The sequence below is a fragment of the Mesocricetus auratus genome, unplaced genomic scaffold (assembly GCF_017639785.1).
Source record: "Mesocricetus auratus isolate SY011 unplaced genomic scaffold, BCM_Maur_2.0 Super-Scaffold_100009, whole genome shotgun sequence".
Taxonomy (NCBI): Eukaryota; Metazoa; Chordata; class Mammalia; order Rodentia; family Cricetidae; genus Mesocricetus; species Mesocricetus auratus.
This window is the reverse complement of record NW_024429193.1, coordinates 82,685,591-82,973,948: the sequence shown is the minus strand read 5'-3', so window position 1 is coordinate 82,973,948 and position 288,358 is coordinate 82,685,591. Positions and strand designations below refer to the sequence as shown.

The 288,358-nt window shown below is 36.2% G+C and overlaps 1 pseudogene; it reads left to right on the top strand.

The window, feature by feature from the left end:
* Positions 1 to 135,729: 135,729 nt before the first annotated feature.
* Positions 135,730 to 141,480, top strand: LOC101835255 (annotated as a pseudogene).
* The last annotated feature ends 146,878 nt before the right edge of the window (positions 141,481 to 288,358 follow it).

Sequence of the window (288,358 nt, the reverse complement as noted above, 5' to 3'; positions counted from 1 at the left end):
CAGTGGTATAAGAGGAGAGGATGTTGGGCACTTTCTTAAGCATCATTCATATGTTTTACATTCCTCTATTGACACTTCCCTGTTTAGTTCTGAACCACGATTTTTAATAGGATCCTTTGGTGTTTTGGTAGCTAGTTTCTTCAGTTCATTATATATTTTGGAAATCAGCCTGCTTTAAGAAGTGGGGTTTGTGAAGATCTTTTCCCATTCTGTGGGCTGCCATTTTGAATTTCTGACTGTGTACTTTGCCTTACAGAAGCTTCTCAGTGTAGGTACTTTGTTTTACAAAAGCTTTTCACTTTCAGGAGGTCCCATTTATTAATTGATGATCCCAATGTCTGTGCTATTGGTGTTGTGTTTAGGAAGCATTCTACTATACCAGTTTGGTCAAGGGTACCTCCCAGTTTCTCTTCTAAGGGGTTTTATGTGGCTGGATTTATGTATCTATCTGCAGTCTTCTACATGCCAGCATCCAGTTACACAGCAACATTTGTTGGAGATTCTTTTTTTTTCATTGTGTAATTTTGGCTTCTTTGTCAAAAATCAGGTAGTCATAGGTGTGTGGGTTAATATCAGGATTTTAAATTCTATTCCATTGGTCTACCTGTCTATATTGTACCAATACCAAGTTGTTTTCAGGACTATGGCTCTATAGTAGAACTTGAAGTCAGGGATGGTGAGGCCTCCAGAAGTTCCTTTATTGTACAGGATTGCCGTGGCTATCCGGTGTTTCTTGTTTTTCCATATAAAGTTGAGTATTATTCTTTCAAGATCTGTGGTGAATTGTCTTGGTATTTTGAAGGGGATTACATTGAATCTGTAGATTGCTTTTTGAAAGATTGCCATTTTTACTGATTTGATCCTACCTATCCAAGATCTTGGGATATCTTTCATTTTTCTGGTATCTTCTTTAATTTCCTACTGTAAAGACTCCATTTTTTTCTATAAAGGAATTTTACTTGTTTTGCTAATGTTACTCCAAGATATTATATGTTGTTTGTGGCTATTGTAAAGGGTGATGTTTCTCCAATTTCTTTCTCAGTCCAATTATCTTCTGTATATAGTTGGGCTACTGATTTTTTGAATTAATTTTGTATCCAGCTGCCACTTTACTGAAGGTATTTATCAACTGTAGGTATTCTCTGGCAGAGTTTATTTTTGGGAGGGTCACTTATGTAGACTATCACATCACCTGCAAATACTGAAAGTTTGACTTCTTCCTTTCCAATTTGTATACCCTTTATTTCATTTTTTGTTGTGTTTTGCTCTAGGTAGAACTGCAAGTACAATGTTGATGAGATATATAGAGAGTGGACAGACTTGTCTTGTTCCAAATTGTAGAGGAATTGCATTCTCTCTCCATTTAGTTTGATGGTTAATATGTTCTTGTTATTCCTGATCTCCCCAAGACTTTTATCACGAAGGGGTATTGAATTTTGTCAAAGGATTTTTCAGCATCTGGTGAGATTATCATGTGGCTTTCCTTTTTTAGTTTGTTAATATGGTGGATTATACTGATGGATTTTCATATGTTGAATAATCCCTGAATCCCTGGGATGAAGCCTATTTGATCATATTGATGATTTTTCTGAAATATTCCCAGATTCAATTTTCCTGTATTACATTGAGTGTTTTTGCATCAATGTTCATAAGAAATATTAGTCTATAGCTCTCTTTCATATTTGTGTCTTTGTGGGGCTTGGATAATAAGGTAATTGTAACCTGGTAAAAAGAGTTGAGATTTCTGTTGTTGAATTTTAACTTTAAAGCATGGTTGCCTGCTAAGATACAGGGGCTTTTTGCAATTTTTTGTATTTTTGGAGGTTTGCTATGTTGCCAAGTATGTGGTCGCTTTTAGAGAAGTTTCCATGTAGCGCTGAGAAGAATGTGTTTTTTTTTTTGTGTTTGCATAGAATATTCTATATATGTCTGTTAATCCCAATTGGGTCATAATTTCTGTCTGTTCTTTTGTTTTTTTGTTACATTTCCGCCTGTTTGTCCTGCCTAGTGGTGAGAGCAGATTGCTGAACTCTTCTACTATAAGTGTATGAGGCTTTATGTGTGATTTGCGTTTTAATAAAGTTTCTTTTATGAATGTAAATGCCTTTGTATTTGGGGCATAGATGTTCAGAATTAAGCCTTCATCTTGATGGACTTTTTCAGTGATGAATATGAAATCCCCTTCTTCATCTCTTTTGATTGATTTTTGGTTTGAAGTCGAAATTGTTAGATATTAGGATTGCTACCCAGCTTGTTTTTTGGGTCCATTTGATTGGAAAATATTTTCCCAACGCTTTACTCTGAGGCAACATCTGTCTTCGATTTTGAGATATATTTTTTCTATGCAGAAGATGGATGGATTCTTTCTTTGGGTACATTCTGTTAGCCTGTGTCTTTTATAGGCAAGTTGAAATAATTTTTCATTGAGGGATATTAATGACCATTGATTGTTGATTCTTGCTTGTTTTGAATTTATTGGTGGTGGTGCTATTGGGTGTGGATTTCCCTCCTTTTTTCTTTTTGTGTTTGGTAATGTGGGATTATGTATTATATTGCATGCATTTTTGTTGCTGTAGCTATCTTCATTTGGTTGTAGTTTTCCTTCCAGCACTTTCTGTAGGGCTGGATTTGTGGATATGTATTGTTTAAATATGGGCTTGTCGTGAAATACCTTGTTTTCTCCATCTATATTAATTTAAAATTTGCTGGGTACACTATTCTGGGCTGTCATTCTTGTTCCATTAGCTATTGCAGAATATCTATCCAGAACTTCCTGGCTTTCATAATTTCCATTAAGAAGTCAGATGTAATTAGAATAGGTATGTCTTTATATGTTACTTGGCCTTTTTCTTTTGCTGTTCTTAATATTTTCTCTTTATCCTGTAAGTTTGGTGTTTTTGATTATTATGTGGCAAGGGGACTCCTTCTTGTGATCCTGTCTTTTTGTGTTCTGTAAGCTTCTTGTTCTTTCATAGCCATATCCTTCTTTAGGTTGGGGACCTTCTATGATTTTTTAATATGTTTTCTGTAACTTTGAGCTGTATTTATTCACCTTCTTCTATACCTGTTATTCTTAGGTTTGGCCTCTTCATGGTGTCCCATATTTCCTTGATATTTTGAGTTAGGGATTTGTTGGACTTGAGATTTTCATTTGTCAATGACTGTATATCCTCTAGTGAGTCATCAACATCTGAGATACTCTCTTCTATCTCTCTCTTTTTTCCAGTATTCCGACACAGAGTTTCTCTGTATTGCTTTGGAGACTGTCATGGAAATCACTCTATACACCAGGCTGGTCTCAAACTCACAGAGTTCCACTTTTGTCTACCTCCTTAGTGCTGAGATTAAAGGTGTGCATCACCAACGCCTGGCCCTCTGTTCTATCTCTTGTATTCTTTTGGTTATACTTACATCTGTAGTTCCTGACTATTAACCCAGCTTTTCTATTTCCACTATCCCCTCATTCTGTGTTTATTGTTTCTAATTCAGCGTTTAAGCCTTGAACTGTTAGAGTTGGTTTTTTTTCACTTGTTTGGTTGTCTTTTCTTGGCTCTCTTTCGATTTTTTAAGAGATCTGTTTATTTCTTCAACTTTTTGTTTGTTTTTCCTCCATTTCATGCATTTTTGTTTGTTTTTGCTATTGCTTCTTTATGGGATTTTCTACTTTCCTCTCTGAGTGTCTCCATCATCTTCATGAAATAATTTTTTAGGTCTGTGTCTTCTGCTTTATCTCTGTGGGGTTTTCAAGTCTTGCTGGTGTGGAGTCTCTAGATTATGGTATTGTCATATTGGTCTTTCTATTGCTAAGTGTGTTCTTATACTGTTGTCTTCCCATCCTTTCTTTGAGTGGGTACTGGTGGGGTTTCTCCTTCTCTACTGGTCTCACCATGGCTTATGTAGGCCAAGACTTCAGTGTCTGCAACTCCAGAAGGTCTAGCTTCTCCTGGTGTTCTCCACAGTCAAGCAGAGCTCAGTGGGCAGAGGAGGAGCCAAGAGTGTGGTGTGGCAGCAATCAAGTCCTTCATGTCTGGGTGAGTCCACTCAATGTGAGGGGCAGGCCCAGGAAAATTGAGGGAGGGAATTTTATTTTAATTTGTAGAGAATATTGGAAAGGACTGGTTTCCTGATTTCTAAGCACTTTGGTCATTGATATATATGAAAGCTACTGATTCGTGTATGTTAATTTTGTGACTTATCACTTGGCTAACTATGCTTTATAGCTTCTCAGAGATTTCTGGTGTATTCCACAGTTTCTTTCATCTACAAAATCATATTTGCATTTGAAGATATTGACTTCTATTTGTACATGCCTCATGTTCTCTCATTGTATGATTATGCTAGCTAAAAAATTTAACCAGTTGTATATCAAGCAAAGCTAAACATTTTAGCAAGTTTAAAATATAAACATAGTTTTGTTTCTAAAGAAAAGTATATGAGTAAAAAATTCAAGCTAGAATATGATTCTAATATCAGAAAATTAAGGAGACTGAGGAGAAGACAAACATTAGCTACATGAATGAAGCTAATGGAATGAAAAGACATCATCAAGTGACAGGAAGTCATCAGCATCCTGATGGAGTTTGCTATTTCTTTTTTTATTATTTTTTCTTTTTTATTTAATTTTTTATGCATGTCACTTTCAGTTCCCTCCCCTCCTCCCCCACAACCCAATCATCCCAAGCCCTCACCCCCACTCCATTACCCCCTCTGTTCCCCAAAGAGGACAAGGGCCTCCATGAGGGATTTTCAGAATCTGTCACATCATCCCGGGAAGGGTCCAGTTGTTCCCCATGTGTCCAGGTTGAGAGAGCATACTTCCATGTGGTATGGAATCCCAGAGTTCTTCTTTATGCCAGGAATAAATACTGGTCCCCTTTCCAAGGACGCACAGATTGCCATGGCCTCCTCTCTTTCAGCTAGGTTCGGTGGGAGGGTGTTTGGTTCAGTCCCATGCTGGCCCCTCAGTCTTCAGTCTGGGGTCCATGTGTTCCCCCTTGTTTAAATCAGCTGCCTCTCTGAGTTTCAGCAGCCCAATCTTGATTCATTTGGTCATCACTCTTCTTTGCAACTGGGTTCCAGGAGTCCAATTCAGTTCACAGCTGTGGGTGTCTGCCTCTGCCTCCATCAGCAACTGGATGAGAGTTCTAGGATGGCATATAAGGTAGTCACAATTCTCTTTATCATGGGAGGGCATTTAAGGTAGACATTGGTTGGTGTCATTCTTGTAGATCTATGAAGATCACACTAGGGCCAGATTTCTCCTCCAACTTATACTGGCTCCCTCTTTTATGGTATCTCCTATCCATTTCTCCTCTATTCTTACTCGGGCTCAGCCTTCTTGCTCTCCCACCTTCTCCTCTCCCCTCCTCTTTTCTCCCTCTCTTTTTCCCATCTCCTTCTAACCTCCCTTTCCCTCCCCCAATCCAATAAGGAGATCACATCCCCTAACCCTTCTCCGGGTTACCATGCATATCTCTCTTAGGGTCCTCCCTGCACTCCAGACTCTTTGGTGTTGGGATTGTGGGCTGCCAATGCCCTTCTCCATGTCTAAAAACCATATATGGGTAAGTACATACCATGCTTGTCTTTTTGTGACTGGGTTACCTCACTCAGGATGGTTTCTTCCAGGATCATCCATTTGCCTGTAAATTTCAAGATTCCAGTTTTTTTTTTTTCTGCTGAGTAGTATCCCAATGTGTAAATGTACCATGTTTTCTCTATCTACTCTTAAGTTGAGGGGCATCTAGGTTCTTTCCAGGTTCTGGTTATTAGAAATAATGATGCTATGACCATAGTTGAGCAGATGTCCTTATTGTATGATGGCACATCTTTTGGGTATATGCCTAAGAGTGGAATTGCTGGATCTTGTGGTAGACTGATTTCCATTTTTCTGAAGAATCTCCATACTGATGTCTAAAGTGGTTGCACAAGTTGACATTCACACCAGCAGTGGAGGAGTGTTCCCCTTTCTCCACATCCTCTCTAGCATAAACTGTCATTAGTGTTTTGATTTTAGCCATTCTAATGGGAGTGAGGGTACATCCTTTGGGTATATGCCTAAGAGTGGAATTGCCGGGTCTTGTGGTAGATTGATTCCCATTTTCCTGAGGAATCTCCATACTGATTTCCAAAGTGGGTGTATGAGTTGGCACTCCCACCAGTAGTGGAGGAGTGTTCCCCTCAATTCTTGTTTGCTTTGGATCCGTTTTTAGTGGTGGTTTTATGTGTTAGTTATTCTCCCATTTCTGATTTCTGGTAGAGTTAGATTATCTATTACCCTTGTTATTTTGTGTGTAGTTAACTTCCTTGGGTCGGAGTTTTCCTTGTAGAACTTTCTGTAGGGCTGGATTTGTGGATACGTATTGCATACATCTGGTTTGTCATGGAATATCTTGTTTTCTCTATTTATAGTGATTGAAAGTTTTGCTGGGAATAGTAATCTGGGCTGGAATCTTTATTCTCTGTGTTTGTAGAACATCTATCCAGGACCTTCTGACTTTCATAGTTTCCATGGAGAAGTTGGGTGTAATTCTGATAGGTTGCCTTTATATGTTACTTGGCCTTTTTTGCTTGTTGATTTTAATATTCATTCTTTATTCTGTATGTTTGATGTTTTGATTATTATGTGGCAAGGGGAGGTTATTTTTCTGGCCAGTCTATTTGGTGTTTGGTAAGCTTCTTGTAGCTTCATAGGCATCTCCTTCTTCAGGTTGGGAAATTTTCTTCTATGATTTTGTTGAATATGCTTTCTGCACAATTGAGCTGGGATTCTTTGCCGTCTTCTATACCTATTATTCTTAGATTTGGTGTTTTCACAGTGTCCCATATTTCCTGTTTATTTTGTGTTAAGGATTTGTTGGATTTAAGACTTTTTTGTCAATGAATCTATTTCTCTAGTTTATCTTCAGTGCATTAAATTCTGTCTTACGTCTCTTGTATTCTGTTAGTTATGCTTGCATGTGTAGTTCCTGATTGTCTTTTGAGCCTTTTGATTTCCAGCATTACCTCAGTTTGTGTTTTTCTCATTGTCTCCATTTGGGTTTTCAGGTCTTAAACTTTTTGAATAGTTTCCTTCATCTGTTCGATTGTTTTTTTCCTTGGCTTTCCTTGCTTTCTTTAAGAGATTTTTTGATTTCTTGAATTTTTGGTTTATGTTTTCTTACATTTATTTAAGGATTTTTTTCATATCCTCTTTGAGGGCCTCTATCACTTTCACGAGGTTGTTTTGAAGCTCATTCTTTTCTGTTTCGTCTGTGCTGATATGTTCAGGACTTGCTGGTTTAGAGTTTATAGACTCTGGTAGTGTCATGCTGGTTCCTCTGCTTTTGTCTCTGTTTTGATATTGCCTTCTCCCCAGCCTTTCTTTCACTGAGATCTTGTGGGGTCTCTTCCTCTCCTGGTGGGTTTGGGTCTAAGTATTCTTTCCAGTGCATTCAAGCAGGTCCAATACTTCAATGGGTGCAGGTGGATCTTGAACACTCTCAAGCACAAAGCAGAGACCAGAAGGGACTAAAGACGTAAGCACCATGAAAGAACCAGAAGACACTGAAGACTGAGGTGTGGGTAGAGTCAGGGTGATCTCTTGGTGCAATAAACACGCAGGTAGATGGAGCTGAGGATGTAGGGTGTTGGGGATCAGAGCAGGGCCCCCACTTACCTTAAGCACCGGGAAAGGACCAGAAGACACAGGTGTGGGCAGATTCAGGGTGATCCTTCCGGGAGGTGCAGTTCCTCTCTAGGTGCAGAAAATGCCCAGGGAGATGGAACTGGGGATATAGGGAGTTGGGTCTCAGAGCAGGGCCCCCCCTCACCTTAAGCCCCGGGAAAGGACAGGAAGACACTGAAGACTGAGGTGTGGGCAGATTTAGGGTGATCCTTCTGGGAGGGGCACGTCCTCTCTAGGTGAAAAAATGCCCAGGGAGACAGAGCAGAGGTGTAGCGATTTGGGACTCAGAGCGGGGCCCCCACTCACCTTGAGCAGCAGGAAAAGCACTATTTCTTTAAGGATTAATGAAATCAACAATAATAGCTGCACATAAGCCATTATACTACTGGAAAGGAGGAGCAGATTATATTGAATATCTTATCAACAATAGGCTATCATAGAAGACTACAGCTGATAAAGAATAATATATTTAAATTCACCAAGTCACTGGAGGAAAAAATCCTTAAATTATTTATGATTTATTGTTTTAAATGCATAATATTTCTTCTAAATTACCAATTAATATTTGAATAACAAAAATTATTAGATTATATGAATTTCAAAACTATATAAAGTTCATATTTTCAATTGGTCCCTGTCATAGTTAACAACTTAAAGTGATACGTAGCACAATATTGATTTCTAGAGACATTAATCTATTATTCCATGCATTATAGACAAATTGAAAGTATATAGATAACTGTAGATATATTTAACTGAAGTGTAATTTTCTAAACATTTTCAATTTGATATCATGGACTATAATTTCTTCATATACGCATAAATTGTAGGGCATGGATTTTTTTTCTGTAATAAGTTTCAAGGATAAGCTGAAAGAAGTTTGACAGTAGCATTGAAATAAATTTATTGAGAGCACATGGCAGACTATAAAGCTGTTACATGCACTGAAGTTAAAAACAGCAAGGGCTAATATTTGCTCTTTTCTGACTACCAGCGGAGTAATAGAATCTAAATCATTTTTATATAAAAATATTTGAATAGAATTTCTATACATATTTCAAAGTGATATTTGCACAATTATTTTTCTAGGGCAAGTAATACATCCTGAGCACCTTTTAAAGAGTTGTACAAATTATAAAAAGAGGTTACAACAAATTTGAAGGAATTCATTAACGTCTTGTATTATTATTATTATTTATAACAATACAAAATATTTAGTATAGAAATGTAACATCATTTTATACAATATAATCTACATATAAACAGATGCACAAATGGTTTCTCCCTTCATTTCATCAAAAATACAAAGCAGTAATATAAAAATTATGTTGCTAAAATTATTTTCACATACGGTTAAAAAATATACAAAGAAATACTTACATATGTTTTGTTGAAAATTGTAATAATCTAGCACTTGTGCTCCTCACCCAGTTTTTTGATATGTCTAAGAACTTTTGTTTGTCACCATAGATTTAAGAAACTTTTGTTTCCCAGGACAATACAATATTGAAAATACAAATATCCACAAGGAACAATTTAAAAGATAGATTTCATCTAAACTGTTGAGGTCATGATCTTTACTTATATCTTCAGTGTTTCCTTATTTAGCAAGATATTGGCCTGTGCTAAGTAATGAAAAAAATTCATAAAACACTAAGGTTTACAGATAAGCTTCATGATTCAGCACAACTGGAGTATCCGTTCCTGAAAGTTCAGAAGGAGAAAGAAGAGCATATGCTGATCCTGTGACAAACCGTGCACCTCCATTTCCCCAACAGGAAGCATCAGGGTGAAGGAGAGCTTTATTACAGATTGTCCAGACTCTAGGGACGTCTTCCTCCTAGCATGTTTAGGTACCATTACATATATTTGTTTCTATTTGTGTATGCTGCATGACCAAATCAGGGATTATGCATGTTGACTCAATTTGTTGTTTTATTTTTTAATTCTGCCAATATTAATCATAGTTTATTTGAAGGAGCTGAAGGACAATCACAAGGAAAAAGTATTCTGTAATTTGCCAATTTAGAACACTGCTTCTTTTCATTGATTCAACACATTGCTTTCTAACAAATGCATTATAGGTGCATTTCTAAGTACAGATGTATTGAAGATGAATAAGAAATGGGTCCTGCCCATTAGAGGATTTCTCCTTTATAGGAGACATAAGTAAGGAGGATTACAAAATTGTACTAAAATAGAATGGTAAGAAAAGTCTCAGTAAATGAACCCAATATAGGCAATACCTTTGCAGATAAAAATAATTGAATATTCCAATTCCCTCTAAAAAGGGTGCTTGAAGTTCAGCCATGGGTTAAGTTGTAGATTCTCGGTGTCCCCTCAGATGACAGTGGGCCTAACTATTCTAATCTTTATAATGGTTCATTCCTATTGACTTATTTATTTTATCTTCTTGTGCCAGCATTTTATCTAACTCTTTTGTCTTTTACCTTTCTATTTACTTTTCTAATTATTGATAATTCTTCTTCTTTTTTCCTCTTTAAACCAATGTGCTCTCCTGTCTTTGTCTAATTCTAATTCAAATCAACTAATAAACTCTTTATACGCAAGCAAATATTATCTTCTAAGCCCAGGTACCTTCTCTTGTTTTACTTCATTGCTAAAGACTACAGTTAGAAAGGTATACAACAAGTGATCATTATTAAATAGTAAAGTATTATATTTTATTGTAATGTGTAAAATTTGTCATAAAATTCTAAATATGTAATTTATGTAGTAATCAAATATGTATGAATTGTGTAAAAATAGATATACTATGAATTTTTAGTTATTCATTAATTGTGGCACTAAGTCCAACTCAAATTGGGAAGAAAGCATAATGAGGAATTTTTTGTTGAAAACCATTTTTGCAACACCAAATGTAATTAAATGACTACAAATGAAGCCGTGATTCACAGTCTAAAGAACAAGGAATGAGTTCACAGTAACACTGACTGCAAACTTTTCAAGGGAAAGAAAAGGAAATTGGATAAACATGGGATACTGTTCCTTCATTGAAGCAGTCAGTGTAGGGGTAGAGATGTATGGAAATACAAATCACAAGTGAGTCCCATGGACTGTCGAGTCCCAGCAATTCTCCATGTACCAAAAGGAATCTGGTGATGGAGAGAAGGAAAGGATTTTAAAATATCAATTTCACACTAAGAAATCCCCCCCCAAATATTCTCTGTACACTGAATTTTTGCCATGAAAGGAAGCAGACGGGATCCATCAGAATCTAAAACCACCAGGTAAAGTTAAGAGACTGCTTTAACTAATGAAGAAAAGAAATTTCGCAGCAATTCGTCCTCTACAGGCTGTTCCGTGCATGGCACATGCGTGCACAGAAGGCACAGGATGACTGGTTTTCTAGGGGCTTGATGGTGGTATACTGCAGCATGTCCCAGATAGTCCAACAGCCATGGCAGCTGATAATGAAACAAGTAACTTTCTTGAGTCATGACAAGACATATGTCTCTCCTACTCACAAGGTTCTATGAAAACCTATTAGAACCCATCACCTGGAAAAATAAATGGGTGTTATTAACCCAGATGGCTTCCAAAGAAATAGTTCCTAAAGATTAACAAATTTCGGGGAAATAGCATATCATTGTAACTTAAACACATACACATTTCAAAATAAGGACAGTTTTCAAATACAGCTGGGAAAGGGGTGGACTTTAAAGACAAGATAAAGTTCATTTAAAATACTCTAAAACAATGATCTTAGGTTATGAAGATCAATAATAATCTAATTAGCCTAAGGTTAAATACATAATTTTTCAGAGACAGAGTTGGGGGTGTGTGTTACCATATGAGAAGGAGGAAAATTAAGAACTTTTAAATACCAGTATCTTTGGGAAGCTGACAAAGTTGATTTTTAGTTGGTCTCAATGATTATAGAGATGATTGGTCTGTGGAAATTTATCAAAAAATTTTTTAAAGAATTTAATTATATTTTCTTGATTTAGATGTAAAAAATAATGGTACCTACAGCGCCTTAGGGTAGGTTGAATTTTATTAATTGCAAAGTTTAAATAAAGGTATGTTGGGGAAGTCCTGTGTATATGTCAATAAAGCACTCTTGGCCAGTAGGGAAGCAAGATAGGTGGGACTAGGAGTCAAGGAGGACTCTGGGTAAGAGAAACACAGAGCGTCAAGATGTAACCGCCATAGGGATGCCCGGAAACTTCTCTGGTAAGAGACATACTTAGATTAACAATTATGGGGTAATTACTTAAGTCAGAGCTAGCCAGTAAGAAACAAGCAAGGCCAACAGCTTCATAATTAATACAGTCTCCTGTGTGTTTATTTGGGACTGATGCGACTCTGGAACCAGACTGGCGGGAAGGCTTCTCTCAAGGAAAAGGCTTCTCTTTACAAAGGTAATATACTGCTACTTGGATAATGATTAAAATACATTGCATCTACTAGTGTATGCATTTGGATATTGAGACATGTCACACATATTCACAAAGAACTGAGACCTAAAGGAAAACTTTAAGAATAAGATTAAGTTTATTCATTTAAGTTTCATTAGTAATGAATAACATGATCTGGGAAAATAAACTTTTAAAATTCCATGTATTTTTCTTTATTATCTACTACACATTTTCAGAGATTATGAGGAAGGGATATGACTAAGAGACATTGTGTGGTTGCCTCTCAATCCACACTTCCCGTTCTATTTCTTGTTTATAAGGGTTTGAAGCTCATGTTCTATAATAATCCTTTCAGAAATTTTCAGGTGGTTCAAATTCTGAAATTCTATGGCATTGTTTTTAAACCTTAAAATTTCTCTTCATGCAATGAAAAAAAAATCCCGCTCTAATTGTGTGAGTTAACAAGACATTGTTAATCAGCAGGTTTGGCCAGCTGCCTCTACCAGCGCAAACAGTTGTGGTGGAGCAAGTGGGTCACCTTCTTAACAGCTTTATTATACAGTAGTGCATTATTTCTTGCTGACAGATTTAGTACACTTTGCAAAAACAATAATTGTACTGGGACTTCAGCTGGCAGGCTTCCTTAGCAAAAAAGTCAAATTAGGTTGCTATAATACCTTTGACTGTTAAAAGCCAAATGAAACAAGGTGTCTCTGTTTTTTATTAAGGAATTGTGCTTCCACTGATATTGGGAATAATTAAAGTTGTTACAAGTAAACAATAATGATAGATGCCAAATATTTTTCCAAGCATGAATTCGTAGATTCCTCATGGAGATGAAACTTGACTTACTGCAGTAAAAGAGAGTCTTGAGCCCGGGGTTGGTGGCGCATGCCTTTAAGCCCAGCTCTAGGAGGCAGAGGCAGGCAGATCTCTGTGAATTTGAGGCTAGCATGATCTACGGATTGTGTTCCAGGACAGCCTCCAAAACAATACAGAGAAACCCTGTCTCAAAAAACCAATAAATAAATAAATAAATAAGAGTGTCTTGAAGACAAAACACAAATTTGTTTGTGTTTCATTTATAATTATTTAATATATTAAACAGGAAAAATTTTCTACATCATCATGCAAATGAATTAAGAGGAAAGTTAGTGTGGGTGGTTTAAATCTGGGTTTTTTAAATTCCTTTCTGTCTTAATATAGCATGTTAAAAATGTAATCTCATCTTTTGAAAATTTCAGCCTTGCGTCTGCTTCCATCAACTATTCCTGGAATCCAGTTGCAAAGAGGGAGGAGTGATGAGCAAAGGCGTCAAGACCCAGCTGGAGAAACCCACAAAAGCAGCTGACCTGAACAAGGGGAAGCTTGTGGAACCCACCCAGATTGACAACTGGGACCCAGGCCCCGTGAACATGGGTGCTAGTTAGGAGGCCTGGGCAGTCTATGGGGCCCTGGGCAGTGGATCAGCATTTATCCCTAGAGTATGAATAGACTTTTGGAGCACATTCTACATAGAGGGATACTCTCTCAGCATAGACACCTGGGCAAGGGCCTCGGTCATGCTCCAAATGATGTGACAGACTTTGATGATCCCCCTTGGAAGACCTCACCTCCCTCAGGGAAGAAAGGGCATAGAAGGTGGGGGTTGGTGGGGACATGTGAGGATGGGAGGGAGAGGGAACTGGGATTGCTATGTATAGCAAGATTGTTTCTAATTTAAATAAAAAAAATATTCTGTCTTGTTTTCCAATGTGAGAACTTAGTCTCTGGTAAACTTATTTTCCTAAATAGATCCTTTTAAACCTCTTAAAGATCATAGAGATATTTTGGTATGCTGTATTTTAAAATACGTAGTGGTCAAGGCAGCATTATAGATGATCTAAACCATTAAAAGATCAAATATTTTACCCAATCTGCTAAAATGTGTACATTCACATTTTTCTGTGTATCTCTACAATGGTCATGAAGCACTCTTAAGGACCTCAAAAGCAGTGTTCCTAGAATCATGTTACTAACTGAAGAAAATCACTGTTTTTCATCTCTCTCTCATGCTCAATTCATTTAAGCATCACCAGGATAATCAGATTTGAGATTATGAACTGCAAGAGAATAGTATAGTAACTCCACTGCTTAATACAAAAGTAAGTTTATATGCTCTTGAGATTCAGTACTCAAAATTTATCGCCGAACATTAATTTCATTGCTCTTACTAAAATGATAGCTGTGTATCCCAAAAGCTTGTTTCACTAATTAGTTTGGCTAATATTTTATAGATTTAATTAATCAAAAGTAGTAATTATACAATTTATTAAGAAATACTTACGGTTGTTTCCCAACAATACTGATAATTCGTTTCTCCTTTGACTAATTGGTAATCCTAGTGTGATTATTGTCCTGATAACATTAGTCTGAACCTATAGTTCAAACAAAGTTGCAGAAGTTTGTAAGCTTGTATTATGTCTAGGAGTCATCTGAGCATATAGAGGACAGTCTCTCCATTACTAGTACTTTTTTCATTTGAAATCTTTCAACTCTACAGCATTCTGACTATGTATTTAGCTAGTGTTGCCTTGATATATTTAAGTACTTAAGTGCGCAGAGGTCATTGCAGCCATGAGCTAGAGGGCTCAGCTACTTCTTGAGTTCGCATCAGGACTTGAAACTTTGGTCAAGGTACTAGACTTTATTTTTTGGAAGTGCATAATGCCATTTTTATGTGATTATACAACAGGACAACCATAAATAAGTTAATGAATATGAATCATTAAAGGTTCAAAACCAAAATTAGTTCATGAAAATTAATAATTCTTTGTGCTGAAGGGATAGATCAGTTGTTAAAGACTAGGCTCACAACCAAAAATATAAGGTGCTAGACATTTAACCATGCAAAATCAAGAGTTGTGGATTATAGGAATTGTATAAAATTCTAATAATAAATACTGTGAGGGAGGCTAATATGCTACAGGGTCAAATTAGCTATGTGAATCCCTAATATTGAACACTGAGGAAACAGTGAGATTGTAGCTTAAATGTCTATGGAGACTCCATAATGTTGGAGAATGGAACAGCATCCAAATAAAACTTCAGGAACCAGATGCAGCCAGCTGAAGAGCAAAGCTATATGCACTGTACAAGACCACAGCCCATGGGAGATGCTCAAGACAACTGGAGATTAGCTATTACCATCATATACATAGGATTCTGGAAACAGAGTCAAAGACTTTAAAGATTTCCCTGGTGAATATGGGTATAACTGCCATATCGTCTTTTGAACACTGATGGTAATTTAAGACATTGGATAACTATGAAGCAATGTGACTATGTTTTCACTGTGAGGCAATCATGAGCCTTTTAGTAGGAAGAGAATACAGTTGAAAGTGAAATATTTTCCAAATACTTACATTTTGAATGCTTGATTCTTCAGCTTGTTGACCTAGTTTGAAGACTGAACACTTTAAGAAGTGGGGTTTACTGTAGGAAACAGGAAATGGGGTATAAGTCTTTATTATAAAAACATACTCACTAGGGCTCTGTTCTGTGATTTTTGCTCTCTGGTGCCCACCATTTGAAGTTGACAGTCATAGCTACTGCCAACACAAACTGATTTGGTTTTGCTGTCAGGTCTCCCCCAAGTTTATGATTGGCCAAAATATTCTCATTAAATGCTAATAAAAATGAGTTTTCCTTATAAGAAGTTTTTTCAGCCAGGTACTTCAGTATAATGACAAACAATAACTAATATAAATATTAGTGCAATTATGTTTATGTAAGAAAGAGAAATATGCATGGTAACATGGAGAAGGGTTATGGGAGAAGATCTCCTAATTGGATTGGGAGCAGTGGGGAGGGAGATAGACGAAAGAGAGGGGAAGAGGAGGAGGGGAGAGGAGGACAAGGGAAGGTAAGAAGGTTGAGTCAGGGCAAGAATAGAGGAGAGAAGGATGAAAGATACTATAATAGAGAGAGCCATTATAAGTTGGAGGAGACATCTGTCACTAGTGAGATCTTCACAGGTCTACAAAAATGACACCAACTGGCATTAAGGCTACTTTAAATTCCCTCCCCTGATAGTGAGATTGACGACTGCCTTATACGCCATCCTAGAACCCTCATCCAGTGGCTGACAGAAGCAGAGGCAGACACCCACAGGTAAAAACTGAACTGAACTCCTGGAATCCAGCTGCAAAGAGGAGTGAGGAGCAAAGGGGTCAAGAACAACCTGGTGAAACACATGAAAACAGCTGACCTGCACAAGGGGGAGCTCATGGTGCCCAGACTGATGACTGAGAGGCCAGCATGGGACTTATCCTGACCCCCTAAATCTGGGTATCAGTGAGGTGGCCTCGGCAATCTATGGGACCTCGGATAGTAGATCATTATTTATCCCTGGCATACAAATGGACTTCACATTGAGAGACGCTCTGTCAGCCTGGACACATGGGAGAGGAGCTAGGCCCTGCCCCAGATGATATGACAGACTTTGGAGAACCCCCTCTCTGGGGAGTGGAGTGAGGATTAGGTGGGGGGGGGTGAGGAGGGAGAGGAAACCGCGATTGACATGTGAAGCAAGCTTGTTTCTAATTCAAAAAAATAAATAAACAAAAAAGAACAAGAAATATGGAAGCATTCATCTGTACCCAAGAAAAAACCTTTGCATCCCTACCATATTCCTTTCTAAGACAATTTTAAGGAAACTCACAGAGCATAAGGGATATTTTAAAAAGAAGATATGATATAGTTAATTTCTTTCCAGAATAAATAATGCATCAAACTGAGTGAAATTTGACATGGGGGGGAAGCAACACTATAATAAAAGGATAAATATTTTTACAGTTCTGTAACTATAAAAATTTTTATATGACAACTGGCTTTTGAGTAGATATTCAGTCTCAGTAACTTTAAAATAAGTGCTTAAACTTTGATATGATAATTTCACATGCATGTTATCATGTCTAAAATAAAATACTGGAGTCTACAAAGGTTGGCATGAACATGCAGGAAATATATATATATATATATATATATATGTAACTCATATAACAATCTGAGGAACTTGTGGAAAAACAAAACATAAAGATAAAAAATAAAATAGTCATTTCCTATCTGAGTATATTCCTCGTATAAAATAACTTTTTATCATTACAAAACTAAATGTGTATATGTTTACTATTTGTGATAGCTCAAACAGAATACCAACTTAATAATAATCAACAGGTAAATTGATGTATATAAATTTGGGTTATGATCAGACCACTACTAAGAAATAAACTACTGAAAAGTACTCAAAATAAATAAATCACTAAAAAGTATATTAAGTTATGCAAAAAGTACTTATCTTATTTATTTAAACTTTTAGAAAATATAAAAGACAGCGACCAAAAGCAAATCAGTGGAGACCTGAGAAAGTAGTTGAGGAAGAGTATCAAAGACAAAAGTAAAGAGGTCAATGAGAAGATACTAATGGAGTCATTAAGCAACAACACTGTTGGGTTCTGAATTTTTGTGATGCTCTAATAACATCTATTAAAACTTACTAATTTACACATCAATAATAGTAGTTAATCACACATTGATAACATATGTGTATTGATAGAAAGATGTCTGTGTGCTTATGTGTACCAAAGTACTAATTAGTCTAATTAGTTCACTTTATTTACTTTAGAAATCCTCTTTAACAGAGTTTAGTAACATTACAGTGCCAAGAGAAAGCAAAGCAGCCTTAATTGCATTTCTTCCATTTAGTGACAATTCTTCATGTAAAAATGGAGAAACTGGTGTTGCCATGTGGCAACATGATTTGGGGAAGGAAAATATAAATAAACTTAAAAACACTGATACTGTAAATGTTGGTTGAAGTAGCTAATCAATTTTAACTTTATAATACCAAAGTGAATCTACTTTTCTTTCTATAATCTACTGTCATCTTCTTTTATAATCAAAATATCTTAACAGCAGATACCACACATGATATTATTTCAAATTTTTAGCGTTTTTGTTGAACAAATGCAAAATGGGAAATGGTATGTTAATATGAAACTAGAAAATTAATCAAATATTTAGTCATGAGTCCAATGCTCTTATCAATAAGTATTATACAAAACATGATGCATTGTTTTGATTGAGGGGAAGGTATTTAATCTATCTTTATCTATTTTATAAAAATGTAAAAATACATACAAGATATCCTAATTGAACCCACCCAAAGTTCCTTTAAATGCTAAAAAATATATGCAACTAAAGCTTATACAGTCCTTTCCTTATTTACCATAAAATACATGAAGTTTTACACACCATCACTGGTTTTTAAAAAATGAATCATAACATTAAGTCATTTTGAATTAGGAAGTTTTTGTTTAAATTACATATATTTAAATCCACATATATGTAAAAGATATACATTTACACACACATCAAAGTCTTATTTCCATAATTACTATTTCTATCATTCCTATTATATAAAGTCCTACAAATTAAGCATAAGTATTACAAGAAAATAAAAATGTGTAGGTAAAGCAAAACACAATACCAATACATATCACTGTCTATGAATTACCACAAAGTATATCTTTATTGGTTGATTAGCTTGTATCAGCATTTTGATCTTAGTATCCCTCAGCATTAAGTATCAGTACATCTTTAACAACTGTAGATAGCAATTTATGCTTTAAAAATGGTATTTGCTTATGTCAGAAAGACATGGAAGATGGTACATGTGTATCATATAGAGCTGTGAATCTCCCCGGGTGACTGGCATTCATAGAGCTCTCAAAGCAAGATACCCACTTCATGATAAGGTTTAGTCCTTCTAAGTAACCAGCTGAAAACTGAATGTTCACTTTTCTCAAAGATTGAAAATAATCAGGTATTATAATGAACTTTTATCAGCAAGGGAAGCTTTCCTAACTGAATTTGGTGTCAGTTAATTACATAATTCAAATTAAAGTTTATAACCCACTGTAATGTGGTCATACAGGGCCACAGGGAATGCTTGGGATGTTTGTGTGAAAATAGCTCAGTCAGAAGATTCATTGGTTTTGTTTCTGTAATTAGTATTTGCAATTATTTCACAACATAATAGGCAATTATTACACATAGTGCTCTGTCTCCCTACACAATCAAACACGATGCATACTTTTGGTAAAGGAGAACATTTTTATATGAAATTACTTTTCTACAGATACAGTCAAAGTTAAAAGTTTTCTGGTTCATATGGTTCTTGGTACTCTGTGCTGCGTATGTCCTATATAAACTGAGTCAGTCATGCTCTGCCTTTTGTGATGATGAAAGACTCACTTATCTTTCTCTCTCAGGGCTTCTTTGGCCCTCTGAAGATTAATAGAGGCAGATGTCACTAATGGCATTCAGACCAGATCTCTGCATGCTGCTTATGACTCTGTGAATTCACAGGAGCTTTTACATGATCCTCTACAGCGATTCGTTTTCTTGGTGTTTTCTATTTCTTCTGCTTCAGACTCTGCATTGCCTTCTGTGGGATCCTCTGAGTTCTAATGGAAGGGACTTTATGGTGACATCCAATTTAAGACTGAGAGTTTCAAGGTCTCTCACTCTCTCTTTAATGTTGTCTGTGGGTCTCTTCATTTATTGCCAGCTCTTGAAGAGGAAGCTTCTCTGATGATGGCTGAACAAGGCATTGATCTGTGACTATAGCAGAAAGTCATTAGGAGAAATTTAATTGCTATAATTTTAGACCAGTATTATTATTTTTAATCTAGGTGTCTGTGCTATCAGTCTCATGTCCTTGGTCACCCAATCAGTTATTGTTTGGTTACATGCACATGCTTTGTGCTACCAAACAAGATAAAGAAGGCATGGAGTTGGAAGGGAAGGGGGATTGGTGGCATCTGGCAGGAGATGTAGAAGGGGAAACTATGCTAAAAGAATGTTGCATAAAAATAACTTTCATATGTCAATAAAAATTTAAAAAGGAAATCCTCTATTTCAAATGATAACTATGCTTATTACAATATCATCATTCCTTTATAGGTGGTTCAGTATATTTCATATGAGTGAATGATATTATCATTGTGGGAAGATCCGTAGGAATGGCATAGTTATAGATGAAAAGAACTTATTCTTCACTGTCTTTCAAGCAAACACTTCTTCTTTTATTCTAAATCACACATAGCTGTAATAAAGCCATCCTTCAGCAGATAAAGGCATAAACTGCTTAAGGAACTTGTTTCTTATGAAATGCCAGTTAACGATGACATATGTCAGGCAGGGGTTCAAGGAAAGACAAAGGTGTGTCTTAGGAACATGTTGAAAACATGAATCAGGGAAGGCAAGATGACAGAAATGTCAGTACACTGCCAATGACATTGTTAAAATGGAAAACTATGCTGTTCAAAAACTGAAAATGAAAAATTGGGGGCTGAATATATAAAGGACACTGGGACTTTCCACACAATGAACTATTCTATATATTACTGTAACCATGGACATACAACACTGGATATGGCAATATCCTTATAACTAAGTAGTGAAAATACAGAAATTTAACTTATAAATTAAAAGTTGATGAATTTTAAGGAGGAATTCAAAATGCAAATTAAGAATTAATGGTCATGAGTTTCTTACCTGCTTACAGCAATATTTACTATATAATTATAGTGCTACCCCAACATCTGCATCATCAATGAACTGTTGGAACATGTGGAGGGAAGGAAGCTACGGATCAAAATCCTCAAGATCTTCATGACGAAGGACTACAAAAAGAGCCCCATCCATGATAAGATGATAAAATGATGAGATGCTTTTCTTCTTTTTTTTTGTTTGTTTCTTTACTTATTTAGCTTTTAGGTTTTCTTTTAAATTTTGTTTTGGGGAAGGGGAGAAAAGTAAGATTACAATGCATGATGTAAACCCCATCTCCTCCACAATTTCACAGGGTCTCCTGTCCTTTAAACTTTGTTGTTTTGTTGACATATAAAAGTAAACACATAAATGCAACCTGTGAGTCCATTCAGTGTTGTGGCATGTATATGTTCCTTGGGTTGAGAACTAGGTATTGGATACCCAATCAGGGAACTCATGTTTAGGGAAATTAATTTTTAAATTTTTTAGTTATTAATGAAGCCTAATACTCCACTTTATTTGTGAATGGGGTACTAAGAAATGCTAAAATTTATTTATTAATATTGGTCGTGCAGTAGATTATTGCTCTATATGTCCAGCTGTACTGCTTCTCAGTATGAAGTACTCACACAAGGAGAATAAAGAAAAATGAGAAAGGTTTTTCTTGTGTGTGTTTGTGTGAGAGAGAGAGAGACAGAGAGAGAGAGACACAGAGAGAGAGAGATTGCCTTTGGAATGCAGAGCTATTATTTGTAACAAAGCTGATCAAGAAAGAAAATGATTCTCTTAATGATATAAAGAAATGTTTTTTGGTACGCAGAAATATTTTTGATACTAGAACATCTTAGTACGTAATCTATTTCATAAATAAGAAAATACAAATATAGTATTAATTATATAAAGTGAATTTCCATGATTTTAAAAATTAATTGACTAAGTATAAATTCACAAATAAGACTCAATTTCTCAAAATTAGAAAACTGATTTTTGCAGGTTATAAAACACTATAATCACCAAATACTCATGGATAGGACTACTTGTTAGAAATTATGAGAAATGTCTCACCAAGTCTACTAGTGAAATAAACTGACATATACAGAAACCATAAAATTCATTGTGTTTCTGGTATCTCAGTTTACTATTCTTCTGATGACGAGAAACAAGACGAATGAATATCTTCAGGATACTAATAATGGATAAATAATCATGAATGATCATATATCTTCTGGCAATCAATTTGTATTCTCTAAGTAACTTGTTATATTCTAATTACTTAATTGATTTCAGTCCAACACATTTTCCCTTCCCTCCCTCCTCTTCTCCTAACCCATCTCCACTACCCTTCCTTTCTCTTCAAACAAGATAGCTCTGTCATGTTTATCAGTCTGCCTTGGCATATTAAGTTAGAGTATGATTAGGCTCCTTTGTAAGATTGGACAAGGAACCCAATAGGAAGAAAGTTTTGCAAAAGCAGGTAACAGAGTCAGATGGTTTAAGCTCCAACTGTTAGAAGTCCTACAAGATTACCAAGCTATATAATTTTAGCATATGAGTAGACAGCATACATCAGTCCCATTCAACCTCTGTTTGGCTGTTAGGACTCTGTGAGCCCCTAAGAGTCTGGGTAAGTTGATTTTGTATGTTTTCTCTTGAGATGGTCCTGGATCCCTCTCGCTCCCATAATTCTTCCTAAGTTTTTATACAGACGTGATTTATTTCTATTATGGATGCACAGATAAACATTTTTTTCAAAAAAGCAGTGTATAAGTGTTATCTATTTCCTTGGATATTCACCACCATTTGTTCACCTGATTAAAAGCATTCAGGATGGGATAATTTGGTATCTCAACCCTGGTTTGATTTGTATCACTTGGAGGCTAAATTGTATTTTAGCTATAGATTTTGAACAGTTTTTTTACATGTTTATTGATTATTTTTGCTTTATCACTTGAAAACTTTCTGCAAATTTTATTATCCTAGCTATTAATATGATTATTTTGTCATTTAAATTTTACATTGTTTATATTTTCTAAATTTTAAATGACAATTGGATGTATAATTAACAAATAATTTCTCTCATGTATAAGGCAATGTAATCACTCAGGTGATTGCTTTCTCTGACATGAAGAGTCTTTTTAAACTTATGCAATTCAAGCTTCCAATCATTGCTATTATTTCCTAGTGGTTGTAGTCCTATGCACAGCACCCTGGAATGTCTAACTCTTGAAATGTTCCCCCTACATTTTCACCTAGCAGTGACAATGCTTCAAATCTTAAATTTCATGAGTTTCAATGTGTAGAGGAATGGGTATGATTTCTGCTTTGTGTTGGTCAACAGAGTCTTATCCTTCTGTGAAGTGAATTATTTTCGTATTTACTCATTGGTAATTGTATCACTGAGAATGTGGTTGTGTCCCGCCCAGATGCCTGTCCCAAAAGAGTAGCATAAAATCAATTTTCCTTACCTTTGGTCCAAGTATTAAGAACTGGGATTTGTATACTTTAATATCTGATGTTTAAATCCATTTCAGGTTTAAACATGCATGTGATGATAGTTGTTTAATACCAAAAATTCTTTTGAAATAACCTATTTTAATATTTGATGGGCCACTTATAATGAACTACTCATTTTGTGTCTCGTATTGACTTTTTCTATTTTTGAAATGTCCGTTATGATTAAATAAATTAATGGTTTGTAAAAAATGGAACAGTTTCAGAATGGGAGAAAATCTTTGCTAGCTATGCATCTGACATGATTAATATCTACAATATTCAAAGTGATGAAATATTTGAATCTAAGCTAGAATTTAATCAATCCAATCAATAAGTAGGTCAACAAAATAAGCAAACAGTTCTCAAAAATAAATTAACAACAGACTAAAACTATATGAAAAATGAACTAAGCTCCATTTGAACTTAAACAAATGTAAAGCAAAATCATATGAGGATTAGATCATACTTCAGTTAGAATGACATCCATTATGCAAGCAAATGATCAGAAATGTTGCTGAGTGTTTAGACAACTTAGATGCTGCTGGTGGTAATATGAAATATCCCTGTGACTAAAGTAGCCATATAATTGTCTCTAATAACTAAAAATAGATTTGCTACATAATGTTGCTATACCATTCCAGAGAATTTCCTTTATTTGTAAAGACTCAAACTCAATTCATTATAGATACTTGCAAACCAGTCTTTATTACATCACTATTCAAAATAAAAAAAAAGTTCCATATCTCCAAATAGAAAAACCAAGAAATAAAATGTAGGTTTTATGATAGAAGAGTAAGAAGACCATGCAGAGGAGCAATTTTGTATGAGTCAAATCCTCTTTCCCTCAGACTTGGTTTGCTTTGCTTTTTGTGGTTCCTTTTTTTTTTGGACCCTGAGTGAAAATTTTAGAAGCTGAGCCCCTATAGTTTTTGATAGTTTTATTCACCACTGATTGATGTCCAAGAAAGCAGTGCAATGGTTCGTCGATTGCAGGAGAGTTTGTATTTGTGAGACTGAGGTTATTTTTGTTTAAATACTTACTCAATATTTCTCTCATATTATTATTTTTATTATTATTATTATTATTATTATTATTATTATTATTATTATTACGTGGGAGCTGGAATTGTATAAACTCTACTCATTAAATGGATTGAATTATCCAGTTAATAACTTTGAATTGAATATAATATAAATTTTTAAAAAATGCAAGCAGTCTAGCTTTCAAGAGAGTTTTCTTTAATGTAATTTCGGAGAAGTTCCACATGAGTACACTGTATTCACATCATATTCTCTGCTACTTCCCCCATTCCGTCTTTTTGGTTATTACTTACTTGTTTTGCTTTTTTCATCTTCCCATTGCTTTACACTGGCATCTTGGTTTTCCTCAAATTATTGCCTATCTCTGACATTTAGTACTCGCTACCATCTACTATGATACATAAGTATGTATATTTTTTGTTTTCAGGATTACAGCATTTAAATGAATGTCATGAACATCATACTGTAAATGTCCAATTTCTATTTAGTATTGCTGTGCCCAAGTTGAGAAGATCCCCAGAGTACACCAGAGAGAGAGACCACCAAACTGGAAAAGCAAGGTTTTAACTGTTCATTTAACCATGACAGGGGCCCCATCTAGCAAGCTGATGCAGCAGCTTCCAGAAGGAGTGAAGTTTCCCTGTCTATTGTTAGGTTTTAAAGACAAAAGTTACAGGATTACATCAGTAGGTACGAGCTGATTTCTAGTTGGCTGACATTTGGGAACAATTGGGAGCATTTCTCAAAGTCATATTTTGGTATGGAATACCTGTGTACCAATTATTCTCATTTGTCCGTGATGAGAGGGAACATTCTGTGGTTTCTGAGGCTTTGTCTTTTTACTTATAGGTGGTCTGTTGTTCATAGATAGCAATAATTCTCAGAACTGTACCCTGGAGACTACAGGAAGGGTTTTGGTCTCCCTTGGAGTTTCTTCTGTGGCTAAACAGTTCCCATGAACCAAGCATCTAGGAGGTTAGGGCAGTTTGGAATTTCTTTGTGTTCAGTTTTCACCATACACTCTGGGAGAACAGAAGATCTGTAGTTTCTTAGTGTCATTCGTTGAGTCAGAGGTCTATATGCCTTTTCTGCAGGCTGTCATGGCTGGTAAAGCAGGGCACTGAGTGAGGTTCTGGTCCCTTTATTTCTAAATTATTAGAAGTGAAAACTCTGAGTTTAGTTTACTCATATAAAAATCTAAGATGAAAATGATGGGGATATTATGTGGGTTATAAATAAATATATGTTGGTTGCAAATGTTATCTGAACCATCTTGAGTTGACCTCTACATATATATCTGATTTTTATTTATTTTCATGAACTCTTGTCCTTCTGTTTTGTTTATTTCATTTTATCCATTGGAAGCCTGTTTGTTTCCTAATGAGACAGAATAATGGTTGGATATGGATGGCAGAGAATGAGGAATTGGGAGTGTCAGAGCAAGTGGAAAACAATAATTATGTGAGAAAAAATTATATTTTAAATTAAAAAAACAAAGTTACTTAAAATGAAAACAAATTTCTGAGAAATTCAAGGAGAGGATCCTATTTAAACAACATGAAAGTAACAAATTATTGTTAAGTAAAATGAGAACAAAATTCTGTATAGGTAAAAAAATAATAAAAACATAATTATAAGATAACATATGTTAATATGTAATAAAAACTATCAGTCTTCAAGTTTTTACACTATATTCTTTAGAAAGACTAGTGTTTTAAAAGAGATTTGAATAATTTGAATATTTTGTATATTTGCATGTTTATGGGCATGTATTTTTGTATGTATGTAACCCAGAAAATTTTACATTCCCTGGTGTCTAGAAGATGCAATTAGATCATCTGGAATTTGAGTTACATGTGATGGTGAGCTGTCTAGTGTGAGTTCTGGAACAAACCTAATTTCTCTGAGAGACTTGCAAGTTCTTCTAATTATTAAGCCATTTCTCCAGCACTGATACCCTAATACGTGATCAAAAGCCAGAAATATTTTTTCTCTGTTTATGAAATATAATCAGGAAGAAAAATACTATAAATTAATGTAAAGGAAAGCAAAAGTCTATACTATGTAATGTAAAATTGGTTTACCATTAATGTAAGTGTCACTTAAAAAGCCTTTTATCATCTTCTCAGGGGAGTAGTCCAAATCCTTTGAATAAAATCCACCTGCCATTGAATCACTTAGTAGAGAGGAAGTTGTTTCCTTTCTCTAATCTCTAAATTTATGCCCTTTATTATAAACCATCTATCATTGACCTAGAATATTTATACCGTGTAATTTTGAATAAGCAATGGATCCTACTTATTTCAAACTGGTTATGTAGCCAAGAAGCTTTTGAGATTTTAACTAACATCTCAGGAAGAAACTTTCCTAGGTTTACTGTCAAGTATTGAAATAATTGTCAAAATCTGATCAAACAAAGAAACAAACAAACAAAAACAACAAACCTGAACAACCAAAGCATTAGTAAGACTTTACCTTTACCTTTCATGACATAAGTTTGAAATGCAAGGTAAGTGTCTATCTTTTGTTGTTTTCTAAAGTCAATATGCACTCCCTCTCAATTAACTAGGGAACACATATGAATTCCTTTGTGAAAGTACTGACCACATATTTAAAACAGTGCCTGAATATATAAGGAAATAAATCATATTGATAAAAATATTTTTCTGAAAAGTTAATTTATATATTGTGTGTAAACTCATGAAAATCTGATACCAAAATCTTTTGAAAATATTTAAAAATTACTGAGTAAATTCAAACATGATAGTATTTGTATGGAACAAGAATTTTGAATTTTAGTTTGAACATACAGCAGTGATTACAAATAAGGAATTAATGTAGTATAGATTGGAAGATGCATTTTCCACACGGTGCTCAAGAATATATAGACATCTTTAGACATGCTTGAAAGTTCATGTCAAACAATATTCTAAATGGTGTTTTTACCTATACATTATGAATATAAGTAATGTAAATGAATGAATAGATTTTCTAAAACAATGTTTATTTATTTATTTATTTATTTATTTATTTATTTATTTATTTGGTTTTTCCAGACAGGGTTTCTCAGTATTGTTTTGGAGGCTGTGCTGGAACTAGCTCTTGTAGACCAGGCTGGCCTCGAACTCACAGAGACGTCCCTGCCTCTGCCTCTCAAGTGCTGGGATGAAAGGCATGCACCACCAAAAATGTTCTTAAAGCCTGCAAGATGACTTTATGCGCAAAGGACCTTACAACCAAGCTTCAAGATCTAAATTTGATCCCCAGGATAGACAGAATTGTCTCCGTTAAGTTATCTTCTGACTCCACAATCTTGACATGGAATATGAGGACATGCACACATTTATGGACACATCCAGAAAGAATAACAATGCACATAAACACAGGGTCACAAAAACTTAAGAAAAGGTATATTCAAAATGTAGAATGAGAATTTGATTGGGTACCAAGAAAATATGTTCATTTTTAACTTTCTAGGATCTGAATGAGTTTTGTAGCTCTTCAAGTTTACTTTCTGCTGATTTGATAAACACCACGATCAAAGGCAATTTGCAGAGGAAAGAGTTTCTGTGGCTGAAACTGTTAAGCCACAATCCATCATTGAGATCAATCAGCACATTACCTGAAGCAGAAAATGTGAAGGAATGCTGTGTACTGACTTGTTTCCAGGCTCAGGTTAGCTCCTTTTCTGACAAATCCCTGGCCCAATGACCTGGGGACAGTAGATCCTATAGTGGTATGGTCTCTCCAGAATCAATTACTAATCAACAAACTGCCCCACAAGCATACCCACAGTACAAACTGATGAACATATAACTGAGGTATGTCAAGCTAAGGACTAAGATTAATCATCACAGATCTACCTGCTGTCAACTTCATACAAAATCCCTGCTGTTAAATTATAACCTTTCTTAGGGATTTCAGATTAATATCACATTAAAAGATAAAGTAAATTTGTAAAATTGTCTGTCATTAAATACTTCAACACTTAACTGTACTTCCATAAAACCAAAACAAATCTGGTACTTTCTTTTTCTAAGATGGGAATTAAGAATGCAATTACCATCAGATCACAGCAAAACCCAAATCCCACAGTGTAAAATCTCTAGTTCCAATATCTCTAACCCCTTCTTGATCTTTTTATTGTAAAGGCTTGAGTTGCTGGATTTGCCTTACTCTGCCATCTACAGTGCCCACAACCTAGGAAGGCGTATTCCATATTGTCTCTTTGCTCATAGGGTGTTGCATGGCATTACCCATCTTCTGTTTTCTCAAATGCAACTTAAGCTATACCTAGTTAAATGGCTTCAACCAACTTCTCTTCCTATATTGGAAAGCATCTGTTATCTCCCGTATAATTTTGCAGGTCTCATGTCACCAAAACAAGTACCAGTCTGGAAACTCTAATGCCCTACCAAGTTCAGCCACTACCTTGATATGCAGCCTATGTTCAGTCACCTATCTATACCATAACTTAAGTGTGCTGACACAGAGAAAGCCCTCCTTCGGGGTATTCACTTAAGTGTTGCTGTTCTCCCAATTGTGACTGATCCTTCATTATTTATTTAATCAGAACTCATTGCCCCAGTACCAAATAGAAAGTTTCGTCTCCATGGAATCTTCAAAATTATTATTCCAGTAGTCTGATGTTGGTGCCTAGCTCCCACAGGGTCTCTGAGTTGTTTATCAGCTGATAGCCACAGGTGCATCCTGTTTTCTAGTCCTGGCTTACTGCTCCCGCATTGCCTCACTAACATCAACATCTAGCATGAAGAAAACACACTGTCTTCCTCCTGGGATTTTCCCACTGTGCTGTAAGCCTGTATATATAAGAGTGTTGCCTCCTAAAAGAGAGACCTCTTAGCACTTGCAATAAACACACACAGACACAGACACAGACACACACACACACATACTATCTCTCTCTCTCTCTCTCCCTCTCTCTCTCTCTCTCTCTCTCTCTCTCTTTCTCTCTCTCCTGGCAATAAAGGCAGCACATGCATTCTCTTGGTACAAACAGCTGGACATTTTGTCTTTCTTTTCCTAATACCTTGGACTTGCTTGTGGTGCGGGCACCACAATTGGAGGTCCAAACCAACATCCCGAGTGACTTGGAAAGATTGGGAAAGATCAGCCAGAAAGAAGACACAGGAGTGGAGAGACTTGAAAAAGGAAAGATTTGAAAACAGGTACCTCAACTTCTAACAATAAAACTGAATGGTTTTTCCTGAGAGATCACCTTCTAAGGAGAAGGTGTACTGACTTAATCTTCAGCCTTTGTCTCATCCACTGAGGTTGGGAAAGAAAGGGGGAAAACTGAGAGATCACCCTCAGTTGAAGGGTGTATTGAATTAATCTCCAGCATTTCACATGATCCATGGAGGTCAGGAAAGTAAAGGGGAACTGAGAGATTGCCCTCAGTGGGAAGGTGGATTGAGTAAACCTTAAGGCTTTTGCCTGAGGGATCATCCTCGGTTGGAGGATGGATAGAAAAAGTGTAACAGTTAGTAAACAAGGTGCCAGTGTTAAGTGAAAGCAAAGGAAAAGGTAAAAGTATATGGAATGGAAAATACATGGAGAGTCTGGATACTGTGTGCTGTTGTGTTGTCTTTAAATTGTTTAATTGCTAAGAAAGGAACAAAAACAGCTAAAAGACATTTGATTATCAATGCTGCTGAAATAATCCAATTTATATATTTTAAAAATAGTTAGAAGGAAAAGTGTTTGGTAGCCTCCACTTCTAGTTCACAATCCAGTATGAGAGAAGACAGTGCAGAAGCTTATGGAGGAATTGAAACACAAACAACAGAGGAAAGCTACAACATTGATTGTTCACAAATTCATGTTCATTTATTTTTCTTGTATAGCCCAGAACCTCTATCCTAAAGATGCTCCTGCCAAGAGTGTTATGCACTTTATTCCATCAGGTACCCACTCTAGGAAATGGCCCATACACATGACCCCATGTCAATATGACTGATGAAATACTTCAGGTGGAGGTATCTCTTCCTTGTATCTCAAGTTCACAACAACTGTGTATCTTTATTTTCATGCCAAACAGTAAAAGTTGAACCAAAACTTAAATATATGAATTTATGTTTTCATGAATACGACTTTCATTTATTGAGAATTGTTTTCTACCTCAAAAATCGATGTGTTTTTTTTTATTATTTTGAGCTAACTAACTCATGTACAATAAAAACCAATGTACTTGCCCTTATTAAAGGGAACCGGGAAAGAGTGCTCATCCTTTTTCCACTATGTGAGGAAAGACAGTGGAAGGGAGGAAAGGAAAGAGGAGTTAACCTTAAGTGTTCATCTCAATATCCTAATTTTATAAGAATGTTGGTTTTGATTTATCATTTTTTAAGAGTCACAATTTTACTGCTGTGAGTGCTGGAGTTATTTTTGCCTGTTTGTTTTAGTAAAAAATAATAGCAACAATACATCACTGGGAAGAAAAGTGCTGCATATGTGAAGATGCAAAATCTGACAGCAGCTGAGAAACATTAAGTTCATTTGTGAATGGCAAGAAAAGAAAGGGGACTGAAAGGAAGATGTTCCCATGCATAGGATTCTCAGCAAGAAATAGATTTCTTTGGTAAAATTGATATAGTATATAGTATATGATTAACCATTAATGGCAAAGCAATTAAACATAGATGTTTGTCAATTTTCAAATATGAGTTACAGATATATAGCAGTATTTTCCTTTATGGTTTAGGAATCATTTTTGGTCCACCAGAGAGAATATCAACCACTCTAATTAGCTATTTTGCATGTTTTTGTTTACGTGCCTTAACATAATCCCAAAGTCACTCCTTGTCACCAGGCACTTGATCATTGACTTGTATATAAAGCTGAGAATGGAAACTTGAAGATACTAGCTGCTCAGTAATTGTTGCATGTATGAATATAAATTAATGCCAATTTGTCCTTGATATTTACCAACCTTTGTCCCTTTCCAACAGTATGTGACCTATTATATGCCTTCTACATAGCACCAGAATCTGTAAGTATGTGTTTTTATTGAGTATAAGAAATTATTTCTTCATATAACCATCTGGTTCTCCATATCCTTTATAAGTTACAGAAAACATATATAACATCACTGCATATATATTTTAGGAACCAATACATTAACTCTTAATAAGTTTTTGGTGAGTTGAACTGTACTGAATGTGTTTTGAACATTCGTAGTCAGTCAGCATAAGCTAAGTTTCTCAATCCATTTCTGAATATTGCTTATACTTTTCACTTAAGGGTGGCTTTTAGCACAAAATATTTTTCTATGCCTCACATTATCTAGTTTTCTTTAATTGTAATTTTTTGGATTATGATGAATTCTTTCCCATATTGCTATCATGTTATTGTTATCAATAATTGAATGTGTAGCCTATTCCTTAAGGACAATTAAAGTTTTACCAAAACAGAGCTTTTATGGGCTCACGTGAAACATTAAAAACCAAACTACAATAAAATATATGAATGTAATATAAAAATCAGCCTATTTTTAAATATTGTCAATTTTTAACATCTAATCTTGTTGGCACAGCAAGGAATTTATCAACAGGAAAAACTGGACTTGAAAGATGACTTTAAAATAGGTCAGATGAATGAGATAGTACAAGAATGAAATAGTGCCTGGGAGGAGCGAAGGCAAATGAGTTAATTACAGCATGAATAGAAATATTTGACTATGTAAAGCATAAGACAGCACAGTATCAAAATTATGTTTGGCTAAACATTTTGTAAAAATAGAAAACAAACAAAAGCATCCTATTTTTATTTTTCATATAGAAATATTGAAGTTACTTTTGAAAGAAATATGAAAATAGAGATTAATATCTTACACTTCTTTAAAAATATATGATCATAAAATCTATATTTGGAAATATTAACACCAAGTAATATTTCTGGTTCCTATGTAAAATGAAATTCCATTGTGAATCTAGGAGTTTTATGTTAGCATATCAATTAAATTTGCATATTTATGAGGTCTTCAGTGCACAGAAGCCCAACAGTAAAATAATAAGGTGTTCGGTAATTTAGATGCAGGATACGTTGTTTTACACAATTATTTTTATTAAATTACAAACAATCCTATTTTACATGTCAATCCCAGTTGCTTCTCCCTCCCTTTCTCCCCTGTTCCCCACTGACCTCGTATCTCATCCCCTTTCTGTTTTCCAGGGAGGGTGAGGCCTTCCATGGGGGATCTTCAAAGCCTGTCACATCATTTCCAGCAGGTCCCAGACCCTCCCCAATGTGTCTAGTCTGAGACAGTATCCTTCTACATGGAATGGGCTCACAAAGTTCATTTGTACAGCAGGGATAAATACTGATCCACTACCAGAGGCCCCATAGACTGCTCAGGCTTCCTAACTGACATCCACATTCAGGGGGGTTGGATTGGTCCTATGTTGATTTCCTAGCTATTGGTCTGGGGTCAATGAGCTCCCCTTTGTTCAGGTCAGCTGTTTCTGTGGGTTTTTTAGCCTGGTCCTGATCCCTTTGCTCATCATGCCTCCCTCCCTGAAATTGGATTCCAGAAGTTCAGCTCAGTGTTTAGCTGTGGGTGTCTGATTCTGCTTCAGTCAGCTACTGGATGAAGGCTCTAGAATGGCACATAAGGTAGTCATCAATCTTATCATAGGAGAAGGGCATTTTATGTAGCCTCTCCATTATTGCTTGGATTGTTAGCTGGGGTCACCCTGGTAGATCCCTGAACATTTCCCTAATGCCAGATTTCTCTTTAGACCTACAAAGACTCCCTTATTATAATACCTCTTTTCTTGCTATCCTGTATTTTTCCCCAAGATCCCTCTTCCTGCTCCCTCAGGATATGTGTTTATTTCTTACATTCATTTTGAGATTAGAATTTAATTTTAGCATTTACTTTTCAATTTCCTTCCTACAAATTCCCCCCATATAATGCTCTGTACACTTTTTCAAATTCATCCCCTCTTTTGTCACTTACTGTACTGCATCCACGTGCGTATATCTGAAACACAAGCTTTCAAAATATTCAAAGTATATCACTTAGTTATACCTCATAAATAAATATTTCATTCAAGATTCTGTCTTCATCTTAGTCCAATTGTTCTGAGAATGTTTTTATTATAATTCACTACAATATTAAGCATTAGACACAAGAAAACCTGCAAAGAAAACAACCTTCAATATCTCTGTATGAAAACCAGAAATGTATATTATGACCTTAGGGTTTGTTTAATAAAAAAGAAAAGAGAATTACTAGTTATAGTAAGTAATGAGCCCTTTAGAAGGACATGATGAGATTTTTCTCCATGTTCCCTAATGAAGCCTATTTTACTTTAGCTACAAGCTTTGTTCAGACACCTAAGTAAATGTGCACAGCCAATAAAATAAATCACTTGTCTTCTTCACAGCTGCACATATCAGCCAGATGCCAAGCCTTGCATGTTGTATCCACAATGGGCAAGCTGGGCTCAGGACAATGTAAAGCTGACTTTATAGCTCAGGTAGTGATGCTGCCAGTTGGAAAATTAAAACTTTCCATCAGACTGTATATGTACATAGGATAGTACATAGCACAGTGGTGATGTCTAACACAAAAATGAAAATTTCTATCCCTTTTCATATTGTCTCCATTGTGAAAATAGATGTAGATGGTAGTGATAGCAATGATAGTTATGTGTAAAAAATTACAAGTTTCAAATTTAGCACATACTGTGATCCTTTATTTAATGAAACAAAACTCTTTACAATAATCTGCTTATCCACTCAAAAAAGAATTAACACTAATACTCCTCAAATTATTCCATCAATAAAATACATATAAACTGAATCCAAAACACATTAACAATGTGATCAATTAGGATTCATGCCAGAGAAGCAGGAATACTTCAACATGCATATAGTGATAAATTTAATCCAGTAAATGAACAAACTGAAAGGCAAACCCACAAGACAATCTTGCCAGAGGCAGAAAAGAAGACCTTTTACAAAATCCAATATCGTTCATGATAAAAGCCTTAGATCATGTAGGGAAACAATTGATACAACTCCACTCAAAAAAGGTATTTTAGAACAAACCAATAGCCAACAATCTTTTTTAAACTCAAGGCAAGTCCACTGAAATGAGGAAAAAGCCAAGGTTTTCCCCTCTTTCTATGTCTATTCACAATAGTGCTTGAAACTGTAGCTGGAACAATAAGACAACTGAAGGAGACACCAACTAGGAGGAAAGAAGTCAATGTATCTTCATTTGCAGATTATATCATAATATATTTAGGTGACACTAAAAATTCTACCAGGAAACTCCTATAACTGACACACCTGGCTTATGTAGAGGCATACAAAATTAACTCACAAAAATAGGTAGTCCTCCTATGTATAAATGACAAAGAGACTGAGATAGAAATCAGAACAACAGCACATTTTACAATAGCCTAATGTAACAAACTTTCTTGCAGTAAGTCTAAATAAGCTAAGTGTTAGACTTTATAATAAAAACTTTTAGATGCTGTAGAAAGAAATTGAAGAACATATCTGAAGATAGAAAGATTTCCCCATGCTCATGGATCTGGAGAACTAAAGAAGATACAATAGCTAACCTGCCAAAAGCAATCTACAGATTTAATGAAATCCCAATCATAATTCCAAAGCAATTACTCACAGATAACTAGAAAAAAATAAAGCAATCTTAAATAATATAAGATCTCCTAGAGGTGTCATCATCCCCTACTTGAAAATGTACTAGAGAACTATAATAATAAAAACAACATGTTATTGACACAAAAACAGACACATAAATCAATGAAGTCTAGTTGAAGAGCAAGAAATAAATTATTACACCTGTGGACACCTGAATTTTTATAAAGAAGCCAGAAATATACACTGGCAAGAGGACGGCATTTTCAAACAAAGGTGCTTGTCAAACAGGATGACTGCATGTAGAAGAATGCAAAATGATCCATAATTATCACCTAATATAAAACTCAATTCCAAGTGGTTCAAAGACCTCAGAATAAGGACAGGTACACTGTATCTGACAGAAGAGAAATTGAGGGGAAAGCCTTGAACTCAATGACAAGGAAAAGAGGTTCTGAAGAGAATACCAATAATAGAAGGCATTAAGATCAACAATTTATATATGAGACATCAAGAAATTGAAAAAATCTGCATGACAAAAAAAATCACGATTCAGACCAAGAAGAAAACTACAGAATTGGAAGATATTTTTACTAACACATCTGATACAGAGTGTATCAAGAAAACGTATTAAGCAACTTAAAATTGGTGTTAGATCTTGACCAAAAATTCTCAAAAGAAGAAACTCAATTAGCAAAGAAGCATTTAAAGAAATGTCCAAAATCCTTAGTCACCAGGGACATGGAAATCAAAACTGCTTTGAGATTTATCTTGCAATTCATTGCTGGTGGGTGTGAAAACTTGTAGAGTAACTATTGAAATCAGTATGAATATTCCTCAGGAAGAAACAACCCAGGCTATTGTGCAGGCTCTAGCTTGTTCCCCACAGATAACAAGGCCCTGTTGCTGAAGAAAACACCCTACACAACTCTTTGAACACAGAGAATTTGAGATGTTGCTTATCTAGAGCTTTCACCACAATGACGAGTGTTCAGGGTTCTAGAAGGTACTCTGCATACTACCAAAGGCAAAAGGTAAACATCACTCGGGCTGCAAACCAGCCATCTACTTTGCCACCCCACCTGCAGTGGTACAAAGCTTGTGCTAAAAACTAACAAATATCTGATTTGTCTTAATGCCCATTCCATTGGAAGGAGTCAATACCTAATGCTTCTTGAGTAACCAAGAATGTGAAACTAGATAGCCCAGGGTCTAGGAGAATCCCAAATACTTCTGTTTTACTTAAAGGTACTTAGCATTAAAGTGACTCTGAATAACATTCTTCTATACCCATAGATAAGCACTTTGTTCAATGGTTATCAGAGAAATATTCTCTTGAAGTAGTTGGAATTGAATAACAAATGCCAGATAATATGCATAATATAAGAGTTCTTGGAACTCTCAATCTTAAGTGAGACATCTCCATCAAATCCCTACCCTCAGGGCTCAGGCAAATGGCTTTCTGGTCATGTCAGTAAGGCTATTTGGAGCAATTCAATCATGTGTTTATGACACAAACACTTGATTGGGCTAGTTATAGCCTTGCTGTTTTAGCACCAATCAAAGCCAATAACATTTGTGTTTGTTTTGGAATAAATCTTCCCTTGCTCCCTAGCACCCATCACAGTAGGATGGGTGCTACACCAGAGGAAATACTCTTCTGACCAAGGAGGAAATGACTCATCAAGGCCCCTGATTGCAAGGTCTGATACAAATTGTTCCACCCAGCCCTCTGGGTCCTGTGCCAGGGCACTCTGCAGCACCCTTTGTGTAGTGTCCCAGGTGGTTGATGATGGTCTAGTGTTTTCAACAATGCTCATCTGTTAGTTCCTTAGTTCTTAGTGCAAGTCAGCTTTGTCAATAGCAGAGTCCATCTAGTGCTAATAGTTTAATTGCTCCATCTTTAATGTCTGTATCTATATACATTAAAACAAAATCAGAACAAATGCTTCGAAATTCTTAGTTTAAAAGTTAAACCATCACTGGGCTTTGGTGGTGCACGCCTTTAATTCCAGCACTCAGGAAGCAGAGGCAGGGAGATATCTATGAGTCCAAGGCCAGCCTGGTCTACAGAGCAAGTTCTAGGACATTCTCCAAAACAATAGAGAGAAACCATGTCTTGAAAAAAACAAAAAACAAAACACAAAAAAATTAAAAGTTAAACCATCAATACCAACAGAATTTAAAAATTGCTCATGGATGCTTCAAACTCATCAAGATCCTAGAGAGGTAGAGTTGTGTAGCACTTGTCCAACAGATATATACACAAGGGAACAGAGAATACACTCCACAAGATGAGAAAGAATGACATCTTCTTGGACAAGTTTTTAGTTTACTACATATGTTTTATATAAATAACCTATCATATTAACAATATATTATAAAGCATTTAATTCATGAATATTAATTATTTCTTTTAAATGTCTTATAATGATTATCTGTTCTGGGACTGAAAAGCACTTTTCAAACTGTGCTAGAAACAGGATGTGAAACAATTTTACTCTGGAAGAATAGCGTTTTTTAGGCCAACATTATGCTTCTGTAGCTACATGTAATGAAGATTTGGATTTGTGGGGAAAGAAAAATTTAAATTTGGGGATCCCTGTCTGTTATGAAGCCAGTTTGCAGGTTGGAGAATACTGGAATTTATTTTTCCATGTTGTTATTGTCTCTTAACATGAATTGTAGGACCCTGATTTTGAAAATACAAAAGAATACCGTTTGAATTTACAGTGATAGAGTATATTTAAGGATTATCTTTGACTTTATTTTCTCCATTTTTAATTTGTTTTTACACAGAAAATAAATTTATAAGACTTAGTGGTGAAAGCACTTCAAAGCAACCCCTACCATGTGTGTTTATTCCCTGGAAGCTTCATATATGTAGAAAGCAAGAACCAACTCCCAAAGGCTGATCTATAACCTCCACACATTGCCTGTGTGCACACCAGCTTTCACACAGAGATTGTGTACACACATACCAATAAGAAGGAATAAAAATGAAATTTAAATTACATAAATATTTTCTCTAATAAAATGAAACATTAGGAGAGGAGCCTGGGAGTCCAGGGAAGTAGCTATCCCTCCCGGCAGCATCAGGTAAACAGGCCGGCTTCCCAGCCTGTGTTCCAGTGCCTGCAGATTGCCTGGGAACTGCACAGAGCTCCCAATCCCGGCGGGAGCCAAGCAGCCCAGACTCCAGATCTTCTCTCCCACCATCGAGACCAGGAAACGAGAGGAGGCTGGGAGTACAGGGAAGCAGCTGTTCCTCAGGAAGCATCAGGTAAACAGGCCGGCTTCCCAGCCTGTGTTCCAGTGCCTGCAGATCGCCTGGGAACTGCACAGAGCTCCCAATCCCGGCGGGAGCCAAGCACCCCAGACTCCAGATCTTCTCTCCCACCAACGAGAACAGGAAACCAGAGGAGACAGGGAGACCAGGGGAGTAGCTGTTACGGATCCGGTACAACAGGAACCAGCATAGGATCCAGGGGACCAGGTAGGAGACTAAGCGCTCCAGATTCCTGTTCTTCTTCTCCACCCATGGACCAGCATTTGGACAAGGAATAGAAGAACCACCAGATTATTGGATTTATTAGCACCCACCAAAAGGGAACTCTGGTCCCCAGACCAGTAAGGGGCTCTTTCTGCACCCACTAGAAGAAGAAGTGGGAAAGAGACAATACAAAAACACAGTCAGCAACAGAAAAACAAATATGACACCGCCAGATTCTAGAGACTCCACACCAGCAAGACCCCAACATTCCAATGCGAACGAAGCAGAAGGGAGCAACCTTAAAAGCACTTTCATGAAAATGATAGAGGCCCTAAAAGAGGGTATTGGAAAATCCCTCAAAGAAATGGAAGAAAAAACAAACCAAAAAATGCAAGAAATGGAAGAAAAAACAAACCAAAAAAAGCAAGAATTGGATGAAAAAACAAACCAAAAAAGGCAGGAAATGGAAGAAGAAATGAAGCAAAAAATGCAAGACATGGAAGAAAAAACAAAGAAAAAATGCAAGAATTGGAAGAAGAAACATAACAAAAAAGGCAGGAAATGGAAGAAGAAACAAAGCAAAAAATGCAAGGAATGGTAGAAAAAAAGAAAGCAAAAAAAGAAAAAAAATGGAAGAAGAAACAAACCAAAAAAGGCAGGAAATGGAAGAAGAAACAAAGCACAAAATGCGAGACATGGAACAAAAAGCGAACCAAAAAATGCAAGATATGGAAGAAAGAACAAACCAAAAAATTCATAAAAGGCAACAAATGGACGAACAGATAAACAGAAAATTGCAAGAAGCAATGCAAACACTGCAAGGGTTGAAAGCTGAAATAGAGACATTAAAAAAAAACACAATCGGCAGAAAGGCAGAAAATAGAAAAGCTGAACAAACAATCAGGCACTACCAATACAAGGATTACCAGCAGAATAGAAGAGATGGAAGAGAGAATCTCAAGTGTTGAAGATACACTAGGAGAAATGGATTTATCAACCAAAGAAAACCTTAAATCCAACAAATCCTTAGCACAAAACATCCAGGAAATATGGGACACCATGAAAAGACCAAACCTAAGAATAATAGGTATAGAAGAAGGAGAAAAAACCACCTCAAAGGGGTAGAAAACATATTCAACAAAATCAAGAAGAAAACTTTCCCAGCCTTAAGAAAGACATGCCAAAGAAGGTACAAGAAGCCTACAGAACACCAAATAGAGTGGACCACAAAAAAAAAATTCCCTCGCCACATAATAATCAAGACCCCAAACATACAGAATAAAGAAAGAATATTAAGAGCAGCTAAGGAAAAAGGTCAAGTAACATATAAAGGCAGACCTATCAGAATCACACCTGATTTCTCCATGGAAACTCTGAAAGCCAGAATGTCCTGGATAGATATTCTACCTACACTAAGAGACCATGGATGCCAGCCCAGACTACTATACCCGGCAAAGCTCTCAATCACTATAGACGGAGAAAACAAGATATTCCATGACAAAACTAGATTCAAGCAATATGTGTCCACTAACCCAGCCCTACAGAAAATTTTGGAAGGAAAACTCCAACCCAAGGAAGCTAACTACAACCAGAAAAATATAAGCATTAGAGAATCCCTCTCTACCAACAGCCAAAAGAACAAAGGGGTGAAATTCCACCCATAATTCCACCAACAACAACCATCGCAAATCGAAGAAGGATGAGCAATCAATGGTCATTAATATCCCTCAATATTAACGGCCTTAACTCACCCATAAAAAGACACAGACTAGCAGAATGGATTCGAAGACAGAATCCTTCCTTCTGCTGCATACAAGTTGGTCTCCCAACCAAAAAAATTCCAGGTCCAGATGGCCTCAGTGCAGAATTCTACCAGAAATTCAAAGAACAGCTTATACCAATTCTTCTCAAAGTGTTCCACACAATAGAAGCAGAAGGGTCTTTGCCAAACTCTTTCTATGAGGCGTCAATAACCTTGATCCCCAAGCCACACAAAGATACAACTAAGAAAGAGAACTTCAGACCAATATCCCTCATGAACATTGATGCAAAAATACTCAATAAAATACTGGCAAATCGGATCCAAGAACACATCAAAACAACATTCACCACGATCAAGTAGGTTTCATCCCAGGGATGCAGGGATGGTTCAACATACGAAAATCTATCAATGTAATCCACCATATAAAGAAGCTGAAAAACAAAATCACATGATCATCTCACTAGATGCTGAAAAAGCCTTTGACAAAATCCAACACCCCTTCATGATAAAGGTCTTGGAGAGATCTGGGATAACAGGGACATACTTAAACATAATAAAAGCTGTATACAGTAAACCAACAGCCAACATCAAACTAAATGGACAGAAACTCAACGCAATTCCTCTAAAATCAGGAACAAAACAAGGCTGTCCACTCTCTCCATACCTTTTCAACATGGTACTTGAAGTTCTAGCTATTGCCATATGACAACAAAGGGGGATCAAGGGGATACAAATTGGGAAGGAAGAGGTCAAACTTTCACTGTTTGCAGACAATATGATAGTTTACATCAATGACCCAAAGAACTCTACCAGGGAACTCTTACAGCTGATTAACACCTTCAACAAAGTGGCAGGCTACAAGATCAACTCAAGAAAATCAATAGCCCTACTATATACAGATGATAAAAGGGCTCAAAGAGAAATCAGAGAAACATCACCCTTTACAATTGCCACAAACAACATAAAATACCTTGGGGTAACGCTAACCAAACAAGTGAAAGACCTGTATCGTAAGAACTTTGAATCTTTAAAGAAAGAAATTAAAGAAGCCCTCAGAAAATGGAAAGATCTCCCATGCTCTTGGATAGGTAGGATCAATGTAGTAAAAATGGCAATCCTGCCAAAAGCAATCTACAGATTCAATGCAATCCCCATTAAAATCCCAGCACAATTCTTCACAGACCTTGAAAGAACAATAATCAATTTTGTATGGAAAAACAAAAGACCCAGGATAGCCAAAAGAACCCTGTTCAACAAGGCAACGTCCGGAGGCATCACCATCCCTGACCTCAAGCTCTATTATAGAGCTATAGTCCTGAAAACAGCTTGGTATTGGCACAAAAATAGACAGGTAGACCAATGGAATCGAATTGAAAACCCGGGTATTAACCCACACACGTACGAACATCTGATCTTTGACAAAGAAGCTAAAAATATACAATGGAATAAAGAAAGCATCTTCAACAAATGGTGCTGGCATAATTGGAGACTGGCATGTAGAAGAATGCGGATCGATCCATGTTTATCGCCATGCACAAAACTTAAGTCCAAATGGATCAGAGACCTCAACATAAATCCAGCCACACTGAACCTCTTAGAAGAGAAAGTAGGTGGTACCCTTGAACGAATTGGTACAGGAGACAGCTTCCTGAACATAACTCCAGTAGCACAGACAGTGAGATCAACAATTAATAAATGGGACCTCCTGAAACTGAGAAGCTTCTGTAAGGCAAAGGACACAGTCAGCAAGACAAAAAGGCAGCCCACAGAATGGGAAAAAATATTCACTAATCCCACATCTGACAGAGGGTTGATCTCCAAAATTTACAAAGAACTCAAGAAGCAAGTCTCCAAAACAGCAAAGGACCCAATTAAAAAGTGGGCTGCAGAACTAAATAGAGAGTTTTCAATAGAGGAGTCTAAAATGCCTGAGAGGCACTTGAGAAGGTGCTCAACATCCTTAGCCATCCGGGAAATGAAAATCAAAACAACTCTGAGATACCATCTCACTTCTGTCAGAATGGCTAAAATCAAAAACACCAATGACAATTTATGCTGGAGAGGATGTGGTGAAAGGGGAACACTCCTACATTGCTGGTGGGAGTGCCAACTGGTTCAGCCTCTTGGGAAATCAGTATGGAGATTCCTCAGAAAAATGGGAATAAACCTACCACAAGACCCAGCAACTCCACTCTTAGGCATATATCCAAAAGATGCCCATTCATACAACAAAGATGTCTGTTCCACTATGTTCATAGCAGCTTTATTTGTAATAGCCAGAACTTGGAAGCCACCTAGATGTCCCTCACCTGAAGAGTGGATAGAGAAAATGTGGTACATCTACACAATGGAGTACTATTCAGCAGAAAAAAATAATGGAATCATGAGACTCGCAGGCAAATGGATGACACTAGAAGAAACCATCCTGAGTGAGGTAACCCAGTCACAAAAAGAGAAACATGGCATGTACTCTCTCATATATGGATTTTAGACATAGATCTGGGGAGTGTCAGCCTACAATCCTATGGCCAGAGAGTCTGGGAAACAGAAACTTCATTTAGCGGCTGGTTAAGTACTGAGCTGAACTCAAGAAAGCCAGTAACTCAAGAAAGCCAGTAACAGAGAGGGAGGACTGATGATCAAAGGGATTAAGACTGGGCTGGTTTAACCCCCAGAAACAGCTGACCTGACAAAGGTTAACTCTTGAATCCCAGGCATCAGCCTGGGAATCCAGCATGGGACTGATCAATACCCCCTGAATTTGGGTGTCAGTGAGGAGGCCTAGCGAACTTATTGAGCCTTGGGCAGCAGATCAGTACCCATCCAAAGTATACACACGGTCTTTGGACTCCCATAGAACAATGTGAGGTGCACTCTCACCCTGAACTCTTAGGGAAGGGTCTAGGCCCTGCCCTATATGAAATGACAGACTATGGACACCCCCATGGAGGGCCTCACCCTCCCTGGGGGAATGAGGGGATAATGGGGGGGGTTGGGGGAAGGGCACGGGAGGAGGGGAGGGAATGGGAGAGGGACCTGGAACTGACTTGTGAAGCAACCTCATTTCTTATCTAAATTTAAACTGGAAAAAAAAGAAAGTTATTTGAATAAAAAAAAAAATGAAACATTAACTACAAGCATCATCACTGTCACCATCAGCATCAGCATCACCAGCAGCCGTAGCAGCCTCAGCAGAATCACCTCCATCAGCAGCAGCAACAGCACCATCACCATCAGCAGTAGAAGCAGCAGCACCATCACTATCAGCAGCAGCATGTCTGAGGATGCAGACACACGTATCCTACAGTGTACATATGGACATTAGAGGGATATTTTGTGGAGTTGTCTATGCTAGATTTCTACTTTGTTAAAACTTTCTTTTCAGTGTTTCTGACACACTGCACACTCATGATTAGCTAGTGTTTGATGTGAAAGGCAATTCTCTTGCCTGTGCCTCCATCTTTCCTTCCAGCCATGGGATCACAGACATGTGTCACCACATCTACTGTTTTTAATGAGAATTTCAGAGAAAGAGCTCATGTCACCTGGAGAAGTCAGGCTTTTTACCAACTGCATCATTTCACAGGCCGCTGTGATCATTTTGAATATAATTTATGAGGTGACTTTTAAAAATGTAATTCAATAGGAACATTCTGAGGTCTGAAGACTATGTACTGGGGAAACCATACTGGAAGTCCAGCCCACCCAGTAACTTCCAGATCCCTGGTCCAGCCTCCACCCATGGGAGGAGGTAAGATTGGGCTTGTTTCCAGCCAGCTTTCCTTTGCCTAGTTCAGAGTTTTCCTGAAGCTTGGCACAGGCACAGGGGAACCATTCCCTGAAGGAAAACGCATCCAGTGTCTGTCATAGGAAGAGGGGAGCCATCAGAGTATTGGACCTGCTTGAAACCACCAAAAGGGAACTTTGGACCCGTATCCAGCAGAATAAGAAGAAGCTCTACCTGCAATCACCGGAAGAAAAGATGGGAAGGGGACAATATAAAAACAGAGTCAACAACAGAAAAACCAATATGAACACCACCAGAGTCTAGGGATTCTACACCAGCAAAACCTGAATGTCCCAATGCCGATGAATCAGAAGAGAATGCCTTTAAAAATCCCTGCCCTGAGTGAAATGACAGACTCTAGATATCCCCTTATGTGGAAGGATTGTGATAGGGTGGGAAGCTGGGGGGGATGGTTTGGGTGCAGGAGGAGGTGAGGGAGAGGAAACTAGGATTGACATTTGAAACAAGCTATTTAAAATTTAAATACTAAAATATATAAATAAATAAATAAATAAAAATAATTTCATGAAAATGATAGAGACCCTCAAAGTGGATATGAGAAAATCCTGTAAAGAAATGGAAGAAAACAAACAAACAAAAGTTAAAGGAGATCAACAAATCTCTTAAAGAAAGCAAAGAAAAAATAAACAAATGAAGGAAACAATTCAAGACTTGAAAACTGAAATAGAGAAAATAAAGAAAACACAAACTGAGGGAATTCTGGGAACAGAAAAGCTGGGTAAAATTTCAGGAACTATAGATGCAAGTATAACCAACAGAATGCAATAGATGGAAGACAGAATCTCAGGCATTGAATGTACACTAGAAGAAATATATTCATTGACAAAAGAAAATCTTTGGCCCAACAAATCCCAACACAAAATATCCAGGATATATGGAACACCATGAAAAGACCAAACCTCAGAATAATAGGTATAGAAGAAGGTGAAGAAAACCAACTCAAAGGGGAAGAAAACATATTCAACAAAATCATAGAATAAAACTTTACCAACTTAAAGAAAGACATGCCAATTAAAATACAAGAAGCTTACAGAACACAAAATAGAGTGGACCACAAAAAAGTCCCCTTGCCACATAATAGTCAAACCCCAAAACATACAAAATAAGGAAAGAATATTAAGAGCAGCAAATGGAAAATGACAAGTAACATACAAAGGTGTACATATCAGGATAACACCTGACTTCTCCTTGGAAACTCTGAGATCCAGAAGGTCCTGGATAGATATTCTACCAACAGTGAGAGACAATAGATGACAGCCCAGACTACTATACCCAGTAAAGCTTTCAATTACTCTAGATGGAGAAAGATATTCCAGGACAAAACCACATTTAAAAAAATACATATACACAAATAAAGCTCTAAAGAAGTTGTGGAAGGAAACTCCAACCCAAGGAAGTTAACAACACAAACAAAAACACAGTCAATAGATAATCCCACAAGAAACACACATTAACTTCGAAGGCAAACAGTGCTCAGATATAAGGGTTGGGAAAAATTTTTATATTCAAAGAGAACCAAGAAATAAGCTGGTGTATCAATCCTAATATCTAACAAATTAGACTTTAAACTAAAAAAAAAAGTCAAAAGAAATGAAGGAGTTTATTTTGTATCCATCACAGGAGAAAACCATCAAGATGAAGTCTCAATTCAGAACATCTATGACTCAAATACAAAGGCATCTACATTTGTAAAAGAAACAATACTAAAGCTGAAATCACACATACAAGATTAACTAAAAAGAAATCAGTAACCTTACTATATACACAAAAAATTGGGCTGAGATAGAAATCAGAGAAATGTCACCCTTTACAATTGCCACAAACAACATAAAATACCTTGGGTTAATGCTAACCAAACAAGTGAAACAACTGTATAACAAGAACTTTGTGTGTTTAAAGAAAGAAACGAAGGAAGATACCAGAAAAAGCAAGATCGCCAATGCTCCTGGATAGTTGGGAACAACATAATAAAAATGGCAGTCTTGCCAAAAGCTATCTACAAAGTCAATGCAATATACGCCATCAAAATTCAATCACAATTCCTCACAGACCTTAAAAGAACAATACCCTACTTTATATGTAAAAGCAAAAGACTCAGGATAGCCAAAACCAACCCTGTACAAAAAAGGAACTTCTAGAGGTTTCACCATTCCTGACTTTAAGTTCTATTATAGAGCTACAGTACTGAAAAGACTTTCTGATTGTCACAAAAACAGACATGTAGAAGAATGGTATCAAATTAAAAACTCTGATATGGACCCAAATACTTATGAACACCTAATTTTTTGACAAAGAAGCAAAAATTATACAATGGAGAATAGAAAGTATCTTCAACAAATGTTGGTGGCACAACTGGATGCAGTTGTTTTTTACCAAGAAGGATTCAGTTTGGGTCTGTCATGATGTATGGAGTTGCTTCTCCAGTCTTAAGGGTGAGTAAAATATTTCCTTCATGGTCCTCTCTTAAGGACTATTATTCTGAATAAACTGAGACATCCCATTTTCTGAGTACATATCCTTCTCTGTCAAGGATAGCACAACTGCTAAAGGTTTTAAGGCAATTATTGTCCACATATTTATACAGAAGATGGCTGGTAGCCTAGAACTTGATAACTCACACCAGCACCTTTAGTAAAAATCAAAGGAATATGTTTAAAGTTGGTATTTTTAGTTCTAACTGAACTTTGTACTTGGTTGAATGAAAAGTATATGATTATATATTACATAACACTAAACAAAATGCTTTAATGTTTTATGCTAACCACAAGTATCTACTCAAAGTGAACATTTGGTTTAGGAGTTTAAGAGTAAAGTTAACCCAGAAGAAAAAGGGAGGAGACACTACACAAAATAACTTCACTAACAATAAATCAAGCACAAACAAGAATCATCAATCAATGGTCATTAATATCCCTCACTGTCAATGTCCTCAACTTGCCTATAAAAAGACACAGACTAGCAGAATGGATACGAAGACAGAACCCTTCTTTCTGCTGCATACAAGAAACACATCTCAACATCAAAGACAGACGGTATCTCAGGGTAAAGGGTTGGGAAAAGATATTCCAATCAAACGGACCCATGAAACAAGCAAGTGTAGCAATCCTAATATCTAACAAATTAGACTTTAAATTAAAATCAATCAAAAGAGATGAAGAAGGACACTTCATATTCATCAAAGGAAAAATACATCAAGACGAAGTCTCAATTTTAAACACCTACGCCCCAAATACAAAGGCACCTACATTCGTGAAAGAAACATTACTAAAGCTCAAAATGCACATAAAATCTCACACACTAATAGTAGGAGACTTCAACACTCTGCTCTCACTGCTAGACAGGACCTCCAGACAGAAATTTAACAAAGAAACAAAAGAACTAATAGAAATTATGACCCAACTGGGTTTAGCAGACATCTATAGAACATTCCACCCAAATACAAAGGGATATACCTATAGCACAAAGAGGGATGCTCTCTCAGCCTGGACTCTTAGGGGAGTGCCTGGACCCTACCCAGAGTGAAGTGACAGACTCTAGATATCCCCTGTGTGGGAGGATTTGGCAATAGGGTGGGATGGTGGGGGGGGAAGGGGAGTGCGGGAGGAGGGGAGGGAGAGGGAACTGGGATTGACATGTAAAACAAGCTATTTAAAATTAAAATAAAAAGTGATACAAAAAAAATTTGGAGTTCTGGTTAATCTATGGGGCCTCTGGTAGTGGACCTTTATCCCTACTTCACGAATGGACTTTGGCAGCCCACTACACATAGAGGGACACTCTCTCAGCCTGGACACATGGGGGAGGGCCTAGGCCCTGCTCCAAATGATATGACAGACTTTGAAGATCCCTCAAGGAAGGCCTTACCCTCCCTGGGGAGCAGAAAGGGGATGGGAATAGGAGGTTGGTGGGGGGCTGAGGAGGAGGGCAGGGAGATGGAACTGCAATTGACATGTAAAAGAAGGTTGTTTCTAATTTAAATTAAAAATGGAAAAAGGAAAAGAAGACAAAATCCATGGGTTTTTTACAAATTCAATTTACACTTTTCAGAGAAAATTACAAAATGCTTATCCATAATACTCTTTTAGTGCAAACAAACCTATCATCTCTCAAAATGTAGTTTAAAGCCTGTCAATCAGAGATTAATTAAGTACATTCACATGCAGAACAGATGGGGATTGTGAATTGTGTCCCTTTTTTAGTATACATTATAAGGGAACACTGATGATGCTTGAAATTACATCTGTGTACATGCCACAGAGGTGAGCAGGGTTTAATTATAATATACATAAAGTATAACATTCATTGAAACATCTAATGCACAAGTAACTCAGAATAAAGTGATGATTGCCCCAGCTCACTTCATCCACACTCATAACCAGTGTGAGAGACGGGGTTAAATATACAGATATAATGATTATACTGGTCATTTTTCTTACACTTTTATAGAAGAGATTTTTTTCCCAAGTCCTCAGAACAAAATTCACCCAAAGAACAAAAACCAATAAATAAATAACAATGAACTAGTTCATTCTTTACTGAATAGAAGAGGTGTCCTGTTGGGAGCCCTGGGTTTTGAGGGTCCCCTAGGGATACATTGTGCCCAGGAAAGAACAAAACCCTTTTGCAGAGAAGCCCTCCTTTTCATCATCTGCATCTCCCTGGGGTGCCGCCTTCAGGCATTCATTAGCTGAATTTCCTCTTCCTTCTGAGTAATCAGGACAATGCATTTGCTTATGAAGACCAAAATGAAAGAAATAAGAATGGTATTTCAAAATTACCAGCTTCTATGCTATTACATAAAATATAAATTAAATCATATTTAAACTGTATATATTAGATGTTTTTTATGATGGAAATTTTTAAGTAGAAAATTTTTGTGAAGTTTTACTTTTCCATTCAAATTTAACCTGTTAAAATCAGATAAATTGAACGTATCATAACAATATTGAAAATCCTATAATAATTTTATTAATTCTGAAAATATGGAGTAGAACCTTATATGTCAATTGTATTTCTTCTTCTTTTCTTTATTATCCTTTTATTGAAAGGGGTTATTTTCTCATACAGTAGCCTATCCGTCTACTCTGCCCTAATCCTGCCCACTGCCCTCTCATCCAGATCCAACCCATTTTGTCTCTCATTAGAAAACAGCAGGTGGGCACTAGTTGCTTCTGAGGACCATGTCTTGGTTAGATGTTCCTGGTGCAGCTGGGATCTGTGTTGATGATGTCTGTGAACTGTGTCTCCTTAGGCGGCCATGGGAACCATGCATAATGAAATCAGAGAGCCATGCTGAGGCACCTGGCCCTTAACTGGCCCTGGGAAAAGCAATGCTGCCCACATTGGACACTGCAGGAAGAGAGTTGCACATTTAGCCTTTCCTCCTGCAAACACTCAGGAGAGAGGTCCCCTCTCCTTATGATGTGGGAAGGAGAACTGGCCCTGATGGCATGGGTCATAATGGAGTTGGCTCTACTCACACCTGTGTGGGGCAGCTCCAATGGCCCTGATCAGCTTCCTCTCAGGACCAAGGCCAGGTCTTTGATTGGCCCACCCTAAAATTTCCACCGTCTAGGATCTGCTGAAGCTCCTGAAGGGACTGGTGCTGTGGATCAACGCCTGCAGGATCTTCAGGACTCAGAGAGGAGTTCGGGTGAGACTTCAGTGATGATATGTACCAGAAACCAGAGACCCTGAACCAGAGTAATGACTCATTGCAACGAACATTTTCTAGTAAAGCTGGTTGGACTAAAGGGTGTAATGTGTGACACACCAAATCTCCCCATGTCACCAAGACAAATGATTTTGTTTTGCAGAAATGGGAAAGACAGAGTATAAAGGAGGGTTTGTTTTGTTTTGTTTTTTTTTGTTTTGTTTTTAAATGATTTCTTAAAATTTTCTTTTGCGGGACACTGCAGGGGTGAGGGAGGATATGATGGGTTAGGTGGCGAACTAAATTAGGGGGGAAGGATGAAATCCACAAAGAATCAATTAGGAAATCATGTTCAATTAATAAAAAGAATAGGCTTCTAAGAGAAACTAACAGCAGGTAGCAAAATACAATGTAAGATAAAGAAACATCTTATTAAAGTACTACAACGCAAACCAACAGAAGGAAAAAGCCCAAGAGAAGGCACAAGAATCAGAGACCACTCATTGGAGTCCCAGGAAAACACAAAATGTAAATCTACACTATGGAAGCAGAGGACCTGGTGCAGACCCATGCAGGTCGTGTGCGCAGTGTCTCAGTCTCTGTGAGTTCATGTGAGCTCTGCTCAGCTGCGTAGAGGGCCTTGTGCACCTGATGTCCTCCATCTGCTCTGGCTCTTACCCTCTCTCTTCCTCCTCTTTCACCAGGTGCCATGAACTCTGAGAGAAGAGATTTGATGGGAAATCCCATTTAGAGCTGTGTGTTCCAAGGTCTCTGTCTATGTGTGTCTCTGTCTCTGTCTCGCATAAATATCTGCCTAATGGTTGGCTGTGGGTCTCTGCACTTGCTCCTAACTCCCAAAGGAGGAAGTGTCTCTGATGGCTGAGTGACACTGACCTGTGAGTATAGCAAATATCATTAGAAGTCAATTTATCACTATTTTATTGTTTTTACTAGTGGCTTTTTATTTTACACTGGGTCTCTGGACAATATAGACTATGTAGTCATGGATTCTTGGTCATATAAGCAGTGTCAGGTACAAGTTCTATCTCATGGAGTGTGAATTACGTCAAACTAGAAATTTGTTTGCTACTTACACAAGCCTTTATTCTACCACATCACCAGCATATTTTCCTGGCAAGACAGCATTGCAAGTCAAAGTTTTTGTGGTTTTGTTGGCTTATATGTTTTTCTTTTGGTATCCTGTAGAATACTTTCCCATACCACAAATACTAGAATATGGGAGCTAAGTTTTATGTAGGAACCAGCTCTACCTCTCCATGTTAAATGAATTGTGTGGGGTGGGTGTTTGCTTCATCAATGCAGCCTTGCTGTTGGTTTATGAAGAGCAGCCTATGATCTTGGCAACTGCCTGGGTTGTTTAGGGATTGCATGAGACCCCTTTGCCCACAACTCAAGTGGATGGAATACAGTCCTGAGACTGGAATCATTTCTTAGTGACAAGAGATGCCCAGGCTTAGACTCTGTCTCCCTATTATTTGGAGACTGAATCAAAATCACTTTCATATGGTTTAGGAAGTTTCCACTGCAGTAGGTTGCTGTACCATCCCTCACATGTGTCTAAATTCTAGCTGTCTTCCATCATCCCTCAATTTGACTTTCTATTCCAATACTCCCACACCCAGTCCACCCATAAAGCTTGTTCTATTTTTCCTTCTCAGAAGGATCGATGCGTCTACCCTTGTCCCATCTTCTGTACCTAAATTTAATGTTTTCTGGGTATAGAAGTTTGGGCTGTCATCTGTGGTTCATTGGAGTCTACAGTAAACCTGTTGAGGACCTACTGGCTTTTAGAGTCTCCATTGAGAAATCAGGGAGAAATTGAGTGTGATTCAGATAGGTCCTCCAATATATGTTATTTTGTCTTTTCCCCTTGCAGCTTTTAATATTCTTTCATTATTCTGTGTGTTTAGTGTTTTCATGATTGTGTAGCAAGGGAGCTTTGCTTTTTGGGTCCAATCTGTTTGGTATTCTGTATTCTTCATGTATATTTATAGACATAACCTTCTTAAGGTTAGTAAATTTTTCTGTTATTTTGTTTAGAATTTTTCTGTGCCTTTGATCTTGGTTTCTTCTCATTTCTCTTTTTTTTGTAGTCAGGGTTTCTCTGTATTGCTTTAAAACCTGTCCTGGAACTTGTGATGTAGACCAGGCTGGCCTAAAACTCACAGAGATCCACCTGCTTCTGCCTCACTAGGACTGGTATAAAAGGCATGTGCTGCCAATGACTTGGTCTTCATTCCTCTATTCTTATTATTCTTAGATTTCATCTTTTCATAGTGTCCTATATTTCCTGTTTTTTTATCTTCTTTGGCCATTGTATCCTTTTGCTCTCCTGTCTTCAAGCCTGAGATTTTCTCTTCAATCTCTTGTATTCTGATGGTGAAGCTTGCTTCTGTAGTTCCTACAGTTGGAATTTTATTAAAATATGAAATTATGTATGAATAGTTGAGATAAAAGTGTAATTGTCAGTGAAGATTTTATTCTTTTCCTCCAGAATAGTTGTTATGAGTTGAGTATATGTGGGGACACCAGACATTGTTCAAAGACCCACTTCCTTAATTCAAATGGAGGAATGATGAGGGGCATACAGGACTTTTTAACCTTTTTAGTTCAAGGATTGGCTGGAGTTGTTCTGTTACATAGATTTTAATTAAGGAAGTTTCATTTCAACAGACTAATCATGACCTAGGGAAAAAGGATGACTGAAAGATGCATGTATGTTCTGAATGTATGGTGTGGCCACACCGGTATGTATGAAATGTGATTGTGAATGTGTGAGTGTGAACTACTTATATGACTAAAAGGATACTTAAATCCCTTCAAAAATAGTTAAAAAGCTACCTAAATTGCTTTAGATATAGCCAAAAGGAACATCCAGCCAGTCTGTTAATGTTTCAACAGAAAAGTTAAGATGCAAATGAGGCCTTGTCAGCTAGTGAGAGCTCTACAGGTTAGATTGGGAAAGATGGCTCACAGACCTCAAATAATTTTCAGAAGTTATTTGGGACACAGTATAGTTTACAATCTTTGAGTGATTTTCAGAAGTTTTTGGCAAACACTTAATGGATATCTCCTTTTTAAAGAGCATCTACTAATAATCTAGATAGTGATCCCAATTCACCTAGATAGTTAACTAAGGAGGGTAGACAAATCCTTCTACTGTTATAGTCCAGCTTCAACAGTTTAAACAAAATTTAGAAAATAAAAAAGGGGGAGTAATGTCCCCAGTCCCCACATGACTCATCAAATAATACACTCCTCATTTAAAAATTTTAAAATGTGAATGCCAATGAGCAATCTTCTTCAGACAGATTCTGGCATGATGGAACTTGAGCAATTATTGTTCAGGTCAAACGGAGACATTCTTACACTAGACAGTGGAGAAGACCCTATATTTGGGGTCGAGGGCATGTTTGTGTTTTCTTGCAGGAAAAGAATAAAGCTTCGGCAGCAGTCAGACCATTTGGTGAGATGCATGGAGCAGAGAAAAACTGGACCTGAGACCATGGGAGCCTACCTAAGCCAGTTTGAGTGAGATTTCCTAAATCAGTGTTCCTGACCCTTGATGTCATCGAATCTACAGCCCGAGAAAGAAGGAAAACAGTCAGTTCAGAGATTTCCAGTTTCTCAACAGGCCTGCTGCATCAACCTCCCAGACCTGTGAATTTTCATCCCGAAGCCAACAGAGAACTGGAAAGACTGTCTGCCCTTGACACACCTTGAAACAACAGAATTCATTTTGCCAGTTTTTCCCTTTGGAGGAAAAAAGGACCCATTTAAAACATTTGGACATTAGTATGGACTGTGATGAGGCAAAAGCCTCTTTTCAGTATTTGAACAGGACATGGTCACTTGAAATATCAGACTTGGTGGTTTCTGTTTCTGGAATCGCGTTTATGCCAGTGTATTTATCTGAAGAAATGCAGCTTGTCCTAATACAACAAAAAGGAGACTTTGGCCCAAGTCCCTTATTCAGCTGAGGCTACTGACGTAAAATCAACAAACTACATCACCACAGGAAGAAATTGGTGTTCTGTGGATAGTGCAACAAGCCCCTTGTTCATATTTTTTATAATGCTACATGTGTAACATTAATGAGTGTACCTAATGTATCTGTGCAAGTGTACTTTCTAAATGCTTTCCTGAGCAGATCTTAGAACGATTGTAAACTTTATCACTGTTTTGACCATCAAATTATAACTGTAAATCACATGTGGGTTACCCTTGTAACAGAGGAAGGCTGGTAGAATGTTATGGCCCAGATCTGGTGATGGGTATGTTAATGGAGAGGCACTATGTCATTGGGGGTCCTGGAAATGGTGGCAGTGGCGGTAGGCACTCTGGCTTTATGCCGAGCTCAAACATGCCTTGTTCCAGAGGCAAGAGATCTGTAACCAAGTATTGCTTAGCTTAGTCCATGGCAATCCCTATAGCCATGAAGTTTGGTTACAGATGATTTAAGGATGAGGTTATTCAGTTGGCGGGCAACCTGTGGGGAAGACCCCTCCCTCCTAAGACATGGGTTGCCAGGTCCCCCAAAGACGGGCAGGGGAGGGTGACCCTACTTGACCTAAGCCAGGAGTGCCTCATTAGAAAATAAAAAAGGGGGAATTGTGGGGACACCAGACCTTGTTCAAAGACCCACTTCCCCATCAGCCTGGGAGTAGGCAGCTGTAAGACAATGTTTACTAAAAACATGTTACTAAAAACAATACAATGCCCAGGGCAATAAATTCCTGAAAAGGGCTGGCCCTGTCCTCGACCTTGTCCAAAGACTAATGGCCTCTTCTGACACACCCAGATCAGTATTTTGTGTCAGAGCATAACCAGCCAGGGGAGAGGAGAGAGCAGAAGCTTCTCTGGAGGGAGCCTTTCTTGGGAAGTTTTCTTGAGCCTTTTGGGGGCCTGTTTAAAGTTTTCTTTACATCGTTGAACAAGTCTCCCTGTCATCAATCCCTGATACCCTCCGCACATTCTCAGACACAGGCTGCGCAGCGGGCACAGCAAATATAGATTGCCATGCAATTGCTAGCATAGGCTAGGAAAGTAACCGAGATCCTACAGAGAAGTGATTCCCAAGATTGGCTCACAGTGACATCAGAAGCCAGGTTTGGTGGTCTCAGAAGATGTAAACATTTCTTAATGAACAAAGGCATTGTCTGGGGGGATTTCAGATTTCAGTTCAGAAAATTATGCAATGTGAAATTCCACATAATAACATTTTAAAATTTGGCTTCATAGTTTCTGTCATTAAGAAAATAAAATCTCATAGGAAACGTACCTTTTCTCAAGTAAAATGAAATTAATATGACTTTAAACTGATTTTGAAGATAATCTAGGTTAGCAGTTTTACAATTCTTAGGAATTCTCTCAAATATACACAAGAAGCAAGCAGTTGTAATATGTTCCACCTCTGGATAGAGAGCTACTATAGGGCCCAACTTTGTACATGATTCCGTCACCTCTGTCTGTGATAGGACTATGAGTGCACACAGAAATGCCACCCAATGCAGGGAGAAGACATGCTAGCAACGAGGTCTCCTTTCTCGGTTGTTATCCCTGCTACATAAGAAATGAATGACATTCAGCTTTGGGCTTTTAAACTCTATTAGTCCAGCCTGGATTGGAAATTACACTAAATGCACTATAAAAACTTGAAAGGTGAATATCTTATTTTCCTGCCTATGTTCAGAAAAAACCCTAACTATTCTGGAAAAATCAGCTATTCATGAGAAATTGAAGAGTATATTGCAAGTATGAATGAAATGTGAAAGTCATTTGTGACATTCAAAGTAAAAACCAGCAACAAAATTTCCACCAATTTTAGAGGAAAATTCTTCTTTGCTTAAAATGAATAGTTGCTACTACTTAAAGAGCTGATGAACTCAGTTTACAAGGGAATGTTAGGTGGCACATGAACCTTTCTAATTTGGGGCTGTGATTTTAACCCCTCTAAACTCAAGTTGACTGTTTGCCTATGCAAAAATAAAAAATGAACAAAGAAAAACCAAATGAACAAAAAATCAAGCTATCTCATTTTTTCATGGCTTTTTCTTTCCTTCAGTTCCTAAGTCTGAGTCTTCCTTCTTGCTTTCAAAGGCACTGTCAACAGCGTTTGTCAAAGCACAAATCCACTCCTCTTTCGCATCTTCTTCATTTTCTTTCTAAGGCTCTAACTCCTTCATGAATGCATTCTCTGTGTCTTTAATAGAAGGAACATAAAATCATATTTTAAGTGAAAAATATTCTTTTATGCAATTTTATTGACTTTCACAGTGGAGCCAATGTACATGTCATCAAGTTTTCTATCTGAATTGCCATGGTATCTTAACAATTTATGTTCTAATGCAAATAATGAGGACAGAAAGACATTAGCTTACATATTAATACCTCCCTTCAAGATAATGTTTTATATGATTTAAAGTAAAAAAGGATACAATGAAGTACCGGAGAATGAATATGATTAATTCCCATGACAGTAAAATGCAGTTTAACAAGCAATAATTTGAATTTCTTGACAAATATTAAAGAAAAATTAAAGTAAATTGAACAAGTAAATGTTACACCACTTAAATTTTGGGGAAAGATTGTTCATATTGTTCAGCTCAAACAGTTCTTTTTTTTCCCCCTTGACTTTTACATATATGTTATAATAAGCATCAACAACTTTTAAAAGTAAAACAATATTTTCAAGGCAATGTTTACCTTGTCCTATAAATATAATCCCCCCCCATGGGAGAACCCAAGTCATAAACAGTGTACATGCAGAAGAAGTAAGGTTGCTTCTATCCAGGTAATGCTCAAGACACACAGGCCAAATTTTAGAAACTTAAAAAAATTCTGCAGTTTATCAATAACTATTTCAAAACAATTGACTAGGGAAAATCTCTAATATTAACTTTCATCTGTAGCTTGATTATTTCTTATTATTTTATTGATATGTCACATACACTTTTTGTCTTCAGATTCAATCTATTTAATTTTAATTATCTGTTTTGTACTTGCATCTCTTTTGGAAGGATTTATTTCATAAATAAAACCTCTTATTAAATGTATATATTATATTTTGAGTACTAAGCCCCCATTTCTACACCCTTTAACCTTGCTCTCACATCTCTCTCCCACAAATTCTCTTTCTTTCCTTAGAAAATTTACCCCCCTTCATGCATTATATCCATTCAAGATACTAAAATTTCCTTATCTGTGCCTCTGTTGTTGAACTTTTTATCCAAGAAAAATGCATATCTAAAGCTTTAATGTCAAGAGAGTTTTAAACTAGTGCAAGGCAGTCTGGAGAGGCAGATATGTAGGTTATATGCTTCCTGAACAAACATAGGGACCTGAGTGCACATTCCTATGACCACTATGAACAGGCAGTCATCCAGAAACCCTGCAATTTCAGCTTGAGGGAGGCAAAAACCTAGAGATCCTTTACCTCATAGTCAAATCCATAAGTTCCAGTGACAGATAGAGACTACTTAAGAAAGACACTTAACATCAATTTTGGCAACCTCATTTACATAACTCCTCCACACAAACATAAAAATAAGATAGATAATTTCCATTTAAGTAAGATAAAAAGAAAAATGACTTCTTATTTGTTTTTTTATAGTAAGAAATGAAAACTAGGGCATGACTTTAACTTCACATATAATTGATAAAATAACTTTGTAATACAGATATACATATATTGCACAAAATAAAGCATTGATTATGTACATTTGTACAATAATAAAGATGTTGGTGTATGTTAAAACTGCCAAGCAGATTCACATTTCAATGGACAGTTGATCAAATGCACAAAACTGAAGTTACAATAAATCTTACTATATAGCCAACTTTCTTTGCATTATATATAACATATATTTTTTCATAAATAACATATATATATATACATATATATTATATAGTATATTACACATATGTGCTGGATTCTCTTTCCACCCAAGTGACTAACTTTACATGGTGTCAAAAATACTCTCATCAATTCTGAAAGTCAAGGTAATGCAATTTTAGGTAAACTAACTGCTTGTTAAACCATAAGAAAAATTTTAGTAGTTTTACATATATATATGTATATATTTGTATATTATATATTCATACACACAAGTACATATTATATAAGCATATTATATACATATATATTTCAGTTTTTGTGATTATATAATTTCCATTCTTCTTAACTCCCTTAAACCCTCCTATATCCTCTTCCATGCACTCTTTCAAATTCATGGGCCCATATTTAATTAATTGTTGTTACATACATACACATATAAACACACAGGCACACAGACACACACACACACACACACGCATACACACACGCCACTCAGTGTGTATAATGTTTCTTGTATGTTTGTTTTCAGGGCTAACAATCTCACAATTTGGTATGGGGTAACCAATTAGTGGGCTCCACCCTGGGGAAGACTATATCTCTGACTCTCACTATTCCTCATATTTTAGTCAGAAATACAGTTTCAAAGTAGTATATAAGTCTGTCCCACCTCTCCTCCCTTGTCCCTGCACCAGCCCCTCTTTCAGCTCTCCACCCAATCCCCACATCATTCCCCAAGGAGGGCCTCACCCCTCTGGACAGACTTCCAGAGTCTGTCATTTCATTCAGGGCAGGACATAGAACCTCCCACATGTGTCCAGGCTGAGAGAGCATCCCTCCATGTAGAACGGGCTCCCCAAAGTTCATTCATATGCCATGGTAAACACTGATTTACTACTCAAGGCCCCAGAGATTTCTAAGGCCACCTCACTAACACCATATTCATGGAGTCTGGTTCAGTCCCCTGTTGGCCTCTCAGCCATCAGTCTGGGGTTCAATAACTCCCCCTTGTCTGGTCAGCTGTCTTTGTGGGTTTCACTGGCACCATCTTGACCCCTTTGCTCATCACTCCTCCATCTCTCTCATTGGGTTCCAAGAGTTCATTCAGTTCAGTGTTTAGGTGTGGGTATCTGTCACTGCTTCCATCAGTCACTAGATGAAGGTTCTAGGCTCGCATATAAGGTAGTCATCAAACTTATCATCAGGGAGGGACTATTAATGTAGTCTCTCTATCATTGCTTAGTTTGCCAGCTGGTGTTATCCTTGTAGTTCTCTGGAAATCTCACTAGTGTCAGCTCTCTCCTTAATCCTATAATGACTGCATCTATTATGGTATCTCTCATTCTGCTCTCCTCTACTCTTACCTCAACTCAACCTTTCTGCTCCCCTATGAACAACCAATGTTTTCTTTAGCTGATGCATTGGCTAGAAGCAAACAGCTTTAATCCATTTTATGACAAAAACTATGTCAGGGAATTTACAAATATGTTATTCATATTAATTGAAACATTTAATATTTTATCAATAGCTAAAACTTAGTTCATCCTCAGTCCTCATCGTTATTCCTCTCATTAAAGAGAAGACCATACTGGGAAACATATGAATTAATAACTTATAATTTTACTCACCATGCTGCCACATAACAATGGGCTATAGCTTCAAATAGTGATCCAGAGTAAACCTATTGTTCATAAGCTGATTTTGTCTGGATGTTTTATCACAACAACAAGAAAGTTACTTATACCATATTGAAAAGCAACAGTTCAAGGTCCAAAGCAGGCCCTCTTTTTTTGTGGGCCTCATAAAAACATGAGAGACAGCGAAGTTGGCTTCTTTCTCAAATATATATGAGAGGACACAGAAACAATAATGTTTGCTTTCAGATTACAACAAATAATATGGCCAGTTCTTAGTACATGTTGATATTTTATTGGATAAAAGAGTATTATCATTTCCAGTGATAGTGTATGTGCTGATCAGACTTGAACTTTCAGGTTTTGATTCTCAGTATCAAAACTAAATTCACAATTGATATCTTTGATTAGGTTGATTCAAGGAAGTTCTCAAGGTTACTGACTAGTCAGTCCGGCTAACAGAGTGACCGCCAGCTTACTTTACAGACATGCCTATAAAACCCAAGATGGTCAATGATAGAGGAAAACACTTGCTGTCAATCTATAACCTCCAGTTTCATGAGCTCATGATCCTTACACAACACACACATATACACACAAACAGAAACTAAAATAGTCACATACAAACACGCAGAGTCACATATGCACATGTACAAACAAACAATCACACACACATACAATATCACAAACTAACACAGGAAAAGGTAGCATATGCACAGTATGTAGTTCAAAAATATACAATTCCTTATTCCTACTGAAAATAACCTTCATTTTTGTCATTTATTGGTTTTCCAAAAAGCACTTTTCCATATTGCCTCACAGGCTTTTATTTTACAATAAACAATTGCCTAAAATGACAAAAAAGATAAAAATAACTGATAAGTCCAGAGCATATATTCATAATGCTTCCTTTAGTCATTATTCAAATTAGAAATCAGAAGTTAACTTTTCTATAAACATAGTTATGTGAGAATAGGAGGTATTTGATCATTTTCATATGAACATTGTAATGAAGCAGTGAGAAATGAATAGATAGTAATTTATTGAAAGAAATAAGGAAATTTTTAGCTGATACCTCAGGGTGAGAAGAGTGCTCCAAGAAATCACCAAGAATGAAATTTAAATTATCCTGCTGAGTTAAATATGCCTTGACAATGTCAGTGAACATAGAAGAAAAAAATGACAAATTGCCATTATATTCTCAAGTTTCTAAAAGTCATGCTGTTAGCTATTGTAAATATTGCAAGATTCAGTTGAAAATCATGTTTCATATTCATCCTTATTTTGTGATTAAATATTTGCCTCTTAAAATGCTACAAATTTCAAGTGAGTTCAGAAAACATAAGGTGATTTATAAAATGTCTTGCTCTCAAGAAAATTGGAATCATAAGATATAGTTTTGGCTGTAAATTTCATTTTTTACTTTCAATAATTATTTTAATTTCCAAACTGCAAACTCCCTCATTCCCAACTTAACTACAATACATATGTTAATGCTCCCAATATATTTTCAAGTTTTTTTTTGTTGTTGAATAGGCAGTTATAGAGTTCTGTAAAAGTGAAAATGTCCCAATTATGTAAGAAAGTTTTTATATTGAGTATAAAATTTCTGCATATGCCAGAAACAATAATTATTTTGCACTATAAAATGTAACAACAGGTGTTAAAATTATTTTTCTTTATCTCTATATAGCTGGAGAAAAATGTGCTCATTTAAAACCCTGAAGTCGGTGGAAATCATTTCTATTTTTAAAGTATAAAAGTGTTTTGATAGGCATGATGTTAAAAAAAAAAGAAACAGATCCACAATACATGAATTGATGATAATTATCCACTAACTATTACAAGACAGAGATAGACTATTGAATTCATGGGTTGTCAAGATTGTACTTTATTAAGAACAAAAATCTTAAAATATGATAATTTTTAATGCTTCCATAATTGAATCCTGATCCCTAAAATAGAAGAAATTGCATCATAATTCTTTGCTCCCTCTGATTCTCATCTCAAATCTGTCACCAAATACTTTTAATAAATCTGATAACATCTCTTAACTCTGGGTGGGTTTTTTTCCAACTTCTCACTTCTGCTTTAATGTATATAACTGCTACATGCTCTAATGTGAACTATTAAAAAAACGTCTGTCTTGTTTCATCATCATCAGACTTTTGTAGTTAATTAATCTTGAAATGATTTTCAGACTTATTATCTTAAATAAGAAAAATGAATTTAGTTCATGATATGTATAACTCTTTACTAATGCAAAATCCTGTAGTCTAAAGACTATTTTAATCATTTGATTATCTATTCTGGTAATATATTCACTATAAATTTATAGTAATCAGTTCTTACTGATACACATAGACTCTTACCACACAAAATTCCACATTATCTTAGAATAATCGAAGACTTGAAAGGAATCCCAGGTCTTCAGTTTAAGTTATTTTCATGAAGGTCTGTTTTATTTAATGGTTTGTTAGACAAACTTGTACACATTCTTCTCAATTTAATTAATATGTTATGTACAAAAGGGACACATCTCTAAAATATCAAGAAACATCTGATTTCTCACGTTATTATGTTTTGAATGCCTGGTTGATCATAACATAAATACCAAAGTAATGTTGGTGGACCAGCCTATTAGCAAGCAAATGCAATGAAAAATTCTTAACTTTACTCTTTTTTTTCATTTTTTATTTTAATTTATTTTATTATTAATATTTTTTTTATTTTCCATTTTAAATTTAGATAAGAAACAAGGTTGCTTCACAAGTCAGTACGAGGTCCCTCTCCCTTTCCCTCCCCTCCTCCCGTGCCCTCCCCCCATCCCCCCCCCGTTATCCCCTCTTTCCCCCAGGGAGGGTGAGGACCTCCATGGGGGTGTCCATAGTCTGTCATTTCATATAGGGCAGGGCCTAGACCCTTCCCCAAGAGTTCAGGGTGAGAGTGCACCTCACATTGTTCTATGGGAGTCCAGAGACCGTGTGTATACTTTGGATGGGTACTGATCTGCTGTCCAAGGCTCAATAGATTCCCTAGGCCTCCTCACTGACACCCACATTCAGGGGGTCTTGATCAGTCCCATGCTGGATTCCCAGGCTGATGCCTGGGATTCAAGAGTTAACCTTTGTCTGGTCAGCTGTTTCTGGGGGTTCAACCAGCCCAGTCTTAATCCCTTTGATCATCAGTCCTCCCTCTCTTATACTGGCTTTCTTGAGTTCAGCTCAGTACTTAACCAGCCAGTAAATGAAGTTTCTGTTTCCCAGACTCTCTGGCAATAGGATTGTAGGCTGGCACTCCCCAGATCTATGTCTAAAATCCATATATGAGAGAGTACATGCCATGTTTCTCTTTTTGTGACTGGGTTACCTCACTCAAGATGGTTTCTTCTAGTGTCATCCATTTGCCTGCGAATCTCATGATTCCATTATTTTTTTCTGCTGAATAGTACTCCATTGTGTAGATGTACCACATTTTCTCTATCCACTCTTCGGGTGAGGGACATCTAGGTTGCTTCCAAGTTCTGGCTATTACAAATAAAGCTGCTATGAACATAGTGGAACAGACATCTTTGTTATATGAATGGGCATCTTTTGGATATATGCCTAAGAGTGCAGTCGCTGGGTCTTGTGGTAGGTTTATTCCCATTTTTCTGAGGAATCTCCATACTGCTTTCCAAAGTGGCTGAACCAGTTGGCACTCCCACCAGCAATGGAGGAGTGTCCCCCTTTCACCGCATCCTCTCCAGCATAAATTGTCATTGGTGTTTTTGATTTTAGCCATTCTGACAGGAGTGAGATGGTATCTCAGAGTTGCTTTGATTTGCATTTCCCGGATGGCTAAGGATGTTGAGCACTTTCTCAAGTGCCTCTCAGCCATTTTAGACTCCTCTATTGAAAACTCTCTATTTAGTTCTGCAGCCCACTTCTTAATTGGGTCCTTTGCTGTTTTGGAGACTTGCTTCTTGAGTTCTTTGTAAATTTTGGAGATCAAACCTCTGTCAGATGTGGGAATAGTGAATATTTTTTCCCATTCTGTGGGCTGCCTTTTTGTCTTGCTGACTGTGTCCTTTGCCTTACAGAAGCTTCTGAGTTTCAGTAGGTCCCATTTATTAATTGTTGATCTCACTGTCTGTGCTACTGGTGTTATGTTCAGGAAGCTGTCTCCTGTACCAATTCGTTCAAGAATACCACCCACTTTCTCTTCTAAGAGGTTCAGTGTGGCTGGATTTATGTTGAGGTCTTTGATCCATTTGGACTTAAGTTTTGTGCATGGCGATAAACATGGATCGATCCGCATTCTTCTACATGCCAGTCTCCAATTATGCCAGCACCATTTGTTGAAGATGCTTTCTTTATTCCATTGTATATTTTTAGCTTCTTTGTCAAAGATCAGATGTTCGTACGTGTGTGGGTTAATACCCGGATTTTCAATTCGATTCCATTGGTCTGCCTGTCTAATTTTGTGCCAATACCAAGCTGTTTTCAGGACTATAGCTCTATAATAGAGCTTGAGGTTAGGGATAGTGATGCCTCCGGACGTTGCCTTGTTGAACAGGGTTGTTTTGGCTATCCTGGGTCTTTTGTTTTTCCATACAAAATTGATTATTGTTCTTTCAAGGTCTGTGAAGAATTGTGCTGGGATTTTAATGGGGATAGCATTGAATCTGTAGATTGCTTTTGGCAGGATTGCCATTTTTACTACATTGATCCTGCCTATCCAAGAGCATGGGAGATCTTTCCATTTTCTGAGGGCTTCTTTAATTTCTTTCTTTAAAGATTCAAAGTTCTTACGATACAGGTCTTTCACTTGTTTGGTTAGCGTTACCCCAAGGTATTTTATGTTGTTTGTGGCAATTGTAAAGGGTGATGTTTCTCTGATTTCTCTTTCAGCCCTTTTATCATCTGTATATAGTAGGGCTACTGACTTTCTTGAGTTGATCTTGTAACCTGCCACTTTACTGAAGGTGTTAATCAGCTGTAAGAGTTCCCTGGTAGAGTTCTTTGGGTCACTGATATAAACTATCATATCGTCTGCAAACAGTGAAAGTTTGACTTCTTCCTTCCCAATTTGTATCCCCTTGATCCCCCTTTGTTGTCGTATGGCTATAGCTAGAACTTCAAGTACCATGTTGAAAAGGTATGGAGAGAGTGGACAGCCTTGTTTTGTTCCTGATTTTAGAGGAATTGCGTTGAGTTTCTGTCCATTTAGTTTGATGTTGGCTGTTGGTTTACTGTATATGGCTTTTATTATGTTTAAGTATGTCCCTGTTATCCCAGATCTCTCCAAGACCTTTATCATGAAGGGGTGTTGGATTTTGTCAAAGGCTTTTTCAGCATCTAGTGAGATGATCATGTGATTTTTGTTTTTCAGCTTGTTTATATGGTGGATTACGTTGATGGATTTTCGTATGTTGAACCATCCCTGCATCCCTGGGATGAAACCTACTTGATCGTGGTGAATGATTGTTTTGATGTGTTCTTGGATCTGATTTGCCAGTATTTTATTGAGTATTTTTGCATCAATGTTCATGAGGGATATTGGTCTGAAGTTCTCTTTCTTGGTTGTATCTTTGTGTGGCTTGGGGATCAAGGTTATTGAAGCCTCATAGAAAGAGTTTGGCAAAGACCCTTCTGCTTCTATTGTGTGGAACACTTTGAGAAGAATTGGTATAAGCTGTTCTTTGAATTTGTGGTGGAATTCTGCACTGAGGCCATCTGGACCTGGACTTTTTTTGGTTGGGAGACTTTTGATGACAGCTTCTATTTCCATAGGGGTTATAGGTCTATTTAAATTGCTTATCTGTTCTTGATTTAGTTTTGGCAAATGATAGCTGTCCAGGAAGTCATCCATTTCCTTTAAATTTTCGAATTTTGTGGAGTACAGGTTTTCAAAGTATGACCTAATGATTCTCTGGATTTCCTCAGAGTCTGTTGTTATGTCCCCCTTTTCATTTCTGATTTTGTTAATTTGTGTGTTCACTCTCTGCTGTTTGGTAAGTTTGGACAAAGGTTTGTCTATCTTGTTGATTTTCTCAAAGAACCAACTCTTCATTGCATTGATTCTTTGTATTGTTTTCCTGGTTTCTACTTTGTTGATTTCAGCCCTCAATTTGATTATTTCCTGTCGTCTACTCCTCCTGGGGAAGTTTGCTTCTTTGTGTTCTAGAGCTTTTAGCTGTGATGTTAATTCTCTGGTATAACTGTTCTCCTGTTTCTTCATGTGAGCACTTAGTGCTATGAACTTCCCCCGTAGCACTGCTTTCAAAGTGTCCCATAGGTTCGGATATGTTGTGTCTTCATTCTCAAAGAGGAAATAAAAAAAGAAATTAAAGACTTCCTCGAATTCATTTCCTCTTTGACCCAGGGATGGTGCAGTTGAGCATTATTCAATTTCCATGAGTTTGTAGGCTTTCTGCAATTTGTGTTGTTGTTGAATTCTAATTTTAAGGCATGGTGGTCTGATAAGATGCATGGAGTTATTCCAATTTTTTTGTAGCTGCTGAGGTTTGATATGTTGCCAAGTATGTGGTCGATTTTTGAGAAGGTTCCATGTGGTGCTGAGAAGAAGGTATATTCTTTTTTATGTGGATGAAATGTTCTATAGATATCTGTTAATCCCAGTTGGGTCATTACTTCTATTAGACCCTTTGCTTCTTTGTTGAGTTTCTGTCTGGTATTCTTGTCTAGTGGTGAGAGTGGTGTGTTGAAATCTCCCACTATAAATGTGTGGGGCTTTAGATGAGATTTAAGTTCTAATAATGTTTCTTTAACGAATGTGGATGCCTTTGTATTGGGGGCATAGATGTTCAGGATAGACACTTCATCTTGGTGGGTTTCACCTGTGATGAGTATGTAATGACCTCCTTCATCTCTTTTGATTGATTTTATTTTAAAGTCTAGTTTGTTAGATATTAGGATTGCTACCCCTGCTTGTTTCTTGGGTCCATTTGATTGAAAAATTTTTTCCCAACCTTTAACTCTCAAGTAATGTCTGTCTTTGAGGGTGAGGTGTGTTTCTTGTATGCAGCAGAAGGAAGGGTTCTGTCTTCGAATCCATTCTGCTAGTCTGTGTCTTTTTATGGGTGAGTTAAGGCCGTTAATATTGATGGATATTAATGACCATTGATTGCTCATCCTTCTTCGATTTGCGATGGTTGTTGTTGGTGGAATTATGGGTGGAATTTCACCCCTTTGTTCTTTTGGCTGTTGGTAGAGAGGGATTCTCTAATGCTTATGTTTTTCTGGTTGTAGTTAGCTTCCTTGGGTTGGAGTTTTCCTTCCAAAATTTTCTGTAGGGCTGGGTTAGTGGACACATATTGCTTGAATCTAGTTTTGTCATGGAATATCTTGTTTTCTCCGTCTATAGTGATTGAGAGCTTTGCCGGGTATAGTAGTCTGGGCTGGCATCCATGGTCTCTTAGTGTAGGTAGAATATCTATCCAGGACATTCTGGCTTTCAGAGTTTCCATGGAGAAATCAGGTGTGATTCTGATAGGTCTGCCTTTATATGTTACTTGACCTTTTTCCTTAGCTGCTCTTAATATTCTTTCTTTATTCTGTATGTTTGGGGTCTTGATTATTATGTGGCGAGGGGATTTTTTTTGTGGTCCACTCTATTTGGTGTTCTGTAGGCTTCTTGTACCTTCATTGGCATGTCTTTCTTAAGGTTGGGGAAGTTTTCTTCTATGATTTTGTTGAATATGCCTTCTGCCCCTTTGAGGTGGATTTCTTCTCCTTCTTCTATACCTATTATTCTTAGGTTTGGTCTTTTCATGGTGTCCCATAATTCCTGGATGTTTTGTGTTAAGGATTTGTTGGATTTAAGGTTTTCTTTGGTTGATAAATCCATTTCTCCTAATGTATCTTCAACACTTGAGATTCTCTCTTCCATCTCTTCTATTCTGTTGGTAATGCTTGTATTGGTAGTGCCTGACTGTTTGTCCAGCTTTTCTATTTTCTGCCTTTCTTCAGATTGTGTTTTTTTTAGTGTCTCTATTTCAGTTTTCAACCCTTGCAGCGTTTGCATTGCTTCTTGCAATTTTCTGTTTATCTGTTCGTCCGTTTGTTGCCTTTTATGAATTTTTTGGTTTGTTCTTTCTTCCATTTCTTGCATTTTTTGGTTTGCTTTTTGTTCCATTTCTTGGATTTTGTGCTTTGTTTCTTCTTCCATTTCCTGCCTTTTTTGGTTTGTTTCTTCCTCCATTTTTTTCATTTTTTGCTTTGTTTTTTCTACCATTTCTTGCATTTTTTGCTTTGTTTCTTCTTCCATTTCCTGCCTTTTTTGGTATGTTTCTTCTTCTAATTCTTGCATTTTTTGCTTTGCTTTTTCTTCCATTTCTTGCATTTTTTGCTTCATTTCTTCTTCCATTTCGTGCCTTTTTTGGTTTGTTTTTTCTTCCAATTCTTGCATTTTTTGGTTTGTTTTTTCTTCCATTTCTTGCATTTTTTGGTTTGTTTTTTCTGCCATTTCTTTGAGGGATTTTCCAATATCCTCTTTTAGGGCCTCTATCATTTTCATGAAAGTGCTTTTAAGGTCGTTCTCTTCTGCTTCCTTCGCGTTGGAATATTGGGGTCTTGCTGGTGTGAAGTCTCTAGAATCTGGCGGTGTCATATTTGTTTTTCTGTTGCTGACTGTGTTTTTGTATTGTCTCTTTCCCACTTCTTCTTCTAGTGGGTGCAGAAAGAGCCCCTTCCTGGTCTGGGGACCAGAGTTCCCTTTTGGTTGGTGCTAGTAAGTCCAGTAATCTGGTGGTTCTTCTATATCTTGTCCAAATGCTGGTCCGTGGGTAGAGAAGAAGAACAGGAATCTGGGGTGCTTAGCCTCCTACCTGGTCCCCTGGACCCTATGCTGGGTCCTGTTGTACCTGATCCGGAACAGCTACTCCCCTGGTCTCCCTGGCTCCTGTAGTTTCCTGGTCTCTTTGGTGGGAGAGAAGATCTGGAGTCTGGGGTGCTTGGCTCCTGCCGGGATTGGGAGCTCTGTGCAGTTCCCAGGTGATCTGCAGGCTCTGGAACACAGGCCGGGAAGCTGGCCTGTTTACCTGATGATGCCAGAGGGATAGCTACTTCCCTGTACTCCCAGCCTCCTCTTGTTTCCTAGTCTCGTTGGTGGGAGAGAAGATCTGGAGTCTGGGGTGCTTGGCTCCCGCCAGGATTGGGAGCTCTGTGCAGTTCCCAGGCGATCTGCAGGCTCTGGAACACAGGCCGGGAAGCTGGCCTGTTTACCTGATGCTCCCACCGGGATTGGGAGCTCTGTGCAGTTCCCAGGCGATCTGCAGGCTCTGGAACACAGGCCGGGAAGCCGGCCTGTTTACCTGATGCTGCCAGAGGGACAGCTACTTCCCTGTACTCCCCTTGCACCTGTTTTTATATGAACTCAATCCACATAAGGAATTGAAGAGTAAACAAAATAGGTACCACAGTATATAGAAATGAAGGGTGAAATTCACTGTACACCAGAAAAAGGAAGATGCCAATGAACAAATCAGACATTGATTAAGAGACTGGAAAGACAGGCAAACAGACTGACATTCAGATAGTTGATATATATGACAGACATGATTGCACATATATAAATCTCTTTGATATATAATTATTTGAAATGGTAGAGGACAAAGAATGAGATTAAAAGTGGAAAAGAATATTAAAATAATTGTTAAAATGCAACATTTTATTGTATCTGAAACAATGTAAATATTCTTGGTTGTTTTCAGTGCCTTGACTATGCTTCAATGTGTGTGTGTCTGTGTTAGTGTCTGTTTGTGTTTGTTTTGTGTGAGTGTGTTTTTGTATGTATGTGTGTTTTTGTGAGTGTGTGTGTGTTTGTGAGTGTGAGCGAGAGTATGTTTGTTTGAGTATGTATGCTTATGTATATGTGTGTATGTGTGTGAGTGTGTGTGTTTGTGTGTATGTGTGTTTGTGTAAGTATGTGTGAGTGTATGTGAAATTGTATGTGATTGTGTGTGTGTGATACAAAAGGATAACAGTAAATGATGTAATTCCTAATCAGAGAAGTGCTTCAGCTATAAAAATAATATTAACACAGATGATAAACAAAATATCAGACCTATTAAAATCAAAATGGAAGTATCTAAGTATAATGAAAATTACATTGGAATCTCATCTTCCTTTGTCACATTTATTTGCTATTCACAATCTTTTAAAATTTATTTATTTGCTTTTTTATTCAGTCTCTTGTAGTTCTCATTTGTCTGGAATACACTGAGCAGACCAAGATAGACTTGAACTCACCAAGATAACCTGCCTATCAAATTGAAAAAATTTAAATAGAGAAACAGAAAAATTATAGAAAATTTGCTTGTTAGCCACTAATAAGTTTTACTTTGCTTTTACGACAACAAAAATATAATACAAATACTACTTTCTTTATATTTTATAGAATATGCTATTTTATTGTAGAATCAAATGATAGAGGTTAAAGATTAATGAGAATGAGTGAGTGGAGTAGGAAATATAAAATGTGTACTGGTAACATTTCTTGAGAATGTGACTCAAATAGCATTGTGAGTGATGGGATAATGTGTTAGCCTTGAATTTGAGGAAAGTGTGGTTATCTCTGACGAGGTCAGGATTTAAGTGATAATAGGTATTATTTCAGTTACGTTTTTAGATATAGGCTTGTGAAATTGGGTTGTTCATGGCAGATAGTCTCTGAACGGGAAGGTGGAAGATAAGGTCACTATTTGAAATGATAGGGTGGAAATGATAGGGATCCAAACCAGAAAAGCATGCTGGAATAACAGTAATAGAAACACAAAATTCAGCTCCCTTGGAGCTCCTAAGACTATCCTTAGATGGCTTCTGTGTGTTAGATTAAGATAACAAGTCTTAAATGTGTAATAAAATTGGAGCCAGAAGTATATTTAGGTACATTTTTCCCTAGCACTTCCATTCAACAGTCTGAGAGTGGGACTGCAAATTACATTTTCTGTGTATGGGAAATGCATGGGAAAGGTGAGAAAGTTCTGTCTGTTTTCTAACTGCAGCACTTGTAGCAGATGTTGACACCTTTTCCTAATGAGTAAAATGTTATGCATAATCATCAGGAGATCATTGATCCAATGCCGTCAGTTGTTGGTCACAGAATTCATGCAGGGAAGCTGTGTCACAGTTTCAGTGTCTAGCAGACAGTTACACAAACACTCGAAGGGTGAAATTATGTTTATAGTAGCACTTGGGAATTAAGTGCTGAAACTCATCCACTTCATAATTTGAATTTTGCACTTCCTTTTAATCTCCTCTGGATACACCACAGCGCTACTAGCACATGGTAGATTACATTGTGACTTGGAGTTTTGAAAGGCAATGAATTGTGGTTGGCAATTCTTGCATTTTAATACTTAGGGAAAAGGATGGTGAAATTGAATGTGAAACCAGTAAGAATAACTTGAAATATTTCAAATAAAAAGAAATGCCATAGAATTTTATTAGATTAATCCTCACAGGAATGTAGTAGATATTTCTGTTTTAAGTACACCAGTATTTAAATAGTTTTTTAAATAGGTTCTAATATTACTCCTTTCTGACTGTGGTTGTTACTCATGTGGTCTCCCTAAAATTTGCTCTTGAATTTAATTCTTCAAGATTTTTGTAGATTGGAACTATATATTTTCTAGTTATTTCATAAATAGTTTGTACAAGGTAAAAATATTAAAAGGTGAGTTAGACTGAAGCAGTTCCTTGCATTCATTGTACAAAATTCACTTAAGGAAAAGACAAACCTTTCCTTGAATGATCATAGAGACTGAAGACATTTGCCAAGTTGAGGAAACTCTGTACATTAATTCTATGTAAAAACTAGGTTAATACATGGCGATGGTCATGAAGGTAACTGATGGAAGGTTGGATCCTTAAATGGGGATAAGGAATTCAGTGACAACACACAGTATAATACTTTAAAATTTTTCATTAAATTTCCACTCTAATCTATCATAATTTGTGTGTCAGTAATGCATTTAATATGATGTAAATTTAATGTAATTACAAATATTGTCTTTTTATTAGGTCATTACTTTTCTATGTTACTTTGCAAGAGGTTGGGAATGCTCACTGATTTGGGACCTGAAATGTCTAATAGAAGAATGCCTCAGCTTAATATTTAATAGGCTGTTATATATTAAATTTCTATTCAATCAGGAATAATTCATAGAGTCTCTGAGTTTCCTTCTTTCGTCTTTCTTCTTTATAATGGTTTTCTTATATCCATGATAAGAATTACAGGAAGTGTGATGAACATGCTTACCAGTCCCTACAATTGTTTCTGATTTATTGAGCACCTGATAGAAAAGACACAGGTGTTAATGTGTACTGCATATTGCCATAGTTGGGCGTTTGTAGAGATGAAATAAAAAAAATGAGTTTGTTTACACATCCTACAAAGGAAAACTAGGAAAGAAGCTTCCATTTTCTCCTTTCTTTTTCTTTTTAATTTTCAGAAAAAAGTTCTTGGGGGTGTTTCACACACCAGATTTGGCCATATTGACACTCTTCCTTAACCTTTCCTACATCCAACCTCTATTCTCCATCCAACCAACATGGTGTCCACAACAAACAAACAAAAAATTAAAAAACAAAACAAATTAATACAACAACAAAGCAAAATACATCAAAATAAACTTGTGCTTCCCAAACATTCTTGGATGCTATATTTTCCAGTAGATCATGGTCAGCTTGCTAGAAGCTGCACTCAGCGAGGACTGTCTTCCCCTCTCCCATCAGCTGACACTAATAATCCTGTGGTTAGGAATGGATCTCTGTACCCAGCTCCCTCCTCTCTGCTGAAATTTGGTTCATCTTGGGCTTGAGGGGATTTTGTGCATGCTGGCATCATAGCTGTGAGCTTGTATGTGCAGTTGCCCTCCTTGTCCTCATCATTATCTCTGGCACACCCACTCCTTCTGCCTTGATTGTTGAGATTCCAGGGGAGGGAAGTAAGGTGTTCCCTTCTATGCTGAGCATTCTGTACACTCTTATTCTAAATATACCTCTCATAAATCCTGTCCTTTCAATCTTCACTTGTACTGTGTAGTTTCTGTTTTCTGAATCTCACAATTAATAAAATAGTAAAAACCATTTAAAATTTTACATTTTTAGGTACTCAAGTTTACCAATCAAATACTTTCTCAGATAGTATAATCTGTAACTCATAGATAACTTAAGAATTTATACATGATATATAATAGATACAAAAATAACAAAATGATAGTAACTAGCTAGCCACATACATAAGTAAAACTATAAAACAAACAAGATATATAATTACACACATAAATAACTAATCCACATAATCTACCTATGTAAATCATAGTATAGACATTGTATGGAGGTAAAAGTTGTAAGCTTGCGGTCATAGAGAAAATCTTTATTTGAATACTTTGGCGGTTTCAGGAATAATACTTATTTAGACTCCAGCTTTCGTGTCTAGCAAAGTACAATAGAATACAAAGATTACATTAATATTAAATTGGAATTTTTTTTAGATTTTGAAAGAAAAGAACTAAAGTTACTTACTCAATTGCTTTTTAATTTGTTTTATAATGAGGCTTATCTATCAAAATATGCATTTATTATTTGGCTGTGTAATATACAAATAAGTCATGAAAACCTAATAAAAATGAGGAAATTTTATGTTACAAAAGAATAAATATTGACAGTCTTTCATTTTTGCTATTTCCCGACATTGCCCAACATTATAAAAACCATTGTGTTAACAGATCTTTTCTTAGCCACTCTAAATGTTGACAACTGACATCGGTTTCTGCTGTCCCAACATGAACTTGCCTTTTCTTCCTAGTGTTCCATAATTCAGATGACATTATCTGATGATATTTTGTTTATGATCTAACAAATCAAACTTGCCTGAAGGCCCGAGTGTGGAGCAAGCCATACTAGTTAGCAGTAGAGAGGCCAGGCAGCAGTAGCCCACACCTTTAATCCCAGCATGATGTGGAAACAGGAAGGAATACGGCTCCACAGAGAGAATATAAGACAGGAGGAGCAAGAATCTCATGCATTCAGTCTGTGGGGACAGGATCTCACCTTTTGTCTGAGAATTCAGTAGAGATGAGAGCTATTAGCAGGCTGTTCTGCTTCTCTGCTCTCAGCATTAACCCCCACATCTGATTTCGGGTTTTTATTCTTGAGTCCAATTAGAATTTGTGTTGCAACACCATATCAATCGCCTGCAATTGCACTGTTAATTTCAGACTCTGTGGGCTTGTATGTGACTGTGTAAAGTTTAACTTATACAGTGTCAATTATGCTGCACAATGCCAGTCACTGTTTTCTATCTAGCTAAAACATTGAGTTTAGGATTCTGACAATCATATTCAAAACAATCTACTCTCTATAGATATAAAGAGAAGTTAACTCATACATTTCATGATAATAGCTTGTGAGTATTTTCTCTAATTCATAATACTGAGATTTTTGTACTTGGTATATTTCATATGTACTATGCAAATGTTCATATAAAGCCTGTTAGGTTTAGGCATTTTTATTTTTTTCATTTAAATATTTATTTATACAAGAAATTTTGTATTAGGAATTTGATTTACTCTATGCAGTCTATGATTAGAGATTCAATTTCAAAGCTTTTGTTTCATACTAAAATAATTTCATTTACTTTTAAAAATACATTTCTATGATCATACAAAAATGTTTTGTATTTACAAATTTATAAATATGTATTGCTAAACTTTATTCATATTCACCACAATGCCTTAATGTCTTTTTCTGTTCTTTTTAACAAGGTCTTATAACAGTCTAATATGCATATAAGCTTCCTTTATAGCCCAGGCTTGTCTTGAAATCATAATCCCCCTGCTCCAAATCCTAGGTGCTAGCATGATAGTCAGGCACTGTCCCCAGTCTACATAGATATGACAGCATATAGTTAAATTATAAAACTCAAGTGATTGAAGTCTTCTAGTTCCTCTTTTATTTACTTAGGCCGTAACCAAATGCTTTACTATGAACTTAACTCAGATGGAGAGGGTGTTTACCAGCCTGTTGTCATCTGTTTCATAATAAAACCAAAAATAGCTACTAAATCAAAATATGGGTTTTCTGAGTGTTCCTTCTTTGAATTTCTGTGCTTTCATATCTTCATATGGATGCCTGTTTCATGCCTGCTTCACCTGAAATACTACCAGTTTCTTAGGTCCTCCATATGAAATACTTTGCTAAACAAAATTGTGCCTACTTCATTTCATTATGCTGCCTATTGCATGTCTATCCTGTAATTCCACGTGAATATTAGAACTACTTTGCATCTTTTATTCTGACAGTCTTCATCAGAAGTTGAGCCACGGCCTTCTTGCTTTTTCCTTCTTCACTTGCTGCTTCAGAATTTGCAAATGTGAATGTTCTTGTAATGCTACTGCCATATTGATAATATGGATTTCACATATTTTACTGTTTTTATCTGTTTTCATATGTCTCCATGTGAGTGAGAAATAATATGTGCTTTAGTTCAGAAAGAACTTATGAAACATGCATGCTATCTGTATATGAATATGATTTTCAAAATGGCCTGTGAAAAGAACATTGTAATTGCTCATTGTTGCCTGAAAGGTTGCAGAAAATTAAATATAGCTAACATTAAATTAATAGAAATATTAACATTTAGAATGCTCTCCTGTGTTTAAATCCTGTAATGTGTTATTTTTTAGCTTTGTTAAAAACAGTAATGGTATATATCAGTCCAATTGTGGAATTTTATGGCATATATAACAAGAAAATTGTTGCCTTTTTATGCATATTATAAAAATTCAAGTAGAAAATCAAATACAAAATATGAGTTTGTGAAGATGTTTAAGATGGACACACACAGAAATAAATTGTGTGTATAATAATATATATGTGCAGATTTATTATAGAAGTACATAATTATAATATTCTTAATGAAAAATTCAAATTTAGGCAGGCAGTGGTGGGACACCTTTAATCCCAGCACTTGGGAGTCAGAGGCAGGTTTATCTCTATGAGTTTGAGGTCAGCCTGGTCTACAGATACCCCATTAAAGGCCTCACCCTCCCTCCGGAGTGGACGGGGGTTGGGGTGAGAGGGTTGATAGAGGACATGGGAGGATAGGAGGACATGGGAGGATGGGAGGGAAATGGAGCTGGTATTAATATGTAAAAGAAAATTGTTTGTAATTTTGAAAAATTTAAAAAAATGATAAAAAAATATAAAGAGCCTGGCGTTGGTAGTGCATACATTTAATCCCAGCATTCGGGAGGCAGAGGCTGGCAGATCTCTGTGAGTTCAAGGCCAGTCTGGTCTACATAGTGAGTTCCAGGACAGCCTCCAAAACAATACAGAGAAAACCTGTCTCAAAAAAACAAAAAACAAACAAAAAAGTATATATAAAGAGCTTACTTTTACAATTGACACATATACACACACACACACATATACATATATATATAGTTTGTATGCTATAGAAGCATATATATGTGTATCCCAACACATATATATGTATATACATATATATATATATAATCACAGGATATTTAAAGAAAAATTCAAATTAAATATTGAATATGTTTAACTTATTTCAGCTATGTGTCCTATAAATGACTTCTATTTAACTGAACATTTCTATGACATAGAACACAATGTCCATTTATATTAAGCTATCATCTATTATATAGTCATACAAATGTTGTCATAGTTCCTACTATGATGAAACTTTATGAGAAATAACTATGAAACTATATTTTTTCTATGTGGATTCAATCGTTTTTGGATCTAAAACTAAAGCATGTATTTGTGAAGAGGATGTATTGAGAGGTGGGATTGCTGATGAGTATGATAGGCTTGTGATCCAGATACATTGTGGATATATGAAATTTTTAAGGATTTAATTACAAAGAAACTCTTTTGGTTGAGAATTTAACTCAAAGTTTCCTACACCTAATAAGTAAAAAACAATCTTTCAAATAAAAGAACCCATTTTCCACAATTTATTTTCATTATGACAATGCTAATGTTTTTCCTTACATAAAAAATGTCACACCATATATCTTTCAAACTCAATAATTGAAATAAGAATGTCATGTAATCCCAGAGATAAAAATAAAATATGTATAGGAAAATAAAACAAGAATGATGTTTTTCTTTCTAATGAATATTTTAATTTGTGTGTAGGTTTGTGTTGTCTGCACTTATATCTTGTTTCTTGTTCCAGCATTGCCTGTAGAGGTCAGACGAGGCTACTAAATATTCTGAAACTTGGATTACAGATTATTGCCAGATATGTGGGTCATGTGAATGGGCCACAAGTCCTCTGGAAGAGCAGCCAATGCTTTCAACTACTGATCTGCCTGTTTCTTAGCCCCAAATTGAGTGCTTGACAAATTATAAACAAATACAATCTAAAGTTAATATCTATATTTAAATTTTCCATTCGTATCTTTGTTTTTTGGTTTTTGTTTACAAATCACTTTGTAAGCAATTAGAATATGGAATATGAATACAAAGGTCTCCCAAACATAAAACATAAGACAAGGTATCAAAATGTTGTCTTAAAACTTGGAATTCTAGGCTATACCACATCCACATTCTGTTTACCTTTCTTTCATTCTTTCTTTCTCTCTCTCTTTCATTCTTTCTTCCTTTTTCCCTTTTTCAGTGTTTTAGAATAACTAGATATAAAGTTCTGTAACATTGAACATATTGTCTCATATAATTACGATGTTTATAAATCAGTTTTTTCTAATTTAATGAAGCTATACAATTTATATTAATTCAATGATTAATTATGAATGTTAATCAATGATTTCTCTGATACTCTTGGTACCCATATTAATTAATATTTTTAATAAGTTATAAGTTTCAGCATAGGAAATAAAAATTATGACATGTATTTATATCAGAATTATGGGCATATAATAAAAACATATTAGAGATGGAGATAGAGTAGATTTTTTTAAATGTAAGGTATTGATTCATTTATAACATTACAAAAGTTTTATCTTATTCTATTGGAATGAGTCATTCTAGCTGCGAGAGGTCTTGGAAATATATAGACTTCTTCAATGCTTTTTAAAAAATTTTATACAAACTGGACCACTGTACTCTTCCTTTAGACTAGTTTTAAAAGTCTAAATGAAAAAGAACTTTCTCTGGAAAATGTATCACAGAAATTGGACATGGAATTTTTCCCTCACCTCCTGTCAAGCAATACCAAATTATATAGTAAGTCATGGTTACAAGAGAGTGTTGAAGTACTTCACTGACTGGATATTTGTCAATATAGAATAGTTAGTTTCTTTTACTAACTTAAAGAAAGCATATTAAAAACTACTAGTTTCAGTCTTCAATAATATTTCCTAAAGTGACAGAGGACTGTGATCTGTCAAAAAGGAAAAATAAATTATTACATTCTTCTCAGCTCTACAGGATCTAGCTTCAATTTCACAAAGATCCTTTTTTCATATTCTACTTTCCCAAACAATGGTGTTTCATATTCTCATATCATATTGTTTTATATATATGAGAGAAATAAAACTTAACCTTAGTTATGGTTTGATTTTTCAAACAATAAATCGAAGTGCGGATAGTTTTCAACATGTTATAATAACACTCAGTGAAAGAATGAAAAATAGACTAATTCCTAAACTATATATTCTGAGAATATTTCAAGCCATGACATACCTGTTCCCAATATTTGGAGAAGTATTCTAACTTCTAAAGATGAATAGTATAATGAAGATGACTGACATATAAAGTAAAAGTAACAAATTACACTAAAAATTAAAGGGCAGCATTTTTTATTGTTTTTATTCATTTTTTCGTGAGATAAGTTTCACTCTCATAGGACAAAATGACATTGTCTTTGCAACCCATCTATATCAACTTCAAGAGTGCAGAGAGACTTGTTGGAGGCAGAATTTTCTTATGATTGTTTACAGTGTTTCACCAAGATTTCTGCATTCATCTCCTTATAATACTCATAAGGTTAAAACTAGTGATGAAGAAAGAGTAACAAAGGAAAAAGTGGAAGACAATAATCTAATAATTATTAGTTCAAACTATCCGGGAATTTGGGTATCTTAAGATATCCTAATTGTTCCTTCTCCTTAGTTATCATGCTACATTTGCACATATGATAGACAAAGTTTAAATTGTGTAGAATCATTCTTTAGTTTCTCTTACACTGGGATGTAATCAATACCTCTTTTGGTTAACCTTGATTTCCAACTTGACTCAGAATAGAATGATGTAATCCTCAAGAGGCTCACCACTACTCTGAAAGATTTTCTTTATCAGATCATTTGAAGAAGGGAGACCTTCCCTAAATATGGGCCACATATTTTGGTGGCATCTCAATAAAAATACAGAATATTGGAATTTTTGTCAGTTCTGTTAATGAAAAGAACTATGAGTAATATAATACACTACTTATGATATATCTGTGAATTTGCCATTGAATCATTAGGTCATAACAAACATACACACACATCCTTCATTTTTATGGCATACATTACCCAATATATGTTACAAATAAAATGAATTCAAGTGTATTTTAATAATTGTCATAGTGTATTTCTCAATTGTTTTATTGCTGTTTGTTAGGTGAATGGAATTGTTGCCTGACTTTGTGTTCAAATATATGAAAAGAGAAAATAAAAAATTGCTGATTGATGGATTGATTGTTGGTCACTTTTTTGAATCTTAATCAACTTCAAGTTCTACAATGTAAATATCAATTGATTTGCATTCATTGATTCCTAGTTTTGCTACCTAGACTTAGGCTACATTCTAGAGAGTTAAAATGTTTCATAAAATAGATATCATTTTCCATTCAAATAAAATATAAACAAGAAAATTACCAAGCATATGTGTTCATATTTTAAATTTCCATCCTCCTTGTAATGTACAATATATTTGTTCAGCTCAAAAGTTAATTTTGTTGATTAATACCAATGAATGACGTATCATGAATATCTCTAAGTCTTCTATACTTCTGAAAGACAAATGCTTTCAAGCATTGAAAACAAAGCTGAAGTTCTTAATGAATAACTAAAGGCAGTACTGAGACAACTAAGCCTTATGAATGAATGCATATTCCTGTGATTTTATTCCATTTTCATTTCCCTTATTTTTCCCAAACACTTTCAAACACCATCAGTAACGTAATTGTCAGCTTCTAAGTATCTTTTTTCTGTTAGGATATAGCACATTATTTTTATATAAAATTTATTTCAATTACAAACAATCTTATTTTAAATACTACTCTCAGTTCCCTCTCCCTTCCATCTGCCCATGCCCCTTTATGATTCCCCCATTCCACCGACTATCCATTCCCCAGGGAGGGTGATGCCTTCCATGGGGGAATCATCAAAGTTTGTCACTTTCTTTTGGGGCCAGGCCTAGGCCTTTCCCCATGTATCTAGGCTGAGAGAATATCCCTTCATGGGGAATGAGCTCCCAATGTCCATTCTTGACTAGGGTTATAAATACTGGTTCTGCTGCCAGTGATCACATAGACTGCCCAGGCTTCCTAACTGTTACCCACATTCATGGGTCTGGTTCAGTGTTATGCTGGTTCCTCAGCTGTCCTGTAGGGATCCATGAGCTCCCACTTACTGAAGTCAAATATTTCTGTGGGTTTGCCCAGTATGGTCTTCATCTCTTTGCTTATCACTTCTCCCTCTCCACAACTGGGTTCCTGGTGTTTAGCTCAGTGATTACACGTGGATCTCTGCATCCTCTTCCATCAGCTACTGGATGAAGAATCTAGGATGGCATTTAAGGTAGTCATCAATCTCATTGTATGAAATGGGCATTTAAGGTAACTTCTCAACTTTTGCTTAGATTCTTCGTTGCGGTCATCCTTTGGATCTCTGAACATTTCCCTAGTGCCAAAATTCTCTTTAAACCTATAATGGCTCACTTTATTAAGGTGTCTATTTTCTTGCTCTCCTCTATTCTTCCCCCAACTCAACTTTCCTGATCCATCATGCTCTCCTTCCCCCTCCTCTTCACCCCTTCTCTTTCCTCTTATCTCCATCCTCCCCTGCTCCATGCTCCCAAATTGCTCAGGATAACTTGTGCTTTTCCCCTTCTCCAGGGGACTATGTATGTCTCTCTGAGGGTCTTCTTTGTTTCCTCGCATCTCGAGAGGTATGGATTGTAAGCTTGTGATCCTTTGCTGTATGTCTAATATCCATATATATTGTGAGTACATACCAGGAGATATTATCTTACACGAATGACAGTTTATGCTGGAGAGGAGGTGTAGAAAGGGGAACACTCCTCCATTGTTAGTGGGAGTGCAAACTTGTACAGTCACTTTAAATATCAGTATGGTGGTTACTCAGAAAAATTGGAATCAGTGTGCCTCAAGATCTAGCAGTTCCACTCTTAGACTTATACCCAAAGTATGCACATTTGTACAACAAGGACATTTGTGTAACTATGTCCCTTGGGTTCAGTTCAGTGCTTAATTGTGGGTGTTTGCCTCTGCTTCCATCAGTCACTGGATGAAGGTTCTCTGATGGTTATAGTCATCAAGTTCATTATCAGGAATGGGCATTCGAGGTGATCTCTACACTATTGCTTAGCTTGCCAATTGGTGTCATCCCTTTAGATCACTAGAGGTCACTCTGGTGCCTGATCTGTCTTCTAACCTATGATTCCCTCTTCCCCCTATTCTACCCACCCCCACTCAACCTTCCTGTTCCTCCACGACCTACTCTCTCTTCCTCTTCTCCCCCTCTCTTCTTCCCAGCTCCCATCCTCCCCACCCCTTGTCATGTTCCCCATCCATTCAGATGATCTTGTCTCAATCCTCTTCTCTTGGGTACTATGTATATCTTTTAGGTTCTTTCCTGTTTCCCAGACTCTCTATCAGTATAATTCCCTCTGTATTCTCCCTGTGGTGTTTCATTCTCATGTTGCTGTTTAATATGCCCTTTTGATGAAAGAATGCAGGTAGAAAGGAACAGTTGTGCAGAAAGTGAAAGAGTTGGGGAATAGCACAGCATAAATATAAAGTAATCATAAAAGTATTTAGTCATAAAAAATTCTTATGGGTAAATTTGTAATTTTTTGTTTTGTTTTTTGTTTTTTGAGACAGGATTTCCCTGTGGCTTTGAAGGCTGTCCTGGAACTATCTATTGTAGGCCAGTCTAGTGTCCAACTCACAGAGATACACCTACTTCTGCCACCTGAGTGCTGGGATTAAAGGTGTGTGCCACCAACTCCCAGCTAAATTTGTGATCTTAGTTAAGGATACTGCTATTATTGAGGTTGTGTTGAGTTTTAATGGGGGAAAATAAAACAATTTCTGAATATTTTAAAGGTAATTTATAAAATTAATCTCTCTGCCACTTCTTGTTTTAATGAGGGAAAATAAAACAATTTCTGAATGTTTTTAAAGTAATTTATAAAATTAATGTCTCTGCCACTTCTTGCTCTTGCTCTATTGTTACAGTTTCTTAAATGATAGATTGTTTGTAGCCCACTTGTTTTGAATTTGATTGGTCTTCAAGGCACTACCTGTCCTTGAATCATTGATCCTGCTGCCTGTATCTAATCGGTGTGATTGTACATGTGCATTACAGTGCCTTGGTTTTTAGTATTGTGGAATCCATCTTAAAGTTCACCTTAACTCTGCAAGCATTGTACCACCACTATGTCACACTCCTGGCCAAGAATGTATTTTTTGATGACCTGGGAAAATTCTGACCACAACTTAAATGGGATTACATTTATTTATCCATCAGCTATTTCTGTCGTCTTATATTTGAACTACTTTGACTTTTATTTATATTTTTTTAATCTATCAAGTAAGTTTCTATGTGGTAGGCAGATCTCTAATCTGAAAAAGTGAAAATTAGTGTATTGCTTATCTCAATAGAAGATTGGGGTATGAGAATTCATCTCTTTTCACTGAATTTTACATAGCTTTAATGTTACAACTAGTGGTTGCCCTGCTTAAAATAAGTGACTCATTATGTTAATTTAAGTCTACTATGCTGTTACCAAAGAATCTAAAATATGCATTCTTTTAGGCAACCACCTGTCCCTCTGAATTCACATTTTACTTGACTGTGGTTCTAAGATACAGACATTTCATTTCTAATTGAAATTTGGTTCCTCCATTGTGTATAAAACTTCCTATCTGTCAAGTAGTTTTCTTTTAAATTCATATGAATAATTTTCTCTGTCATGCATTCTACTTTAAGGAGGAAGCCATAATTTAATAGACAACCAACTCCAGTGAATTGCAGACCTCAAAATTTTCACAATATTAAAACTTTGCATATGAGTTTGTGGGGGATAGGAAGAGGTGATTGGTTTTTTATGTAGAGGAGGAGCTATCTCATTGTATGTGGTATCATTTCCCAGGGAATCTTACCTACCCTATATATGAAAAATATCTGAGCATGAGCTTTGAGACAACAAGCAGCTTCCTGTGTATGTTATGGTGAACTTATTAGTACTAAATCCTGTGATTAAAGGTAAAGCTCTGTGAGGAGCCTATCAAAATTTTGCCTTGACTGTTCTCAGTGACGGCTTATAAACTGAAGAAACCCTGTCTCTCACAAATTGTTTTTTTGTTGGAGTATTGTGCCAAAGTAACAGAAGCTAAACTAACAAAAAAAACCCTACTAGAATACATAATGATTTTCCCTACTTCTTGTGTTAAATTTAAAATTAAATCAACTAACATCCTTAGTCACCGGGGAAATGTAAATAAAACTACTTCCGAATTGTACCTTACACCAATAAAAAATGAGAGTTCATTCAATCAAGGATGTGGACTAAGGGGGCACTCATCCATTGCTGGTGAGACTGCAAACTTATATAGTCACTATGGAATTCAGTTTGGAATTTCCTCATGAAAATGGAAATAAATCTACTTCAAGATCTAGGTATACCATTCTCTGTTATATAGTCAAAAGGCATATATTATTCAAACATTCACTGTTGCTTTATTAATAACAACCAGAAACTGGAAACAACATAGTTATCCCTTAATATATAAATGGATAAAACAGGTTGTACATTTACACAATGGAAACTTACTTAGCTATTAATATGAATAAAATGTGTGGGTACATGGATAGAACTAGAAAATATTATCCCATGTGAGATAGTGCAGGTCCAGAAATACAAATAGAGTATTATTGGATTAAATATGTGTATTAGCAGCTAAGTCAGTGACAATCAAGCTACCACAAAGGTTAGGCATAGAGGAAGGGGACAGGGGCAATAGCGAATCTTTCTAGGGAAATAGAATAGATATGTACAAATGAACAAGGCACTATACCTGGAAGATCAGCTTGGGAGGGATGAGGAGACAACAAGAAACAATGCCTTCCATACACAACAGGACCAACTTATGAACTCAAAGAGACTGAGGCAGCATGTTCAGGTCCTACAGGGCTGGGCACATGATGTGGTCGTAGAAAAAAAAAGGAAAAGTGGATATGTGCACCCATTACTAACTCAGAAGCTGTCTACAATTGATAGCCACATATAAATAAAAAAATATTGTTCCCCAAGGGAGTCTCAGTAGCAAAACAAAACCAAACAAAACAAAAACAAGCAAACTATTTTTATGGGTCGGGGTTAGCCAGTAGATGCTGTTAGCCAACAGAAAATAAACACAGTAACATTTTGAATTTTTGGGGAGGGCTTCCTTACCTTATAATATCATGTCAAGTATTTTTCTTTTTAACTTCTTGCCGTTTTTAAATTGTTCTAAAATTTATGTATTTTTGGATTTTCTTTTTTTGTACACTACAAGACCATTGCACATGTTGTTGTTTCTGGTTGTGTGTTTTTTTTTTTTGTTTTTTATGAGACAGGGTTTCTCTGTATTGTTTTGGAGGCTGTTGGTCCAGCCTTGCCTCAAACTCACAGAGATCCGCCTGCCTCTGCCTCCCGAGTGCTGGGATTCAAGGCGTGCGCCACCACCTCCCAGCTCTGGTTGTGTGTTTTAATGAGATTCCTAAATGTACAAATGATAGGGTCTTGCCACATATATGTGCTTCTTGTTTATTTTGTTTGTCTGTTCTTCTTCTGTTCATTGTGTTTTCCTATTCTGATGTGTTAACTTTTGTTATATCTTATATAGGATTTTACTCTTATCCATTAGAAACTTATCTTTTCTTTTTCTAATGAAAGAAAAAAGAGGATTGATCCAGATGGGAAGCAAGTTAAGTTAACGGGAGGAGTAGAGGGTGGAGAAACTGTATTGTAGAAGTTGTTTTGTAGCTATACCCATTGGGAATGTTGTCCACAGCTTTACACTTTAAATGATCATGGTTTTCTGTAGTTGACTCCGTATGTTGTAAAGATATTTTTCCTTATTGTTGAATTTGAATTACACTTATATGTGGGCATAATGACAAATATTTATATAGCAATTAGGAACTATTCTGATTTATTAAAGTGATGGTTTTATATTTCTTCCAAGAAACATGAATTCACTAAATATGAGTAATTGATTAGGCTTCTAGTATTGACCATGGTTTCCCTATTGTTGAGTCCTTAAACTAATTAGGTAGCTGCTGGTTTTTACCAAGGTATGCATGCCATTAGTAAATCCTGAGAGTTTCTTGTCATGCTATGTATTTTTGATGATCAAATTTTTAATAGCTTCGTAGGACTCTTAGTTGTTTCCCTGCTTTCAAAGGTTATGTACATCATCTGACACTATGGAAGCTAGTCTTCAGGAAAGAGGCTGTTCCAGCTCAGGGGCCTCTGGATCCTATGTCTAAGGTATATGATGTCATCTGCAAAAAGTACTTACCTTATAATTGTAGTGGAAACCAGAGACATTCTCAATAACTTGCAATATATTTGAAGTGTCTTGAGCATCCTTGATGAATAACTCAAAAATTCATGGCTGGAATTGTGTTTTTGTTTGATAGCGTTTGTTTTATGATGGATCATTATCCTCCAATATTAGATGATTTTAGTTACACTATACATGAAATTTATTCCCAGACTTATGTGTATTATAAAATTTTTATATTTAGATAGTTAACAATATGATACCTTGTGACTTTTTGCAATATACATATTGCTATTTTACCCACAATAAGTCTTATATTTCTCTCCCTCCTCCCTCACCAGTTATAACTTCCTCCTTCCCATTGTACTTATACATACATGGCTGCAAAACACACCCACACATAAAGTAAAATGATTATTTCTAAAAATATAACACACTAATAAGACAAAGGATGAGAAATGAAAGATTGTGGGAAAAGTTCTCTTCAGAAAGCATGCAAGCAAAGACAGAGTGGAGTGAAACCTTCATGGTTTTAAATGAGCATAAATTTAGAATTCTGGTCTCAGCAAAGCCTGGGCAAATGAAACTTGAAGGATTTTTCTGTGGATAGTTCTGTCTTGTAATGTTTTAAGAAGAGAGCATCTGCATAATACAAGGAGGGTGGCCAGGAAAGAGAGGTAGAATTTTAAGACACTATACTCAAGTTCTCTCCCTAAAGAAGCATTTATATACACACTCTGTTTCCATATTACCCTATCGTATACATTTTAAGGAAGATATGGTTCCTGTTTTCATAACTATAATAGCAAAACATGCATTGATGTTCTAGTAAATGAAAGTTTTGTTTATGTCTCTTTCTGGCAACTCCATGTGATACAGTAGAGAACAATGATCCATCTCTGTGGGGAGAAAACACAGTCCAATATCCATCTTTAAAAAGAAGGATGTTAATTGCAGTTAAAAGAGTCAGAGACACCCCTACTCCCACTGTTATGAGTCTCACAATAACACCAAGCTACACAACTATAGCATATATGTGGAAGATGTAGTTCAGACCCATACAGGGTCCACATTCATATGAAGATTTGTGCCCAGTTTTACATCTTGTTAGTCCATGTGAACAGGAATCCCTGAGATGCCTGATGTTTCCTTTCTTCTTGCCCCCTTGTTTGAAGGGAAACTGATAAGGAGTTGACCTGGAAGAGGAGAGGTTTGGGGAGGCACTTGGAATAGTGGAGGTAGGGGCTCTAATGTAATGTATGAGAGAAGAATAAAGCTGTTAATTTTGAGAAAAGGGTGCACCAGCTGGATAGTGGCTCTGCGGGTAAGTGTTTTGCTGGTCTTTCAAAGAAACCTAGCACGTATTTCAGACGACTAAGAATAAGGAAATGTAACTACAGATCAAGAGACCTGGTACCCTCCTCTGCAGTGTTGGACCACTCTCCCATTTGTATATATGCATACATACACACAAATAAAACTATTTTGAAGAGTAGTTCAGAAGAAACAAATAATGGCAAAATAATAACTTATTGCACTTATTCATGATTAATTTACTAGATTAAAATTTAATAATAACAATGGCACAACACTGTGTTCACTGAATCAAGCTTATTATCAATGAAATGAATTAGAACAATATTATAAAGGAGAACATAAGAAAACTTTGCTTTATGGTATTTATACTTCCTTCATATTGGTATATTGTTATTTGAAGGAAGACTTCAGGTAACTATGAATATATTGCAATAGGAGGGAAATGATTATGACATGTGAAATGAATGTTCAATGGCTATATTAAGAAAGGCAATAAAGTAAAATAAAAAAGAGAGGGGCAATAAAATTATTGATTTCAAATCATGGATTACTGGAAAATGAACAGAGAAAATATAAAATGAGAATAAAAGTACAGAAATTTATATAAAACAAATATAGAAGTTTTATAGTGTATCAATAATCGTGCTACACATGAATTGCAAAAATATACCAATAAACAGTTCCAGTGAGAGTGAAGAACATTGACAGTGTTTAAAGTAGCATTACATCCACATGTGTGACTTCAAACAAAAAAAAGGAAGAAAAACAGAATAGAGTCCTCCAAATGATGAGACATGGGAAGCCTGCTTTTCCAAACTGATGTAGTAAACATTACTTTCAGACATGTCTGACTGCAAATCAAGGAACATGATGGCAGCTAATGATCATAATGGCAAAGAAGAGCTTTCTAGATCATATAGTACACATTCTGTAAATGTCCTACTACATACGCAAGGGAAAGAAACATAGCAGAAGGCCAGGAATATTAAAAACAGATCTTTAAGATATTCCAAGATCCTTTTTACTCCTGAAGGTTAGCATTATATTAATATCTGATTAAATAAATATTTACATGTTGATAATTGTGTGTGGGGCTGCATATTTATGTGTGAACAAGGTCGTAACCTGATATAGGATAGTGTAGCTAAGTATTTTGAACACAAGGGGATCACTGGCTCTTCAGCTGAGCACTGAAATTACAGAGAGCTTGCCATACTCACCCAACATTGAAGTGGGTTCTATGGTTAAAAACTCAGGTCATCAAATTTGCAAGTTGTGGCCAATGAGCAATCTCTCCAGGACTGAATGTGTTATGCTTACTTATTGTCCATTTTATGAATATTGGTACCTTGCCCATTCTTACAGGTGTATATGCTGGAGAGATGTATAACAATTTACTAGAGCTGGGACAATTACTGCAGGCAATCAGTTAACATGACATGTCATTATGAAAAATCTCAGTATTCTTTGTTTCAATGTGATAAAACTAATTTGTAGATACCAAAAGTATTGCACTGACTACTTGGTAATCGAAATGCAATAAATCAGCAATAGAATAGCCTCAGGGTTTGAAAAGGTACACAAAGAAATACACCAAGACAGAGATGTGGCTAAGCAGGTTGATGTCACTTAAAATAGAATTTGCAAAGTCAGCTTAGTGTGTCATAGCAGCTATAGGGAGCAAGGTTAGGACTAATTTCATGATGATAAGAAATGCAAAAGCTATGCTTTCTTACATGAATTGTCCATCACTATATTCAAAGATATATACATTCAAATATATATATTCATTATGGTCAAAGATAATACAGTTAACCCCCAGAAACAGCTGACCAGACAAAGGTTAACTCTTGAATCCCAGGCATCAGCCTGGGAATCCAGCATGGGACTGATCAAGACCCCCTGAATCTGGGTGTCAGTGAGGAGGCCTAGGGTATCTATTGAGCCTTGGGCAGCAGATCAGTACCCATCCCAAGTATACACACGGACTTTGGAATCCCATAGAACAATGTGAGGTGCACTCTCACCCTGAACTCTTGGGGAAGGGTCTAGGCCCTGCCCTATATGAAATGACAGACTATGGACACCCCCTTGGAGGGCCTCACCCTCCCTGGGGGAATGAGGGGATAACAGGGGGGGGTTGGGGGGAGGGCACGGGAGGAGGGGAGGGAATGGGAGAGGGACCTGGAACTGACTTGTGAAGCAACCTCGTTTCTTATCTAAATTTAAACTGGAAAATAAAATATAAAAAAAGAAAGTAAATTAGGTACAAGACTTTGGACTCATCAAGTAAGAACAGATATGGAGTATTTTCTCTGAATTTGTCAAATGGTAATGGACTAGACATTGTTGATGTACTTATTACCTGTATATATTGTATACAATTATTTACTTATTTATATAGTTTTTCTTACATTAGTTAAAACCTTTTTTAAATTTTAGACAAAAAAAGGGGGAGGGATATGTGGTGATATTTTGCTTGTACAAATAAAGCCTGTCTGAAGGTCAAAAAAAAAATAAAGGAATCTGTGCTTTGCATTCTAAAAAAAAAACAAAGATAATAAAGTTAGATATCTTATGATTTCGATGTATACAACATAAGAAGTTGATATTCTAGAAGAAGGAAAGCTTATAAAAATATAATTTTTTCAGAGCATAATTTTAGTGTTGGGAAGCTTTTTCTTGGTCATGGTAGTAGCGTTCTTGTATTTTTGTCTTTAGTTTATTTTTCTGTTGTTGCTGGTTTTAAGTTAGGCTTTTAACCTGTAGCACAGTCTGTTCTAGAAATATGTAGATGTGATGTGTGTGCAAAATCATGGAGACTGCTCTTTCCTCAACTCACAAAAGCAGAGAATGCAGGGGAGTGCATCATGGCTGAAAAAATGTTTAATGGAGATATAATGTACCACTTTAGTTTTCCTAAGTTCACAGTATACTGAGTTTCAATTAATTCACCAAGGTGCACAATGCTTCTTCCTCTATTAATTTCAGTCGAGTTTTGATCTTTTCCCCAATGTAATACATATTAGAAGATTCTTTCTGTTACATTCAGTTCTATGAAATATATTACATGCTTTCTACTTGAACAGATTTCCATATTGTGGGTATACATGTAAGAAAACCTATGTAGATGTGTATATCACATACCTATAATATGTATAATTAATGTTGAAATTCTTTCATTTAGTTATACCTGGTTTGCAATTTATAGTTTGTATATTGCAAAAATCAAAGCATAATTGCCTTTTATGGTAAAATCAAAACTGTATAAAATTTTATTCATCCAAAAGAGGATATTAATATTCACTGAATTTTTGTTGCTATGAATATTTTATTCATATTTTGGATTGACTTTTAGCTGTATATTTGAATGTAGATTACTGGATCATAAGTTAACTCTTTGTACACTTTCAGAAACAACATCCTGTTTTCTAAAATATTTATTCAATTTGACATTCTCCAACATTATGCCAGATTTCAATTTCTACATAACCTACTCAACAGTGATTATTACACAATTTTCTATTTCAATGTCCTATTACTTTAATTTCCCATTCATTTGTGTGGTGTTTAACCTCAGACTAATGTGATAAAATAGAGAACCTAGTAACAAATGGACACACACAGTCATTTTATTTTCTACAAAGCTGTCTGATACATACTTGGAAAAAAGAGTCAATTCGTTTTCCCTGTGAATCCCATAAAACTGGAAAGCAACATGAATAGGAATGAAACTATATTCACATATCTTGCTTGAAAGCCATTATAGGTTTAAAGAGAAATCTGGCAGTAGGAAATGTCCATAAATCCACAAGGATGACCCCATCTAAGAATCTAAGCAATAGATGAGTGGTTATCTTAAATGCCCTTCCCCTATAATGAGATTGATGCTGTCATCCAGTAGCTGATGTAAGCAGACACAGACATCCATAGCTAAGCCCTGAGCTGAACCCCTGGAATCCAGTTGTAGAGACGCAGGAGGGATGAACAAAGGGGTCAAGACCATGCTGGGGAAACACACAGAAGCAACTGGGAGCATACAGACCGCAGTCATAAAACTGGGTAAGCAGGGTTGGTTCGAACCAAGACTCTTAATGTGGGTGTCAGTTAGGAGGCCTGAGCAGTCTATGGGATTTGTGACAGTGGAACGAGTATTTAAATCTTGTACTCAAATGGACTTTGGGAGCCCATTCCCCATGGAGGGATACTCTCTCAGCCTAGATACGCAGGGGAGAGCCTATGTCCTCCCCCAAATGATGGGACATATTCTGATGATTCCCCCATGGATCATTTACTCCCTGTGGAGTAGATGGAGGATTGTTTGGGGGCATGGGAGGATGGAAGGGAGAGGGAACAGAGATTGATATGTAAAATAAGATTTTTGCTAAATTTAAAAAGTATTTTAAAAAGAATATCTATTAAAATGGATCAAAACCATGTCATAAGATAGGAAAGGATAACTGCCAGAGGAAAATACATGAAATACACTTCAAGATGTAGGCCTAGTACAGAATTTTGAAATAACTTAAGAACTGACAAATGATAACCGAAATTTTAAATTTCCACAACTTAAGGAAAACAACCACCACAGTTGGTCTACAGAATGAGAAAACAAATGAACAAAATACAAGATAAACAAAAAATAATAGAAATTGTGTTTCTTGGACTGTTTAATCCATTGGATTAGTCGTTATTATTGCATATCATTTCATAAAGTTTAATTGACGAGTTTTTTAGGTTTCTGACATTTTTTTGTCTGTGAATTGTTTTCTGAAGTGGAGCCCATCAAAGACAAAGGCATCCTACATTTTTGTTGTAATCTATTTGAATTTCTAGCATTTTATGTGATATTTTATTTTCAAAATCATATCCAGTTTAGATAGTCTACCTGTTTGCATTTGCTACCTAATTTTGAAGTAAGATCCCTTAATATATAAGGCTCAGTGTTTGTTTTGTATTGTCAAAGCAGAGTATCAGCCTGTTTCCTGAGTTGTTTTTGAATTTACAGACATAGGTGACAAATCCTACTCTTTGCCCTTTATGACTGAGGCCATAGAATCCTGCTATCATGCCCACTAAAACATGATGCCTATTTACTAACTTGAAAGTTCATATCATTGATGAGTCATATGACCCCTCCAATTCTTATGACCTGCTTCAGTTGTGCTTTTCATGGCTTTGTTCTAAGGGGGGGGGGCTACTCAATTTAGCCAGGGAAACACACTTCATTGTGCTGTTGGGGTCCATCATGGAAAGGCCATTATTGAAAAACCTAATCAAAGTGCAGTGTTGTGGAGCCAACTCTCAATGGTTAAAACTGTAAAATTTGGTGTAAATCCTCCTTTTGTCTCGGGAAGAGTGCCACGAGCTGACTTTACAGTGGTTGTGTTTATTTTACCATGTCTGGACTTATGGAGAGATCATTGTGGAATATCACACAGAGAAGCTTCTCATGGAAACGCAGGTCAGTGAATGTGCTGCGGCTGTCATGAAGTCTGTCTTCCCCACTTTGTGCTTCACAGTTTGCCTCAGGTAATTTTTCAGGATTACCACTCAAATGCCTTTCTAGCATATTATTCAGCTCGGTCCATTTCAGGTTTGTGTAAGACCTCAGGTTTGCTGAGACTTTTAGAATGTATTTGTTCACATAGTAAGATGTCAATTTGTTCTGCCTTGGCTGTCTGATAGGTTCCGAGAATGTCATTGGTTTTCAGAACATTTTTCAAGTCATTGAAGTAAAGATATAACAAAAATCTAAGCACTTCGCATGTTGGACTTGGGAATGAAATGCTTACTATGCCCATTTCATGTGATTACATAAGCATTCAAGTTAAAACTTAGGCATTATGAGAGTACAAAAGGGCAGAGTAGAAAGAAGGATAGAGCAGATATTAAAAACTCAGCCTATCTTACATGATTTAATTAGGATTTATAGCATATTTTCTTCAACAGCAGAATGTAAATACTTCCTTTGAGCTCACATATGATATTCACACATTTCAAGCACCTAAACCATTAGAGTACCTTTAGAAATTGAAATTAAATTTATTATTCAGGCAACCACAGCTGCTCTGAGTTCATGATCTGCACAAGATAAAGCCAACCAACATTGCAGCATAAATTAGAAAGAGAATAATGGGAATTCCGTTTAACTATAGATCCCATTTAATTGGATTTTTTGGTATTTTGATGTCTAGTTTCTTGACTTCTTTATATATTTTAGAGATCAGCCTTCTGTCAGATTTAGGATTGGCGAACATCGTTTCCTATTGTGTAGGTTGCAGTTTTGTTTTACTGACTAGTCCTTCACCTTGCAGAATCTTTTCAGTTTCAGGGGTCACATTTATTGATTTTTGCTCTCAATTGCTGAATATTCCTGTAGAAAGATAAGTCCTATATGGTTGAGAGATGAGCCAACATGGCGTCTGCCTGAAGCCTTAGCAACAGGCCCTGTCAGAGGTCCTGGTCACGTCTAACTAACGAATGAGGGAGTGAACACTTAAAATCACCAGATCAGGAAGCATCCTTGGTGCTAGGAGGAGAGTATACAAGGCTCTCCTCACTGCTTAACCAATGAGTCTACTCTTTGCCTTTTATCTGACCCCTGGTGTCTATGCCCTTGATGCCAAGCCCTCTCAACCCCTCCCCTAAGGAAACTGTTAGAACTCAGTAATATACCACAACTGTCATCACAGGGCCTTCATCCAATCGGTTCAGCGTCCTTCCCTGTATTTCCAGCTTTTGTGTGCAGTCACTCATAATAGGATGGACTCAAAGACAGCTACATCACCAAAGCCTCTATTATTTATCTCTTAACCATTTTCATATAAGTAGCTTGAGTAAAATCCATCAGTTCATGAAGCTGAACTTTGATGGTATCCTTCTTTTGGTTTCTCCTCAATTTTGTATCTAGGATGAACAGACATTTCTGCCCATCTTACCATGAGTAATGCCCTATTATAAAGACCCTACTCCATGGATCGCTGCTGCCTGTACACAGGGTATGTCTTCTTACTTCAGTTAAATCTTTCTAGAAACTAAAATTCGTACTCAGAAACAAGTTGCAGAAGCGATTCTAAAACACTCATGTTGACAATGAGTATAAACCATCTCACATCCCAGCCCAATCTGAACTGCAATGTCTTAAAAGACCTTGAAAAATTATCTTTGCACATTGTGTAGCCAGTAACCACAAAAATTAGCATTATATTATTACTCATTATTTTTACATATTAATTATCATAATAGAAGATAGCTGTGCCACATTCACCAGTTGTTTCCTAGAAAATATTTATGATCATTTATTATCCAAAACATTATACTATGGCAGGATTAAAGTAGTAAATATATATATATATATTTGTTTTTTTCCTCAATATGTTTTTATTTAAATTAGAAACATAAATGCTTCACATGTCAATCCCAGCTCCCTCTCCCATCCCTCCCACCTTATCCCTCCTACAGCCCTCCCAGCCACCCACTCAATCCCAGGGAGGGTAAAAATAATTTCAAGAGAAACACCTAAATATATCATTTATGAATTTTATGTTGTAATCACTACTTCATAATGTTCATCATAGTCCTGAATATTAATGCATGTACTTTATAAGTTAAAGTCAGAAATTAAATTCATCATTTCATCATTTTTACTTAGTGTTCTAAAAGTTTCATTTTGATGTTCACATTGAGTAATGTAAAGTACTGCATGTGTTAGTTTATATTTTGCATTTATAACTTAGGAATGATTAATACATACCTCAATTTATCCTTGGGAACACATCACTTTATTTGGTATATTTACTACAAAATATCTTAACATAAACTTTGTTTTAAAACAATATTTTCTGGTATTCATTATGATTGCTTTTCTAATTTCTATCAAATTGAAAGATATATATTTCAACATCTGTTTTAAATAAAAATATAAATGTGTTATTATTTAAAACTTAGCTGAAATTTTGTATCTAGTTGACAAGCAGTAGAAATGTGAATTGGAAATGTTTCAAGTTCTGTAAGATATTTATACATTTCTTATTTCTGATTGCAGAATAAATATACTTCACTTCAGTTTGTTATTTTAGAGATATGTCTTGGCGGTAAGAAAGAAAGTAATAATTTGTCACAAGAAAGCTATAATTATGTGTATTTATATTTAACCTTTGTAGAGTCTGCTCATTAACATCTCATAGCACTGGCAGAATCTGTATTTCAATATACATCTTCTGTATAATGCCATAATGACTATGTAATCTTTGACTTACCCTTTTAAATAAAGTACTGCTTCAATGTCACAGTGCAAACTTCCAAGAGCTAGGCTTTTGGTGGAAGTTGCAACTTCACTACAAGAATAAAAAATTCAGTTCTGTAAATAACTATCAATAACATTACTTTTTCTCTAAGATTAAGAGGTAAGAAAGGAAAAAGCAAGTCCTCAATAGGTAAGTGAGTTGGAAGAGGCAGAATAAGAGACTACCAGTCAGGATAAAGGTGGTCAAGGATGAGATAACTCACCATAATGGCTCAAAGACAGAACAAAGTTACAGCCTGTCTCATCAACTCATTTTTTTTGTATTCTTGACATCAGAAACAAAAAGCATGTATCATTTCAAAAGAAAGCTAATTGCTATTGAGTAGTTCATTCAGAATTAGGAAAACTGGCAAAACCTGCGTCATCTGACATGGTGCCAGATACTCACACATGTATTCTTAAGGGGAAATAATGAGGATTCCTCTGTGCTGGGTCATTCTGTCAGGTGTATCCATGTTATTTCCATCACTCTAAACAGCATATGAGATAGATAAATCTACATAAGAAGAGTAAATTTATTTCACTAAGATTTTGAAAGTTTTTATTCTTCTTTTTTTATTTAAGTTAGAAACATGCATGCTTCAAATGTCAATCCCAGCTCCCCCCTTCTCTCTCCCAGCCACACGCCCACCCCCCCAACCTCAGCCCAATCCATTCATCTTTCCCCAGGGTGGGTGAGGCCCTCCTTGGGGGAAAATCCAGAGTCTGTCACTTCATGCAGGGTAGAACCTAGGCCCTTCCCCATGTGTCCAGGCTGAGAGAGCATCCATCCCTGTGGAATGGGCTCCAAAAGTTCATTTTTATGCCATGGTGAACATTAGATTTCTGAGACCTCCTCACTGACACTATATTCATGGAGTTTGGAATAGTCTCCTGTTGGCCTCTCAGCCATCAGTCTGCATTCAAGAGCCCCCCCCCTTGTCCAGTCAGTTTACTTTGTGGGTTTCACCAGCACAGTCTTGACCCCTTTGCTCATCACTCCTCCATCTCTGTCACTGGGTTTCTGAAAGTTTTTGTGCATAACATGGCCTGTGGCAAAAGTTATAGTATTTGGCTAAGGGATCTAATTCTCTACATAGTCTGGTATGATTAAGATACCAGAAGATATTGTCAGTCATTTGGAAGTGAGTCCACTGGGATCTAGAAATTTTTACAGGGCCTTATCTGTTGAAATTCCTATGCTCTTCAAATACTAAAAAGCAATAAGTGCTCATACATACCTGTTACTCATACCATAACTATTTCCACAATGAAAAGTCTCTATTCTGGTAAATAAAATCATAATTGATTATGATCAACAGATGTGAACATTATTTTATATTTACTTGATTTAAAGTGAATTTGATGTTATAAGTATATAATGAAAATTATATTTATGAAGTGACATGTAGTTATTTGAGCTCATTGTGATGCTTAGTCTGGAAGTGGAGATGTCCCCTGAGTTCTGACCAAAGCCAGTTTCTTTCAGTGTCTCTATATTGGGAAGGGGATTGGCCTCTTAACTCTGTATCAGAGAAGGAGAGTAAAAGCGTAACAGCTCAAGAGGAAAAATTCTGCACTCTTGAGAGGGGTTAGAAGATAAATGACTTATAAGACACGTTGCTATTACTTGACAAAAAGCATATTCAGTGGGAAAAAGAAGCCAGAAATTTAGCCATGGGAAGCTCTTCAAGAGCAGAAATATATTTAGAACTCCAACTGACTGCCTTTACTTCCTGTAGTGATTTCTTCTGGAGGTTCCAAGAGCCTGAATGAAGTTTTTTCTTTCCTCTAGATGCTACTGTTTTTGTGTTTTGAGGAAACCTCAATGGAGGAAATATCCTACCCTACTAGGGAATTTCTTCATAGGGAACTCCAGTTGGCTACCTCAGTTTACCTATGCAAGATGTCCCAAAGCCCTTAATTTTATAATATCATCATTCTTCAGTTATTTGTTCTTCTGTTGGAAGCCTCACCATGGGGAATTTGCTTGCCCTGGAATCTTCATGGATACATTTATAAACTAATTCATACAACTGAGATTCAAGTAAGGTGGTTGAAGGGAGTGTGTAAAGATTGCAAAAGCCAGAGAATTAGTGATTTTTTAATGAGGCTGTGTCTCCTAGGAATGTCTGAACATGAACAGAAGAACAGCAACAATAAGCCTGGTAAAGTGGGTAGGGGAAAGACCATTAAGCCTCAATCCACAAAGAACTACAGGCAACAAGAAAGTTGGAGAGTGAGAGTAATAGTCAAAGAGATGGGAGAGCACAACCCTTGATTTCCAATAACTATTGGTCAGTCTTGAAACAAATACAAGTAACATTATACAGATGGATAACATTGCAGTTCAGGGTGTATGTGCAAGTGTGTATGTATGTGTGACTGTGTGTAACAGAAAATTAATGAGAAAGAAGGCCAAGAACTGATAGCAGAGAAAGATGGAAGAAAGTGAAATATGAAAAAGAAGGAGAAGATGCTATAATAATATTATGGCAATAATACTGTATTCCCAAAACAGTGAAATTAAAAAAAAATAATATAGAGCCAACAAAGCAAAAATCTAACGAACAAAAAAAAAAACAATGAAAAACACCAGGTATTTGAAATGTGTCCTATAAAGAACTAAGGATTACAGATAAAAACAAACAAGGAAAAATTTCTATACAAATGTATAAGTTAAGGTGATCACATTGCTAAGAGATGTGCCAAAGCTTGCCAGCATATGTTGTCATTTGTTTTTATTGGTCTTAACCATTTTATTTAGTGTTAGTGTGGTAGATCATGCATCACATGTTTCTAATGTATCTTTTCTGCCATAATTTTTTCTCTGACAGTAACATTTTCCTAAATAAGCTTGAGATAAATCATAACATAAGTGCCACATACACATGATGAAATAATCCTTTGCTTGTGTGTCACTCTATTCCTACCTTAAAGAAACTTCCATTAACATGGTTTTCCCAAGTACAATATTATATATGTATTTTTCCTCCAAAATGTGAAGTTTTCTTCTGTTGAGTTTGTTGAAACGGCATGTCAAGAGGATTTTACATCTCTGTAGCCAACATATGTGTATTCAGCCAACTGCAAAAGAGAATACTGTACTGAGTTCAGAAGAATATACTTGTTATTACCACATGCAATAAAACATGAAAATAGCTACCGTATTTATATTGTGTTAGCTAACATAAGTAACGTAGACAAGCATTGGTGCAAATGGGAGTGCAAAACTTCTATTTTTCACATCTTTGGTGTCCCAGACACAGGAGTGGAACAGCTGCAAATTCTGGTATGCCTGGAGATCCCTGATCAGACTGCTCACCCAAACACCAAAGTATTTCTGGGTAAAAAAGGTGATAATTACATCTCAGGAATTCTAGGCTTTAATATTCAGTACTTCATGACTTGATTTAGTGTGTTAGAGTAAGGAAGAATAATCTATTATGACAGGTAAGTAAGACCAATTAACAAGACAGAACTTTAAAAAACTGAACTTCATATATATCTTACAAATTAAAAAAAATAACTGAATTACAGGCCAGTAGGAATTTGGCTGTCCAAATGTCATTCCATGAAACACCTTGTTATTTCATATTGATTTATTATTTTTAATATGTAAAAATACAGAAGGCAATCTGATATGAGAAAATTTTAATTAATTTTGTTGTGTATTAATTGGATAATATTTATAACTATTAGGTAAATATACTGAGCAAGGTAATAATAAAATTATGAATTAGCACATTAAAACATGGGTAATTCATTTTCTCTAATTGGTCAATAGTAATGGGCAACACAATGTTTGATTTGGAGATTAAAGTATTTATTTGCTTACTTTATCGGAAACATACTTCGTTTTTATTTCCTTTGATATTTTTAGAAAGTTCTCTCTCTCCCTCCCTCCCTCTCTCTCTCTCTCTCCTTCAGGGTAGTGAAATATATGCCACCTGGGAATCAAGAAGAGTTTTGAGTTCCTCACATGAATAACAGCATAACTCTCCAGTTGTCAAAGGTTCTTTGATTAATGTTCTGGAGAAAATCAGTTAGGTTTCCACACTGTAGTTTGATACACCTTTAAGCTGCTACACCAAAATGCAATAACTCTTATTCATACAGTTCTAAGCCCTGAGTGGCAACTTTATGGATTTCTTGCTGATTCTGTCAGGAGTAAGTGACAGAAAATTTGCAATTTACACTGAAACTCAATTCTCCATCTTATCTGAAAAAGAAAATTATCAAACAAATTATGAATATCTAGGACACACAATATTACATCACAGAAAACCTTTTGCTGGTGATGGGTATCTGATAAGTGATTATTTCATGTATAATATTATACATTATAATTCATATTAGGGAAGATTTCTTGAAATGTTTGGAGACAGATTTTATTTATAATTCTTCTCACTAATTAAGAAACACATATTATTTGCTAGCATTCAGTTATGAATAATATAATGAAATTCCCTCTTTCACTTACAACTCCTACAGATCCACTACTGTTGGAAGTGTAAACTTGAGTAGTCACTCTGGAAACCAGTATGGCAGTTTCTCAGAAAACTAGGAATAAATCCACCTAAACACCTTGGGCATATAGGTAACATATGCTCAATCATACCACAAGGACACTTACTCAACAGTGTTCATAACAACGTTAATTGAAATAACCAAAACCAAGAAACAACATAGATGCCCCTCAACTGAAGAATGGATTAAAAAAATGTGGTGAAAAACAAAACAAACAAATGAATGAAACTAGAAAAAAACATTCTGAGTGAGGTTACCCAGTCTCAGAAAGACAAATATGGTATGTACTCACTCATAAGTGGTTACTAGATGTAAAGCAAAGGATAAGCAAACTACAATCTGTAGTTCTAGAGAAGCCTGGTAGCAAGGAAGACCATAAAAAGGATATTTGAATCACCTTGGTAAGGGGAATTAGGTGAGATCTCCTGGGTAAAGTGTGGCTGGGGATGGTAAATGAAAGGGGGTAGGAGATGAGAACATGAGGGAATGTAAGGGTCCCGTAGGTAGAAGGATGGCGTGGGAGAGCAATGATGTACAGAGTCACTATAGGGTTAGGGAGAAAGCTATTGCTAGGCCAACTACCAGTAATCTATAAGGATGACTCCTAGCAATATTTAAGAGAATGTCTGGACTGACCTTCCCCTGTAATTAGACTGGTCAATGGCTTAACTGTCATCATAGAAACTTCACCCAGTAATATATGGGATCAGATGCAGAGATCCACAATTAAGCACCAGGCCAAGGTCTAGCAATCCAGTTGAAGAGAAGCAGAAGGGAATACATGTGCAAGGGAGGCCAAGATCATAAAAGGGAAATCTACCAAGACAGCTAAACCAAACTCTTGGGAACTCACAAACTCCAGACCTACAGCACTGGAACTTCCATGAGACCGAACGAGGTCTTCGGCAAGTGAGAGACAACTGTGTAGCTGGTTCTATCTGAGGGGCCCTTGACTGCAGGACCAGTATCGATCCCTTGTACATGAGTTAGCTTATTGGAGCACACTCCCTAGGGTAGGATGCCACTCTCAACCTTAAAGTAGAGGTAGGGGTTATGTCCTGCCTCAAATTTATAGACTTTGTTCACCCCCCATGGGATCCCTTACCCTGTGGTGTGTGTGGATGTGGGATGGGCAGAGGGGGGCTGACGAAAGGGTGGAGGAAATATCATTGTTGGAATGCAAAATGAAATTTAAGAAAACTTTAAAAAGAGAGAAATATTTAGGAATAAATCAGTGTCTGTGTGTATGTGTATGTGGGTATAACACTGTGTCGGTTTGAAAGAAAATGGTTCCCAAAGGAGTGACAATTTTGGGAGGTGTGGCCTTGTTGGAGGAAGTCTGTCACTCTGGAAATGGGCTTTGCTTCTCTTTTGTTCAAGCTTCACTCAGTGTGACAGTCAGTTGACTCCCTGCCACCTTCTGATGAAGATATACCAGTAACAAGTCTGCCTGCATGCTGCCATGCTCCTTGTCATGATGACAATGGACTGAAACTCTGTAGCTGTATGCCAGCACCTAATTTAAATGTTTTCTTTCTAAGAGCTTCCTTGGTCATGGTGTCTTTTCACAGCAATAAACAATCCAAGCTAAGACAAACACAGTATTGAAATCACATTGAAAAGCTATGTAAGATTTACCAATCATCATTTTGAATGTTGGCAAGGCAGAATTCTGGAGTTTCTTCACATAATGGTCCAGCTTGGAATATGTTCGTGCCTGTTTTGATACTTCTGGCAAATCAGAAATAAGACAATGCAAAATCTTCACATTGTACTTATTTGCTAATTAAAAATGTAATTTTTATATACACTTTGATGAGAAAGTCTGTCTTACAGCATACAGTGAGAAGGTAGATTAATGGGGTGTCACATTTTCTTGAACTGCAGTTCTAGAATGAAAGCTAAAATGACTTAAAATATAACAAAGGTATAATAAAGGTGTGTGTCAAAGGCCTTAAAAAGTAACAATAATAATAGCTATTATCACAGTTGTTAAAGGTTTCATAAAATACTGTGACAAAAATAATATTTTCCTCTAGTGTTCCTGTCATTATATTAAGAAATACTAAAACAGGGTGTGGGGAGATGTCTCAGTGGTTAAGAGCACTGGCTGCTTTTCCAGAGGACACATGTTCTAGTCCCAGCATCCACAATGCAGTTAAAACCTGTCTCTAACCTCAGTTCCAGGGGATCTGGCATTCTTACATCAATGCACATGAAATAAAGTGAAAATATTTTAAAAAATACTAAAACAAATACAGATGCTATGAACATAGCTGAACAAGTGTCCTTGTAGTATAATTGAGAATTCTTTGTGTTTATTTTTTTTCTCTCTCAGCTTTATATAGCTGGGCCCAGTGGTAGATTCATTCCCAGATGTCTGAAAATCCTCCATACTGATTTCCAAAATGGCTTTTCAAATTTGTGTTTCCATTAGCAATAGAGGAGTGTTTCCCTCTATTGCTACATCCTCTTCAGAACAACCATTTTATACAGTGGAGTATTACTCAGTTATTAATAACAAAGGACATCAAGAAACTTGAAAGCAAATGGGTGGAATTAAAAAAAAAAATTCTCAGTGAGGTAACCCAGACTGAGAAAAACAAAAATGGAAGGTGCTAACTCATAAGTGAATATTATCTGTAAAGTAAAGTATAACCGTTGTTCAATCCATAGACCCCTTTGGCTAGGTAAGCACAAGGGAGACACTGGAATTTCCATGAGAAAGGGGACTAGAAGAGATTTTGTGAATGGGTTGTGGGTGGGTGGGGCTAGCAACTTGATGTACTGCTGATGGGTTGTGCCATGGTAAAGGTGACCTAGTGCTTGATGGCATGACCAGTCAGTAGTCTAAATCACAAACCAGGAGAGTCAGTTCATCCATGACATGCTCTGGAGTACTGGGACCTGCAGACTATGTGAACCAGAGACCTAGGGTAGAACCAAGCATGACTGAAGAAAAAAATGCCGGCATAATGACACTTAATGTCATTCTGCCATACCCAGAGATTGGTGCTGAGCCCAATGGTCATCAGAACAGTGTCATCAACTGACAGAAACAGATGCAGACTCAGAGTCAAACATTAGAGGGAGCTTAGGGAATCCTGCAAAAGACTGGGTGAAAGACTTGTAGAAGCCAAAAGAGGGTTCAAGGACAACACAAGAAATCTCACAGAATCAACTAATCTGGGCTTCAAGGGGCTCACAGAGACTGAACCAAAACCCAGGCAGCCTGTGTCAGACTGACCAAGGCACTCTGCACATATGTTGCAGGTATGGAGCTTGTTCCTCTTTTGAGATTCCTAACAATGGGTACAGGGCCTGTCTTTGACTCTTTACTCCTCATACTAGATAGCCTATCTCAGCCTTAGTATATGGGGACATGCTTAGGCTTATTGCAACTGATATGCCATGTTTTGTAACTACCGATGGAAGACCTGCCCCTTCCTAAACAGAAATGGAGAAGGAGTTGATTGAGGGGTTGGTACAGGGAGGAAATATGTGAGAAGATCTGTGAGGAGAGGAGGAAGAACAAACTGCAACCAAAAGAGAAAATTTAGTTTGCTTTATAAACAAATTGTGATAGACTGTAGCCTTGATTCCAACTCTAATATTCTTGAATCATAGTCTTCCAGAACATCAAGCCAGAATTAAAAATCTGAGGGATGGAGCCGTGTTGTTGGTGGTGCACACCTTTAATCTCAGCACTCAGGAGGCAGAAGCAGGCAGATTGAGGTCAGCCTGGTCTACAGAGAGAGTTCCAGGACAGCCTCCAAAACAATCCAGAGAAATTCTGTCTCAAAAAACCAAAAAAAAATCTAAGGGTGATGAAATTATGCAAAACATCAATGTAAAATATGAATATAGCCATCAAGAATGCAGGTGACATACACAGATATATGTGAATGAATACATTATCTCACAAGTACTAGAAACCTTTATGAAGCATTTCATGTGCATAGATTGGCATGGATTATGCAGTAATGGGACACTGAAAAAACTGTAAGTGTTCAAGTATAAAATTTTGAAACAAAACAGCAGGTATGAATTATATCTCAACTGTATCTTAAAATAGAAATAACTACAAAGAAAATCATCTTGACAGTTAATTGCAAAATATTCAAATTGTAACATAGATTATGTATGTCCCATTAAGAAAAATGAGAAGAAATATCGCATTATGGTAATTTAACTAGGTCCTTGAGATTTTCACAGAGGACTATCAGACAAAACAAAGTAGAAGAGACCATGCTTAGGAAAGAGCGAGCTTAGAAATTCTCCCATATGCTTTGCCATTCAGACCAGCAGTACTGAGCATGTGCTCTGTGTGGAGAGGGGTGATCAGGCATTTAATGAGTTCCTCAGTACTGGACTCGTTGGGTGGTTAACGGGCAGCTCAGCAAGCTGCGGTAACCTCCATAGAGGAAGTCTTCACCATGACTACACTGTAAAAGAAGTATTAAGTAAAACTCATGTTCAAGTTTTATAATATTTCATAACTGATATTTAGTATTCGTTAAGTATCCTATCCCATGTCTTAAAGTATTTAGAAAGATCACATAGATAGGCAGAGTTAGTAGTGCCCCTAGAATAAGTAGTTCTCTTTTATGAATACATACCTACATCACTTAGCCAGAAGAGTAAGAGATAATGATATACATAAGTGAGTTTCATAAATTTATTTACATGTAGCTGATGAAATGATGTGTACCATAGCGGAAACAATATGCATTCTAATAAAATTAATGAAATCAGTAACTGATAATGCCACTTTTCCTTTTGCTTGTTAAATTTTGTTTGATCATTAATTATATCTATCTTATTTTCATCCCTTGCCTCTCTTGTATGTACAATCTTCAAGACCTCCAAATTTTATTTTACTAAAAATAAATCACATTCTAATGTGATACTTAAAAGCAGTAACCCTATATGAAACTTTTCATTCATTCAGATGTTTTATATTTAGTGATATATATATATACATTCAAAATAAATATATACAAAACTAAGTATTTTTACTAAAAGCAAGTATTTTTAAACTGAATTTGAAACTTTGAGATTGTCCTTGTTTTTTCATGTTTTGAGTGATATATTAGAAACACAGCAATTTGGCAGTAAGTAAATTTATTCCTCAACAATAGTTACATCATTAATATTCAATATTCAATATTAATAACATTTTTAAAATGGTGCTGATATAGAAGACATTGGTTTCTGTAAAATCTATTTCACACCTATTTTAAAAATGTATACTGCATAAATATTTGTTAATTTGTACCACACACTAAGCATATTGACTCAAGTGTATAAAACTTTTATAACTTGCAATATTCCTAAAATTACTCTGTACTGTATAGGGTGATTTCTGTTTTTTTTTTTTTTTTTTGGTTTTATGAGACAGGGTTTCACTGTATTGTTTTGGAGGCTGTCGTTACAGCCCGGTCTCGAACTCACAGAGATCTGCTTGCCTCTGCCTCCCGAGTGCTAGGATTAAAGGCATGAGCCACCAACTCCTGGCATATAGGGTGATTTCTAATAAAAAAATAAACCTCATCCTTGAATCATCTGAGCATTAAAAAAGTCTAGAAGGAATTTCAATGTTCTTTTCAAAGTTATATTGGATTTCTTGTGCAGAGAATATCATGTAAGAGTGTCAAGACAGTTTTAATACCAGTTAATTTCATTGTACTAAGCAAAACAACATACTTTTGTGAGAAATCAACTTTCATGCTTACTCTTTCTGCAATTTCTTGATAAAAGTCTTTAAATTGTATTTACTGACAGTTATGTTTCATGCTATATTTCCATTAGGTAGAATTGTTTTCTGACATGTGGGTAGGTGTGTGTGTGTGTGTGTGTGTGTGTGTGTGTGTGTGTGTATGTGTACGTGTGTGTGTATGTGTGTGTGTGCATGTATGTGTCAAATAAGAAAACTATTGGTGTCAATGTGCCACAGCACCTTAGGTTATTGTGCCATGATGGTTATTGTTGTGATTGATTTCTCTGTGTCACAGCTGGGTAGGACTAGTGTTTTCTTCTCTTCTTAAGAAGTTTGAATGGGGCCATCTGCTATCATGAAAAGTTACTACATAGGAGAAAGTTTCTGGTGAGATACATTTTGACCTCTCTGGGTCATGTGTTTTTAGCAATAAAGACTAATCTCTACCTTTGTTGGTAACCAGGACAACAATAACTTATTAGGCATTTGGACTCTCTTGGGCAAACTCAACAAACAACTCAAAAGATTGCTTCTTATGGCTGCTGTTGGGGTTGTTGTCAGATAGTATGTGGCTTTTTGTGGGAACTATCTACTCTTTCAGTCTCTTTTTCCATGAAAATTGTTATTTATTCTATTTTTAGTAGATTTTCAGTGTGTAGTTATCTGAGTAAGCAGTGGTGATCTTTCAGAACTTAGAGTACATTTCAATAATTTCTTTCTGAAATTAAGAATCTACTGGTACCTGTCTAGTTTTCCATTTATAGATCTGTTAACTTCTCAACAATTTGCATTTTAAATAGACCTTAATCTTATACCAGCTTGTGTCAAATTAGCTACAGAAAGCACGTAAAATATTCTTTCAGTATCAATTTAACAGTGTTAGAAAGCACCTATGTTCTCCTGTCCAAATTGAACCTAAGACTTATCAATTACCTGGTGTGGAATAGTCATTAAGTACACCATGAAAGTGTGTTGCTCTAATTGGTAATAAAAATCTGATTTACTGATAGACAGACATGATTTTCAGAGCAGAAAAAATGCTAGGAAGAAGGAAGGGGTCTCAGAAATAACGAGGAGACACAGACAGAAGGAGATGAACTTGTCCTGAGAGAATATCCCAAGACATTGGCATAGTATTGATAATAAATACAGCTTAATTTAAAATGTAAGAATTGTCTATTATCAAGCCTATGCTACTGGTTGAGCATTTATAATTAATAATAAGCATCAGTGAGCTTATTTGAGGGAGTGGCTGGCAGAACAGAAAACACCACCCATCAGTGTATAGTCCAATTCATCCTGTGGTTTCTAAGTACAATCTCTTCTTTTTTCAGAGACAGGGTTGCTATGTGTAGCTTTGTAGACCAGGCTGGCCTCAAACTCACATTGATCCACCTAACTCTGCCTCCTGAGTAGTGGGATAAAGACATGCACCACTGCCTCTCTTGTATGTACAATCTTCAAGACCTCCAAATTTTATTTTACTAAAAATAAATCACATTCTAATGTGATACTTAAAAGCAGTAACCCTATATGAAACTTTTCATTCATTCAGATGTTTTATATTTAGTGATATATATATATATACATTCAAAATAAATATATACAAAACTAAGTATTTTTAACTAAAAGCAAGTATTTTTAAACTGAATTTGAAACTTTGAGATTGTCCTTGTTTTTTCATGTTTTGAGTGATATATTAGAAACACAGCAATTTGGCAGTAAGTAAATTTATTCCTCAACAATAGTTACATCATTAATATTCAATATTCAATATTAATAACATTTTCAAAATGGTGCTGATATAGAAGACATTGGTTTCTGTAAAATCTATTTCACACCTATTTTAAAAATGTATACTGCATAAATATTTGTTAATTTGTACCACACACTAAGCATATTGACTCAAGTGTATAAAACTTTTATAACTTGCAATATTCCTAAAATTACTCTGTACTGTATAGGGTGATTTCTGTTTTTTTTTTTTTTTTTTGGTTTTATGAGACAGGGTTTCACTGTACTGTTTTGGAGGCTGTCGTTACAGCCCGGTCTCGAACTCACAGAGATCTGCTTGCCTCTGCCTCCCGAGTGCTAGGATTAAAGGCATGAGCCACCAACTCCTGGCATATAGTGTGATTTCTAATAAAAAAATAAACCTCATCCTTGAATCATCTGTAAACAGACCTCATGGCTACCAGGATTGCCACGGGCTAAGCTGAGCAATACTTGGTGATGGAACTGTTGCCTATGGGACAAGGCACGTTTGAACTCAGCATAAAGCCAGAATGCCTACCTCTATTGCCACCATTCCCAAGATCCCCATTGGCATAGCGCCTCCCCAATGCCATACCCATCCCCCAATCTGGGCCATAGTGTTCTACCAGCCTTCCTATGTTACAAGGGTAATCTGCTTATGATTTACAGTTACAATTTGATGGCCAAAACAGTGATAAAATTTATAAAGATATCATTCCAAGATCCACTCAGGAAAACATTTAGAAGGCACACTTGCACAGATCCATTAGGTACACTCATTGATGTTACACATGTAGCATGATAAAAATGTGAACAGGAGGCTTCTTGCACTATCCACAGAGCATCAGTTTGTTCCTGTATTGATGCAGTTTGTTGATTTAATGTCATTAGCCTCAGGTGAATATGCCAATTGAGTGCATTCTGGGTGTACAGTGCTTTGCTAACTCTACCAGCAAAGCTGTTAATGGTCTATGCTTTGCCGGAAGATTGGGCAATGGTAATTCTGGCCATAGCAGCCCCAGGGGCTGATATGGCGATGGCTACAACAGCGGCCATGATGCCCAAGTATCTTTTTTGCTGAATTAGGACAAGTTGCATCTCTCTAGAAAAATGCACTGGCATAGGCGCGATTCCAGAAACTGGAACCACCAAGGCTGATATTTCAAGTGGCCGGTGTCCTGTTCAAATACTGAAAAGGTGCTTTTGCCACTCATCATGGTCCATACCATTGTCCAATTGTTTTAAACGGGTCTTTTTTTTCCCAAAGAGAAAAACTGGCAAAATGTATTCTGTTGTTTCAAGGTGTATCAAGGGCAAACTGCTAATCTTCTAGTTCTTTGTTGGCTTCGGGATGAAATCTCAGGGGTCTGGGAGGTTGATGCAGCAGGCCTGTTAAGAAACTGGAAATCTGGACCCATCTGTTTTCTTTGTTTCTTAGGTTGTAGATTCGACGAAATCAAGGGTCAGTAACACTGATTTAGGAGATCTCACTTAAACTGGCTTTGGCTGGCTCCTACGGTCTCCGGTCCCGTTTTTCTCTGCTCCATGCATCTCACCAAATGTTCTGACAGTCGCTGATCTTTATTCTTTTCCTGCAGAAAAACACAAACATGCCCTTGACCCCAAATTAGGACAGAATCGGGTCTTCTCCACTGTCTAGTGCATGGAATTCTCCATTTGACCTGAGAAAAAGTCGTTCAAGTTCCATCATGCCAGAATCTGTCTGCAGCAGATTGCTCACTGGCATCCACATTTTAAAATTTTTAAATGAGGAGTGTATTATTTAATGAATCATGTGGGGACTGGGGACATTACTCCCCCTTTTTTATTTTTTGAAATTTTGTTTGAACTGTTTGCTAACATCTGTTGATGCTGGACTATAACAGTAGAAGGATTTGCCTACCCTCCTTAGTTAACTCTCTAGGTGAATTGGGATCACTATCTAAATTACTAGTAGATGCCCTTTAAAAAGCACATAACCATTAAGTATTTCCCCCAAACTTCTGAAAATCACTCAAGATTGTAAACTATACTATGTACTAAATAACTTTTGAAAATTATTTGAAGTTTGTAAGAATGCTTTCTAATCCAATCTGCTGTTTACTAACTGTTACCATTTTTTTCAATTCACCCATTTTAAATCCATCCTTCAACTGAGGATGATCCTTCAGGCAAAAGCCTTAAGATTTACTCAATCCACCTGCCAACTGAGGGCTATTTCTCAATTTCCCTTTCTTTCCCAACCTTGGTGTCGGGCAAAGGCCTGGAGATTAAATCTGGTACCCCTAACTTGGGATGCCTTTTTTATTTATATTTATATATTTTATTTGTTTGTTTTTTTTGAGAAAGGGTTTCTCTGTATTGTTTTGGAGGCTGTCCTGGAACTTGCTCTGTAGACCAGGATGGCCTCAAACTCACAGAGATCCACCTATCTCTGACTCCTGAGTGCTGGGATTAAAGGCATGTGCTACTACCAGCCTGCTTTCTGAAGATCATGGCGAACCTCCCTCCAGTCTGGGACATTTAAGCCTCCCCAAGTAATGAACCATGGACTCGGTCGTTCAATCAAATTTACAAAGCCTTCCAGGTTTTAGCCTTGACTGTAGTCCCCTGTTCTTCAAGTAACTTTTTCACTTGATACTGTAATTCAAGCTTCCCAGGACTATTCCCCATCATTTCTTTTCTTATTTTCCCCAATCCGTCCCTGGCCACCAAAAGGGATGACCCTGTCCACTTACCTTGCTTTCACATCTTGGTGGGACCTCCAATTGCCGTGCCCAGTGGAGGGTGTTGGGATTGATGACACAGAGACCAGTAAGTAGTTCAAGGAGGCTTCACTTTATCCTTACCCCGGCTGGTTATATGCCCTGACACCAGAGGCAGTGATAGGGCGTCAGGAAGAGGAGGTTAGTCATTGGAAAGGTCATGGTCAGGGTCTTCCTTTCTCTGCAGTGGCAGACACCAGTTACAGCTGCCTGCTATCAGGCCAATGGGGAATTGGGCCTCTGGCCAAGGTCTTTTGTTCCCACAGAAAACTAAAATGATAAAGTCTATAAACTAAAGTGATCCCAATCCTAAACATCTAATGGTCACCTTATAAAGTTTGTATTTAAAGATGAGAATAATAGAAATAAAACAATCCTATAGTCTATTGGGAATTAAAAGGTAGCTATTTTTCTATAAACATAAAATTTATTGTTTTCTTTTTTATGAAGGATATTTATTAATTAGATTTCAGGTGAACTTTGCTAATCATTTATTATTAGTGCTAATTTATTATTATTTCTTTAAAAATATACACATTTAAAGAATATTTATTTTTGAAAATACTGTCAAGCAAACATTGCTGGATCTTTTGCATTAAGAAAGTTTTATCACAATTTCTTAAGACTTATTTTTAAATAATTATATATAATATAGTTGATCATATTCTATTTCCTACCATATTTCAACTCCTTCTAGATTGTCCCCTCTCCAATTTCAAGTTCCTTTTCCTTTTATTCTTGTATTCAATTTTTACCTTTAACTTTTGTAGGATTTCTCTCCCCTCTTCCAAATAGATCCTCGAGCCATAGGAAGAAGGGTTGCAGTACATATATTACACTAAAAATTGATCATTCTACAACAAGTCACTCTCTTCACCTTTCTTGTGGTGAGCCTCTGGGTTAATTACCATTTACTGCAAATTGAAACCTCTCATATAAGGGTTCAGAGAGGGACTGATATATAATGTAGCAATAAGTCATTAGAAATCAGTTTAAATTCCTGTCTAATAATTAAAATAATGGTAGTAGGCTCTCCCTTAGTAACTATGGCATGCCAATGCATAGATGTTTCTGAATAACTGTGTGTTTCAACTTGTGGAGTGTGACTTAACTCCAACCAGAAAGTGTAGGGAATCAATGTCTTTCCTGACCAGACATCTTTGTTGTTTGTAATGTGCATTTTTCCCGCCAGCCTGGTCCTTGAGCTGCATCAGTCCCAAGTGAACAAGCAGAAAGCTGTATTAATATTGAAGCTGTTGGCTATCTCCTATGGTTTCTTATTGGATAGCTCAGACAAAATTATTAACCCATAACTGTATTTCAGCATGATCTTTTTGTACCTGAGAAAGGATCTGGACCTTTTCTCTTGTGTCCTACATGGTGACTGACTGTGCCTCCATTTCCCAGAGTCCTCCTCTTCTCCTGGTCCTATCTTCCTTCTCTATTGGCCAACAGTGCTTTATTTACCAACCAATAGGACAAACATATACACAGCAGGACATCCCCATCAGTTGTTCCCAGGGTTTACAGCTGGCTCTGACTGATAATTTCCTTTTCTGTTCCAATAGCATGCAAAGTGTCTTTAAGCTATTTTTTAAGATAACCAGTACCGATGAAGATTCAATTCAGTTACTGGCTTGATTTCACCATGTTCTCTGTGTTTAGTATGTGGTATCTTCAGTCACAGAATCTTGCCATGAAGTTCTGGAGGGCACCTAAGAGCAATGGAAATAGTCTGTAACAAACATCTCTCTCTCTCTCTCTCTCTCTCTCTCTCTCTCTCACTCTCTCTCTCTCTCAACATGGAGAATATCATCAAGAGGAAATAAGTTGTTAAAATAAACACTAGGAACAATAGAGAAAAGAATAGAGCTTTGTGAGTCATCTTACCTACTCCAAATTGTCTGGTCTTAAACTGCTTTGTTTGGGTGAATTATTTAACAATGAATCAGCTAAAGCTTATTCCTAGAAAAATTTATTACTCATTGCACTCATATTTTATTTAAATTATAAGCAAGTTTACTTCACATGTGAATCCCAACTCACTCTCACTCCTATCCTCCCCTACTCTCCACCACCTCCCTCGTCCCCCACCCAGTCCCCCTCTGATACCCAGCGAAGGGGAGGCCCTCCATGGGGGATCTCCAAAGTCTGTCATATCATCTCAGGCAGGGCCTAGTCCCTTCCCCGTGTGTCCAGGCTGAGAGAGAATCCCTTTATGTAGAATGGACTCCCAAAATTCATTTGTACACCAGCAATAAATACTGATCTATCAGCTGAGGCTCCATAGATTGCCTAGGCCTCCTCATTGACACCCACATTCAGGGGGTCTGGATCAGTCCCATGTTAGCCTCTCAACCATCAGTCTGGTGTCCATTAGCTTGCCCTTGTTAGGACACCTGTTTCTGTGGGTTTAACCAGCCTAGTCTTTTGTACTTACATCTTTTTGTTTAAAATTTTTTTGGAGATGGGTTTTCCCTGGCTGTACTGAAACTTGCTTTGCAGACCAGAATAGCTGAAAACTTAAAAAGATTAATCTGCCCTGCCTCCTGAGCACAGGGATTAAAGGCATGCACCACCACTGCCTGGCCTCATTCTCTTGTATGTCAGCTTGTAAATTAAAGTTCTCCTTATATCTTAAAATATGTCTCATAAAATAAGATATTAACCTAATGTAAAGAGAAGCTTTTTCCTTGAGAGAAGCCTTCCTGCCAGCCTGGTTCCAGAGCCACAACAGTCCCAAATAAACACACAGGAGGCTATATTAATTATGAAGCTGTTGGCCTTGCTTGTTTTCTACTGGCTAGCTCTGACTTAAGTAATTACCCCATAATTGTTAATCTAAGTATATCTCTTAACGGAGAAATTTCCGGGCTTCCTACCCCATGGCGTTACATCTTGAATCTCTGTGTTTCTCCTTCCCAGAGTCCTCCTGGACTCCTAGTCCCACCTATCTAGATTCCTATTAGCCAGCAGTGCTTTATTGACACCAGACTTCCCTAAAAACCTAATAACCCCAATGTTTTATAAAAGTGCTTAGATTTTCTATATGGTTTCTTCTTTCTTTGTTTGCACATATCAAGCATATATCTGAAATTGCCAGTTCAGATCCCTTATGACCTAATTACTCTTGATAAGACCCAACCTGAAAAACCTTGCATAAAAATCACAAGAATATTAATCTAAATTATTGGTTGTATAATTCAAAGTCAGTTAAAATATGCTCAATACAAGACTTTACTTATAGTTGCCATTTGTGTCTTCATTATACAGTAAGAATTTGTCCTTAATGCAATACATAATGGTGAATAAATCTCCTTATCCAAGTTAAAATTTCTTTCCTAATCAATGCTTAACTCTGACACTGTTACATTCATAGACAGTGTTTCAGATCAAATTCCCTATATTTGTTTAATGTAGATCACTATTGCTTTCTGTAAGTAATTTTCAATTTTATGAATTTTGATCATTCTTGGCACATAGATATGTGTGTGTGTATGTGTGTTTGTCCACGCGTGTGTGTGTGTTCATTTTTGTTTTTTACTATCAAATGAATATTTAAAACCTCTTATAAAATTCAAATACATCTACATTTCACTTGCTTTCACATTATCTGCTGCTCAATAATGACTTCTATATTTGTTTTCCTTGATACTATTCATCGTATTTTGTTGTGGACACCAAGAAAATTACAATAATTATGTAGTTCATGTTGTTTCCAACCTTTAAATCCCAGTATTTAAGAGGTTGAAACTGAAAGATCAATGCAACTTCAAACCACTCTCGGCTATACTTCAGTTCCAGGCCTTTCTGTGGTATAGAATAAGACTTTCATTTGAAAGATTTTACAAAGTTTAAGGCAATAATCCATAAATACTATAATCTAGTTCTAGTTGTTCTGAACAAAACTAATAGAGTAGAGACGCTAGAGTCTGATTCATTCTAAAAAATTTTAAAATTTTAAAATGGTGTTTTCCTTATTCAATTCCTATGTGTTGATATCTCCTTTTAAAGCAAGAGCTATTTTCTGTTTTGAGGATCTTCCAATTGAAAGGATTCCTGTGTTCAAATGAATTTCCCATATAAATATGCAACTAGTCAGTACTAATTGAATTATACTGGGTAATCAAAGACAGGAGATACGTGTTTAGCATTGGATATGTGGTAAGGTAATCATTGGGGAATTTAACATGTAGATACATTGTACTTATTTCTATGAGTATATGACACTCAAGATCACAGAAAAATTCTACTTAAAAAATAAAGAAGCATGAGCTTTTAACATTGCCTTTGCTTCCCTCCTGGGCATGAAGGCAAAACTACATTGTTGAAAAAGCTACACACTGCAGACACAAGACTTGGGGGAATTGAGCTGGAAATGGTCTGGGGGTTACCTTTTACAGGACTTCTTTTCCTAGTATCAGAAGGTACTATGCAAGCTACCAAGGGAGAAAAGCAAGTAATGTCATACCCTTGCATATTAACACAGCAATGAACAGAGATTTGCATTAGCCACTAGCCAAATGATGGGAGACTTTCAAATAAAAGAACTGCATTCTTTATTAGAGAAGCCAAAATGCAAATGATACTTATTTCTTGTTATTAACTTATGACCCTTCTTAATTACCCAGACTTTAACAGTGCTTTCTTTCTGTCAGTTGATTCATTAGATTAGTTGGAAAAATAACTAAAGATGCTAATTAATCAATAGAAGTTATGCACATACATAGAATTTCAACATTAGGAAATAATCCTCTTTATGACTCTTTGTGGAGAGGGGGCATGGTGGGTAATGCAGAGAAGGAGAGAAGAGAAACAGATGAGTAACCATTGGGTGTTTGCAAAAGCAATAGGAAAATATTATTTTATCAGCTTAAATAAGTTAAGAAACAGAGTGATAATATTCCACATAGAGCCATGAAATAATTTGCAAAACTCTAGTGCTGGAATAAGAAATGTCTCCTAATTGTTTGCCAGAGAGATCTAACAGATACTGAAGAGCCAAAAGTCCCTGAAATCTGAGATTAATACTGAATAATTTTGTCTGCAATATACGTATTAATATTTAGATACCATTTCAGTTAAGCTAAACAACTTTAGTAGGTTCTAGTCTAGGGCTCTTGACATCACTATATTTTGTCTGGTATTACAGTACTAGATATGAATTTCATCTTGCAGAGAAGGCTTTAGATAATTCAAGGAAATATTTTATTGGCCTCATAACACTTGTGACACTGTTGCAAAAATGGACTCATCTTGTTCTACATGTAGGAAAAATACTTTATGAGATTCGCAGTTTGATAAGTATAGTATTATCTTTTTTCCCCAACAATCTGCATCACCTTTTCCAGCATTATGGAAGTGAACGATCAGGGAGAAACCTTTCAGCTTGCTTCCATATTTATTTCTCTTTATCTTACAAAGTGTGTGTGTGTGTGTAATTTCTTTAAAATAGGAATTATTATTAATGTTGTTGTTTTAGAAACTATATTTGCTTTTTTATTGCTTTTATTTTGGACAGTATGTTTTCCCTTTTCCTTATTCTCTCCAAAACCTCCCATGGTTTTACAGGGAGTTTCTATCCTGCCCATTCCCATAGCTGTTTAGTCCCAAATAAACACACAGATACTTATATTAATTATGAAATGTTGGGGAAGTCCTGTGTATTTGTCAATAAAGCACTGTCTGGTCAATAGGAATCTAGATAGGTGGGGCGAGGAATTCAGGAGGATTCTGGGAAGGAGAAACACAGGAGAGTCGACATGTAACGCCATGGGGTAGGAGTCCGGAAACTTCTCCGGTAAGAGGCATACTTAGATTAACAATTATGGGGTAACACCTTAAGTCAGAGCTAGCCAGTAAGAAATAAGCAAGGCCAACAGCTTCATAATTAATACAGCATCTTGTGGGTTATTTGGGGACTACAATGCAGCAGAGCCCAGGCGACTGGCGGGGGATAAACCAAAGTGGCTAGCAAAGAAAAATCTTATCTTAACATAATGGTTGTCAGGAGCGGGATTGAATTTCCACGCAAAATAACAAAAGATTTAAAGGAATTTTAGAAACAGAAGAACGGAGAGAAGCACAGATTTTTGGTAGCAGCATTTTCTCAGGTGGGCTCTGTTTTGCTATCGACAAGCCAAGAGTCACGAGGCTCGCTTACGGGAGCCTTCCTGACTCGGCATAAAAAGAAAAAAAAAACCCAGCAAGGTTGTTTTAAGAGACTCTGCTAACAATTGAAAAGTTGTACGTACAGCTGGAAGTGGCAGCTTTGCTGGAGGTCAGCATGGACTGAGGCCTTAAGCTGGAGTCATGCTTACCCCTGCCATCTTGAAAAAAAAAACGGCAGTTTAAAACAGCTGCGGTTTTACAGATAAGACATGTGGCCAGAAAAACATAAATATTTACAGTAAAGTCAGACTTGGATGAAGAAAAACCTCTAAAGGTTTACAATGTGTTTAAAAATATATGTAAGATTGAGAGAGAAAATAAAGAAGCCGGCTGTGGTGGCTCACACCAGTAGGAATTGCTCCAGAGGCAGAGGCAAGCAGATTTCCAAAGAGAAACCCTGTCTCAGAGAAAAATAAATAAAAGTGAAAGAAATAGAGTAATAATAATAATATATAAATAAATAAGCCACGTAAAGATGGAAAATACACAGAGAGTCTGGATACTGTATGCTATTGTGTTTTTCAGTTTTTTGCTTGCTCAGGAAGGAACTGCTACTAAAGTACACTTGATTATAAATGCTGCTAAATTAATCCAACTTCCATCTTTTGAAAATGCCTTCACTTCAAAATTTAAGTATAAGGATATGTTACTTGGAAAAGGAGATTTTACTTATGTTTCTACAGAAAATGAAAAGCTGAGGATTCCTTCCAGGCTTCTGTGATTTGAAGAACCAAGACCCCTGGAAGCAGAGGACCAGGTGTTCCAACAACTGAAACAGCTAAGATGATGGAGCTTTACAGACCCTGAAAATAAGGACTTATACAGGTTTCTGAGTTTTGTCACAATCCCCATGGTATGAACAGCGCCCCCTTCCAGCACGAAGCAGTTTGGAATGAGCGATATCCTAATTCCCATCTTGATTATAAATCTTTGTTTTCATTTACATGGGGTTGTTTATAATTGGCTAATGATCACAGCCAATATTTTTTTAATGGTAAAAAAGGGAATTATGGTATGGGTATTGTTTTTTATTTATTGATACAAATTCAAGGTCATTTTTGTGATATGTATATTTCTCCTTTTGATTAAATATTGTGCTTATACTGATCTTTTAAAATGTAATGCATAATTAAATACAGATTATAGATAGTTACTTATTAGTCAGAATTTATAGTTAGGTAAGTTAGGTTTTCTAGATATACAAAAATATTTTTGAGATAGATAAACAGTCTTCAAACCTCTCAAAGACCTTCAGAAAATGGCATTTAAAATGGTTTAGGGTTTTTCTTGACAATGAGAAATGTCTGCTCCTGGCAGCACCAATTATGTCTGAGAGGAAGATGGGCATCGAAGAAACTTGTTATGGAGTTTGCTTTCAACATGGCAAGGTTAGCCATTTAGGCAAGAAACTGCTCTTGTCTGTACTGCTTGACTGTTGTTGTATAATCTGGACATGCAGGACCCACAGGAAAGTGACTGCTGAACTCAGACTTACAGGTTTCCTGCTTCATGAAGAGTCTACAAGACTTTCTGCAGGACACAGAGAAATGACTGACAGACTGCCAATGCAGATGGACAGTTTGAAATTTCCTGCTTTGCTGAGAAGTGTTTCAGACACATTGTGGCCTATGGGCTGAAGATGGATGCCCCAACATTACAGAAGAACTTTGGGTGACTGTCCAGGTAGCAAGATGTCTTTGTCAATCCTAGTGATTATTTATTATCCTTCTGTGGTCTTTGATCGAGTTGAAGACAGATAGTTATAGTTATAGTTTTCCTTAGTTATGATAAAAGATAAGCTACATAGAACTTTAGACTCACAAGGATAGGATGGATGATATTTTCTTTAAATCTTGCTAAATGCTGATAGACAAAATGTTATAACTGTATTCTTACTTGATAACTGTTCTGTTATATATGATTTGACTATGTTAAAGTTAAGACCTTTATTTTTGTTTAAACAGAAAAGAGGAGATGTTGGGGAAGTCCTGTGTATTTGTCAATAAAGCACTGTCTGGGCAATAGGAATCTAGATAGGTGGGGCTAGGAATCCAGGAGGATTCTGGGAAGGAGAAACACAGGAGAGTCGACGTGTAACACCATGGGGTAGGAGCGCGGAAACTTCTCCGGTAAGAGACATACTTAGATTAACAATTATGGGGTAACTACTTAAGTCAGAGCTAGCCAGTAAGAAATAAGCAAGGCCAACAGCTTCATAATTAATACAGCGTCTTGTGTGTTATTAGTGACTACAATGCAGCAGAGCCCAGGCGACTAGCAGGGGATAAACCAAAGTGGCTAGCAAAGAAAAATCTTATCTTAACAATGAAATGTTTATCTGATTTCTCAAGCTAGCTGTCTCTTAATTATAAACCCATTTCTATTAATCTATGTATCTCCACATAGTGTTTTCTTACCAGAGAATGCCTAGGCATTCTATCTTTCTGGTGGTTACATGGTATCTCTCTGGAGACTCACTCCATGTGTTCTTCTTCCCAGCATTCTCCTAGTCTGGTAGCCCTGCCTATCTTCCTGCCTAACTACTGGCCAATCAGCATTTATTCATCAACCTATAAGAGAAACGTTTTTGCAGCATACAGAAGAATGTCCCCCATCACATGGTCTCTGTGCTAGTTGTCTAATACATAACTTCTCATATTATTACATGAATATATATTACATGAGGTTGTAATTTTATAATATATGAAGGTGGTAGTTTGAAAGTGAGTTCTTGCCACAGGCTAGTATAATAGTAGATTTACATATTTAGACATCAGTTGAAGATTTGTTTCAAAAGATTAATGAGTGTGGCGTTGTTGGAAGAGTTGTCTCGGGGTCAGCGTTGAAGCTTCAAAAGTGTTTGACAGACCCAATCTCTCTCTCTCTCTCTCTCTCTCTCTCTCTCTCTCTCTCTCTCTCTCTCTCTCTCTCTCTCTCTCTGTGTGTGTGTGTGTGTCTTCCTCTCTCTCCCTCTTTCTCTGTCCTGTTCTGCCTGATCAGTATTTAAAACTCTCAGATACTGTTCCCAGGACATTCATGACTGCTCCCTGCCATGATGATAATGAACTAACTCTGTGAAAATGTAAACCAGCATTCATTTAAATGTTTTCTTTTATAAGAGTAGTCTGAGTCATGGTGTATGGTGTTTCTTGACAGCAATAGAACAGTAACAATGACCATGAATATTGTTGTACTTGCTCAGCCTGTCTAACATTATTGTGTATATGTATTCAGACTTGATCATTAGTCATTAGACAGCCAATGGGTCTTCTCAGGAGAAAACTATTTCTACAACTCTCAGCATTCCTTAGTTGCCTGTAGTTATTGGTATCATCCTTATTCAGCTCATCTTTAGGTAGTTGCATTGCTTATGGGTGCAGCTTCTGATATAACCAAGATACACAACCAACAGTTCTCCTATTGAGCTTAATGCCCCTTCTTGATTAACAAATAACAAAGTGGTATCCTAAACTTTTAGTGAAGTTTTTGTTTCATAAACCATTTCTTCTGTTAATCGCATTGTCCCAGAAGAATATCTCACTTCTAGCACTTTTTATTTAAGTACTTAATTATTTTACCAAATAGTAAGTTTCTTAGTTTTTTCATATACTTCATTTTATAGTGACTAGAAAATGATAAAGCTAAGTGTATTCCTTACATGTGCATCTGAACACAGAGACAGAGATATATAGACAGACAGGCAGACAGACACAAAGCAATCAAAGAAACAAAAAACACATTGCAATAATAGTCAAATTTTTTTGTATCTTACACTGATGTGTTAAAGAATCTGTGACATTACATTTACAAAATGGAGTATTACTCAGCAGAAAAAAACAATGGAATCTTGAAATTCACAGGTAAATGGATAGCACTGGAAGAAACCATCCTGAGTGAGGTAACCCAGTCGCAAAAAGAAAAACATGGTATGTACTCACTCATATATGGATTTTAGACATGGATTAGGATAGAGCCACTTCCACTGACAGAGAGTCTGGGAAACAGGAAAGAACCTAAAAGATATGCATATATGCATAGTACCCAAGAGAAGAGGATTGAGACAAGATCCTCTGAATGGATGGGCGAGGGGGAAGAGTGGGAGCTGGGAAGAAGAGAGGGGGAGAAGAGGAAGAGAGAGTAGGTCATGTGGGAACAGGAAGGTTGAGTGGGGGAGGGTAGAATAGAGGGAAGAGGGAATCATAGGTTAGAAGACAGATCAGGCACCAGAGTGACCTCTAGTGATCTAAACGGATGACACCAATTGGCAAGCTAAGCAATAGTGGAGAGACCACCTCAAATGCCCATTCCTGATAATGAGCTTGATGTCTATAACCATCCCGGAGCCTTCATCCAGTGACTGATGGAAGCAGAGGCAGACACCCACAATTAAGCACTGAACTGAACCCAAGGAACCCAGTGACAGAGAAAGAGGAGTGATGAGCAAATTGGCAAAACCAGCAGATGATCTAAAAAAGGGAGAACTCTTGGACCCCAGACCGACAGTGGGGAGGCCAGCATGGGACTGATCTGGACCCCCCTGAATGTGAGAGTCAGTGAGAAGGCCTCGGCAACCTATGGGGCCCTGAGCTGTGGATCAATGTCTATCCCTGGAATACAAATAGTCATCATGTGCCCATAGCACAAAGAGGGATGCTCTCTCAGCCTGGAGTCTTAGGGGAGTGCCTGGACCCTACTCTGAGTGAATTGACAGACTCTAGATATCACCTATGTGGAAGGAATTGGCAATAGGGTGAGAGGCTGGGGGGATTGGGGAGTGCAGGAGGAGGGGAGAGAGAGGGACCTGGGATTGACATGTGAAACAAGCTATTTAAAATTAAAATTAAAATTTAAAAATAATAATCTTTTACTAAGTTTATCAATTCTGTTTTTTTTTCTTTACTTTATAAAGACAACACCTCAGCATAGAGGTTAGATAAATCCTATAAGAATTTTAAATGAAGGCTTTTAAATGCACATGAATTCAATGAAAATTTATTGATTTTGAATGATTGAGCATAGCTAGATTTATATATATTTATTGAGTATATTATTCAGTATCACAAAGAGAATATGATTAGGTTACACACACACACTTACAGGCATCCAGGTACAAGTTCAGCTCTCAGTTTGAATTTAGAACCTGAGTTACCTTATTTCTCCTCTTTCTCTAAACTTCTTTTCTTCACCCCTCTTATTATTGTTTCTTAGAGCATAGGATACTGTTTCCAAAGAGAACATGCAGAATTTGTTCTTTTTCCACAATATTTTTGTGAACATGAAAAAAAAACAATATGTGGGTGTTGTTTAGCAGTTGTGCTTACTCCATGGAAAAATGCAGGAAAATGATGAAGTAAAACTTAGAATAGCTAGAAGTAGAGATGCCACAGAGTAATTTCAGTTTTATTCAATTCATCAGTCCCAAGTTGATTTCTTAGTAAGAGTTGAGTAGCAATATTTTTATTTTGAAAGGGTCTAGTCTCAAGCCAAGATTATTGACACAATTATAATATACATGTCCTTTTCCCCTATGTTTATAGCTAAAGATATATCTTGATAATTACCATATTTAAAATTTATTGCATATTCACCTGATTTAAATATTGAAGATGGGTGTGAATGTTGTATTACATCTTTGCTTAATTGATTTATAATAAGAAATAATTAATTGAATAAAAAATAAGGAAATTTTAGTTGGGAGGTGGTGGTACATGCCCTTAATCCCAGCACTTTGAAAGCAAAGGCAGGTATATTTCTGTGAGTTTGAGGCCAACCTGGTCTACAGAGTGAGTTCTAGGGAAACCAAAGCTAACCTTGTCTCCAAATATATAAATAAGTAAAGAAAGAAAGTAAGTAAATCTTTATGTACCTATCAGTGTTTTTTTTAGACTTTTGGCAACCCTGGATAATATTCTTATGAATCCATGACAATATTGTAAATCTCTGTGAATTTTGATAGGGATTGCCATAGTTCTGCATATTGATTTTAGTTAGAATGTGGGTGGATTTTATTAAAATAAAATGTAAGCATATGAGATATTGTCAAAACAGTAAATTAAGACACATAATAAAATGAAAATTATTGAGAATTCTGGTCTGAAAGTTGAATAACTCATTAATTAATTAAATAGCATTGATTTAAAAATGTAGGAAAAAAGGCATACAGAAGTGAGTGACATTCTAAAAACAGTCCGGGTCTATTTTGCCAATTGCTGGATCATAAAGAAGTTCCTATTCCTTACAATTCATTACTCACTTAAGGTCATGCATCATTTTGAACTGTTTGTTCTTTTCAATTCAGACAGAATAGTCTTTGAAACCTGTGAACTACTTGTACACAATTTATGTTTGACAGAGAAAGACTAAATGACACCCTCATTTCTTCTGAAGGCATGTCATTCTGTTACATGTACCATGTATGCTTTTGCTATTGAACAACCCTCATGTTGTTTAGAACTCCTTTCATCTGGTATCTTGGATTTATGTTTTTAAATCTTTCTGGAGTTTTATCTACATGTTTCATCATTCATCATTCATGGATTTAACTGAAACCATTTTATTCCATTTAAAATAGTTATGGATATTCTGAGACTAAGGATCTTAATTAGCTCTTTGCCTATCTGTCTGACATGGGAAAACTTTTATTTAATTAATTTACTGTTTGGGCATTGTTGGAATAGTTTTTAATTTCTTTTCTTCTATATATTTTCTTTTTAGTTTTTAAAATTCATGTTGCATGCTAAACAGTTACCCCTTCCTCTTCTCTTGCTTTCCCCCTGCATCCCTCCAACCTACTCTGCTCCACTCCTCAGAAAGGATAACACCTCCCACGGGGAGTCAAAAATGCCTGGCACATTCAGTTGAGTCATGACCTACCCACCCACCACCATGCATCAAGTTTGAGCATGCACCCCACCAAATGGAATGGGCTTCAAAAAGCCAGCTCCTGCACTAGGGACAGATCCTGGTTCCACTGGTTCCACTGCCAGGGGTCCCACAAAAGACCAGGCTACCAAACTGTCACTCATACCCAGAGGATCTGATTAATAATAGCTAGAACCTGGAAACAATCTAGATGTTCCTGAACAGTAGAAATGATAAGGAAAATATGGTACATTTACACAATGGAATATTACTCTGCTGTAGGAAAAAAGGCATCATGAAATTTGCAGTCAAATAGGTGGAATTAGAAAAAAAAATCATAGTGAGGTAATTCAGACCCAAGAAAAATGGGATATACTCACTCATAAGTGGATACTAGCTATGAAACAAGACCACAATACCAATCTCCAGACAAGCAAGGTAACAAGGAGGACACTAAGAAAGACATATGATTGCCCTGGAAGGGGAAATAGAGGAGATCTCCTGGAAAACTGGGGTGGGGGCTGGCAAAGGGTTTGTTATGACAGATGAGAACATGAGGGAAGGCAATGAAGGCATTTGGGGAGGGCTGGGGTGGGAGAGCAAGGAAAGGGATAGGATTTAATGTCAAAGACATGGGTGGCAGAAACAGGGTGAGGTCCTGAGCTCACATTTTGTGATGCCCATCCTGCTTTTATAATAACCTTGAGTTAAATGGAATTTGGTATTCTGGAGAAATGACTCAGTAAATGCAGTGTTTGCCATGCAAGGACCAGGACTTGACATGAAAGGCTAGTCCATCAGTGAGAAGCTTGGTGTGGGGAAGTGTCACTATAACTGCAGCAATAGGGAGACTAAGACAAGGAGATTCACATTCCAGTGTCACTATAACTGGACAAGGAGATTCACATTCCTTTTGGAACACTTGTTAACTTGATTGGCAAGCCTTGGGGATTAGGGAGAAACCCTAACATATGTACTCACAAAAGTTGGTGGTGGATATATGGCCCCATTAAGAGCACCCATTGCTTCCCAACGCCAATGTGAACATTCATAGTTCTAACAGACAGTTTTGAGTGTCCATGTGGGTACTGGGGTAATAGTTCCACATCCATTCTGGCCTCTGTAATTAAAAGGCATGCATGTTTTTCACAGATAGGTATAGAGGTAAAACACCCATACACCAGAAAATAAGAAAGGGAAAAAAAAAACAAGATCCATTGTTGGTGAGGAAGGGCATTCCTGGATGACCCATGGCCTCTGCATGTACAAACACCAGCACCTTGAAAGACATGTATGCCTCACCCTCAAATGTGCACATAAATAGAAAAGAATTCAGTACAGATTTCCTTGGTGAAGAAATTGAAGCGGCCTAGACCAACATCATTACAACTCATGTAATTTCTATGATACTGACACATTTTCAATATATTTTTTCAAATGTATTCAGCCTTGCTGACTTAAATTTGTTTTTCATGATTAGTCTAGAGTTGGTTGTTTTCAGAAAAAGTGTAATTGATACCTGAAATTGTCTGGACTGCTAACCCTTAATGATTAAATAACTATTTGCACAATGTATCCATTTTGAAAACCCTTACATGGAAACAATATACATTCTCCATCCATTTCTCATCCTTGTTCCTGTTGTAGCTGACTACTGATATGATGTCTATGACCAGAGTTATTACAGGGGTCACGGAATAATGCATGTTGAAATCTGAGCTCAGCTACAACTTCACAATCCTGGATTTTGGGTTGACCCACCCTCACATCTACCCCATCTATGACCTTTTGTCCTAAGTGAAGTAACTGGTCCTGAGGAATGACAAACATAGCATCTCCATGACTTGAGGAGATTGTCATGCACATATTCAGTTGTTCAGCACAAGATAAATAATGTATTTCATTAATTACATGTCTTATTTCACCACTCTTGTGTCTTTACACATAGATATTATAATTATTAAGTCTATTTGTACTCACTGTGTTTCAGTACATTCTGCTATGTAATGCAATCCAGAAGTTTGATTGATCATTGGTAGCACATGGGAGAATATTTGCCATTTATGTCAACGTTTTTATCCTGTGAATTAACTATGTCACCTGTTATTCCTGGGCAAAAGAAAATATTCATGGCCCCCAAGAAAGACTTCCATCTGTCTTCTAGTTTACTCAACTACAAAATTGGATTAATTTATTTTGGAATGCCTTGTTGAAATACATATCAGAGATAATTATATACTTTTTACAGAATTCACTCCCTATTTCTATTTTAATATGTGAATCACACTATCATAATGCTAATTGTATCAATCTGTTCACAGTAACTCTACCATTTGCAATAGCTGAGCAGCTGACAGGACTACCTTGTCTCACACCAAATGGTTATGTTTCTACTAGAAACTTTCATTCAGTACAAAAAGTATACATTGCCATGTTTTCAGTGTTAAATATTAGCTAACAAAATTTTCAAATCATAATAACTTTTTTCAGTTTTATAAAACGTATCAGTCATAAATTCAATCTGATTCATCTATTTTTGTTTTCCTTTTATTTATATAAATGTAATTGCATATCTGTCTAAAATATACAACTTTCTCTATAACCTCTGAATTTGATCTTTTCTCAACTTCATGTCTTCCTTTTTCTTATAAACCTCTAAGTGCAATTAGCAGTAACCTTAAGTGTATGGGTGTGAGGCCTTCCACAGAGTCATACAAAACTTATCAGTGGCCCTACCTTCGTGAAGAATGATCTTCCTCTTCTAGCAACTGTCTTCTGAAAATTCCTACTCAAATAAGTTAAGAGAAGCATGAAGTTCATCTACCTCATGTATGTTAGTATTTTGGCTGGCTTCACTTAGTATAGAACATGCAAAAATAATCATAGCTATTATGAGCTCAGGAAACAAACATTTCACAGTAATCATCCCCACCATCTGACTCTTAGAGACTTTAAACTCCTCTTACAAGTGGTTTTGAGAACCTTATTCTCGATGAAATTAGTACATTTGTATAATTTAGAGGTCAACAGATTTCCCATTATCATTGGCTCTGATTACATATGCATCTCTTCATTGATTGCAGTCCACAATAGGAATAGGCTTCTTAGACGAAAGTTGAAAACAGCCTAAGTCTTTGTCTAACTCCCAACATGAAAGATAGTGGTTCCTCAGGCTGCAGACACTCGACCTAAAATACCTTTGTCCATCCAAATGCTGGTGTCTAAAAAAGACCCTCAGTTGCACTGACACTTCAACAATTTCCATTGCTCCTTGAGATGACAGGTAAACAATAACAGACCATAAGCCTCTAAATCACACTCCTACTCAGCATACTTCAAATGACAATATCCAAGTAAAGTATGAAAGGAAAATAAAATTCAATATTTCTCCTTAAAAACAACTAATCCTTCAAGAATAGACATGAATAGGGAATGACCTCAAAGACCCTCAATACAAGTTTTCAGGAACATGGTTGTGACTGTGTTCAAACAACTCAAAACCAAAAGCAAAGAGAAGCATTCTATCAGGAAGAAAATAAATGTCTGAGACAGAATTCACTAAGGGGCTAAAATAACATAAGGGATTTTTAATTGGAATAATGTTGCACATGGAAAGTTCTAAAAGATGAATAATAGCCTACCAAAAAATGGGTCATGTGGAAGACAATCTTAGCTATATGAATGCTGTGTAAATTAGATAACTCAGCAAAGTTCAATGATGAAATTATAAAAATCCATGTACTAAACATAGCAGAGCATTGGAATGCAGTAGAAGGATCAAAATTCAAACTATGGGAATTGAAAAACGAGAAAAATACTATACAAAAGGCCCATTTAAATAAGGCATATTTTAATAAAACAATGGAAAAAACAAATGTCCATGTGCATAGAAAGACATTTTTATTTAGGTACAACAATATCAATTTTAAGGTAGTAATATGAGTATGCTTTATCGGGTAACTTATTCATATCATCTGCTTTAGTTTAACAGAAGTTATCTTTGATTAGTTTTGAAAAGTGGGGAAGTTATATCATTAGTTTTATTTTTGCATTGTATAAATGCAAACTCTGAGAGTTTTTGGACTTCAGGTACTAAACATTTTTTTAATCACAATCATTCTACTATTTCAAAAAGGAATCTTCTTTTTAAACATTGAAATATGTGGAATGTGAAACATATTTCACTCACACTGAAACACATTGTATAACAAAGTATTTAATTATCTTTCTTTTCTTTTACTTTTTATCTTATAGTTCCTGGCCAAAATACAACAGTATTACAAAAAATCCCACTGTATATTCGATTTAGCACTGTTTTCTGTATTTTAGTAATGAATAATTGCAACCACTATTTATGTTGCTACTGAATTGCCATTTTTATCACAAATTCAAAATATACACTTTATAAATGACACTAATATCTTTTTTAAGATGGGAACAATTTTTTTGCATGAATGTATTGGTGTGACAAAAATTAAATAGAGTATGTTGTGATTTCAAATAAACTTACAAGTCTGAAGACATATTGTCCATAAAGTGTAATCAAGGTACAGAGACCAACTACATATCTTTATCTGGATCTGTTCTCTCCACTGTGCACACTGCAGGGTGACCTTAGGAACAGCTAGATATGAAAACTGAATCTTGTTATAATATGGACATACATCCACATGTACTAACATTGCCAAGGACTGCAAATGTCAGGGAAGTTAATAAATGTAGATATGGAGAAATAACTTGGAATCAATGTTCAATTTTGTTATATGGACTGATCAAAATTTAGCCTCAGGATAAAATCTGAAACCGCATTAAAGTGAAGCATAGTTAAAAGAAATGTGATAAATAGACAAACACCACTGGAGAATTAACTTTAATTTTGATTACTGACCGCGATTGCTTAATAGACATCCAGTCCTGCCAAGAATATATTTTGACTGCATGATTTTCTACTTCTCATGACCTTTTTCTTCTCCTATACCCACTTCCACTGCCCAGACAGTAAAATTCCTATCAAAATAACATTTCTCCTTATCAACATATCTTTATGATTTGTCATTAGTTTTGATATTTGCTTCAAATTAAAATTTATAGTTGTGATTCACAGAGAAAAGAGGAGTATTTTTACTAAATGGAATAATGTCTTCTATTCACTGCTAAATGTATAAATAGATTTGTATCGGCAGTCTTATATTCTGCTTCTTCTACCAAAAAACAAAACATTAATCTGTGTCCACTTATGTTCTACTACTTGCTGTATCTTAACTACTTACCAGATTTATCATTGCACATAATTTCTTTCTCTAAGACATTATATTTCCTGAGGTCAGTCAAGAAACATTTTTGAGAATCTAAAAGGGTTATCATATTTCTACATATTTGAGTACAAGAGTTTGCTAGAGTCTACAAGTACAATCCAATAATAATGGTTAAAAACAACAACTGGCAATCTAAGCAATATTAGAGAGGCTACCTTAAATGCCCTTCTCAATAGTGAGAGTGATGACTACCTTACATGCCATCCTAGAGTCTCCATCCAGTGACTAATGAAGCAGAGGCAGACACCCACAGCTAAACACTGAGATGAACTTCTGTAAACCAGTTGCTGTGAGGGAGGAATGATGAGCAAAAGGGTCATGACAGGAAGCTGATGCCCACAGAAACAGCTGACCTGAACTAGGGGGAGCTTATGGAACCAGACTTATGACTCACAGGCCAGCTTTTGACTGATCCAGAGCCCCTGAAAGTGGTTGTTAGTGAGGAGTCCTCGGCAAGCTTTGGGGCCTCGAGTACTAGATCAGTACTTATCCCTGGCATAGGAATCGATTTGGGAGCCCACCTTACAGGGAGGGATGCTCTGTCAGTTGGAAACATGGGGGAGGGCCTAGGTCCTGCCCAGGATGATATGACAGACTTCAGAGATCCCCCATAAAGGGCTTCACCCTCCATGGAGAGTCCATTGGGAATTGGATGGGGATTGGGGAGTGGCTGTGGGGGGAGAGGGGAAGGAGAGGGAGCTGAGATTGACATGTGAAGCAAGCTTGTTTCTAAATTAAATAAATAAAAAAAGAAAGAAAAAAAGGTACTTATCATTACCTCATGTGACACTATAGGGAGTTTATAATTGCTGTGCTCACATTTACACTGTGGTTAAAACAAATTATTCACTCTAAAGGTACCTAATTAGAGAAGCAGCCTGCCTTTCAAAACTGCGAAAAATTGGAAATTTTTCTAAACCTAGATTTATCTAATAATGAATATGCAATATATATATATACTTCAGTCTCGGTGTCCAACAATAACTTATTCTTCCTCTATTACAGAAAACAGTAAAATCAGGGATCAAATGGGATAAAAAACCTTATCGTCTATCTAGAGATTTCTATGTCCAATGATGAACTATATCCTCAATTATCTAGCTATTCAAAAAATAGTAATACTTAAATAAGGAAAATTTAATATAAATCCTTTTTAATTATTTTAATTTTAAATAGCTTGTTTTACATGTCAATCCCAGTTCCCTCTCCCCTCCTCACGTACCCCCACTATCCCCCCCCCAGCCTCCCACCCTATTGCCAATTCCTTCCACATAGGGGATATCTATAGTCTGTCATTTCACTAAGGGTAGGGTCCAGGCACTCCCCTGAGAGACCAGGCTGAGAGAGCATCTCTCTTTGTGTTATGGACACACGATGTCAGTTTGTATTCCAGGGATAAACACTGATCTACTGCTCAGGGCCCCATAGGTTGCCTAGGCCTCCTCACTGACTCTCACATTCAGGGGGTCTGGATCAGTCCCATGCTGGCCTCCCATGAAGGCTCCAGGATGGTTATATACATCAAGTTCATTATCAGGAATGGGCATTTGAGGTGGTCTCTCCACTATTGCTTAGCTTGCCAATTGGTATCATCCCTTTAGATCACTAGAGGTCACACTGGTGCCAGATCTATCTTCTAACCTATGATTCTACCCCCCACTTAACATTCCTGTTCCCCCATAACCTACTCTCTCTTCCTCTTCTCCCCCTCTTTTCTTCCCAGCTCTCACTCCCCCCTACCCCTCGCCATGTTCCCCATCTGTTCAGAGGATCTTGCCTCATTCCTCTTCTCTTGCATTTCTCTTAGTTTCTATCCTGTTTCCCAGACTCTTAAAGACAATCATCAGGAACCAAATATCTATTATTAATTTAATTAATGCAGTATTTCAGATCATGCATTGTTTGATTTTTTGTTCTATGAACTGTAAACTTATTTTTAAATTGTTGATTTTTTTGTTAGTAATTTTAAACATTCCTATGTATTTTGATTGAATTTATCCCCATTCTCTCCCCTTCAAATCTTCCCCATCCCACATTATTAAAGTTAAAATTTTTTCTAATAATTTAGTTGGTTTTATTTGATCAAATTACTTACTTCATTGCAAGACTTCTACAATTTTAATTATGTCTAGTGGTCTGCTTAACATATAATATCACTATTTTATTGGGTATTATGCCTATTAATTTATTTTACATGGAAATATGGGAGACATAACAATTAGTATACACTGAATTTTTCAAAATTTGTTTCTTTTAGAATTAATATAGACTAAGTTTATATTACATTTTGACTTCCATATTAATGTCATTCAACCCACTATTCTAAAATCCAGAATGATATTAAATGGTAGCTAATGTTAGCTAGCTCTTATGAGTTTATAAAAATTTTTATTTTCAGTTAATTCTGGTGATGATGCATTTATAAATGTGAGGATTGACCTTCATTAAGCAGAAATGAAACAATGGTTAATTTGTTCAACCTGAATAGCTGTAGCACTGCTACTGCAATGGTATGAAAATAATGTAGTTAGTCAACATGGTGAAATCATATTTTATTTAATGTAATTTCTGATTTTCTCTTGAATCTCATGCAACTCATCTGTAGCAGAGATTCAGACTTCTCACACACAGCATTAACATAAATTATTGCACCAAAAGTGACAGTAGGCATACTCTTCAATAACTTTGGGTTGATTTTTTAAATTTAAAAACAATGAAAAAGGCCTAGGGAGATAACTCACTGATTAAGAATACTTGACTTCTCAGAGAAGATTACTGTTTGATTTCTACCACTCACATTCAGAAGCTTACAATTTATTTAACTCCAATGGATTCCTGTGCTAAAATGGACTACAGGCATGGACAGATTTTCAGACATATGAAAATAAAATATGAATAAAAATGTAATGACAAAGTAAGGAAATTCCACCAGTTATTTTATAAGGTACAATTTGAGTCTTCTAATTTGCTTTTCAAACTTTACATCACTTCACATTGAATTTCACAACTTATATTTTAGAACTTGAATGTAATGTGGTATAATAATTTAAAATGAGGTCATTTTATCCATTATTATATAGTAATCTTACATACTATAATTTTTAGGTAAATTTCACAGTACAAGTCCCACAAGCTAAGAAACAATCAACCATCTCTATGTATTTAAGTGTATGAAACATAGAATAGTCATAATATATTTTAAATAATCAATTGAAACTGATATAAAGACTCATGAAAATATAATTTTAGAGATAAATAAAAATGATTTCTGGCACAATTACTGGTACTTTACAATCCATTTGGAGAAAATACAGCAAGAGCATGAAACTGGATATGAGATACCGAGGAAACATTTTTAAACACATATATATTTTATTTTTGTTTCTTTAGAAAACATAAAACTATCAAAGGTGCTGTAAAGTTGAAATGGAGTCATATTTTTCATTTATATCTTATTCTAACCCATTAAGAATGTGTACTGAATCATCTGTAAATTATGTCCCCTTTGTTTAAGAACATGGATGCCTATGGGATTCATCCAACAGCACTTAATAATCATCATCACTGCTGACATGTTTTATAGCTAAATAGCATGTTGTGAACATTAAACATTTATTTTTGTGTACTTAATTTCAATAACTTGCTGTTACAGAAACTATACATTTTTAAAAAATAACAAACTTTGACCAAGGAAGTCATTACAGTAAAAATTGTGCAGTAATCACTTTCTTCTGAATGTACAATCAATCATGTTAAAGCAAGAGATTTTTCTTGTGTATATAATTTAATAACAAACAGATCAGTTGCAGTGATTCCTTTCTACTAAGGGCAGAATGTACTGAAATTGGCATGAAATAGTATATATCAAGAAAATAATTCAAATATGCATATTTGAATATATCAACATTTAGATAATATTTTAAACTAAAATAGTTCCATTAAAATACATGATATTATACAATTATATTCCATAAAGTATGCTGTCATTACTTCCTTTAGTACTTCTTAAACAATCAGTGTTCCTTCCTGTGCAGTACAAGAGAAGATGGTAACTAAATGTTTTCTTTGATAACCTCTATATATTTCATGTTTTCAACGAAAAAATCCATGGAAATTATTAATTTAATCAATACTTTAATGTGAATAATAATAGTACATATATTGAATTTTAAATTTAAATTTATGTAAGTTATGAACTTAATAAAGCATAAGTGAGCAGGTATGATACTTAAAGATAAATAGTTTAAAGTATTCCATGAAGCATAATAGTTAGACATTTAAAAAATTATTAGAAAGTAAGAAAAGAATAACTCAGTAGTGTTACACTAAGCTAGGAAGGAAAGTCGTCACTTAAAAAAAATAGCAACAAATCAAAAATGAAGACAAAAACAAAAACAAAAAATGGTATCCCCTAAGCTGTAAGAGCTAAAAGAAATGAATGGATTTCACTACTCAACATAAAGCAAGTAGAAGTCAAGAACTAAAAAGACCTATAATAAATGAGGTCAAAGTTTATGTGGCTGCATCGGTATTCCAATCCCTTTACTGGAAGTCTTTCCTGGTTATAGGAGATCACTGCTTCAGTCTCCAAGTTCCCCTCTTACAGATTCATGGGACTTTCTTTTACACTAGGTTTCTTTTTTCTGTTTTTTTTTTCTTTTTTTGGTTTCTAGCTCCTCCCAGAGATGTTCCCTGCCCCCACCGGGGCCTGGGCTCTGCTGTCCAGTTCCAGTCATCTCTCCTATTACTGTTTCCCTCCGTCCTTCCTCCACCTTGTCCTGTAATGATTCCTAACAAAAATATGCTATACTCATAGATGGGTTCCTAACCCAACCGTCATTGGAGAGGTTTCACTGAGTAACTGATGGAAACAGATGAAGAGATCTACAGTCAAACATTAGCCAGAGTTCAGGAATCCTGTGGAGGAAAAGGAGGAGGGCTTGTGGGAGCCAAAGGGGTCAAAGACCAAGGACATCATAAGAAAACTTAAAGAATCCACTAACTCAGACTCAGAGACTGACCTAGGTTCATTGCCTTTATTACTCTTGTGCAGCTTGGTCTTCTTATAGGTTTCTTAACAGTAGTATCAGAGCTGTCTAAATCTGTGAACTGCCTCCTAATGGTTTCCTAGTCTAGCCTTAGTAAGAAAGGAGGTGCCCAGTGTTACTGAAATATGATATACATGGGAGACCTGTGTTTTACTAAAGAGAAAGTAGGAGGAGCTACTGTGGGGGAAGAGAGGTGGTTGGAGGAAGGAACTAGTAGGAGAGGAGGGAGAGAAAAACTAAATATATTAATAAATTAATTAATAATAAAACTTAAAAGAAAAATCCTAAAATCCATAGAAAACCAATGAAGACTCTGGAACAAAAAGACAACCTTGAATAAAAATTACGAAACTGGAGGAACTACAATTTCAAGTAACTTTTAAAACCTTTTTACTTAATTTAGAAACAAGTCCCCCAGCAGTCCCATCATTCCCCCACCAAATCCCCGCTATAGTCTTCAGGAAGCATAAGGCCCTCTATGGGGGAATCTCTAAACTCTGTAATTTCATTCTGGGCAGGGCGTAGGCCCTCTCCCTTGTATCCAAGCTGAGAGAGCATTACTCCATGTGGAATGGGCACCCAAAGTCCACCTGTACACCAGGGATAAATACTGATCTAGTACCCAAGGCCCCAAAGCTTGCTGTGGCCTTCTTACTGACACCCACATTCAGGGGGTCTAGATCAGTCCCGTACTTGCCTCTCAGCCATCATTTTGGGACCTATTATCTCCCCCTTTGTTCAGGTCAACGTTTTCTGTGGGTTTCACCTGCTTGGGCTTGACCCCTTTGCTCATCATTCCACTCTCTCTGCAACTGGTTTCCAGTAGTTTAATTCAGTGTTTAGCTGTGGGTGTCTGCCTCTGCTTGTATCAGCCACTGAATGAAGGCTCTAGGATGACATACAAAGTATTTGTCAATCTCATTATCGGGGAAGGGCATTTAAGGTAGCCTCTCCACTATTGCTTAGATTGCCAGTTGGTGTCATCTTGTAGATCACTGGAAATCTCACTAGTGTCAGATCGCTCCTCAAATTTATAATGACTCCCTTTATTATACTATCTCTCATCCTACTCTCCTCTAGTCTTCTGCTAGCTCAAACTTCCTGCTCCCCGATGTTCTCCTCTCTCCTTCTCTTCTCCCCCTCACTTTTCCCCAGCTCTCTCTCCCCTCTCCTGATGAGCCCAGTCCACTCAGGGGATCCTAGCCTATTCCCCTTCTCTGGGGCACCATGCATATCTCTCTTAGGGTTCTCCCTGTTTACCAAACTCTCTGCAGGTGGGATTGCAGGCTGGCACTTCCATGCTTCAGGTTAAAATCCATATATGAGTGAGTATATACCATGTTTGTCTTTTTGTGACTGGGTTACCTCACTCAGGGTATTTTCTTCTAGTGCCATCCATTTGCCTGTAAATTTCAAGATTCCATTGTTTTTTTGTTTTCTGTTTTTTGTCTGCTGAGTAGTACTCCATTGTGTAAATGTACCACATTTTCTCTATCCACTCTTCTGTTGAGGGACATCTAGGATTTTTCCAGTTTCTGGCTATTACAAATAATGCTGTTATGAACATAGGGGAACAGATGTCCATGTTTGGATGTGCATATTTTGGTTATATGCCTAAGAGTGCAACTGCTGGATCTTGTGATAGACTGATTCCCATTTTCCTGGGGAATCTCAGTACTGATTCCAAAGTGGCTGTATACCATTTCAAATCTTAAGATACATTACAAGGACTTAGGAATAAAAATCAGTATGGTACTGTTAAAGAAACAGACTTGTAGACCAATGGACCAATAGAACAAAACTGAAGACCCTAATGTAAATAGGTAATTTCAGCAAATATTCCAAAAAATACACTGAAAAATAACAGCATCTTTAGCAAATAGAGCTGATAAAGGTGGATTTCCACAAATAGAAAAAGAAAATTCCCCATGTATATTACTTTGCACAAACAATAATTTGAAATAAATCAGAAACCATCTATAATTCCAGGCCCATCCCTTTTAGGAATTTATACTCTCATACAAATGGTACGCATGCAAACAAGCAGGCAAAAGTCTCATTCAGAAAATAAAGACATGTTTAAAATAAAGCAGAGTAATTATACTAACTCTTCTTCAATACAACAGAGCAACTTAGAGATTAAAGCACAAAACAATATATTTTAAAATGATTAAAACAGGACAGAATTCACAGTAGAAAGAATGAATATTCAGAGAAATGTAAATGTTCAGCAAATTCATTTCTTCACAGTACATGTTGCATAACTTTGTTGGAGTTTCTAAATATTTTCATGATGATGTAAAGTATGCCAGTAATTTCTTTAAAGCAACTAATTTTTCATTTAACCCTCAATGTTGAGATATTATCTAATTCTTTAATCTTAGTTTTATGAACTTCATTCTTGAAAAATGCATATGAAATGTATATCTGTGTAATTTTAATTACTTCCAAATATTAAGAGAAAATGAATTATTTAACATAGAAAATATGACAGCAAGACTTTACTTCCACTTTATTGTCTGTCCAAGGCATGTCATAGAACTAATATTCGTCTCATTCCAGAATAGATTTCAAACAATTGATGGGGTGGCAACTGCCTTTTGACTGCTATCAGACACACACTAAGACTTACAAACAGGAAATGAAAATTAGACAATTTACAAGTAAAATTATATGTCTCTATTAATTTGGAAAGACTTTCCTTATAATGTTTAAAAATAATTGCTAAATGCTATTTTGAGATATAGCAGATATTTCTGTTGAGAATAAAAATACAGTTAAGTGTGTGGCAGATCTTAAATCTGCATATTGGTTATTTTAATAATCTTAATTTCTAATTTACTAATATCAATATGCTACAAAGCACTGCTACCTAATAACTACAAGATACCAATGTGTTATGCCATTCTATATTCTAAAATATTGGTGAAAACACAGCCCAACAAGAAAAGTGCCAAATGTACTTCCCTTCCCATTTGCAAAACAATATTTTCTATTGATAATAAATGTGAGATAATTTATAATTTAGAAAAATAGCTCAACCATTAAAAGGACTATTTTAATATGTAGTCAACATTAATGTTAAGCTGTTGTGTGTAAATGTGTATGTGTATTGTGATCTGTGTTCACTTTGCAAATCAATGTGGGAGAAGGAGCCCAATGACCAGTGGCTTCTCTCATCATCTGCATGAGGCCAACGGTAAATTATAATTAATAATTGTAAAATGATCTGCCCACCCAAGGACACTGCTTTCATCTGTGTCATATAACTCAGGTAGGCTCTTTCTTCTGTGGTAAAAGAGCATTTCTAAGCCTCTTTTGATCGTTTCACCTTGGTCATCCTGATCGAAACTACAATTTATTGTCTCAAAATAACCCAAAAATAAATGTCAATAACATTTCATTGAATTAACCTAGATCATATGCTCAGGTCTGAATTTATTACTTTGACCCCAATGATGGAGCTAGTCTACATGACTAGGTCTGAAATACACTGCTCTCTAGACATAGAGAGTTTGGGATGACCTGTGTAGTCATATGGTTAGGAGCTCATTAACAACAGTCCCCATCTTCTCTGCTTGAGTTCAAGACAACTGAGAGAGAGAGAGGCAACTGGAGAGAACACAATGATTATTGATTATTTTAAACTATGTTTGGATTTGAAACTTGACAGCTGTTTTTGTTTTATCTACATAAGAGCTTTGTACCTTACTTGAATGCAAAAAATTATAGATACCCATTAAACTACTTCTGTGTTTGTTGCATTTCTGAGGTTCACATAAGTGCCTGCTTCTGTATCTCCTGGCAGTGACTGTCTGCTGGAGTTTGGTGCTTCACATGGATATATATTCTTCACAAAAGCGGCAAATAGAATGTTTTATCACTAGATTTTACTAAATTCCATTTTGAAACTATGCGCTGTACAGTTAAAATGTACCATATTTTGGTTTTTAGTGGACTTATGATTTAGAAGGCTCATAGGCATGTTTATAGATCGCTACTATCCTCTGATACCACTGTTTGCCCATCCGATAAAAAGCAACAATTCCAAATATTTTTGTTTGTGGGAAGATAATGAATGAAGCATTCTTAGATTACTGCTCCCTCCCATCAAGGGCATGAATTTCATTTTATTTCATTTCTATCATACACAGAATTCCTGATAGTTCAGTCCAACAAAATGGCGGCGTGACGTAGCTTGGTTTCCATGGCAGCTCAGCGGTCTTTGGACTTTGGGGAATTTCCAGCAGCATCTTTGAAAAACTGCTAAAATTCCAGTGGGCTTAAATAGGAACTGGGGGACCTGGGTATGAGGAACTGCATCCAATGGCTGCTGAGGGCGAGAGGGCATCGGGACAGAAAACTTGACTGCTGATCCCAAGAGAGAGCAAAGTGTGCTGACGTTTCACGATTTCTGAGCACATTCAGCAGAGGAACCCAAGGAAACATCTTTTCCACAAGATGCAATGAAGCACAGGTAAAATCAGTAGTTCTGGGAATATCTTTGATATGATGGAAAATAACAAACAAGCGGAAACTAATGCCCCAGAAATCTTGGTATTGTTAAGGTCATCACGATCAAATCAGAAACCTAAAATTGTGACAAACTGTTTAGAGTCTGATAATGAAAAACCTGTTGAAGAGTCTATAAATGTAAAAGCTACCTTTACAAATTCTGAATATGGTGTTTCTCTGGAAAACTTTCCACAAGGTACAGGGACTATAAAACCAGACCAGTGGCTGAATGAAGAGATAAAATATTTTAAAGGAACCGAATTTAGAAGCAAAAGAAAAATGAGAACTGCAAATTTCAAAAAATCCAGAGACATACTTCATGGGATAGTGAGTTGCACGGCTTGTAGACAACAGGTTAATCATTTTCAAAAAAATTCCTTCTATAGACACCCTTTACTGAACGTCCTCATCTGTAAGAAATGCTTCAATTATTACATGAATGATGACATTAGTCGTGGCTCAGATGGAATTGATGAACAATGCAGATGGTGTGCAGAAGGTGGGAAGTTGATTTGTTGTGATTTTTGCCATAATGCCTTCTGTAAGAAATGCATCCTGCACAATCTTGGTAGAAAAGAGTTAGCTACAATACTGGAAGAAAATGATCAATGGCATTGCTACATTTGTCACCCAGAGCCTCTAATGAACTTGGTCACTGCATGCAACAGTGTATTTGAGAATTTAGAAACATTGTTGCAAAAAAATAAGAAGACTGATGTTGGCAGTGAAAAGAAGAATAAAGTATGTGACCTAACATCTGAACTTGCTCTGAAGAAGTACAGTTTCAGTTGTAATAGAGAGAACAAGAAAACAGATGACTCACCTTCTGATGCTGTAACCTATGCTTACTCAGCACTAGCTGTACCCAAACAGATGCTTCAGAAGACAAGAAACCTGATTGAAATAACAACCAAGACAAACTCCAATTATATCAAGTTTCTAAAACGGGCAGCAAATAGCTCAGAAATGAATTCCTCTATGAAGTTATGCCAGCTTAGGACTTTTAAATCTGTAGTGGCTGATATCAAGAAGGCTCATCTTGCCTTAGAAGATGACTTGAATTCAGAGATTCAAGCTTTGGATGCTGTACACAAGGAGAGAAATGCCAAAGATCTTAAAATTACAGTTGTTAATTCTAAAACAAAAATTCAAAACGGGGGTAAATCTTATGCTTCAGAAAAGAAAACCGTTTTGAAGTCAGATGCTGGATCAACAGTGAAGATGCCAGGCAGCAGGCACTTCCCAATAGAGGATGAAAAAGCAAATGAAAGTGTTAAGCATAAGGAATCGGGAATTAAAGATGGACCTCAGTATGAACCCACTAGCACTTCTGAAGACTTAGACATGGGTATTATATCTGTTTCTGATTATCACAGAGATGGCAACAGTGAACCAGACCTGGAGAGTTCAGCTCCAAAACTGAACTTTCCTTCAAAAGACAGCAGAAGTAATATTCCTTCAAAAAATACAGCAAAAATAAGAAAAGAATTATATGTTAAACTCATTCCAGTGTCCCTTTTTCATTCCCCAGGTCAAGGCACTGAATGCCAGGAAGTTCTACTAGAGAAAGATTTCAGTGAAAGTTCTGTACTGGCCCCTGTTTTGGATAAATGTGGAGCCAGAGAGGAAGTTAGCAAGAGTGTGCATTCAGGTGAAAGTAATGTTACATCACTCTTAGAAAAATCTAATCTTCAAAGATCCTTATATGTAAAAATCAAACCCTTGAGGCAAGAGAGGGAAGGATACTTTTCAATATTAGATTCAAATGAAGAAAGTAATGAAACCATTAAAGAGAAGAGAAACTCGTCAGTTTTGATCAGAAAAAAGGATTCGCAAAACTCTTCTGTTACTGCTATTGATAACACTAGACCTCATAAGGTGACCAATGCAAAGCCAGCAAGGACTGGAGATCAAAGTTCAGATTCTGATGAAAGTCCAGCAATCCTCACAGACGTGAGCCAGATGGCTCACTGCTCCTCAGTCCTCACAGACGTAAGCCAGATGGCTCACTGCTCCTCAGTCCTCACAGACGTAAGCCAAATGGCTCACTGCTCCTCAGACACTGGCATTGATGAAACACAGAAAATTCAAGCACGGAAAGATGCTAACACAAAAAGGAAAAGGAAAAGTTCTACTTCTGGCTTGGATTTTGGTATTAAAAATGGAAAGTCAGGTAAAAGTTCCATAATGTCTAAAAGGACGCACCAAAACTACTCACCGTCTTCTCATTATGACTCAGAATTAGAAGGAGAGATAAAAATCATGGGAAAAGTTGGGCCTGACAGAGTGATCGAAAAATGTGTTTCATATACAAAAGACAGTGACTCTTCTGTAGATGAAAAGCAGAGTAAAATAGCAGTGGATACCAAAAGGAAGAAAAAGGTGACCACTGTGCAAGGAGTATCTCATGACAGTGAAGGGAAGAGGGGAGAGAATTTCACTACAGTGGAAGACTCAGTCAAGAGATTCAAAAGTGTGGTGGAATTGAGAGAGAGGCTTTGTATGAGTCAGTCAAGTGAGTCCTCTGATGGCACTGAAAAACCTTCAAGGGCAGAGGGGGATGTAGACTTTCCTGAGGGCAAAATGGTTGCTAAAAATAAAGAGAAGATTGAACAACTGAGAATCAATGCATGTAAAAGTATAAAGGCTGGATTATCTGGTGTTACAGATAAATTGCCAAAGAAAGAAAAGAGTGATGAGTCTTCAGGCTATAGGATGAAAAGCAGAAAGAAAACTGCAGCAAAGGGAAAGAAAACTCCACACATGGAGGGAGAAAAGATCAAGAAAGAGCAACAGCACGAGTCTTCATCAAATGCTATCAAGAAATTCCCTGAGTCAGAAGAAAGGGGTCATCTCCTCAAAGGAATAAAAGAAAGTAAGGCTGACACAACTGATGGAGAAAAGAAAGGGAAAAAAATAAAAGAAAAGTTATCAAAGAATAAGACAGAGTTATGTGATTATGTTGAGAAGTTGCCAGGGAAGGGAGATAGTTGTGACCCTTCAGAAGATAAAAAGAATAAGAATGGACTGCCTGGTAGAGAAAAGAAAAAACGCAATCTTCCTGGAAAGAGCTCCAAGATGAGGCCAGCATGCTTATCTTTCCGTACTGAAAATTATTTTGTGAAAGGAAAGTGTTGTGATTCTGCCACAAAGACATGTGAAAGAATTCAATTGAGAGAAAGAAGAAATTTGAATTCGAAAAGAATTGACAAGGAAACACAAAGTGATTCATCATCTGATGCTGAGAAAAGTTCAGAAGACAAAAGAAAACATAAGAGATCAAGAACTCCAGTCAAAAACAAGACAGGCAACACCAAGGAAATACAAGGAAATTCCTCAAGAACAACTCCTAAAAGGATACCAGCTGATATCATTTCTTCACTTTCCAATACTGTATCTGATGCTCAGTATTCTGTAGGTGAGGGGAGCAGAGATGACCAGAAAATAAAGCCTCTGGCTGAAAGTCTGGTGCTGCCTTCTCACAATATATTTTGTCTGTCTTCAGTAGATGATGATGTCTTATCTAGATCAGTACCTGTCATAGAAGATAATGATGATGACAACAGTGATCCCGAGAATAGGGTTGCCAAAAGGATGCTTTTAGAAGAAATTAGAGCCAATCTTTTATCTGAAGAGGAGTCTTCCACAAATGACGAATTATAAAGAGGAGAAAATAGATAACTGAACTAGAAAAAAAAGGAAAAACCCTAGGAGAGATAAGGAAGGCCCAGATTAAGTCAATTCTGAATCAGAGTCAGATTCTATGAAACATAAGAAGAAACCAAGATGCACAAAGAGACTTTTGAACTGTAAGCTGCTTGTAAGAGATGGAGAGTCTGGAGACAAAAAGAACAGAATCTAAAAAGCATAAAGAAGCCAGTACCAGAAATGGAAGGAAGGTGAGCAGTGAGAAGTCACAATATACTGATTTTCAGGAGTTAGCAGCAATTAGTGAGGAAGTCAGTGAATCTGAGGAAGGAAAGTGACCTAGAAGAAGGTCTGCACAAGAAGGTGAATTAGAAGAAAATCACTATAAATGCAAACAGTTTCAGGAGGATTAAAGAAGGAAAGAGAACTGAATGAGGGAAATGATGAATCTAAGTCACCAAGAAAAGACAGAATGAAACTTTGCAGGGTTCTGAAAGTTAATAAACTAAGAACAGGAAAAAATATTCATGATAGCATTTTCACATAAAATTAGTTTTTTGTTGTTTTCTTCCCCCTTTATCCATCACTCTTCCCATCTGCTGTTCTACTTTCATTTCAGCTATCTCGTTTTGCCTTCCTTCTACCTTCTCAAGTTCTTCTACTATTAAGTTTATAAAAGGATTATGCCATTCTATACTTGCCCTGGCTTCATATTCTTTCATATGCCCCTCCTTGCTCTCTTTCAAATATGTGGACTTTTAAAATTAATGTTGTTACATATGTATGCATTAGTATTCAAATATTCATTATTAAATACAAACATATTAATTACCCAGTCTGCATATTATTTTTATGTATACTTTCATGACTGATCTTTTGATATTTGATAGCCAATGGATATGATTTCCTTTGGAATGAAAGACAATTTTTCCCACCCTCAGAATTATTTAGTTGCCTTTGTGTTTTTTGTGTTGAGTTAACCCTAAGTTTGCAGTGGTGTCTCTCATACCTGATTGGTAATTAGTATATTTCAAGTGGAATTCAACATGATCTCAACAAGGGGAAGATATTCATGGTACCAAACACCTCAGCCTTTCTTCCCCATTAGTGGGCTCATTAATCTCATCTGTGTGAGAGTGTTTTTTTGTTCTATAAAGATAAATTATATAGCACCATTTAGGGTAGATTAGATGTTAAGTGAAATTTAACATACTGGCAGAAAAAATAGAAATATATTATAAAAAGAAACCTGGGAAATATTTGAGTATTAAATGCTAAATGAGGGAGCTAGGGAGATGATTCAGGGTTTAAGAGCATATACTCCTCTTGTAGAGAATCCAAGTGTTGTTCCAACCAACTGTGTGAGCATCTGCAGTCTTACACACACACATGCACACACACACACACACACACACACAGTTTAAAGTTAGTAAAAGAAAGTCATGAAAAATAGTAAATGCTATTCAAGGACTTAATAAACTATCTTATTCCTTAGCAATTCGACAATATTAACATTCATATCATAAGTTCTTCTTTATGTTATACTCAGTTGTAATATTACTGGAGAGTATTTCTAAATCAGCATCCATGTTTTCACAAAGGCAAAACAGAATAAGGAAATTGGGCTAAAGTAATGTACAAAATTCATCAGGAATCTTTCAGTTGTTCTGCTATCTTGTCACTGGTCAAAGACAGTAACGATCACATGTAATTTCATTATAACATATGGTGGAAGGAAAGTCTATACACTAGTGACTATTTTTATTGCTATTTACAGGATCTATGCTAGGAACCAGTAGACCAGGTTAAAAAGTATGATCCATGTACATTTATATAAATCATTTGCATAAAACATAGCTAAGGGAAGGTGCAAGCTAACAGTGTAGAACTAAATACAAGTCAGGTTAATATAAATTTTTATGAGATGAGTAAAAGTGCTGCAATTTTCACTTGGAAATACCTTAAGGTATATTGAAAGTCACTCAAACTGAAGATATCCACTATTATGAGTCTGAATCATTGTATGCTTTCTGTTTTGTCTTGTTTTTCTGAGAAAGGTTCTCTGTATGCAGACACGAGACATGGCTCTTCTGGAAGACATTAGGTAACTCAGGCTGGCCTCTAAATACAGAGAGCTACCTGTATCTCCTTTTCTAAATGCTTCGATTAAAAGTGTAAACCATTCTGTACAACCAGGATCATTATATATATATATATATATATGTATATATATATATATATAGAGAGAGAGAGAGAGAAAGAGATAGATAGATAGATAGATAGATAGATAGATAGATAGATAGATAGATAGATAGATGAAGTGGAAACACTGGATAGTTGGCGCTGCAGACAATAGCACAGCATGTGTGAAAAGCTTTTAGAAGTTTTGGATTTGGTTCCCAGAACCCACCCTAAGGTTAACAACCACCTATGATTCTGATTACAGGAAATCTCCTGTTCTCTGAAATTCTGAGGCACCAGGCACACATGTGTACATAAACACATTATATGAAACAATCATACACATAAAATAAGCATACACAAACCTTAAAAATAAATGACCATCATGATCTTTTAGTAGCTTAATTTCTAGACAGATAAAATGTTCAGCTCATCTCTTTAATCCTTTGATTTTTCTTTTTAATTATACAGTTGATTTTATTCATAGATAGTTTTACTATGAAGATATTTAAAACTCGGAAGTAGTGATTAAGATTTTCCTTAATAAAAATGCCCCATACAGTGACTGACATGCATCAAAACTTACACAATTTAATGGAATTTTCTACAGCTTTCCACACATATGTTTGTATGAAACAGGAAAAGCAGAGTTTGTGGTGTAGAATACTTCTATATTCAGGCAAGAAGCACAAATATATAATTTATTACTCCATGAATAAATATTTGTCATTGTACTCTGATCAGTTGGTTTTAGTTATTGAATTATTGACCAGCATCTGCTCTTAGACCAGATTGCATCCTTATTGTGCTTTCTGTTCATATGTTGTTTTGTCTGTGGGAAATAAATTGTTTCTCTGTAGGGAGCCTTCAATGCTTACTAATAAGTTGTTATCATGATAGGTTTTCTTTTTGGAATGCTGAAATGTAAATTCTTGTTTCATCACTTTGAGACTATTTTAAGAATATGTAAGTTCTGAGAATTCAGTGACTTTTTAGCAAAATTTATTATATTTAATTTCAGGTATTGTTTACAGATGCATTTGATTATTTTGTCTGAAATTATAATAAATGATTAATTTTTACTCAGAGAAAAATATAATAGCACTAGGTTATTCCACATAATTAATTAAATGTAATCATCATTTTTCAAAGGACTTTAAGATCAAATCTAGCAGCTACTGATTATTTTTTTATTTTATTATTATTATTTTTTTATTTTCCATTTTAAATTTAGATAAGAAACAAGGTTGCTTCACAAGTCAGTTGGAGGTCCCTCTCCTTTTCCCTCCCCTCCTCCCGTGTCCTCCCCCCATCCCCCCCCGTTATCCCCTCATTCCCCCAGGGAGGGTGAGGCCCTCCATGGGGGTGTCCATAGTCTGTCATTTCATATAGGGCAGGGCCTAGACCCTTCCCCAAGAGTTCAGGGTGAGAGTGCACCTCACATTGTTCTATGGGAGTCCAGAGTCCGTGTGTATACTTGGGATGGGTACTGATCTGCTGTCCAAGGCTCAATAGATTACCTAGGCCTCCTCACTGACACCCAGATTCAGGGGGTCTTGATCAGTCCCATGCTGGATTCCCAGGCTGATGCCTGGGATTCAAGAGTTAACCTTTGTCTGGTCAGCTGTTTCTGGGGGTTAAACCAGCCCAGTCTTAATCCCTTTGATCATCAGTCCTCCCTCTCTGATACTGGCTTTCTTGAGTTCAGCTCAGAATGGCTAAAATCAAAAACACCAATGACAATTTATGCTGGAGAGGATGTGGTGAAAGGGGGACACTCCTCCATTGCTGGTGGGAGTGCCAACTGGTTCAGCCACTTTGGAAAGCAGTATGGAGATTCCTCAGAAAAATGGGAATAAACCTATCACAAGACCCAGCAACTCCACTCTTAGGCATATATCCAAAAGATGCCCATTCATATAACAAAGATGTCTGTTCCACTATGTTCATAGCAGCTTTATTTGTAATAGCCAGTACTTGGAAGCAACCTAGATGGATAGAGAAAATGTGGTACATCTACACAATGGAGTACTATTCAGCAGAAAAAAATAATGGAATCATGAGATTCGCAGGCAAATGGATGACACTAGAAGAAACCATCCTGAGTGAGGTAACGCAGTCACAAAAAGAGAAACATGGCATGTACTCTCTCATATATGGATTTTAGACATAGATCTGGGGAGTGCCAGCCTACAATCCTATGGCCAGAGAGTCTGGGAAACAGAAACTTCATTTAGTGGCTGGTTAAGTACTGAGCTACTGATTATTTTATAATACATTTGAATGTATTAAATAATTAAGTTCATGAGAATACAGAATAGAATAAATTATGCTAAATTAAGTTGATATCTGTGATATTTAGAATAAAATAAAGTGATATGTTATTTCTACATAATTATAATTATGCATTGCTAACAAAATAAAAATATTATTTTATATATTTCACTAAATTAGTTTTAATTGACTTTTATTTTCATTCTAGGCATTTTCTTTCAATTTATTGATCTTTAATTTTAACACATCTGTATAATAATTTATCATGTACTTTATATATGTGGGAGGTGTGATCATGCATGTGAAAGTGTTGGTTCTGTCATACTTTAACATAAATTCTGAACTCAAGGTATGAGGTTTGTGAGCAAGTGTCTAAACATATTGAATTATCCATCCAGCTATTTCTTCTAATTTATTTTTTTGTTTTGTTTTTTTGTTTTTGTTTTTTTTTTTTTTTGGTTTTACGAGACAGGTTTTCTCTGTATTATTTTGGAGGCTGTCAGTCCAGCCTTGCCTCGAACTCACAGAGATCTGCCTGCCTCTGCCTCCGGAGTGCTGGGATTAAGTGCGCTCGCCACCACCGCCCGGCCCATTTCTTCTAATTTCTATGGTTGATGAACTTCTTACTGCAATGCTTCACTTCCTTTTTTTAAACTAACAAAACTGTTTTTTCATACAATATATTCTGGTTATCATTTCTACTTCACCAATCTCCCCAAATAATCTTCAAATCCCCTGCCACCCAAAATCCACAGTTTTTGCTTTTACTCATAAAATTCATCTAAGTAAATAAGTAAATAAATAATAATAATTACTAATAATAAATTGTATTAAAAAAGTAAATAAAACAAACCTGAGTAGGACAACAGCAACAAAAGGAAAATTAAATTTTCCAGAAAAATAAAACAGGAAACACATATAGACATAGAAACATAAACAGAAATCACGTAAAGATACAAGATTGAAAAGTACAGTACATGAGCAAGATTCCAACGGGCTTTAAAAGGAAAGGAAGGAAGGACGAAAGGAAACAAGGAAGGAAGGAAGAGAGAAGGAAACAAAAACAAAAAAGAGCTGGCCAGACAAAGCATTATGAGACAAATCAACCTCTGAAATTGGCACTGAGTTTGCTTTGGTTGTCTACTGATGGGCAGGGCACCTTCCCATTCTCATCACTGGACTCCATCTGGCATAGACCAGTGTAGGCCCTGTAGATGCTGACTAAGTTTACTGGCATGCTAATGCACATAACTTTCTAATAGCTGTCCCAGGAATCCTCACCCTTTATTTTTAACTCTTTGTCAAAATATTAGTATTATAGATCCTACATAAACAAACAGATATGTGACCAATACATCCAGAAAAATAAGGGTTTACATTTTATTGAGTTGTTGGTCATAGGGTTCCTATATACCACTCTTCACAATATTGCAGTTCATTTTCAAAATTATTGGTTATTACCCACAAACTATGCTAATCTAATTATCTATTGCTGGAGGAACTACTTACTTACATCGTTGAACACAGATAAATCAAGCTTGAGCTAAACTGGAAGTTTCGTTCCCTAATGAGCAACACAAATAGTATTGAAATATTCCATACATAGGGTCAGAGTAGGGAAGTAATCATTGATTTCATTTTGTTGCAAAGTCTAAGAGCTAAAATAGTAACCTGGCTACATTCTATTCTGGTGTAATAGTTACATACAGGTTATGGGAGTAAAATTGTTTTATTTGAAGGCCTGCTTCTTTAAATACAACCCATGATTTTCACTGTTAATCAGGCCAGGAGCCTGAGACTAGACAGACCATAATCCCTAAGGGAAAAAAACTTCTGCACTAATTCCAATAAGGAAACACAGCAATAAAATGACTCCTAATCAAATAATCAAATCAACACATAGAGAATGAGAGACTTTGTAGCACTCAGTCTAAAATAGGATGTCTGCCTCACATTCCCCACTCAAGGCTCAGGGTTAGTATTGAAATAAGAGACAGGAAGATTAGAAATTCAAGAGTTGATGGATGCATAAATGAAACAGCGTTTTCCAGATGAAATAGTGCTGACTTCACCTATGAACTCACAAAGACTGTGACACAATGAACACATAAGCCCTGTGCAAGTCTAACCTATACTAAAGTCCAAGTGCAGGAAAGATAATTGAATATAAAGTACCACACTTAACAGGGAATCTGTTTTAAAATTATAGCTGCAAAGAGGGAAATTCAATTTTCATTGGTGTAGTAATATGGGTGAACTCTCCACACTCCAGGTCAGGATATGTGCTAAGGAGTAGTTTGCCAACACACAACAGAATCCTTGTTATTTTTTATAACTTTTTTTTTAAAATTTGTGTTTATTGGTCTGCTTTCTTTTTGCTTTTTCATTTAAAATTTTTATGAGAAAGAAAAAAAATACAAAGATAGGTTTGGTTAGAAGTGATTCCCTGAAAAGAGTTGAGAGGTAGAAAAAGGATAAGGTCAAAATAAGTATGTTTTATGAAAAATTTAAAAATAAACAAATGAAAACTCTTTAAAATATTTGAGATTGCATTATAAAGACTGCTAAATAAGATTGAAAAGAAAGGTTTGGTTAAGACAACTACTGTCTAACAATATACACCCACCACTGAAGAAGGTTCCCTGCAACGGACTCTTTGGAATTACTATGGGTAAAAGTCAATAGCTTGGGAGTAACCAATCTATTTGCTAAAATTTACTCAGATACCAATTCACACTGAAATTGTACAAGTTACTTAACTCTACTTAAGTTTTCTCATCTAGGATAATAAAGACCTTATCTAGGAGTAGTACGTATTGATTCACCAATAATCTGAACACTGTGCAGGCAGAAGGAACAGATAATGGAAGATAAAGTCTTATGGGAAAGTAGATTTCAGTTTAGGTTTTCAGTGACAATGTATATGTCCTTCCTATTCCTGAAAACTGGAAAGATTGTGTTTCAAAAATATGAGCATTTAAAAATTTTGCAATTATTACAAGGCTGAAACAGAATTTTACACAAAATTAATACTGGCCAAAATAAATAATTGAGACATAAAACAAGAAAATTTTCTTTAGTTTTATTTAATATCCCCAATTTTATGAAGTATTTATTTTAAAGGCATGAATTTATGGGAATTTATATTTTATATTATAAAATAAATAGGTATATAAATAAAAATACAACTAAGATCGCAAGTTGGTAATAAGACACAATTCTTAGGTCAAAATATTAACACTATTAGAGTTTAATGATCTTAAAATACAAATTTTAAATAGTTACAAAACAAACTAAACCATTTACATTTCATTTGACACAAACTACATAAGCCATAGCTCTTAGGATCTGCCGAAAATGTGCTTGTTGAAAAGCTACATGGTTAATGCAATTTAAGTTCCTCATATATAATCATGTGTATTTTTTTGCTTTGGTTTGTTTTTAGAGACATAGTTTCTCTGTCTGTCCTAGAACTCACTCCCTAGACCAAGCTAGCCTCCAACTCAGAGTTTTGTTTGACTCAGCGTCCTGAGTGCTGGTATTATTGGTATGTACCATCTACACCTAGCATGTATGTATATTTTAGGAAACTGTTGGAGAAGTAGCCATCCATATGATGTTTTTGAAATGCCTTTAGTGTTAGTTATCTCTAAGCATATTCCATCTTATCCCCCTCCCTCCCTTTCTCTTCCCCATTTAATCCATCTTAACTCCATTACTTTCTTTACTCATCTGTACCACTGTGGTATAGCTTCCCTGTTTCTTTTACCCCCCAACCCCCAATTCTATGACCCCTTAGTAATTCTCTAACTTTTATGGGAATCACAAATGGAACACAAATATCTGGATATTTAAATGAAATATACACAGATGCAAGAAAACAAACAATATTAGTATTTCACAGTCTGATATAAACTCATTCAGATTTTCTCCAACTCCTTCCATTTACCTGTTAATCTCACATTTTTCTCACAGCTGAAGATTACCCTAGGGTCTAAACATTCATGATCCATTCATCAGTACCCACCTCCATGTCTTCAGATGTGAGTATCTAAACTGAAGTAACCACATAACTATGAAATTCTAAAGGGACCATGGAGGAAGATTATGGGACCTTTAGGGAGGAAATTGACACTATACAGGTAATATGAAAGGGAAATAGAAAACCTTTGTGGGTCCATAATTGGGAAGAAGGACTTTGGATTTTTGGGAAAATTGCAGATAATCTTATTCTTTTATATTTACACATATTATATTACATTAATTATGTGGTGTGTGTGTGTGTGTGTGTGTGTGTGTGTGGTTTGTGTGTGTGTGTGTTAAATGGTGGTTATAATACCTGGGTGATAATTCTCCTCTGAAGATCTATAATCTATTTCACAATAAAAACAGTATCAGTTATTAAAAAATAGCCTTTAAAGATACAGGTCAAGGAAATGTAAGAGTGTTCATAAACAGTATAACCTCGTCCTTGGCCACCTCCAGAAACTGAAGATAGGATACTAATGCTGATGACTGAATGCACTTTGTACATAGGACTCAGAATTAGAGATGGATCTGACTGGAACTCTGTGAGGGTAGACTTTTTATTATGGGGAGGGGAGAAACCAATTTCCTCATCCAGCTGTAATGTCTATGAATCAAAATGTATAGATATCTGCAAAGATACACTAGTGGTACACACACACACACACACACACACACTCACACTCACACAATCACACTCACACAAAAACACATTTTTGGTATCCAACATATGTCTAATTACATTCAAGGGACACTTTATAGGAGGAAAATCATGCCAGTTTCCTAAACAGTGCGTTTCCTAACTGCATTTCAAATACTGATTGTTATGTGCAGAGAGAAATGTTATGCTCACCATTAATCAAAAAGCTTCATTTTACAACAGATCATTACAGAAATCTACTACAGGTCAAAATCTATAGAACAAATGATGAAACATCTATTACACAACCTTACCCCAAGTCTCAAAGATTAGAGGGGAGAAAGATTATAAGATACAGAAGATGAATAATTCTACAAGATTGTGTGTTCTAGATATGATAGTACACCTACTGAATTTCATCAATATGACTACATAAGGAAAATCTGAGCAAGACAACACCAGTCAACATGCCAACATAGATCAGAAAATCTCAGGTTCTCCGCTCAGACATGAAGAAATTAATGTCTTTGATACTGTGAGAGTTAATGTTCCTTGGGTATAAGTCTAATATTTTATTATCTACAACCAGGTAGCCCATTCTAAAAACATATACATACATGCAACAGTAAGACTCAATAGGTTGAATTTACATATTTGTTCATAAAATGTACATAAATATATACACAAATACATATATATGTGCACTCATGTATACACAAACAAATAGGTGAATGTGTGACAATAATAAAGAAATCTGTGAATATGAGAGAAGTTGGAGGGAGGAAAAGGTTTGATAGACAGCAAAGAGGGAGATTTTGGGTGATGGTAATAAATATGATCAAAATATTTGCAGATAATTCTCAAATACTCAATGAAAATGAGAAATGCAAACAAAAACTAAATAAAAGTCAAATGGAATATTCTGGGAAGCTTATTTCAGCAAATCAGTTTTTTTAGTGTTAAAATGTTTTTCCCTCATAAAATTCAAGGTGCAGTTGTACAAGAATAATAATTAATGCAGAAATAATTATATTATCTTTATTCATTGTATTTTTGCGTATGAGAGGAAAACAAATGTAACTTTTAGTTACATATTCATCTATAAGATAATAAATATATATCTCAACACTAGTCTCTATTTGAACAGAGACTCTTCCTTCTAGAGATGTTAGCCATAAAATTTTGCCATAGATCTTTCCAGATTTTTCATTAATATCATTCTGCGTTCATAATTGTTGTTCATAAACACTGCTGTAAAGGATTAATGTGGACAGAGAGTTCACGTAGAATGAAATCTGAAGATCTGAATTCAATGTACTGGTTGGCATGGTGGGAGACAATTTTCAATCTTATTTGTCTTCTTGATTCCACATATTTACTGGGACACAGTCACATGTCTGTGAAAATGCACATAAATAATCAATTAATTTCATCTTAATCATTAAAAGTTTGCAATAAACATATGACAAGTTCTCAAAATGACTAGCCATTGGAGAAATTCCAATTAATTTGACAATGACATGTCATGTCACCCAGTTTGAAAAGCTATTATCACACTAATAAAAATAATAAAACTACAAGAGGACAGATATTTAAACAAACTTACAACACTTTAAATCTAAGTGGAAACATTAGTCTTTAAAATTCAAAAATAGACATAACAGATGATTCCATTTTTCTATATCTGAAATAGTATGAAATAATCATATCAAAATGTGTTTTTGATATACATATCAATTATATCCATTTCTATCATCACATTTTTCACAATAGCTACGTCATGTAGTAAATATAAATGTTCAACAAAAGGTAGGAAAATCAAAATTCTATGTAATCTATAGACAATAGGATGCCATGGAATTTTTTATTTGTAACAAAAATGGAAGTAAAAGGCATTGATTTAAGAAAAGTATTATATGTAGTCATTCTAAGTGAATGTTTTCTCCCAATTGAAAGCTAAATAGATCAACATTGATGGAGGACAGTTCTTAGTACAATGGGTAATCATGAAAATGTTGGGGAAAAACTGAGGTGTTTTTGATCAATAAAATACTTTCTTTAAGTTGAAGTCATCCAGATACTTCTTAATTTTAGATTTCTGTAATATACATTATAAAATAAGAGTCTACATTTGGCTCATTGTGCAGTGATGCCCCCCCAAACATTTTACTTTTCCATTCCCTACTGTACTCTTTGTACTTAAGACAGAGCCAAAATTTGGAGTATGTTGCAGCATTTACAAAACAAAAATTCGCCTATTTCTTTTGCACAAGATTCTCAGGTTCTCATAGGGACTATGCTGAATCTGCATATCATTTTAAACATAGGAATATTTTAGCAGTAGGAATTCTTCTAGTCCTTGAAGACATATGTTTTATTTTGTTATATCCTGCTCAAGTTCTATAACAAATGTTTTATTTTACTTTATTTCACTACTTTGATTAAATTTATTTAGAACCATTATTTTACATTTATATGAAAGACATATATGATTTTCTCTTTCCCCATTGCATTTCTGCTTAAATCTAGCATGTCTATTTCTTATTTTTAGCTAATTTTTTTACTTTATTGTTCTTTTAATTCTTTGAGAATCAAACTAAAACCCAAACAGGTAGTTATACCTGTATGGGATTTTTTTTTGTTTGGATCATTAATAGCAGAAGACCAGAAGACACACCTTCTGTGTCAACCAAAGTAAAAACATTGAGGACAAAAGCTGATGGTTTTTACTTGCTTGCTTTCACTGGCAAATTTTTGATCCTGTTTCTGAAATACACATTTAATGATGTTAGAAACTGCTAATAAGTAGTTTCTCGGTGCTTTCAAATTAGTCAAAAATTGCTAGCTGTCTAAGGCTTCCATAGAATTCCAACACCATATCAGGACTGCTGAGACATCAGATGGATACAGAATCTTCTTGATCTTTACCCTTCATAACAGTCTAAAGGCGATCTAAGAAATCTTAGTTTATACGTTTATATTTTAGTTCATTTTATCCATTCTGTTTCTTTACAGCAAACTAGTGGGTCACATGAGTCTCATACCGGATATCCTCCATATCATATTTTCACAATGCAATTCAAAACAGTAGCAAAATTACAGTTATCGAGTAGCAACCAAATAATATTTTGGTTGGTCAGGATGATAACCACTGTTTTAGAGAATGGTGACAAATGTACATCTTTTGGTAAATGAAGAACATGAAAAATAAATAAGTACGATAAATTTTATTTAATAATAATTTCTTTTGAATGTGGGCAAAGTCTAATTCAGTTACTAGAGTGCTTGGCTAGCATTCATGAAACTCTGGGCTTATTACCCAATACCACATATGCTGTGTATGGTGTAACTTCATCACTCAGACGATTCAGGCCAGAGGATCAGATGTTGCTGTACATCCTCATCTTCATAGCATGTAGCTAAGTGTATACCCTATTGCAACAAGCTCATTGAATGATTTTAACAGGCAGAGGTGAAAATGGCCTCAGTGCTTCAATGGAAAACACAAACAGCAGACAAGATCCCTCACCCAGGGAAGTTCTAAAGGTTTATTCGAACACTGACTTAAATCAGAAGAAACTACGACTTCTGTCAACTAATTTAAGTACTAGAGGAAGCACCAAAAATAGGTGTGAAATTTCGAAAAGAAATAAAAGTAATTACATATAATGTGTAATTATGTTAACCAAAAGTAGAGGGAACAAAATCAGAATATACTGTATAAAATATATTTTAAATAAAAATGAATAAAAATCATTTAAAAATAAAAAACAAAGATGCAAAAGAAGGAAAGAGATAAGGAACAATAAAAAGTATTATTTTGTATAGGTAAAGAACATACTTAAGTGATAAGTGAATTTTAGAATATTAAAATTGTATTGATATGAGACAAAATTAAAAAAACTTGGAAAATAAAGCAAATTTTACTTTGTGTTCATTGTGACTACTTTACATTTAATGTTTACATATACAAAAATGGAGATGAAAAAATACAACATGATACGTATGTATGAAAGTTACAAAATTTTAAACTTTTACAAAAGAGTTTTTAAAACATTACATGGCTATATTTGCTACAAAGAATACTTCATAATAAAGAAAAATATAAATAACTGATAGATATATAAAGCAAAATAGCAGGGGTTTACTCTCAGAAATATTATAAAAATCCTTAATACTCATAGTTGTGTGGGGGAAACAGGACTCTGCCATTAGTCATGTGGCGCTCTAAAGATGCATATAGATATGGTAACGAAAGGAAACCGTGCCACTAACCACACCCACTTTAGGTATGACTAGAGACTGGGCAGTGGAACTCCGCCACTAGCCAGGCCCACATCCTAAAACTATGAAAGCATAATCAAAATTTCTTACAGAATAAAATCAATTATTTCAAAAACTAGTTCAGATAAATTCATAGGACAAATCACAGTCAACTATCATTTTTCATACACCTAATACAAAGTTCTTTGAAAACTAACATAAAGCATATTTCAATATGTATTTTATGGCTCAAACCATAGGTAATTGTGTGTTATGCCTACAACTGTCACATCTGTTTATTATTTCTTCTACTAATAATGTGCAAATAACCATTAATTATGATGTGAAAAAATCCAAAACAATGTATTACACAGCCAGGAATACTTGGTTCAATATCAAAGAATAACAAGAAATTGTAGCAATACTATATTTTAAACTTATGTTCATGAAATTACATATTGATTTCTGAGTTATAGTTCAAAGGATAGCTCCACTTAATCTCTGAAACAGATTTCTTAAAATCTACATTTGCTTACTTCTAATATTCAGTGATCTTCCCAAATGACCAGATATATCTTTACTTATATAATATTGTAAACTAGAAGAGGAAAAAATGTTTTCAAAGGATTTCAATGCTACTAATTTCAGTGTGAGATAATAATTAAGGGAATGATTGCATCAATAACATGAAGATAACATAACTATTTGTCATTTATTTCTGTTTATTCATGTTCGTGGTCTCAAAATTTTAAGAAAGAAAACAAGAGGTACACAAATTCTCTGAACTCTTTACCAGAGAGTCAATACTATTGACAAAGGAGGAGAAGAGAAAGAAAGAATCAGCCTGGCCTTGGACAACTAATTGCTGTAGGGAGGTTTGTACCTCAGTCTCTTCAACAGACTACAATGAAAATGAGATGGAAACCCTAGATGTGATTTTCCTGTAGATTGAAATTTGTAGAATATAAAACAACCAGAGGCAACATAGCTTTTTCTGATGACTATGAAAAAATTTTAACATCTGTAATTTAGAATCAACTCATGGAGAAAGGTGTAGAAAGAAATCAATTTATTATAAAAGATGAAATTAAATGATTACAGAGTTTTGCTACACGAAAACAAGTAAGCAGATTCCAACCTATGCTATCACCAGGAAGAAATGTCTGGTAAAACTATTAAAGACAGTGATAAACAGCTAAACACAAAATTGAGCATTTCAGAATAACCAAAACATATAAAAATATCATAATCCACAAGACTTTCCCACATTTATTTGGCAGTAATCTAAATGGTATAGACTCAGAAAAATACTTCTGAGGAATGCAGTCTTACTCAACTTTGTTATGAAGCAAAAGAAACAGGACGTGCTGACAGAAATACAGGGAAAACCAAATCTTGGCTTGCTCACATTGTGGAATAAAGATTCAGTAATTGAGGGAAATCTGATACTGTTTCCAGGGAAATAGACTATCTCATTTTACAGTAAGTATCCCTTAAAGATAGAGTATAATGTAATACAAAGAAGAAAGTATTGCATAATAAATATTTAAGAAGTAGCATAATTATTATCACAATCAATTGAAATATGGTGTACATAGTTTCACCTGACTGCAAGTGAAGAAGGTCTGTTTATAGAAACATTATTCTAATCACAACATATGCTTCATTGTCCTACAGTGTTAAAATGAATATGACACCGCTAAGTGAGCTTTAAGTTTTGCTGTCAACTTGAGATGAGCTAAACTTTAAGGCGAGAGTGAAGACATTGCCAATATATTTCATTACAATATCTAGCAGTGAAAGTTTTCTTCATCTAAAGTTGGTGGAAATAATTATTTTTTTAATCTCTATCAAAATTCCTTGGCAATTTCCTTAAATACTGTATTTTCTGAACTTTATGAAACGATTATTTGTGGTTCCCTGTGAAAACTTATTCTTGAGAAGGCACTCCTCTCTATAAAGTGTCCCGAGAAGATTTTAAGGAGAGAAGCAGTGTTGTGGTTAATACATGAAATGTTCCCCATAGCTTCACACATTTGAAAAACTGCTCTAAGTTACTGATGCTGCTTGAAGAACTCACGGGACATCTGAGGCGGACCCGTGGTGGATGCAGTGTGCCACTGCTTGAAGAAGTCACGGGACATCTGAGGCAGACCCGCGGTGGATGCAGTGTGCCACTGGGATGGCCTTTGAGAGTCCAAGTGTTGGTTCACACCACTTCCAGCTAACTTCCCCTGCTTAGTGCAAGTGTCATTGTGATCTCTATGCCGACTCACCTGGCTGCCAGATGCCATACAGTCCTGAACTTTATGAAACCCTTTAGTACCCAAAGGACAAAATGCTTTCTTGCATTAGTCACTTACAGTCTCAGTATTTTATCGCAAAGAAAAAGAACCAACCCAGGAGAGTAGAGAATGGAGAGAGTAGAACAGGCTAATCATTCAGAGGACTGGGGTTTCAGTCACAGCACCCATAAAACGCATCACATTCTTTTGTAAATCCTGTCCAGTGGATCAGCTGTCTTTTTCCGGCCGCAATGTAAATCATGTTTTAAACTGGTGCACAGACGTATGTACACTCAAGACACCAATATACCTAAATATAAGACAAATATATCATTTTAAGAAAATAAAGTAAGCGCTATGGCAACAAATATGCTTCTTGCAATGTCTATCAATTTACAGATGTAATTGGGAAAATTCTTAGGACATACAGTATCCTTTTATTTCTACATAAATGACAGGATTTCAAAACAGATATTTTATTATGTCCTGGATAAGATTTTCTTTAAATACTTTCACTTTGGTAGACATTTAAAAAATCTGTTTCCTGATATAGATTATATATTTCCATAAGGCAATATTTTTCTTTTAGCAATGTTAAAACATTCTATAGGCAGAAACTGTCAGGACATAGTAATAACATGTGAAATAGACTGAAAATAAGTATCTACTAGTAGATGTTTTTGAAGTTATAGACTACTTTAAGAAAGCTCATAGAACTTTCTATTCTACTAATATTTTCCCCTCAGGAAGTTTCTTGTTAAACTCACTTGTCATTTTACTATTGAAAACATTTGAAAGAAGCATGTTTGTCATAAGAGTTGTTTAAATGGATATCTATTATTATACCTCCACATTTTTAAATTGGGTAACTCATCTTACTTTAAAAATCAATGACTATTTTAATCAGAATTACATTTTAAAAGTTTTTTTTTAATCAGAAACAGTCCTATCTTATATATAAATCCAAGTTCTCTCTCACTCCCATCTTCCCATGCTCCACACTGACCCCACATCCCAACCCCCATTCAGTCCCCAGGGAGAGTGAGGCCTTCCATGGAGGAACATCAAAGTCTATCATATGATTTGTGGGAGGGCCTAGGCTGAGTGAGTATCTTTCCATGGGGGAATGGGTTTCTAAAGTCTATTGATCCCAAGGCAAGAGACCTAGGCCTATAGAGTACCCAGGCCTCCTTATTGTCACCCACATTCAAGAGGCCTGGTTCGGTCCTTTGCTGATTCCCCAAATGTCTGGCTTAGGTCTATGTACTCTCACCTGCTCAGGCCAGCTATTTCTGTGGGTTTCACCATCAGGGCCCTGACTTCTTTGCTCATCACGCATCCCTCTCTACAACTGGATTCTAAGAGTTCAGTATTTAGCCGTTAATCTCTGTTTTGCAAAATGTGTCACTATACCAATAACTTCTTATTATGTTTTTAGCTAAATACATACAATATTACATTTGGAAATCTTTCATATGAAATAAATGTTCTATTTTGCACTAATAAAATATGATTAAATTTTTATGTAATATTTTCTTTTATTGTTAATATCTATAACTACATATATGTCCCTAAATATAAAAGGACATTCTTCTCAATCCATGCAAATTTATTGATGCAATTTATTATCTATCAATCACATACTCTCTGAAGGCATTATGCGAAGTAAATCTTTGTTACTCGTTTGAGAAGAATTTGAACTCTGGAGAGACAATTGGAGTAACACCACAGACAGACTGTAGACACAGAAATGGGTGTCTATACCCTGAGGTATATCCACCCTATGCATTATTTACATATAAAACTAAAACAACTTCAATTTAATTTTGTAAAACAGGCAGGCCAGTTGGTACTGAACATATATTTATAACTGTCACAAATGGTATGCAGTTAACATTATCAGAAATGTGTGAAAGCATTTGTAGCAGATGAATGTGAAGGTGGGAGTGACAAGCCCTAAAACATGAACCTGTTAAAAATATGTTTTATTAATTATTAAGTATTAGGCTCCTATCAGGGTTTTTCTCACATCCTTTTGTTTGTTTGTTTTCATTTATCTTCCTCTTTATCCCTTCTTTTAGCCCATTTTTCTACTTCATCCTTATTTAACCTTGTCTCCTCTTTTAATGATGAATTAATTTGAATTTCAATAAGTAATATGAATATAATTAAATAATGAATCAAGAATATAGGAAGATAAAGACATTTATTTTCAGATATTTGTCATGAAAAAAATAGAACTGGTTGAGACAGAATTATCTATAAGTCATAATAAATAAAAAATATTTCATTTTGTTGCAAAGAGGTCAGTAAACAAAATTTAAGAAAGAATTAAATGTATGTATTAAATGAGCATAAATATACAAAAATAATAGATTATCTTTTCTCTAGGTAATTTACATAAGGGTATCTTAAAATATTCCATTGCTTATAAAGCATGCATTAAAAATACAATTTAATGGTACATTTACAAAATGGAGTACTATTCAGCAGGAAAAAATGCATCTTGAAGTTTTCATTCAATGGATGGAACTAGAGAAACTCATTCTGAGTGAGGTAACCCAGATGCAGGAAAACAAACACAGTGTATACTCACTTATAAGTGGATATTAAACATCAAGTAAAGGATAAGCAGCCTATAGACCACAACCTGAGCTTTTGAGTTAGATGGAGTGACCATGGGAACAGAGAGCTGGGATTGATATGATATAAGAGGGTTGAGCTTGGGAATTCAAGGAATTTTTATGAGAATTGGGCTACTTCTACTGTGTCTATACTGAGACTTGAGAGAGAAGGGTGTGTACCCTATATATTTGATTATATTTGATGGGGGTCTTGATAAATGCTATAGTAAAGTTTACTATCTTCCATTTTTTTTGTGCCATGTGTCCCTAATTAGGATAAAAAATCCTCCAGTCTGCATAAAATATAGAACACCTTCATAAATATGCAACATGTCTCGTACCTGACCAATATGGGCAACCTCTGCAAGTCTCTGGCCAAGTTTGACAGTGAACTCTAGTTTGACTATAGAGAAAGCAAATGTGTGGAACAGGCATTTTATAAATAAGCATAGATATTATAGGTATAAGTGTCTCTTCTTGACAATGTGCTTGTGAGTACTCTCTAGACCCCACCACACTAGTAATCTCCTTGAACCATTGTAAACACGTTTACTAGAGTGGAACAGAAATTTTAAAAATTCATTGCCTTAAAATATTTTCTTATACATTCAGAGTTTTCATTTACATTCCTTAAAACACTTTCTTATACCTTCATATCTTTTTAAGCTTTTGCATTCTCAGATCTTTATATATCTGTTATACTCTCATTACAATTTAGCTGAGTTTTCACTAATAGCTTCTCCTAGTCCACCTTTAGGAACTTAAGTCCTGAAACACAGTGCCAAGTTGCTCTCCATGACCCCTTTATGTTCTTTTTAAAGGTTAATACTACCTGGGTGACTGTTATATCACAAAGTTGACTCCCAGCATGAGGTACATTCTTTTGTTGTGTTTTGTTTTTGTTTTATTTTTAATAAATTTCATGCCATTACAGTATAAGGCATATCTGGATTATTCCCTTTGAAGGAAGTACTTCAATTTGATGTGCCCTATGGGAAAATAATGGGGACATGAAGAAGCATGGGATTTCAAACAATATCTACATATATACTTATCAATAGCACATGAAGCTATTTTGTGAATTAATTGCGTGGACCACATTGCTGCTTGACAAAGTTCCAGCATTTCTCAACACCCAAAGTCACACAGAGGAACCCTGTCTCCAAAAAAAAAAAAAAGAAAAAGTCAAGTAGACCCCACAAAGTTGTCTTCTAGTCTCTGCATATCTGTCATGGTTTAAATGGCCACATTACCCAAACACCTAAGAGAATGTTTTTTAAAACAAATATAATTGCCCTTATATTATCTGGCATTTCTGGATAATTCCCTTAGAAGGCAATACTTCAATATGTTATGCCAAATAGATAACTGACGAGGGTATGCAGATGTATGGTACCTCAAATAATATGTACATACTCTTGGCACGTCAAGGTATATGGTGAAATATATATTTGATTGCTGATAATTCTATCTTATTCTTATAGTGCATCTTCAATACATTATTAATCAAGTATTGTTTTGTAAATCCTATTTTTCATAAGTCCTATTTTAATGACTCTTTGCTAGCTGTTCATGAATTTTCACACCATAGCAGATTAAACATTCATGGGTGTGAGCCCAGATATAGTAGAGATTTGTAAGTGGGTTATAGTTAACTGGATCAACCTTTGACTGCCTATTAATATGGGCTGTTATAGGTGTCTCATAGATGATGAACATATGTAAGACCTTCCCCAGACAACTATAAATTGGAGGAAATAGAGCAGGAGAGAGAAAGTTTAGATATAAGAGGTTTTTTTGGATCATTTGTCTGCGCAGTGGCAGAAGTTGCCACCACTGAAAATTGATCATGCCAAGTTTGGCTATTGCACTGTGCTAAGACCATGTTGTTTATAGTAAATGAGTGGACTTTTAATAAATCTGAGTCCATGGGGGAAGAAAAGAAGGGTCAAAAAATGAACTCCTCCTGTAAGAGTTTCTATGAGCTCCAAGTGGGACTGAGGTAAGAAAGAAGCCCAGGAGGGCATACAGAATTAGTGAGACATATATGACCTTAAAGAAGCTGCCAGACTTAACATGAAACTCCTAGGGGAAGGAAGCAGAGAACCAGGGAGGATTCTGATAGTGTGACAGAAACAAATGTGTTATTTGCTATGGAATAATTTTGTTGTATACTGTGAAGATATGCTGCTCTCATTGTTAAAAAAAAAAGCTGATTGGCCACAAGATAGTCAGGAGTTTTGAAACAGAGAGAATAATGGGAAAAATAAGGGGAGGAGTATGGGAGTCATGAGAGTGGCCAGCCAGACTCAGAAGAAGCAACAGGAGAAATATATTGACTGGATAAACATGCCTGTGTCAGCAGAAAGATTAACAAACATGGCTAATTTAAGTTGTAAGAGCTGGCTGGAGACAAGTGTAAGCTACCAGACAAACATTTATAACTAATAATAAGTCTCAATGTGGTTATTTAGTTAGTAGCTAATGGGACGGAGCTGATCAGTGGTCTAGATTGAAAATTCTACCTCCAGTTAATTATTAAAGAGATCCCAATACTGGGCTCTTGAGCATAAAGAATATTCCAGGAGCCAGGGAGAGAACATTTACTAAGTAGGCAAGTAGAGACAGATAGTTAGTCAGGTGGAAGGAACAAGTAGCTTAAGAAGCAGATTCTACAAATTGGATCCAAATATGACGGGTGGCCAAAGCCACAAAAACAAATGATCTATTAATACCTTAAGACAGTCAAATCAGTAACTTGATTCACTTTGAAATGTTGGTGTTCATGTTGAGATGTGGCTATGGCTGAAAAGAAAGGGTGGCATTGTCTGTAAATGCTGCCTAAAGAGATAAGTCAGGAAGGTAGTAGTATTTGGAGATCCTTGTATTTTAAAAAGTGGTGAGGAGGAAAGACATTGATAGGTTAAGAAGATTAAGAAGTTTGGGTGAAGCCAAAGTGCAGATAAGGTGCCCATCCTTGAATGGTGTAGTCTATTATTTTATAAGTATGTAATGAGTGCGTAAAAGATCCCAGTTAGTGCCCAGAAACCGGAGGGCATATCCTCCATTTTCTGTAACAAACAAAGAGAAGGGATGAGTTTTAAGAAAGGTCTATTGAATGTTATGAGAGATGCCAGGGTCCACGTCATATAAGGGGTAGTTGAAAAGAGAGGAAGAAGGAATCCAAGGGTATAAGAAGCCAGTCATTCCCAGGAAGGATGGAATTTTATCCTTGGTAGTAGGGACTGAAGGCATCTGGATTAAATGTTTCCTATCTAGGGTAATGGTCTATGGATAATGTGTCAGAAATAGAGTAGTTCAATCATCTGTTTGCTATTATTTTAATACTTAAGAAACTTTCACTCTAAATTTCAAAGTTGAAGCCCCAATTTACACTTGTATAAGACAGTTAATATTTTCCCCATAAATTGTCAAAATTTGTTGACAATGATTTTTTGTTTCTATTTTGACTGGAGTGAGATGGAATTTCAAATTATTTAAAAATGTATTGTCCTTGGCTAATGATATTAAACAGCTCCTACTGCATTCATTAGTTGTTTGACTTTTTTTAATGATATTTTCAGTTCTGTAGCCCAGTTGGTTTTCTGTTTTTTAAAAATTTCACCACAGCATACAAATGATTTTAGGAGCCCATTCCGCAGGGAGGGATGCTCTCTCAGCCTGGACACATGGGGAAGGGCATAGGCCCTGCCCTGAATAAAATGACAGACTCTGGAGATCCCCACAAGAAGGACCTCACCCTCCCTAAGGAAAGATGTTAGGATTGGGCTGGAGGTGGGAGGTGAGGGTGGGTCTGGGAGGGAGAAGAGGGGGAGCTGGGATTGACATTTGAAGCATGCATGTTTCTAATTTGAATAAAAAAGGAATAGAAATTAATTCCTTATATGTTCTACATTTTAGTCATCTGTTGGATGTATAGCAAACAACATATTTGTTCATATCTGTATCTTGGCCTTTGAGTTTACTGATAGTTTCCTGTGTACTACACAAACATTAAAATTTCATGAGATCATATTATTCAGTTATTTTCCTGATTTTTTAAGCCATTAGAATGATTTTTATAAAGTCATTAGCTACACCTGTATATCTCCAGTTATCACAAATTCATTTATCTAAGATACATCTTTCCCCCAATATGTATTTTTAGGATTTGGTCAAAAATCAGTTGACTGTAGTTATGTAATCTTGTATTTTTATCTTCTATTCCATTTCATCTATCTATGTATCTGTTTTGTGATAGTAATGTTGATCTTATATTGCCATATCTGTAATATAACTTTAAATCAGTAATGATAATAACACCCACAGTTTTCTTTGTGCTCAAGATTGCTTTTGCTATCTGGGAACTTTGTGTTCCTATGAGAATTTTAAAATTCTGACCTATTTCTGAGAAGAATATCACTTGAATTTTATTGTGATTATCTTGTATTTGTTGATTGCTTTAATAGGGTGACCATTTTGCACTATTGATACTTCTGACCCATTAGTGTAAGAAAATTTCCATATGATCATACCTTTTATATTTTTGTTCTACAATGATTTGAAGTTTTAATTGTAGTGATCTTTCTCATTCTTGTTAGCTTTTTCCAAGACATTTTATGCTTCTTTTGTTTGTTTATTTTACTTTAGGCTGTTGTGAATGGAATTGTTTGCCAGATATCTTTTTCAGTATGTTTGTCCGTAGTATACAGAGATTTTAATATTTATTAATCTATACATTGATGTTTGTGTGTTTATTTGCATGTGTATGTGCTGATTTTGCATCATGCCCTTTTCTGGAAGTGTTTAACAGTTTCAAGTGAGTTATGGTTGAATGCCTTATAGAATCATACAATCTCTAGAGTTACTTTCATTTCTTATTTGCCTCCCTTTTATTTTTCTTTTCTTACTTTTTTTGGGGGAGACACCAACATGATATTAAATAAAAGTGGACAATGAATATATACTAGCCTTGTTCCTATTTAAGAAGAAATTTTTTTGAGAATTTTGCAATTTATTATAATGTAGGTCATAAGTTTACCATGTATAAACTGACATACATGTAAAGATACCTTATTTATTTCTATTTAAAGCTTGTTCAGAATTTTGAACATGAAGATTTTGGATTTCATCAAAACTTTTTCTGTCTCTATTGGTATTAACCTGTGATTTATGACCTTGGGTTCATTTAAGTAATTTATTATATATTTATATACATATATTATGTATTTAGATATATTATGTATACATGCAAACCTTTCACCATCTCTTTTTTCCTTTTACTTTTATTTAGAATAATTTAAATATCAATCCTCACATTCCTTCTCCCTCCTATTCTCCCATGCCCACTGTCAGCTGCCTACCTACCCAGCACCCACTCCCCAAGGACAGTGATGGTCCCCAAAGACCATTTAAGTCTGTCACTTCATTTGTGCAAGGGCCTAAGTCTGCCTCCTTGTATGCAGACTGAAATAGAATCCCTTATAGGGAATGGGCTCCCAAAGTCCATTTGTGCACTAGGGATAAACACTGGTGCCACTGTTAGAGGTCCCATATACTGCCCCGAGGTTTCCTATCTGGCACACACATTCAGAGTTCACATTACCTTAAATTTTAATGAAGGCATTGCTTTTCTTTATACTTGAAGTCAGTTTGCATGGGATACAAATTTAACGGACAAAATTTATGTTTGTTATTTTGTCTATTTATGAATTATATGGATTTTAGACATGGATCAGGACAGTGCCAGTCTGCACTTCCACTGACAGAGAGTCTGGGAAACAGGAAAGGAAATGGGTGGTGGGAGTGGGAGCTGGGAAGAAGAGAGGGGGAGAAGAGGAAGAGAGAGTAGGTCATGGGGGAACAGGAATGTTAAGTGGGGGGAAGAATCATAGGTTAGAAGATAGATCTTGCACCAGTGTGACCTCTAGTGATCTAAAGGGATGACACCAACTGGCAAGCTAAGCAATAGTGGAGAGACCACCTCGAATGCCCATTCCTGATAATGAATTTGATGTCTATAATCATCCGTGAGCCTTCATCCAGTGACTAATGGAAGCAGAGGCAAACACCCACAGTTAAACACTGAACTGAACTCATGAAACTCAGTGACAGAGACAGAGGAACAATGAGTATACTGGCAAAGAATGGGCTGGCAAAACCAGCAGAGACAGCTGATCTGAACAACAAGAGCTCTAGGAGCCCAGACCGACAGCTGGGAGGCCAGCATGGGACTGATCCAGACCCTTCGAATGTGAGTGTCATTGAGGAGGCTTGGGCGACCGACCTATGGGGCCCTGGGCAGTAGATCAGTGTTTATCCCTGGTATACAGATTTCGTGTGTCCATAACACAAGGAGGGATGCTCTCTCAGCCTGGACTCTTAGGGGAGTGCCTGGACCCTACCCTGAGTGAAATGACAGACTCTAGATATCCCCTATGTGGAAGGAAGTGGGGATAGGGTGGGAGGCTGGGGGAGATGTTGGAGGGTGTGGGAGAGGGACCTGGGATTGACATGTGACACAAGCTATTTAAAATTAAAATAAAAGGTGATAAAAATGTAGATCACTAAGAAGTACAATATTCTATTTTGACAGATATAGGAATAGTGACATGATTACTACAGTCAAGGTAATTAAACATTCTTCACATAACACTGTTAATTTTTCTGCTATGGCGGAAGGTCATAGCACTAAGTGTCCACATGAAGAAACTGGATAACGGTTATACTAGAGAATTAACAGCATAGCTGAAAGCTCTAGAACACAAAGAAGCAAACTCCCCCAGGAGGAGTAGATGCCAGGAAATAATCAAATTGACGGCTGAAATCAATAAAGTAGAAACTAGGAAAACAATACAAAGAATCAATGCAACGAAGAGTTGGTTCTTTGAGAAAATCAACAAGATAGACAAACCTTTGTCCAAACTTACCAAACAGCAGAGAGTGAACACGCAAATTAACAAAATCAGAAATGAAAAGGGGGACATAACAACAGACTCTGAGGAAATCCAGAGAATCATCAAGTCATACTTTGAAAACCTGTACTTCACAAAATTCGAAAATTTAAAGGAAAAGGACGACTTCCTGGATAGCTATCACTTGCCAAAATGATAAATCAAGAACAGATTAGCAATTTAAATAGACCTATAACCCCTATGGAAACAGAAGCAGTCATCAAAAGTCTCCCAACCAAAAAAAGTCCAGGTCCAGATGGCCTCAGTGCAGAATTCTACCAGAAATTCAAAGAACAGCTTATACTAATTCTTCTCAAATATTCCACACAATAGAAGCAGAAGGGTCTTTGCCAAACTCTTTCTATGAGGCTTCAATAACCTTTATCCCTAAGCCAAACAAAGACAAAACTAAGAAAGAGAACTTCAGACCAATATCCCTCATGAACATTGATGCAAAAATACTCAATAAAATACTGGCAAATCGGATCCAAAAACACATCAAGACAATCCTTCACCATGATCAAGTAGGTTTCATCCCAGGGATGCAGGGGATGGTTCAACATACGAAAATCCATCAACATAATCCACCATATAAACAAGCTGAAAAACAAAATCACATTATCTTCTCACTAGATGCTGAAAAGGCCCTTGACAAAATCCAACACCCCTTCATGATAAAGGTCTTGAAGAGATCTGGGATAATAGGGACATACTTAAACATAATAAAAGCTATATACAATAAACCAACAGCCAACATCAAACTAAATGGACAGAAACTCAACGCAATTCCTCTAAAATCAAGAACAAAACAAGGCTGTCTACTCTCTCCATACCTTTTCAACATGGTACTTGAAGTTTTAGCCACTGCCATACGCCAACAAAGGGGGATCAAGTGGATACAAATTGGAAAGGAAGAGGTCAAACTTTCACTGTTTGCCCATGATATGATAGTTTACATCAGTGACCCAAAGAACTCTACCAGGGAACTCTTAGAGCTGGTTAACACCTTCAGCAAAGTGGCAGGCTACAAGATCAACTCAAGAAAATCAGTAGCCCTACTATATACAGATGATAAAATGGATGAAAAAGAAATCAGAGAAACATCACCCTTTACAATTGCCACAAACAACATAAAATACCATGGGGTAACGTTAGCCAAACAAGTGAAAGACCTGTATCACAATAACTTTGAATCTTTAAAGAAAGAAATTAAAGAAGCCCTCAGAAAATGGAAAGATCTCCCATGCTCTTGGATAGGTAGGATCAATGTAGTAAAAATGGCAATTCTGCCAAAAGCAATCTACAGATTCAATGCAATCACCATTAAAATCCCAGCACATTTCTTCACAGACCTTGAAAGAAAAACAATCAATTTTTTATGGAAAAACAAAAGACCCAGGATAGCCAAAACAACCCTGTTCAACAAGGCAATGTCCGGAGGCATCACCATCCCTGACCTCAAGCTCTATTATAGAGCTATAGTCCTGAAAACAGCTTGGTATTGGCACAAAAATAGAGAGGTAGACCAATAGAATCAAATTGAAAGCCCGGATATTAACCCACACATGTATGAACATCTGATCTTTGACAAAGAAGCTAAAAATATACAATGGAATAAAGAAAGCATCTTCAACAAATGGTGCTGGCATAATTGGAGACTGGCATGTAGAAGAATGCGGATCGATCCGTGTCTATCGCCAGGCACAAAACTTAAGTCCAAATGGATCAAAGACCTCAACAAAAATCCAGCCACACTGACCTCTTAGAAGAGAAAGTGAGTGGTGCCCTTGAACGAATTGGTACAGTAGACAGCTTCCTGAACCTAACACCACTAGCACAGACAGTGAGATCAACAATTAATAAATGGGACCTCCTGAAACTGAGAAGCTTCTGTAAAGCAAAGGACACAGTCAGCAAGACAAAAAGGCAGCCCACCGAATGGGAAAAATTATTCACTTATCCCACATATGACAGAGGGTTGATCTCCAAAATTTACAAAGAACTCAAGGAGCAAGTCTCCAAAACACCAAAGGATCCAATTAAAAAGTGGGCTGCAGAACTAAATAGAGAATTTTCAATAGAGGAGTCTAAAATGCCTGAGAGGCACTTGATAAAGTGCTCAACATCCTTAGCCATCCAGGAAATCCATATCAAAACAACTCTGAGATACCATCTCACTCCCGTCAGAATGGCTAAAATCAAAAACACCAATGACAATTTATGCTGGAGAGGATATGGCGAAAGGGGGACACTCCTCCAATGCTGGTGGGAGTGCCAACTGGTTCAGCCACTTTGGAAATCAGTATGGAGTTTCCTCAGAAAAATGGGAATAAACCTACCACAAGACCCAGCAACTACATTCTTAGGCATATATCCAAAAGATGCCCATTCATACAACAAAGATGTCTGTTCCAATATGTTCATAGCAGCTTTATTTGTAATAGCCAGAACTTGGAAGCAACCTAGATGCCTCTCAACTGAAGAGATTGAGATAGAGAAAAAGTGGTACATTTACACAATGGAGTACTATTCAGCAGAAAAAAACAACGGAATCCTGAGATTTGCAGGCAAATGGATGACACTAGAAGAAACCATCCTTGAGGTAACCCAGTCACAAAAAGAGAAACATGGCATGTACTCTCTCATATATGGATTTTTAGACATAGATCTGGGGAGTGCCAGCCTACAATCCCATGGCCAGAGAGTCTTGGAAACAGAAACTTCATTCAGTGGCTGATGGAAGAAGAGGCAGACTCCCTTGGTTAAGTACTGAGCTGAAATCAAGAAAGCCAGTAACAGAGAGGGAGGGCTGATGCCCAAAGGGATTAATACTGGGCTGGTTTAACCCCCAGAAACAGCTGACCTGACAAAGGTTAACTCTTGAATCTCAGGCATCAGCCTGGGAATCCAGCATGGGACTGATCAAGACCCCCTGAATGTGGGTGTCAGTGAGGAGGCCTAGGGAATCTATTGAGCCTTGGGCAGCAGATCAGTACCCATCCCAAGTATACACACGGACTTTGGACTCCCATAGAACAATGTGAGGTGCACTCTCACCCTGAACTCTTGGGGAAGGGTCTAGGCCCTGCCCTATATGAAATGACAGACTATGGACACTCCCATGGAGGGCCTCACCCTCCCTGGGGGAATGAGGGGATAACGGGGGGGTTTGGGGAGAGGGCACGGGAGGAGGGGAGGGAAAGGGAGAGGGACCTGGAACTGACTTGTGAAGCAACCTTGTTTCTTATCTAAATTTAAACTGAAAAATAAATTAAAAAAAAGAACAAAGAAAAAAATAAAATAATAAAAAACAAAAAAGTTTTAGTTTAATTACATTTGTCCTCTCCCTTTCTTGCTTGTTAACCCTCAATATTTTTCCACACTATTCCTTAAAAGTCATGGTCCCTTTCTTCACTAGAAATAGTGTGTGAACAAAACAGACTGGATATATACATATATACATATACACATTCACAATCAAAACTAAGTTTAAAATAAAAGAACTACTCAATTTTGCTGATGGAATAATTAAGCAATTACATAAACAAAGCATTTTACTAAGGGAAATTGCCCCCTTGTAGAACTAAGTGTAATGAATATTACTAAGATAAAGGGGAAGAAGTAGGGAGAGGCTCTCATAGGAAGACGTTAAAATTTATGACTGTGACTGTCTCAATTCCTAAAAAAGAACTCGCAGAAAGTATTAAGAGTGCAGATGTGCCGCGCCTTCGTGGTGCAAGCCTTTAATCCCAGCACGCAGGAGGCAGAGGCAGGTGGCTCTCTGTGAGTTTGAGGCCAGCCTGGTCTACAGAATGAGTTCAAGGACAGCCTACAAAACAATACAGAGAAACCCTGTCTTGAAACATCAAAAAAAAGTGCAGGTGCTTCTTTTTTGGCAATTTTGAATTTGGTTTCTTGCTCAAATAATTGAAATTTCTCTTTATCAATAAGAGGCAGAGATGATGAGAATGTGAAGCTAATACCTTATTCTCCTTAGAGGGGAGGGAGCCCAACTCTGGGAGTCCACTAAGCATACACTGTCGACTTCTGGTTAGGTTCCCTAAGTCACCTCCATTTTCTCATTTGTACCTGCTTCTAGGCTTGCTACCATATTTCTTCACAATTCTGTCTAAGCATAAGAAGCCACTGTCGGCCGGGCGTTGGTGGTGCACGCCTTTAATCCAAGCACTTGGGAGGCAGAGGCAGGTGGATATCAGTGAGTTCGAGGCCAACCTGGTCTGCAGAGCAAGTTCCAGGACAGCCTCCAGAACAATACAGAGAAACCCTATCTCGAAAAATAAAATTAAATAAAAAAAAGAAGCCACTCTTTCATACAGCACACTTCACTTTCCCATCTATCTGTGTCTGGCTAAATCTCATTCCAACTAAATGTGTTTTATTTATATGTGTTTGTGTGTGTGTGTGTGTGTGTGAGAGAGAGAGAGAGAGAGAGACAGACAGAGAGAGAAAGAGAGAGACAGAGACAGAGACAAAGACAGAGAGAGAGAGAAGACATTCTTTTATTTGATGGTTCACAGAATGGAAGGTCTTTTCTAGGATTTTATTTGAGTGGTTTGTTGTTGTTGCTATTTTTCCTAGCATTGTAACAGCATTGTGTGTTATGGTGATTTAAATGAAGAGTAATTTCAGAATCATTAATAAAGTCAAATTTTGTAACAAAAGAAGCTAAAAATGAATTTCCAGCAAAGGGACAATAAGGCACAGACTTCAGCATTATTATGAATCTGTGAACTGAACAACCCATTCAGTTGTGTGAATGTCCCAGATCCAGTATCTTCTAAGAGCCTTACCCCTGAACCTTGGAACACTGAAGATGAAAATCCCATATTAGAAAATATTTACCCCATAAACTGTAACAACAAATGAAAAAAGTGTCTCTGATATCAGATTCATTGAATATTTCTCAGGATGTGTCAACCAGACCTTTGCTTCACAACTAAGACTGTCTCCTTCAGTTTGTTCCTGTTTTCATGCAGTTGATGGAGTAGGGAGTGGCATGAATAATGATGTAGGACACAAGTCCAAACTAATCAGATTCTTGTTTCCCCAAGATTGCAGACTTAGCATGTTGTACATATGCTGAGAACACAAAATAGAAAACCTTACAAACCATTCTGTATTTTCTGTAAGCACACCAAGCAGACCATTTGTTAACAAACTTGTGTGGCTGTAAGCTTGTCCCTGGCATTTGATAAGTTAGAACATTGTGTACAACAACCCACCAGATAGATGAATGCACACTAATACATCTGTCTCAGAAATGGTTTTGAGAGTCAAGAGGCAAGGCTATGAACATTCTACTATGAATAAAAAATTAAGTACATATTTTTCTCTTGTTCTAACTTGTATTCCTTTTGAAATAATAATTTTCATATTTGTCCATGAATAATTACTTAATCTGTGATGTTTGCATTTGAATCTTATTGTATCATGGCTCATGAACTGTTTTATTATTTTGTAACTTAACCATTGAGCCACAAATGATCTGTTCTATGAAATTACGTAGCCAAATATAAATACAATACTTTCCTAGGAATACTGCATTCATCATATTTCATTCAAGTCTTTGGCAAGATGGATATAACTCTGCTATCTTATTTGTAGAAATGCAGTCTTTGCTTCTTGGTTGACATCTGCTAGTTGTGTGATCACAGCATGAGTGCTATTAAGATTAGGCAATCCTTACACTCTTGACTTTAAATATCATGTTTTGAGGTCACTCTTCTTTTCTTTTTAACAAAGTGAGTTATTATCTATGGAACATCACGAATCATTGTTTTAAGAAAAATTTTTGAGCTCTGTAGGAAATATACAGAGCCAAAATTTCAAAACTAGAGGTCATACATATATACAGACAAAGCATATTACATTTTCCTTTGGGGGACTTGTTACCTCACTGATTATTTCTAGTTATAACATTTTACCCAATATGTTCATGGTTTCCGTTTCTTTTTTTATATACCATTTTTTTATTTAAATTAGAAACAAGTTTGCTTCACATGTCAATCCCAGCTCCCTCTCACTCCCCTCCTCCCAGTATCCCCCAACACTCCCCAAAGCCCCAACCAATCCCAACTCCACTCTCCAGGAGGGTGAGTCCCTTCTTGGGGGATCTCCAAAGTCTGCCATATCATCCCATCATCCCGGGGCAGGAGCTAGGCCCTCTTCCATGTGTCCAGGCCAGGAGAGCATCCCTCCATGTGGTATGGGCTCCCAAAGTCCATTCAGATGCCAGGGATAAATACTGATCTATTGCCCAAGGCACCAAAGAATGCTGAGACCTCCTCACTGACACCAATGTTCAGGGGATCTGTATCAGTCCCATGCTGGCCTCTCAGCCATCAGTCTGGGTCCCAGAGCTCCTCTTTTTTTCAATATCACCAGCCCAGTCTTGACCCCGTTGCTCATCACTCCTCCCTCTCTCCAACTGGTTTCTAGGAGTGCAGGTCAGTGTTTAGCTGTAGTGTCAGTTTCTTAAGAGATGAATAATATTCGATTGTATAATAGTACCACATTATCATTACAATTTCAGTAGTTGGTAGATATCTAGGCTGTTTGTATTCTATTGCTCTATGTACAAACCTAAGTTGGCAAAAATGAAGGGATTTGGTTCCTTAATCAATTTGCTGTGGGAAGATGAAGATGGTAAAAGAGTTGAGGAAAAGTTCAGAAGACTAAATCAAAGCACATCATTATAATCATGTATGAAAATCTCCAGCAAAACACAGTAAGGAAAACTGCTGGAGAGATTGCTCAGTAAACAAGAGCTCCAATCTGATTTCCAGCACTCATGAAGAAACTCAAAGGTGTCTGTAACTGCAACTCCCATGGTTCCACCACTGTGTTCTAGACACTAGTGACACAAGGTTCATTATTGATGCACAGACATTCTGGCAGAAAAAGCACCCATACACATAAAATAAATACAGAAATGATAACCCCTATCAGATTCAGTTTCCCATTTCTGTGGCAGCATTGTTATCACCATAAGTCAATGAAATTTCCTAAGAAAGATCTTTTAATAGACAAACTTCCAGTGAAACCCCTTTAAAATGGTCATATATGACTATGTAGTGACATATTACAACTTTACATTTGAGACAAGATATCAGTGATCTAGAAATTGAAATAACTTGTATGAGATAAATGTACCAAGTGTTACATAAGAGATCTAATCCTGTATCACGTAATTCCAGAGGTAATAATTCATAAAAGCAGTGATTTTTATTTAGTAGTAAGGTGATTGATTAGCTTTTAATGTCTAAAATTTTACTGATATTATTCTAAAGTATTAGCAAATATAAATATTAGGGTTTATTATGTGAATATTTAAACTCAAAGCTGTATAGACAGAAAAAACTAAGTATAACCTGTATTTAGTCCTTTAAACTATTGATAATCATATTAAACTAGCTGAATACTTGTAGTACAAAATCACTGAATAATCAACTTTCTGTATGTTATTTCATGTTCATTATTAGTTATGATATATAATGTCTGTCTCTTCCTCCTATAAGCCATTATGTAGAGAAGTCAATCAATTATGTTAAGACTCATAATGATTTAACAAAGAAATCATAAAGGATTTTTATTCACGGATCAGTAGTTTTTTTTTTTTTTTTGTATTTACGAGACCGGGTTTCTCGAGGCTGTCGGTCCAGCCTGGCCTCGAACTCACAGAGATCTGCTTGCCTCTGCCTCCCAAATGCTGGGATTAAAGGCGTGCGCCACCACCACCTGGCCAATAGTGTTTTTAAAATCATACACACATTACCATAAAAACAATCATGGCTACAGACACAAACATATATTCATGCATGCACACACACACACACACACACACACATACACATATATATAATGGTACACAAGTGATATTTATATCTCTATATGCATATGTACCTTTAAATTGTCTTTGTAAATACTGAGACACCTCTTCTACACGTATTTCCAATCTTAAAATGCTGAACAGTTTCTTCGCAGCAAACATCTCCTTTTATAAGTCTTATTGAGTATAAGATGGAAGAATGTGCTTGAGATAAATAATGTTTTTATCAATATGATTGAACTTGGGATCAACTAAGCAAGAAGACTCTGAGTGGTCTAAGAGTGTTTTCTTGCAAAGGCTGACTGAGGAGGGAAGATTGTTTTACAAAGTAACTGGCACCTTGCACTTGCCCTGAAACAAGAAGGTATTGGGGAGGAGTTGTTGCTGGATTTTTATTATTTGCTCCTTGCTGGTTACTGTGTCCTTTCTGCTGCTGCTACTAATATGCCCTTCTTCAATGACAGGATAATCCAGATTCTTCAAGTTTCCAATGGGAATGATGACTTCCTTCTCTCAGGAAACCATTGAGGTCTTCAGTGTCATATCGAAACTGCTGAGGCATCTGGCCTCATGGACTGAGAAGGTTCTGAGTTCTTAGTGTCTCCAACAAGAAGGCAGACACAGTTGGTCTACTCAGATTGTATCATGTAGGCTAATTCAGTGTACTGTCTTTGAAATATAGAATCATCCACTTAGCTTTATTTATTTGAAGAACACCAACTGATATGTCATAAATTATGTTTTAAAGATTAATTATATACTAAATCAGATATAAATACATTAAGGTTATGAAAGTATTTAGCTCAGTTTTTCTTATGAAATGAATAGCAGTCTATTTATTGATAAGAAACAGTATTTGCTATCAATTTTATTGGATTACAATTACAGGTTTCTGGAGGGTTTTTGTTTGTCTGTTTTTTGCTTGTCCATTATCAACATATCCCAAATTTTTCTCCATAGCATCTATTTTTCGGGGATCATCTCTGCCTACATTGTGTACACCCACCCACCAGCTGCCATGTTAAATTTTATCTGCCTTTACTTAACAAAAACATCTTGTATAATTAAAAGAAATGTGTTCTTTACAAATTAGTATATTTTGACATATGATGCTTACTTACATTTAAGATATGAAATTATATATTTCTGATATTTTAGAACCTGAATAAAAGTAAGAGGAATTTTGTAAAAATCATTCAACTAAAATGTGTTAAGTTATTAGAAGAGGAATCAGGGTTATGATTAATTGAAGAAAAATATAAAGCAGAAATCTGAAATAGTATTGGAAAATAATTCATATGCATGTTTGAAAATTTTTATGTAACTGGTAATCACATTTACAAAAATAAAATATACATCTGCATGGTGACTCACATACCGAATCAGATTATGCACCTTAAATTATATTTAATTATAATTTAAGACATATACGGAATATTTTGTTTTTTGAATACATGTAGAAAAACAACAGCTGTAAATATAGATTTGATTAGAATTGTTGAAGAAGAATCAATGAACATATTCCACATTATGGCAGCATGAAAAACCTGGAAATTGAAATGCCACAACTACTTACATTTTCATATTTAATTAAATATTTCTATGTTATTTAAATATAAATTATAGTGTTTGGCTCAACATTAGGATCTAAGTGCAGTTATCCAGTGGATACCAAATGAAACATTCCTAGATGTGTTTTGAACTGCATCTGATGCTGATGTAATTCAACAGAGTATGGTCTGTGTAACCACAAATTTGACAAGATACTTGTTTCTGTGAGGACTATATATAGATAAAATTATTGTATTTCTTTTGGTATTTAATCATGAAAGGTTCTACTCTAAATAACATTGTAAAGAAGCTGAGACCTGATGGAATACCAAATACCAAAAATTACAGAGTGATCTACTGATCCTACTTGAATATAGCATAGGATCTGTGCCAGCAATATACCTGATTATGTAAAGGTGTTGGCTACGAAGTCTGACAGCTTAAGGTTAATCCCAGAGCTCACATGATGAAAGTAGAGAAGGTAGCTCCAGCCAGCACCTTCTGACCTTTATGTATGCATCCTGTCACAAATCCCTGCACACACATGTACAAACCCATACACAAATGCAGCATTCATAACTGCACACACATGTACACACACATACACAAGTGCTGCACACATCCTGCATACATATGTCACACATATACAATTACAGCACACATACTTTCAACCACAAGTACACACACACATATAAAAAAGCAGCACAAATCCATGTACACACATGAACACACACACATACACAAAGTGTAGCACACATCCCTGCATACAAATTTACACACATATACATGTGCATCAAAAATCCCTGCACACACATGCACACACTCACACACACAAAGTGTTGCACACATCCCTGAACACACATGCACACACACATACACAAGTGCAGACACATTATTTAAGGTAAAAATAAAAAATGTAAAAATACAATGTGACACTAATTAACTATGATGTTTGTTTTAATTGATATTTTCTGAATAAGTACATCAATTATCACTGTAATAAACTAAAATTTGAGAGTGTATGCATCTCAAAGGCAAATGATAATAATAGAACAAAACACAGTTTGGGGACAAGCTCAGAGATGAACTAGTTGACCTTTGTGTACTATCTGAGAGATAGTAGAAGAAACAAAGCCCAAGGAAGTTTAAAAATCCATAGTCATGAAATTGGAAGACGAAGTATGTTTGTTAGCATAGGCTTTCTTTGACTTTTCCTGATATAGAAGAAATTGCAAATGAACAATAAAATTAGAAATAGTTTACTGAAACAGTGTCACTAGAAAAATAAAGAACAGCTCTATTCGATAGAATTCTATGGAATTAAAGTATTTATACAATGCATCTCTCTATCTGAATGACATACAGGTGGCAGTTCAACAATGTCTGCCTGTGAAGGGAAAGTCCCAGAATTCAGTAGTAACTCAGTCTATAAGGTAGGTGTCTCAGATAGTCTCCAATAAATGCTGTGACCCTAAAGATTTAGGCTCACGGCATGACAGTGAAGGATGGACATGGTAGCAAGGCAACAGCAAGCAGGAAAGCAAGAGCTTCTCTCTTCTGTGTCCTTATGCAGGCTTCCCCAGAAGGTGTGGCCAAGAATATAAGTGTGTCTTCCTGCCTCCAGATCCAGATTGAAATTTTTTTTGTCTTCGTACCCCAAATACCTGCGGTAGAAGTCAATGGACCTAGTTCAAGCTACACAAAAACCCTTCATAGTTATGCTCTCCATTCTCTACATTACCAAAGTAGTCAAGTTGATAACCAAGAATATCCATCTCAAGTTCGTGACTTGTCAACTTGATTAACAGTCATATTTCCTTATGTTGTGATTAATTTCTAAATGAAAACAATAACCAGGTCATAATAATGCCTAAAGAAGAGATAGTTATCACACATCAAATCACAAATGTGTATTTAACAATCTTATAATTATGCCTAACATGATATAACTTTTTTATGCAAACACATTCTAAATTTAGAATAGATGGCAATATCCTATGAAGTTGATATCACACGATAAAGAAATTGCAGATAGAGAACACAAAATTCTGCCCAAACAAATCCTAACAAAATATGGCAGAAGCACTCATGTCAACTACTATTCTCATTTCTTTTTATTTTTAAATTAATATTCATTTAAATTGAAAGTAATCTTTTTTACATACCATTCCCAGTTCCCTCTCCCTCCCATCATCCTCCTATTTCCCCCAGCATCTCCCCAATCCACCCCTCATTCACTCCTCAGGGAGGCTGAGGCCTCCCATTGACGAACATTCAAAGTATGTCACATCATTTGGGGGCAGAGTCTAGGCTATCTCTTGTATCTAGGCTGAGAGAGTATCCCCTCAAAGGGATTTTTCTCCCACACCCATTTGTACATTAGGGATAAAATACTGGTACCCCTGCCAGTGGCTCCATAGACTGGCCAAGTCCCCAAACTGGCATGCATGTTCAGGGGGTCTGGTTGGGCGTAATGCAGGATCCCCGCTGTATGTAATGAGTCCATGAGCTCCAACTTGCTCAGGTCAGCTGTTTCTGGGAGTTTCCCCAATAGGGTCATGACTCCTTTGCACATGTCTCCTCCTAATCTACAACTGGATTACAAGAGTTTGGTTCAGTGCTCAGCTGTGAAGCTCTATTTCTGCTTCCATCAGCTGACAAATGAAGGTTCTATTATGCCATATAAGGTAATCATCTATCTCATTTCAGGGGAAGGGCTTTTAAGGTAGTCTCTCCACTATTGCTTAGATTCTTAACTGAGCTCATCCTTTTGAATTCCTGGTAATTTCCCTAGGGCCAGGTTTCTGGTTAAGACCATAATGACTCCCTCTATTAAGGTATCTCTTTCCATACTCTCTTTATCTGTTCTTCCCCAACTCGATGTCCCCTCGTGTTCACTTCCCCTTCCCCTTCTCCTCCACTATTGTAGCCCCATGACTGGGCCACATCTCCCTGTCCTGCCCACTGAATCCCCAAAGACCTGGGGGCAGCCTCAAGCCAAACTATCCTCAGATCTGTTACTGGATACATGGCCTTAATTTATTACTATATTCCTTTACTACCTGTCTGTATTTGCTCCACCCTTGGCTTGAACCTCAATAGGTCTTGACTCTGTTGTAATTATATATGAATTGAAATTTTATTGTGTTACTTGAAATAAGTTAATGTGATTATATAGCAAATATTCCATAAATATAAAAATGTAATCCATGTATTAAAGTCAAATATCCTTATGAAAGAATGAAATGTTTAGAAATGCAAACTATTTATAGGAATTTAAACGTATGATTTGAGAAAGTATTTGCAACTCATTTTGTTTTTATAAGTGGTTTCTTGTTGGGGCCTAGCCCACAGGGTCTCTGAGTTGTTTGTCATCTGATAGCCACAGGTGCATCCTGTTTTCTAATCTTAGCTTACTGCCCTTGTATTGCCCCACTGACATCAACATCTAGCAAGAGGAAAACATGCTCTCTTCCACCTAGGGTTTTTCTACTATGTTGTAAGACTATATATAAGACTGCTCCCTCCTATAAGAGAGATACCTCTTAACACTTGCAAAAAAGACTCTCTCTCTCTCTCTCTCTCTCTCTCTCTCTCTCTCTCTCCCTCTCTCCCTCTCTCCCTCCCTCCCTCTCTCTCTCTCTCTCTCTCTCTCTCTCTCTCTCCTGGCAATAAAGGCAGCACATGCATTCTATTAGTACAAACAGCTGGACATGTGGTCTTTCTTTTCCTGATACCTCGGAGTTGCTTATGGTGCAGGCCCTGCAGTTTTTCACAAATAAACATGCCTCATATTTTATTTATCTTCAAATAAAGTTTTTGATACCACAACAAAGAAGACACATTTCTTCAATTAATTGATAAAGTTTTTGTATTTTTTTCAGTTCACAAAATTTTGTTTTATAAAATTGTTTTTGTATTAAATTATTTTTTCCAGCCCAATAACAGTTTTCCCTCCTTCTTTCCTCTCCTCTCAGTCCCTCCCTCAATCACCCCTCTCTTGTCTCCTTCGACTTTTTAGTAAAGAGCAGGCCTCCCTTGTATATAAGCCAAACATGGCATATCAGGTTGCAGTAAGACTAGGCACCTTTTCTTCCATAAGCAACCCATTAGTAGAGAAAGTTTCCCAAAACAGATAACAGATTCACAGACATCCCCAACCCTCTCTGTTAGGAATCCCCACAAAAAGACCAAGCTTACATCTGGAAGATGTGCAGAGGGCATAGGTCAGTCCTATGCAAGCTGTCTGATTGTCAGTTCAGTCTATGTGAGGTCCTGTGAGTCCAGGTTAGTTGATTCTGTGGAGGTATTTTTGTGGTGCCCTTGACAATTCTGGTTCCCATAACCATTCCTGAGCTCTGTGGAATGTTGTCTATGGGTCTCTGCATCCAATAGGTGCAGGGTGAAGTTTCTCTGGTGACAGTTGGATTAGGCAAAAGCCTATGGGTATACAGGAATATCATTAGGAATCATTTCATTGACTTTTGTAATTTATTGACAGACATGTGAACTCTGGGCTGTTCAGACTCTGATTCCTGGCTTTCCAGGCAGTGTCAGAGTGGGATCCTTCTCATGGCATGGGTCTCAAGTGGAAACAGTTATTGGTTGACCACCCTCATAATTTCTGTGCCACCTATACTCCAGTACATCTTTAGGCAGGACACCTTAAGACACTTGGTACCACTTGTTCAGTATTGATGGAACAGTCAGGTCGAGGGTTTACTGACAGGGTTGGTGTCCCAAGCCCTCCTCCATCTTATTATTTCCATATTGTGGTCTTATATTAAGATATTTTATTAACTTACCTTCTAAATAAAAAAATACAAATATGACCTTGGTTAATTAGTTCAGTGACTTTCAGTTTTTTATATAATTTACATTTTGATTACAAATATACAAAGGCACCTACATTCGTGAAAGAAACATTACTAAAGCTCAAAATGCACATAAAATCTCAAACACTAATAGTAGGAGACTTCAACACTCCGCTCTCACCGCTAGATAGGACCTCCAGACAGAAACTTAACAAAGAAACAAAAGAATTAATAGAAGTTATGACCCAACTGGGTTTAACAGACATCTATAGAACATTCCACCCAAATACAAAGGGATATACCTTCTTCTCGGCACCACATGGAACCTTCTCTAAAATTGACCACATAATAGGAAACATAGCAAATCTCCACAGATACAAAAAAATTGGAATAACCCCCTGCATCTTATCAGACCACCATGCATTAACATTAGAATTCAACAATAACACAAATCGCAGAAACCCTACAAACTCATGGAGATTGAACAATGCACAATTGCACCATCCCTGGGTAAAGGAACAAATAAAAAAAGAAATTAAAGACTTCCTCGATTTCAATGAGAATGAAGACACAACATACACAAACTTATGGGACACTTTGAAAGCAGTGCTGAGAGGAAAGTTTATAGCACTAAGTGCCCACATGAAAAAACTGGAGAACAGTCATACTAGAGAATTAATAGCACAGCTGAATGTTCTAGAACAAAAAGAAGCAAACTCCCCCAGGAGGAGCAGACTCCAGGAAATAATCAAATTGAGGGCTGAAATCAATCAAGTAGAAACCAGGAAAACATTGAGAAGAATCAATGAAACAAAGAGTTGGTTCTTTGAGAAAATCAACAAAATAGACAAACCTCTGTCCAAACTAACCAAAAGACAGAGAGAGAACATGCTAATTAACAAAATCAGGGATGAGAAAGGGGACATAACAACGGACTCTGAGGAAATCAAGAGAATCATCAGGGCATACTTTGAAAATCTGTACTCCACAAAATTTGAAAATTTAAAGGAAATGGACAATTTCCTGGATAGATATCACTTGCCAAAACTAAATCAAGAACAGATAAATAATCTAAACAGACCTATAACCCCTAATGAAATAGAAGCAGTCATCAAAAGTCTCCCAAACAAAAAAGCCCAGGCCCAGATGGCTTCAGTGCAGAATTCTACCAGAAATTCAAAGAAGAGCTCATTCCAATACTCGTCAAAGTATTCCACACTATAGAAGCAGGAGGCTCACTGCCAAACTCTTTCTACGAGGCTACAATTACCTTGATACCCAAGCCACACAAAGACACAACTAAGAAAGAGAACTATAGACCAATTTCCCTCATGAACATTGATGCAAAAATACTCAATAAAATACTTGCAAACCGGATTCAAGAACACATCAGAAAAATCATCCACCATGATCAAGTAGGCTTCATTCCAGGAATGCAGGGATGGTTTAACATTAGAAAATCTATCAATGTAATCCACCATATTAACAATCTGCGAAAGAAAAACCACATGATCATCTCACTAGATGCTGAAAAAGCCTTTGACAAAATCCAGCACCCCTTCATGATAAAGGTCCTAGAGAGATCAGGGATAACAGGAACGTACCTGAATATAATAAAAGCAATATACAGTAAACCAACAGCTAACATCAAACTAAATGGAGAGAAACTCAAAGCAATTCCTCTAAAATCAGGAACAAGACAAGGCTGTCCACTCTCTCCATATCTCTTCAATATTGTACTTGAAGTTCTAGCTACAGCAATAAGACAACAAAAGGAGATAAAGGGGATACAAATAGGAAAAGAAGAAGTCAAACTTTCATTATTTGCAGATGATATGATAGTTCACATAAGTGACCCAAAAAACTCCGCCAGGTTACTCCTAGAGCTGATAAACACCTTCAGCAATGTGGCAGGATACAAGGTAAACTCAAAAAAATCAGTGGCCCTATTATATACAGATGATGAAGTGACTGAGAAAGAAATCAGAGAAACATCACCTTTTACAATAGCCAAAAACAGCATCAAATATCTGGGGATAATGTTAACCAAGGAGGTGAAAGACCTGTATATCAAGAACTTTGTGTCTTTGAAGAAAGAAATCAAAGAAGATACCAGAAAATGGAAAGATCTCCCATGCTCTTGGATTGGTAGGATCAACATAATAAAAATGGCAATCTTGCCAAAAGCAGTCTATAGATTCAATGCAATCCCTATCAAAATTCCATCAGAATTTTTCAAGGACCTGGAAAGAACATTAATCAACTTTATATGGAAAAACAAAAGGCCAAGGATAGCCAAAACATCCCTATACAATAAAGGAACTTCAGGAGGCATCACCATACCTGACTTCAAGCTCTAATATAGAGCTATAGTCCTGAAAACAGCTTGGTATTGGCACAAAAATAGGCACGTAGACCAATGGAACCGAATCGAAAGCCCTAATTTTAACCCACACACCTATGAACACCTGATTTTTGACAAAGAAGCTAAAACTGTACAGTGGAAAAAAGAAAGCATCTTCAACAAATGGTGCTGGAATAACTGGGTAGTGGTATGCAGAAGACTGCAGATAGATCCATGTTTATCGCCTTGTACAAAACTTAAGTCCAAATGGATCAAAGATCTCAACATACATCCAGCCACACTGAAACTTTTAGAAGAGAAAGTGGGAGATACTCTTCAACGAGTTGGTACAGGAGACCACTTCCTAAACATAACACCAGTGGCACAGGCACTGAGATCAACAATTAACAAATGGGACCTTCTGAAACTAAAAAGCTTCTGTAAGGCAAAGGACACAATCAAAAAGACAAAAAGGCAGGCCACAGAATGGGAAAAGATATTCACTAACCCTACATCTGACAGAGGGCTAATCTCCAAAATTTACAAAGAACTCAAGAAGCAAGTCTCCAAAACACCAAAGGATCCACTTGAAAGGTGGGGTACAGAGCTAAATAGAGAATTCTCAGTAGAGGAGGCTAAAATGGCCAAGAGACACTTAAGAAAGTGCTCAACATCCTTAGCCATCAGGGAAATGCAAATCAAAACAACTCTGAGATACCATCTTACTCCTGTCAGAATGGCTAGAATCAAAAACACCTAAGACAATTTATGCTGGAGGGGATGTGGAGAGAGAGGAACACTCCTCCACTGCTGGTGGGAATGCCAACTCATACAGCCTCTTTGGAAATCAGTATGGAGATTCCTCAGGAAAATGGGAATTAATCTACCACTAGACCCAGCAATCCCACTTTTAGGCATTTATCCAAAAGAGGCAGGTTCATACAACAAGGGCATCTGCTCCACTATGTTCATAGCAGCATTGTTTGTAATAGCCAGAACCTGGAAGCAACCTAGATGCCCCTCAACTGAAGAGTGGATAGAGAAAATGTGGTACATTTACACAATGGAGTATTACTCAGCAGAAAAAAACAATGGAATCTTGAAATTCGCAGGGAAATGGATAGCACTGGAAGAAACCATCCTGAGTGAGGTAACCCAGTCGCAAAAAGACAAACATGGTATGTACTCACTCATATATGGATTTCAGATATGGATCAGGATAGTGCCAGTCTGCACTTCCACTGATAGAGAGTCTGGGAAACAGGAAAGAACCTAAAAGATATGCATATATGCATAGTACCCAAGAGAAGAGGATTGAGACAAGATCCCCTGAATGGATGGGGAACACGGCGAGGGGTGGGGGGAGTGGGACCTGGGAAGAAGAGAGGGGGTGAAGGTGAAGAGGAATAGAGTTGGTCATGGGGAACAGGAAGTTGAGGGGGTGGGGGTAGAATAGGGGGAAGAGGGAATCATAGGATCGAATACAGATCAGGCACCAGAGCGACCTCGAGTGATCTAAAGGGATAACACCTATTGTCAAGCTAAGCAATAGTGGAGAGACCACCTCGAATGCCCATTCCTGATAATGAACTTGATGTCTATAACCATCCGGGAGACTTCATCCTGTGACTGATGGAAGCAGAGGCAAACACACAATTAATCACTGAACTGAACCCAAGGAACCCAGTGACAGAGAGAGAGGAGTGATGAGCAAATTGGCAAAGAATGGGCTGGCAAAACCAGCAGAGACAGATGATCTGAACAGGGGAGAGCTCTTTGACCCCAGACCGACAGTGGGGAGGCCAGCATGGGACTGATCTGGACCCCCCAAATGTGAGTGTCAGCGAGAAGGCCTGGGCAACCTATGGGGCCCTGAGCTGTGGATGAGTGTCTATCCCTGGTATACAAACAGTCTTCGTGTGCCTATAGCACAAAGAGGGATACTCTCTCAGCCTGGACTCTTAGGGGGAGTGCCTGGACCCTACCCAGAATAAAATGACAGACAGACTTCCTATGTGGAAGGTTTTGGCAATAGGGTGGGAGGGTGGGGGGAAGGGGAGTGCGGGAGGAGGGGAGGGAGAGGGAACTGGGATTGACATGTAAAACAAGCTATTTAAAATTAAAATAAAAAATGATAAAAAAACAAAACAAAACAAACAAACAAACAAAAAAAAACAAATATATTCTTCTCTCAAAGTAGTGCATTGTAATAAGAATATAATTAATATTCTCCTTTTCTCTTCCATAATACCTCTATGGCACAAGAGACCTTATTGTCATTAAGCTAATAATATAAATTTATAATACTCAAAACAATTCTACCTCCTTAGGGAGTCTTTTCATGAACCCTCTATTAAATATCTGAAACTATGATTTTAGAACTCCTGAAATATATACTTCATTGTATTTGTTCCAAAATTTGATGATCAAAATGATTATTGAATTATGATCAATAACTTGATGAATATTGGGTACACCTGAAGACACTTGGTACCACTTGTTCAGTATTGATAGAACAGTCAGTGCACTTATGATTCTGCACATGCCAAAAGTAGAGAATATAGGACAGTTTTCAAGATAAGAAACATCTTTTTAATTATTTTCTAAGTGCTTCATATTGCTACATAGAAGCTGTTTACAAAATTAAAAGTGTAAATTATGCAAAGTTTTTGGAAGGATACATTTATTTCTACCAGAAAGCACAATAATCCTCAATTTGTTGTGATAAAAGTCAAGGATTGCAGGCATTTCCTACTGATACTAAGCCCATCTTCCAAGTGGCAGTTCTAATCTCATTTTATTTTGCTTTTTTTGTTCTCATGCATTAACGTTTGACATTAAGAATTCTGTATGCAATTTCTATACTTGCAGGATGTGTTGTGCATGATTTCAAAAAGCATGCTCTTTGCTCAGTCTAATGATTGATACAGAATGTTTTAAAAATGAACAATCACTTTGCCTTACAGAAACTTCTCAGTTTCAGGAGGTCCCATTTATTAATTGTTGATCTCAGTGTCTGTGTCTGTTCTATTGGTGTTCTGTTCAGGAAGCATTATCCTGTACAAATTTGTTCAAGGATACCTCCCAATTTCTCTTCTAAGAGGTTCGATGTGGCTGGTTTTATGTTGAGGTCTTTGATCCATTTTGATTTGTGTGTGGCGATAGAAGTGTATCTATCTGCAGTCTTCTACATGCCAGCATCCAGTTATGCAGCAACATTTATTGAAGGTGCTTTTTTTATCATTGTGTAATTTTAGCTTCTTTGTCAAAAAGCAGGTGTTCATAAGTGTGTGGGTTAATATCAGTGTTTTCAATTTGTTTCTATTGGTCTACCTGTCTATTTTTGAGTCAATACCAAGCTATTTTCAGGATTATAGCTCTGTAACAGAGCTCGAAGTCAGGTACGGTGATGCTTCCTGAAGTTCCTTTATTTTATAGGGTTGTTTGGGCTATCATGGATTTCTTGCTTTTTCATATAAAGTTGAGTATTGTTCTTGGAATTTTGATGGGAATTGCATTGAATCTGTAGATTGCTTTTTGCAAGATTGCCATTTTTACTATTTTGATCCTACATTTCCTAGAACTTGGGATATCTTTCCATTTTCTGGTATCTTCTTTAATTTCTTTCTTTAAAGACTCAATTCTGTAAAGGAATTTTACTTGTTTTGTTAGTGTTAGTTCAATATATTATATGTTGTTTGTGACTATTGTAAAGGGGGGATGTTTCTCTGATTTCTTTCTCAGCGTATTTATCATCTGTATATAGTTGGGCTACTGATTTTTTTGAGTTAATGTTGTATCCAGCCATTTTGCTGAAAGTATTTATCAGCTGTAGGTGTTCCCTGGTAGAGGTTATTTTGGGGGGGGTTCACTTACGTATACTATCATATCATCTACAAATAGTGAAAGTTTGACTTATTCCTTTCCGATATGTATACCCTTGATCTCCTTTTGTTGTCTTTTGCTCTAGGTAGAACTGCAAGTACAATATTGAAGAGATATAGAGAGAGTGGATAGCATTATCTTGTTCCAAATTGTAGAGGAGTTGTGTTGAGTTTCTCTCCATTTAATTTGATGTTGGCTGTTGGTTTGCTATATATGGTTTTCAACATATTTAAGTATGTTCCTATTATTCCTGATCTCTCTAATACCTTCATCATGAGGGGTGCTGTTTTTTTTTTCAAAGCCTTTTACAGAATCTAGCGTGGTTTTCCTTTTGCAGTTTTTTTATATGGTGGATTACATTGATGGATTTTCGTACACTGAACCATCCCTGTATCCCTAGAATGAAGCCTACTTGATCGTGGTGGATGATTTTTCTGATGTGGTCTTGGATTTGATTTGCTAGTATTTTGTTGACGATTTTTCTATCTATGTTCATGGGCGATATTGTTTTGTAGTTCTCTTTCTTAGTTGTGTCTTTGTGGGGCTTAAGTACCAAGACAATTTGAGTTTGAAAATGTCAGTTTTGCTTCTATTGTGTGGAACTATTTGAAGAGTATTAGTATTAGCTCTTCTTTGAATTTATTGTAGAATTCTGCACTGAAACTTTCTGGCCCTGGCATAGTTTTGATTGGGAGACTTTTGATGACTGCTTCTATTTCATTAGGAGTTACAGGTCTGTTTAAATCGCTTATGTGTTCTTTAAATTATATATATCCAGAAAATTGTCCATTTCTTTTAGTGTTTCAAAATTATTGGAGGACAAGTTTTCAATATATGACCTGATGATTCTCTGGATTCCCTCAGTGTCCATTTTCCCCCTTTTCATTTCTGATTTTGTTAATTACCATGCTCTCTCTACCTTTTGATTAGTTTGTATAAAAGTTTGTCTATCTTGTTGATTTTCTAAAGGAACCAACTCTTTGTTTCATTGGTTATTTGTAATGTTTTCCTACTTTATATTTTATTGATTTGAGCCCTCAATTTGAATATTTACTGGAGTCCACTCCTCCAGAGTGAGTTCACTTCTTTTTGGTCTAGAGATTTCACTTGTGCTGCTATTTCTCTAGTGTGAATATTCTCCAGTTTCTTCCTATGGGCAATTATTGCTATGAATTTTCACCTTATCACTGTTTTCAAAGAGTCCCATAGGTTTGGATATGTTGTATCTACATTCTCATTAAATTTTAGGATATCTTCAATTTAGTTTTGTATTTATTCCTTGACCCAGGAATGGTGCAATTCCACATTGTTCAATTTCCATGATTTTGTAGCATTTCTGAAATTTGTGGTGTTGCTGAATTCTAACTTTAAAGCATGGTGCTCTGATAGGATATAGGGGGTTATTCCAATTTTTTTTTTATTTGTTGAGGTTTGTTATGTTGCGGGTATGTGGTTGATTTTTGAAAGATTCCAATTGGAGCTGAGAAGAAGTTATATTCTTTTGTTTTTTGGAAGGAATGTTATATAGATATCATTTAATCACATTTGGGTCATAACTTCTGTTAGTTCCTTTTTTTTTACGATTCTGTGCTGTCTAATGCTAAGAGCAGAGTGTTGAAATATCCTAATATAAGCGTGAGAGGTTTTATGTGTGATTTGAACTTTAGTAATGTTGGTGCCTTCATATTTGGGCATAGATGTTCAGAATTGAGACTTTGAGTTAATCGGCTTTTCCTGTGATGAATATGAAATGTCTTTCATTTCTTTTGATTGACTTTACTTTGAAGTTTAATTTATTAAATATTAGGATTGCTACACCAGCTTGTTTCTTGGGTCCATTTGATTGGAAAATCTTTTCTCAACCCTTTACTCTGAGGTAACATCTGTTTTGGACATTGAGATGTGTTTCTTGCATGCAGCAGAAGAATGGATAGTGTCTTCATATCTATTCTCTTAGCCTGTATATTTTTATAGTTCATATTTTGAATCATTCAGTATTCTTTATCTTCAGTATTTACATGTTTCTGAATATATAGCAGTTTTTTATATTTTCCTGGTGAATGTACATGCCTCTATGTGTGTGTCTCTGTATGAGTGTGTGTATCCACATATGCTCGTGTATGTGTATTTAATTATTTGCTGTAAATTGAGTATTATTTTTTATGCTTCTTGCATTTTATCTTATGAATATCTAAGCATAAAACAAAGTTTAGATAATTTTTCCTTGATTTTTCTGTATTCATTTCAACATACATTACAAATTAAATATGAGCTTCATTTTTTAATTTTTATAAAATATAGCATGGTTTTTGTCAGTATAATGTTTACATGTGTATTTTTGTGTGTGAATTTGTTAATGCATTTTGCTTTTGCATTACATGAACCCAAATATCAGTTTCAACATCTGGAAAAAATGATTATTTTTCTTCATTTTGAAATCTTTATTCCTTTGTCAATGTTTAATAATTTAAAGATGAATAGATGATTTATTGGATATGTCTTTTTTGGTTAATCTGCCTGTTACTAACCAACTCACACTATCTTTATTGCATCTCTATAATAAATCTTAATTTTAAGTACAGTGGGTGTACTGATAGGTATTTAGACTATAGTTACCAAATATGCTATTTTATTAAAGTTGTGGGTTTACCTCTGAGTTCCATACTTTTACTAGCATTGAGTAGTTGCCTAGCTTTCTATTATAAGGCATGATGTCCCTCTTGTTGAGTGTGCCTGAAGTCCAATTCAAGAGCTGTTGTTTAATGCCAAGGCATCCATGTCACAATTGCTTCCTTTAGGATATTTTACTATGCTGTACATTGTTTTAGTTCATATAATGGTTTTGTTTATATTCAAATGCTTTATCTCTGCATTTAGGAATACACACATCATGTGCGTGTGTGTGTGTGTGTGTGTGTGTGTGTGTGTGTTTGTGGTGTGTGTGTATTAGCAATCAAAGAGATGCCATTATTTAACAATTTGAGAGAGAACAAAAGAGGGGATATCTGGGAAAGAGTTGAAGGAGGAAAATGATGCAATTAAATTTTCACTAATAATGTTTTTATAAATTCAAGTTATGACTTTCTCTCCTGTTCTTTATCTTCTAAAGTGCAATGTTTTTTTTCTGGATTCAAGTCATTCATATTTTAAAAAGCAACTTGTTAGATTTTAAGTAAGATGGGAGAGAATTTATATTGCGCTTTAAAATCAGTGTTTCAACTCTGACACTTTCTCCTTTTTAATGTATATCTATGGTTTTGTCCTTCATCATTTGCCTTAGCAGGAGAGTTTCTCATGAAATTCCCTTTCTTTCAAGTCTTCTCTCAGTTTGCTAAATGGTTTCATTAGATATCTGAATTTTGGGGGTCAGCCTCTTATTAATATATTAATTATTGTTAATATTTTCTTAACTACTGAGCTACTCATATTTAGATTTTGTACATCATTTGGTTCTTCAAAATAATTGATTTTATCAAAGATAAAAATAAATTTTCATAAATGTTTGGTAGATATCCTTTATTATCACTTCAATGTCTATGATTCATACATAAGATCTGTCTTTTGAAATTTTCACTATTGATATCTTGTCATCCATCTTATTTTCCTTTAATAATCTAGATTAAAGTATGCTATATACAGTTATTAAGGGGATTGTTTTAATAATTATGTATTATTTATCCTGTTATTAATTTCTCTTCTACATAGTTTTAGCTTTCACCCTTTACAAAATCTCTTCTACTTATAAAAATCATATAATTATAACTTGACTTTATATTATTTGTCTTTGAAGATATTACCCCTTAAATCTATGAATTTTCAATATTGAAGTTTACATTTTTATTTTCATCTAATTTCATCTTTTGTTTTACCCTTGAAATTTATGGTTTGATCTTTGGGTGATTAGAAATACATTTCAAAATTCCCTGATTGTATGTTTCTCCATATAATTTTAGATTTGAAATTTGTTTTAATTTACTCAAAAATATCCTGTAGTCTTGCAAATTTTTAAACAGTGTTCATGCTGTGCTTGATTCTGAAGAAGGCACATGGGCTACCATTAATAATTTAGCCTCTGAAATGCAATGTACTGAGTTTTCTGAGACGATCTATCAGAGCTACAACCTTTGGTCATCAAGAACTATTTTGCAGGTGGTGAAAAAGACCCTGAAGAAAGAAAAAAATCAGATATAAAGACACCAGTTTTCAAAAGACACTCATAATTTCAAAGAGTCCAAACAAATAGAAAACTATCTTTTTTACATCCCGCCTTTTTGATAGAGGACTGAGGTTTTGAAATGCACAATTCCTGAAATCGTGACATTTTATCAGAACTTTGCTTCTTTGCAATTCAAGATACATAGTTTCAATTTTCCTGGAATAATTTTTCCCCATTTCATGCTTGGAACTGAAGATCAGTGACTTACCAATGCCCCTGTAATGAAGTTTTATGGGTTGCTTTTTTTCCCCCATTGCCAAAAAACTGCCTACACACTATCATGCTCAGAATTTTAAACCATTTCACAGAGCTGAGTTTATTTCTTCATTAACCAGCAACAAGTTTAAAATCAACAAAGACTGCTAGGATTTGCATATATGTCAGAATTAATTTACTTAAAGTTTAAAGCTGTTTTGTTCTAAGTCAATTGTACCTGCTACAGAGACTATAATCTTTTGCTTTTTATATTCAATATGATTTAAAAATAAAACAAACAAAACAAAACAACAAAAAACAATGTTTACAATATTTAACTTAAGTAGTTGCTTCACATAGTTCAACACCATCCTGTTTCATGTTTCTGACTGATTCAGTTATAAAGAATCTTAATAAAAGGAGCCCAGCTTTGAGTGAGTAGACATTTTCTCCCATTACAAAAAAAATGCTACTTTTTTCTTGCTCTCCTATATGATATTTGGACTGCCTTTGTTCAACTAGAAATGCTGAAAAAAGACATGACTTTTTTTACACAGTTCTGCTCTACAAATAGGCACTGTGCCCTCATCCCAACCCCTGCTCTGAAAGCAGGTCTGTGTATATAGCTCATTTTCTAGACTCAGCATAGGACATTTTTCATAGGACATGGGATATCTCACTTTCAGTTTTGGTGTAATTTCACTTAAGACAGTGCTCACTGACTTCATCAACATTTTTGCAAATGAAAGAATACTAATTTTATATCTGACTTTTTTTCTACTGTAAATATTCTATCTGTTCAATAGGCATCCCAGAAAGAGGCCTCCTCTGAGGAAAGAACTCAGGAAAGTAATGCCAGCCTACACACATAAAACACAAAAGACATATTTCATATATCCTTCCATGCATTGACAAGAATATGAGTTAATATTATCCCTTAGATATTGTCACCATTGTAATGAAAATCATGCCCATTTGCATTTATTTCTGATATGCTAATATTAAATGTTCAAATCTGCATAAAATTACTACATTTTCTGTATAAATACAGGAAAGGAGTTCTAAGAACATAAATAAAAAGTAATTATATGGGGATATTATTAATGACCTTGATTCAATTCCTGTCACTCTATTCATACACTAAACCAACACACAATTTCTTGTATATGTATGCAATGCTTATTTGTTAATAAAAATATTTTTGTCAATGAAAATTCAAGAGATGATTAAGGAGAAAGTAATTATGAGTAGCTTGATTTGATCATTACACATTTCATGTATTCAGAAAAATATCATATTATGGATTTACATAAGCATGCAAAATGAAATCAGAACTAAAAATATTAAGAATTGCAAAGAGAATACAGTACATTCTAATGCTTCCATGAATCTTATAAAGGTAGGTATTTCTCATGGTTTATTTTTTGCATTGAAAGTGGGCTCTTGTTCTTTTTTGAGACATTATGCTTCATCTAATTTGCATATGAATCTGTTTTTGGATTTGCTTTGTGCTAAGCTATGGAGGCACACAAACCATGAACTGAGAAAATTTCTTATCACTACTTTAGGAAACAACTTCACAAATTTATAGGGGTTAGATCTTCTATGGTCATTACATAGAAAATAAATCTTTACGCTCCAAAAGCCAACCATAACATTCCAGATAAGGAATTCTCAAGATGTAAATCCCCAGGGTAGGAAAATCAAAGAACAAAGATGTTGGGATGCTGGGATACCCACTCAGAAATTTTGCTGCAAAATTTGGAGAATGGTAGAAAATGAAATCATGTGGTAACAAGGAAAAAAGGTTAATTAAAACTAGATTTCTAATGCCTACTTGGAGACATTTTCAAGAGAGTGCTAGCTACCTCATCTTCCATAAGAGCAGGTATGTCATTTCTTCATCTTTTTTCTGGGATGCATCAAGATGCTCACATGAAAAACTGCCTTTCATTTAAGATTAACATGGAGATAAAAGGTTAGGTTATGGATGCCAATATAACATGAAATACTTTTAGTATCCTCATATAGAAAATAATCATTATTTAAAATTAATGGGTGATTACTGTTAAACTATTAAGCACTCCCCTTAACCATGTTCCATTAATCTTTCCTACCTGGGCTAATCTCACACTTTAAAAGGTCTTAAGGAAGTATTTTGTATTTGAAGACTAATTTTATTACATTCTTTACTTTGCTAAAGTGTATAAATTATGTGAATGTATGTCTAACAGTAGCACATTGATACAATTTTTTTCTCTAGTGTATTAGGGAACAGTTCGTTCTGGTATCACATCCACAAATGTGACACATACTTAGTCATGTGCCTCAAGAAAGATTAGTTCCTGGTTTGAGGGAATTCTAGTAAATAACACAACTACTTTGTATTGAAACCTATTTATGATAAGAATACTTTTTAAAAATGCTTGAAAGAAACTTTAGCACACACTCATAATTCAACAACTTTGAGATTTTATCAATAATTGAAGTTATTAATATATATTTACACACTTTGGATTTTATTTGCATGTAAGTAGTCACATGCCTCTATCTCTTCTCTAAAGTTCCATGTCATCCATTTAAATTACAACAAAGTGTCCTCAATATTTTTTATAGTACCTTGCCTTGTATGGAAGACGATGATAGGCTTGTGATCCATTAGCAACTCTATGACTTTTCTCTTCCTGGATTTCAGATAGTACTGTTTGTATATGTTTATATATAATTTTAGAAGCACTCTTATTTTATGTATCAATCCCCTCATTCCTTCACCCTTCCATCCTCCCACGCAACCCACTGACCCCCCATCCCACCCTCCCACCCACTTCCCAGGGATACTAAGGCCTTTTATGGAGGACTATCAAAGTCCTTCACATCATTTTGGCGAGGGCTTAGGCCCTTTTCCATGTATCTGGGTGCAATAGTATCCATCCATAGGGAATGGCCTCCCACAGTCCATTTGTGCTCTAGGGATAAACATGGCTCCACTGTTAGAGGTTCCATAGACTGCCCTGGCTTCCTAGCTGTCACCTACATTCAGAAGGTTTGGTTCAGTCCAATACTGGCTCTCCCGTTTTACAAGTAGGGGCTCCGTGTTCTCACTAGGTCAGATCAAGTGTTTCTACTGGTTTCTCCAACACCACCGTTGCTCCTTTGCTCATCCCTTCTACCTCTCTGCAACTGGATTCCAGGAGTATGGCTCAGTGTTTAGCTGTGGGTACCTTTTTCTGCTTTGTTTAGCTACTGGATGAAGGCTCTAGGAATGGAAAGCAAGGTAATCATCAACCTCATTATAGGGGAAGCAGGCGTCAAAGGCCTCTTCACCACTGGATCCCCTAACATTTCCCCTGTTCCAGACCTCTATCCAAATCTGTACTGGCTCCCTCTATCAAGGCATTTCCTTTGTTGCCCTCCCCTATTCCTCCCCTGTCTCAGTCCTCCTATTCCCCTCCCCTCCTTTTCTCCCCATCTTCCCTTCCCACCTACCTCCTCTCCCCCCCACCCGTGCTCCAAGGGTTCATGTCCCCATCCCTTTCTTCCGGGGATCACGTGTTCTTCTCTTTGTGTCCTCCTTGTTTCCTAGATTCTCTAGTGGTGTGGATTTTAGGCTGGTATTCCTCTTTTAACTAGCATTCTGTTGTATATTTGTGTTCATCAGGAATACCTGTTCTGAAAAACGACTTTTCAAGAGTTAGGGAACAAATAGTGACAACACATATTTCTAATACTATGATTCTTATTTCATCCTTTATGGATAACAGGAGAATTGCTTCACAAATTGTGAAGTGGGGCTAGAGTGATGAGAATTTTCATTTTCCCCTATAATCGATGCTTCAACCCTCAGAGGGATTTCACACACAAAATATCTGACTAGCAAAGAGAGAAAGTGGATTTTACACAAAATAGGAAGTACCGAATATTAGAAGTTGGGATATGTTAGATCTAAAAGTGTAGATAACTAATTGACCAGGGTTTAATATATGCACATGTTTTACATAGAAAAAATATCATCAGGTATACTTGCCATGGGAACATCAGTGGTTGGATAAACTGCAAATGAGATTAAATACAGACCTGTATTTTTTTGGATTGCTATATTTTCAGCATGGATATATGAGAGTAGAAACAGAGGTGGGTTTGAACTGAGCACAGACGAGAGGTTTAGTTCAGCATTGTAATAAGGGACAAATCACCAGCAAAATGTTACCCATCTCATTTGGAGAGGTAATTAAGGTCATTTTTCAAAGAGCCTATGATAGGTAATATCTCTGGAGGAACTGCTTTCCACGACTGTGCTTCATCAGTGACTCTCTTTATGGATGTAGGGGATTTGTTAGTGCTGATGCTCCCGACCCCTCAACCTCCTATGCCTACCCTCCACCGTCAGCACTAGTAAGTAGTAATCATCAATCATATATCAGATAAATAAACATTATTCTGTTAATTGCAGTTTCCAAATTTGTGTTTTTATGGTGTGTGTGTGTGTGTGTGTGTGTGTGTGTGTGTGTGTGTGTTCTGGCTTTTTTTACGTCTCTGTTTTCTAAAGAGGGAGATAAAAGTGGCACACTTACATGGGTGCGGAGATGGGGAGTATCTGGGTGGAAAAGGAAACGCTGTTAAGAATATGTTACATAAAATATATTTTAAATAAAATTATATATATATGCATATATATAGTTCATTTTGCTTTTTTTCAAAATGAATTTTAACATATTAAAATCATTTTCTAAAACTTAATACAGAGGCAAATTGTTTTAAAGTATGACTATTGTCACTTAGGAAGGGACGTGAATATAGGGAAGGGTACTTATACTGTGCCTTAAAAGTACATAAGGTGAGAGGGGAGGGGAGGTGAAATGGACTCTAAGGAGAACTTCTGGTAATTTTTAACTCTGGTTAATACAGGTCTCCTGGTAAAACCTTTGATGGGTAATTTTAATGTGCGACTACCATCTTCCTCTAAGAAGAACAAAGATAAAATGTAATTACTGGACACTCAGCTACAGACAGGTAGATCTGGGAAATAAAGATATATCATTACTACTTTTTAAAAAGTTATTATTTATTACACTCTTTAAATTAGAAACAAACTTGCTTCACAAGTCATTATACTTTTAAGAGATCTTGGACAGCCAGATTGAAAATACACTGCTGTAGGAATACTTTAGATACCTTTCTAGACTTCTCAGACATATTTTGGCTGAATACATAAGGAAAACAATTATTTGAATTTTTGAAAAGGAGGAAGTTAGGTGAAAACTCTTTGCCAGTATTCATCTGGATAATGGTCATACCATTAAGGTGGAGCCAGTAAGGGGAAGGTTTATTTTCCTTGGGTTTATTAACAGTACAAGAAGCACAGGGCTATGAAATTTGATCAATATTCTTATAAAGTTCTTTGCCACTGAACATCTGTTTATATGTCTTAGATAATCAGTCCTAGATGGGACAGCAATAAGCATGTAATTCTTTAAGGATTTTCTACTGCATAGACTGCTGAAGGTTGAGTAGTTTACTGATTTAAGACACAGACCTGGATTCTTTCTATGATCTTTGAATAAGGCCCAGTTTATTTCTTCCAGACTGAATATTTAAAAAAGAAGAGGAGATGATGTAGACAGCACGAAACTTGAAAACAATATGCCTTGGAAGGTTCAGATGATCTTTTGAGGCTTTTATTTATTTTTTCTAAAATGCCTTAAACATCCTTGGGTTGAAGTTTGAAACCTCTTGCAGTTGATTATTTATACCTTGCCTGCGAAATTTCTTAACTACAGCAAAAATTAAATCACTCTTGATAAGACCTTGCGCATTTTTAACATAAAACTGGACAACCAAGACCTGGAAACTGGTTAGCCCTGAAACATAGGTTACAAATAAACACAACTGGCAAATATTAGCAATAGTAATAGTAAAAATAACATAACAACAATAATAATCAATAAAATAATTCCCTGATTATACTCTACTATACTCTTAGATCAGTGCCTCTTCCATTTGTAATCAGAGAGGTTTTCTCCACCAGCAGATGGAAGGGTATACAGAAACCCACAGCAAGATATGCAGAGTCTAAATTGGAGCGGTGTGCAGATGCCTATGGAGTCCAGAAGAGGGCATTGGATGGATCCCTTAGGGCTGGAATTACAGGCATTTGAGAGAATCTGGATTGGGTACTGGATTCAAACTCAGAACTGTGCAAGAGGAGCAAGTCCTTTACCATGGAGCCAACTCTCCAGTCACTCAGTTCACAGGTAAGTTGGCTGGTCTAAGACAAGTTTTTCAAGACAGGGTTTCTCTGTATTGTTTTGGACCTGGTCCCGGAACTCACTCAGTAGACCACGCTAGCGTTGAACACACAGAGATCTGCCTGCCTCTGCTTCCCAAGTACTGGGATTAAAAGAAGGAGCCACCAACGCCCGGCCTAAAAGTGTCTCTTAACTGTCCTTACTACATAGAGAATTAAACCAAATTCAAAAAGTGGAATAAATTCCACTCCTGGGGCCACAACTAAAATTTACAGTGTCAGGCCAGCAGTCCCAGAGCCCTAGGATTGGTCTCTCAAGCATTAGTTCGATGGCAAGTTCTATAAGAAAACAAACACAATGTAGTATATAGCATATATATGGACACACATTAATTTTCATTGAATAATTCTTTCAACTTTTCTGTTCCTTTGAAATTATCCATATTGTAATATCAGAGGGAATGAAAGAAGTTAAAGTAAAAGACATCATGTTAGTAAAAAAAAAATAGCTACTCTGTCCATTTGGCAATATATGTGTAATTTGTAACTAAGAAGACTCTCTCAGAGTCTGTCCCTTATACAAGTCAGCTTCTGGTCCTAAGTTCCAAATTATGACATCAAATTTCTAATTCAACCTAGTGTGTTGGATCATCAGGAGGCATAGTTTAGGCCCAGTAACTGTACATAAACCTAGAAACCATCACAAATTCACAATTAACCACATTCTATCTGGGCCATGAAAATGTTCACATAATTCCTTTCTACTAAAACATACTTGATTAATAATGTCTATCTAGTCATTAATGAACAGCCAGAAATTGTCCTCTGAGATATGAGATCATATTTTGGCACAGGAAGTAAAGAAACAGGCACAATTAGGAAACGTGTTGTCAGAAAATTTAAGGATTGTCAAGAAGTAAATTCTAATAAAGTATAAGATGAGCATCTATAAACCAATGGGATACATTGTATTCTAATCCACAGGAAAGCATAAAATAAATTTTAGGCACCTTTCTGCAGAAACAGCTGGCCTGACAAGGGTTAGCTCTTGAATCAAGGACTGATGGCTGGGAGTCTAGTATGGGACTGATCAAGACCCCCTGAACTTGGGTGTCAGTGATGAGGCCTAGGTAATCTATTGGGCATTGGGTAGTAGATCAGTATTTATCCTGGGTATACAAATAAACTTTGGGCTCCCATCCAACAATGAGAGATGCACTCTCACCCTGGACTCCCAGGGGAGTCTAGGCTCTGCCCTGGATGAAATGACAGACTATGGACACCCCCATGGAGGACCTTACCCTCCCTGGGGAAATGAGGGAATATTGGAGTGGCTGGTTGGAAGGCCAGGGGGGAGGGGAGGGAGAAGGAGAGGGACCTGTAATTGATATGTGAAGCAACCTTGTTTGTAATTTAAATTTAAATTAAAAATTAAAAATAAAAAAGAAAAGTTGGAGCTGTTTTCTTGATGACCTTGACCAGGTAGTAGTGATCAATGTCAAATGGCTAAATGATTTTGAGCATATGTAGGACAATTATGAGAATGCCCAGGAATTTAACTGCATATAGATTAATGGCTTGTGAGAATGGGGTGACACTCAACACTAGCTCTTAAAGAAGGAACCAATTTTAAATTTATTAGAAAGTTTTCTTTTGTTTTAATCCCAAGCAAAGGTGAACTTGATCACTCTTGTCCTGTGGATATTCATGAATATTTTTAGAAACAAGGCAACAGGTAGGTGGTCAAAGGAAATTAGTTAGTAATGGTCCTAATATTTTCTAATATTATATAAGATATGCAAGTCTTGATGGCTTGGATATGTCAGCTGAAAGGGCTTTATGCTCCTAAATTAAGATTAGTCATAGAAAAATAACAATACTTTGGGGTGAACGATTGATCACTAGATATAGAGACACAATAGCCTTGTCACATAGGAAAACTTACATTTATATTTCAACTTGGGCACAAATTCATTTTAAAGATGAATAATTGGAACTCAAGTTCTATGAGGATACAGAAGACATAAGTTAAGACCTATGATTGCCTCTGCTATTGCTTCACGTCCAGTGAGATTCTTTGCATCCCAGATTCATATCATCTATTCTGATACTCTCATAAATTTGAAATGAGTTCCAAGATGACATTGGAATATTTCCAAGGGATTTTCTTTCATAGGGAAGTATGTTGAAAGTGTAAATCTCAGTGTCATCAGAATGTGTTGAAAATATTTCTCAATGTCATCAAAGAAACTTGTGTTGAAAATATTTCTCAATGCCTACTTGTATAGAGATGGGTTGGGGGCTGTATTAGTTAGTACTCCAACAACATCCAAATTTGAACAGCATAATTACAGACTTGTCTAGTAGTTGATTAGGATGCCCAAGGTTTTATTACTGATTTAGTAAGTAGGCAAAGTACCCAAAGGAAAGACACCCCACAATTAATTGTGTTCTATCTTATATAGGTGAGCTATAATTCCTAAATTAAACTTAAGTGGTGATATGATTCTTATTTTTCTCTATAGTAAAATAAATTTATAAATGAAGTTTTTAGATCAATGGTACCATAACCTACCAAATATATGCTAGTGGAAATAGTATTATAACTAACTAATACTGTTTCATATTACAATAATGCTTCCTCCACATTTGTATGTAAGTCATAAAGTCATACAGGAAAAAGATCATCTGCTTCTTTGTATGGTTTTGTAATTAAATTTTCCTGATTACGAAGCATATATCTGACCACTGAGTTGTCACCAGTTGGAGTGGAGTTACATACACTGAAGAAAAAGTCACAAGGAAGAAAAACACAAAAGTTATTCATTGAGAAGGAGCCCTTTCTTTTCTGCTGGAGCATTGTAAAACTTTCTATTGAACACTTGTTTGACTTTTGATGTTGGGAAAATAGGTATCAGGTGCAGCATGGCTTGCCCCAACTTCTGGAGTTCTTTTGACAGAATAATATCAAATCTCTCTCTCTGTCTCTGTCTGTCTCTCTGTCTCTCTGTCTCTCCCTTTCGTGTGTATGTATGTGTGTGTCTCACATACGCACACATATACAGACACATATACACAAACATACTCAAAAGTTATAATTACCATGAATTTACTTCCAGCAAGTCAGTGAAGATGTCATAGTAAAGGCAAAATAACAGTTATTTTTCTTGGATACTGTTTTAGGAAGGCTACTAATTAAAGGACCAACCTGGAAAATTATATAAAGTAAGTGACCTACAAACAGATGAAACTGCTAATTGCAATCTGGTATCGGATATACACTGGGAAAATCATGTGGTCACTCAGTAAATTACATGTACATATATACATAAATCTATTGAAAAGGACAAGATAGATTTAGCATGTGAGTTAGTGCACATTTTATTGGAAAGTATTATATAATTTTAGGAAGTGGAGTCAATACCTTACTATGATGCGCTTAAAGAAAACCTAATCATTAAAAAGTGGGAACACAAGATGTCATTAGAATATCATTTCTAATGTCCCTTATGTTGTCAGTCACAATAATCTACATCAAAGGATTCCAAAATAACAGACTGTAGTGCAGAAGTTAGGCAAAATCATGGGAGCCTATCACACGTTCCAGAAGGGAGGGTAGACAAGGGATACATAAAAGATTACTTTTATGTTTTGCTTGGGCTGGCTTTATGCTGTTTACCCAGGGTCAACTAGTTACATTCTTGATGGCCTTTTGTCTAATTAAGTGGTTGACCTACCTGCTTACATCTTAGGGAATTAGGGTGTGTCTTCCTTTTTATCAGGAACTTCTTGATACAATGTAATTATGTTAAGTTTAGACAACCCAGAAGCAGTTTTAGACAGTCGTGTGTTAATGGCCTCCTGATCTGTCTGCCCAGAGGCAGAACAATGACTCCAGTCACATTTCTCTTTTCATGCATTACACAACTTCAGCTTCAAGCATCAGTTTCACAAGATGCTGATTATGAAAGAGGGCCTAAGTATCCATGTATTCCTACTCTGGTTTACCTTACCAGCAATTTAGTATAATTTTAGGTATAAATATTAGGTGACATTTATAATAAAACACACCCTTTAAAACAAACACATTTATAGTTACTTGCATTTAATGCTCCTGTTTCTACTTTCTAGAATATTAAAAAAAGAATTCCCATAGCAAATAACGTAAGTAAAACATGTCAATTTTAAAAACTTAATGTGTCAATTAGGTTTGAGGGAAAATAACTCATTTGTAAAAACTTATGATGATTAATAGATACTTTATAATATCTATTAATCATAGATACTTAGAAAATTATGAAACTTCTATTTCAAAAATTTTTGTTGTTGTATAAAACTGATTTTATGGTTTTCTTCTCTATAATAAAAAATTATTTGAAATATGTTTCCTTAGCAAATATTTAATCCCATATGATGAGAGCAGGTAACTCTAACTCTAACTTCATTAAATCAATTCCTATAAAATTTACTTTATATTACTTTATAGAAATATAAAGTATATGTTTGAAAAATGAAGTTGAATGTCATCATAAAGACTACAGACTACCTCCTAAAAATATGTTAGCTTTTGTGTTGCACATTAGCTCATATTGCCATATTGTGCAAACTATCTGGTAGTTTTGCTAGTTAATATCACTAAAGAAACTACAACCCAGAAGCTTAATATTGTGTGTCTAAACCCAGAGCTGATGATAGAATAAGGAGGGAACACCAGAACTTGCTGGTCAATTAGTCTTGGTAAATGACAAGTTGTGAGTTCAGTAAGAGAACCTGTCTCAAAAAGAAAAATAATAATAATAAGTTAGAGACAGGGAAATACATAAACTTGATCACATAAACTGGTGAGAGCTTGTTCACACACATGCACATCACACGCATAAACACATAAGGAAAAATCATACCAAAAAGAAATCTCTCTCTTCTCTTGCTGTTTCCCTATGTCTTTCACTTGTATTTCTCACCCTAACACACACACACACACACACAGATACACACACACACTCACACACACACACGCAGATACACACACACACTCACACACACACACTCACACACACACAGATACACACAAACACACACTCACACTCACACACACACTAACACACACACAGATACACACACACTCACACACACAGATACACACACTCACACACACACTCACACACACTCACACACACAGATACACACAAACACACACTCACACTCACACACACACTCACACACACAGATACACACACTCACACACACAGATACACACACACTCACACACACACAGATACACACACACACTCACACACACACACAGATACACACAAACAAGCACAGGCTACATAAATATCATTTAAGGGATAATCATATTATGAAAATTTATATTCACAATTGCCTGTGTTACCCAAATAAGTATTTCCATTAATTATGTTAAGTTTTCTTATGTAATAGTATTATGCAAACATGTATTTCATTATGGTAGTAATTTAAATGGCTAAATGTTTTAAGAAATTCATCCAAAATCATATAGTTACATGTCAGTGAACATTTATTAACATCCATACTTATATGACTCATGACCTACCTTTAAATTTATATTTTGAGTCCTCATTATGTTAGAAAAGTTATGGATCTAAAATGTTTTAAGAGGAAAATAGGGTATACCTTTGTGAAAGTTAAAAGGCTAGATGACTTTACTCCAGAATTTTTTCCCCAAGAAATACATGTTTATATTTAATAACCTGCACCATGTACTTTACTGGGTCATTAATCACTGTTCCTCCTCAGCTGCTTCTGCTGAGTGATGGTTAGCAACACTTCAGAAACTGGTGTTGCTGTATTTAAGAGAGCTATTTTTCAGCTGATGCTGTCAAAATGAATTTCAGAAAAATTCCCCTACCATCCAGCATACTGAACTCTGACCTAACCATATGTACATACAAACAAACACTCAGGGTTTTGGCTACTCTAAATGAGATTATGTGTTTAAAGAGAAAGCTAGATTTTTATTTACCTTAAATTATAGTCCCAGACAGCTTGCATTTTCTAAAGCATTCTTAAGAAACTGATGGGCAATTTAGTGATTAAAGAAATCACTAAACAAGATAATAAATCATCATAATCTCAATAATTGAGTCCTTGATACAAGAGATTGACATTTATGCACATGTATAATAATAAACTGCAGCTAAAACACCATAGAAGAAATTAAGCTGTATTAAAATATACCCTATAGTAAACTAATTAATGTCTTTGCAAATTAAATCTTTGCCCACCTGAGACAGGGTCTCATGTGGCTCTGGCTGTCCTGGAATTCACTACATTGATCAGACTGCACTCAAACTCATAAGATCCACTTGCCTATGCCTCCCAAGTGCTGAGATTGAAGTTGTGTGCCACTTTGACAGAATGAAAACTATAAGTTTAAGTTAAACAGCACTATCTAAGCCATCAGATAGGACAGATTAATTTGGATATTGTAAAAATATTGTGTTCATATTTCTCCAATACCACAAAGGTAAACAATAAGACACTATATGGTATACTAGTTTTACTATACATTTATCTGCATTTATGTGTCAGTGCAGAGTATGCTTATGATTTTATGTTATCCAAGTTCTATTATGAAATGTGATTGCCTCATATGAGAAGATGAACTTAGTAAAATTTGAATAATAATTCAGTTCTCTGCCTAGTTCCAAGTCCTCATTCATTATCTCACCTAATTCAGTCATACCAGAAGACCAGCTCCAAATATAAAATGCATGAGTAAACTGCACTGCAACCTCAGGGAGTTTTGGCATCCTTCTCCTAACATACTAACTGGGAATCATTTTGGAAGGTTTGCTTAAGAACTGTCTCAGTAGAAAAGATACACATCAATAGAGGAAGCCACTATAGGTTTAAAGAGAAATCTGGCACTAGGGAATTATACAGAGATCCAAAAGGATGATCCCAACTAGGACCCTATGCAATAGTGAAGGGGCTACCTTAAATGCTCATCCCCTATAATGGAAGTGATGACTACCTTAAATACCATCCTAGAGCCTTCACCCAGTAGCGGACAGAAGCAGAATCAGAGATCCACAGCTAAAAACTGAGCCAAAATCCTGGAATCCAGTTCAAGAGAGGGAGGAGTGAAAAACAAAGGGGTCAAGACCACATTGGGAAAACCCATAGAAACACCTAACCTAAGCAAGTGATACTTCGTGGACCCCAGTTCGACAGTTGGGGAACCAATACCAGGCACCCTGAACATGGGTGTCAGTTAGGAGCACTGGGCAGTCTATGGGGCCTCTGGCAGTGGAACTAGGACGAATCCCTAGTGCAGGAATGGAATTTGGGAGCCCATTTCCCATAGAGGTATACTCTCTTAGCATAAACACACAGGGGATGGCCTAGACTCTGCCCCAAATGACTTCAAAGATTTTAATGATCCATCATGGAAGGCCTCACCCTCCCTGGGGAGTGGATGGGGGAAGAGAGAATTGGGATTGTCATGTAAAATAAGATTGTTTCTCATTTAAATCATATATATATATATATATGTATATGTATGAACTGTCTCAGTATGTAGGGCGTTGTATTCTTTTCCACCAGTGGTTGAATGGATTTTTCTGTAGACTTCTGATTGCCCTTCATATAACATCTATTTTCCCACAGAATTGTAAGTAACCAATTACTTATTTGTTAGTGTTGCCTTCACTTGTGGAAAGTTTCAACCAACTGACTCCCCTAAACCTAACTACTTTCCTTATCAAACTTTCTCTATTTTCATTCCCATGGGGGAATAAAATTAACAAAGTCAGAAAAAAACACGGGTGTCAGCTACATTGAAAAACTTTTCATTAAATAAATACCTGCAATGAGGTAAATTCTCAGACACTTATCTTTCTACTAGATGAAGAAGTACCTCATTAGACACATCATGTTCAACAAAGAACTGGCAAGACAATAATGAATAATTGTTCTTCAGAGAGACCTCAAAACCAAAGATGAAATACTTGATATATGAAGTCAAGATGCTATAAAAAATCTTGCAGTTGGAAAAGTACTTTTAGCAATAGTCCAAACACTATTCAATTTCTTTGGAATGAAAACTGAAAAGAAAAATAAATCAGAGACTATTTAGTCAAAAACTATCTATAAGATTACTAACATTGCCTGGGATCATTCACTGGCCCCTGGTCCCTTGTTAGTTTCACAAATTCTACAGTTACTCAGATTGTACTACAAAACACTAGTAGCACAAACACTGACATTGACAATTAATAAAAGGGACCTCCTGAAACTGAGTAAGGCAAAGGACAAATCCAGCAAGACGAAAAGGCAACCCACAGATTGGGAAATGATATTCCCTAACCTCACATCTGACAGAGGGCTGATCTCCAAAATTTACAAATAACTCAAGAGGCAAGTCTCCAAAACACCAAAGGATCCAATTAAAAATTGGGGGGTCTGAACTAAATAGAGAATTCTCAATAGAGGATTCTAAAATGGCTGAGAGACACTTAGGAGAGTGTTCAACATCCTTAGCCATTAGGGAAATGCAAATAAGAACAACCATGAAATATCATCTCACTCCTATAAGAATGGCTAAAATCCAAACACCAATAGCAGCTTATGCTGGAGAGGATGTGGAGAAAGGGGAACACTCATCCATTGCTGGTGGGAATGCAAACTTGTACAGCCACTTTGGAAATCAGTATGAAGATTCCTCAGGAAAATAAGAATAAGTCTACCAAAAGACCCATCAATTCCACTCTTAGGCATATACCAAAAGATGCCCATTCATACAACAAGCATGTCTGTTCCACTATATTCATAGCAGCATTATTTGTAATAGCTAGATGCTGGAAGCAACCTAGATGCCCCACAACTGAAGAGTGGATAGAGAAAATGTGGTACATTACACAATGGAGTATTACTCATTGGAAACAAAAAAACAATGGAATCTTGAAATTTGCAGGAAAATGGATGGCACTAGAAGAAATTATCCTGAGTGAGGTAACCAAGTCACAAAAAGACAAACATGGTATGTACTCACCCATATCTGGATTTTAGACATAGATTAGGGGAGTGTCAGCCTACAATCCCAGTGCCAGTGAGTCTGGGAGACAGGGAGGTTCCCAAGAGATATGCCTGATACCCCAGAGAAGTGGAATGAGGCAAGCTCTCATGAGCAGATTGGGAACTTGGGAGGAAGGCGAGGGAATCAGGAAAAAGAGAGGGGAGGGGAGAAGTCATGGAGGAATAGGAAGGTTGATTCGGGGTAAGAATAGAGAAGAGCAGAATGAGAGATACCATAATAGATGATGTCATTATAGTTTTGATGAAATTGCTGACACTAGTGAGATTTCCAGAGATCTACAAGGATAACACCAACTGGCAAACTAAGCAATATCAGCAAGACTATATCAATAGCTCATCCCTGATGATAAGGTTGATGACTAACTTTTATGCCTTCCTAGAACCTTCATCCAGTGACTGATAGAAGCAGAGACAGATACCCACAGCCAAACAATGAACTGAATCCCTGGAACCCAGTGACACAGATGGAGAAGTGATGAGCATAGGGGTAAAGACCATGCAGTTGAAACCCACAAAGACTGCTGACTGACAAGGGGGAACTCTTGAACCCCAGACTCATGGCTGACAGGCCAACAGAGGACTGATCCAGACACCATGAATGTAGTGTCAGTGAGGAGGCCACAGAAATCTCTTGGGCCTTGGTAATTAGATCAGTGTTCACCATGGTGTATGAATGAACTTTGTGAGCCCATTCCACAAGGAGGGATGCTCTCTCAGCCTGGACACATGGGGAAGGACCTAGGTCCTGCTGTGGATGAAATGGCAGACTCTGGACACCACCCAAAGGAGGGCCTCACCCTCCCTGGTGGATGATGTGGGGATTGGGCTGGGAGATGGTGGGGCTGGTGGCGGGACAAGGGAGAATGGTGGGAGAGGGAGCTGGGAATGACATGTGAAGCATGCCTGTTTCTATTTTAAATAAAAACATATATGGAGAAAAAAATCTAACATTCACATATAAGACATAACACGAATATTTGTTTCTTGGACGCTAGGTTACTCTCAGAGGACTGTACAAAATTATAATTGTGTGTAGTGTAGAAAAGTTTGAATGCTTTGAACTCAGTTACTTCAGAAGCACAGAGCTGTTCTCTGGTTATATTTTTGTGCCTCTGTCATGTGTAGTATATCAGAATGAGGTTACTTCAGATTATTCATTACAGCTTGGTATTGTTATTTGCTTATATGCCTCTATGATAAAACAGGTTTTTGCTGCATGCCACTTGTCTGCCAAATTGCAGCTTGTTCTTGTGATTGTACACCTTACTGATATAAATTCTTAATACTCAGATTAATAAATTGTCTGATACTTTGAATAAATTTGCCTATTGCATGAGAGTTTAGTGTGCCTCATTTATTGGGTCTATTCCACCATATCCTGCTGTCTCTAGATTGGTGAAGAGTTTTTGTCATTCGGCATGAATATTTTTACAGTCCTGTCTAATTGCTTACATACTTTATGATTTTATTTTCTTAGCATCTGAATATCTCATTAGTTAAATGTTCCACATCTTCATTATGAATTCATCAGTTAATGGAATCTAGGTTGTTTCCATTTTCTGGATATTATGAACATGAATGAACAAATGCCATAATAGTAGCATAAAAGTATAGTTCTTTAGGTATATGAGCAAGATGGTGTAGCTAAATCTTAAGGTGATTGATTATCACTGTCCTGAGGGACCATTGCAATAATTTTCATAGTGACTGTATCAATTTGCACTTACCAGGATTACTAAGTTTCCCTCTTTTCCATTTCCTTTACAGCATGTTAGTCTTTTGTTTGATTGATATTGGCAATTCTCATTGTGGTTATATGAATTATCAGTGTAGTTTTAATTTGCATTATCTGATGGCTAAGGATATTTAATATTTCTTTAAGTGTTTCTCATCCATTTCTGTTTCATCTCTTGAGCACTTTCTAATTATTACTGTGTCCCATTTTAATTAGGTTATTTGTTTCATTAATGTTCAGGTTTTTTAGTTCTAAATATATTACAGGCACTAACCTTTTATCATATGTTTAATTAATAAGAATATTTTCCTGTATTTCCTGATGGCTATTTGTAAGAATGATGGTGTCTTTTACTTCCTAGAAGCTTTTCAGCTTGTTATATTGAATTTATTAATTATGGTTGTTAGCATTGGTATTGTTAGTATTCTATTCAGAAAGTCCTTTCCTTTCACAATAAGTTTAAGATTATTCCCATTTATTCTTCTTTAATTTTTTGATCATTTTATCTTGTGTTGAACTCCTTAATCCATCTGGAGTTAAATTTTATTCAGGGTGATACATATCCATCTATTTGCATTCATCTACATGCAATCATCAAGTTTGACCAGCACACTTGTTGAAGATGATTTCTTTTCTCTAGTTTGCATTCCAGCTTCTTTATTATAAATCAGGTGTCTCTAAGTATATACAAAGTAATGGGTCTAAAATAGATTCCATTGATTACCATGTCAGCTTTTATGCCAATATCCAAAGAAGAGAAATGAAGTACAGTGATGTAGATAGATACAGTGGAAAGTAGAATAGGAGATTAAATGGGAAGGAGTTGGGAAAACAGGATAATTAGAGCACATGGAGAGAAAAACTATATATATATATATGCATATATATATATATATGAAAGTACTCTAAATGCTGTTACCAATTATTTGAAGAGACAGTGCCTCAACAACACATCTTATGCTACCAACTACAATCTCCATGCTAAGAATGGGCTACTCATAATGAATCTTTAACCAACGGCATCACATATACCCCCTCCAAATATCACTCTCCCTGATCTGAGGGTAAGGTCCATCTCCTAAATCAATAATTATTTCTGTCATTGAACATAGAGAAGTCTTTGTATGCAAAAGCAAAGAGTCTTATTTTAGTTGTTTAGGAAGGTAACCCCATTAGCTCGGACTTTCATTCACTCACAGCAGTGGATGCCTGGAGAAAGACCCGAGGAACGGCCAGGCTGGGATTTTAAAGGGCAATCTAAAGGGAGTGTCTAGGGATATGCAATGGTCTCAGAATTGCTGTGCTTCTATGTCTGGATGACCTTCCCTGTGATGATTGGTCAACTGGTTGTTATGTCGCATAGGCCCTCCCTGGGTGGTTGCTATGCTCTGCACATCACTCTTGTGCACTTGTCCGTTGGCACAACAGAGCTGTAAAGCACAGCCCCGTCAGCTAACTTCTGATTGGTTCCTTGCCAAGAGGAGGACATCTGACCTCATAGTGACCTGGTTAGGAGCAGCAAGGTTATGCAAGCTCATCTTAGCCTGTCATGGCTATGTTTTTGTTCTTTTCCAAAAAAAAATATGCCTTAGGATAAATTGAGGATTTTTATATTAAGTGTGTTAACAAAGGAAATTTCAAAACAGTCTAGCATTGACTTTGTCATGTGATTACAGTGTTCACTCTTATGATGGTCTATAATGGAAAGGAAGAAGCTAAATAAGAAAAGGTATAATTGTAATGGTACAATTCAAGGAATAAGGCAGCATCAGGAATTGGAATGGAGCTAATGTCTTTGTTCGGGATATAAAAGTATTTAAAAAAATGCCTGATGACCAGGTGGTAGTATACAACTTTAATCTCAGTAAGTAGGAGGCAGAAGCAGTCAGAACTTTGTGAGTTCCAGCAGGGTACAGAAAACAAACCTAGAGAAAAAAGTATGTTGCAGTCAAGAACACTGAAAGGAGTTGGAGATCTGAAAAGCATTTTCATATAAGACATCGAGATGCAGATTTTCACAAGTGCGCAGCTGTTTTGTAGTATTGCTTTAGTATACTATTTTTCTCATTGTGCTCCTTTTCCTCCACTTTGGAACAATATTGCATATCCTGTTCCATTATATGTTGAAATTACAAAATATTATATGTAAATGTGATTTGAAAGGAATTGCAGTTCATAGATTTCAAGAGATTCAGAAGATAGTTTAGCATTTACAGATTTGAGATTTTGAACTATGGGGACTTTTAAAGTTGTATTTGTGTGTGTGTGTGTGTGTGTGTGTTATTATTTTTTATTTACTTTGATTTTTGTGTTATATTTTTAATTTCTTTTAATACCTACAGCGAAAGAACATAAAGTTTAGTTGTTAGGGAGTTGTAGAGAAAATGAGGTAACATGGGGCAGGCAATTTATTAACACAATATTTTGTATGGAATATTTCTAGTAAAAAACTATTTAAGACACTGAAGACCCTCAATAAAGTCCTAGTTTACATTTCCAGTTAAACTGCATGCTTGAATTTTATCATTTCCAATGTCTTAATGGTGGAAACTCCATCACTTAAGACTTGGAAGGGTCAAAAACCCATGAACAGAACATACTATCAAAAGACATACTAACATAGATGGAGAAAATTTCATGGTTTTTCACTCCTAGAATGACTTTTGGGAGAGGGAAAATTAGCACCTTCCAGGGAAGAAGAACCCTTTAATGGTTATTCACTACGCATAGGACAGTCTTGAAATATATATGCAGAAGAATGGACTCAGCAGACAGCTTTATATATTTGTGCATTCATATGCATATGTAGGCATTTATGCATGTGAAACAATACAATAAAGTAAAAGGAGGCATCGATTTGGAAGTGTGGTTTCATGGAAGAGGTTGGAAGTTCCCTGGAAGGATGTTCAAAAGAAATTCAAGTGGGAACATGATATAATTCTGTTGTAACTTAAAGAATCTCTAATGTTAACTTCCAACCTCTTAAGCTTAGTTTGATTAACAACAAGTAAGACCATTAATTAGTCTGTGTACACAAGATTTTGAGTGCATGTACAAATTTGAAACTCAAAAATTCAATCTTATTTAATTAGTTATACATTGTAGATTGTTTACATTGAATACATTGCAAGAAAATATGAAGTCTAAACTTTTTCAAAGAATGTATCTGTCAATATGCTGAAGCAGTGAATATAATACTTTAAACTAAAATAGTTTTATTTAAAGTTAGCAAACCTGCAATACATAATTAGGTTCTATTTGATATATCATATCAGATTTTAGAAATCTGGAAATATTACATGGAATAGACATCTGAATTTGAAAGCATAACAGTGATTTGTTTCTTTTTCTATTTTCAGTGAAAACCACTGAGAGCTGAATCTAAGTACACAAAGGAGCACTTTTATTTCTGAGGTAAATTTTTCACATCCTCATTTCCCAAATGGATGTGTGTCCTCTCACCAAGTCATTCTATGCAATTCTAAATGTGCTGTCCTTGAATAAGGACTTTTTTGAAAAATTAATTTTATATGAGGTTGTGAAGTTTGGGCTTTGTTGATCAGAGAAACTCAATTTATATTGATTAGTGTTTTGCTAACTTGATAGCAGCTAGAGTTTTCTGAAGGAAGAAATATCAATTGAGAAAATTTTTCTGAGAGTGTGTCCATAGGTATGTTTGTAGTGGATTCACTTGATTAATGATTACTATGTGAGTGCCTAGTTGTAGACAATCACACCCCTGGGCTGCATGTCCTGGGTTGTTTTTGCAGAATTGTTATTGATGATTGCACATAATGCGTATGTCTTTTTTACAGTATTTCTCATCTTCCCCAGATTAGGTGCTACAAAGTATTATCAATTATACAAATTCTATTTTGATAAAAGTTTGAAATAAAAAAGTAAAATAAGTAATCTATTGGGAGCAAAATCAGCCAGAAATTTCATTAGGAGACATTCTAGCCTCAAACTTTCAGTATTTAGCACTTAAGACAGATCCACCATGGAAGTGCCACACCCTCCCTGGGAATCAGAGTGGAGATTTCGTGTGGGACTGGGGGGCCTGGTGGGGAGAGATGGGGAAGAGGGGAGGGAGAAGGAGATGGGATTGACATGTGAAACAAACTTGTTTGTAACTAAAATAAAAAAGCAAGAGAAAAAAGAAATTATTATTAATTCATTCTGTGTGTGGTATCTAAAGAGGTACACCATACCTGTAATGAGTATATTACAACCAACTGAAAGTTATATGCTTATGGTAATATACGCTAAAAGGTCAAAGATAAGCTGTTCCTAATTACATAATTTGATAAGAATCCTTTTCAGCCTTCTAAAATGATGAGTGAAAAACTATATTATCCAAGGAATTGGGACCCTGAATTATGCAGAGGAGATAACATAGATAGATACACAGAAATATAGAAGATATGTCAAAAACTTTCCCATTCCTACTGTATTGTGCATAGACTATTGAGTCTATGTGCTTTGTGTGTGTGGGTGGGGGGGTATTTTCCAACAATATGAGAGCAATCTGAAGCACAGGAACTAATGAACTACACTGAATTTACTCGTCACTTCTTAATATGAGAAAAGCAGTTTAGTGAACTATAAAAAGCTTATTTCCACTCTAAAATTTAATGATTAGCATTTAGAGACATGGATTCTCATTTTTTACAGTGTTATTTATTTTAAGGATCCTTAATGTTTTCTCCTGTCTTTTATTTGACCTCATCAACATCGACCCACATCTGACTGTGAAAAAATTGGTTTCAATACCTTGATACAATTATTTACAACAGTGGATGCAGGTAAGATTGAAAGAAATTTTGAGTTCCAGGAAAAGTTATATGATATAAATATCATTTTTAAATATTATATACGTAAAATTTCATTCAATAAGAATAATAGAAATACAAATTTAAAGGTTGAAAATTCATAGGAAATAAAAATATTGTATACTAAAAAGGAATAGAAAGCTTGCATGTTAGGCTTTGTTGTGATATCCTTTGTTTTATTGGGAATTCCATTTGTGAAGTTCTCTGACAAAATCTATTAACTTCATATCATAGACAACAGAGGTACAGAGACACCAAGGACTTTCCAAGGTCATCTGGAAAATTATATTTAATTGCAGAGCCAGAAAGAGATGCCTATTTCTACCACAAATAGTTTACTACTTTAATTTATAAATAATGTGAGCACTTTTGTAGCATTTAGGGTTAATACATAGAAGACAATGTTTAAGGAGACATTAATCTCAAGGAAAGTATCAGTCACATGATGTTTATGATGGAAAATCAGATTCTTTGGAACTACAGACACAGAAATTACTGTTCAAATTTCCCTCAACATATTTTTAACATATATTTATAAGTCAGAATCATGATTCTCATATTGAATTACATGTTTATTTGCTGAAATTAAATTAATTCAACTGAAGGAAATTTAAATTGCTAAAACAGAAAACTGGAAAATATAGTTTATCATCAAGGAATATGTAAAGGGAAAGTTCTTAGTTTTCAAAGATAATTATGCATAGAATATTCTGTTTTCTCAACACAATTCATCTTCAAACTATATAGATTTTAGTAGGCACATTTTATCATCTATATGTAAACAATAAACAAACAACCTGTATAAACTTCATCAGAGGACACATTTTCATTTTTTCGCATTGAAATTATGCAATAAAAATTAAATGAAAACATTGTTATTGGATAAAATCATTCAATTATTCAGTTTTCATAAGAAATTAATACACTTTCATAAGAGATTTAAATTATTTACCTCTTTGGGAAGTGTCATGCTTAGGACATACCTCATATTCTAACTACTTTAAACTGTCTTCTTGTGTCTGAATCCTTAAGAATGAACATAAGCTAGAGAGTGAGAAATATGACGTCCAAGGCTAGGCCATTTTTATTTTCTCTTCCAAATCTATCTGAGGTATATTTTTGGGGTATTGTTTTCATTAGGGCTTCTATTGCTATAAAGAAGTCCATGATGATACCAACTCATTAAAAGGAGAATATTTAACTGTGGGGGCTCTCGTAAAGTTCAGAAGTTCAGTAAATTATCTTCTAGTTGGGACATGGCAGTCTCCAATAGACATACTTCTAGAGAGGTAGCTGAGAGTTCTACATCTTTCAGGTAACAGGAAATGAACTGACACTTGCTGGTATTCTAAGTATGATTGAGACCTCAAAGACGTGTCCCCAGTGACACGTTTTTTCCAAAAAGGCCATCCCTATTCCATAAAAGACATACCTCTTAATAGTGCCTATCCCTTTTAGGGCCATTTTCTTTCAAGCCACCAAATTCTACTCCCTGGCTACAAAAGTCTTGAAGCCATTAATGCAAAAATGCATTCAGTCAAATGTCAAACATCCCCAGAGACTACAACAATCTCAGTGGCTTTTCTTGGTCATTGAGGCAAATTACATACCCCTATTCTTCTATCCTTAACTCTAAAGTCAGAAACATGTGGCCAAAGCTGCCAAGTTCTTCTTCTTGCTGGGGCTGGAACATGTATGTCACCCTTGTTCAATTAAATCTTAACCTGCTTTCTATTTTTGATAGCTTTCTTTACTGCCTAAAATTGGCTGTTCTGGAATTTGTTCTGTAGAACAGGCTGGCCTGAAATTGAGAGATCAACCAGCCTCTGCCTTACTAGTGCCTGGAATAATCATGTCCACTATCGTATCCTACTCTATTTTTTTCTTTAATTCCTTTTCACAAGCTGGAAACTTAATTGGGGATGGTTTTGCACTAGGGCAACACTCCTATCATTCCATTTCTGAATCTGTTTATTTCCTTAATACAGGACTTAGCTCTATTCCAATTCCTTGTGGTTCTTTTCTCCTCAAATATTTGCTTGCTCCTTTTTGTTATATATCTTCATTAGAATTAACACTACTGCCCACTTAACATTCTATTTCTTTATGAAAGAAATCAATCCAAAACTCTTCTATTTAGCCTCAGGCAAGTTTTTAGATAAGGGCAAAAAACAGCCACATTCTTTCCCCAAATATCACAAGACTGATCTCAGGCCACATAATAACATTCTTCTATCCTCTGAAATCTCCTGATCCAGCCACCTACAATTCAAATAAACACTCATCACCACTGTCTTCCATGCTCTTACTAATATGGTCCATTTAGCATCATGCCATTTCTTTCCTAAACCAAACTGGAAAAATTCATATTATTTCAAACAAAGACATGGTCTGAAAGCGGTAACCCAGTCCCTGGTATCAACTTCTTGTTTAGTTAGAGTTTCTATTACTGTGAAAAAGCATCATGACCATGACAATTCTTATGAAGGAAAATAATTAATTGTGGTGGCTCACTTACAGTGCTAATGTTGAGTCTATTATCATCTTCATGTGATATGACAGTATGCAACAGTCATGGTCCTGGGGAATGTAACTGAGAAGTCCATATCTTACAGGCAACAGGAAGTGAACTGAGACAGTGGAAAGTAGCTTGAGCATATTTATGATCTCAAAATTTGGCTCCTCAGAAACACACTTCTCAAACAAGGTCATACTCTAAATAATGTCATACCTGCTAATAGCACCACCCACTTTGGATCCATTTTATTTCAAATGACCAGATGTATATTTATTAGGAATTGCAGTGTTTAGTAGCAAAATGTGAATGGTCCCATCAAGTCAGTAAAATAGGAGCTGGTGATTTGGTTCAATTTTAAAAAGTAATTGCTATGCAAACATGACATAAAAAGTTCAGGTTTCTAGAATTTAAATGCCAGACACTCTACAGTGTACCCATAATATCTGTATGGGAGAGGCTGACGCATACAGTTCATGGTACTTACTGGTAGCCCTTTCTAGATGCGTCCTAGAAATCCAGGTTCTGTAAGAGACACCTTCTAAAAATTTTGGATAGAGCATTTATCCTTGTCCTACTTATGGTTACCCACCCACTTGTCCACATATAAACACAAGTACAGTTTGTCAACTATTGATACATGAAAATAAAAACTTATTATCTTATTGAAAACTATCAAAATATAAATATATTAAGCACTAAAATATAATAAGCATTTTAGAATGCCATTATATTAATCTACCACCATTCAAAAACCCAATATTGCATTAAATTAATTACCAGGTGCCTTTTCTTTCTGAAAGTTGGGTATTTCATATTTCAAAGGCAAATAGATTTTCAAGCAATATAATAACAAACTTAGAAGTATGAAATATAACAGAATTGAGAAGTGAAAAATCAACAGTTGAGCTGTTAACATTTTTCAGAGGAGCTAATCAATCATTGTGTGAAAACACTAAAAGATGCAAATCACTTGTAAAACAAAATTTCCTATAAGTCAAATTATATTTAGAAAAGATTCTGAACTAAAATTCAAAAGGAATGTTATTAAGCAGTTTCATTTTTTGGTTATACTAATTATATTTCCTGTGCCCCATTGCAGCTGCCTATTATATGTTCTTGTACAAATGTACAATTTATTTTCTAGAAATTGCTGGTTCTGCTTTCAGTCTCCTGATGCTGATACATATTTGATTCATGCCCTATGGTCTTTCTTAACTCAGGACATTATGCGTAAAATTTTATGAGATCAATATCTAATTTACTGCTATTTAATAATTTTGTTTGTTTTGCTTTGTGAAATACGGTTCTTAGTATATTTGTATTAATTTGCCTAAGTACTTTTTCATAAATTTTTATTTTAAAAACATATATCTTGTTTTTACTGAGTAGGTCATATTTAGGAATATATACATATATACATAAATGCACTTAATAACAATTAAAAAAGGATGCCATGAACTTGATAGAAGGAAAAATTGAAGTAATTATATTCTGAAAAATAAGGGAAATAAATAAAAATAAATTATTAAAAAATTTAAACAAGGCTGAGAGAGTATCCCTCTACTTGTGATGAGCTCCCAAAGTCCATTCGTATGCTAGGAAATAATACTGATATACTTCCAAAGGTTTCATATATCGCCAAGGCCTCCTCACTGACACCCATGTTCAGGGGGTCTGGTTCAGTCCTATGCTGGTTTCCCAGCTGTCATTCTGGTTTCCATGATCTCCTCCTTGTTCAGGTCAGCTGTTTCTGTGGGTTTCACCAACCTGGTCTTGACCCCTTAGCTCATCACTCCTCCCCCTCTGCAACTGGATTCCAGGAGTTCAGCTCACTGTTTAGCTGTGGGTGTCTGTTTCTGCTTCCATCAGCTACTGGATGAAAGGTCTAGGATGGCATATAAACTAGTCATCAATCTCATTACCTGGATAGGACATTAAGGAAGCCTCTCCACTATTGCTTAGATTGTTAGTTAGGGTCATCCTTGTGGATCTCTGGACATTCCCCATTGCCAGATCTCTCTTTAAACCTATAAGGGCTCCCTCTTTTATGTTATCTCTTATCTTGCTCTCCTCTATTCTTTCTCAGACTCAATATTACTGTTCCCCATGTCCTCCTTTCTTCTTGTCTTATACCCTTCTCTTTCTACTAGTTCCCTTTCCCCTCTCTCCATATTCCCAATTTGCTCAGCCTAGACACATGAGGGAGGGCATAGTCCCTACTAGAAATGATATTTAAAGATCTCCCATGGAAGGCCTCACCCTCTCTGGGGAGCAGACAGGGGATGGGATAGGTGGTTTGTATGTGTCAAGGGAGAAGGGGAGGGAGACCAAACTGGGATTAACATGTTTGTAGTTTAAATGAAAAATAGAAAGAATTAAACTAATTAAATTTATGATACAATTTACAATAATATAAAACTTTTAAATCTATATTGATTTTTAAATTTCTTACGTGACACTTAGCAATGATATTTGTTAGTGTAATAAATATTTGTGACAATTTCTGTCTCTCATTCTTACATGTAAATTGTGACTATTTACAGAGTAGCAGACATTCACAAGACTAAAATAGTATTGTATATCATACAGCTAATATTTTAATATATTTGAATCCTATAATAGTGTCTTCAAAAAAAAGAACTTATAAACAACAGATATTTATTCTCAAAGGTTGAAGACCAAGGTATATGTTGAACTCTGTTTCCTAGTTGTACAACTGGCTTTCTGCATAAGCTACTGAATGCTAGAGGAGTCATTCTGGATTGTTCTTTTAAAGTGTTCTGTTCCATAAGTCATGGATATTGTTAAAAAACATCCACGCTTCATGATGAGTCATTACTTCATATGTGTGTGTGTGTGTGTGTGTTGGATGTACAGTTCTTTGTGAATATGCTCTAGACTGAATTTACAGCTGGTGGATCTTGAAGTATATCTAGTCTGAGACACCTGAGAAACTTGTACATTGTTTTCCATGGTGGCTATAGGAGTTTGTATTCCCACAAGCAATGAATAAGTTGACATATTCTTTTCTTCCTCACCAGCATGAGATGTGATACATTTTATTGATCTTGACTTTTCTGACTGATATAAGAAAAAAATCTCAAAATAGTTTGAGATTGCCTTTATCCAGTGACTAAGGATGTTGAATATTTCTTTGTTTCTCAGCCATAGTGTTCCATCTTCAAGAACTATCTGTTTAGTTGTATACCATTTTCAATTTGGTTATTTGTTTTATATACATAACTATATGTGCATATATGTAAATATATAATGCATATTTGGTTATTAATTCCTTACCAGATTATGATTTGAAAGATTTTCCCATTTTCATTCCACACGTTACTGTTTTGTCTTATAATTTCATGATATCCTGTTTATTAATTGTTGACTTTAGTGCCTGTGCTAACTTGTGCCCTGTTCAGAAAGTTGCCCTATGTGCAGGTGACTTCAAGACTATACCCCACATTTTCTTCTCTCAGGTTGAGGCTTTCTGGCAAGATGGTAAATTGTTTGATTCATTTGGAGTTGAGTTTTGCGTATGGTGATGAATATGGCTCTGTTTGAATTCTCCATGCTGCCTTCCAGTTTGACAAAAACAGGTTACTGGAGATGCTGTCTTTTTCCAATGTGTATTTCTGGATTCTTTGTCATAAATCACATGTATGTAAGTATGTGGATTTCTGTGTGACTGTAGTTTGATTCTTTTGAGCAATATGTCCATTTTTTGCTAATACCATGATGGCTTCAATACTTAAGCACTACGTGTGGTACCAAAATAAGAGAGCAAGGGCGATATGCCTAAGCATTTCTTTCTTTATTCAAGATTGTTTTATTTGTCCTGTTTTATTTATTTATTTACTTATTTAGTGTGTGTATGTATGTGTGTGTGTTTCCATAAGAAGCTGGAAATTGTCATGTGCTTTGATTCAGTCATTTATGCTATATCTTTTTACTGGGAAATTGGAACTACTGAGGTTAAGAATTATCAGTGAGCAGTGCTTCTTGATTTTGATTACTTTGGTTTTGGTTGTTGTGGTGTTTTTTTTTCTCTTTCTCTTCTTTGATTTCCTGGTATGAAACTATGCCTTTTGTTTTCTTGGACATGGTCAACCTTTTCATGGTGAAGTGCTTTTGTTGTTGTTTTGCTTCTTTCTTTTTTCCTAGTGTCTTTGTAGGATTGGATAAAAATGGCTGGGTATATTCTTGTTTGTTTTCTAATCATGGAATACCTTGTTTTCTCCATCTATTGTGGCTGAAAGGCCTGCTCTACCAGCCTTCCATCCATGGTTTGGAGTAGCTGTTAAAGCTTTAGCTAACAGCCGTCCTTGGGGTGGGGGCGGGGCATTGTTGAGACCACCCTCGACCAGCAAGAATATTTTATTTGACTTCCTAAAGTTTCTAAAGTTTGTATTTCCAGTTTTGTCTCAGTATGGGTTTTCCTTCATGATTTTATTTCTTTATTGAATCTATTTTGATGTCTTGAATTATTTGTTATTAATTCAAAAGTTTGCGTTTTTACAACTTCACTGAAAGATTTAGTTATAACTTCTTTAGTGTCCTTGAAATTATTTGTAATTGTTATTTTGAAGTTTTTTTCTTGGTTTCAGATATATTGTATTTCACATGGCCTACTATAGTAAGGGTAGTAGGTTTGTCTTGGCTTTTAATAATTGTTTTAATGCTGGTGTCGAGGCAGCTGGTGTTAAGATAATTGAGGTAACACTAGGTGTTGATATCTCATATTGCCTTTGTTACTGAGTGTTCCATTCACTGTTTTTTATTGCCCTTTCTCAGTTTTAGGTAGATGTTATGACTCTGGATTGCATGGTATGGAGTGCTACTATAAATTGATAAGTGACAGAGAAAAAAGAGACATGGGCAGAAGAAATGAGTGAGAGGCTCAGGGGTTTAGGAACAAGTTAAGGGGTACATATTCACACCTTGAGTAGGCTAGCCACGGAGTAGAGGAGTGGTGAGAAGAAAGAATCTTGTAAGTTACAGTAAGGCAAATAATATTCTGGAGAGACAGGGATGAAAGAACTGGAAGACCCTGGACCTCAACCAAGATTTTGGGTCTCTAGTGAATAGAGTTGAGATTGGAGGAGGGACACCTTTAGAAGTTTGGTAATGTGCTATGGACAAGGATAGAGAGACAATAATAGAGGCCATAAACTATAGTGTGATTTGCCTACCTGAGTCCCTGCAAGATATGGCCACTTAGAATCCAGAGTACAAAATAGTTCTAAGTATTGGGGCAGATTCTATGGATTGTGATGGGCTGATGGCAAGTGGCTGAAATAGTCTACAAGGAGAAGAAGAACCAGATCCACAACAAACCTTCACAGAGGCCCTGGGATATCGTGGGAGGTTGAGAAGATAGACCCTCAAGCACTCTATTACAGGCTTGGTGATGAAACTGCAGAAAATAATGGAAGATGGGAAGGATAGAGTAGAAATCATTTACCTGAGTCCCAGGGATCCCACTTAGATATTATTGATCCCTAATTATATCTGACTCAAAGAGATAGAAAAGGGAGAAGAGATAGGTCCATTGCAAGGCTTGTAGATATTCAGGGAGAATCAAAGCAGGGAGGAAGTGGGGGGAAGTCCCTCAAAGCTATCTGCTCCTTGGCTTTTGAGGAGACTGGAGCGATCATAGTGTAGAACAGAAAGAAGAGTGGAAATTGCCTACCTAAGTCCCAGCCCAGAGTGGTGACTGAATTACAGATAGTGTTTCAAGATACCAGCAACTGACCTAACCTACTTTTTAAACAATTTCTTTTTTGTTATTTCTGATTGTCTCTGTGCATCATAATCTATTACAGAGTTTAACAAATTTCAAATGTTGGGATCTAATAATACTAAAAGAAATATATCACCACAGCAATGATCTTAAATTTCTCATGTAAATTTATCAGTATTAGTAGATTTCAACTTAGGTGTTTAAGGGTATTTTTTTATTTTCTCCTTGTTATAGAAAGGAAGTACAGATGCAAGCATAACTGGAAGAATGCAAGGGATGAAAGAGAGAATCTCAGGCTTTGAGATACAGTAGAGGAAATAAATTCATCCTTCAAAGAAAATGTTAAATCCAATAAATTCTTTAAAAAATCTGGGAAACCTGGCAAAACCAGCAGAAACAGCTGATTTGAACAGGGGAGAGCTCTTGGACCGGCAGCGGGGAGGCCAGCATGGGACTGATCCGGACCCCCCTGAATGTTGAGTGTTGGGAAAACATTTCCAATTGAATGGACATAGAAAAGCAAGGGTCTATAGTTATCCAGATATCTACCATAGTAGATGTCAAACTAAAACTAATTAAAGAAACAGAGAAGCACATTTCATATCCATCAGAGGGAAAATCCATCAAGATAATGTCCCAGTTCTAAACATCTATGCCCCAAATACAAGGGCACATACATTTGTAAAAGAAACATTAGTAAAGTTTACATCAAACATACAAGCCCACACACTAATAGTGGGAGACTTCACCACCCCATTCTTGCCATGACACAGATCTACAGGACAGAAACTTAACAGGGATGTAATTTATTTAAAAGAAAAAAGCTGAGTCATAGACCATTGTGTAAATGGAACACATTTTCTTTATCCATTCTTCAGTTAAGCGACACCTAGGTTGCTTCTAGTTTCTAATTATTATGAATAAACCTGCTATAAAGATAGTTTTGTCTTTGTGTTTATATGGGGATTCCATTAATTATACAAGGAGCCATATATCTTGATCGTGTGGTATTTAATTTCCTAATTTATTAATTATTAATCAAATATTGATTTCCAAAATAGCTGTACAAATTTGCACTCCTACCAACAATGGAGGCATGTTTTCCATGTAGCACATGATTTGCCACTTTTTTATCTTAGCCATTCTGACAGGTGTATGAAGATATCTTAATGTCGTTTTGATTTGCATTTCCTTGATAGCTAAATATGTTGAATGATTCTTTTTTTAGGTACTTTATTTTATTTTATTTTTTTATCTAATCTTGGCAGGAATTGTCTCTGCCGGAGAATAATCTTTTGGTTGTTGTTGTTATTATGAAATTTTTTTATTTTAATTTTAAATAGGTTGTTTTACATGTCAATCCCAGTTCCCTCTCCCTTCCCTCCTCCTGCACTCCCCCGCCATCCCCCTATCCCCCCACCCTACTGCCAACTCCTTCCACATAGGGGACATCCAGAGTCCACCACTTCACTCAGGGTAGGGCCCAGGCACTCCCCTAAGGGTCCAGGCTGAGAGAGCATCCCTCCCCCTGTCATGGACACACACAGGAGATGTCCATCAGTATTCGAGGGATAAACACTGATCCACTGCTCAGGACCCCATAGGTTGCCCAGGCCTCCTCACTGACTCTCACATTCAGGGGGTCTGGATCAGTCCCATGCTGGACTCCCAGCTGTCAGTTTGGGGTCCAACATTTCTTCAAGTGTTTCTCAGCCATTTGAGATTCTTATGTTGAGAATTATTTATTTAGATCTTCATATCTCATTTTTCCATTACAAATCATTTTTACAAAATGCATTTCTTCTATTCTAAAAATTTAATAAATCTATTTTTATTTTTTTCCAGTCTCTTATTCTTTGTATTGTTTTATTTTATTTGCCTTATGGGAGATTTTCAGTTTCATGAGGTCTCATTTTCTATTTATTGATCTGTGTTCTGCTCAGGAAGATGTCTGCCGTGTCAATGTGTCCAATGATATTTCCTATATTTTTCTATCAGTTTCAATGTAACTGATTTTATATTGAGGTCTTTGATCCAACTGAGATTGTGGTATGAGCAGGGTTATAGATATGAATCTGTCTGCATTCTTCTACATGAGGACATCTAGTTAGAATAGCATGAGTTGATAAAGATGCTTATTTTTACTTTGTATATTTCTGGGTCTTTATAAAAAATCAACTGTCTATATGTAATTGCATTTACATGTGTGTCTTTATTGAATATCATTGACCAACATATCTATTTATTTGCCAGTACCTTATGGTTTTATTGCTATTCATCTGAAGTACAGTTTGAAAACAGGGATAGTAATACCGAAGGCAGCCCTTTTATTGCACTGGATTATTTTAGCTATCATAGGTATTGTGTTTTTTATATAACATTGAGTATTGTTCAGTCAAGGTCTATAAATATTTTGTTGAAATTTTGATGGGTATTGCCAGGAATTTGTAGATTTCTTAAGATAGGATGGCCTTTTATTTATTTATTTATTTATTGGTTTTTCGAGACAGGGTTTCTCTGTGTTCTTTTGGAGGTTGTCCTCCAAACTGGCCTCGAAATCACAGAGATCTGCTGGCCTCTGCCTACAGAATGCTGGGATTAAATGCATCTACTAAAACAGCCCAGCAGTATGGCCATTTTTACTATGTTAGTACTAACAATTCATGAGCCTGGGAGGTCATTCCATCTTCTGATATATTGTTCAGTTTCTTTCTTTAAAGCCTTGATGGTTTGTCATACAAATCATTCAGTTTCTTTTAGCACATTCCATATCATCTATGACTATTTTTGAGTAGTATTAGTTCCCTGATTTCTTTCTCAGCCTGTTTTTCTGATGTGTATAGGAAGGATACTGATTTTATTTTGAGCTAATCTTGTATATAGCCAACTCATTGAGGTTCTTTATCTAGTATAGGAGTTTCCAGGTAGAATTTTTGTGGTTACTTATGGATACAAATTAATACACTCTTATTTGTTTCTTTGCAATTTTTATCCTCTTAATCTCCTTTAATACTCATATTCTTCTAGCTAGAACTTAAAGTATTATATTGAATAGAAGAGAAACAAGTGCCGGGCGTTGGTGGCACACGCCTTTAATCCCAGCACTCAGGAGGCAGAGGCAGGTGGATCTCTGTGAGTTCGAGGCCAGCCTGGTCTACAGAGCGAGTTCCAGGACAGCCTCCAAAGCCACAGAGAAACCCTGTCTCGAAAAAAAAAGAAGAGAAAAAAGTAGACACCTTTGTCTTGTTCTTAATATTAATGGAATTGCTTTGATTTCTCTCCATTCAATTTGAGGTTGGCTATAGTCTTGCTATAAGCTGCATTTATGATTTAATAATGTCCCTTTTAGCTTTCATCTCTCCATGACATTTATCATGAAGGTGTGTTTGATTTTGTAAATGGTGTTTTCATGATATAATTAGATGATTATGTGTTTTTTCCATTTGTGTATATGATGGAATACCCCCATACCTGAATCTACAGGATGATTTCTACTTAATCAAGGTGAATGATCTTTTAGATAAGTTCTTGAATTTTGTTTGAAAGTGTTTTATGGAATATTTTTACATCATTTTTATGAGGGAATATGTCTGCAATTCTTTGGCGAATCTTTATGTAGTTTGAGTATCAAAGTGTCTGAGATCTCACAAAAATGTATTTGGCAGTGTTTTTTTTTTTTTTGAATACTGGTGTTATTTTTTCTTTGAATGTCTGGTAAATTTCTGCACTAAAATTCCTGGAGAAGATCTGGATTCTTTTGGAGGGGCTCATTGAGTCCAGTCTCTACAGTTTAGGTCACAATATGTTCACCATTTTATGGAAAATATTTAATTATATAGCTGTGCTTTTATTCAAATTGTATGAGGAATTTTCAGAGCTCTCTCCATGAATCATATTTTTAACTATTGAAACTCTTCTCACAAGAGAGATTATGGGGAATATTATGTTCATGTGGTATCTATCCTGCTTATGCCCACAGGAAAGACTTCTAACTAATGATTAGAACTAATGCTTCTTCTGTTTAGATAGGAGAAATAATATACTATCTTCTTCACAGGCGCTTCATTATTTTCTCCTTTCAGGCACTTAATATGATTCTCCTCTCCTAGTGAGCAGTAGATAATCCCTCAGTGGTCTACTTGCTGCCAAGGCATGTTTATCTTCTTTTATTTGTTATATCACAGTAATTCCTAACTGTGGTGTCTATGAAACAAAATAATGGCCAGTCAGGAAATATATTCCTACATTTGTAATGATGGTAGTTGTTAAGGGAAGCTTTTTCTTTGCTAGCCGCTTTGGTTTATCCCCCCGCCAGGCGCCTGGGCTCTGCCGCGATGTAGTCCCCAAATAAACACACAAGACGCTGTATTAATTATGAAGCTGTTAGCCTTGCTTGTTTCTTACTGGCTAGCTCTGACTTAAGTATTACCCCATAATTGTGAATCTAAGTATGTTTCTTACCGGAGAATAGTTCCAGGCTTCCTACCCCCCATGGCGTTACATGTTGACTCTCCTGTGTTTCTCCTTCCCAGAATCCTCCTGGATTCCTAGCCCCACCTATCTAGATTCCTATTGGCCAGACAGTGCTTTATTGACATATACACAGGACTTCCCCAACATCTCCTCTTTTCTGTTTAAACAAAAAGAAAGGTCTTAACTTTAACATAGTCAAATTGTATATGACAGAACAGTTATCAAGTAAGAACACAGTTACAACATTTTGTCTATTAACATTTAGCAAGATCTAAAGAAAATATCATCCATGCCATCCTTGTGAGTCCAAAGTCCTATATGTAGCTTATCTTTTATCATAACTAAGGAAAACTATAATTATAAATATCTGTCTTCAACTCCATCAAAGACCACGGAAGGATAATATATAAACACTAGGATTGACAGAGGTATCTTACTGCCTGGACAGTCACCCGAAGTTCCTCTGTAACGTTGGGGCATCCATCTTTAGCCCATAGGCCACAATGTGTCTGGAACACTTCTCAGCAAAGCAGGAAATTTCAAACTGTCCATCTGCGCTGGCAGTCTGTCAGTCATTTTTCTTTGTCCTGTAGAAGGTCTCTTAGACTCTTTCATGAAGCAGGAACCCTGTAAGACTGAGTTCAGCAGTCACTTTCCTGTGGGTCCTGCATGTCCAGTTTATACAGCAACAGTCAAGCAGTACAGGCAAGAGCAGTTTCTTGTCCAAATGGCTAATCTTGCCATGTTGAAAGCAAACTCCATAATGAGTTTCTTCGATGCCCATCTTCCTCTCAGACATAATTGGTGCTGCCAGGAGCAGGCATTTCTCATTGTCAAGAAAAACCCTAAACCATTTTAAATGCCATTTTCTGAAGGTCTTTGAAAGGTTTGAAGACTATCTCAAATACATCTCTATGTATCTAGAAAACCTAACTTACCTAACTATAAATTCTGACTATTATAAGTAACTATCTATAGTCTGTATTCAATTATGCATTACGTTTTAAAAGATCAGTATAAGCACAATACTTAATCAAGAGGAGAAATATACATATCACAAAATTGACCTTGAATTCATATCAATAAAGGAAAAACAATACCCATAATTCCCCTTTTTACCATTAACAAGAGATCGGCTGTGAGCATTAGCCAATTATAAACAATCCCATTTAAATGAAAACAAAGATTTATAAACAAGATGGGAATTAGGATGTCACTCATTCCAAACTGCTTCATGCTGGAAGGGGGCGCTGTTCATACCATGGGGATCATGACAAAACTCAGAAACCTGTATAAGTCGATATTTTCGGGGTCTGTAATACTGCATCATCTTAGCTGTTTCAATTGTTGGAACATCTGATCCACTGCTTCCGGGGGTCTTGGTTCATCAAACCACAGAAGCCCAGAAGGAATCCTCAGCTTTTCATTTTCTGTGGAAACATAAGTAAAATCTCCTCTTCCAAGTAACATATCCTTATACTTAAATTTTAAAATCAAGGCATTTTCAAAAGATAGAAATTGGATTAATTTAGCAGCATTTATAATCAAGTGTACTTTAGCAGCATTTCCTTCTTGAGCAAGCAAAAAACTGAAAAACACAATAGCGTACAGTATCCAGACTCTCTGTGTATTTTCCATCTTTACGTGGCTTATTTATTTATCTATTATTACTTTATTTATTTTACTTTTATTTATTTTTCTTTGAGACAGGATTTCTCTTTGGAAATCTGCCTGCCTCTGCCTCTGGAGTAAATCCTACCGGCGTGCGCCACTGCAATGCCAGCTTTTGTATTTATATACCACTTTGCCGTTTCATTTTCTCTCTCAATCTCATGTATATTTTTAAACACACTGTAAACCTTTAGAGATTTTCTTCATCCAAGTCTGACTTTACTGTAAATCTTTATGTTTTTCTGGCCACGTGTCTTAACTGTAAAACCGAGGCTGTTTTAAACTGCCGTTTCAAGATGGCGGGCATAAGCTTGACTCCAGCTTACCGCCTCAGTCCATGCTGACATCCAGGAAAAGCTGCCACTTTCAGCTGTACGTACAACTTTTAAATCATTGGCAAAGTCTCTTAAAACAACCTTGCTGGCTGATTTTTTTTTTTTATGCCCAGTCAGGAAGACTCCGGTGAATCTCGACTTGTTGTTAGCAAAACAGAGCACACCTGAGAAAAATGCTGCTACCAAAATCTGTGCTTCTCTCTGTTCTTCTGTTTCTAAAATTCCTTTAATGCTTTTGTTATTTTGCGTGGAAATTCAATCCCGCTCCTGACAACCATTCTGTTAGGAGAAGCTTTATCTTGCTAGCCACTTTGTGATATTATCCACCAGTCGCCTGGGCTCTGCCACATTGTAGTCCTCAAATAACACACAAGACGCTGTATTAATTATGAAGCTGTTGGCCTTGCTTGTTTCTTACTGGCTAGCTCTGACTTAAGTAATTACCCCATAATTGTTAATCTAAGTATGTCTCTTACCGGAGAATAGTTCCGGGCTTCCTACCCCATGGCGTCACATGTAGAACTCTCCTGTGTTTCTCCTTCCCAGAATCCTCCTGGATTCCTAGCCCCACCTATTTAGATTCCTATTGGCCAGACAGTGCTTTATTGACATATACACAGGACTTCCCCAACAGGTAGTCATATCTTAGTGGTAAGTAACAACTATATAATTATATTTAAGGCCTATTGAATAAGAGGAAAATAATTCCTGATATTGGAAAGAGAGCCAACTATGTGGGGCTAATGAGTCCATGGGTCTTAAGGAAAAATCCTCTACAACAACTTTACTAGACTGGCAAAATTCCTATCTAAATTTTAAATATTCATCCTTATACAACGGGTAAATATAGCTAGCATACCTCATCAAAAAACTTCTACACAAAGCAATCGGAGATTATTGCAGAAAACTATAATTGCTCCAATTGCAAAGAACAACTGATCAAGGGGTGTAGTGCTGGCTAGATTTAGTTAACCTTCACATGAACTAGAGATATCTGGGAACAAATGGTCTCAACTGAGAGAAAGTCTACCTGACATTTCTCTGTAGTGCATTTTTTATTTAGTTATTCAAATGAGAGTACCTAGCACTTTATGGGAGGACAATCCCTGAGTTAGTAGAGCTGGATTCTAAAAAAAAAACAGGCTGAGTAATCCATAGGAGCAAGCCAGTAGCTGCACACCTCCACAGTTCTGCGTTAGTCCCTGTCTCCATGTTCTTTCCTTGTCTATGTTCCTGTCATGACTTTTGCAGTGAAGGACTATGGTATGGAAGTATAAGGCATAAAATCACTTTCCTCCCAAACTTGCTTTTGGTCAGGATGATTCATTACAGCAATAGTAATTTTAACAAGGACAGGCACCTGTATGAAATGAACACATTTGCTACATATAACCTGAATCTCAGCTTCAAGAAACATCTATGAATTTAGCCAGAAGATATTGTAATTGCAAGTACATGAAGAAAACTACTGTGAGATTATGTCTCCAAGATAGCACTGGGATAGTGCATGTAGGAAACCAAAAGAATAACGTTGCTACAATAAAACCTGAAAAATTACAACGGCATGCTGAAAGGGAAAAGAGACCATTAGGGATGGTAGTGAAATACCACATATTATGTACACACAGAGGGTAAATACTGGACTTGTAAACCTTCAATCAGGACAGAAATGGATGCATAGGGAAGAGAAAATGAGTAGTAATGTTTCAATAAACCTAGAAGTTTATGAAAAGTCCACATGGAGACTGTGGCAGCTAATTTTTCTTTCAACGTCATACAAGCTAAAGTCATCTGATGGGACATAATATCAATCAAGTAAATTCTTCTTTGTGATGGGGCTATCGGTAAGTCTGCAGGAAGTTCTTGGTTAGTGACTGATGCAGGTAGATAGTCCATTCTGGGTAGTGACAGCCGATGACTGCTGATCTTTGGTTCTACAAGAAAAGAAAACAATCTGAGCAAATCCTGGGGAAGAGAGAAGCATTCTCCTTGGCTTTTATTGAAGAACCTATCTGTTAGTCCCTACCCTAAGCTCTTTCCCTGATTACCTCCGTTAATCAACTGTGATGTGGAAGAATAAGTTAAATAAACTTTATCCTCTTTCAATTTCCTGTATTTCATTGAGTTTCAGCAACAGCTATGGAGTCCCAAAGGAAGACAGAATTTGGTGTCAGAAGTGGACTATTGCTATGAGACAGATCTGACCATATTTTGAGGAGAACTTTGAAAATTTGAGCTAGAAAATCCACAGAGTATTATAGTCATGAGTTGTTGTGAGAAATTGGATGATAAACTGGAAATTTGCAGGTGATGGAAGTCTGGCTGTTAGAATCTCTGAGAAGAGCTAAGACAGTCTAGGGGTCATTTGATATTCCAAGTAAAATTTTCTTGGTTTTGGTATACTGAACCTGAAAGAACAGCCACAATTAACAAACGACAAGAACTGGGCAGCAACTGAAATCTTTTGCTTCACTGGGAAAATAGATACTCTTTGGCTTGAGCTGAGACGTCAAGGTAATTAAGAAAAGACCAGCACCAATGATGCTCATCAATCTGAGATTGCTTCTTCATCCTCAGCACAAGGAATTTGTGGGACAGAGGCAAGCCGCTCCATTTCCAGCAGCTCTACTTGGAGGATTGCAAGAGTCTACCAGGTAGCATTGGATTTCCAGCCATGAAGGGGGTGTGAAGAGCAGCTGAGTCTCTCAACTGTGTGGCACAGCTGACTACTGGAAGAGAAGCCAGAAGAAGCTATAGGTCAAATTTCAGTCCATTTGTAGCAGAAGATCCAAACATTTTAGAAAGGCAAGTATCACAGGATGACCACCAAGCATAGTAACATGGAATGGAGCCTACCTGAGTCTAGGAGACAAGCTGTGTGTTCTGGAGAAGGTAGTGCCAAGGAACTGATCCAAGACCATGGAAATATCTTCAAAGACCATAGATGAAATCCCAGTGTTAGTTATATTGCTATTTTGAACGTTGCCCTGGTTCTTCTCTCTTGGAATAAGGAAGTATTATTGTGAATTTACAGGAATCTAGATTTGAGAGAGTTTTAATTTAATGAAATTTTATATTTTAAGGGGACATTGGATTTTTATTTCACAAAGTTTTTTATTAAAAATCATCTTTATAGGTAAAATATTCTTGTGGTATTAATATTAATACAAGACCTTGCAGACAGGAAGAATAGATGGTTCCTGCTTAGTACTGCTTAGTAATTGATATGCTTGTGTGACAAGTTTTGACAGCACCCTTACACAAGCTGGATTCCTCAGAGAGAGGAGAACAATCAGTTGAGTATGGGATTGTAAGCAAGTGTGTAGGGCATATTCTAAACTAGTGATTGGAGCAAGAGAGTCCAGCCTATTATAGGTGGTGGCACGCCTGGCCTGGTGGCCTTGCATTTCATAGGAAAGTGGGCTGAGCAAGTCATTGAGAGTCAGCCAGTAAGCAGCACATATACACATACACACACACACACACACACACACACAAACACACACACATATACACACACACACATACATACCTACACACACATATACATACATACATACACACAAACACACACATACACATACACGTACACACATACACACACACATACACATACATACACACACACACATACACAAGTCATTGAGTCAGCCAGTAAGTAGCACTTTCCCATGGCCTCTGCATCAGCCTCGACCCTGAATGCCTTCAACAATGAACTTCAATAAGGAAGAGAAAGTGAAATGAGCCCTTTTCTTTGCTATTTTCTGTTGTTTCATGGTGTTTCATTAACAGAAATAGAAACCCCAACTAAGACAGAGACCTAGCTTTTTGGAAGCTTATTAAAAATATAATTTTTAAAGATTTCTAACAATGGTACTCAGTGTGGGCCATTACAGATCCCCTTAGAAGCCCTTGGTTACTCAAGCAGTATATAACTGGTAGGTTTCTGGAGGTCTATGATAAATATCAGACTCTGCAGGCCTCCTCCTTCTCCAAGCATACGCAAGCAGTGAGGCATGCCAAAGAGAAACTCTCAGGCAAGCCTAGCTGCCTAGAAGAGGCTTAGACTATCGACCAGTCCGAAGAGACGTTCTCACACCTGTTGAGGTGGTCTGTGAGTTGTGCAGTGTATTTCAGGTAACCAGCTTCCGTGAATCATTGTAGTCTAGAGGCTTTGGGGATACAAATGCTTCTGAGTGTTGTCTGCTTCTATAAGCAACCCTGCAGCCATGCCCCTGCAGGCACTGTCAGTAAACTCATCAATTCACCAACTGGACTCAGCGGTAGCCTCGCTCTGGCCTATCATCGTTCTCACCTGGAGGAAGTAGAGTTTTTAGTCTCTCTTTTTTCATGTCTCCCCAGTAATTAAGCAGAAGCCATGAAAGGAAGCAGGACACTTGTTGGGAAGAAGGGTATTAGCAGGAATGGGAGTGGAATAACAGAGGGTAATGAGGAAGAGTTATGACAATGACTGAATTTTATTATGCGCAGGTACAACACAGTGAAACACTGAAAAAAAGTGTCAACCCACTTTTCTTTGAGTTGATTACTTTTTCCTCTGACAAGTTTCTTGGATGCAAGAATATTTCCAACAAATATGAAAATCATTTTTATCATAGTTTAGGAAGAATTTTTATATTCTCACTCTGATGATTGGCTAATCTATAAGTATTCAGTGGCCTCCTTAAATACTTTTCTTTTCTTTCTTATGTGTGTGTGTGTGTGTGTGTGTGTGTGTGTGCATACAAATGACATAAAATAATTTTCAAAGGGGAGACTGGTTCCATTAGTTCATGGCAACAGCTGTCCTCATGACCACCAACACCTTGCTCTGCTCCTCCGCTTTTCTTGGAGCAGATGCTCACCCTTCCAGCCCACTCTTATCCTTGGAGTTGCTGAGCAGCTCAACTTCTGGCTTTTCCTAGGCAACAACCACACACCTCCTGGAGGTAAGCCTACAGGAATTTAGTGTTTGGTGAGGGGCCCACTGCACCCACTTTGACTGGGTATGTTTACTTTCTTACTCACCCTGTGGCCCTTGTTGAGGCTTATGGCTATTCAGTAGCACAGGCTTAGGCTGCTGATCTCCAATGGTGGTGACGAAAGGAAAAGCCCTTGTTTCCTTTGTTCCTGATAACTAGTCTTTTTATTATTCCTAATAATCTGAGCTATTATCTATGGCCCAAGAGAAATCTCAACTTCTGTAGCACTAAGTGTGGTCTGAAATCCCATAGTGAGGTCATTTTAGGATGCTGACTTTCTAGCTGTCCCTTAAATGTCTTTTATGAATGTAATTTTCATGAAGGGATTACTATTTAAAACATTTTAGGTTTTTTAGATAATTATCAGGAATTACCAACCAATGTCTGTTGTACAGAAATAACTTGAGAATTGTGTGTGTAATTGTGCAATTATGTTCTTATTATTATTCCATTTCATTCACTCACAAAATGAAAAATGATTTTAATGATATGTTAAATTTTAACAGTTAATGATAAAAGTTAGATGACTATAGATGACAAAGAAACCTATCAATAAACTCTTATGCATTTTATATTTGATAAATGTAAGAGAATCATGTTTACCACCATTTATGAAAGATCTTATAATTTTACTTTTTGTGTCATTATTAGTTAGAAATCTAATTTAAAATTACTTTTACAACTCCTATTTTCACTTTTATACTAGGCTAAATATGTTTTTATAGGCATTTAAAAGTCTCATTTGCCATAATTAACTCAAGAATTCATTCTGTTATTAAAACAGCCCACACATCTCCGGAAATGTTTAGTTTCACAGATCTGCAAATACAAATATGTAATGTGAAGAGGGCATTCATTACAACACTCTTAGTGCTCAATTGTCTTAGTGTTCAAGGCAAATTCAATAACAAAACTTGTAAGGGATGATTTGCTCTTTTAAAAATGTGGCTTTTACCATGGAGGGTGAACTCAGATGTTAGGTGTTCTTCCTGCTCTGAAGAGGGTTGGAATTTAGTTATCATTACCATGATGGGCAGTCTCTCCTGGCCTTAGCTGGAACCTTCACACAAGTTTAAACACACACGCAGCTACTCAAAATGACTTATAAAATGAAAATATTAAAATGTCTTTGATAAACACATCACAATTTGATCCTTTTTGATGTCTGCTTTACAGTTACGGGTATAGAAGAATATGCTTCTTTCAAAACATTTTATATATTTATTTTCATTAGTTCTTTAAATTAAAAGCAATCTCTTTTGCCGGGCATTGGTGGCGCATGCCTTTAATCCCAGCACTCAGGAGGCAGAGGCAGGCAGATCTATGTGAGTTCTAGACCAAGCCTGGTCTACAAGAGCTAGTTCCAGAACAGGATCCAAAGCCACAGAGAAAACCTGTCTCAAAAAAAACAAAAAATATCTTATTTTATAATTAATTTATATACCAATTCCAGTTCCCTCTCCTTCCTTCCTCCCATTCCCCTGCCCAACCCTACCCCCAATCCACTCCTCAGAGAGGGTGAGACCTCCAATGGGGGATCACCAAATTCTTTCACAACCTATGCCCTCCATATGGAATGGGCTCCACAAAGCCTGTTCATGCACTAGGAATATGTACTGGTTCCACTGCCCATGGCCCAAGAGGTTGCCCAAGCCCCACAAATTACACCCACATTCAGGGGTACTGGTGAGGTTTTATGCAGGTTCCCCACCTGTCATTCTGGAGTCAGTTATCTCCAACTTGCTCAGCTATTTCTGAGCATGCTCTTGTCACCTTTACTCATCATTCCTCCATCTCTACAACTGTATTCCATGAATCTGGCTCAATGCTTAGCTGTGTTCCTGCTTTTATCTGCAATAGAATGAAGGCTCTATGATGGCATTTTAGGTAGTCATTAATCTAGTTATAGGGGAAGGGCATTTAAGGTAGCCTCTTCACTATTGCTTAGATGCTTAGTTGGAGTTATCCTTGTGGATTCCTGGAGATTTTCCTATTGCCAGGTTTCTCATTAAGACCACAATGAATCTCTCTATCAATAAATCTCTTTCCTTGTTCTCTTTCTCTGTCTTTCCTACAACTCAACCTTCCTGATCATAGGCAAAGGATGCACATTCATGCCACAGGGACATCTGTTCAACTATATTCATAACAGGATTATTTGTAATAGCCAGAAACAGGAAGCAACCTAAATGTCCCTCCACTGATGCAGGGATAAAGAAGATGTGATACATTTACACAATGGAGTATTACTCAGCAGAAAAAAATAATGACACATTGAAATTTGCACACAAATTAATGGAACTAGAGAAAACCATCCTGAGTGAGGTAACCCAGAAACAGGAAGAAGAGCATGGTATGTACTCACTCATAAGTAGATATTAAAAATAAAGCAAAGGATAAGCATCCTACAATTCATAACCCCAGAGAAGCTAGACCATTGGGAACATGAGGGGAAGAGGAATGGAGCTAGCATAGAATTTTTTTAAATTCTTACATGTTTTGTTTTCTTCTAACAAAGAATGAGTTAGCACTGTTTTTCTCTTGGTCCTTCATGATATAACAGACTATATCAAATGTAATTACAAATAATTGACAATTGTAATATACTACTCCACTTTTAAAGGATGATGAATTTCATGTAAATGTATGCAGCATATTAATGTTTCCCTTTGTGTGTTTCTTTTAATCTGTTGGAAATTTCAGCATATGATTACAAGCAATGATTATATCAATTTTTATTGACTTATCTGTTATTTTTTCCCTTTTCAAAAAGGAAGTTTTCTAAATTGTAATGATATAAATCACTCATCCTATATAATTGGCATATTCTGAGCACTGGGTTCTACATTGCCATAGAAGTCACTCTCCTTAAATTTCCAAGATAGAGAAGAAAATTGAGATAAAAATATCAAATTACCTATAATTGTTTTACTTGTGCTATATGATAAATATGTTATTTTCTGTGGTGTTTCTGTTCCAAAATAAATTTAAAGAACAAGAGACAAAATTTTCTTGGCAGAATGAAGTTTATGTTATTGCTATTAAATGGACATTTGCTTAGAAATTTTTATGAACTATTACTGAATTGAGTATAAAAGTTAACTGATTCATGGTTACAGTAACACTATTATTCTTTGATCCTTCATTATCTTCAAAACTTTTACAACACTGTATTTAAAAAGTATGAAAGTAATAAATATTATGCATGCCCTAGCAGAAGACTTTCTCAAATTTTAGTGTTATAAATTTTGTGGTGAAAATATATAATAGCTGGTTCTGTAAATACAGTATAAATAAAATCAAAGCAAAAGAAGCTATTAAATTTCTCATTCTCTTTCTGATCTCTATGGATAGTGTTTCTATAGAAAACAATTAAAATATTTTCACTTTTATATTAAAAATTCACACAGCCATAGCCTGTGACATCTTTTAGTTTTCACAGTTTGTTATACCCTTATATTGAAATAACGTAAGGCACCTTTTACAAAGAATCACAAAGGGATCATTCAACCTTCCATTTGAATCTGTATTCATTTATATGCTTCTTGAGGGCACCATCGATCATGCTCATGAGTTTGCTACTACATTTTTGCTGACATGTTCTAAATCTACTTTCAGTATCTGCTGACCCAGTGCTGACTCTCCCTTTGAGCCACTGTCTTTATGACATTTGACTGTGGTATAGATGTCACTTGCAGTAATTCTCCCAACCTGAACAGTGGAGACAACTGCTTGAAGGCATTTTCTGATTGCTGCTCTGATCCTTTCCTGAGAGTGGATGTGTATAGCAATGCTGAATTTTTTGTTTTTTTGTCTTGTACTTATGTACAAAAATATACTTAAAGCACACATTTCTTATTCCATACTGTAATATGTCTGGTGGTCTATGATAAATTCATCTTGATTCCTTAGCTTATTAATAATTATATTATTCTAGGATGCTGTTCTAAATTAAAGAAAAAGTTTTGCAATTCATTTTTTAATAAAAAGTTTGTTTTGAAGTGAAAGATATCTACTCTTCATACTAAATTATTTATTTAATAATTATTATTAGACTATTAATTAAAATCTGTGCAAACTAGTGTTTAAATCTAGTTTTTCTAAAAATTCCATATATTATGTATGAATATTACACACGCTTCTTCCTAAAATTTCAACAAATAATTCTGAGAGCACTTAAAGTACTTGAAATATATTTTTTGTTATTTGTAACATGAAGAATAAAAGACGCAAGAGACTGATATTGGGGTTCAAACTTCAGTTTGAATATCAGAAAAACAAAGTAGCTGGCCACTAGCTCTCACCACTAGCTTAGAATGAAAGGGATGATCCAAACAAGAGCTCTTCACAAAGTTGGAAATTGCTGCCTCTTCTCTGTGTGACTAGAGAATGAATGTCTCATACTGTCTACTTGCTCTTGTCTTTTATATACCTCTAGTGCTGGGATAATGGTATGAGCTACAATTCTCTTTCAGACTGATTCATTCTTATGTGGATCTGGGTGGCCTTGAACTCACAGAGAGATCAGTCTACCTCTTAATCCGGAGTCTTCGGATTAAAGATGTGTACCCCCACCTCCTAGCTTCTGGATCCTCACATTAAAGTTGTGAGTCACCACTACCAGATCTCTATAGCTTGAGACTGACACTTCTTTCTGAATCCTCAGACAAGCTTTAATAAATCATAAATATTAACACATCACTATAGTTATATATTTGTAATATGTAAAGTTACTTTTACTAATGATTAACATATTTATAAATATACAAACAAAACTAAAAATATAAATTTCACTCTTCTAAAGGCAAAAGTCTTGAAACCTTTTCCCAAACTTAATAGCACTCATGTAAATGTTGTTGTATTACATTAAGTCATACACTGTTTTTTAAATCAACCAAGTGTTTTAGCAATGTGATGTAACTTAACTTCTATTTTCAATCCAACATTCATAATCTAGGGTCTCATCTGTGCTAGAAATAGTGTTTTATCACTGAAAGAAATCTTCAGAAAGTAAAGAGAATTTAACTTAAAAACTTACCAATAGTTGTTAAAAAATCTTCCCAATAGTTGTTTACATATTTTCATCTTATTCTAAATCTAGATTAAAGTTGTAACTCTAATTTTGAACAGAAATTGTATGTTATGATTTGTAACTTTTCCACATTCCAAATAGGCAATGCTGTTTACACTAAGGATGACAATTTTCTTATTATTTGACTTCTGAGCCTGAAACAATGACTTTTATCAGTTTGAGAAATATATTCCTTGTAAACAAAGACAAAATGCTTCATCTTGTGGATTTCATCACTCAGAATAACAAGCCAGAATTGTCACATATTTGAGCCTGATTGTGGTCTATGAAATACATCATTGCAAGATTCAGCTACAGTATATAATACCCTGTTTTTAATAACCAAGTGTAATGGGGTAGAAGTAGAGAGGGGAAGAAAGGAGAAAAGAAATAGAATGAGAGGAGGGGGGAAGAGTAGAAGAAGCAGAAAGGAAGGCATTTTCTATAAATAATATATATTAAATATGGCAGGAGACAAACCTGGTTGACAAGAGCTAGTTCTAGGACAGCCTCCAAAGTTACAGAGAAACCCTGTCTGGAAAAACAAAAAAAAATATACAGCAGGAAATATAAAATAATAAATATAATATAGTTAAAATAAAATGTAATAGCCAACATTAGAAAAGTATCGCTTTAGGCATACTTGTTAAACATTTTTGTAATTTGTTTCCTCCAACTTGCTCCACTCATATGTTCAGCCTAAAGTGATTCTTCATATATATATATATATATATACATATATATATATATATTATTACATCCTGCATGCACCCTGTTAAGTGAACACACAAAACAGGCACCATGTTTTCATATGCTAAGAACATCTATACTATAAATGTCAAATCACAACTCTCTAAACAGCAAAGTATTGGCTGCCTCAAACATATACTTCCATATAATATACATTCACAACATTCATGAATTTCATTGCAAGTTGTTAAGATATTTGTCTTTTCAAATAAAGTCATACTTTATAATTTTGTGTACATATATTTTATTCTTATCAGTTGGAAGAAGCTCCATGCTTGATTCCACAGAGAATTTCAATGAATTTTGATAGAGATATGAATCTGTAAGATGAACAAACAAGAAATGTTTTGTTTCCTTGCCATGATGGTGATAGCTATTATATTTCCAGAAGCACAATCTTAAATAACCTCCTCCTTCTATGTATTGTTTTGGTCATAGGGTTTTATCATAGCAATAGAAAAGTGACTAATGCCGATGGGTATGGCTATCTGTTCTAGACTGAAGGGGCACTCACAGATTCTACTCTACCTTGATACGTAGAAAATCAATCATGTTTAAGCCATCATTTTATATATGTATATATATGTTTACATATATATATGTGTGTGTGTGTGTGTGTGAGTGTGAGCATCAATGTATATATTATGTTGTATAAAAATTTTTATACTCATTTAAGAACCAATTATAATATATTTTGTGTATGTTTTTAATAAATTGAAAATAGTAATGCTTAATAAATTTAAAATTGTAGAAGTCAAATTAAATTTTAGTATTTGGCTTATAATATGTATAAAAAGTTAAAATTTGGCATATTGCAATAGATCACAAGACATTTTTCTTTTCTTTTTTTCTTGGTTTTTCATGACAGGGTTTCTCTGTGTAGCTTTGGAACCTATCCTGGCACTCTCTCTATAGCCAAGGCTGGCCTTGAGTTCACAGAGATCTGCCTGCCTCTGCCTCCCAAGTGCTGAGATTAAAGGCATGCGCCACCAACACTCGGCTAATCAAGGGATTTTCTTAGTAATATGAATTAGTTATTTTAAATGTTTGCTTATTTATTTAAATTAGAAACAAGCTTGCTTCACATGTCAATCCCAGCTCCCTCTCCTTCCCCTTCTCCCTCATGTCCCCCCTGTAATGTCCCCCCAACGCTCCTTCCCATCCCCAGTCAACTATCCAGGGTGAAGGAGGCCCTTCATGGGGAAGTGTTTTATCATCAAGGGCCGTGCCTAGACCCTCACCCATGTGTCCAGGCTAAGAGAGCATTCTTCCATGTGGAATGGGCTAAGAAAGTCCATTCAGATGCCAGGGATAAATACTGATTTAGTACTTTTTGCCCCAAAGATTGAAGAGGGCTCCTCAATGAAACCCATGTTCGCGGGGTCTGGATCAATCCCATGCTGGTCTGTCAGCCATCAGCCTGGGGTCTATGAGTTCCTCCTTGTTCAAGGCAGCTATTTCTCTGGATTTCACCTGCCTGATCATTACCCCTTTGCCCATTACTCCTCCCTTTCTGCAGCTGGGTTCCAAGAGTTCAGTTCAGTGTTTGGCTGTGGGTGTCTGCCTCTGCTTCCATCAGCCACTGGATGAAGACTCTAAGATGGCGTACAAGGTATTCAAAAGTCTCATTATTGAGAAAGGGTATTAAAGCTTCTCCACTATTGCTTAGATTGCCAGTTGGTGTCATCCTTGAGATCTCTGAAATCTCATTAGTGCCAGATGTCTCCTCAAACCTATAATGACTCCCTCCATTATGGTATCTCTCACCCTGCTCTCCTTTCTTCTTCCTCTGACTCAACTTTACTGTTCCCCCATGTCCTACTCTCAACTTAGCCCAGCTCCCTGTCCCTAACACTTTTGCTCCCAGTCCACTCAGGAGATCCTGTCCCTTTTCCTCTTATCTGGGGTGCCATGCATATCCCTCTTAGGGTCCTCCCTTTTGCCCAGACTCTCTGGCAGTGGGATTGCAGGCTGGCATTCCCCTGCTTCATATCTAAAATACATGTATGAGTGAGTACATAGCATGTTTGTCTTTTTGTTATTGGGCTACCTTATAACACATATTATATTCCTTAATCCAGAAAAGCCTCGATTTCTTTTAAAATATAATCAAATAATAGATGTGTCATCTGAGTAATTACACTTCTATTTTTAATTTGATTTTTACACTAAGTGAAGTAATATACAATTAGTATCAAAGTGTACTTACTAATTTTTCTGTTTATTTTTCCAAAACATGCTTTTTATTGGAAATTTAGAGGAAACATGTGTATGTATAGTCATCTATTTATTAAATGTATTGATTTATTATATATTTTATATTGGCATTTGTTTCTTACATTGCTATTTGTTGTTATCATCCATGCTGGGAATTGAACCGAGTGAGTATCTTGTGCATGCTAGCCAAGCTGTTGCCACTAATCTATATTTGCAATCCCCGAAAGTTTGTATTTTCAAAATGAAGTATCAGTAACAGATATAGATAGATATAAGTGTTAAAATTAGCAGATAGGTTGAAAGTAAATATGATTGGTTTTTGGTTCTTATATATATTTATATTGAGCCATTTTCAAATATATGTTTTAACTGTTCCTAGGATATATTTCACATCAAAGTGTTGCTTCCTCGGGTCTGCAAAATATTCTGTTTTCTATCTTTTATGTCAGCTATGATTTTAAGCAGGGTATAATATTCAAAAAATAATGTATTTTTAAAGTTGTTGTCAAGAACATTGATGAACTAATAACCAGAAGAAAATGATTATATGATAATAGCTCATATACTGCTTCTTTTGTAAAAGGATTCATTAACACATTTCAAAACAAAGGAAAGTTTATGGTGACCAACATAGGTTATAATGATGCATAAAGTAATTCATATTATGAGCTGGGCATTAGTGGCATATTCCTTTAATCCTAGCACTAGGGAGGCAGAGGCAAGCGGATCTCTGTTAGTGTGAGACCAGTGTGGTCTACAAGAGCTAGGACTAGGACAGTCTCCAAAGCCACAGAGAAACCCTGTCTCGCAAAACCAAAAAAAAAATTCACATTATGTATGAGTGGATACATGTGACAAATTCTACTCAATGAATCTCTAAAGTAAAACTGTGAGACTCAGAGAATATATATTATAACCTACATGTATAGAATGGTACATTCCCAGAGAATCCTACGTCATAATTACATGTTTAACTTTCATTAGAAACATAGCTTAGGTATGGAAATTAGAAATTGTGTTTAAGCTTCTGTGTTTTTTTGGTTTTGGCATGATCATGATAATGAAAATTTTGTTAAGAAATTGCAGAAATAATTCATGTTGTTTATTGTTTCATCTCATGTAAACATCATTGTAACTAAGTATATATTGCTATTAAGAGATGTTTAATATCAACTTTGAAACAGATAATTTTCTACAGAAGATTCAAATGATCAAAACATATCAAAAATATAATTAAAATACCATGAAAGATTTAATGTGATGTCAAAAATAACCCCTAGGCTCTAACTTGTAGGGCAAAGAGCATTTCCACCAAGATTTTCATGGTGACAAGAACTGAATAAGTCGTTCATTCATCTTGGATTGCAAAGTTTGAATATTCTTACTGTCAACAGAATTCTTCCAAATGAAGTGACAAATCCATGGTTTGATACTGACATATGTTTATTCTTCAGATCATTAATTTGACAATGCTTTTTAGTGGGTCAAGCAAGTTATTACTGATAGGCAATTATCTCTGGAGCACTTCAGCAATTGCAAAATGCTAAAATGTAACATATGCTTTCCCCTTTTACAATAAAGAGTGAATATTTTCTAAAAGACCCAACAGCACAAAGTGATCAGACAATGGAATTCTGAGGATTGCAGTGAAAGAGGCTTTATTCAGCACACTGAATCTCATCTTGTTTCTAAAGGAATAGATTGCTATCCATGAAATTAAAAAGCATGTGAATGCAGAATGTATCATTAATGTAAAATATTCAGTTTCAAGATTTTTTCATAAAATGCAGGAAAACAGTGTGTTATCACTTAAGAGGGTTAGAATTTCTTTTTAAATTAGGTCTGTCTTTGGAGATTCCATGAAGGGTTTGATCATTTGCCTCCTGTCTTCCGACTCCTCCCAGCCAGGCTTCTTCTTGACCCACATTACTCTGTCTCCTATTTTGGTTTTAGAAACACAATAGCATGTCCAAGTCCAATTTTCACAGCCCAGATATTCTTGGATGTGTGATCTTCTACTGCCTCATACTCAGCTTAGTAGGGAATAATAAACTCTTGGAGAAAAAAACCTCAGCTCCTTCTCTTTTACCCTTTCTTCCTTTTAACAAACAATTGCCAATATTTCCTAAGATAATGGTTAGACTGTGTGTGAAATTTCTCCTTCCATGTTGGAAATATATCTGTCTGAAAGTACATTTAGTCACAACCACTTTATTTTATGTCTATGCTCCATAAACAACTGTATGTAGTTGTTTTCTCATCGTTACCCACCTTACGATATTGCACGCTTTCTGCCTTACCCTTAGCAGTGGTTGGGAGTCATGGTTTAGGGGTTGCTATGAATATGTTATTTTTGGGCAAAGAGGCCATCACTGAAGTTTATTATTTTGTGATGAGAGAAGATTCTGTTTATGATAGGAAAGTTTGAGGTCACTACACGTCAAGTCATCTGCTACCACAAAAGAGAAAGTGCAGAAACAAAACTGAATACACACTAATGCTGTTTCTTTAGGTGGGGATAATCAAGTACACATTATTCAGTTTCTCTCCTTTTGGAGTAAAAAAGTAGGCTAACATTAATTCATTATGCTGCTGTATGTTTTTCTGTTATAGGTGAGTAATAAAATATGTGTGCTCATTGAGATGTCAGCTCACATGCATTTATGATTTTTTAATAGTGAATGAGTCTCACAAGTAGCTATTTTATTTGATTCACCTCTCCCAAGACCATGTTGAATAATTGGAGTGTGCAGATAATTTTTTAAATCCAATTGTAAACAAGTTTAAAAAGCTTATATATACTTTTCTAAATTTATCATAATGTTCACTTAATGAATAGATTTGTAATACATTAGCACCATAAAGAAATACAAAAATTTGAAAATATGTTGATAAACTGTTTCATTGCATATACACTTTGAGTTCATTTTTAAATTCAGATAATTATGTACAAATAACTATTAAAATATTTTATGATTAACATTGAACATCTACAAATGTTGACTTGAATGATAAGGAAAATTCATTGAAGTTTTGTTTAAGAATACAAACACACAAATGGGCACTTATGAACATGGTTGAAAAAACAAGCTTCCTTAATACAAAGAGTTTAATTTTGACATGTGATGTTATGTGTAATATTTAATGTGTTTAAATGGCTCTAATGAGAATAAATTTAATATGACTGAATTATTTTACTTTTTAAAATTTTGATATGATGCCATTTGTTTAAACGATAATAATCATAAGAATTGTCCCACTCAAATTTGATTTCATGGAGATAACGAAATTTTTCATGATTTAACTGAAAGCATACTGTAGCTTTTAGAGTTATTGTGTACAGTGCAAGTATCAGTGATATCTAATGCCTTCAAGAAGAGTACCTAGATGGCGAGACATTTGGCTACTTTTAGAGAGTCATAGTTAATCCTGCCATTTACCCATGCTTCATTGAATTTCTTCAGTTTGACATTCAGAGCACTGGGCAGAAATCACATCGCGTCAAAACCCACCATGGGACTTCATGATGCTTTGTTTTAATTAAACAATCAGGTTCCCCTGGTCTGCACCAGATTGAAGTTGGCTGCTAGGAGCTCTCCAAGAGGAGTAGAGGATAGCAAGAAAAGAGACATATCAATGGAGATAGTCACTATAGGTTTAAAGAGAAATCCGACACTAGGGAATTATACAGAGATCCAATAGGATGACCCTAACTAGGACTCTCAGCAATAGTGGATAGACTACCTTAAATGCCCATACCCTATAATGAAAATGATGACTACCTTAAATACCATCCTAGAGCATTCATCCAGTAGATGATGAAAGCATAACCAAGGATCCAAAGCCAAGTACTAAGCCAGCCTCCTGGAATCCAATTTCACAGAAGGAAGAATGATAACAAAGGGTTCAAGACCACACTGGGAAATCCCACAGAAACACCTGATCTGAGCAAGAGGAACTCATGACATGGGTGTCAGGTAGGAGCACTGGGCAGCCTATGGTGCTTCTGGTAGTGGAACCAGGATGTATCCCTAGTGCAGGAGCAGAACTAAGGATCACATTTCCCATGGAGGTATACTCTTTAGCCTAGATACACAGGGGGAGACCTAGGCCCTGCCTCCAATGACTTCACAGATTTAATGATCCCTCATGGAAGGCCTCACCCTGCCTGTTGAGTGGATAGGGGATGGGATGGCAAGATCGGTGGGGGTATGGAAGGATAAGAAGGAACTGGCATTGAAATGTAAAATAAGATTGCTTTTAATTTAAATTATACATATATATATATATATATATATAGAGAGAGAGAGAGAGAGAGAGAGGAGAGAGGTATGAAAAGCACTTGTATCTTAAATTTTGATGACTGCCACTTGAAAATATTTCCATCAACACAACTCATGAAATTTTAAGCCTTGATATTATTCTGAAATAAGTTGCATAAATTATTTTGTGTAATTATAGTATATTGCCTTTTTGTTTCCTGACAATTCTGGTTGTTTATCACAGTCACCAGTAGGCAATAGTCCTCATAACAATAAGTAATGTCCTCCATATAAATTGTATATAACACCATGTTTGCTTGTGATAGTGCCTTAGCTCACAGATATTAGCTTTGCTCAATTAAAAGGGTAAATATTTTACTCCAATTTAAAGTTATTTCTAAATTTTATTTTGAACTTGCTTATCATATGGACCAAGTTATTTACTAAATATCAAAACATCAATCACACTGGGCAGATTGTATTTATGAATATATATGAAAATATATAAATTCAAAAACTTATACTCAAAAAAACTTATGTACATCCATACTCATAAGCAAGTAACAATAATTAATGAAAGAGGCCATTATTATTAAAGATAAAGAGGGGTATATTGGAGGTTTTGGAGGGAGTAAGGAGAAGAGTAAAGTGATATAATTATGCATATTATAATCTTAAACATAAATCAATAATCCTTATGAACATTTTTAATATGCTTGGAGGCTATTAATAGTCCTCATGACTATTCTGTGTTTGGGGCTAAATGCTTATGATACTATAGATCTAGTTGAGAAGACAGTGGATAGGTCATTACAACACATACCATAGAATCCGACTATTTCTCATTCAGAACACTCACCTTTGTAATGAACATATATAAAACACATATACACACTCTTTCCCTCTTCACATATTTTACAGATGAGTAGACATATGATCAGGTTTCATATATAATGAATATATGAACAATGTGCTATAAGTAAATAAAGAAAAACAAGTGCTATAACAAACAGGTGATATATATATATATATCAGTCTATGTATCTATCATATATATAACCTGTTCAATTTGTATAATATTGCTAGTGTTAGTTACTGGTAGTGTATTTATGATTTCAAAGGTAATGAGTTGGAATTGGAAAATAAATTGGTGTTTGGATATTCGCTGGGGAAATTTTTTTTCTTTAGCTCACAGAGTTCCTTGATTGCTTGTAGTTCTTTGTTTATGCTAAGGGTTCCTTATCATTTTGAGTGCAGCATGATGGCTTATGCATGCATTCCCAATACTTAGAAGGTTGAACAAGGAGGGATTCTGTGTAGTCAGTGATATCTAGGACTGTACAAAATGATCCATGTCATCATAGGATAGAGAGTAAAATGTTCAAAAACTTAAAAGAACATATGGTTGGAGGAAATACTTCATTTCGAATGAAATAGAATAATCACAAGGAAGGCAGAATAAACAGAATTCATTAAAATAAGTTAATGATAAAGAAGAAAAATTGATTCAAGCAATATAACGTACAGGACGTCACTATTTCAGGAGAATCATTTTCTTCTTCTGGATTTCAATAGCCATATTACTTAAGTGTGACAATCAAGTACACATATTTATAAAGTAATAGTAAAAAAAAATCATTTAAAAACACCACAGCTCAGCCGGGCGTTGGTGGCGCACGCCTTTAATCCCAGCACTCGGGAGGCAGAGGCAGGCAGATCTCTGTGAGTTCGAGGCCAGCCTGGTCTACAAGAGCTAGTTCCAGGACAGCCTCCAAAGCCACAGAGAAACCCTGTCTTGAAAAAAACAAAAACAAAAAAAAACCACCACAGCTCTCTACAAAGGTACATGGAAAGAGGAGAAAATGATGACTGTACTTAAGCAAAACAATATCTCACTTTTATCATTTAAAGTAATGTTTCCTCCAGGAATCACATGATTTAATGTTGTTTTTTTTTTGCTAAAATATTGTGAATACTTACAAATGAACACTTTTTTTCTACTGCATAATACTCTAAGCTGTATGCTTTCGGGAAAAGACACATTTTTTTATGTAAATCTTACTAAGTACTATGGAGAGCACATCAGAAGGCCACTGATTTCATCCTCTACATTTTCCACTGGGACTTATGTCTTGCTGGGGTGGAGGAGCAGGAGTCTATGTAGTTAAGAAATAAAAGCATTTCACTAATAGACTATGTGGGGTTTTTTTGGTGGTGTTTGGCCAATATGTTTGCCCAGAGTTACCAATAAGATTTTTTTTCTTCTTTTCTAAATGTCAGTCCCTGTTCTTTCTCCCTCCCCCTCCTCTCCTGTCCCCCCATCCCATCCCCTTTCTCCTCCCCAGGGAGGGTGAGGCCTTCAATGGGGGACCTTCGAAGTTGTCATATCATTTGAAGAAGGGCCTAGTCCCTCCCCCATGTGTATAGGCTGACAGAGTATGTCATGAATATTATCTATCACCCCAGAAAAAATTACAGGAGGTATTTTATAGATATTAAATTATACTGAACTTTCATTGTTAGTAAGATATTTAAAATGAAAAAAATCAGTATTCAGTTTTCAAGATTTCATTAAAATTCTTTTTCAGACAGACAATAAAATATGTACAAAGAATATCTTAATCTAACAAAAATTTATCCCATTACTTCAAACATATCTAGAACATAAGCATCATGTGTTGTCATCTGTCTCCACCCATTCTTCTGCTTGTCCTTCAGAATAGCCTGAGTGGCGACTGTTTGTAATAGTAGTCCTCATAAAAATTCAGAATCATGTAGTCATCCTAATTATATCATTATTTACAATTATGAGTTGAATTTTGAAAAAATATAAAAAACAGCATTAATTATTTTAAAGAAAAATGTGTTTTACATTTTGTGATACCTATACTAATATTAATCATGACATGTATCCATTCCTGTTGTAATAAACAGAACATATTTATTCTCATAAAAACCTGATTTGTTTTACATATTAATTTTTAAATAGAATGCAGTGAACATTAAGATGCATATACATAACAGATTTATTTGTAATTTAATACTTTCCAACTTTAGATGTTATTGTTCTTTCACAAGAATGCTAAGAACCAAGTGAATTACATTTATTTTAGCCATTGAAATGACTAAGGAAAATAATATAGTATTTGACCATTAGCAGTAAACATTATCTTGTTTATTAATTCTGAGATTTATAGCTTAATAATGTAGTCTTTGTATCTTTGCAGCAAGAAAGTCTTTTTAATTTAATGGTTAGAACACATTGCCTGCTATAAACTAAAATTATTTCCACTATAAATGTTCCAAAATGATATGTCCATATGAAACTGGGCTTGTATCCTTCTCCTTAGAATATTTAACCTACAAAAGAAGGAACAAATTTATTCAAATCCAAAGAGAGAAAGAAAAAGCTGATAATTTGGTACATATGAAGAGAAAGGAAACATTGGGTCAGGACAGCATCAGCAGGAGAATGTATTGACACCTGTGAATGCATTTACTTTTTTGTTTTTAAGTATACAGTATCTAGAGAGACCAATACCCAATTAAAGCTTCAAAGAAAATACCTTAGAACAGTTTCCACTTGAATACAAAATTTATGAATCCTTAAACAATACCAGTGAGATACAGAAACAAATAAACAGAAGAAGATTCTCTTTTTAGGCATTTGTGAACTATCAGGGATGTAAATCTCCAGTTTCAATTGAGAGACACAAATGCCTGTGGTTCTGTAGAAATGTTCAACAACCTTAGCCATCAAGGACTTGCAAATGAAATGGCATTGAGATTTTATTGTACATCCCATAGAATGGCTGAAATCAATAAGAGAAATGACTGGTTATGCAGTTGAGAGTATAGAGTAAAAGGAAAACTCATCCATTGCTTGTAGGAATGCAAACATACATAGTCACTGTGAAAATAAATAAGTAGCAGTAAAATGATTTCTGTTGACATTTTGCTACACTCTCAGATCTGTGCCTTGCTCATCCACCATTAACTCCTCTCGCTGCAGGAGAATGGGAATAGAGACTCTGACCAGACAATATGCAGAAAATGAAAGACTTTGGAACATTTGCCTCTAAACCATATGTCTTCATCAAATTCTTCCTCCAGTGTCAGGGTATTTTGAGAAAGTATTTTTCTGTGTGGTAGCTCTATCAGTATTGGAACTCACTCTGTAGACCTTGCTGGCCTCCAACTCACAGAGGTCCTCTTGACTCTGCATCCTGAGTGCTAGGATTAAAGTCATGCATCACCAACGCCTGGCTTAAATTTTTACTACAAAGCCCAGGCCTAGATGGCTTCAGTGCAGAATTCTACCAGAAATTCAAAGAAGAGCTAATTCCAATACTCCTCAAAGTATTCCACACAATAGAAGCAGGAGGCTCACTGCCAAACTCTTTCTACGAGGCTGCAAGTACCTTGATACCCAAGCCACAAAAAGACACAACTAAGAAAGAGAACTATAGACCAATTTCCCTCATGAACATCGATGCAAAAATACTCAATGAAAATCTCGCAAACCGGATTCAAGAACACATCAGAAAAATCATCCACCATGATCAAGTAGGCTTCATCCCAGGAATGCAGGGATGGTTCAACATTAGAAAATCTATCAATGTAATCCACCATATTAACAATCTGCGAAAGAAAAACCACATGATAATCTCACTAGATGCTGAAAAAGCCTTTGACAAAATCCAGCACCCCTTCATGATAAAGGTCCTAGAGAGATAAGGGATAACAGGAATGTACCTGAATATAACAAAAGCAATATACAGTAAACCAACAGCTAACATCAAACTAAATGGAGAGAAACTCAAAGCAATTCCTCTAAAATCAGGAACAAGACAAGGCTGCCCACTCTCTCCATATCTCTTCAATATTGTACTTGAAGTTCTAGCTACAGCAATAAGACAACAAAAGGAGATAAAGGGGATACAAATAGGAAAACAAGAAGTCAAAGTTTCACTATTTGCAGATGATATGATAGTTTTCATAAGTGACCCAAAAAACTCTGCAAGGTTACTCCTAGAGCTGATAAACACCTTCAGCAATGTGGCAGGATACAAGGTAAACTCAAAAAAAATCAGTGGCCCTATTATATACAGATGATGAAGTGACTGAGAAAGAAATCAGAGAAACAACACCCTTTACAATAGCCAAAAACAGCATCAAATATCTGGGGATAATGTTAACCAAGGAAATTAAAGATCTGTATATCAAGAACATTGTGTCTTTAAAGAAAGAAATCAAAGAAGATACCAGAAAATGGAAAGATGTCCCATGCTCTTGGATTGGTAGGATCAACATAATAAAAATGGCAATCTTGCCAAAAGCAGTCTACAGATTCAATGCAATCCCTATCAAAATTCCATCACAATTCTTCAAGGACCTGGAAAGAACATTAATCAACTTTATATGGAAAAACAAAAGTCCCAGGATAACTAAAACATCCCTATACAATAAAGGAACTTCAGGAGTCACCACCATACCTGACTTCAAGCTCTATTATAGAGCTATAGTCCTGAAAACAGCTTGGTATTGGCACAAAAATAGGCATGTAGACAAATGGAACCGAATCGAAAGCCCTAATTTTAACCCACACACCTATAAACACCTGATTTTTGACAAAGAAGCTAAAACTGTACAGTGGAAAAAAGAAAGCATCTTCAACAAATGGTGCTGGCATAACTGGGTACTGGTATGCAGAAGACTGCAGATAGATCCATGTTTATCGCCTTGTACAAAACTTAAATCCAAATGGATCAAAGATCTCAACATAAATCCAGCCACACTGAAACTTTTAGAAGAGAAAGTGGGAGATACTCTTCAACGAGTTGGTGCAGGAGACCACTTCCTAAACATAACACCAGTGGCACAGGCACTGAGATCGACAATTAACAAATGGGACCTTCTGAAACTAAAAAGCTTCTGTAAGGCAAAGGACACAGTCAAAAAGACAAAAAGGCAGGCCACAGAATGGGAAAAGATATTCACTAACTCTACATCTGCCAGAGGGCTAATCTCCAAAATTTACAAAGAACTCAAGAAACAAGTCTCCAAAACATCAAAGGATCAAATTAAAAGGTGGGGTACAGAGCTAAATAGAGTATTCTCAGTACAGGAGGCTAAAATGGCCAAGAGACACTTAAAGCGCTCAAAATCCTTAGCCATCAGGGAAATGCAAATCAAAACAACTCTGAGATACCATCTTACTCCTGTCAGAATGGCTAAAATCAAAAACACGGAAGACAATTTATGCTGGAGAGGATGTGGAGAGAGAGGCATACTCCTCCACTGCTGGTGGGAGTGCCGACTCATACAGCCTCTTTGGAAATCAGTATGGAGATTCCTCAGGAAAATGGGAATTAATATACCACTAGACCCAGCAATTCCACTCTTAGGCATATATCCAAATGAGGCAAGTTCATACAACAAGGGCATCTGCTCCACTATGTTCATAGCAGCATTATTTGTAATAGCCAGAAACTGGAAGCAACCTAGATGCCCCTCAACTGAAGAGTGGATAGAGAAAATGTGGTACATTTACACAATGGAGTATTACTCAGCAGAAAAAAACAATGGAATCTTGAAATTCGCAGGGAAATGGATAGCACTGGAAGAAACCATCTTGAGTGGGGTAACCCAGTCTCAAAAAGACAAACATGGTATGTACTCACTCATATATGGATTTTAGACATGGATCAGGATAGTGCCAGTCTGCACTCCCACTGATAGAGAGTCTGGGAAACAGGAAAGAACCTAAAAGATATGCATAGTACCCAAGAGAAGAGGATGGAGACAAGATCCCCTGAATGGATGGGGAACACAGCGAGGGGTGCGGGGGAGTGGTACCTGGGAAGAAGAGAGGGGGTGAAGAGGAAGAGAGTTGGTCATGGGGGAACAGGAAGTTGTGGCGGTGGGGGTAGAATAGGGGGAAGAGGGAATCATAGGATCGAATACAGATCAGGCACCAGAGCGTCCTTGAGTGATCTAAAGGGATAACACCAATTGGCAAGCTAAGCAATAGTCGAGAGACCACCTCAAATGCCCATTCCTGATAATGAACTTGATGTCTATAACCATCCGGGAGCCTTTATCCTGTGACTGATGGAAGCAGAGGCAAACACACAATTAATCACTGAACTGAACCCAAGGAACCCAGTGACAGAGAGGAGTGATGAGCAAATTGGCAAAGAATGGGCTGGCAAAACCAGCAGAGACAGCTGATCTGAACAGGGGAGAGCTCTTGGACCCCAGACTGACAGTGGGGAGGCCAGCATGGGACTGATCTGGACCCCCCAAATGTGAGTGTCAGCGAGAAGGCCTGGGCAACCTATGGGGCCCTGAGCTGTCGATCAGTGTCGGCCCTGAGCTGTTGATCAGTGTCTATCCCTGGTATACAAACAGTCTTCGTGTGCCTATAGCACAAAGAGGGATGCTCTCTCAGCCTGGATTCTTAGGGGAGTGCCTGGACCCTACCCAGAGTAAAATGACAGACTCTAGATATCCCCTATGTGGAAGGATTTGACAATAGGGTGGGAGGGTGTGGGGAAGGGAGTGCGGAGGAGGGAGGGAGAGGGAACTGGGATTGACATGTAAAACAAGCTATTCAAAATTAAAATAAAAAATGATATTAAAAATTTTTACTATATGTTTTTTTTGCATTTTTTATTTTAATTTTAAATAGCTTGTTTTACATGTCAATCCCAGGTCCCTCTCCCTCCCCTCCTCCCGCACTCCCCTTCCTTGAATAAAACAAGCTATTCAAAATTAAAATAAAAAATGATAATAAAAAATTTTACTATATGTTTTTTTGCATTTTTTATTTTCATTTTAAATAGCTTGTTTTATATGTCAACCCAGTTCCCTCTCCCTCCCTTCCTCTCACAATCCCCATCTCCCACCCCATTGCCAATTCCTTCCACATAGGGGATATCTAGAGTCTGTCATTTCACTCAGGGTAGGGTCCAGGCACTCCCCTAAGAATCCAGGCCGAGAGAGCATCCCTCTTTGTGTTATGGAAACACGATGTCTGTTAGTATTCGAGGGATAAACACTGATCCACTGCTATATGTTTTTTATATCATGCTACTTTTTTTTTTTTTTGGTTTTAGTAGACAGGGTTTCTCTGTATTGTTTTGGAGGCTGTCGGTCCAGTCCGGCCTCGAACTCAAAGAGATCCACTTGCCTGTGCCTGCCGAGTGCTGGGATTAAAGACGTGTGCCACCACTGCCCGGCTTATGTCATGTTTCTTGATCCCAGTCATTTCCCTGTCCGTTTGCATCAAACTCTGTCCCTGCATCCATCCCACTAAACAAAACAAAATTTAAGAGAAGGGTAAAAAATAAAACTCTCATCTTGGAAGCTGAAGTGTTAACACAGTGAGTGATGCAGTAAATTCCTATTCCTGTGTATCTTTACTTGCAAGTGTTGAGTCATTGGTCTGATATGATGCCTCTTGTTTCTATTACACTATCAATGCAGGTCCTTACTAGTCCTCGTCTTGGTTTTCCTGTGGCTGCTCTGTGTTGTGGCGAACCTCCAGGTTGGGGTCTCAAGGTCAGATTCCTTCACATCCTTCAGCAGATCTTTGATGGGTTGGATATTGGAGAGGTCGATTCATAACCCTTGATCTGGACTCAGACTGTTGAACAGCTGGGAGCCTGAGGGTTGAATGAGTATTTTTTTTTCTTGTTCCTCTTCTTGGACTACTTTCCTTTTGTTTATTTTGTTCTACCACAAAGTGTTAGTTTATTTTAATATTTTGTATTATATTATATTATTAATTATTATCCATCCTTAGAAGTCTGTTTATTTTCCATTAAAAGAGAGAGTGTGAATTTGGATCATAGTAGAGATGAAGAGGAACTGGGAAGAATAAGTGGAGGGGAAATTATAATTAATGTATATTATGTGAGAAAAATATAATTCCAATACAAGGACAAAAACATGAAATTATGGTTACCTGTAATCTAATGATGGGATCAAAATCTTAGAAACATAGTATCTCTTGAGCTTTACATAGAGCAAATTCCTTAGAAAATTCTCACAGAAAGTATAAAATACTTGGAAAATTTAAAAATTATCTGGAAGCATAGCTGAGTAGAAAAAATGCTTGACACAAAAATGTGAGAATATATTTTCCCTAGTTCAATATTACATCTTTGGATCATAATACATATTGTACTCATAGCCCTGGTTTAGCAGGTATGGTAGAATTAAAGAATTACCATGGTCAAAAACATAGTTCCAAGGTCCTGTTTCAAATTTTGAGATGGAAAGAAATGGAAGAAGACACTTAACATAAACATTGTATTCAACATTGTCATTCACATGCACATAAACATACTCATTAGAATGTGTTCATGTACCACAGACTTATAAATTAAACAAATGAAAACATCTTAATACTTTAAATAGTGAATTCATCAACATAATCATAGAATTATATTCTATGGCCTTACCTCCATGAACAATCCCGATATCATCTGATCTAAGGAACTAAGCACGGTTGGGCCTGGTTAGTACTTGGATGAGAGAATTATAGCAAACAAGAAAATGACTCACTTGACTATAATACAGTAGAATCACAGAAGTGACACATCAAGATAGACATTACAGATGCAGATAAAGATGAACAAAATCAAGAAATGTTTGACAATGGTGAAATGACTTTTCAATAATAAAAGCCTTTTAAATATTCTTTTAGGAATTTTTCATGCTCATAACAAAAAGTAAAAAACAAACCAAAACCAAAGTGATACTCTGCACAGATCATACTTAGGTAAAATGTTGCTCATGGTGCTTATTTATATTTAAATGATAAATTTCCTATCAAAGAAAATGACACTGTAAAAAGTTTATATGACCTCACATTTTGTTACTGACTTCTAGATTCCATACCTACATTATTTTTATTTACTTAATTACAGTTATGAATTCTGTTATGTAAGGGTGAAGGGTAATAGAAAAACATTAGAATGAAATCACATTGCCTGATTATGTATTCAATAAGAATATAAAAATGAAAAAAGTGAATAAAAGTAAAAATGCAAGAAAACAACTCAGTTAGATATTTAATTATATAAAATTAATGTTATCAACAAACTGAAGGTATGAAAATGTCCTGTTATTAATATTCAGCACACATCTTCACTAAGGTTACCTTAGCAACTATTAAATGTTCATTTGCATATATCACAGAGTTTCACAGATTTACCCTGTCTGTGGCTTCACTTTTTATGGTTTTAGTTACCTCATTTCACAAATACAAGTAAATTAAATGGAAAAATAATGATATTATTCATGAATTTATTCTTTCTTAGGTGCATAATAAAATCTTGACAATGAGGAACATCAGACTTCCTTCATAGAGATTATTACCATGTCTCTAGATATGTATACTAAGATATGTATAAGATCACATAATCCTATTTTATTTCCTATTGGCTATAAAACACAGAAGTGGTGATGCTATAAATTCAGTTATGAAAATGGGCAGTTCTAAATTGGTTTACATTAATGGGTGAAAGTTCATGAATTTATAAGCAAAGAAACCATTATATTAAGTGATTGCATAGGTTTGTGGTAAGAACAAAACTTCGTTCTGTAAAACTGAAGAAATAAGTAATATGAGTTTTGCCTTCATCAGTAAAATTGCAGACAACATGGAATATAGTGTAATAACCATTAGTTATTTTGGAAAAATGTACACTTCTGTATATTATCCTCATTCCAAAATGTAATATATTTATTGGATTCATTATTATTTACATCACTAAATAGTGAACTACTGCTGTATTACTCATATTTCAGAGTGAGAACACCAAGGTTAAGGCCTTGGGCAAGTCCCAGATAATGACTGTTCCTGAATTACAGAATTATGACTTCTATCTCACTCTTTGTTTTTCTTGGCCCTGCCACCAATCAAACATCTTTTTTTTTTAAATCAAGACATTATTGTCATTTCTTTTTTGTCATATAAGTCTTTTTTATTTTATTTTCCAGTTTAAATGTAGATAAGAAACGAGGTTGCTTCACAAGTCAGTTCCAGGTCCCTCTCCCATTCCCTCCCCTCCTCCCGTGCCCTCCCCCCATTATCCCCTCATTCCCCCAGGGAGGGTGAGGCCCTCCATGGAGGTGTCCATAGTCTGTAATTTCATATAGGGCAGAGCCTAGACCCTTCCCCAATAGTTCAGGATGAGAGTGCACCTCACATTGTTCTATGGGAGTCCAAAGTTCATTTGTATACTCGGGATGGGTACTGATCTGCTGCCCAAGGCTCAATAGATTCCCAGATTCTGACACCCAGATTCAGGGGGTCTTGATCAGTCCCATGCTGGATTCCCAGGCTGATGCCTGTGATTCAAGAGTTAACCTTTGTCTGGTCAGCTGTTTCTGGGGATTAAACCAGCCCAGTATTAATCCCTTTGGGCATCAGCCCTCCCTCTCTGTTACTGGCTTTCTTGATTTCAGCTCAGTACTTAACCAAGGGAGTCTGCCTCTTCTTCCATCAGCCACTGAATGAAGTTTCTGTTTCCCAGACTCTCTGGCCAAGGGATTTTAGGCTGGCACTCCCCAGATCTATGTCTAAAATCCATATATGAGACAGTACATGCCATGTTTCTCTTTTTGTGACTGGGTTACCTCAAGGATGGTTTCTTCTAGTGTCATCCATTTGCCTGCAAATCTCAGGATTCCGTTGTTTTTTTCTGCTGAATAGTACTCCATTGTGTAAATGTACCACTTTTTCTCTATCTCAATCTCTTCAGTTGAGAGGCATCTAGGTTGCTTCCAAGTTCTGGCTATTACAAATAAAGCTGCTATGAACATAGTGGAACAGACATCTTTGTTGTATGAATGGGCATCTTTTGGATATATGCCTAAGAGTGGAGTTGCTGGGTCCTGTGGTATGTTTATTCCCATTTTCCTGAGGAATTTCCATACTGATTTCCAAAGTAGCTGAACCAGTTGGCATTCCCACCAGCAATGGAGGAGTGTCCCCCTTTCACCACATCCTCTCCAGCATAAATTGTCATTGGTGTTTTTGATTTTAGCCATTCTGACAGGAGTGAGATGGTATCTCAGAGTTGTCTTGATTTGCATTTCCCGGATGGCTAAGGATGTTGAGTACTTTCTCAAGTTCCTCTCAGCCATTTTAGACTCCTCTATTGAAAACTCTCTATTTAGATCTGCAGCCCACTTTTTAATAGGGTCCTTTGGTGTTTTGGAGACTTGCTTCTTGAGTTCTTTGTAAATTTTGGAGATCAACCCTCTGTCAGATGTGGGATTAGTTAATATTTTTCCCATTCTGTGGGCTGCCTTTTTGTCTTGCTGACTGTGTCCTTTGCCTTACAGAAGCTTCTCAGTTTCAGTAGGTGCCATTTATTAATTGTTGATCTCACTGTCTGTGCTACTGGTGTTATGTTCAGGAAGCTGTCTCCTGTACCAATTCATTCAAGGGTACCACCCACTTTCTCTTCTAAGAGGTTCAGTGTGGCTGGATTTATGTTGAGGTCTTTGATCCATTTGAACTTATGTTTTGTGCATGGCGATAAACATGGATCGATCCACATTCTTCTACATGCCAGTCTCCAATTATGCCAGCACCATTTGTTGAAGATGCTTTCTTTATTCCATTGTATATTTTTAGCTTCTTTTTCAAAGATCAGATGTTTGTACGTGTGCGGGTTAATATCCGGGTTTTCAATTCGATTCCATTGGTCTACCTGTCTATTTTTGTGCCAATACCAAGCTGTTTTCAGGACTATAGCTCTGTAATAGAGCTTGAGGTCAGGGATGGTGATGCCTCTGGACGTTGCCTTGTTGAACCGGGTTGTTTTGGCTATCCTGGGTCTTTTGTTTTTCCATACAAAATTGATTATTGTTCTTTCAAGGTCTGTGAAGAATTGTGCTGGGATTTTAATGGGGATTGCATTGAATCTGTAAAGGGGGATTGCCATTTTTACTACATTGATCCTACCTATCCAAGTGTATGGCAGATCTTTCCATATTCTGTTGGCTTCTTTAATTTCTTTCTTTAAAGATTCAAAGTTCTTATGATACAGGTCTTTCACTTGTTTGTTTAGCATTACCCCAAGGTATTTTATGTTGTTTGTGGCAATTGTAAAGGGTGATGTTTCTCTGATTTCTTTTTCAGCCCTTTTATCATCTGTATATAATAGGGCTACTGATTTTCCTGAGTTGATCTTGTAGCCTGCCACTTTGCTGAAGGTGTTAATCAGCTGTAAGAGTTCATTAAGTTAAGGAAGCATTAAAACCTTGCTGAGCAATATGTTAAGAAATGCTGATGTGATAACACTTATCACCAGAATTTAACTTACTTGTAATTTTGTCTATCTTTTTATGTTACCGTTGAACCTAGAAACAATCAACATATCTTTATTAGGTTACTGGACAAACATATTTTTGTAACCTACACTGGAATGCAGTTTAATGGTAAATGTAGAATATAATGGCATAAGATAAAACTTAGAAATATATACTAAATTATAAAGTCAGCTTTATAAAAAACATATAAGATTGTTATTATATAGTATTGGTATGAAAATAGAAAATGCTATACACAGTGAAAGTAAATAGTTCAGAGGTTGCCAAATTTAGGTAAGAATAAACAATTTGCATAGTAAAATGCATGCTATTTTTATGAACTGTGAACCATTAGCATGAATTTACACGTGGTATTATGCACATTAAAAAATCCATGTAAGCTTGTAGGTCAGAGCCCACATAGCTTGATCATTATTAATCGCACAAGCACAAGCGCGCGCGTGCACACACACACACACACACACACACACACACACACCACAGTTCTTTGAAGTATTTAAGAGATTATGGAATGTAATTCTTGTTTACAGTAAACTCATATTCCTATTGAATCACAGTCATTGAAGGGATGGAAACAAAACCACTATTTTACAACACACTGCTTAAGTGCAGGTTGTAAGCGAAGAAAACCCTGAGTATAAGCATTGTGTATTGTTTGCCCTTGTGTATTTTAGGCATAACTTTACCAGTCTTTCAGAGAATTGGACCAGTCCATCCAACACTCTTAAAACAAAAAACAAAAAGAAATAAAGAAAAAAGAATGAAAAGAAATAGAATGAAGTATTACTCCATACCCAAACAGATAAAGATGCAATAAACAACAAAATTATTGATCAAGAACACTGATGAACACATATTCTTTGAATCTCTTTTTTGCTTTGGAATGTAATAATTATTATAATTAATAGTAATTGATGTTTAAATATTTTGTCCAAATTCTAGGTGATTTTCATTTCCTTATTGGATCTGGATAGATAGTTTTGTTCCATATTACAGACAGAACTCATCCAAACCAGAAGGGTTTTGTGTTCCTCCAGTTTTCATAGCCATTTAGCCCAAAGTAAGCACACAGATAATTATATTAAGTATAAACTGTTTGACCAATGCCTCAGGCTTTTTACTGGCTATTTCTCTTTTAATTATTAACTGATAACTATTCATCTTTGTATTCTCCATAGTCTTATCAAACGAGAAAATGTCCAGTGTCCTATATCTCCAACAGCTACATGGCATGTCTCTGGCGGCTTCTCTACATGTCCCCTCTGTAGAGTTCTTCTAGTTTGATAGCCACACCTATACTTCATCCCTGAATCTAGGCCAATAAGTGTTTTCTTCATCCACCAATAAAACAAACGTATATACAGAAGGACATCCCCCATCAATTAACAAATAATGTATTTTTATTTGAATCATATTAAACATCACATCTTTTTCCTAACTATATTATATCTCCATTTTATTTTTTCTAAATATGCATGTTTTCATGTATATGCTTACATTTATGACATAGTTATCTAAATGTATTTTGTATAAAGAATCATTTTCTTTATAATTTTACTAGAACAAATAGTTATTTAGTGTATTTACTAAATTATTTTTGTATTTATTTTTCATCCTGCCTTGTATATACTGGCTCAGTATTCATTATTTATTGCACAAGATTTTTCCAACAGTAAAATTTAAAACACAAAATGCTTCCACAAATTTTGGTGCATTATGTATTCAGGAATCATTAAAATTTTTATATCTGATAGTAAATTATGCAAATAAGAAATGCAACCGATAAGTGATATTGCATTATGTAGTAATTTTAATTCAATAATTATTTTCCTAAAGTTAGAATTGTTCTAATTTGAACATATTGACTCAAGTCACCACATAATATTGTAAAGTATTAGGAGCCTCTATTTTGTAGAACTCTAAAATCTTAGATCTGAGCATGCTTTAATAATACTCAAATTAACTAATACATGGAAGGATTAAGTAATCTGTCTAAGTATGTTCCTGTTATCCCAGATCTTTCCAAGACCTTTATCATGAAGGGGTGTTGGATTTTGTCAAATGCTTTTTCAGCATATAGTGAGATGATCATGTGTTTTTTGTTTTTCAGCTTGTTTATATGGTGGATTACATTGATGGATTTTTTTATGTTGAACCATCCCCTGCATCCCTGGGATGAAACCTATTTGATCGTGGTGAATGATTGTTTTGATGTGTTCTTGAATCCAATTTGCCAGTATTTTATTGAGTATTTTTACATCAATGTTAATGAGAGATATTGGTCTGAAGTTCTCTTTCTTAGTTGTGTCTTTGCGTGGCTAGGGGATCAAGGTTATTAAAGCCTCATAGAAAGACTTTGCCAAAGACCCTTCTGTTTCTATTGCGTGCAATACTTTAAGCATAATAAAAGCTATATATAGTAAACCAACAGCCAACATCAAACTAAATGGACAGAAACTCAGGGCAGTTCCTCTAAAATCAGAAACAAGACAAGGCTGTCCACTCTTTCCATGTCTTTTCAACATTGTACTTGAAGTTCTAGCTGGAGCCATACGACAACAAAAGGGAATCAAGGGGATACAAATTGGGAAGGAAGAGGTCAAATTTTCACTATTTGCAGATGATACGATATTTTACATAAATGAGCCAAAGAACTCTACCAGGGAACTCTTACAACTGACTAACACCTTCAGCAAAGTGGCAGGCTACAAGATCAACTCAAGAAAATCAGTAGCCCTACTATATACAGATGATAAAAGGGCTGAGAAAGAAGTCAGAGAAACATCAACATTTACAATTGCCACAAACAACATAAAATACCTTGGGGTAATGCTAACCAAACAAGTGAAAGACCTGTATCGCAAGAACTTTGAATCTTTAAAGAAAGAAATTAAAGAAGCCCTTAGACAATGGAAAGATCTCCCATGCTCTTGGATAGGCAGGATCAATGAAGTAAAAATGGCAATCCTGTCAAAAGCAATCTACAGATTCAATGTAATCCCCATTAAAATCCCAGCACAATTCTTCACAGACCTTGAAAGAACAATAATCAGTTTTGTATGGAAAAACAAAAGATCTAGGATAGCCAAAACAACCCTGTTCAACAAGGCAACGTCTGGAGGCCTCACCAACCCAGATTTCAAGATCTATTATAGAGCTATAGTCCTGAAAACAGCTTGGTATTGGCACAGGAATAGACAGGTAGACCAATGGAATTGAATTGAAAACCCTGATATTAACCTACACAAGTATGAACATCTGATCTTTGACAAAGAAGGTAGAAATATACAATGAAAAAAAAGAAAGCATCTTCAACAAATGGTGCTGGCATAACTGGAGGCTGGCAGGTAGAAGAATGTGGATTGATCCATGTTTATCGCCATGTACAAAACTTAAGTTCAAATGGATCAAAGACCTCAACATAAATCCAGCCATACTGAACCTCTTAGAAGAGAAAGCAGGTGGTAACCCTTGAACAAATTGGTACAGGAGACAGCTTCCTGAACATAACACCAGTAGCACCGACAGAGAGATCAACAATTAATAAATGGGACCTCCTGAAACTGAGAAGCTTCTGGGAGGCAAAGGACACAGTCAGCAAGACAAAAATGCAGCCCACAGAATGGGAAAAAATATTCACTAACCCCACATCTGACAGAGGGTTTATCTCCAAAATTTACAAAGAACTCAAGAAGCAAGTCTCCAAAACACCAAAGGATCCAATTAAAAAGTGGGCTGCAGAACTAAATAGAGAATTTTCAATAGAGGAGTCTAAAATGGCTGAGAAGCACTTCAGAAAGTATTCAACATCCTTAGCTATCTGGGAAATGCAAATCAAAACAACTCTGAGATACCATCTCACTCCTGTCAGAATGGCTAAAATCAAAAACACCTACGACAATTTATGCTGGAGAGGATGTGGTAAAAGGGAACACTCCTCCATTGCTGGTGGGAGTGACAACTTGTTCAGTCACTTTGGAAATCAGTATGGAGATTCCTCAGAAAAATTGAAATCCGCCTACCACAAGACCCAGCAACTCCACTCTTAGGCATATATCCAAAAGATGTCCATTCATACAACAAGGATGTTTGTTCCACTATGTTCATAGCAGCATTATTTGTAATAACCAGAACTTGGAAGCAACCTAGATGCCCCTCAACTGAAGAGTGGATAGAGAAAATGTGGTACATCTACACAATGGAGTACTATTCAGCAGAAAAAAAACAATGGAATCCTGAGATTTTCAGGCAAATGGATGACACTAGAAGAAACCATCCTGAGTGAGGTAACGCAGTCACAAAAAGAGAAACATGGCATATACTCTCTCATATATGGATTTTAGACATAGATCTGGGGAGTGCCAGCCTACAATCCCATGGCCAGAGAGTCTGGAAAACAAAACCTTCATTCAGTGCCTGAACGACGAATAGGCAGTCTCCCATGGCTAAGCACTGAACTGAACTCAAGAAAGCCAGTAACAGAGAGGGAGGACTGATGACCAAAGGGATTAAGACTGGGCAGGTTTAACCCCCAGAATCAGCTGACCTGACAAGGGTTCACACTTGAATCCCAGACTGAATCCAGCATGGGACTGATCAAGACCCCCTGAATGTGGGTGTCAGTGATGAGGCCTAGGGAATCTATTGATCCTTGGGCAGTAGATCAGTATTTATCCCAAGTATACAAATGGACTTTGGACTCCCATACAACAATGAGAGATTCACTCTCACCCTGAGCTCTTAGGGGAGGGTCTAGGCCCTGCCCTGGATTAAATGACAGACTATGGACACCCCCAAGGACTGCCTCAGCCTCCCTGGGGAAATCAAGAGATATTGGGGGGTCTGGGGTGAGAGCACAGGAGGAGGGGAGGGAAACGGAGAGGGACCTGGAACTGACTTGTGAAGCAACCTTGTTTCTAATTTAAATTTAAATTTAAAAATAATAAAAAATGTGTCTACTTTTGAAAAACTAACTTTATATGTTCCTGGAAGGTATAATATTTTAGTACTATTTTTATGCTTCTAATTTATAAATATTAGTCTAATTTATTATCCTTAAAAAGTTGCCCCTTTCTCACCAACTGACAATTTGCATAAGGGTTGAAGCTATATTGTACTGTTGTACCATTCAATCACTAAATCTATATTTCAGTTATTTGTGATTGTTACTGAATTCTAAATTATCATTTTCAGTACTTGTATTTATGTTACTTTGCTTGACATTAGTCTAATTCTTCAAAGACATTGAAGTAAATAATTAGTATTATAAAGATGTGAGGCATAATAACCTTAAGATATGATTTTAAAGTAACTGAAATGTCTAATGTGATGTATACTTCATAGTAAATTATTTCAAGCATATATTGCAATATGTTATAAAGAACTCAATACTTGTCTTCTCAAGGAAGAGCAGACTTCATGGTCGTTGAGTTTTCCTCTTTCTCTTTTTCTCTCTTGAAGTGAATTTAGCTTACAAAGTGGTCATCCCTTGAGCATGAATTATTTTTTTCTGGATCTGTATGGATACATATGCTCTCTTCCCGGCATGGGTGGCTGTGCAATTCACAGAAGTATTGGCATTTTGGCTTGCAGAAGAATATGCCAAATAATGTTTGGAAGAAACATGCATATGGAAAGCATGTAAGCTGTTATTGGCACTTGTTGAGGAAACTAATGAAGCAACATTTCAAAACTCAAAATAAAATAAAATAAAATGATCCAAAAACCTTCCTGGTTGTACTCCATCTGTTTTTGGTGCACTGGATGGCCTTCATGCCTTAACTAATTCAGTTTTAGTGTCACTTTTTCTGACTTTCTGATAGTTATAGAGGATAATATTTGTGAATTAGCCAGAAAACCCTTTCTTCTCCATTATTATTATTTTTTGTATTTGTTCTTCATCAAATCCTGCTCTATCATCTGTATGCCCTCAGGAATCTGTCAACCATGTGTCTTCTGTGGATATAGAGTTGATTTATAACTAAGCTGAAATAGCTTTATCTTTATCTCTAGGAAAGCCTGGGTGACTAGAGTTTGATTATTGACAAAGACAAGTGCAAGGATGTGAAGTTTAAAGCTGAAAACTCTTTCTTTACCCATAGTTTTCTAAACTGTTAAGTCGGCTTTACTTGAATAGTAACAAGAGGGTGTTTAAATTTTCACTAAACCTTCTTCTGTCAACTGTTTGGGATTCAGTATGCCTCACATAAATCTGCTGGGTCCAGCTACTCTGCCTGGATGAATACGGATTCTGAAACCTTCTGTAAGGAATATTGGATGACTTAGATTTTATTCTGTACTGCCTCTTACTGGGCCTCTTATTGAGTGTCTTTAAATGACAAGCTCTTTTGCAATGTCTGTATTTGTTATTTCAAATATCCAAGCAGAGGAGGGGATCTTTGTGTTTACAGTACTGCAAGTTGGAAAACTTAAATTCTGCAACAGAGAGCAACACTCTATTTCCTGGTCCAAACATGTATCTCCTTACCACATCACCACTTCTGAAAAGGGACAATATGTTCTCTGAGGGACCAATTAAATACTGAGTGCTTGAGCCTGAGTGCAGTTACTGCATCCTTGTTTGCCAGTCAGTGTCCCAAAGACCAAGGCTCTAAATATCCCTTTGCAGGTAATATTTCAAGAAATCAAATTATGACATAGATAATAGTGAAAACCTACTGCAAACAACAAAACATCTTTGCTCAATTCAAACTTAAAGATTCAAACTTAAAGAGTGTTTAGTAATTTAATGGACATTTTAGAAAATAATGTTCATACATAAATCACTTTTTCTCAATTAGTTTCTTACATATACTTGATATAGTACCAATGACATTTCAAATGAGTCTATAAATGATTGTCAAATTATTTTATCTAGCATAACATGTAGTATCTTTTGCTTTTTAAATTGTATTTAACAAAAGAAACTGATACACTATTATTTTAATTTGTTTTCATGTTATGTTAATTAAAATGTATTTTATTTTCAGTTGTATATATTTATGTTTGTCTGTGTCAGTGCATATGCACTTTAGCTCCAGTAACTTTTGAGGTTAGAGGTGTCATGTTTCCTACAGCTGGGATTGCAGAGGCTTGGAAGCACTTGACTGACCTAGATCCTAGAAATCAAGGTAGCATCCTCCAAAGGAGCATAATGTGCTCTTAACTGTTGAGCCATCTCTACAGTCTCTATTACTTCCCCAAAGGAAACATCATAATAATAATTAATAATAATAATAATTAATAAAAGAAATTCAATGCTAATTACATGAGCACCTTAAACCAGGAGTCTTTCACTATGTTACAAATGTAGAAACAGAAACTGACAGCAGGGATGTTCCCTAAAGCCTTTAAGAAATCAAGCTCAATGAATTGCATAGTTTCAATTTTAATCAGAAGTGAATCTGAAATTGCTAGTTTTAGGATTGGCTCCTTACAGATTTCTCTTTTCAGTGACAGCTATACCTCAGCAATCATGCAGCTATGTATTGCCATGATAATGCTCTTGCTTAGCCCAGATCATGCTGTTTCAATTTTCCTGCACAAAAGAAGATGTAATGTGTATGTTTAGTCATGATAGTACTTCTTGTAAGGACCATGAGAACCAGAAGGTAGATAGGATTTAATAGGGTGAAACAACACATCATTTTCATTATTAAATAATATACATTATATAGATGCAATATTAAAGCCGGGCGGTGGTGGTACACGCCTTTAATCCCAGCACTAGGGAGGCAGAGGCAGGCAGATCTCTGTGAGTTCGAGGCTGAGCTGGACCGACAGCCTCCAAAACAATACAGAGAAACCCTGTCGCGTAAAAACCAAAAAAAAAAAAAAAAAAAAAAAGAAAAAAATAGATGCAATATTAAATCAATCTCACCATAATCGTCTTTTGAAGGTATCTGGAAATGTACCTCAGATTTACAGCATAATGGAAACATTGACTGAATTCTTAAAATGAGATACCTTTATATATTTTAGGAAGCTTATTTGAATTACTTAAGTGAAATGTGTCTAACATGCAAAGCAGTGAATTTGGAGAAACCGACCTATGAATAAACATGGCACTATTTCCATAAAGCAGCGTTCGTGGTATGTATAAATGAGACAATGCAGTTATGTTATGTAGGATCCATCCTTAATATATTGGCATAAATAAATAAAAAACAGCTTTAGGACTTTCTGGTAAGACTACTGTTTTATGACCAGGGAGAGCCTCTTCAATAGTCCCAGAATCTGTAACATGGAGATAGGTCTATAAACATGCAGTAATCTATTTATGTTACCTTTGTCCCATCTAGTTTAATTTCTCTTCCTGGTTTTCCTTTTTGTTTTGTCTAAAAACCACTTGTACTCAGCAGATCTACCAACACAAGCTGTTTTAATTTTCCTTTCTTGATTGTTCCTTATTTTCCTTTTATTTTTATCATGCCTATATCTTCGATACTCTTCTACCTCCTGCCTTTGCCCCATCCATCCCATTTGAGATAAAGGAATGGGAAAGAAACAGATTAATTTCATGAACTGTAATGATGATATCGAAATGGAAAATAATACTTGATACATCCTTGAACTGTTTTTATATTTAAGAAGTATATTTACTAAAAAATAATTGAAATCTACTCTCATCTGTAGGGTGAAATATGGTACTCTGCCATTAGCCATGTGGCATATTAGAGGCACATACAGATGAGGTAATAAAAGGGCAGTTTACAACACTGCTAACCACACCCAATTTAGGCATGACTAAAGACATATACGGATGTAGGTGGTAGACTACATCACTAGCCAGGCCCACTTTTGGGCATGGCTAGGGCCGTGAACCGAGGAAGGAATAAAAGACTGAGCAGCAGAATGTCTCACCCTCTTTCTGGCTTCCAGTTTGGCAGGGAAAAATACTCGGCTCGTCTGGGTTGCTTGTTTTTCTCTTGTGAGTATTTTCTACAATAAATACTTACTTATACTTTCAATAAGTGTGCCATTTATCATTGCAGCATCATTTTGTTGTCAGAAGTTCTGGAACCCGGATTGAGGTGCCCTGAAAGTGGCTGCTCCTCGGCCCGACCAACACCAGCCCAGGCACATGTGAATTCTTCTTTCACTAAGTTCCCCAACACTTCACTTGGCAAGGCACGATCCCCGTCACTGGGAACCAGCACCTTCTACCTGCTGGTAAGTTTAAGTGTTCTTCCATGATTTCGCTTGCAGCCACATGCTCTTTCACTGGGACCTACTGAATTCAGCCTGAATAAAACTCCACTGGTAACAAATACTTAACTGCTTTATACAATGTCAACTAACATTACAATGCAGGATGTTAAGAATTTTCTTGGTTTTTTTTATATGGATGGGATATTAGAAAGGGTTGAAGATCTATCTGGAAGGTACTTGTAACCCACAATGGTTATTATTAGTTTCATAATCCATATAATTTTGCTAAAAAATGGTTCAAGAATAGGGTACAATATGACAAACTTATACAGATCATACAGACATCGCAGGACGGTTATGAAATCATAATACAAAGAATTCAGGAAATGGAAAATTTCTTGCAGGATAGTAAGGAAGGTTTGGTAAAAATTATTCAGGATATTAAAAATGATGATGTAGATCTGACGAATAGGTTTAAAGAGACAGAACATAAAATTGAATTACTTTCAGGAAAACTGTGTTCCATATCTATTGATTCAACAGACAGAATAGAAAAAGTGGAACATAATGTTGAAACGTTTAACCAACCAAACTGTTCTGTGTTTAATGATTTCACTAGCAAACTACAAAGACTGTAACATAAGATTGAAATGCTAACAGAAAAGATCTGTTCCATGTCTGAGAGCAATGACAAACTATCTGATAGAACGTTATTTCTGGAAGGCAGTTTACATGCTATTGAGATACTTTCTAAGGATGAGAATATTAAATATTTGGAATCACTTATAAATGATGAATTCAAAAAATGAATGATTCCATAACATCCTTGGAAAATTATTTGACCCAAGAACTTCAAGAGCTCAGAGAAACAATGATAGATTGCAGGCTTTGGAAGACATCCAATGTGATATTCAGAATCAGACATACAGGCAACCGGTCAGGACAGGGGTTTCCCTAAACCTCTCAAATGTTGGGAAGATCTCCCTAAGGATGTTATGCCCTCACCTATGGTTTTTCCCAGTATCTGTACCTGAAAAACCAGCAACAAAAAAGCACACAAATGGTTTTGTTGCTTATTAATGGGAACCTAAACAGATGAAGGACCTAAAGGATATCAAGGAGGCCATTGCTTTGTATGGTCTTCATTCTCCCTATGTCAGAGAGCTCATTACATCATGGGCCACTGCAAATAGAATAACCCCAAGCAACTGGGCTCAATTGGCCTCAGCAATGCTCAAAAATTCATGTCAAATTCAATGGAGAGCTCTATGGAGGCAAGAGGCAAAAGCCCTAGAGATTCAGGGATTAAAGAATGGTTATGAAGTGCATTGGAATACACAGATTAATATTCCTCCTGTATTAGATAGGAATTATAGACAATCTCGTGGTGGTAGAAAGAATATAGTAAGGCAGTACAGAAAACAGATGCCAAACATACGGGCTGTACAGAAACAGGATGCTAGTGCCAAACCTACAGAGCAACCAAAAGCTCTATCCTTAAAATGGCTAGTAGATGAACCTGTCTGGGTGGGTAAATGGCCTATGACATCTGAGAAGTTAGAGGGTTTGGAGAAGTTAGTTCAGGAACAGTTAAATGCTGGACATATTGAAGAATCAACTAGTGCATGGAATTCACCTGTTTTTGTTATCAAGAAGAAGTCTGGGAAATGGAGAATGGTCAGAGCCATCAACAAAGTAACTCATCCTATGGAGTCTCTACAACCCTGGAAACCACTACTTTCTCTAATACCTAAGGATTGGCCAATTATAGTTATAGACTTAAAAGTTTGCTTGTTCACTATACCGTTACAAGAAAATGACAGAGAAAGGTTTGCCTTCAAAATACCTAACTGTAATAATTCCTGACTGGTACAAAGATTCCAGTGGAAGGTGCTTCCTCAAGGTATGTTAAATAGCCCAATTTTGTGTCAATATTTTGTGCATAAACCTCTAGAAATAATTTGTAACCAATTTCCACATTTGTTAATATATCATCATATGGATGACATATTTCTGTCTGATTCAAATAGGAATACTTTGGAAAAGGTGTTTGAAGCAGTAAAGCAAACTTTGCCTCGCTGGGGATTACAAATTGCCCCAGAAAAAAAATAGAAAGAGGAGATTCTATTAACCATTTAGGTTATAAAATAGACTCTCAGAAAATTAGACTGCAGAAAGCACAGGTCAGAAGAAATCATTATCAGACTCTTAATGATCTTCAAAAACTATTAGGAAAAATCTCTTAATTACAGACAATTATCAGTGTAGAAGGGCATGATTTAAAGCACCTGAAAAATGGCTTTAAAAGGAGATAAAGACCTAAATAGCCCAGGAGTACTGGGTCAAAGACGGAAAGAGAATGGGGATCCACTTCCTCGACTCCACCTGACAAGCACCATCCTGAAAGCAGCTTGGAACAATATCACTCAATACAACTCCAGACCGAGGAAGTGGTAAAGTGCATCTTCTACAATCTGGCCAAATCTTCAGACAAGAGCTTCAATCAACACTAGAACTCCAGCAGGAACTTCAATCAAGTATCTCCTGCCAAACATAGACTGTCTATTCTACTGAAGACTTTATTACACTAACATTTTTATTCCCACAGGTCCCCAGACATGGGTGTTTCTTTCAAATAAGTTTAGATTTAGATGGGATAGATGTTAGATAAATTTTGTTCATTGATACAGGTAGTTTTGTTTTAAGTTTAAATATCGTTTTTAGACTAAAAGGGGGATTGTAGGGTGAAATTTGGTACTTGGCCATTTGCCATGTGGCATGTTAGAGGCACATACAGATGAGGTAATAAAAGGGCAGTTTAACACACCACTAACCACACCCACTTTAGGCATGACTATAGATGTATACAGATGTAAGTGGTGAAATACGTCACTAGCCAGGCCCACTTTTGGGCAAGGCTAGGGTCGTGTATGGAGGAAGGAATAAGATACTGAGCAGCAGAACATCTCACCCTCTTTTCGGCTTCCAGTTCAGTGGCAGAAAAATACTTGGCTCATCTGGGTTGCTTGTTTTTCTCGTGCGAGTAATTTCTATAATAAATACTTATACTTTCAATAAGTATGCTGCTTATCGTTGCATCATCACTCATCATTGAAGACGGATATAACAAAGCTTTCTTAGCAAAATAGAGATTCTGGTTATATGTATTGTGAGAAAAATAGAAAATTGCTTCCATTTAAGACATATGGACAAAAAATAAACCCACATACAAGCAGCAATAAGATACACACCTTCGATAGGTAACCACCCATTCATGGGCTTATTATTTTTAATTGTAACTTGAATATTTTAAAGCAATTTCTTAACTTGAATATCAATGAATAGTAAAGATAAAAAGGTTACATATATAAGACAACTTTTAAATGAAGTATTAAGTAACAGCCCATAATACACAGAGAGGAGTTTCAATTGCCTGAAACAGACACATGAAACCAAGAAGACTACCCAATGCAATCCCTGTAAATCAATATGCACAGGTACTATAAAAATCAATAACAATGTGGTAAGCAAACAAACAAATAAATGACGTAAATATACAACTAAAAGTCAGTTAAAATAAATCGTTTTTTAAGTTTTGATTTCCCTTTTTATTCATTTTATATACCATAGTCCCCCATTCTTTCACTTTCCCTCTCCCCCCACATGCATTCAACCTACAATCCTTCCATTCCACAGAAAGGAAAAAACGTCCCATGCGGAGTCAACAAAGTCTTGCATGTTCTTTGAGGCATGACCATTCCCTAAGCCCACCCTATGAAAATTACCCCTCCATGAATCTAGGCTGAGCAGGGCACCCCACATATGGAATGGGCTTCAAAAAGCCAGATCATGTACTAGGGAAAGATCCTGTTCCCACTGCCAGGGGTCCCACAGACAGACCAGGCTTAAAATTGTGGGAGGCCTAGTATGGTTCCACCTAGGCACCCCAGTTGTTGAACTAGAGATTCAGTGACCTCCAAAAAGTTTGGGCCAACTACCCCTGTGGGTTTCTAAGTCATGATCTGGACTCTCTCCCTCCCACTCAGGTAATCCTTCCTCCCTCTCTTCAACTGGACTTCAGTAGCTTAGCTTAGTTCTTGGGTGTAGGGCTCTGCATCTGCTTCCATCAATTACTGGAGGAAGATTCTATGATGACAGGGTAGTCATCATTCTGATTACTGGGGAAGACCAGCTTATGCACACTCTCCACTGTTAATAGTGTCATCTTTGTTGATTCCTGGGAATTTTTCTAAAATCATGTTTCTCCGTATCCCCATAGTGGCTCCTTCTGTAGACAAGAATTTTTCCTTTCCCCAACTAGTCCATCCTCTTCCTACATGTTCTCATTCTCTATCCCCTCCCTATTACCACACCCATGCTGTGCCCCCAGTTTATCCAGGTGATTTCATCTATTTCCTCTTCCCAGGGCAATCCACATGTCCCTCTTAGGGTCTTTAAGTGGAAATCTACAATCACTGAAATAATGAAAACTATAGAGTAGGTTCTATGAGTTAAACAACAGACATGCTGAACTGGAAATGATGCAGTAGCCTGAAGTCTGAAGGAAGGTTTAGAATCTCATGAGGCCTCCACCCTATACAAATAACAGCAGAAAATTAGGCTTGCTGACAGAGAGAGAAATAGTACTTCCCAGAGAAGTGTATACCAATTGATTAATCAATAATGAACTGTAAGTATTAAAAACAGACATATAAGAAATATAATAAAGATTGAGCAGGCTGAATTTATCTAGTTAGTTATACAAATTTTCATTTTTGTATATGAATGTGTGTGTACATATATAACATTATATGTATATAATAAAATTTTATGATTAGAATTCGATTTGGTCTTGAACTTGAAAGAGTATATACATATATATATATGTATATATACATATATATATGTATATGCTTGTGGAGAGAGGAAAGGTAATGGGGAAGTCTAGTTATATTACATTCACACTGAGATCAACAATTAATAAATGGGACCTCCTGAAACTGACAACCTTCTGCAAGGCAAATGACACAGTCAACAAGAAAAAATGAAAGCCCACAGAATGGGAAAAGATATTCACAAAACCCATATCTGACAGAGGGCTGATCTCCAAAATTTACAAAGAACTCAAGAAGCAACTCTCCAAAACACCAAAGGATCCAATTAAAAAGTGGGCTGAAGAACTAAATAGAGAATTTTCAATAGAGGAGTCGAAAATGGCTGAGAGGCACTTGAGAAAGTGCTCAACATCCTTAGCCATCATGGAAATGCAAATCAAAACAACTCTGAGATACCATCTCACTCCTGTCAGAATGGCTAAAATCAAAAACACCAACGATAATTTATGCTGGAGAGGATGTGAAGAAAGGGGAATACTCCTCCATTGCTGGTGGGAATGCCAACTTGTACAGCCACTTTGGAGATTGGTATGGAGATTCATCAGGAAAAATGAAATCAGTCTACCACAAGATCCAGCAATTCCACTCTTAGGCATTTTCTCAAAAGGACATCTGCTCAACTATATTCATAGCAGCATTTTTTGTAATAGCCAGAACATGGAAGCAACCTAGATGCCCCTCAACTGAAGAGTGGGTAGAGCAAATGTAGTACATTTACACAATGAAGTATGACTCAGCAGAAAAAAAATGGAAACTTGAAATTTGCAGGCAGATGGATGACACTAGAAGAAACCATTCTGAGTGAGGTAACCCACTCACAAAAAGTCAAACATGGTATGTACTCACTCATATATGGAGTTTTAGATATGGAGCAAGGCATTTCCAAACTACAATCCCACCTCCTGAGAATCTGGGAAGCAGGGAGGACCCGAAGAGGGATCGCATCATAACTATGGGATGATAGTTATGGGATGGGGAGCTGGGGGTTCAGGGAGAACAGAAGGAGATGGGACAAAGAGGGGGAAAATCAGAGGGGAGAGGAGGACATGGGAGAGCAGGAAGATGGATCTAGTGTAAGAATAGAGGAGAGAAGCATACCATAATAGAGGCAGCCATTATAAGTTGGAGGAGAGATCTGGCACTAGTGAGATATTTACAGATCTACAAGAGTAACACCAACTGGCATTAAGGCTACCTTAAATGCCCTTCCATGAGAATGCGATTGATAACTCCCTTATACGCCATCCTAGAACCCTCATCCAGTGTCTGACTCAAGCAGAGGCAAACACCCACAGCTAAAAACCAAATTGAATTCCTGGAACCCAGTTGCAAGGAGGAGTTATTATGAGCAAAGTAATCAAGATCAGGCTGGTGAAACCCACAGAGGCATCTGACCTAAACAAGGGGGACCACATATACCCCAGACTGAGAGGCCAGCATGGGACTGATTCAGATACCCCACACACACACTGTACGTGGGTGTCAGAAAAGAGGTCTAGGCAATCTCTGGGACCTTGGAGAGTAGATCAGTATTTATTCCTAGCATACAAATAGACTCTGGGACCCCATTCCACCCAGAGCTATGCTCTCTCAGTCTGAACACGTGGGAGAGGATCTAGGCTCTGCCCAGGATGATATGACAGAGTCTGAAAATCTCTCATGGAGGCCCTTATCCTCCCTAGGGAGTGGTGGGATGGGGAGTGGGGAAGGGCATTGGAAGGATTAGGCATCAGGGGAGGAGGAGAGGGAGAGGGAACTGAGAGTAACATGTGTAAAAAGTTAAAAAAATATATTACATTCTCAAAATTGAAGAAAACAAAACAAAGAAACATGAAACAAAGAGCATGAACTCATCATGCTAATAAAAGGTGCAAATCTGTCTAAATGCTTCAGAAGGCAATTCAAAATTAAGTTAACATAAAACTCAAATGAGCTACTTAAACTTAGACAAAGTTTTATCAAAACTAAACTGTCTCCAGAATAAACACAGAGTAGGAATTGAAAAGTGATCTCTTTTATATTTAAAATGTGAATAAGTAAATTGTTATCAATTTAAATGGAATCTCACAGATTTTCTATTAGTGTGATATACATTTTCCATGACATTTTTGCTTGCTTCTTACTAAAATATGAACCTCATTTAATATTTGTATATTTTACTTTGAAATTATATTCTGTTCAAGTCCAGACCCACTAAATTGAGCTTGACAGACTGTGATGTCCCACTACTTTTATTACTGGTCATTTTAGTGTTTGCTGTGAGTTTTATTAATTCTGCCTAAGATAAGAGTAACTTAAGCACTAAATTTAATTGTCCTAACTACACTCCCTACCCAATGGGGAAAATACCACAGTTTCTGAAAAGATGTAATCATAAATGATGATATCCTTTGGCTTAATTATTACGACTGTTGCTTGCTGGGAGGCAAATTGTGAAATCCATTTTAGCAACATGCTGAGTCTGTTTTTAATGGCTCTTTATATATTAAGATGAAGTAACACATCAGAAACATTATGGACAAAACTGAAGCATTATCAGTTATGCTTGATGTCTTAGTTAAGAATCATTGGTTATCTATGAAATAATTGTAATTATAATTAATTTGTGGTGTAATCTTTGTCTTTTTAAAAATACTTTTATTGTTAGGTCTTTTCATATTCAGTAAATGCTTTGTGCTTTTTTAGATAGTTCAAAAATAATCTGTGTTAAATTTATATTATAATTCAGTTTATATTACAACTCCCATGCATGCTCTATTTGTATTTAAAATATGAAGTGTACTTAGTCTTATCAAATTAAGGTGTAATGCAGAGTAAGGGACTTATCCTATGTGTTTACATGTGATACAAACACAGGTTGATTTTTATTTTCATGCCAATGATTATTTCTAATATATAACCATTAACTGTATATTTTAAAAATAAATATCAAATTAAAAAATCAACTTAAATGTGCCGACTCAGAAAATTTAGATTATGTATCAAAATATCACTCTTCAGTATAACTATCTATATAGTAGAGAGTGAAAACACGTCATATGTATTCTACATTTATTTCATAATTTCTATTATATTGTCTGAAACTCCAGTTGTTGAAAATGTCAGCCCACTGCCTTAGGGTTTCTTCTTGTTGATGTTAAAATAGTATTCATTCTGAATTATTTGGGTGACAATTTATATTGCCTTTCCAAATTCCTGTAGGGTTACATTTTGTTTTCTTCTGGAAAACTTGCTTAGTAATGGACTTGATAAACCCTTTCTTTCCTCAAAATGTTGAAAGAAATTAAACTATTTATAATTTCCTTAAAACAAATTGCCACCATGATTATAGTTGAGATTGCTAGAACCAATGAAAATGCCATTCCATTGTAATTTCTGTATTTCAGAAAGTAGGAACAGAGAATCCCTAGGCCAATTCCACAAGCAAGAATAGCCTTACATTTGATCTCTGTGTTCTACTAGGATACCTTGGTTTGTTGTATAATGCAAAGAGAACTCAATGGAGACTTGCAAATTCAATCTTAGCCCTCATAGGCATGTATATCCATGTATACACACACATGCATACTCACTGTACACCTGTATACATACAAACACCAACAAAATAATTTTGGAGCATTATTTCAGTATGAAACAAGAAGATTAAATAACACATTCTCAAAGTGAAATTTTTAATGCTGCAAGCATAAACTGTGTATTTTTGAATTTAAGTAACTTCAGCATTCTGTACTTTGCATTGCTTTCTTAAAGCACCCAGTCTTTCTACTCACATTATAGTCCTGCATGAATCTGTTTGCTCTTTGATTGCAGCAAATGTTACTCATACAGCATACATAGCATCTTGTGTCTGTCTATCAGTTTTTCCTTAAAGTGGCTTTTGTGATACAAATTTCTGACTATGAGTAAATGGACAATTAGATTTTATTATTTCCATAAAATACAATAAAAATCTGCTCAATAATGAAAATGAAATAGCTTCCAATACCACACATATCATACAGAATGAAAATTTCAAAAACAATAGGAATGTTTCTGCATTTCTTTTATCTGGAGCTGTTAAATAATAAATATTACATGTGATAGAGCATTCATAAAGGCAGGAGAGTGGCCAGGAAGTGGTGATGTTTGTCTTTTTAAATTTTTTATTTAAATTAAAAACAATCGTATTTTACATGCCAACGCCAGTTCTCTCTCCTGCCTGTACTCCCACTCACCCCACCATCTCCCATCCCATTCCCCAATTAAATGGAGTTGGTAACTGGTCTATGTAATAAAAAACACAGAGGGAGGTATAGAGGAAAATGCTGAGAGATCAGAGAAAAGGAGACAAGCACTACTTTAATCCCAGCACTGGGGAAGTAGAGGCAGGCTGATCTTTGTGAGATTGAGGCCAGTATGATTGACAGAGTGAGTTACAGAACAGGCTCCAAAGCTACATAGAGAAACTCTGTCTTGAAAAACAACCCTTCCCAAAAAAAAGAAGTAGTGGAGTTGGAAATAAAACATGAGAGCAGAAGTTGCAATTATCTTTGCACCACCAAAAAGCTCTGAAATAAACACACAGGGATTGATGATTAATTATGAATTTTCAGCTTAGCTTAGACTTTTCCAAGTCACTCTTCAAAATTAATTTACCATTTTTTCATCTATATTTTTCTTTGCGACCTTTTTACTTTTCTCTTCTTTAAATTTTAGAATCACTCTTATTTTGCATATCAATCCCCCTATTCCCTTGCTATCCCATGCACCCATCAGCCCCCCAACTCACCCATACCCACTTCCCAAGGATAGTAAGACCCTCCACAGTGGAACATCAAAGTCCTTCACATCATTTTGGGGAGAACCTAGGCCCTCTTTCATGTATTTGAACTGTAATAGTATCCCACTGACTCCACTCTTAGAAGTTCCACAGATTTCCCAGGCCTCCTAGCTGGCACCCATTTTCAGAGGGCTTGGTCTGGTCCAATGCTGGTTCCCCAGCTTTACAAATAGGGTCTCCATGCTCTCACTAGGTCAGGTCAGCTGTTTCTGCAGGTTTCTCCAGCACAGTCTCTATATCCTATTTCCTCTTTGTCTGACTGTCTGGACCCTGTCAGCTTGCTGTGGTCTTCTTTTAATTCTCCCCCTTGACTAAATTCCTGTTCTGACTTACTCTCCCAGAATAAGTTCTAGCTAAAATTGCTCCCTCCCTAATGACAATTCATCTTTTTATTAGAACATTCAGATGCCTTACATAAGCAAGGTAAAACAGCAACACATCTTTATATAATCAAACAAATGTAGCACATCTTTATTTAGTTAACAATTATTTCACAACAAGATTCAAAATAGGTGAACACCCAGGAAGTTGAAAAGTTTAGTGGTATCCATATACACTGATTAAAAATAGATAAAGTACACCCAATATATATCTGGTAAAAGATCTCAAAGTTTATTTTAAAGAATTATTGAAATACAGATTACATTGATAACTTTTTAATTCTCTATAGAATCCAGAAAATCCAACACTATATTATGCATGTTTCAGTATAATTGGAAATAATAAATTTCATGGAGCAAAGCCTTGATAACAAAACAGAGTTATTATCCCAGGCAAAAACACTAGAATGTACTCTCTCAGTTAAGATGATCCATCTGAACACCCTACACACACACACACACACACACACACACACACACACACACACACGCACGCACGCACGCACGCACACACGCACGCACGCACGCACGCAGGCACACACTCACACACACACACACACCGAGTAATTTTTTACATGAGTCTTTTGTGGGTTTGCTCATATTCTGAGTTAATGCATTATAAGCATTTGCTCTAGACAGCATTCTAAAGGTCTTTTTTGTAGCAAGCAGGATGGAGGATTATCACAGAAGCTTTCTCTTGCTTCACAAACTCATTTGCTATAATATTTTCCTGATCAGACAGTGTAAGTGAATGCCTCAATCCAGAGAAATAGTGGGTGGATTTTCTAGTAGTTTCTTCACAGCACTGAGATTTTCCTCCATTCAGTTTTCTTCAATAGTGACATAATCTTCTGAATGGGAAGAATCTACTTGGATTCATGTATAAAATAGCCCAGGGAGAATCGGTAGTGAGAGTATTTGACAGGAGCATTGAACTCCTGCTGCCTGCTCTGTGTGTAAGAAGGAATAGTTCTGTAACGTGTGAGTCTTATTCTTGAGTGTGAACTGCTCTGAACTAGTACATTTGGTTTTCAAGCAAAATTAAAATCAGAACTCAGAGTTCGTGATCATCTATGTTGTGTTTTATAGATCATTCCAGTGTTGTAGACTAAAATCTGGGAAATATAACTTCCTGGAGTATATCTATTTGCAGATTTTGATCCTGCAATGCTATTTCATGTCTCTTCTAAATGTGATTTCACCTTATTATCTCTCTCTGTCTATCACTTTCTCTCTGTCTCTCTCTTTCTCTTTCTCTCACACTGTCTCTCTCAGAGTAACACATGGCACTCTGCAAATGTGGCTGCAGAGAGCATTGCATGTCACTTCTTTCTGTCACATAATTCCCATGGTTCTAAATCAGGCTTTCAGTTTTGAATGAAAATACATCTTATTTTCTGAGAAATCTCACTGTACATCACCTCACTTCTTTCAGAAAGTGATGAATCCATTCCTAATAAATGTCAGAGTAAGGAATGTAGTGTCAAAGACTGCCAGGATTTAATTTTACCCTAAAGGTATTTAAAATAACCAATTGGAGACCCATCAAAGTCACTTGCTTTTCTTTTAGCACATTTGGGGGACACATTGCTTTGCCTACACTCTTAGCTAAAGTGAATAACCTAAATTTTTGTGAGAATTTGCCATTATTGGACTTTATGATATAAAAGATCTCTACTCCAGAAAAATGAGCTTCCAAAATACAAAGAAGCTTGTGAGACTCATTCCAGGTAGAATGACACCCTGCAGTAATTATACATTAGGACTTAAAACTGGTTACCTGTTGAGTCCTAATATACAGTAAACCTAGTGTAAGATTCAAATGATGTAAGTTGGAATAGGCATTATGTCATCAGAGAACACAGAGTGTGTTTATGACAATTTTCTTCCCATATTTTATCAATTTAGACCTTTTCTTATTGAACTTCTCTATCCAACCAACAGCCATATTCAATGCCAGGCTGAAATTTACAAATGAGTAGTTTGTGTATGTATGAGAAAGATGAAAATAGACATCAGTTTCCTTAGAACCACATTGATATTGGTCCTAGGAGACATAAGAAAACATCAAACTAACATTAATATTTGAGTATCATGAGCATACTTCTGTTTTGTTTTAGCTTAAAAAGAGTCAATTTCTGCATTAAGAAAAAATACATAATTTGTTTCAGAAACTTTCGATAAGTGAGAGCCTAAATATCAATTTCTTACTTTCCTTCCTTAGCCTTCAGTCTGCCCAAAGTCTTTGATTACTGTCCTGGCTTGAATATCTAATCTGTATGTCTTTTCTGTCTGTATCCATCTCCTGGATTTTGTGTCTGTTTCTGTTTTGTCTGTACCTGTGTTTTGCCTGTGTCTGTCCCTGAGGCCAATGTGTTTGTGTTTCTGCCTAACCGGTCTGTAACACAATTCTTTGCTCCTTGTTTTACAACACAAAATCTGGAAGCAACGAATTGAGAAACTCTATATAGAAATAATTGACAGTTTCACAAGAGATGCTATTTTACTCATCCCAACTGACCCAGAATAGCACTGAAGATTACAAATTGATGTTTCAAACATATAAGCACATTTTTCAACAGGTATATTTGTTTCTCCCTCCACTCTCCTCCAACCCTTGTCCCTTCATGTGCCCCCCAGCTCTGTATCCTCAGTAATGTTCTAATTTCATGTAACACTTCTACCTTTATTAGCACCTTCTATTCCAATCTGGAAACTACTATGTTTATTGGTTTATAAACATTCTCACACATCTGCATTTGGATATTTATGTAATGAGGGTAGACATGTGAGGGAGAAAAAGTGACACTTTTTTCCTTAATGAAACTGTCAGCTCATTTGCTATAGTATTTTCCAGTTTAATTACTTTTCTGTTAAATTTCACATTTTTTATTTTTTCTTAATGGCAAAGTAAAAAATCTATTTTGTATATATACCACACTTTCATTTCCCATCCTTCTATTGATAAAGATCAAGGATGGTATCATTGCTACTGTTAACAGTGCAGCGATAAACATGGAAGTACTAGTCTGTCTAATGGAGGTTATGGATTGGCATTCATAGTAAATAGCAACATGGTTCAGTCATATGGTTGTTCCAATTTGAATTTCTAAGAAACCTACATCCTCATTTCTGTAACAATTGTACTACTTGGAAATCCAACCAAGAGTGAATAAAAGTGCATATTTCTCCACGGTGTTTCAGGTACTACCTGTCACATTTGATTTTGAATCATAATAATTTTGACTAGAGCATGATTAGGGAAAAATACCTTTTCTATTAGCCTCCAATAATGTGTCTGATAAATGGCTTGAAGAAAGATATTGGAGAAGATATCAGAAAATGTAAAAACTTACATGGTCTTTGATTGGTAGTGATGGCAATCTAAATGAAACCATCAAATAACAGGAGACAGAGAGAGATCCAACTGGACCTCCCTTTTCAGCAAAGCTTCCACTACCGGAATTGACTTGCAACTAATTGAACTATTGGCCCAACGGGCCCGGTGGGAATACCCAAACAACCCTGGCTGTTTCCAAGTCTACACATTGCTCTCCACAAACTGAAAAAAGGCCCCTTAACTAACAAAAATGCTTACAAAACTCATTGATGATGGAGAAGTTGAGTTGTTCCATACATAACGTCTTCATGCTTACATTCCAAGTCTTTGGAACAGGTACGTACTGTACACATTATCAGAAGAAAAACATAAACATCAAGCCAGCCACAAGCATTTTACCTGCAATGGTCTATGCCCAGAATATTTGCTAGGGCAATGCATGAACAGTTTTTTTGGAATAACCATATAATAGATGATTTGACTTAAGGTCCACTCCATAAAATGGAACCACACTTGACACTGCTTTGGATACCAAGAATATAAGATTAGATAAGTCAGGAATGTAGACTTAACCCCAGTCATACTGGTCTTTAAAAAAAGATAAGAAAAAAATGTGGTGATAATATGGCTCCTAAAGATACTCTGCTATACTCATAGGTCAGTGTCTTATTTAGTTCTCATTAGAAAAACTGCATCTTAGAGCTGATGAGAGTAAATATAGATACTCACAGCCACATATTACACAGAGAGTAAGAGACTTTGGAACAATCACCCCTAAATAGGTTGTCCTCATCCAATTACCCCTTCAGAGCTCAAGGAATACTGTGGAAGAGTAGGTGCAAAGAATGTAAGAGCCAGTAGAGACGGAGGATGCCAGAAAGACACAAAAATACAGTACCTTCTAAATCAACATGAGCAAAGCTCTTATGAATTCCTAGAACCTAAAGCAGCATGCACATGGCCTACACATGTCCTTCATGTACACTTTGTCTTCCTGTCTAGTATTATTGATGTATTAGTGTTCTTCAAGTGAACACCAAAGGAGGAACAAAACTTTCTGAAGAAAAGGCATTCCTAAGTGTAAAATTGAATGGGTCTCTGATTCTTTTGTCTTCTCTTTGGGCTGTTTTCCTTCTGTTGGTTTGTCTTGTCCAAGTTAGATGTCATAGATTTTTCTTGTATCTTATTGTATTTTAATTTGCTGTGCAGTTTTAAAAGAATGAATGAAGAATGGGTGAATGAATTGATGAATGAATGAATGAATGAATGAAAACCTAACCAGTAAGCAAAAGGTTAACATCTGAGTTGTCACTTACATCTGCTGGAAGAGGCAAAATAATTTTTTTCCAGTCAAATGGAAATGGATATAGCAAGCACTTTAGACAGGGCTTATGTTTAGGATTATTTGACTAAAAAATATTTGTCTCCTTTGTTTGTGTACTTTTATTTGGTTACAGTTTGGTGGGTTTTGGGTTTTTTGAGGGAAGGTTATTTTTATATATTTTATTTGTTTTTGTTTGGGAGATATTGTTATATTGGGTTTTTGATTGCTTTTTGAGAAAGAACTTAAAGTGGGAGGGTTAGGGACACAGAAAGGATTGGGAAGGACATGGAAGTGGGTGTGGAGGACACCAAGGAATGTTTCCTAACACAGCAGGGATACTTCCCATATGTACTCACAGAGACTGGGGCAGCATACACAGTGGCTATGTGGGTCGATCCCAGGTAGGGCACTAGAACTGAAAGAAGTAGACATATATTTTTCATCACTAACTTGGAAGCTATTTCCAATTGACAGCCACGTGCAGATGATGTATTAGTGTTCTTCAAGTGAATACCCAAGGAGGAACAAAGCATTATGAAGAAAAGACTATGTTCCCAGAAGTCGATGGAAAAAGAAAAAAAAAAAAAGAAATGAACGCAACTGCGTGATGGAAAGTTCATTGTGTCATAATGTTGTAAAAATATTTTTTCTTTTGGTTGTTTTTATTTCTATCTTCCATGATGATTGCATACTTATCACGGTTTACAGTTATGAATTCTTCTGTGATTACCAGATGTGAAAACGTGTGCATCTCAGTCTCTGTATTCATTTCTTATGCTTTTGCTTTGGCTCTGATTTTTGTTTGGTTGATTATTCTTGTAATGACTTGGTTTTTATTTCATTTTATTTTATATAATTCCTTAGATGTTTGTTTTTTTTATAACAAGAGATAGAAATGGTGAGAATCCAAGTGAATGGGTGCTGGAGAAGAACCTGGAGGAGGAAAGTAACTACAAAGAATAATCATAATATATTGAAAGAAAAATACATTTGCAACCAAAGAAAAAATTAAATAGAAGAACAAAAAATAAATGCAATATTGATAAATGTAGGAATACTGGAAAATACTGTAAGATATAAGGTGTCATTCTGATCTTTTTTTAATTTGTTCAGCATGTTGTATTAAACTGAGTCTCTGCAACTGAGTCATGCTATATTAGCAACTTAAGATAGTTAAAAGCAAGAAATTCATGAGATTATAGGAGAAATATTTTATGTGAGGATGTTTTGAAAGAATTTGGGAACATACTGAATAATAAATAGTTTAAAATATTTAGAGCTTTAAACTTGCCTTTTTGAATTTAAACTCTGGTAAACATTCCAAATAATTTATAGGTAAATTAAAGTTAATGTGTAAGGAAAATATAACTTTATTAATATTTATTGAAATTCATATGCATTTATACAGTGCTACAGATATTTGTAAATATCCATATCTAGTTTACAGAAGAAGTGTAGAGATGAAAGTTTAGAATATGATAAAATGTGATGAGTTAGCTTCTGTATGTAATGAATCTGATCATCATAAAATGTAAAGAAAACTGTATTAGATGGTGTTTTTTGGCAAAATATTTCAAGTGACACTTTTTATCTAAGTTATTGCTAAGTAAATAAAATATACTCTTTCCTTTAATACTCTATTATGAACTATGACTTGAATGTCCTCATAATAAATTTAGGTACAAATGTCAAAAGAACAAGGGGCAGCCAAGAGAATATCATGAAGTCATGGGTAAAATGTTAATTATATAATTTTATCATAAAGGTGAGTGATGAATAGAAGACATAGAGTACAATGGTGTAAGAAAGTTAGTTGCCCAGTAGAAACAGTGAAATTTATGTTGAGGAAAACAGCCCTAATTATAATAAAATGAGAAGAAAGCTGAATGTGTAGTTTGGAAATGAGATAAGGAAAGGAAAGAGGATGGGGAGATAAATGACATCAAAGTCTTTCAAATCTCATGTTGATAACTACTGCTATGGAAACTTACCCAAACATACACACACACAAATACAAGCAAACCGATTTAAAAATGAAACTGCTTTTTAATGAGTCAATAATATCATTATTAGAAAAAGGCTAAGAATTAAAAGCTTAATGCCAGTAATGAGTTATCTCTATTGTTTGCCAGTGAGTTCCCTTGGAACTCTCAAGCACAACAGGCTACATCCAAGGTTATTGGTTACATGCTGAAACTTAATTCTATTCCTGAAGATTACATTTATTTGAGTCATAAAAGTTGAAAGAATAATAATCTGTTATTGACTTGGAGTATTCATCTCTATTGTGAACCTTTCATAGTGCTGGAAATTACTTTCCACCCTACTGGAAGAGAAAGGTGATCAGCAACAATGATTGGGCTGACAAGACATGTGTACTGGTACAGTGTTGTTATAAATGCCATGGGAGTAACCAGCTGTTTTCAAGTTATATTTAAGGCCAACTCCTCACAATGAAACCCTTGATTGGCACTGCTACTATTCAAAAACTTATAGTTACACAGGTCACAGTCACAGAGGGAGAACCTATTGTTTTACTCTGTTAACCTGGCATAGTCTAGTCAAGTTCTAGACTTCTCATCAAGCAACAGATTAATCCATCTCACAATAGTTATCAAAGAAGACAATATATTTATTTAGATTTTCCATTAATGTTTTTAAAATTTAAGTTAGAATCAATCTAATTTTACATATTATATAGATTCTGTTTAACACAGAGGCTTTAAACTGGTCAGTGTGAAAAGAATAAAAAACTACAGATTATTTAGCTGTAAATGGTACATCTTTATCAACCCCTTCTCTCAAGACTCAGGGATAACAGCAGAAAAGGATAGAAATCCATTATAAAATTCAGGGGAGATGGCTGCTTACAAGGAAATATTTTTGCAGACACAAAAGAAAAGTTAACAGAAATGTACAAGAATTCTGTCAGCATGTGGAAGACCTGGGAAGTTCAAGCCTGTGGTGATATATTTTTTTATGATCTAATATAGTCAATGGCAATCAAAATGCAAAGCTAGCAACATCCATAGAGCCAGGCAGGTGGTACACACCTTTAATCCCAGGAGACAGGCAGATGGATCTCTCTGAGTTCAAGGCTACCTAGGGCTACATAAGAGTCAATGAGTCCAAAAGAGTAACAGAGTTCATGCCTTTAACTCCAACATAAGGGGGGGGGTGAGACAGGAGTAATATGGCTGAGCAGAAAAAGAAATATAAAATAGGAAGAGACAGAAACCCAGGGATTGCAATCTGAGGCTTGGTGGAGAGCAGTGCAGTCTGACGAATTGCTGCTGAGGATTTATGGAAGCACGGTCACCCATTTCAGCCTGAGGTAGAAGTAAGAGCTAGTATCTTGTATGCTTTGTTTTTCTGATATTCAGCATGAACCCCAATATCTGTCTCTGGGTTTTTATAATTTGTGTTACACAAGCCTGACAAAATTCCAGCAAGGAGAGGGACACAGGGCATGAAACCCCACCTTTAGCGATAATGCTATTGGCAATTGTTTGCTTCTCTTTTGTTTGCTTGCTTATTTATATTTTTGTTGTTATACCTTAACTGAAGTTTACCTTCCCTGTTCTCCGCTTAGTCCCTCCTCCCCCAACAACCACCATTCACTGCTACTCTACCCCTCTTTATGAAAGGGAAGCTTTGTTGAATGGGAGAATCAGATTTTTAAGTAGGCCTTACTCCAGAGAAAGGCAGCAGGTCTAAGAGAACTTGAATCAAAAATATTGGACTTGATATGTTTTTTGTAAAGTACATAGAAACTTAGGAGTGTAAAGAATGCAGTAATTCTGGAATAAGATGAGAAAGGGGCATCGATATGACAAAACACAATATTTAAATTCTGAAGGAACCAATCAAAAATTAGAGAATAAAACAGTAATAAAGACAATAAGTAAATAACTCATTCGTGAATGGCACAATCCATTTTGTCCAGATTAAATCTTTAATCATATGTATATATACAAATATGAAATCAATTTAAATGTTCAAGCTGAATGACTGTAAAATTTAATGCCCTTTCTATATTGGAGCTAATCTGTGTTCAATAATGCTGTTTAGAATGAAATGTAATTTAGTATCATTGAAATTGTTATTTAATGAGAAAATGATGTCATTTATAAAGCTTTTATTTTCTAACTACATAAATTCTCCATTTATCTGGTCATTAATTAATTTGCTGTTAAGTCCCAGTTAGCATATACTTTATCTGTACAAGTACAGAAGAATGCAGATTCAGTTGTGCCTTAAGAATCACATCTTCAATGATCCTTACAAAGTCTCTAAGAACCTAAACATGGTCATATTGGCTTAAATTATTTTAATGTCTTCTATCATTTTTGTCATAATACGGATGTTATTCATGAATTTGTTCAAACTCTTGGGTATTTAAAGTCAAATCATATTTTGCCAGAAATGGTACAGCACAACAAAAACCACTGGAATAATTTAAAAGGTATTGTAACTCATAGGAAGTATGCAAGTCTTTAAAATGTTTGTAAGGTGTACAATGAAATAAACACTACTGATGCCTCATGAAAGATAAGATATGGGATAGAGCACAATGGTCTCTTTATCTGTTCCCATCTCTTTTATGTTGAATTAGAAAAAAATGTAAAGTCATATTTCAAATAGCATAGAGGTATCTTCCACCTTCCTATTAAGTGAAAGTTGATTGGCTGTAACAAAATGTGACTAAACTAAACTGATTCAGTTTTTATTGTTTGTATTGTTGTTGATCATGATCTCTGCCATTACCATTAAACACTACCTACACTCATTGGACTGAACAGCTAAATGACTGATATCTTTTCCTATCTGGGAAGAATATATTTGTCAAGCATACATGGCTCAACTCTTGCTGGTTAAACTTTGAAATACAACACTAGAAACTAATGTGAACAAAAAGAGATTTTTCCCCTGTAGGATGACTTAACTGCAAGTACTGGGCACTTCTAAATTTTCTTCTACCTGACTGAGGACTAGACATCATCTATAGAAAGTTTCTATTTAAGTTTATTTTACATCTAGGTGTGCAATTTCTAAAGATCCTGGGTTTTCTTTCAAATCACTAAACATCAATTTACTTTGTGATTTTTCAAATCTGTTGTGGCTCTTATACTCATATTTGTTTATTTTCAGAACCATATACTTTCCTTTTTCATTGCTAAGTTGCCAGTAGTAATCATTGTAACTACAATTAGCACACTGTAATCAATTTTGCTGCTGATGTTTCATTGTTTTTCCTGTTACAAGGTCGCTTGTGTTAGCATATCCACTGCTAAAGAGAATAAAGCTTGGATTCTTGCAACTGAGTACATCAGACAACAGTAGAGAGTGATGGAGAGACCAAGAAAAAAGTTTTATGGGTATGATGGGGCTTTATAAGCCCACACACGATAGCAAAGCAAAACCTACAGGGAAGCTCTGAGGGATAAGAAGAGAGCACTATTTGCTGTTGAGGAAAAATATAGTATGCAGCACCATAAGAAAAATGGTCATAAAAGAACTGACCTGCATGTTTTAAAAGTGAATGACATTGCTACAGAATAAAAGCATCTCTTCAATTTTTCTAACAGTCAAAATTGGTGGGAACCTTTCTGTTGCCATGAAATTAGAACTGTTGCCAGTAATGACAACACCTGACCCTGTGTGACAGAGAAACTTTTTCATATTTGTAGTAGTTACAGTCGTCATAGAGAACACTACAAATACAGAAGATACAAAGAACTGTTTGGAGAATGAAAATCTTGTTATATTGATTTTTTTGGGTTGTCATCATCAAAACAATTGCTTATGCTGTAAGTGACTTAACCCACAGTTTAGAAATTGTCAACAGCTTCTCAGTATTTTGCACTTTTCAATATTTAATTTTGTTAACAATGAAAGGCATTGTGTATATTATCAATAATGTACTAAGAGCAAAGATAGTTTTTGTTAGGGTCCCAGAGAAGTCCCACAAAAGACCACCGTTCAGTACCCAATCAGCAAGATCATTTATTACTCTAGCATGCTGGGGCAAACCATCATATACAAAGAAAAGATGGCAATGATCCCCAGAGGAGCTCACAGGCTCCCTTTAAGGATAACTAAGGGGAAGTCCTGAGCCAGTTAAGCTATTTTATCTATAATTGGCTTAAACAAGTGGCAATCATATAAATACATTTCAATTGGCTGGGGCTTGTTAGGAGTTGGTGAGTGCTACAGTTTTCCATTTTGGTGAAAGCCTAGACAAGTTCAAGGCTTTGTCCTTGACCTGCTGTAGAAACTTACTGGCCTAGTATGCACTGACTATGGGTCTGGCTCAGTGGCCCAGGTTTGATACATGTTTAGTGATACAT